The sequence below is a fragment of the Mastigoproctus giganteus genome, chromosome 13 (assembly GCF_048544385.1).
Source record: "Mastigoproctus giganteus isolate SK-2022 chromosome 13, ASM4854438v1, whole genome shotgun sequence".
NCBI classification, from domain to species: Eukaryota; Metazoa; Arthropoda; class Arachnida; order Uropygi; family Thelyphonidae; genus Mastigoproctus; species Mastigoproctus giganteus.
In genome coordinates this window covers 156,297,258-156,585,615 of record NC_143587.1, presented here as the reverse complement: position 1 = coordinate 156,585,615, position 288,358 = coordinate 156,297,258, and the positions used below count along the sequence as shown (strand labels likewise).

The 288,358-nt window shown below is 38.0% G+C and overlaps 1 protein-coding gene across 1 annotated transcript; it reads left to right on the top strand.

Moving 5' to 3' along the window:
- The first annotated feature begins 50,787 nt into the window (after window positions 1-50,787).
- Window positions 50,788-171,507, top strand: LOC150076545 (uncharacterized). Its single transcript, XM_090387199.1, has 6 exons — window positions 50,788-50,955; window positions 74,965-75,159; window positions 96,695-96,842; window positions 148,322-148,467; window positions 162,941-163,120; window positions 171,253-171,507. Coding segments are annotated over exons 1-6 (852 nt in total). The 5' UTR covers window positions 50,788-50,954; the 3' UTR covers window positions 171,435-171,507.
- Window positions 171,508-288,358: the final 116,851 nt, after the last annotated feature.

Sequence of the window (288,358 nt, the reverse complement as noted above, 5' to 3'; positions counted from 1 at the left end):
TTACAGAATAAGTTCCTACCCATGGAGCAAATATAGGTACAAGTTTTTAATGCGAGTAAGCTATATGTAGCTTACCATGGGCAGTGCCTACTATTTACATAATTACATATCCAACGAAATTTATCTAAGCCAAAGAAACACCTACAAAAAATTTTACAAAGGCTATGTTATATTAGTGCCTGTTTAGGACTTTATCTATAATACTCTGTGCGTTAAGGTTATAATTCCCCTTGTTGTTTGCTATCAATATAGCTTTATACAGATATCTTGTAATTATGTGGTGTGGGAAGTGATTTTTTAAAAGCTTGGATCTGAATTCAATGAGTGTATCTATAATATAATCAGTCTGGTTACATATGTGTATTCTTCTGATGCTTTGTGCGATTAGGGTATTGCGATGTATCCTTTTTGAGATATTCGAGTTCCAGTTAGTGAGGTCAATAGTATTAAAATGAAAATTTTTGCTTTTATCGTACAGTATGGTGTGTACGGTATTGTTATCTATCCTTATATCCAAGTCATTTGCCACCAAGAGGTGGCAAATGAAGTTTAACATTGACAAATGTAAAGTACTACACATGGGAAACAGCAACCCCAGAGCAACGTATCAACTCTGTGGTACTACACTGACAGTGGTAGAGAATGAAAGGGACTTGGGGGTGGTTGTGCAGGCAGATATGAAGTTCTCTGAGCAGTGCAGACGGGCTGCAAGAGTAGCTCATGGAGTATTGTCAATGATATACAGGAATTTTTCCAGCAGGGATAAGGAGGTGATTATTCCATTGTATAAGGCAATGGTCAGGCCACACCTAGAATACTGTATACAGGTCTGGAGGCATCATTTCAAGAAGGATGTAGAGCTGCTGGAACGAGTACAGAGAAGGGCAACAAGATTAGTGAATGGAACAAAGGGGTGCTCTTACGAAGAAAGGCTTAAGTTTTGCAAATTACAGTGTCTGGAAACTAGGCACCAGCGAGGTGATCTGATAGAGGTGTATAAAGCCTTGAATGGTTTAAGCATGCTCAATGCTGATGGGATTCTTCCTCTAGCTCAGAAAAATCACCTGAGAGGGCATAAATTCAAATTGAAGAAAGACAGATGTAGGATAGACGTGAAGAAATTTGCCTTTAGCCAGCGGGTGGTTGGTTGGTGGAACAGACTTCCATCCCTTGTGGTGGAGGTTGATAGCCTAAATAAGTTTAAGGCTCAGCTGGACAGGTATTTGGAACGAACAGAGGGGTGAAGTGGAAGTGGGTTTTTTTTTTTTTGGCTGATGCTGCATAAGCTTGCTTTCTTGCATCAAATGCCTCTACTAATGCTAATGCTAAGTCCAGGAAGTTAGCAGATTTGGAATTATTAGTGTTGGTGCGTTCTAATGTTAATTCAGGCAGATAATATTTGATTGCTTCTGTCAGGAAGTCAGGCATATTAAAAACTATCAAATCGTCAATATATTTTTTAGAACCATATTGTGTTTAAAATTATATTCAAAGTGGTGTAGGTATAAATTTGCTACTATACAAGAGCTACATGCACCCATCGGTATACCAATATGTTGCCTATAAAGATTACTGCCATTAAATATGTAGTTATTGAAGATGCAAAGGTTAAAAAGGTCATCCCAGTAGTGTTTCTCACAGGGTAAGATATTTTTGTATTTATCATAATAATCGCTGAACACAGTTTTTAGGCTGTTATGCGGGATACTAGTAAACAAGTTATTAAAGTCGAATGTATTGATATGTTCTATCGTATTGATGCCAGTGTTGCTATTGATGTAATTTAATACCGGTCTATTATTAAGAATAATATTTGAATGACCTATGCTATCAAAAATAATTTGAAGTAAATTAACGAGTTTGCGATGCGGAATCTTAGCGTAGCTATCCTTACACAAAGTTATAAATCTAAAACCAGTCGGATTTTTATGAAACTTAGGTATACAGTGTATATATATATATATATATATTGTTGTTATTTGGTTTTTAGGAGCATTAGCAACTAAGGCCATATTTCTCCAGGATATGCTGTGGTCATTCCCTGACCTTTCCGTATTTGGTGGTCACGGGCTCGAACCCCGGTCTAATCAAGAAGCGTGTGCTATGCACTGCTGCTCCTGGCTATGGAGGTGCCATATATATATATATATATATATAGAGAGAGAGAGAGAGAGAGAGTGTGAAAAGTGAAAACTTAGTTCAGTTAAGAAAAGTTAAGTAACAACATGATGTTTTGTAAAACTTCAGTGAGTTCATCAAGTAGCGAAAAATAAATTGAAAAATCATACATAGAGATAATCAGGAGTTTACTTATTTTAACAGTGCTTAAAGATGGCACCATTCTAGAAACTAATGTTATTCTCGCCTTTTAAAGTTTGAATTTAATTTTTTAACAATGAAAATTAAATAATATAGCTTCACTCTTAATAATGATACACTAGTTTTTTTTTTTTTTTTTTTGGTTTTTTTTCAAATTAGCATATTTTTTAAATGGTTACTCAGCCAGTATTTTCAAAAAATCTTGTTTTTCTTTATTTTTTTCTTTTTTTTTTTTTCTTTTGGATATTGACTATTATAGTGATGTTGTCATTTGTAGACATTGAACTGCAGATGGATTGGAATTGTCACTGTGTGCATTATTTTATATATGAATAAAGGTTTCATTTTTCTTAGTCATCAAAAAGTGGATGGAGCTGGTGAAACAATGAGCACTACAACCTGCATGGTGTGTAATCTGCCTTTAATTTCTTAAAGAATTACGAATTATTCTCAGACATATCATTATGCCTGCTGTGCCACTTCACTGACTGTAGACAACATAACTGGTAAATCATGATGACTTCATTTACATAAAGTTGAATTTGGTTTCAAATTTCTTACTTGTTAATATATACCCTTTAATAATAGATCCTGAATTATTCAACAGATAGCCATTAGTATAATCAGGTAAAGATTGATTTTAGCAGTTTAAATCATTTTTAAATCAGTTAATAATTTAGTTAGTAAGATTAAATTTAATAAAATTAAACTTAAGTAACCAGATGGCCATGAACTGATATTGTCTATGGCCATAGACCTCATCAGCCTCACATACCAAGACAGTGGGGGTGCCTCCATAGCCAGGTGGGAAGGAGCAGCAGTGTGTAGCACACACTTCTTGATTAGACCGGGGTTCGAGCCCGTCACCACCAAATACTGAAGATGCGGAAAGGTCAGGGAATGACCACCGCATATTCCAGAGCAATATGGCCTTAGTTGCTAATGCTCTTAAAAAAAAAAAAAAACCAAAAACCAACCAACCAAGACAGTGGTTTACAATTAATTTATTTATAAGTTCTATACTGCACTGCATTCTCAGAATAAGAATTTTTTGAATCAAAACTTGGGTTAAGGTCTCCTGGGAGTCAATCATAGAGAGAGAGAGAGAATAGGGGTTTGGGTGTTATAGAATTATACATCTGTTTGGCAGCTAATCTTTGTGAGCATCTTAATTGTGTGGGTGTGTTCAAGATTATGTTAGGAAGGGAGGAGATGGTGGATTATTTTTTCAAGGTATAATTGTTACGTTTCTAGTTTTGTTTTTTGCATGTTTTAATACTATACTCTTGAAAACATGCATATGGTTAATGTCTATCTGCACGCTGTTTTGTCAGTTAATATTGTTGGTTATGATAATAATGGAAAATTCTTTGTGCAGTCTGCATTTTCTGTACCTCTCAGTGGTATGACAGGTGTTGTGGGAACTGGGGTTTGTTTGTATTTATTTATATAACTATATATTTCTGTACCGTTGTACTTTGGAACCCAAATTGGTAGTAGTTATATTTCGAAGGAGAACAACTGGTACGGTATCTCACTCCTCCAAAGCCCACAAACTGACTGCTCTAAATTTTAAAACCCTCTCTTTTTCTTGTCTCAGAAGATACTAGATTATGAGATTTTCTTTTATTTCCCGAATCAGGATGATTCTCAAAACTTTTTTGAGGGCTGTGTGAACTTCTCTTGATTCAGCATTCAGCATTCTAAGAAAATTATAGAGATATATATATATATATATATATATATATATATATTTATTTATCACTTTCCTTAACAAAGAAACGTGAATACACATTCTCTTACTTCAAGTTAAAGGGTTAACTTCAGTACTAAAAACATCGCTTCAGTTCCTTCATACACACACACACACACATATAAGTAAGTTAGTATACACAAACTTTATCCCTTCTCTGATTGTCTCAGGCTATACAACCAACATCAATTCTGTCATCTCATTGACTACTATTTCCCTAGCCTACAAACCAATTACCCTTCTTATGCACAGCTATACATAATTAAATGACCACTTATATATTTACACCCAGGGGGCTCACATCTGGTGAGTATGGGCTCGGCACACCCAGGGTCCTGAGCTGGATATCATCATTCTTCTCTTCCTTGGCGATTTCCTTTTATTTCTCTCTCTCTCTCTCTCTCTCTCTCTCTCTCTCTCTCTCTGGGTAGTTCAGAAATGTTTTTTGGCTGGTGCAGCATAAGGCTTCCTTGCACCATGTGGCTAATAATAATAATAATAATATATTCTCTTTATATATTCTTATTGACCTGAGCATACAATCTTCCCATACACAAGGTCTCTCTACAATTAGCTTCGTAATTCAATTATTCTTTATTATTAGATATATATATATATGTATGTATACACACACACACACAGTGGATTCCGGTTATTGGGGCAGCCATTTATTTGGGACAAATCTTAAAGAACAGAACCCAATTGAGAAAATAGCCAGGGTTTACTTTGCTTAATTGGGGCAGGAGACCGCCTCGTAAACCAGTAAACTCGATCTTATTGAATTTGCGATAATACCGACAGCTGGAATTCTATGGGTTATTATGGTGAAATGTGTTTACACTTCCATGAAATCTTCACTCATACAAAAAAATTAATTTTCAGAATCTTCTCTTCATTCCTGTTTTTAAAGCTTCGTAACTTGTTACTCCATTCTCACTTGCATGTATCGTATGTTACTTGCAATTTGTGTGTGCTGTGTGTCCTTTTGTTATTGATTGCTTATCTTTTTACTGTTTTAAATTTTAACCCCACCCACAAATGTCAGTGAACAGAAATGTTAACATACCACCACTTTGCTTATTGGAGGCTTGAAGTGGTGAAATCCATGTTTAGTCTCTAGAGCAAAGTTTCCAGCATCCCCCTCCCCCCCATACTTCTCCTTCAACCCATGCATGGTACTAAGTACTATAGGTTTTGATACCTTTCGTGTTTGGGGTTTTCATTAAAAAAAAAAAATGTATATGTTACAGTACATATTAATTATTCCAATTATCACGTATATTCTTCTGATTTTCACTTATCATTTAATTTTTTAATTGGTAAGGTAATAAAGGGTAAATTTGTGCTTAATATATCTGTACTTTTATAGCCTGTGGATAATATTCCTCCTATTTTTGCTAATTAGAATCGCTGTGTAATAGAATTAAAATTCAATTCACAAACATGATCACAATGACTGGCGCTTACTACACATCGTATAGTGAACGGTACTTTACTATGGTGAGTCCATCGTAATGGGATTTTTTGGTACAGTGAATCAATTGTAATGTGGGGGTCCACTGTATTTTTAACTATTTGCGTGAAACTTTGCATAATTGGGGCAGCCATTTAATCGAGCCAAATTGCACTAGTCCCGATGTGTCCCAGATAACCGGAAAAATTGATTTAAATTTATGCTATTTAAAAATTTAATATTTAAATAGGCTATCCTACCAGGGCTAGATTTATATATAACTAGCAGGTTGGTTGGGGTCACTACTAACCTGATGCTACCAAAATTAATTATAAAAAATAATAATATATAAATTAAGCACACACACACACACACACACACACACACACACACACACACACACACACACACACACACACACACACATATATATATATTACAGAATAATTGTATTAAGAAGCTAATTAATCATGGGGGTGGAATGTGACTGTACGAAAAGGAAGATAACATTGCTTATGGATCAGGGACACTGCATTAGCAAAACGTACCCTACAGCCATAATGTGTGTATATATATATAAAGTATGTTGTATGTAGAAAGTGTGAAGAAGATTTTGATTTAAACCTATTGAATATACGGGATATATTCAATAGGTTTAAATCAAACTCGACTAAATGGATAAGGAATGTAGCGATATATGGTATGAAAAAGAAGAAAAATAGACAGGAAATTAAAAATAAAGATAAGAAATGAAAAGGCGACCAAAATTAAGATAACATTGTGGTGTCTTTCACAATCTCAGTGTCATCGTGTTGAGAACTAAATATTAAAATTTTTTTAAAATTTTAAAAATTTAAATTTTTTTGTTCTCAACACGTGGCAACAGCACACGTGCACCATAGCATACAGAACATGTCGGAAACATAAGCAAGAACATTGCTGTCTTTTTCATAATTTCGGTGGATGACCTCTGATGATGACACTGAGATTATGAAAGACGCCGCAATATTATCTTATTTTGGTCGCCTTTTTACTTCTTATCTTTATTTTTAATTTCCTGTCTATTTCTTCTTCATTTTCATACCATGTATCGCTACATTCCTTATCCATTTAGTTGAGCTCACAGTGTATACTGTATTCAATAGGTTTAAATCAAAATCTTCTTCACACTTTCTACATACAATATACTTTATATATATATCCTCCTTTAGTCACATAAATGTTAAAATCTGAACATATATCCTACATCTTACTTAGATTCCCTTCTGTAACCTCAGAATTTCCAAACCTTAATTCTTACCATGCCTTTGAGTCATGGAAAGTTAACACAGTTTCTCCACTTTATTTTTCTATTTTAATTAGTTATTTTACAACACTACATAACTAACTGATATCTCTAGATGAGGTTAATTTCACCAGTCCTATTTGTACTTTAGTTTCTAAACAGAATCAATGCTTGGGGACTTACTTTTTTCTTGCCTTTTTCTTTCTTCTGCCTGCCGTTGGTGATCCTCTGCTGCTGGTGTTTTTTACACATCTTCCTTCCTTCCTTCCTTCCTTCCTTCCTTGGTCCTGGCTTACTGAACCGCCTAGCATTCATCTCTGAAGATGCTCTTGGATTCTTCATTTAGGGAAGCCAGGTAAATTATTTTCAGCATCCTTCCATTGGTTCTCACATTCGGCCTAGGCTCTTGCTTCCAAAACATTCCTCTGGCCCTCCATTCAGACTGTCTTTTCTCCTTCCTGCAACTATCTTCACTTCTCCACACTTTCACCTTAAAACACCAGCACTCCTACATAACCTGTTTTACTAAACCCTTTCCCCCACCTTTCTCCGTCAACCCCACCAAACTGCTCTGTAACCCTTCCTTTTTCCCCTTCATTTTGTGTGTAAACCCTATATACTTCTCTTTAATTTACATGTGCCTGCCTACCTAATTTATACAGGCCCAATCACTACACAGTTTCTTAATTTATATTTTTTATACCTTGTTTACCTGAAATTTGTCACCTTGCTCTGCTAATTGTTTCGTTCACCTACAGTCTCTAACGGAACTATTTCTGGATAGATTTCTTAATTTGTAAACTTACTTTCTTTCTGCCTGCTATTCTACACTTAAAACTAAGTATTTGTAAGACTTTGTGTCTTACAGTGGTCTTTAAATCCCATTGGTGATCCTTGCACTAGTTGTGTAATGCAGGATCCAATTTTGTTATTAAGCCTTGGGCTGTGTTCAACATATTCAAGAACCTACTTCCAGATAACCCAGAGCAGACACTGATGCCATTATAAAGTTTAACTCCAATCACCCCCACGAACCCACTCTGGATACAACATAGCACAGTGGCTGCTAAGTATCATGACCCACCTGTATAACTCAAGATCCATAAAAAAATACATCACCTATGTGAAAAACTTCAGCTACAACTCAGTAACACCGATTTGTTAATTTCATTTGATGAAGAGAATGTTTACTAATATCCCTTTTGATGAAACAACCTACAATACAACAACAAATCAGCCAAGTTATTAACACAACTTCATTAACACCCCCCCCACACACACACACACATAGATGCAAAAGAAATTCTTGCTTAATTGATCTTTCAGTTGGGAAAGGCTACTTCAAATTTTCCAACACCCTATATAAACAAAAAAGACAAAGAATGGCAGTCTTTCTCTCCCCTCCCTCCACATGGATTAGAAGAATTAAACAACTTTTGCCCTTATCTAATATCTCACATCCATATATAAAATAGAAATAGAGAAAGATGATTGTATACCATTCCTGGATCTCTTGTTAAAGAAATATAATAACTCTCTCCTAATAGAAATATATAGGAAACCAACAGACACTGATGCCATTATAAAGTTTAACCCCAATCATCCCATGGATGCCAACAAAAGAGACATATTTCAACACACTCATCTGATAAAGAACCAGTAAAAGAAAGAGGATGCATTACCATCCCTTTGTCCCTAAAATTAGAAAGTGATCAAAAACATAGCAAAAAAATATGTAAAATTCCTTTCCCCTGCTTCATTCCTGACAAAGACTCTTTCCACTAAACACCCAGTGTATAATCTGTAGTGCAAATATTGCCAAAAATCATATATTGAGCAAACTGGCAAAAGATTATTCAAAAGAATTAAAGAACATAAATAAAACTTAGTCCATGGCCTAATAACAAAATCAGTTCCTGCACACCTGGTGCGAGGATCACTAGTAATCTAACCAGTGTGATTTCGAACACCTCTGTTATAACCACTTACAGGTACAGGAAATGGAGACTGCACAAACAATCCTCCATTATCACCATAACCTATATAATATTGGTGTAAATACACCATAGAAAACTCTTAAACGAAAAAACTACATTTGTAGTGTGAAAGGGCATCATTTTATCTGCATCTCATATTGTGCTCATCCTTCACAAAGGGTTGCCATGTATTGCACTACCTCGAATAAGTAATGCTTCACTAAAGGAGAAGACTATTGTTACTTATTCTCAGTGGGCACCACCACCCAGACCGGCACCGTTTCAAGGCTTATTGGCCCTTCACCGGTAGGTAGGCAGGTACCCTGGTATTGCTAAACAAGTCTTCTCTTTTAGTGAAGCATTACTTATTTGAGGTAGTGCAGTACATGGCAACTCGTTGTGAAGGATGAGCACAATATGAGATGCAGATAATATGATGCCTTGTTGCATTGACTTTCACTTAAAAATTATCATCATAACCAACAGTATTAACTGACAGAAAAGTGTGCAGATAGACCATAACAATTATACCTTGAAAAAAGAATCCTCCATCCTAGCATAATCTTGAGCCTATCCACACAGTTAAGATGCTCACAAAGATTAGCTGCCAAACAGATGTCTATCCAAACCCCTATTCTCTATATGATTGGCCCCCAGGAGACCTCAACCTGAGTTTTGATTGAAAAAAATTCTTATTCTGGGAGTGCAGTATAGAACGCATAAATAAAATTAATTGTAAATTACTATCTTGGTATGTGAGGCTGATGGTATCATAAGGACAGCAATAAAGGAATGTAGTATTGGCTATCTATATACTTAAGTTTAATTTTATTAAATTTAAACTAATAACTAAATTATTAGTTGATTTGAAAATTATTTAAACTGCTAAAATTAATCTCTATCTGATGTGTAGTTTCTTACTTGTATTAACAAGTAAGAAATTTGTAATTAAATTAACAACTGTGTAAATGAAATTACCATAATTTACCAGTTATGCTGTCTTTACAATCACTGAAGAAGTGGTACTTGCATACTATGTATTGAAAGAAGCACAACAAAACATCTGAGAATAATATGCAATTTGTTAAGAAATTAAAGGCAGATTACACTTCAAACAGGTTTAAAGTGCTTGTTATTTCACTAATTTCCATTTCTTGATATACCAGCCCACCATGCTACTAAAAGAATACTTAAAAGTAGATGGCGGCGATATCTCTGAAAGCCTTTTAAAATCCAAAGTTTTGAAAATGTGTTTTTTTTTTGTTTTTTTTTTTAACAGTTTTGTGTAGTTTTTCTTTTTAGACATTATAATCTTTATAGTTAGAAGGTCCATTTTATAATTGAAATGATAATGTGTAATCATTGAACTAATACAGCCCACTTTTCTAGGTCAATATGTATGCAGTTTATAGCAGATGCATACATGCATTTGAAATCGCAATTTATGTATTGAGTAAAATACATATAAAAGTGAATGGAACAAATATCTCTGAAATCCAAAATTTGAAAACTTTTCTTTTTACTAATTTTGTGTAATTTATTCTTCCTTTTATCTGTTATAATCTTTATGGCTAGAAGGTCCATCATTGAATAGGTCGTACCTATTTTTTCCAGTTTATTTTTAATAATTTTGGTAGCTTATTCTTCCTTCTTTTATCTACTATAATCTGTATGGCTAGATCCATTGTTTAATCATTGAATAGTTTATTCCCATTTTTTTTCCAGTTCTGATGTCCACATTCTCAGTGCATAAATATATTTAATTATACAGTAAACCCCCGCTATTCGCAGTATCTGTATTCGCAATCGCTGATTTAATATAAAATGAAACCTAAAAAAAATGGGAATTTTAAAGCGCCGTGAATATTATCCGCCATAAAAAAACATGGGCATGGCTAAAATTATCTTTCCCGGTCAAAACAGCGCTCAGTGGGTGGGGGGAAAGGGGTGACAAAATCGCGAGCGTGGATGTTTTTCGCTAATCCTTGTTCAGTATGTGTTATGCGCTTGTAGTGGAAGTTTTCGTCGTTTGCTTTTAATTTATATGCTTATAAATTGAATAAATTTATCAATTTATAAATTGATATGCTTACAAAAGTGATAAATCTACCGTTTTGCAGTGTAAAACAGACTTTTTCGAGAATGTTAATGGACGAAAGTGACTTTATTGTGGACAAGTTCTTTCTAACCCGTACAAAAATATGGCTACGAATGACAAGAGAAATGTGAAAATATCAAAGAAGGTGATGACATTAGCGAATAAAATTGAGTTATTAGACAAAATTTCTAATGGTGAAAGTGTCTGCTCAGTGGCAAAACATAAAATCAATGAGTCAACGGTACGATCAATCAAAAAATCGGAAGAAAAAATCTGCCGTAGTGTCCGTGAAAACGCACTAATTGCTTCAAAAATTTGCTCTAACTCATGATGTTAAATTAGAAAAAATGGAAAACGTTTTAAATCTGTGGATAGAAGACTGAACTCAAAATAAAATTCCGTTGAGTTCACTCATCATTCGCGAAAAGACAAAACTCCTTTATCAACACTTTAGTGAAATTGGTGATAGCACTGGCAGGATAAGTTTTTTTTGCTAGCAAAGGCGCTGGTTTGAAAGATTTGTTTGAAATTTCTAATAAATATTACAATTAATATTAAATTGTTTCTTATTTTCATTTCGATGCCATATACTTGTATTTCACTATGGTACTGTCTATGTACATAGTCATATTATGAAAGTACATATAATACATACATAGACAAAATTTTTGACTCGTTTTTCTTATATATTTCATACTTTGTAACGGAACTCCTTTTTTACTATGGGAGCCATAACTCAGTATTTGCGTTTTCAGTATTCGCGACATTTCTCAGGAACGTAATCCCCGCGAATAGCGGGGGTTTACTGTATATTATATATAATTATATATATATATATATAATTTATAGAGAATGCATGTATGCATTTGAAACATTGACAGTTTGCATATTAAGTAAGACACACACTGTATAGAGATGTGAGGAATATTTCATAGTTATTAATTGCTCATGATACTGTCCAATGAAAATTAGTAAGTTCAATTATCCCTTGGCCGAAGTACAGGTGTGAGTGATTGACCTGGCTTTGTGTGTGTGGGGGGGAGATTGGAAACACAACAGCTTGTCATTTCCACTGGTTGAGTACCTTTATTGCTTCAAGTTGTGATGTGTAACAAGTTGTAGTTTATTCTTATCATGTTTATTTAATATTGTAAAAAATAAAAATGGTTTCATTCTCTGTAAATTAAATTACAGCTTGTATGTATAAATTTTGCCTTTTCATTTATTAAGGCATCTGTATAGAGTGTTTTTATTTTTTTGTGATATATATTCATATTAAAATATCGACAAATTTCAAAGAATAGTTTTAATATATTTTTGTTTATACACTATAATGGTTATTTTCATTGGATCATTATTTTTTACCATTCTTTTTAAACCATGGTATGCATACAAATGCTCATGGATGTGTGGGGTCATTGTCACCCGGTTCAATAGATGGATGTCTTGAATTTTTGATAGAAAATCCAGGAAAAAGTTTTTCTTCAAAAGAAGAGATTTCATTTTGACCCTAATCATTTTTTTTTTTTTTTTTTTTTAAATTCTTCTTACAAAATTTTGAAAACTGCAACTATTTACGCCACTCCCCCAACATTACTAGCAATGAGCTTGGAACCCTTAATGGATATTCTTCATATTCGATGTTTTGCTTATTTGATTTTTTTTTTTTTTTTTGTAATTTGTTCTTTTACTGATGTTTTGAAATTCACTTATGGACATACCTCCATTCTTTCCTATATACAAATACATACAAAAATTTTTCTGTATATATTTGTAATTTGTATATTATTGTATACTGTGGAGTTCTTAAATAAAACAAATTTATTTGGGTAAATTCCCTATATACTTATGTTCGTAAATAATAAGGCAATTATTTTTTTTAAGCACTCAATTAGAATAACAAAACAAAAGTATATCACTAATTCTCTGTGTATAGCAAGTAAAATTGCATACTATGTATTGAAAAAGAAAGCAAATTGATAAAAAGAATGATTATGCATTGTCATTTCAAATGCAAGAAAGCAAGTTTATAAAGCAAAAAAAAGTTGTTTAAAAGAAGCCTTACTTGTATTTATCATGTTATTTATATAGATTTGTATGCTCTTCTTCCATATTAGGCTGAGTGGTCCCTTTCCTACTGCAGATTACAGTTTTATGAAGTTTTATATTTGTATACCAAAATTTAAAATACATGCTTTTCTTATGTATACACAGTTCAGCCTAGTCTCCATAAGCAAAAGAACACAACAATTATTATCACGAAAGGGCCTTGTGTACTGGGGGTCCATAGTTAAGAAAAATACAGTATAATACAATGATCGTATTTAATAACACAATAAATACACAGTAGAAGCTTTCGAGGCTGACGAGCCTCTTTATCAACTAATAGATTGAAATTTGAATATAACTGATATATAGTTATTCGTGCAGTGAGCTGAGAGTGAAGTCACATTATTCAAGCTGGTTTCCTATTGTTGTCGCACGGACATGCACTGTTTGTCAAGGTGTAGAATGGTTGTCTCCAGGATGGGGTGAATTCTCATGCCTTTGCAGCAGTTTATAGCCTTCGAATTGTTCAATATATTAAGTGACTCTAGCCACGCGCAGTGGTGAAAGTATCACGAGCGGTCCACTATTTCAGTGACATTTGGGATCGAGATCCTGGTTGGTGGCCCAAAAATTGCCAATCCATAGAATTGCGTCAATTCTATGGATTGCCAAAGATCCACAAACCGGGTATTCCCCTCAGACCTATAGTATCATGCTGCAATGCCCCAACGTATGAACTATCCAACATATTGCACGCCTCCTCTCACCTCTTGTAGGAAATACCACACGCACCGTCAAAAATAGCGGCAAATTCATCCACCTCATTAAAGACCTTTCGATTCCTGACAGCTCCATCATGGCATCATTTGATGTGGTCTCATTATTCACTTCAATTCCCGTCCAACAGGCCATACTCTGCGCCAGGAGGCTCCTCTAGAACGACTTAAGCCTTCCAACCAGAACATCACTATCCACTGATGACATCTGCACCGCCCTCAGCCTATGCTTATCAAGCAGCATCTTCACCTTTGACGATTCAGTCTACCAACAAGTGCATGGCACTGCCATGGGTGCCCCTGTCAGCTCTGTAGTAGCCAACATCGCCATGGAAGATTTAGAGGAGCAGATGAACCCACCTGTACCTATTACAACATGGTGCAGATAACGTTTACGATATTTTCACTGTAATACCACGTGGCTCTGAAACAGCATTACTAGAATACCTTAATTTCCTGTCTAATTTCATACAGTTTACTCTAGAGTTGGAAATCGATGAGGCGCTCCCGTTCCTGGATGTCTTAGTGCAACGCTAGGCCCACGTCTAGAGACTTCGGTATACCGTAAACCTATATAAACCGGATACAAAGACTAATAGTTTAACAGTAACCGCAGGCAGAGGTGAAGATGATTCTTGCACATCTTCTATTAGAATAAGAAGCAACCTGGAGCGAGGGGTGTTGGGGGTTTCAGGGACGGATGGCAGTCATCATGGAATAGTTGGGTATATGGGATGTGTTAGGGTAACAAGGAATAGGCATAGGAGCATGTATGCTTGCATGTATACCAATGCTAGAAGTATAGTAAATAAATTTGATGAATTTGAAGTGTTGGTCAAGACATCAAAGGCAGATATTGTTGGGATAGCAGAGACGTGGTGTCACAAAGATATAAGGAATGCAGAACTGGAATTTGGGAAGTACAATGTGTACAGAAAGGATAGACAGGACAGAAAGGGAGGGGGTGTTATGCTGTTAATTAAGAAAAACATAAAATCAAAGGAAGTGCACCCAGTTAATATAGATGAACAGTGCTCTGTTGAGTCAGTTTAGTGTGAGATAAGCACTGCGAAAGGAAAAATAAGAGTAGGAGTGTGTTATAGGCCTAATGACTTGAATGAGTACAATGAACAATTGTACAGAGAAATAGAGTGGGCCAGTAAATCAGAATGTCTTATAATGGGGGATTTTAACTTCCCAGATATTGACTGGAACTTGTGGGTTGGGCACTCACACACTAGTCAGACTTTTGTGGATTTATTGGAAGATTGTTTTCTGCAGCAGCATGTTCGAGAGGCAACCAGAGAAAGTAACACTCTTGATCTGGTTATCAGCAGTGATCATTCGTGTATTAAGAATTTGCAGATAAAGGAACCACTAGGTGGCAGTGATCACAGTGTGCTGAAGTGGGATTTACTCAAAGAGGTAACTACCATCAGGGGTAAAGGAAAGGGTTTTTGCTTCCGTAAAGGGCTGTACAGTGGGATCAACTGACGATGTTACAAACAGTAAATTCTAAGTGGGAAGCATTCAAAGAATTAATCGTGGAAGCTACTAGACTTTATATACCGATTAAGAAATATCGTTCAAGGTTTAGGCCTAAATGGTTATCAAATGAACTAATGTGACTCGTGACAGAGAAGAAAAATGCATGGGATGCATATAAATTATCAGGTGACGCAGAAGCCTGTGGCAGATATAAGCTAGTCTGTAATCAGGTCACAAAGGAGGTTCGGCAGGCGAAGGCGGATTACGAGAAATCTTTGGCAAAAGATGCTAAGAAAAACAGCAAGGATTTCTTTACTTATATAAACTCTAAAAGGAAGGAGATGAATATGATTGGTCCACTTGACATCGATGGTTCGACTGTTGATGATCCTGCTCAGATAGCAAACAAACTGAATGAGTATTTTGCATCTACATTCACACATGAGGAATTATTACAATTTGAAAATGGAAGAAGATTTTGTGAATTAAGAATTAATGATTTTGTAATAACTGAGAGCAAAGTGGAGGAGAAATTGTTGAAGTTAAACATAAGAAAGGCACCTGGGGTGGATGGGATCTATCCAGTTATTTTAAAGGAGGCGGCAAAGCAACTAAGCAAACCCTTAGCCATAATTATGAGAACATCCTTGGACTCAGAGGAGGTTCCCACGGACTGGAGATGTGCAAATGTGTCCCCAATTCACAAAGGTGGATCGAAGGGTGACACGAGTAATTACAGACCAGTTAGTTTAACTTCTGTTCCGGGTAAAATAATGGAGTCGCTGGTTAAAGATGCATTGCAGGATCATCTAGACAAGACTGCAGCAATAATTCAAACACAGCATGGGTTTGTTAAGGGAAAGTCTTGTCTGACAAATCTGATTGGTTATTATGATGTGGTCACAAAGGAACTGGATGCAAAAAATAATTTTGATATCATATACTTGGATTTCAGGAAAGCTTTTGACACTGTTGCGCATGGAAGACTACTGTACAAATTGGAGCAGAATGGTATTAAGGGTAAGTTGCTACAATGGATAAAAGGATGGTTAAGTGGGAGAAAACAGAGGGTGGTAATCAATGGGTGCTGCTCTTCGTGGACTAATGTTATTAGTGGAGTCCCACAGGGTTCGGTGTTGGGTCCACTGTTGTTTTGTGTATTTATCAATGATATTGATGAAGGTATATCAGGCTTAATGTCGAAGTTTGCAGATGACACAAAGGTTGGCAGGGTTGTTAATGACAGTAATGGCAGTGTGCTACTGCAACAGGATCTAGATAATTTGGGCAGATGGGCTAAGAAGTGGCAACTGAAGTTTAACCTTGACAAATGCAAAGTACTGCATATGGGTAGAAGTAACCCCAGAGAAACGTACCAACTGTGTGGTACTGAGTAGTAGTGGCACATGATGCAAGAAAGCAAGTGTAGGAGCTTATGCAACATCAGCCAAAAAAAAAAAAAAAATCACACCATTCCCTCCAAATGCCTGTCCAGTTCCTCCTTAAATTTATTTAACCTATCAACTTCCACAACGACAGATGGAAGTTTGTTCCAGCAATTAACCACCCGCTGGCTAAAGGCAAATTTCCGCAAATCTATTCTACATCTGTAGAAAATGAAAAAGACCTGGGAGTAATTGTGCAGTCAGATATGAAGTTTTCTGAGCAGTGCAGACAGACTGCTAGGGCGGGTCATGGCGTTTTGTCAATGATATATAGGAATTTTGCTAGCAGGGAAAAGGAGGTGATTGTCCCTCTGTATAAGGCAATGGTCAGGCCACGCCTTGAGTACTGCGTACAGGTCTGGAGTCCTCATTTTAGGAAGGATGTAGATTTGCTTGGGCGTGTACAGAGAAGAGCAACACGATTGGTGAGGGGAATGAAGGGATTCTCTTACCAAGAGAGGCTTAAGTTCTGCAAATTGCAGTGGCTGGAGACTAGGCACCTGCGCGGTGATCTGATTGAGGTCTATAAGGCCTTGAATGGGTTGAGCACGCTGAATTCTGATGGGATCCTTCCACTTGTTCAGATTACCAACCTACGGGGACATAAGTTCAAATTAAGAAAGGACAGATGTAGAATAGATGTGCGGAAATTTGCCTTTAGCCAGCGGGTGGTTAATTGCTGGAACAAACTTCCATCTGTCGTTGTGGAAGTTGATAGGTTAAATAAATTTAAGGAGGAACTGGACAGGCATTTGGAGGGAATGGTGTGATTTTTTTTTTTTTTTTGGCTGATGTTGCATAAGCTCCTACACTTGCTTTCTTGCATCATGTGCCACTACTACTACTACTATGTGGTGCGGACAATTTACAAACTACAGATCCGGCCATGCACCCAGTTATCTCAACAGCACTGCCCGCATCCTATTCTCCAGGGCTTGGAGCCATTCCAGCACTGATGCAATCAGGCGCAACGAGATTTCCCTTGTGAGGACAGGCCTGACCAAATGTGGATATCCATCCCATGTGCTAGACAGATGCCTATTACAAGCACAAGAACTCGCATCCCACCCAAGACCCCCGAACCAAGACAGTATACAATCCGCCTACATTCCCTACTATCTAGGCGTGTCAGGTCAGATCTCAAAAATCCTCAGAAATTACAACATCAAATGCATACAGTTACCCTGCAGAAACCTACATTCGCTTGTCTCCAATGTGAAGACCCCTGTCACGCCTCTCTTACGCAGCAATGTAATATACCGCATCATCTGCAGAAACTGTGACAGCTGCTACATAGGTGAGACATCGAGACGTCTTCAAGATCGCCTTACGGAGCATGACAGAGCAATCCGGCTTGCCGAAACTGACCAGTCCGCAGTCGCGGAACATTTTTTGGCCACCAACCACAATCTCGATCCCAAACCTGACTTCGAAATAGTGGACCACTCGCGACACTGTTGCCACCGCTCATGGCTAGAATCACTTAATATATTGAACAATCCAAGGTGTAGACAGGTGTGTCGAGGTGTAGACAACCATTCTACACCTCGACAAACGCTGGAGTAAAACAGCGCATGTCCATGCGACAACAATAGGAAACCAGCTTGAATAATGTGACTTCACTCTCAGCTCACTGCACGCATAACTATATCAGTTGTATTCAAATTTCAATCTATTAATTGATAAAGAGGCTCATCAGCCTCGAAAGCTTCTACTGTGTATTTATTGTGTTATTAAATACGTTCACTGGATTATACTGTATTTTTCTTAACAACAATTATTACTTCCATCTCCTGTTGATCATGGATTGAGGGGGTAGTGTAGTGGGATGTAAATGGAGGGAATTTGTTTGTGCTTTATCCCAATAGTTCCCAAACTTTTGTCACTCCTAAAGAGCGACTTAAAGAGCCATTTCCATTGACCTCCAAGATTTTTCTAATCTTGGGACACACAGAGTTTGGTTTTTGTGGTTTTCACTAACATTCACATTTTTTCTTGATATATATGGACTTGCTTTCACAGTGCTTTGAAATTACTGTTTGTCATATCAAATTAAGATGTGACCTGAGGGATAGTTAACATTTTGTGTATGTGCATATCTTGTATCATCAACTTTATTGTTTTTAGGTTGTATAAATTGGAAAATTAAGTTTACTGCATTTTTTGCATATTTTAATGGCATATTTATTGCTTTTCTCATAACCCATTATTTTCTTTGGGAGCTTAGTCTTGCTTACCATGGTTTTTCCAAATGTGCTACTTGTCAGGAATATATCCTTTGCATTTGATGAGGGATTTCTATATGACAAATAAAACCTGTACACATTTCATTAGAACAGAAGGAAATTATTTGAAAATTGAAAAATATGGTTATTTTCAGTTGTAATCAGTTTCAATTCATTATTTAGATATTTGTCTGTAGTTAGGAAATATATATTTCCTGATTTCCAATCATAATCATTCTGTTCTTTCTTTCTATGCTAAATTTGTATTATGAGTTTAATATTTTCTACTTTGGCTATATTATTATGCATGATTGATCATTCATATAATTGTGTCATATGTTCAAGATTAAACCTTCGTGGTAGTTATCATTTAATATGCTTTTGTCGGGCAGATTTTTTAGATTTCTTCCTGTGATCTATAGAAGAGAAAATTATGTAACTGTCAGTTGTGAAAAAATAATTCCTAACTGTTTAGTGAAGATGCCAAAAACTATAATGACAGTAGGCATGTGGTCCTTTACTTCACTCATCAGTGTTTTGGGAGGAAAAAGGCAGGAAATAGTACAAAATGTGAAATTTTTAAATTTTTTTCTAAATTCTGGCATTATATCATATAATAAGATCAAAAAAATATCATTAGAAATAACAATCCTGTTTAAAAAATAACTAATCTTGGGGCCATGAGCAGCTGAAAAAAAAGAATGAAACCATAACATGGGAAGTTACCATAGCAACAGGTGTTTTTTTTTTTTTATGTACATGATGCTGTAAAGAATTTTTTTTCAGACTTGAATGCTAATATTTTCAGTGGTGTAATTCTAAAAAGATATTTTTAAGGTCATAAATTTTACTGTTTTGTTGTTTTCTTGGTGTATAAAATAGAATTTTATGCACTAAGAAAAGAAAAGAACAAACAGTAAAATTTGATTTATAACATTCTATTTTATACACCAAAAATAGTATAAATTTTGGTCTGGAAAGAGAATTAATATTATTTTTCAAATTAATATTTTAAAAAATGTTAACATTTTTATATATGATTGACTGTATACGTGTATTAAATATAAATATTTATACTCTGTAAAATTTAGTGCAGTGATATTTTCTTGCAGATTAACAACAATATTATATCCAGGGAATTTTGTGAATTGGAAAGAACTTGAACAGCCATTTTATATATTATACTGCCTTGTATTTTAATTTGTAAATACTACACACACACACACACACACACACACACAAAATAAGCTACACATATCTAAAAGACCTTTAGCTAATATTTATGCCTAAAAGCAATGATATAAGCTTTAAAGATGTGAACTTATTTCTAAAGAAGAAGGATATGCACTGTACATTATTTTGCCACTTATAGCTTTTGTACTTGCACTTAAAGGCAGTTTCATGCTATTAAATTTTAAAAAATGAGGACCAACTTTTAAAGCACTTTGCAGGTTTTTACGTTAAAATACTAAATACATGATCAAATGTACATTGTTAATGTCTTGCTACTATCTGTAGTAGAATAAACTGTCCTGTGGTGTATGTTGGTATTTGATATACTGGTTATAACTGAGTGAAGAAATACATCATGCTCTAAAAATGTATTCCTTAAGTTAAAAATTTTTCTGATATTAAAACCTTGGGTACTCTGTGAGATATGGATTGATTTTTTTTTTTTTTTTTTATACATTTATGTAAAAAAAAAAAATTCATGATATTCATGATGTAGATATAATATTTAAGATGTATATATATATATATATATATAATGCAAAAATGTTATGCTGACTTTTGCAGGTAAAATTTTTATGATACGTTTAGGAACATAGTTATGCTCTGACAAAAATATGTTTACAACTTTTAATATTCAGAACTGTGCATTTTATGATTTTTTTTAAAGCTGGATGCAATTTCTACCATTAATTACAATCAAATTATGATAACTGCTTGGTGTATGTGCATGTGTACTTAGAATTATTTTGACTTTGTGCAGCAACTGATTTGATAATTATATAATTTATATAATGTAGCAAATAAAAATTCAGTTGTATACAGATATTCAGCATGAATAATGAAAACAGCAGTACCACTAATAACAGTGCATTAAAATAAACAACCTTTAAAGATATTTTTAAATATTAAATATTTTTTGGGGGCACTTGTGTTTTGTATCATAGGAATTCACATTTCAATCCATAGTGTTAAGCAGTGAAATTATGTGGATTACTTCTAACAATGCTTATAAAATATCTCTGTGAACATTTGATTTTAGCACCTAACTGTTGGTTTTTAATTGGTCTACATGCAATGGTAATTTTTAATAAGCCACATTATACAAATTCTGTATATTTATAGTTGACATTTAAGATATTAATAGGATATTTTTTATGTTGTGTGCTTTTGTTACAACTGAGCAATAAAATTGTTTTTTTTTTTTTTTTCTAATAATGAGCAACTGATATTAAAATGTTAACAGATGATAATTATATTTTCTTTATATATAAGTTGTAAATTATTTAAATATCAGTATGTAATGCATTCTTAGAGATTTAGCCTGAAATTAGATATATAGCTTTATAAGCTGAAATTCTGTAGTTTGTTGCTATTAGCTCAAAAGTAGTATCAGAAATTGTAATATTATTGTGTGGAAATTGCATGTTTTTAGATGTTGCCTTCTCTCATCAAAGTATATGTATCATTTGCTGTTTAAAGAATTGGTGATTTTATATTTCCTAGAGGGAAAGGGGGGGGATGACAGTGCATACTTAATTTCATTTAATATAATTTCCTGTTTGAATTGCATTACCTTACAATAGAGTTTGGATGTTAGTGACAACTAAACCTACTAGACAAGCAGCTGCATCATTAGGGGAAACTGTATATTGTGTGGTCTAACGCCAAAGACTATGATTTTATTAATTATTCTTTGTATAGGTGAGTGAATGAATTATTTATACTGTTTGAGAGAAAATGGCCTGACTGCTATCTGTATATCCTATTACAGCTATTTTATTACAATGGAGTTGTGTGAGAGTCACAAAACTTCTGTATTTAATCTGTACATAGTGCACTCTGTGTATTACATTTGGACTATAAAATGGGTGAGTGCAAATTTAAGCTGTACATTTCTTGTGATGTATGTCAATTTGTAATAAACAATTGTGAAGTTTCCATATATAGAATTTTTATCGTGTATGAAAAATTCTGAGTAACTTGAGTCAAGACTTGGCGAACAGGGCAGAAAAATAGTCACAACTGCCACAGTGGAAAAGGTACCTCAAACCAAGCAGTATTATAAACAAATTAATCATCTTGCAAATTGCATTCTACCACAACAAAGCTCTTTAGAATTTATACCCAGTTCTTGTATATATATATATCTGTACTTCCTATATATGGGGTGTTTCAAAATTATATATACACACATTAAAAGTAAAAATGTATATTTAATAAACAATATGCACCAATTTAATTTTTGTTTTATTTTATAGATACCTTAAAACGATGGATAGTACCCAATTAAGTTTTGAAGAAAGAAAAAATTATAAAATGGTATTGGAAATATGAAAATGTCAGTGAATTTCAGCGTGCTTGGAAATCATGATATGGAACAAAAGCACCCACACATTTAACAATTACTCGTTTGCAGGATAAATGATTGGACAATTGGTCCTTGAGGTTGTCACAGACATTCTCTCAGATATGCCAGTCAAGCTGTACTTGCTACTGGGAGTCTAAAACGCTGATGGAACTGATATTCGGGTGACACTCAAGTCAAGTAAACCCAATTTCGGCGAAGTCCAGACCGTCTGTGACAGCCAAATCCTCTGCTTGCACCTTCACGATGGTGGGACTGTTAGTAATCCTGGGTATAACCTCCATGTACAAGTACATGGTGGGTGACCACCCAGGTGTTAACCAAGGTAAGCAGGGGTCGAGGCGTGGCGCCCACACCACATGGAGGAATGCCGCCCCTCTATGTTACCAGGCAGTACTAGGTGGTAGATGACTCTCATCAACCGGTGAAATACCACCACTTTGTTTATTGGAAGCTTGAAGTGGTGGAACCCATGTTTAGTCTCTAGAGCTAAGTTCTGGTCAACCCTTCCCTATCTCTTCCATCATGCAGTATGATTGATGACTTTTGAGGTTATGATGAACGTCGTGGCGAGATCCAATATTCCTTACATTCTGGAACAACCTTCCTTCATACGGATTTCCTGAAAATTACAATCTACAGAAGTTCAAGTCCAATGTCAACAAATACCTTCTTTCATCTTCTCAACCTCCAATCCAAGCATGGTACTAAGTACTATAGGTTCTAATACCTCTCGTGTTTGGGGTTCACATTAAAAAAAAAAAAAAAAAAAAATTGAAGAGCACGGAACCATTCAGAATATCAATAACTTAGCATGTGGCAGGAAGAGGACATCAAGAAGTAACGAAAACGTTGAAGCTGTAAGAAGTGCAATCTTGTGCATCCCAAGAAAATCAGTGAGACGGTGTTCACAACAGCTAGGTTTAAACCATACAAGTGTTTTTAGAATGGTGAAGGAATTAAAAAATTAAACAAGAAGCAGAAAACATTTCACCTGATTTGTGCATATCAGTATGTAGATCTGTTGAAGATAGATGCTGCTCATGCATTAATGCTGATGAAGGACATTTTGAACAATTAGAGTAAAGTTTTATTGTTGTAAAAAAAATTAGTTTTTTGTCTTCAAAGTTTCAAAAATATTTACATTTGTATATATTGCTCATTAAATATAAATTTTTAAAGTGTGTATACATAATTTTGGAAACACCCTGTATACTTATAATCTTAGGTGGTAGATGACTTTCATCAACTGGTGAAATACCACCACTTTGCTTATTGGAGGCTTGAAGTGGTGAAACCCATGTTTAGTCTCTAAAGCAAAGTTTCCGGAATCCCCCCCCCCCTCCCATACTTCTCCTTCAACCCATGCACTGTAGTACTAAGTACTATAGGTTTTGATACCTTTTGTGTTTGGGGTTTTCATAAAAAAAAAATATATATATGTATATATATGTATAAACCAGAGGCTTCCTGGATTTTGGCACCTTAGCAAGAGAAAATAAGAACACACATAAAATAAATAATTAAAATCTTATATTAAAATTTCCTTTATCTAAAAAGTGTTAGTAAATTTAAATTTTAATACCCACTGTAATTAAATCTTGTCTTAACCAACTAAACTGCAGAATATAAAAATTAAAGTATTGTAGTTTATTAAAATAAAAATAAATATATGTGCTAAAAGTTTTAAGAATAGGGTATAAAAGGCAGGTACAAAATTCTGTATTTTTTTTTATATGTATTCATTCCCCAAAAGTTCAATACATGCGTTATATTTAAACTTCAAAGAGTTTAATCTTTTTGGGGGGGAGCTTCTACATCTGCTTCCACTTTAAAGTGTGTTCCACAAAGAAGTAGACTTGAAGTTTGAGAACAAATGATAGTCACTTTGAAGACTGTATGTATGGGTGGGGGGGCAATTTCATTGTTCAAATTTACATTTATGAATTTTAGCCTGAGCAACCAAGCTTTGTACATGGGTGCGCTGTTACGCAAAATTCAATGACTGAACCTTCTTAGCCTTTTTATCCCGTTGACATAAAGCTGGCATAATATTCTCTTGTTACTGTGAAAGGTAATCAATTAACAATCCTCACACTTTTCCAGAAGTGGTTGGAGATTCAGAATTTTTTGGGGTTGGAGGTCCCTTATGCTTTCACTACATGCTTTCTAATTTGGATTCAAGGTCATAAAAATGTTGCCATTTTTATGACCTTGACTTTTTACTAATAGTAATAGTAGTGGCAAATGATACAAAAGAAAGCAAGCTTATAAAGCATCAGCCAAAAAAAAAAAAAATCCTCGCATCACTTGTCCATCCCTCCTGTAATTTGTCTCATTCTTCCTTGAATTTATTCAAACCAACCACCAACAATAGATGGAACTGTATTCCAACCATCCACCTGGCTGAAGGCAAATTTCCATACATCTATCCTGCAAACATCCTTCCCGAAATTGAATTTATGCCCCCCCCCCACATGTATAATCTGAGTAAGAAGAAGAATGCCATCAGCATTGAGCTTACCTGATCCATTTAAGTCCTTAAATGCCTCAATCAGATTACCTTGTAAGTGCCTAGTCTCAGAACTGAAGCATTTCTGTCTGATTTTAATTAAATTTGGGATGATTTGACAGATATTTCTAAAAGAATTAAATATAAAATTCATGAAAATACATCCACTAGGAGTCAAGTTGTTGCATGCCGATAAAGACAACAGGTACTTACACACATAAATATGTATAAGTGCCAATTATGCCTAAAAATGATAGGTAGTTCTCTGTTCCTATAATCGGTATACAACATAGCAATACCAAAAATTAATTAATCAAGCCTTAAAGGTTATGTATAATTGTAATGTTCTAATTTTATATATTTTATTCATGATACATATTAATTATCATGGAGCCTACAGTCAACAAACAGTACACAATATGAATACAATTTCTTGTATAGTTTTCTTATATTTCAATGATCTAACAAGAATTTATCAGTGTGAAATCCATAGATTTAACTAGGTACAGTAGACTCGAAATACAATAGAATGTTTGTTATCCGGAATAATTTGAAAGACTGATAATTTGTCTTTTTTTTTTATTAGCGGTATTATAGTAAGCGCTGGTTATAGTGGTCACGTTTGTAAATTGAATTTTGATTCTAATAAGCGAAAGATCACATTTACTACCCATTTATAACAGATTGTACAAACACAAAGCCAATTAAAAGGAAAACTGCAAATTTTTTTTATTGTTTTATGGTTGTGACCTTCAGAAATTGCTGTAGAAAAATATCACAGAGAATCCTGGGTTTTCTTGGAAACAGTGAATTTCAGATTAGTTTAGCTCCAGATTCTGTAAGAATAATATCAGCCCGAAACTGTGATTTATTATTTTTCTCAATTTTTTTAAAGTAAAATGTGAACGAAAAGAAAACGCATAGTTTTAATATTGCACCAAAAAACGGAAATTATTAATAGAATTAGAAAAGACTTAGGAAATCTCCAAAGAGTTTAATGTGGAGACGTCAACAATTTACAACATCAAGGAAAATTCCACTGCTATAAACAGAATTTGTGTTGATTATCGATAGTGAAGGAGGATCTCGCAGGAAAAAGACTATGTCAAAACCTGAAAATGCCGCTTTAGAAAGCACTTTATTTGTGGTTTCATCAGAAACGAAGTTTAGGTGAACTGGCCCAAAGTCGTATGAAAAAGCATTGGAATTTTAATTGAAAATTATTAAGAGGTAGTGAAGATTTTAAGGCAAGCACAGGTTGGTGAAAAACTTTAAATTGAGAAATGGTGTACATGAACTAGGTATTCAAGGAAAGAAACTTTGCAGACAAATCAGCAGCAGTGTCCTTTAAAAGTAAGTATGCTTCAGTTATAGCAAATTAAGAGAAAAACATGTATAATGTTTGGTGGGAGAGTGTCTGTCTTAGAATCGCTCGTTGTTCTCTTCCTTCTGTTCAAAAGTTACTTTGCTTAATGTACTGTCTACATCCAAACAAAACAGTTGGCATCTAAAGCTGTTTCACGATGGTGTCCCCAGGTTTCCATTCTTGCCACCCCCTCCCCTTTGTGGAACCTCGTCTTTGGTAATTGGCTGTCTTCTCCCTCCGACACGGCCAATGTACAAATGATTGCCTTTGTCGACAATCTCTCCATCTTAGTACATGGTAACTGCAATCCCAATTGTTGAAATACCACCACTTTGCTTATTGGAGGCTTGAAGTTGTGAAACCCATGTTTAGTCTCTAGAGCAAAGATTCCGGTATCTCCCTCCCCCCATACTTCTCCTTCAACCCATGCACGGTACTAAGTATTATAGGTTTTGATACCTTTCGTGTTGGGGTTTTCATAAAAAAAAAATTGGAACGAGCTAACTCTGTACTAGTAAACTTTCTAGATTGGACTGAAAATTAAGAGTGTCACAATCCAAAACCAAGATGATATTTCATGGAAAACTAAAACATGATAGACCTGTTAAGTTTAATGGAGTATCTCTACCAATTGTTAACACTCGTAAGCATCTTGGTATCATTTTTGATCAAAAATTTTCATTCCTACCACATATCCAGAATCTTTCCAAAAAAAAGTGAAAACTTTTATGGCCACGTTATTCAAAATCTCTTGGCAGGATGGGTTTAAAAAAGGGAACCCTCAGAATTCTATACTACACAGTGATTATTCCAATCATTACATATGCAGCCAGCATAAAGTTTCACAGAACATTACAGTTCAAAACAAACTAGACAGTGTCCAACAGACCTTTTTGCTAGCTTTCCTGAGAACTTGTAGAACAGTTTCAACTGCATCTTTGTAAGCTACTGCAGGCTTATTACCTCTGGATCTGTATCTCATACAAAGGCTTTGCTTACTATATTTGTAAAGTGTATCCTCTAACTTTTTCCAAGTTGATTTATGATCCAACTCCCAATCCAAAGAATGAAAAATCAAAATGTTGGACTGGGCTTCATAAAAGATGGCAAGTGAGATTGAATTCCTGGACCAAAGGAGCAGTGACCAGATGTTTTATACCTGAAATTAAATTCACTTCTAAAAAAAGGAATCAGCTTTGGTTCTACCCAAGCCTTCTTAAATCATACGTTCTAACTGGTCATGGCTCTTTGAATGCTCATCTTCGTCAATTCGATATAGCTACATCAGATATCTGTTTCTGCAGCTCCTCTGAATAAGTCGTGTCTTATTCTTTTGCCCAGTTTACCAAGATTTAAGGCAAACATAGAGCAGTACATAATTTCTCTCCTGGAAATGAAAGAAATCTTATTGCAAATCAAAATGCCTTCTCAGCTCTACAGGAATTTGCTACACACGTTTTTGACAGAGACCTGGATTACTGAGCCGATTTCTGTACTCAAAACTATTATGAGCTTCCTGTGTTAAATTTCAACATTATTATTTCCCTAAGATAGTGCTAACTTTTATTACTCTTTCTGTCTCTTTTTTTTTTTCTTTCCTTAATTATTTTATTTATTTATTTTTAATAATTATTTTTTTAATATTTTATCTAATTAAATTTATTTATTTTTTTAAACGTAATATACTGTCCATTATTTATTTTTTTTTTCTAAAATTGTTAATATGCTAGTTCCTTTGGGATCAGTTTTTTTTTTTTTTTTTTTTAATGCTAGACCCTTTGGGGCAGGATTCGCTAGTCTCCAGTTTATTAGAGACAGGATTTCCACTTGCTTGTACCCAGAATTGTGCTTCCTGGGTATGGGAACTGCTGGCATCCACTGCTGTTGCACTTTTTCCAGTGGATGCAGGATTCTTTGTGGTATTTACCACCGTATGTGATTATGAGACTGCTGCATCTATAGGATTTGCGCTTCTTCCTATGGTGCTCGAAATATTACATTTAGTTTAGTACATGCATAGTTGGACTTGCCTCCTCGCGGCGTGGACGGGTACCAGGAAGCAGCATTCCTGGTGATTGCCGCTTCCTGGTAGCAAAGCGGCTAGAAACAACTAAACAACACACATAGTACTATGCTCATTTCTGGCCATTGTATGTACAAGAGTTCTGTATATATATAAATTTAATTTAATGATAGGTAAAATGTAGGGTAAGATTAAATAAATTTAATCTTACCCTACATTTTACCCCCCAAATGTAAGGTAAGATTAAATAAATTTAATCTTACCCTACATTTTACCCCCCAAATGTAAGGTAAGATTAAATAAATTTAATCTTACCTTACATTTGGCTATCCGGGAGAGGTGTGACATCAATCATTCCAGGTAACTGACGCTCTACTGTAACGGCACGTTAAAATTGAATGTATACGTACAGGGCAGATGTCTTGCAGTGGCGAAGAAAAAAAAGAAAGAAAGAAAACGGCATTTGTTTACGTTTCCTATTTTCAAAGTGATTCTGTACTGATATCACGGATTATACAGCTGTTTTACATTTATTTTAAATTAAAAACCCATCACTATGGCTCCTAAAGTTAATAAACCTCATACAGAAGAAAAGGAGAACAACATTAAAGCATAGTGACAAACTTGATATAATCCAAACTATTACATTAGGGTCAACGGGAAAGTTATTTCATCTACCCATGTGTATTGTGTCGGTAAATTGCGTGTTCTCTGCTCGATTTGCCTGTTTTGCTTAACGAAAAACCTGGGATAAAAAAACCTTGATATCTACGCCCACTGTGCAGTTAATAAAATTGCATTCTTAATCTCTATATTTCTTATTTGTCCTCATTATTTCTTCATTAAATGCATATATTAAAAATAAAACTTTCTAGATAACGAAAAAATCGAAATAACGGCACCTTGAATCCCCGAAAGTGCCTTCAGCAATGCCATTATATACCCTACTGGGAACCCACCTTGCAGAAAACATTTTATACTGCATATATAGTGAAATGTTTCTATGACGAATTTGTGAGGGAAAAGAAAATACAGTCAAACTTCGATTAACACGACAATTTATTAACCGCACTAAATTGGGGATGGCACTAAATAGAGGCACTTCAAACAATAAGAACGACACTAATTATTTTAGCAGTAAGATCTATACAGATGGATCAAAAACTGAGACCCAAGTAGGCGCTGCGGCAATCTTCCCGTCATTCACCACTTCTGTCTCATTACCTTTAGAATGCAGTATCTTCACCGCTGAGCTTTATGCTATAAACTTGGCTCTAGATCACATTACTCAACTTCTAATTTCGTCTGCCTTAATATACACTGACTCGCTCAGTGCTGTCTCTGCCATAAATAGTAATACCACCTCCTCTCACCCTGTTATCAAACAAATCCATTCTAAATTACTTTAGAATGTGTAATGAGTCAAACCAAACTGTGATATTCTGCTGGCTACTAGGGCATTCTGATATAGCAGGAAATGAAAGCGCAAATCTTGCAGCCAAACAACCAGATACCTCTATTTTACAGAATTGTCAAGATCCGTATTCCGATTTCAAACATATCATCCGTAAAGCATGTTGCAATAGCTGGTTACTAATCTGGAGAGGTTATCCAGGAAGCAAACTGTACTAAATAAAACCAGAACCAAAGCTGTGGCTTTCCAGTTTCCGGAAAAATAGACGAGAAGAAACAATCTTAGGAAGGCTTAGGATTGGGCATACTCACCTCACTCACCTGTATCTATTAACTAATGATAGCGCTTCCCAATGTACATCATGCAAAGTTCAACTGAGCATTTGCCAGTGGACTGTCCCCACTTTCAAACCATCTGCTTAGACGCCTTTAAGTCAATTGCTAATACGCAGTCATCAATAAATTTAATGCAGATTCTGGAAAATGTTCCTAATAAAAAGGAACTACTTATTTTCCTAAATCGGATAGATTCCTATCTATCATAAAATATAGTTATTGTTTCATATTCACCATTAGAAAGACACCACAATAAGGCCCCAGCAGCCTATGTGTCGTTAAATTCAACAACAATAGTAGTAAGAAACTGCACGTGACATTTTCTCTAGAGGAAATATGGAATATCGAAATATATTTGTGCATATGAACAATATAAAGAAATATAATGCAGACAGAAGAATATTTTTGAATTATCTGGATACACAAAGTAAAGGTTAATAATTACGAGAAATAAAATTTTCTTCATTTACAGTAATTATCTAGCATTTTGAAAAAAAAAAAAAAAAAACATGAGATGCATTGGAATATTTTACAAAACTTGCGTTTTGACAAAGTACTTACCCAGTTTTGTTCTAAATTTTCTTTTTCATGATTTAATTTTAAATCCCCTTTTTCTGTTTCCAGCCTCATGTTTGTCATGAATGGAAAGATTTCTGGGAATCCATCTTGCAGAAACCATGGACATTCCCAAATTTCAATAGAGCATGCTCTTTTTAATATGCTTCCACGGGAAGTACAATCAGTATTATAAGTTTTTTTTTTTTTCAAATTCAGACATTTTAATTCTGTTTTCTAATTTTTTTTTCTTTAATGATGCCATTTGTTTCAGAATTGACTTCCTCAGATAGCCAACCAGACCTTGGATCATCCCCAATTAATTTCCGTCCTCTTTTGAACTCTGCCAACCATCTTGAAACACTACCATAACTGGGTGATACATTCCCAAACGCTCATTCTTACATGGATTTCTTTATCATTTTTGTCCTTGCTGGTCAAAAATTTTGTCACTAAACGATACTCAACTTACTGATGCAGATGATAAAAAGGTTGGCAGGTTTGTTAATGATAGTAATGGCAGTGTGCTACTGCAACAGGATATAGATAATTTGGGCAGATGGGCTAAGAAGTGGCAACTGAAGTTTAACCTTGACAAATGCAAAGTACCGCATATGGCTAGAAGTAACCCCAGAGAAACGTACCAACCGTGTGGTACTACACTTAAGGTGGTAGAAAATGAAAAAGACCTGGGAGTAATTGTGCAGTCAGATATGAAGTTTTCTGAGCAATGCAGACAGGCTGCCAGGGCAGGTCATGGGGTTTTGTCAATGATATACAGGAATTTTGCTAGCAGGGAGAAGGTGGTGATTGTCCCTCTGTATAAGGCAATGGTCAGGCCACGCCTTTAGTACTGCGTACAGGTCTGGGGTCTCATTTTAGGAAGGATGTAGATATACTTGAGCGTGTACAGAGAAGGGCAACAAGATTGGTGAGGGGAATGAGGGGATCCTCTTACCAAGAGGGGCTTAAGTTCTGCAAATTGCAGTGGCTGGAGACTAGGCACCTGCGCGGTGATCTGATTGAGGTCTATAAGCCCTTGAATGGGTTGAGCACGCTGAATTCTGATGGGATCCTTCCACTTGTTCAGATTACGAACCTAAGGGGGCATAAATTCAAATTAAGAAAAGACAGATGTACAATAGGTGTGCGGAAATTTGCCTTTAGCCAGCGGGTGGTTAATTGCCGGAACAAACTTCCATCTGTCGTTGTGGAAGTTGACAGGTTAAATAAATATAAGGAGAAACTGGACAGGCATTTGGAGGGAATGGTGTGATTTTTTTTTTTTTTTTGGCTGATGCTGCATAAGCTCATAAACTTGCTTTCTTGCATCACGTGCCACTACTACTACTGAATATTCATTCTTCCACCTACAACATAAGTTTCATAACACATGGTGCAATTACATTATTGGAACATTTGAATTTTTTTCTTTGTAATCCTTCTGTTATTTTTCTATTAGAAGTGAAAAATAGTTTTATCAATTACTTAATTTTTTTTTTTTTTTTTTTTTTTTTGATTTGGTAGTTGTTGGCGCATCGGCTTCTGTGGCCATATTGCACCTCCCAAGGTTTTTGCAGTACTTTGATCCAAGCCCGAGGCGGGAATCGAACCCGCGACCTTTGGGTTGCCGGGTAGGTACTTTACCCACTCGGCTAGCCCGGTCGGCTCAATTACTTAATGCAGGGGAGGGTAATCTTTATAAATTGCGCGGCCCAAATAAAATGTCTGAGGTAAAGACGGCCAAATATTTTTAGCTTTCCAGGATTTTTATAATTATTAAAATGTATAATGAAAAAATTTTCATAAACAGTTTTGTTATTTATTGTAATATTTACGTACATATAATTAATTTTATTTATGAGAAAAAGAAAATACAAACGAAATAACAAAAATTACAGTATTTTAGTTTTATAATTAATGAGGGATTTGATACTCTTTAGTGTGATCGATATTTGTCGCACAGAGTATTTTATAAATTTACTTCAGAAATTCCATTTTTTTTAATGAAACCCCCCCAGACACGAGAGGTATTAGAATCTATAGTACTTAGTACAGTGTATGGGTTGAAAGTTCAGAAGAGGAAAGAAGCTATTTGTTGACATTAGACTTGCACTTCTGACTGTAATTTTCCGGAAACACGTACGAAGGAATGTTGTTCCAGAAAACTGCCGTTGAATGAATAAAAGAGGAAGATGAAAAGTTGGTTCTGTGAGTTTGAAGTTGGGACAGTAAATGGATGTTGGCTGATGGCGGCACGTGTTCGGACTGTTTTGAAAGAGAGTGGGAATTACAGAGGCCAATTCAGAAGAACAGTGCCCATGGAAGTATCTGTAGAAAAGGCAGGCAGCAGAAACAGTACGTATATGAGACAGCGGGTGGAGAGACTCTGTTAGAGAGGAGTCATTAATGAACCTAACTCCCCCTCCTCTGAATGGAATCTAGAAGCCTGAGAGAGGTTTCGGAGGCACCGCCCCAGATGTGGGAACAATGTTCCATGTTTGGCCGGATTTGCGATTTGTACAGAGTGAGCAGCTGTTTGGAAGAAAAGTAACACCGAGAGCGAAAGAGAAAACCAAGTTTTTTAGACGCAGAGGAAGCAATATTTGTAATGTGCTTGTGCCAAGAGAGATTAGAAGTCAGGGTAATCCCCAAAAGAGATATATCATCTTACCTAGAAATCGGAGTGTCAACAAACGCATAGGAGCAGAAGAATCCTTTTTGCGAGATCAAAGACAAGACTGAGTTTTAGAAGGATTGAAATCAATAAAGTTGTCTTTGCCCAAATGGAGAATTACCTGGAGATCGGCATTTAAGGAATTCGTAGCGAATATTCCAGAAGTTGAAGCTGATTGAGTAGGTCAAAGTTTCTCAAAATGGAAAGTAGAATGCAATGTGCTATCATCGGCAAGACAATGGATAGGATTTCTAGTCAATGGAAAATGTCATTAACATACAAGAGGAAAAGAACTGAACTTTGGGGGACACCAGCATTAGTGGAAAAGTTAGAAGACAGAGAGCCATCACCCTCAGTGAGCGATCAGAGAGAAAACTGGATAACTAAAAAACAGTTGGCAAACCATAAGATGGAAGCTTGGTTAGAAGACGTTAATGCCAAACACCCTCGAAAGCCTTTGAGATGTCGAGAGCAACTTCTTGTGCTTCACCAAACTTTTCCATTGAATTTGTTCATAAATGGGTAACATAGTCCATAAATGGGTAACATATCACCTGTGGATCGAAACTGACGGAATCCATACTGGCGATGGTTGATTAAATGTAAGGTTTCTAGGTAGTTTAAGAGTTGGTGGTTAATTGATTTCTCCATTACTTTAGAAAGAGTGGAAGTAATTGCAATGGGTCGATAATTGGACAGGAGGGACTTTTCACCCTTTTTAGGAACTGGCTGGATATGAGCAAATTTCCAAGCAGAAGGAAAAATATCTTTGAAATAAGAAAGTGAAAAAAAGGCGGCAAAGAACAGGCGTAAGCTCAGGAACAGGTTTGAGAACAAGTGGAGAAATACCATCTGGACCTGGAGCTTTCTGAACATCAAGTTTCGTCAAAATCCTTTTGACAGAAGACCACAGGAGGAATTAAATGGATCCTGTTGGGAACGGTGGGAGGTGTTTTACCAAGATTATTAATACATGAGTTGGAAGAAAAATGGATAGCAGTCAGTTTTATCCTTGGCTGAAGTGACAACAGAACCCTCTGGTTTTGACAGAGGTGGGAGCAGAGATGGGCAAAAGTTGCAGCTAATAGACGAGAATTCTCAGCTACCATTAGGCCAAGAAGCAAGTTTTATACTCTTAGCCTGTTCAAAATCTAGGTTGGACTGATTAATAACTGCTTTTGAACAGGCTAAGCGTAGAAAGGATAAGATTTTAAAGTGGAGTGTGGAATAAAAGATTCCATTCCTATAGAATAATTTCACCGACACGATCTGAGCAAACGTTGACATCAGAAGTTTTGAAACAGTAATCCGACAACGAAAAAGAAGAAAAGAAATCTCGCAGGTCATCTCATTTTGCATTGTTTAATGCCAAACAACACGAAGTTTGGGACAGCCATGAGATAAAGGCTCCATTGGAGAAGAGACAATCACCAAGTTGTGATCTGAGGTGCTTAATAATCTTCGACCGTGTACTTAGAATTGTTATTTGTGAGAAAAAGATCAAGTGTGTTGGCTGTATATTTTGCTACAAAGGATTGCTCGGTTTTTCTGGTAAGTAAATGAACAATCTGTACGAGGTCATTAGTAATTGCAAAAGCCTCAGAATCTCGACCGATTGGTCGGTGTGACTTGAAAACGTAAGCCAGCTGGAGTTGTGAACATTAAAATCATCAAGGAAAATTACCTCACTGTTAGGAAAGTTGTATTGGAGAAAGTCAAGTTGCAAAGAGAGGAAGTCAAAGAGCTCCAAGTGATTAGTGGATTTGGGAGAACGGCTGAGACAACAGTTGAATTTGACACAATGGGGTAGAGAGATTTTAAGCCAGAGAAGATCGAAAATAGGAGATTCCAAATTACCAAGTTTCTGACAGGGACTATCGGAATGGAAATATGCACAAGTACCGCCTTTGAGGCGAAAGGAATCATACAGCAAATAGTTTGGGCAACTGAGATGAGCAGTAGTTGAATCAACCGATAACTGAGATTCTGCCAGAAAAAATACATAGGATTTGGCAGACTGCAAGTGAAAATGGACATCGTTGAGATTAGAATCAAGACCACGTATATTTGTGAAATGAACTAGGAAGTGTTTGGGAGGTTATGATCTTTTCGCAGATAAGCTTACTCTATTAGTTTGAAAATTCATGGTATATTCAATAGTTAGAAAAAGTGAGTGGGACATGCTGTATGAAGTAAAGAAATTTTTGGATATGGCATACACGTGGTAAGAATATACCTAGATCCTTGACATAACGTGGCCTCGACAATTCTCCCTGCATACACTCTACTTAGACTCCCTCCAGTCACTGTCTGGCAGAGTAGAGGTAGCAAGATTATACACTAGCTGATCCGAAAGACTCCTAGAGAGTTACCAGTAGGTTCGGTCCGGTGTACTAACTAGCGGCCGGCCTGAGAACACCATTTCACCCATCCATTCTCTCCAAACGTTTGTCCAGTTCTTCCTTGAATTTATTTAAGCTATCAACTTCCACAACAACAGATGAAAGTTTGTTCCAGCAATCAACTATATGCTGGTTTAAGGCAAATTTCTGCACATCTACAACTGTGTTTCCTCAATTTGAGTTTATGCCCTCCTCAGATAACTAATCAGAGAAAGAGGAAGAATCCTATCAGCATTGAGCCTGCTTAAACCATTCAAGGCATTATACACCTCGATCAGATCACCTCGCAAGTACCTAGTCCCCAGATGATGCAATTTGCAGAACTTAGCCTTTCTTCGTAAGGTAAAAAAAAATTTGCAGATCTTAAGTCTTTCTTCGTAAGAGGACCACTTTATTCCCATCACCAATCTTGTTGGTTTTCTCTGTACTCGTTCTAGCAACCCTACATCTTAAAATAAGGCCTCTTGACCTGTACGCATTATTCAAGATGTGGCCCGACCATTGCCTTATACAAAAGAGTAATCACCTCGTGTCCCTGCTAGCACAGTTGGGAAAGGTTCTAGGAAATTGTGGGAAGAGATCGCCATTTCAGCCTCAGAATGATAACTGATGATTTGATTATGAAGAAGGACACAATTTGTCAAATTCTGCATGGATATTTAGGGTAAAAGGTAGGTCTGTAAAATTTCTGCTGCACAGTCTCACAGATTAGCAGAAACAATAGTGTAATCATGTGAAGACTTCATCCAGAGTTAGTTCTTATTGCACAACAATGCCCCCATCCATAGTGAATTTGTCATGAAGACAATTATAATTTCATTAACTGTATTATCACTGGAGATGTTGGGTTTTTCAGTATGCCACAAAGACGAAGCATTACAGCGTTCAGTTGACTTAAACCATCACCAAGGCCAACAGTTTTTTCTTTTTTTTACAGAAGTCCAGGATTGAGACAACGATGATCATGTTTTTTGACAAATATGCAAGGAATTTGTACTTGAAAGGGCAAGGAGAGTGAGTGTCAATGCTGATTTCTATGTACAGGTGCTTCAAAAACTATTGAACCACATTTCCCAGGTGAGCACCGACAGATTCAAGAGAAAAGCAGCTGGTTCTTATTGCACAACAATGCCCTCACCCATACTGAATTTGTCATGAAGACATTTCTGAAAAACCATGGCATTGGAGAAATCAACCATCCATCCTACTCTCCAGATCTAGCAACAGCTGGCTTCTTCCTCTTTCCCATGGTGAAAATTGTCCTCAAAGGAAGCAGATTTCAAGAGATTGAAGACATATAGAAAAACAACCACCGAACTACATATCATTTCTTTGGACTCCTTCACTGACTCTTCAGAAACTTTTAGAATGGTTTGATAAATGCATTCACTCAATTATTTGAATAAGGTGGAAATTATTTGAATAAGAATAAAACCATTTTTGAGTTCCTTCACCTTCTGTTCTTTTTATTACACCAGTTCTAGAACTTTATTACCACACCTCCTATTGTACGTATATATATAAGGTGCAAGCCAAAAGTTTCCAGACTGGCCATGCGGGGCAGTAACCACACGTATTGCAGTTTGCTCCACCGTTAAATACTGCTGGACTAATTCATTCTGAGTTTTATGCCAATAGGATGTGATTTTGTGAAATTAGCGTCAAGTGTTTTTCTATTGGGTTTGTCTTGCAATTTTATTAACAAGTAAGAGGCACACTCTACGGAAATGATTTTACATAAATTTTGTCATAAACCTGAGAAAACAGCTGCAAAATAGGAAATGCTTAAACAAGCATTCGGTCACGATGCAATGGGTAGAACATAACCTTTTCAACGACATTCGCGTTTCCGAGGTGACAAAACTCAGGTTGAAGATTTTGAGCTCTCCCCTTGTTCATCGTCAAGTCTGACCGATAAATCGTCAAAAAATAGTGCGTCAAGTTAACCATGAGGACACATGCCATACAAATTATATTTGTGACATTCTAGATGTATGGTAAATCTAACACATTTTAACTGAATATTTAAACATGGAAGCAGATTTGCTGCAAAATTTTGGCCTTGTTTGCTGAGTGACGAACAGAAACAACCAGCTTTCTGTGTTCAGGAAGCTGACCCCCACAGACAAGGTAGGTCAGATTAAACATCAAGAGCATGCTGATTGTTTACTTTGACAATAAAGGGGTTGCTAATCATTTCATTCCAGACGGCTAAACTGTAAATCAGTTCTACATCAGTGTCCAAAGGCTTTCAGGGAGTATGACAGAAGAAAATGACCGAATGGCACATTCAGCATTGGCTTCTGTATCACAATGTGTAAGTCAACATAGTTGTTTTCAGCAGTTTTTAGCCAAGCACGAAATGGTGATGTTCCCACACCCTCATCTCCCAACCTTGTGGTTTCTTACTGTTTCCCAACTGAAAAACCAGTTAAAAGAGCGAAGACGGCAGAAATTGAAGCTGAATTGCAGAGAGTGTTGGACAACGCTATGAAATAATTTCAGAAATAATACAAACAGTGGGAGAAGTGCTAGGATCGACCTATAAAGTCTGGAGGAGACTGCTTTGAGGGAGATATTGCCAACATATAACTAACTTGAGCCGATATTCAATATATTGCTCCAGTCGGAAACTTGACTCGCACCTCGTATAACCCACGAGTACAAATAATAACACGTCTATGTTTAGCATTGATAGTGGCAAAAGATGAAAACGACACCTCCCATTTCACCTATTTATACCCTCCAATAGTTTGTCTAGTTTTCCTATGTATTTATTTACACTTTCAACTTCCACAACAATCGACGGAACTTTTTCCTAATATCAACCACCCGCTGGCTAAACGCAAATTTCCGCCCAACTCTTCTGCAACCGTCCTTCCCCAAATTTAATTTGTGTCCCCTCGTGCGTGTGGACAGAGAAAGAGAAAGAATCCCATAAGCATTAAGTTTACTCAATCCATTCAAAGCCTTAAACACCTCAATCAGATCACCTTGCAGGTGATCTGATTGAGGTGTGTCTCCAGATGCTGCAATTTGCAGATTGAAGCCTTTCTTGGTAAGAGCAGTTCTATATCCTAAACTGAGACCTCCATACCTGTACGTAGTGCTAAAGATGTTGCCTAACCATTGCCTTATACAATGGGATAATCACTTATACCTGCTAGCAAAATTCTTGTATGTCATTGCCATATCTCTCCCTATCTGCCTAAAACAACTTTTATTTTTAGGACACCCGAATAATTAAAGTCATCTGTCGTGCATTGTGTGTTATGTCCGTAAATTGCATGTGTTCTATGGTCGATTTTCCTGTTTTGATGGACAAAAAACCCGAGTTCCGGGGGAAAATCCTTGCTATCTACGCCTGAGACAGACTAACTCAGCCACGGAGTGAAAAAAGCCCATTAAAGTTCCTCGCGTCATGGATGGGATTCGAATCCGGGGCTTTTCGATACCTCTATGCTACCCGCGCAGACAATTCATAGAGGTTGACGATACCTCTATGCTACCCGCACAGACAATTCATCTGCCTAACTTTTCTAGATCCTGTTGCAGTAGCATACTTCCGAAAACTCGGATTTTGTGTCCACAAAACGGAAAATCGGCCACAAAACGCACTGCATTTACAGACAGTATATACAGAGCAATATGATCTTGGTCACCGATGCTCCTAAAACCGTATTACAACAACAACAAGTAGCATAATGTCATTAACCTCCCTGCCAATGATTGTATCATCTGTAAAAAATGGATATTATGTCGGATATGCCTTCAACAATATCATTGATAAATATAGAAAACAAAAATGGGCCCCACACTGAACAACCCTGCAGGACCCTACTAATAACATTAGTCAGCTAAGAGCAATGTCGATTGATTATCACTCTGTCGTCTCCAGCAGGTAGGGGTTCTGGAACTTTGGACCGATTTTACCATAGGGGCAGTCTACATCCCCCCCAGTGCGCCGGTAGAGGGCGTAGCCGTCGAAGCACTTTGACCCGATTTTAATTGGTACAGTCGCCGTTACGCGGCGCCACCGTCGCACATAGGTCTGTAAAGTGTGAACCGAAGATGATGATATCATCAATCATGTAACTCTCTCGGACTCCTTCCCATGATGCTTTGCACTGGCTGAACTCTGTTATTTATTATTATTTTTTTAAATTTTACTGCTGGATGGCGCCACTTAATTATTTTTTAATCAACAAATTATTCAGTGTTATTTTGAATACAACATGCAGTATTTGAACACAATATTTTAAATTAGAAGTATTATTTGAACTTTTAATTAATGTGTTATTTTGAAATTAATATGTAGTTTTATTCAAAATAACACTAAATAATTTGTTGATTAAAAAAAAATGGTGCCATCTTTTTAAAATCAAAGGTGGTGGTGGTTTAGTGGTTTTTATTTTTAAAGTATTCATGAAACAAACACCTGTGACAGGTTTGTCAGATCGGCAATTTAGTTTATTTCCTTTAATAGAAAAAGTAGCCTCAAAGCTAATTAGCCCGGACGTGGTGGTATCTGCAACCAACAAGATCAACTGATGACGACATATATTAAACTAGCCACACTCAATATTATGACATTGTCAAGAAAAATTGAGGAGTGTGTGGACATCTTAAAAGACAGAAAAATACACCTACTTAGATTGAGTGTGTCAAAATGGAAAGGAAATAGGTGGAGAGAGTTACAAGGAGGCTATTTGATGAATTTGAAGTGTTGGTCAAGACATCAAAGGCGGATATTGTTGGGATATCAGAGACGTGGTGTCACCCAGGTATAAGGAATGCCGAACTGGAATTTGGGGAGTACAATGTGTACAGAAAGGATAGATAGGATAGGAAGGGAGGAGGTGTTATGCTGTTAATAAAGAAAAATATAAAATCAAAAGAAGTGCATCCAGTTGATATAGATGAACAGTGCACTGTTGAGTCAGTTTGGTGTGACATAAGCACTGCGAAAGCAAAAATTAGAGTAGGAGTGTGTTATAGGCCTAATGACTTGAATGAGTACAATGAACAATTGTACAGAGAAATAAAGTGGGCTAGTAAATCGGAATGTCTTATAATGGGGGATTTTAACTTCCCAGATATTGACTGGAACTTGTGGGTTGGGCACTCACACACTAGTCAGACTTTTGTGGATTTATTGGCTGATTGTTTTCTGCAGCAGCATATTCGAGAGGCAACCAGAGAAAGTAATACTCTTGATCTAGTTATCAGCAGTGATCATTCATGTATTAGGAATTTGCAGATAAAAGAACCACTAGGTGGCAGTGATCACAGTGTACTGACGTGGGATTTACTTAAAGATTTAATTACCATCAGGGGTAAAGGAAAGGGTTTTTGCTTCCGTAAAGGCGAGTACAGTGGTCTCCCACAGTTTTTAAATTCTGTACAGTGGGATCAACTGACGATGTTACCAACAGTAAATTCTAAGTGGGAAGCATTCAAGGAATTAATCGTGGAAGCTACTAAAAGTTTCATACCTATTAAGAAATATTGTTCAAGGTTTAGGCCTAAATGGTTGTCAAATGAACTAATAAGACTCGTAACAGAGAAGAAAAATGCATGGGATGCATATAAATTATCAAGCGACTCAGAAGCCTATGGCAGATATAAGTTAATCTGTAATCAGGTCACAAAGGAGGTTCGGCAGGCGAAGGCAGATTACGAGAAATCCTTGGCAAAAGATGCCAAGAAAAACAGCAAGGATTTCTTTACTTATATAAACTCTAAAAGGAAGTTGGATGAATTTGATTGGTCCACTTGACATCGATGGTTCGACTGTTGATGATCCTGCTCAGATAGCAAACAAACTGAATGAGTATTTTGCATTTACATTCACACGTGAGGAATTATTAAGGTTTGAAAATGGCAGAAGGTTATCAAATTGTAGCAGGGTGCTTAATGATTTTGTAATAACTGAGAGAAAAGTGGAAGAGAAATTGTTGAAGTTAAACGTAAGAAAAGCACCTGGGGTGGATGGGATCTATCCAGTTATATTAAAGGAGGCGGCAAGGCAACTAAGCAAATCCTTAGCCATAATTATGAGAGCATCCTTGGACTCAGGGGAGGTTCCCACGGACTGGAGATGTGCAAATGTATCCCCAATTCACAAAGGGGGATCGAAGGGTGACACGAGTAATTACAGACCAGTTAGTTTAACTTCTGTTCCGGGTAAAATAATGGAGTCGCTGGTTAAAGATGCATTGCAGGATCATCTAGACAAGACTGCAGCAATAATTCAGACACAGCATGGGTTTGTTAAGGGAAAGTCTTGTCTGACAAATTTGATAGGATATTATGATGTGGTTACAAAGGAACTGGATGCAAAAAACAATTTTGATATCATATATTTGGATTTCAGGAAAGCTTTTGACACTGTTGCGCATGGAAGACTATTGTACAAATTGGAACAGAATGGTATTAAGGGTAAGTTGCTACAATGGATAAAAGGATGGTTAAGTGCGAGAAGAGGTGGTAATCAATGGGTGCTGCTCTTCTTGGACTAATGTTATTAGTGGAGTCCCACAGGGTTCGGTGTTAGGTCCACTGTTGTTTTGTATATTTATCAATGATATTGATGAAGGTATATCAGGCTTAATGTCGAAGTTTGCAGATGATACAAAGGTTGGCAGGGTTGTTAAGGACAGTAATGGCAGTATGCTACTGCAACAGGATCTAGATAATTTGGGCAGATGGGCTAAGAAGTGGCAACTGAAGTTTGACCTTGACAAATGCAAAGTACTGCATATGGGTAGAAATAACCCCAGAGAAACGTACCAATTGTGTGGTACTACACTTAAGGTGGTAGAAAATGAAATTGTAGAAAAAGTAATTGTGCAGTCAGATATGAAGTTCTCTGAGCAATGCAGACAGGCTGCCAGGGCAGGTCATGGGGTTTTGTCAATGATATATAGGAATTTTGCTAGCAGGGAAAAGGAGGTGATTATCCCTGTGATTATCCCCCCATTGCCTTATACAGGCAATGGCCTGACCATTGCCTGTATAAGGCAATGGTCAGGCCACGCCTTGAGTACTGCGTACAGGTCTGGAGACCCCATTTTAGGAAGGATGTAGATTTACTTGAGCGGGTACAGAGAAGGGCAACAAGATTGGTGAGGGGAATGAAGGGATCCTCTTACCAAGAGAGGCTTAAGTTCTGCAAATTGCAGTGGCTGGAGACTAGGCACCTGCGCAGTGAGCTGATTGAGGTATATAAGGCCTTGAATGGATTGAGCACGCTGAATTCTGATGGGATCCTTCCACTTGTTCAGATTACGAACCTAAGGGGGCATAAATTCAAATTAAGAAAAGACAGATGTAGAATAGATGTGCGGAAATTTGCCTTTAGCCAGCGGGTGGTTAATTGCTGGAACAAACTTCCACCTGTCGTTGTGGAAGTTGATAGCTTGAATAAATTTAAGGAGGAACTGGACAGGCATTTGGATGGAATGGTGTGATTTTTTTTTTTTTTTTTTTTTGGCTGATGCTGCATAAGCTCATACATTTGCTTTCTTGCATCACATGCCACTACTACTACTACTACTACTACTACTACTATTACCTATATTGATCTGAAGGTGATTTAGCGAGGAAGAGTGTAGCCATCATTATAGATCACAGGATTAAGGAAAGGATAATGTGTGAACATGTGTTGTGCTTTACGCAAGGCATCCCCTAAAGGTTAGTTTATCTCCGCCATGGTTCTCTGTGATGATATAAGACTCTATACAATGGCCAGAAATGAGTGTAGTGTTTTGCAAAGTGTGTGTGTGTGTTGTTTAGCTGTTTCTGGCCGCTTTGCTACCTGGAAGGCTGCTTCCCAGTACCCGTCCATGCCACGAGGAGGAGGCCCAACTATATACCTACTAAACTAAATGTAATATTTCAAGCACCCATAGGAATAAGCACAAGTCATTTGGGTGCAGAAGTCTCCTATAATCACGTACCGTGGTGAATACAGCAAAGAATCCTGCATCCACTGCAGAAAGTGTAATAGCAATGGATGCCAGCAGTTTCGGTACCCAGGAAGCCCAAATCTGGGTACATGCAGTTTAAAATCCCATCTGTAAAAACTTGGAGACCAACGAATCCTACCCCCCCCCAAGAGGCTATCAAAAAAAAAAAAAAAATTAATGGTCAAAATATTATTACATTTCAAAAAATAAAAATAAAAAAAGAAAATATAAATAAAGAAAAAATGATAATAAATAAATAAATAATAATAATAAGAAGAAATTAATTAGATAAAATGTTAAAATAATAATTATTATTTAAAAAAAAATAGCTTTGTTGAGTACAGAAGTCAGCTCAGCAATCCACGTCGTCTGTTGAAAACCTGTGTGGCAAATTCTTGTAGAGATGAGAAGCATTTTGGTTTTCAATAAGATATCTTTCCTTTCCAGGAGAAAAATTATGCACTGCACTAGATGTTTGTCTTAAATCTTGGTAAAGTGGGCAGAGGAGACATGACTCTAGTCTTCAGAGGCGCCGCCGAAACAGGTATCTGTCGTGGATAGATTGAATTGAAGAAGACGAGCGTTCAAAGAACCGTGACCAGTTAGAATGTATGATGTAAGAAGGCTTGGGTAGAACCAAAACTGTTTACTTTTTGAGGTAGTGAATTTAATATCACGTATAAAACATCTGGTCACTGCGCCTTTGGTTGAGGAATTCAATCTCACTTGCTATCTTTTATGAAGCCCATTCCAACATTTCGCTTTTTCATTCTTTGGATCGGCAGTGGGATCATAGGTCAAATCGGAAAAAGTAAGAGGATATCCTTTACGAATATAGTAAACAAAGCCTTTGTACGTAAGATACAGATCCAGAGGTAACAAGCCTGCGATGGCATGCAAAAATGCAGTTGAAACTGTTTTACAAGTTCTCAGAAGAGCTAACAAAAAGGTCCATTGGACACTGTCTAGTTTGTTTTGAACTGTAATAAGTTTGGTTCTGTGAAACCATATGCTGGCTGCATATGTAACATTTGGAATAAACACTATGTAGTATAGAATTCTGAGGGTTCCCTTTTTTAAACACCACTCGTGCCAACAGATTTTGAATAATCATAAAAGTTTTCACTTTTTTTTGGAAAGATTCTGGATGTGTGGTAAGAATGACAATTTTTAATTAAAAATAATACCAAGATGCTTATGAGTGGTATTAAGTGCAGAGATACTCCATTAAACTTGACAACCAGATGTCTATTATAGTCTAGTTTTCCGTGAAATATCATCATCTTGGTTTTATATGGTGACACTCTTAACTTATTTTTCAGAGTCCAATATAGCAAGTTATCGAGTACAGAGTTAGCCCGTTGTTCTAATTGGGACCTGAAGTTACCATGTACTAAGATGGAGAGATCGTCGGCAAAGGGCAATCGTTTGCACATTGCATTGGCCGTGTTGGAGGGAGAAGACAGCCAATCATCAAGGATGAGGTTCCACAAAAGAGGACCAAGAATGAAACCCTGAGGACACACTCAAGAAACAGCTTTGGATAGGGACTGATGTTTGGTTTGGATGTATACACTATGTTCAGCCTAGTAACTTTTGAACAAAAGATGTCTAGAACAACGGACGAACGATTCGAAGGCGCCATAAGACACTCTCCCACCAAACATTGTCGAAGGAACCTTCAAAATCAATAAAAACTGCCAGTTCATATTTGTAAGTACAGCTATGATATTTGTAAGAAAAGGCTAATGGAGGTGAATAATATCATAATATATATCAGCATATATATCAGAATATATATTCTGATAGAATATATATCAGAATAATAATATCAGCGACAGCCTCATGTTAATTAAACTACAAAGAATGACAGCAAAACATTGAAGATAGAATGTTACGCACCGCAAACTGGTTGCGAAGAAATGGAGAAGCTGGAGTTTGAGGACAAGCTCGAATCACAGGTGGAGATGTAGTTATCATGGGTGACCTGAACGCAAAAGTCGGAGTGGAGAGAGAGACAAGGACTAGAATCCTTTATGGGTCCTCATGGCTGGGGACCTAGGAATGATGATGGTGACAGGCTATTGGATTTCTGTTTACGGAACAGCTTGGTCCTAGGTTCAAGAAGAGAAAGAGTCACAAAGTGACAGGATACGGTTGGGTCGGTCAACAGAAATTCCTCTTTGACTGTATAGTCCTGGATAAAGAGCAGAAGACTAATGGACGCTAAGGTCATTCCTATTGTCTCCTTGAGTAGTGATCACAGGTTAGTTGTTGGAGTTTTAAGATTCCCTAAATTGAAGAGGATCAAAATAACAAGAGAGAGAGAAAACTACGGGTGTGGAAGTTGAAAGAAGAGAAAAAAGTGGCTCAGAGAAGAGTTCAGGAAGGTTGTACCTAAGTCAGTGATGAACAGCGTGGAATCAGAATGGAAAGCATTCAAAGACTGTATATTAGGACTGACAGAGCAGGTTTTTGGAAGGACAAGCATTAGAAGGATATGGAAAGAAACCTCATGGGGGAACGATACGACGAAAGAGACTGTGAAGATCAAGAATAATGCATTCAGGACCTACTTTCAGAGCAGAAATGATGAGAAGAAAGAAAGAGATATGAAACCGTGAAGAGAGATGCCAAGAAGATAGCTGACGGGGAAAGAAGACTGTGGTTGGAAGAATGGGGTGAAACTCTACGACAAGATATCGACAGTAATAAAAAGAAGTTGAATGGTGTGGTGAGGAAAAGGAGAAGAGATGGTAAACAGAGAAAATACTTGATGGATGAGAATGAGAACCTAATAACCAAGGACGAAAAGATTAGAGGAACATGGAAGAAGTATTTTGAAAATCTGTTGTCTTGATGTATTTCATGGAAATACATCAAGACAAGTAAGTCTGCTGGTATGGATGAGAAAAATGGAGAAATGCTGAAGGCTACAGGCGAGGCAGGGATAGCGTGGACATGCAGACTGTTCCGTAAGATCTGACAGGTAAGAGACAGGTGTGGCAGGACTGGAAAGAGGATTTGTTCATCCCGTTGTTCAAGAAGGGGAACCAGAAAAAGTGTTCCAATTATAGAGGCATCACATGTGAGTAAGCTGTATGAGAGAGTGTTGGAGCAGAAGATAAGAGGAACGATTGAAAATAGGATGGCCGAGGAACTGTACGGCTGTAGGCCTGGCAGATCGTCGGTGGATCTAATTTTCTGCATCAGGCAGCTGATGGAAAAGTGTTAAGAACACAATAAAGAATTATAGATGGCATTTTTGGATATAAAGAAAGCGTTTGATGCCGTAAGGAGAGAGAAAGTGTTGGAGCTTTTGAGAAACTTGGGGATAGAGGAAGATCTTCTGGCGAGAAATGAGAATATGTGCACCAATACAGTGAGCAAAGTAAGAACAGTGGTGGGTTTGACGGAGAGCTTCAAAATAACATAAGGTTTGAGGTAAGGAGGCATCCTGTCACCACTACTGTTCATAGCTCTCATGAATGATGTGCAATGTAGAGTGTAATGATGCTGTCATGAATGATGTGCAATGTAAAAAAAAAACTTATGCTGATACTTGATTACGCTCTTAGACTCTATTGAAACAAATACTTAGTATTCTATATTATAAAATGGATCTACTTACCTGACAGAACGTACCTAAGATACTTGCTGTGATATTTTACTTTTCCCAGAAGAACTAATTTCAAACGAGAATGACTTTTCGATAGGACTCATCCGACTGGACTTTACTGGCTGCACTTACCTGACAATACGAACTTGCCTTCTCCTTCCATGGATTGAAGTTTTTAGAATGACTTTTCGATAGGACTCATCCGACTGGACTTTACTGGCTGCACTTACCTGACAATACGAACTTGCCTTCTCCTTCCATGGATTGAAGTTTTTAGAATGACTTTTCGATAGGACTCATCCGACTGGACTTTACTGGCTGCACTTACCTGACAATACGAACTTGCCTTCTCCTTCCATGGATTGAAGTTTTTATTTTCTGTTTCTCCACAGCTCCTAAAGGGGCAGAAATTGTGGCCTCACGAGACGAACTCTTTTGCAGGTACTCAGGATTTGAGTCTCCTATGGTACGGGATTGCTGGCACTCACTGCTTTCTCCATATGGATGCGAGATTAATTTTTTTTTTTTTTTTTGCTGGCACCCAAGGACTTTCATTACTGTCTATGGGTGTGGGACTTCTTTTTTATGACCTCCTGCTCTTCTCTAGAGGCGGGAATTTGCTGGTGCCTGGGTTTGGGTTTCCTAGGTACGGGATCGAATCGTCCACTAGTCTTGCACTTAAGCAGTGGACTTTGGATGGTTTTTTTTTTTTTTTTTTTTACTTATTATTATTTATTTTATTACATTTCTTTTTTCTCTTTGAATGATCCCAAACTCGTTTTGGGCATTCAGTACGAGCTACTCGAGGTCCGCCACATTACATGCATAGTTGTGGCCTGAGGCGGATTTAACGGCGGACGCACGCCGTTAAATTAGTTGAACTAATATGTTCCACTATTAGTTCAAACTTTGTGATTAATATTATGCTATTATTAATTATATTTGGATATAAATATTTAATATTATATTTAAATTTTATTGGAAATAAAACATTAATAGTACATAATATTTTTTATTTATTTAAAAAAATGGTTAACATGTATTTTTATTTTCCCTGTCTCTCTCTCTCTCTCTCTCTCTTTTAAGGGGCCCAATATTTTCTTCTGCGCCCAGGGCCTCAACCGATCTTAATCCGCTACTGGTTGTGGCCCACCTCTCGGTGGTGTAGGTGGACATTGGGCAGGCTTTCCAGATGATCGCCTGCCTAGTGACAAAGAGGCCAGAAACAACTAAACAACACACACAAACACTGCACAAACAGAACATTACACACATTCCTGGTCTGTTACAATGATCTGTAACCATCACAGTGTACAAAGGCGGAGTTGAACTCACGTTCAGGTGCCGTCGCAGACATGTATAGTGCGATACTATACATTTCTACTGAACTAAATATAATCTTTTATTGAACTTACCAATGGATTGGCGTATGCGTTTGGTTACTTAAATAAATTTAAGGCTGAGCTAGACAGGCATTTGAAGTGAATGGATGGGTAAAATGGGACTTTTTTTTTTTTTTGGACTGATGCTGCATCGTATTCCTCAAGCTAATGCTAATATGTTTCCCCTTCACTGAAATCTTCTATCATATGAGAAACATAATTAAATTTTTGGAATCTTCTCTTCATTGCTATTTAATTATTACAATGATGGAGTGAAAGCGACTAAAGGAAAGTGATGGCAGTGCTAGGAAATGAAACAAAATTTATTTAGAAATGAAGGTGAAAAGGATTAAGAAGTACGAAGAAGAGTAAAGTTTGTTATCTATTGCACGCAAATCAGGTCTCTCTATGCTTCAACAGTGAATACTATTTTAAAGGACAGTGAGCGTATAAAAGAATATGTTAAAGGATCACCAGTGATCACAAAACAGCGTTCAGGTGCTATATCGGAGTTGGAAAGCTATTAATAATAAGGATGGAAAAGTAGGATTCAGAAGCAAGCGACCCTGAGGTGTTTATACTGGCACTTGTTTTAATATTTTTATTGTAAATTTCGAAGCACACTTTTGTAATTTTTCCTGCGCGTGAAATCAAACAGTTGAATAAAGAATTTACACGTTCGTCGAACATTTCTTTTTTGCTTCAATCAGATTCAGCTCGCATAGTTCAATCAAATTCAACGTGCGAGTGCTGTATAAGCATTTAGGAAAATTCCGACTTCTTAAAATTCGACTTAGAGTTCCGCGGAGCGCAACCTTTAACTTGATTCACGTAAGTCGGGGAGTGGCTGTACTCAATAATAATGACCCCAATAAATGGGCTTCTATTTGACTTTGGCCCCCGCAGTCATAAATCCTTAAAAATTGCTATTGTATGCCCAGCTATGCTAATACCATTTCACCACAATTCACTGTAGTTTTGCTTGTGCTGTTAGCTAACTAACAATAAACATGCTTCGTGTGTGAAAAAAAAAAAAAACTGTTCGTAGACATAGTAAATTTTATCATAAACATAACTAAAAAACCTTACATTTTTATTGAATTAATGTTTTTTCTGTTTCGGGTAGGAGAACAGTAGTCCCCCTTTCGGTGGTGGGCCCCAATGCACCGCATTGACATAGTTACACCACTGGCGCTAGTATTATTATGGTGCATTTGAATGTATTTCGGTTTTTTTTTTTTTTTTTTTTTTTTCTTCGTTCCTAAGTTAAGGTTTTCTTATATAAATTATGACAATGCTGCCTAGATTAGGATTTTTTTAACCACCACTGAGAAAAACAGATGAGTTGGGTAACTTGGGTTCAAACTTAATTGAAGGATAATTTTACTTGTTACAAACATTACAGGTAACAATGCGTTGTTTTACGAAACAATATTAGGGCGTCCTAGAAAAGAAAGCCAGGACAATAAAAATTATAGCCACCTCTTTTTCATAGGTGTGTCGCGAAAACATAGGCGTGCAAATGGGGAGTGCATTTGATGCGCGCACCAGGGTCCCTAATTTAGGGAGGCATCAGTGTCTCAGCATAAATAAATGAAGCCCCTTAACCCCTTTTGCATGTGACCCCCAAGTTCCTTTGCACGGCCCTGCCCGGAAATGTCCCGATTTTTCTTTTTCAGTGTACAGTTTGTCTCGATTTTTTCATATTCAAAATTTGTTTTGTCCCGATTTTCATTCCTGAAACCCATAATCTACTATAGGTTTAAATTATTTAAAATTTCCTTGAAATTTCAGTGTCTTTACCCACTAATGAAAAGGTCTACGGTACTATTCTGTGACATGAGTTTTAATAAAATTAAGTAAAGATCTGCTTTTATTTTATTTATTTTACACCGAACTCCACACATGTTTTTGGTTTACCAATCTGTTTTTGTGATATTTAAATTTCTAAATCTTTTAATTGTTATTGCACTGTAATTAATTTCGAGCCGTAGTTAGGAAGAAAAATATTTTGTAATTTAATTATTCCGTCATGAAATTACCGGAAATCTCGTGAAATCACGAAATTAACGAAGAGCATCAATCATGTACAGTGTATTGGCAGGCGTGTAAATCAGCTGATAACATGCGCTGCTTGTCATCACGTGATTATCATGTAGTGCTTAGATTTGAATGATGGTGAAGAGAAGTCTCACTCATTAAAGCTACAAGTTGGACTTTAACTCCCTGCAACAAGTAAGATTACGTTTTATTTTTTTTTAATATATGTTATTAATTAAATATAGCGATCGTCATAACATTGTTTTGTGGTTTTCTTACTGTGTATTTCATAAAGATCAATTTGATCAATAGAAATGTAATCTTTGACATTGATTTTAGTGCAATGAATAAAGTGAAATTACATTTTATTAAAATTATAAAATATAATTTATTAAATTATGTATGATGAACAAGTAGCAATAATTACATACTGCTTGAAAATTCCATCTTAAATGTTAACTTTTCTTATCCTTAACAGCTGCAAATATTTGGATTATTTCATCCGTTGTATGAAACCTTGGCTGTGGCATGTTTCAGTTGATAAAGTTGCCAGTTTATCCAACTGATCTTGGGTCATCATGTAATGGATATTAGTTGTGATTAACTTTATGTTTGAAAAGCTCTGTTCGGCGATGGACACTGATACGGACAATGTTACAAGAATTCTTAGTGCCATGAAAAGACTTGCCCAGAGGCGAACGAGGATCTTGCCTCAGGAAAGCTGAAATAAATCTTATATATTTATAAGAAATACTGCTTGTGAGAATAAAAATCACTTTAAACAGTTTTTATTTTTTGTCATCCTTTTATTTTTATTAAAACGTGTACCAGAATGTGTATTAAATAAGTCCATATTTTTTAAAATTAATTTTTTTTTTTTAAGTACTTTAGTGGAGGGCGCAATTTTTCATTCTTGCCTCAGGTACTAAAATGGCTCAGCACGGTCCAGGATTTGTCAGTGATGCTTTAAATTGTTTTTGCATGTGAATTACAAGATGTTTAGAGGAGAATAACTGTCTTTTGAAATGTTTTCACAAGATTTCTGTGAATAATTCAAACTGCATATAAAGCTGGAATTATTATTATTAGCCATATGGTGCAAGGAAGCCTGAGGCTTATGTTGCACCAGCCAAAACAAAAAAAATTTAAAAAATTCCAGTTACCCTGAGAGAGAGAGAGAGAGAGAGAGAGAGTCAGAAGTAGAAAGGAATCACTAAGAAAGAGAAGAATGATGATATCCAGCTCAGGACTCTGGGTGTGCCAAGCCCATACCACCAGATCTGAGCCCCTGGGATTAATGATTATACTTTACAGTCAACTCAGTCATGTCTTTCACTGATAGGATTACATTGTTTAAAATGCTAAAAAAAAAAAAAGAGAGAGATCCTAAAACTTTCTAATCCATAATTTCGTTTTCATGTTTATTATCAAACATTCTTCTTTATGGCCAATTCTTGTTGATGAAATTCAGGTTTGATTCAGTTGCCAACTTTTTTGCATCATCTGATTGGCCTTTAAATTTATCAGCTGTATTACGGTTTTTGAAAGCAGGGGAACAGCTTGTAGATATATTGAAATTTGACCTTTTAGAGGACTTTGCTTGTAATGTTTATTGGCTTAGAATATCATACACCAATTAGTTTATTTGGTTCAAAATATTGTACCAATCAGGTAACAGATAAAGTTGTTTTAATAGTTTTTATCACTGGTCAAAAATTCACAGCCCAGTTTTCTCTAAAGAATTATTTTTTTTTAATTGTTCACTTTATTGATTTTTTTTTTCCCCCCCTCCTGTTCCTATTGATTTTTGGTGCACCTATAAACTTTGTTACTCTGAGCCAATGCTATGTTAGCTTGCCCCCTAAGCTCGCTGTAAAATTTTAATGAAACTGAATTTGATAACAAAAAATTTATTCTCCAAAATTTTCCTAGTAATTATCAATATAATATGGCAGCCCTTTTCTTACATGAGTTTTAGACACCTTGAAAGTAGTTATATTTTTAAGTAGATCCCACATCAATATATTATGATGACTGCTACCTGGTGGGTCCTTTATTTAGTTCTTAATAAATGAAGAGTCATTGCCGATAATCAGATCAAGATTATTGCTTTCTCTTGTTGCTTCTCTAACTTATTATTATTCACTTTATTGAATATGCTTCACCCCTGACAGCTAGCAGGGTGCCTATATAAATTTGTACATTATAACTTAGACAGCAAACAGAAGTCGTACATAAATTATGCATACATAAACATTTAGTTTCTATAATATAATGCAACAAATAACATCTAATGCCAAATATTACACATATACAGTGACACGAGCAAAAGGTAGAGACATATAAATACATACGTATCGTAATATATACAACTAACACATATACATAAACAAATTAATTCTTCTCTGTAGAGGAGCAAAGTAGGATTAAACAGAGATTCTATCCTGAAGGAGATAATTAGGAAACTCTTACAGTTGTATATGGTACATCTCATGTATCTTCTGAGAGCTGTACTCATTCTCATTACAGAACTTGTGGGGATGAATCTTCAGTGTTGTATGTTTGGAGGATATTAGACGGAAAAAATCTTCTAAGCATTGTTAAATTCTATAATAAGCTGCTGTAATTTGCTGCAGTAGAAGACAGCCATCCAATAAATCCAGAAAATTTCTGCTACTGTGTGAGTGATTAACTCTCAAGGTCTAGTTAATATCTGGAAAGTTAAATTCCTATTTCAACCAGTCCACTCTACTTATCTGGTTCACTTGTAATTGTCATAGTCGTTTGTTCTATAGCAGACTTCTAATCTTATTTTAGTTTTGCCAATGATTATGTCACACCTGACTGACTCAACATTCACCTTTCCATCCACATCATCTGTGGGCACTGCTTAGATTCTACATGCTTCCTTACTTCTCCAGCATTACTCCTCTTTCCCCCCCCACCCTTGTGGCCTTCTCATACACTTTGTATTCGTATAACACATTACATATGCCTGAGTGGCACCATGTTTTCTACATCCCTACTAGTTCTCCATTTGTTAACCATTACTTCAAATTCAACAAATTTGTTTACAATGCTCCTATCATTAGTGTACAAGCAAATATACATGCACCTACTTTTGCTTTTAGGAACTGTAACACAGCCAGTGTGTTTACTTGTTCCATGTAGATCCCCGACAAGCATAGTAATCTCTGACATCTCACTTTTGAGGTTGTTGTATGCCCCAACAGAAGCAGTGCAAGGATTGCTTTCACTTCTGCTTGCAGCTGCTGTTAATCTATTAGTTTGTGTATATTTCTTTCACCTCCAAGTAAGTAGGCTTCTGACCCATCTAACACTGCCTCACTTGTATCAGCAAATATTCACCTTCTATTTAAGAGTACCCCATCACTATTAAAACATTTTCTCCTCTTAAACAGCATAGACCATGCTGGGAAAAACTGCTATAATCAGTCTCTCAAGGCCAAGTTGATTAACAAGGTTCTGTTCATATACTTGCTTCTATTGTGTCTGGACAGAATTTCAGGCACTTCAAATTTAATCCTAACTTGTGATTTTTTTTTTCTCAATATTTCCCTGTACATCCTTGTGCATGGGGTGTGGGAAAGTTTTAGACAACCCAGCTGATGTTGCAGATGAATTAAACAGGTACTTTGCATCTATCTTTACTGAAGAAAGACCTTTCATGTGGAGAAGAGGCTGTCCAAGAAAGGCTCAGCTATATGAAATTAGTGATGTTATAATTAGATGATTGTTTATTAAAAGAACAGTGAAGTTGGTAACTACAGACTAGTTAGTCTAGCTTTAGTGGTAGGAAAAATCTTAGAGTGCAATCCAGGGACATTTAGATAGATATGGCATTCTGAAGAACATACAATATGGCTTTTTTAAGGGTAAATCGTGCTTGACCAATTCAGTGGGCTATTTTGGCACAGTTACTCATGAGCTGGATTTAGGGAATAATTTCGACATAGTTTATTTGGATTTTAGCAAAGCATTTGATTCGGTCCCTCATAAGAGGTTACTGTATAAGCTTGAACAGGATGGGATTACCGGTAAGATTCTAAGATGAATTGCTGTATGGTTGCAGGGGAGAAAGCAAAGGGTTGTGATTAATAGATATTCTTCAGATTGGTGTAACGTCAGGAGTGGGGGTCCCTCAAGGATCGGTTCTTGGACCAATGTTGTTTCTCATTTTCATACATGACATCGATAAAGGGATAGAAGACGTGGTGTCAAAATTTGCAGATGATGTAAAGATTGGCAGAGTCATTAATGATCTGTACCAAGTGGCACCCCTTCAGGGTGACATGAACAGACTTCAAAGATGGTCAGAGAAGTGGCAGCTATGTTTTAAGGCTGCTAAATGTAATGTCTTGCACTTCAGGAATAACAAACCACAAATAAATTATACACTTGGTGGAATGCTTGAATTAAAAACAGTAGAGGATGAAAGGGATATCGGAGTTATGATATAGTAGTAGTAGTAGTGGCACTTGATGCAAGAAAGCAAGTGTAGGAGCTTATGCAGCATCAGCCAAAAAAAAAAAAAAAAAAAATCACACCATACCCTCCAAATGCCTGTCCAGTTCCTCCTTAAATTTATTTAACCTATCAACTTCCACAACGACAGATGGAAGTTTGTTCCAGCAATTAACCACCCGCTGGCTAAAGGCAAATTTCCGCACATCTATTCTACATCTATCCTTTCTTAATTTGAACTTATGTCCCCGTAGGTTCGTATTCTGAACAAGTGGGAGGATCCCATCAGAATTCAGCGTGCTCAACCCATTCAAGGCCTTATAGACCTCAATCAGATCACCGCGCAGGTGCCTAGTCTCCAGCCACTGCAATTTGCAGAACTTAAGCCTCTCTTGGTAAGAGGATCCCTTCATTCCCCTCACCAATCGTGTTGCTCTTCTCTGTACACACTCAAGCAAATCTACATCCTTCCTAAAATGAGGCCTCCAGACCTGTACGCAGTACTCAAGGCGTGGCCTGACCATTGCCTTATACAGAGGGACAATCACCTCCTTTTCCCTGCTAGCAAAATTCCTATATATCATTGACAAAACCCCGTGACCTGCCCTAGCAGCCTGTCTGCATTGCTCAGAAAACTTCATATCTGACTGCACAATTATTCCCAGGTCTTTTTCATTTTCTACCACCTTAAGTGTAGTACCACACAGTTGGTACGTTTCTCTGGGGTTACTTCTACCCATATGCAGTACTTTGCATTTGTCAAGGTTAAACTTCAGTTGCCACTTCTTAGCCCATCTGCCCAAATTATCTAGATCCTGTTGCAGTAGCACACTGCCATGACTGTCATTAACAACCCTGCCAACCTTTGTGTCATCTGCAAACTTCGACATTAAGCTTGATATACCTTCATCAATATCATTGATAAATATACAAAACAACAGTGGACCCAACACCGAACCCTGTGGGACTCCACTAATAACATTAGTCCACGAAGAGCAGCACCCATTGATTACCACCCTCTGTCTTCTCCCACTTAACCATCCTTTTATCCATTGTAGCAACTTACCCTTAATACCATTCTGCTCCAATTTGTACAGTAGTCTTCCATGCGCAACAGTGTCAAAAGCTTTCCTGAAATCCAAATATATGATATCAAAATTGTTTTTTGCATCCAGTTCCTTTGTAACCACATCATAATATCCTATCAAATTTGTCAGACAAGACTTTCCCTTAACAAACCCATGCTGTGTCTGAATTATTGCTGCAGTCTTGTCTAGATGATCCTGCAATGCATCTTTAACCAGTGACTCCATTATTTTACCCGGAACAGAAGTTAAACTAACTGGTCTGTAATTACTCGTGTCACCCTTCGAACCTCCTTTGTGAATTGGGGATACATTTGCACATCTCCAGTCCGTGGGAACCTCCCCTGAATCCAAGGATGCTCTCATAATTATGGCTAAGGGTTTGCTTAGTTGGTTTGCCGCCTCCTTTAATATAACTGGATAGATCCCATCCACCCCAGGTGCCTTTCTTATGTTTAACTTCAACAATTTCTCCTCCAATTTGCTCTCAGTTATTACAAAATCATTAAGCACACTGCTACAATTTGATAACCTTCTTCCATTTTCAAACTGTAATAATTCCTCACGTGTGAATGTAGATGCAAAATACTCATTCAGTTTGTTTGCTATCTGAGCAGGATCATCAACAGTCAAACCATCGATGTCAAGTGGACCAATCATATTCATTCCCTTCCTTTTAGAGTTTATATAAGTAAAGAAATCCTTGCCGTTTTTCTTAGCATCTTTTGCCAAAGATTTCTCGTAATCCGCCTTTGCCTGCCGAACCTCCTTTGTGACCTGATTACAGACTAGCTTATATCTGCTACAGGCTTCTGCGTCGCCTGATAATTTATATGCATCCCATGCATTTTTCTTCTCTGTCACGAGTCTCATTAGTTCATTTGATAACCATTTAGGCCTAAACCTTGAACAATATTTCTTCATCGGTATGAAAAGTCTAGTAGCTTCCACGATTAATTCCTTGAATGCTTCCCACTTAGAATTTACTGTTTGTAACATCGTCAGTTGATCCCACTGTACAGAATTTAAAAACTGTCTGAGACCAGTGTACTCCCCTTTACGGAAGCAAAAACCCTTTCCTTTACCCCTGACGGTAGTTACCTCTTTGAGTAAATCCCACTTCAGCACACTGTGATCACTGCCACCTAGTGGTTCCTTTATCTGCAAATTCTTAATACACAAATGATCACTGCTGATAACCAGATCAAGAGTATTACTTTCTCTGGTTGCCTCTCGAACATGCTGCTGCAGAAAACAATCATCGAATAAATCCACAAAAGTCTGACTAGCGTGTGAGTGACCAACCCACAAGTTCCAGTCAATATCTGGGAAGTTAAAATCCCCCATTATAAGACATTCTGATTTACTGGCCCACTCTATTTCTCTGTACAATTGTTCATTGTACTCATTCGAGTCATTAGGCCTGTAACACACTCCTACTCTTATTTTTGCTTTTGCAGTGCTTATGTCACACCAAACTGACTCAACAGTGCACTGTCCATCTCTATCAACTGGATGCACTTCTTTTGATTTTATGTTTTTCTTAATTAACAGCATAACACCTCCTCCCTTTCTGTCCTGTCTATCCTTTCTGTACACATTGTACTCCCCAAATTCCAGTTCTGCATTCCTTATATCTTTGTGACACCACGTCTCTGCTATCCCAACAATATCCGCCTTTGATGTCTTGACCAACACTTCAAATTCATCAAATTTATTTACTATACTTCTAGCATTGGTATGCATACATGCTCCTATGCCTATTCCTTGTTACCCTAACACATCCCATATACCCAACTATTCCAGGATGACTGCCATCCGTCCCTGAAACCCCCAACACCCCTCGCTCCAGGTCGCTTCTTATTCTAATAGAAGTTGTGCAAGAATCACCTTCACCTCTGCCCGCGGTTACTGTTAAACTATTAGTCTTTGTATCCCCCCAAGCTAGCAGTTTTCCGACCCACCTAACACTGCCTCGATAGCATCAGCAAATATTCTTGCACCCTTTCTATTTAAGTGTATCCCATCCCTGTAGAAGCAATCTCTCCTGTTAACAAGTACAGTCCAGGCTGAAAAAAATTCTACCCCTTGAGCCTTGCACAATCTTTCCAGGGCCGAATTGATCGACAATGCTCTCATCATATACTCCCTCCTATCATGTCTGGGCAGAATTGCAGACACTTTCAAATTCAACCCTAATTCTCGGCTTTTTTTCAACAGTGACCTGTACTTGTTGAGTAATTCTGCCGGTCTCCTACTCTTAATATCATTAGTGCCAACGTGTGCAACTATATCACCTTTTGTGCCCTTGAAAGATGATATCCGCTCTACAACGTCATCAACCTGGGCAGATATCAAGTTTTCCAAACAGTGTAAACAGGTAGCCAGAAAAGCCTATGGTGTCCTGTAGATGGTTTATCGAAAGTTATCCTGTAGAGATAAAAAGGTCATAATCCCACTGTATAAAGCAATCATAAGACCACATTTGGAATTGTTCAAGTATGGAGGCCTCATCTGAAAAAAAGACATTGAGCTTCTTGAAAGGGTTCAACGACAGGCAACTCAAATGGCAAGATCAGCAGAAGGACAACCATATGAGGAAAAGCTCCAATTATGTGAGCTCGGATCTTGGTAACAGCACCTCGGAGATGACCTGATTGAGGTTTATAAGACTCTAAGAGGGATTAGTAAAATGAATGAAAGTGGAATTTTCACTATTCTAAAGAATTCTTCGAGAGTTAACATGCCCTGTGAATAAAGGCTGCCCACAGGGTTCATTCCTTGGCCCTTTTTTTCTGTAACATTGTTCTGGATGAATTTCTGGCCTTGGATCTAGGCATGGTGGAAATGCTAGCTTACGCGGATGACTTGATTATCCTTGTAAAAGGTAACACATGAGTGGTTGTAACAGCAAAGATCAAATTCTGCCCTCGTGCAACTGCAGGAGTTGGCACAAATGCACGTGCTCAGGATATCACCTGAAAAAACTAAATCTATCCTTTTGAAAGGAAATCTAAGGAGACACCCCTCAAATTAAAATTAATGAAAAAACCGTAAAAATGGTAACAGAACTAAAATACTTAGGGATTATTTTTGACTCAAAATTAACTTTTTATCCCCATTTGGTGTACTTAGCAAAAAAAGTGAGAAACTACGCAGGCATGATTGCCAGGATCAGTTGAACTGACTAGGGGCTCAAAAGAAGGACCCTGGCAATCATATACCTAGCAGTGTTCTTGCCTGTCATCGCCTATGGAGCCAGTGCATGGTTCACCTGCAAAGAAACAAGAATAAATTAGAATCAATAGAGAGGAATATACTTCTCACTATTACCAGAGCATGCTGTTCTGTAAGCACACCTGCACTGCAGGTGCTGGCTGGCTGGCACACTTCCACTTTACTTGGAAGTAGCCAAAAAAGCTTATATTACAAAATAAAAAAGGGCATACCCACAGAATTCCTGGGAATAGCCCTTGATACAGCCAGCACCATCAAGGCTGAAAGAAAAAGAATAGTCACAAAGCTCAATGAGCTATGGCAAACAAATTGGGAGCAGGAAACCATAGGTCTGATTACCAAAAGGTTCCTGCCTCAAGTGGCAATGATCAACCCAAAGCCACCTAAGTGGTACGCCCCTGGACTTTTCACAAATTTATATTGACAGGTCATGAATCCCTAAAGGCAAAACTAACTTCTTTAGGGCTGACTGATGACCCAAACTGCACCTGTTCAGAGTGCAAAGGCTGCACGCACATTAGCATTAGTGAGGCATATGATGCAAGTTTATTTGTAAACGAATAAGAGAAGTTTACCTCAATATGATACATAGAACACTTCCTTATGATACTCTACAGAAATTAAAACGAAAACAATTAAAAAATCAAATCTTACATTACAGTAAGAAATAATTAAAAATAAATCGTTAGGATGCATATAATTTTTTTTAATTTGTCGCAAAGTTTTCTAACATGGGAAAGGTATTTTTGTTTATTAGAATACCAAGATCTTAAGGCAAGCTTAACTATATTACACGATGTGGCAGTGCTAGTTGCTTAACGCCCGAAATCTTATGATTTAAATTGACCCTGGCAAACTTCGGAATGATGTTGTTTTGAAGGCAATACCTTAGAAAAGAAATATGGTAACTCTGGGCTTGAGTATCTTAGTGTTAATCTAATGTAATTTTGTACTAAGGTATTCAAAAAATCCCCCATAATTTGTGTGTATCAATAGTTTATACCTGGAGGGAAAGGAAGTGAATGAAATAGCCAATAAGAGATTAAAAATGAATTTGTCCCCCACAACAGTCTACTGCAGAATAGACCACACATGTATATGTGGTCTATTGGGCCAATTGTCTTTTCAATATCTTTTAATAATACTGATTAAAGCATATATCAGGCTTAATGTCTGAGTTTGAAGATGATGGCTAGGTAGTTAATGACAGTAATCAGGGTATACTACTGCAACAACATCTGGATAAATTGGGTAGAAGTAATTAGATATGTTCAGTGTGAAGTAATGAGATATGTTCATATTGTAGTTGACAAGGCTGAAGTGAAGCAGTCATTTTTAGGCTTATTCCCCATTGTTGGAAAGACCACTGCTGCACTCACAAAAGAAATTTTGAATAATTTAGAGAAGTGGCAATCGAAGTTTAATATTGACAAATGCAAGGTACTGGGTATGGGTAGCAGTAATAACATCCCAGAATATAATACAATTGTGTGGTAACATGCTGAAGGTATTAGGTTTAAAAAAAAAAAAAAAAAAAAAAACATGAATAATTGTTCAGTCAGACATGAAGTTCACTGAGCAATGCAGATGGTGGCTAGGACAAATCTTATGTTTTTTTTCAAGGATATATTATACAGTGGCGGGGCAGTTTGCCCCAGTGCCAGCTAGAAAGGAGTGCCAGACTTGAAAATACAAGAAGGAAAGTATATTCACTTTTAACAAAATAACTTAAACTTTTTTTTTTTTTTTTTTTTAAATTATCTTTTTCCACTTAAATTTACAGTTGTTAGTTGAAATTTCTATTTGACACAATTTAATTAACAACAAGATACTTTGATTTTTATATTAACCAGTTCTGACTGTAATACTTCTGTTTAAATTTTTGGTATGTTATTAAGACACAAAGCTGGGGATCAAAACAATATTCAGCCTTTACAAACGTGTTTAGTTTAACCACTTTTTTTTTTTTTTTTTTTTTTTACCAAGTTCGTCTTACAAGTCATTAAGTTAGCATCACATTTTTGGTGAGCAAATTTATACAAAGTATACAGGCAAGCCATTGTATTTCCTGAAAACATTTTTGATAAAAATTTTGATTTCTACTTATTTTTCACTTTATAGATATTTTCCATTTTTTAATGAACTTCTTTATATCAGTCCCTACAATAATACAAAATGAAGAGAAATTGGCCCAGCGGATTTCAACAGAGGAAAGCAAGAGAAGTTATTCAAGCAATGTCTGGATTATTTTGAAGTATGTTGCACCTTCAACATCCAGTGCAATAGATATTCAGCATGATAAATTAGAAGAGAAAGTACAAGAGATCCTCTTTTTAAGAGGCTCTAACAGAGAAAGTTATTCATCCAGTAGCGGAGAAGAATCTAGTGAAAATACATGAGCAGAGAGAAGATTCTGAAAAGGAAGAGGAAATAAACATATATTTTTAAAGTATTCCAACGTCGCTTTTTGGCCTATTCCAGTAATAACTTGAGAATTTATTTTATTAAGAAAGGCAGTGAATATTTTCAAAATAAGGATGGACCTTTTGACACTTGAAAGAGCAGTAGAAAAAATTAAAGGGAAATGTTTTATAAGACAATGTCAAACAGAAAAATTTTAGAACATGGATGGTTTATTTATCATCATCCTTATTTTGTTTTTGCTGAAAACTATTTTCATTAGAGAATAAAGAAATGAAAACATCCAAATTTATCGCGGGATTTAAAACTTGGTGGAAACTAAACCCAAAGGTTTCTGTGCATGAAAATTGTGAACAGCATCTCTCATGCTTGGAGAAGTGGAAAACCTTAAGTGCAGGGTTGAAGTTTCAACAAACTGTTGACCACATTCATCAGACTGGATACAGAAAGAAAGGGAAAAAAAAAAATGGAGAGATGTTTTTCATCTGCTTTAGATGTAATCTTATTTCTGGCTCATTGGAATCTTCCTTTCAAATTTTGACCCCATTTTGAAAGAACATATTTTAAGAATTGAAAGTTCATCTGATGGGAAAGAACTTTCATATTTATTGCCAGAGATTCAAAATGAATTTTTATTAACATTTTTAGGAAAAATATAGTAGCCGATAATATAAAACAAGATAAATATTTTATCTATTTGACAGTACACCAAATGTGTGAAGTAATTAGATATATTAATTAATATTGTAGGTGACAAGGTTGAAGTGAAGGAGTCATTTTTAGGCATATTCCCCATTGTTGGAAAGACCACTGCCGAACTCGCAAAAGAAATTTTGAATAATTTAGAAAAGGATGGACTTGATATAAATGTTCTGTGGTCAAGCTATGACAATGTGACAACCATGGCTGGAATTCATGGTTGGGGTCCAATCTAAAATCAAGGGAACTAATCCTAAACCATTGTTTATGCCCTGAGAATTTATTTTAAATTTATGCAGGGTGTATTCATTTGCAAGTGTTCCGTCATGCGTAACCTTCTTTGGAAAACCTTTATTCTTTCTTTTCAGTCTCTCCACACTGTTAGGAAATAATGAAAAAACATACAGGAATGACAGTCAAAAGACTTGCCTAGACAGGGTGGAGTGCACATTATGAATCTGTAAATATGGTCACAATGAATTTTGAAAAAATAACTTTCACTCTACAAACATTGTGCGAACCTTAAGAGAATATAGATACCAGAGGGACCACTGAAATTTTATCATCCAATATTTCTTTTCTAAGTTATTTCTTTCTGGCACAAAATTCTACAAAATACCTCACAACTTTTTTTACAAGAAGTTGGAATAAGCCTGGAAACATGTTTTGTAAAGTTACAGATTTAAACTTTTTTTTTATTAATGAAGAAAGAAATAAAATTGTAGAAAGGACTCTTCAATTTGCAAATACAACTTTTGAGAAAATGGGAATTTCAATAGGAAGAATAAGGGTAAAAAAACAAATGTCAGAAGAAATGACGAAGGATGCTGGATCACTCCAAAAAGAATTTTAAAAAGAGTGATGTATGAATGGCTGGATAGGTTTCGTCAAGAATTGGAGGTTTGTTCGAAAGCAGTGGATGGAATTCTTTTAATGTTTGCCATTATTCAGCCGTATAATTTGGTTGTCGCAAAGAATATGAAATGCATATTTCAAAGCCGACCAAAATTTTAGATTAATTTTGCCATGAAGAAATTGTATTAGAAATTTGCCGACTAAGACGTCAGCTGCAAAAGCAACTGTTGAGAAAGCTAAATGGTGGACAGTTTTGCGATTTGTAGATTTTATTATAAAGTGGGATTTTTCGGAATCTCGACCAAATTTATTATTACATTTAAGGTTCTTTTTAATAGTATGTGTATCTATAGCTTCTTGCGAAAGAAGCTTTTCCATATTAAAAATTATTTCTGCTCATCAATGGGTCAGGCTAGATTATCAAATCTAGCTCTATTATATATTGAAAATGAATATGCCAGTAAAATTAATTTCGATAAAGTTATTGATAAATTTTTTTCCGAAATGAAGACATGAACACGGAAACAATAAAAATCTTTTATTGATTTTTCACATTTTGTATCCCTTTTTTCTTTTTGTTATTATATTAAATACTATGTAAATACACTATACTTTACTCACTGAATTTTTAACGTTCCTTAGTTTTCTGTGATTTCTTAAAATCAATTAAGTTTTAAGTAAACTTAACTTAATTGATTTTAAGTTGATAACATTATTTAGGTGGCAGAGTCCAGAGGGATCTGCCTCTGGTGCAAAAGTCAGTAGCTACACCACTGTGTGTGTGTGTGTGTGTGTGTGTAAGTTGTATTAAAATTATTATTAAAAATAATTTTGTTATATTAAAAATTGTATTAAGATTATTATTATTTTGATGTACTACTTTTCCTTTACAGTTCCCCACTTTATATTGGCTTGGTAATTCAGCCCATAATTTTTCTTAATTTATCATAACCTCAGGGATTTAACCAGAGATGTATTGCTAAAAAAAATAGTACCGGAATGCTCGTCCGATTAACTGCAAATAGTTACCTTTTTGCTTTTTTCATTTGCAAAAATAAATAAGTCAAAGATTAGAATATTTGTTCAGTATTTATTTATAACTATTAGATAAAAATTTCAAAAGTAAAAAACAAAGAAAAAAATTAAAATCAGAAAAGAAAAAAACAAACTCCAAAATAATAAAAAAAATTCTGTTCAGAAGAATCATAGAAATTCCCATACAGGACTGATTTACGTATTCTTGTGCGACTGCCCTTTTTGTTTTGTTGGTCAACAGCAGAATGATGAGACCGCAAAAAGTTCGGACATAAAATATGGATTCCATAATTCTAATGGTGGACCATGTAGTTTAATAAACAATAAACTTGCCACATGTTTAGGTTACTATTAATATATATTTTTAGTAGCAATGGATAAAATAGATATTATTTCTCCCTCCCTTTTGAAATAATGCCTGTTTCATAATATTAGGTGTATAAATTTAATGATTTTCTATTATGACATTTAGAAAAAAAGTACCAGAACGTCGTTCCAGTGTGTTCCGGCCCACTGGATTTAACATTCTTTCATAAATCTACTACACTTCTTTTTCTACTTTCCTCACTCTGCTAGTTGCTGACACTTTTTGTATAACTATTGCATCCATTTATGCATATTTAATACTTTTTAATACAACTTATATTTATTCGTGCATCCTTTAATGCTGCTTTGCACTTTTAGGTGCATCTGTCGTACCTATTTATTAATTTTGCATTCACTGAACCATTTCATCAACTGTATACCTTTTTTTTCTTATGTAACTCTTTAAACAATTCCTTTTATAGAGTTACATTGAATACCCATTTATATATCTATTTTGAAGTCATCTAGATTGTGGGTAGACAACAATAAGTTATGTATATATTTTAATTTTTTTGTATATATATTTATATATACAAACCTTTATTACTTTATCCCTTGCATTTCTTTAAATCCATCTTGGTATTGTCTTCAATATTATACAACGTATTTTATACACATTATGGTCGTAATGCATAATTGCTGTAACAAGTGCGTTGGCCCATAAGTATTAGTTATTTGTTACAATTTACTAACTTTCTTTCTTTCTATATTACTATATAAGAAGGTTGAAGCGTACATTGTCAGTAAGGTCATGATGGCATCTTTAACCTTGAATGAGTATCTGCAGACAGTTTCAAACATTAATATCTTCTCCAAATATAGTGCTTTTTTTTTTTTTAAATTATATAATTTTTTAAAATAATCATAAATAATTTTTCTTCCTTATGAAACTTTTCACTGATAGCAATATTTCCTTCCCAATTGCTTGGAGCCATTGTGCCAATTCATTTTCTAGTCATTTGCAAATTTTAAATATCCTTTGTTATCCTTTTGATTAACTTTTTCCCTCCCTACTTACTGTGGTGTTGGAGGTTTAAAATTAATTAAACAAATACTGTTTGCATACTTTCTCTTTTCTTGGCGTTTCATTTATGCCTCAACAAATATTGAATGTAAATAAGGGCAGAATACTCTACTTTTTCATTTTAATTTACTTTTTTTTTTTTTGGCCCCGGGTGCCAAACGTATTTCGAGGCCAAGCGATATTCTTGTGATATATATAGAGAGCTCTTGTAAAGTGATTGAAGTTATTTCCTTTTAAGTTCCTACATTTCTATCACCAGTTTTTCTTTAAAACTAGTTCTATACTTGAAAACCACTAGTTAGAACACAGAAAGGAAACACACCTTTCTTTTTCCTGTATTTCTTGTTCTATTAATCAACTAACACTTCAACCGCTTGGCCTCCGAGCGGCACTGCTCCTGCCTCCCCGTGGCGGGGCCGGTAATCTGGGGGAAAAGTTATCCCCCAGGGCTAAAAGGAGCAACGGTGGATAAAAATGAATATCCACCTCTAGAGCCTTCAAACTCAAGGCTAGATAAACCAAACGATGAAGACCTGAACCAACCAAAAAGGCTCCGAAGAGAAGTGCAATGAAATGCCAAACTTTCTGGTGATACACTCTCTCTCCAACCAACCTGTCGGAAAATTATCACCATTCATCATCCAAAGATTTCTGGAATCGATTGCTGGAACACCAAAAATGGTTAAACGACTGCAATCTGGAGACCTATTAATTGAAACAGCCAACTCCAAACATTCCGAGTGGCTGCTCAAAACAACGACATTCGGTGGCTTGCCAGTATCTGTTACTCCACACAACACCTTAAATTCCTCGAAAGGCATTATAACCGAATGGGACCTACTTACAATATCAGAAGAGGAATTAGTTCAAAAACTGAGTAATCAAAAAGTAACCAACGCCAAACGCATAATGATTAAAAAAGATGGAAATCTTGTCCCAACTAGGTCAATCATTTTAACCTTCAGTACCCCAGATTTGCCATCCTCAGTAAAAGCTGGCTATTTAAACTGCCGAATTCGGCCTTATATTCCTAATCCCATTCGTTGTTTTAAATGTCAAAAATATGGACATTCCCAACAAGCATGCAGAGGAGAAGCTATTTGTCCTATTTGTGGTTCCAAGGAACATGCACAAGCAGACTGTTCAGCATCAAGTCCCATTTGCCCCAACTGCAAAGAAAGTCACTCAGCATTTTCAAAATCCTGTGAAATGTGGAAAACAGGGAAAAAAATTCAAAAATATAAAATTGAACACAAAGTCACATACCCTGAGGCACGCAGACAGGTTATGTTGACCATGCCCGGTCGTTCATATGCATCTCACACTCGAAGCTTTATTTCAACAGCAGTACAAACAGATGTATCAATACCCCCCAGCACATCTATGGCTAATTGGGTTAAAAATACATTATCTAATTCAGGAAAAGACACACATCAAACTAAAACCAGTGAATCAACCAACACTCCAATCAGCATCCCAACTGATACTCGGACACTCTTGCATGATAAAAAAAAATTAAAAACTACCAAAGACAACAAGAAACCTGAATCATCCACCAATAGTATGGAAGTAGACGTACACTCAGATCTTGAAGAACCCATACTAGAACTTCATGCAAATGACACTATGGATACTGGGCGCCCCAGCTTCCCAAAAAAAAGACCGGAAAAAGTGCTCAAACAAAAAAAACAGTCTGAATCATCCCCAACTAAACCTAAATGAACCACAGTATCTTACAATGGAATTGCAGAGGTTTTCGTTGTAACACTGACGATATTAAATACCTAATTAACTGATTTTCTCCAGCTGCCTTCTGTCTACAGGAAACTTACCTGACCTCACAAATTTCTCCTTCGATAAAGAACTATTGCCTTTATCGAAGAGATCGAAATACCACTAATGCTGCCCATGGTGGTGTAGCAATCCTAGTAAACTCGACGATCCCAACTAGGCATATCACACTCCAAACTGAAATTGAAGCTGTTGCTGTTCGCATAACTCTCCATAATGCAATAACACTTGTCTCAATCTACCTACCACCAAATTGTACTTACTCTTTAAAAGATCTTGAAGACCTCTTTATACAGATACCTCCACCTCTCTGTATATTAGGGGACTTTAACGGGCACCACCCATTATGGGGCTCTCCTAAATTGGATAGACGGGGCCGATTAATTAAAAGCTTTTTAGAGGCACTAAATTTCAGTATATTCAATACTGGTGCATCAACACATGTACAGCTCCCAGCAGGACACACTTCAGCAATAGATCTCTCTATTTGTTCACCAGTACTAGTCCCAACCATAGAGTGGTATGTAATAAATGATCCCATGGGCAGTGACCACTTCCCAATAGTATGCAACTTTCTGAAAGCAAAGACTCCTTCAATTCAACCCTGCAGAAAGTGGAAATTTGTCCGAGCAGACTGGGCAAAATTTCAATCATCAATCGACCTTGATGAGGAAAAAATCCGCCTCCAACATATTGATGATGTGACAGATTACATCACGTCGCATCTTCTAAATGTGGCTAAAAACACAATACCACTATCAAATCCCCTGGGCCGAAAGCATCATAATTACTGGTGGAATGATAAATGCACCACAGCAAAGAGAGCAAAAAATAAAGCCTGGAATTTGTTTCGGCAATGTCCGAGCACAGTTAATCTCATTAATTACAAGAAATTAAGGGCAAAAGCACGCTTTATACAAAAGCAAGCAAAGAAAGAATCCTGGATCCGTTTTGCCTCCAGTTTTCACAGAAATACTGATTCCAAAATAATATGGAAAAAAATTAGACAGCTGTCTGGTAAGTTTCCTACCATACCTTCTCCAATCCTCTCTTGGAATGGGAAAGATCTCTCTCTAATCCAGTAGATATAGCTAATGCTTTGGGCAATACTTTTGCCGAAATCTCAGCAGCAACAGCCTATCCTACCTCATTCCAAAGAATTAAAAACACTGAAGAAAAACATGCTATTCATTTTAAAACTGCCCGTCTTCTCCCATATAACAAACCTCTGCAATATTCTGAACTTTCACATGTCATTCAAACCGCCTGCAATGGTGCTGCCGGGCCAGATGGGATTTATTATGTCATGCTACAACATCTTGATGACAAAGCTTTGCGCTGCCTCCTGGTCTTTTACAATCGCATATTTTTAGAAAATGTTTTTCCAGCTACTTGGCATCACTCTACAGTTTTGGCTTTCCTGAAAACTGGAAAAGATCCATCCAACCCCAATAGCTATAGACCCATATCTCTCTCAAGCTGTCTCAGCAAAATTCTTGAGAAAATTGTCCACAGAAGACTCGTCTGGATTATTGAGTCGGAACAGCTGATGAGCCATAATCAATATGGCTTTCGTCAAAACAGGTCATGCTTAGATCTTATGGTCAAGGCTGAATTTGCCATCCGTAATGCTTTTGTCAAATATGAACATCTAGTAATGGTTTCAATAGACATAGAGAAGGCTTTTGATACCACCTGGCGGTATGGTATGGTATGGTATACTTAGTGACTTTACCTTCTCGGACTACGAGGCAACCTTCCTATATTTGTTCAGAACTTCTTGCATACTAGATCACTTCAAGTTCGATACCAACATGCCCTTTCCACAACTTTCATACAGGAAGAAGGTGTTCCACAGGGATCAGTACTGAGTGCCACTCTTTTTGCTCTGAGAATAGATTCTATCACTAAGCAGCTTCCAAATACAGTTGAGACTTACCTTTATGCAGATGACCTTTCGATCTCCTGTCATTCTCAAAACATGAGGTCTATTGAAAGACAGCTTCAGATATCACTTAATAAAATTCAACAATGGGTGAGCCTCAATGGCTATCAGCTCTCGCAGCAGAAAGCAGTTGCCATCCACTTCTGTAGACAACGCAAACTTCATCCAGATCCTGAACTTCAAATTTCTAACATCTTTGTCCCAGTCACCAGCAACATCAGATTTCTTGGATTAATCCTTGACAACAAGTTAAATTTCCTAGATCATATTAAAAATGTACGGACCTCATGTCTAAAAAAGTTTAAACATACTCAAAGCTTTATCTGCCCAAACGTGGGGTGCAGATCGTACCTCGCTTCTTCGTTTATACAGGGCATTAATCAGATCCCATCTCGATTATGGTGCTCCAATCTATGATTCTGCCAGAAAGAGCGCATTATGCTGGCTTGATCCAATTCAGCACAGTGCTCTGAGAATTGTAATTGGTGCATTCAGAACTTCGCCAGCACAGTCTCTACATTGATGCTCACGAGCCCCCACTAACTTTACGCAGAAAAACACTATTACTCAAATATGCTGTCAAGATACAAAGTTGTGCCTCTCATCCCGTTCAGTCATACCTTTTCAACCCACCGTTAGAAATCCTATACAGAAACAAACCTAGTATAGTAAATAAAGCCAGCTGGTCTTCGCCTTCTTGAATTGGTGCAAGTTTGGAATATTTCCATCCATTCCGTAAAGCAGGTGGCAACTTATACTCAGCCACCACGGGCTCCTCCTCCTCTTCCAACCTGTGACACATCTCTGTCAATGGAGAAAGAATACTTTGCAAGCATCAAATGTCAAACAAATTTATGCAGTTCACACTCAAAGATATACTGATTTCTCCCCAATTTATACAGATGGCTCTAAATCTAATTAAGATGTTGGAGCAGCTGCAGTGTTTCCGAATACAACTGTATCAGTTTCCCTTCCATCAGAATTTAGTATATTTTCTGCTGAATTATATGCAATTAAACTAGCTTTAGAAAATCTCTATTCTGACAGTTCCTTAAAATCAGTTATTTACACTGATTCCCTCAGCTCAATCATGTCGTTATGTAATTCCTCAGATAAAGTTCACCCTATTCTTGCTGAAATCAGAAGCTTATTACTGCAGATTAAAGAACGCAACCAACTGGTCACTTTTTTGCTGGATTCCAGCCCATTCCGGTATTTTAGGCAATGAACTGGCCGATAAAGCTGCAAAAAAATCCAACTACTTTTTATTTAATCAATATCCCTGTTCCAGCATCAGATTATGCACTAACCGTTCATGCTGCTTGCCTATCACAATGGACAGCACTCTGGCACTCTCAGACTAATAATAAACTCTTTCAGTTTAAACGTGATCCGAAAATTTGGCGCTCCAGTATCCGTACATCGAGACAAGAAGAAGTAGTCCTTTCAAGGGCAAGAATAGGACATACCCATCTGACCCACCTTCATTTACTCACAGGAGATGATCTACCACAATGTACACATTGTTCTAATAATTTGACTATAAAACATATTCTTATTACCTGCCCCTATTATAAACAAGCCAGAACTTCATCCTTGATCTCACTGGTTAATCTTCATAAACCAATAACCCTTGAAAATCTCATTGGTGAAAAGGCAAATATTTCTGAATTTTTTGACTTTCTGAGGCAAACTGGGCTTTTCAATTATTTCTGATTTCAGATTTTCTTTTGATTTAGGGAAAACTCATGTTTTAATATAATAAGTGAATAGGCACATTATAGCCTTAGCAGCTTATGTGCCATTAAGCCTCCAGAACAACAACTATTTTTTTTTTTTATTTTGGTATGATAAAAGCAATTTAAAATAGTGAAAGAATTAAATGAAAATAAAAAATGGAGACTAAGGAGGCTCCAAGGAAATGTGCATATCTTTGGAAACTGAAACTGTTTGGTAAAATAGCAAATGTCATTAAGGGTTTTCAATGTTTATACAAAAAAAAAAAAAAAAAAAAATTGCATTATTATTTTATATATATAGATATAATAATCAAGTTTTCTGATGCATCATTCTTTAATGTGTCTGACAAAACACGGAAACTTGTAAACTGCTGTTAGATAAGAAGCATAAGTAATTGCTTTTTTTTTTTCTGAAATAATGTACTTAAAATATGGATAAATATTTAAATAGAGGTACACTAAATTCATTAAGGAAAATAATGCATTACTTACATGGTACTTTGTCTGATAACATAAAAGAATGCCTAAATGTAGGAAAACCCTAAATTGGGGTTCCACTGTTGTAAATTAGTAATTTTTTTTTTTTATGAAAACCCCAAATACAAAAACTATTAGAAACTATAGTACTTACCACCATGTGGGTTGAAGGTTGAGAACACAGAAGATATTTGTTGACAACAGACTTGAATTTCTGTAGATTTTTTCACAAAGTACATGTGAAGGAAGGTTGTTCTAGAAAACTGAAGTTGAACAGTAAATGGATGCTGACTGGTTGCAGCACATGTTTGAACTGGTTTGAGAGAGAGAGTTATAGATGCCAACTCAGAGGAACAGCATCCATGGAATTATTTATAGAAAAGACATGCAGCAGAAATAGAACATTTATGAGACTACCATCTTTTAGAGGCAACACATGAATTAGAATGGAGTGGAGAGATTTTAATTCAGACAGAATCAAAAAGAGGAAATGCAGAGGAGGGGCGCCTCCGTAGCCAGGTGGGAAGGAGCAGCAGTGCGTAGCACACGCTTCTTGATTAGACCGGGGTTCGAGCCCGTCACCACCAAATACGGAGGATGCGGAAAGGTTAAGGAATGACCGCCGCATATCCTGGAGCAATATGGCCTTAGTTGCTAATGCTCCTAAAAACCAAACAACAACAGCAGAGGAGGCAATATTTATGATCTGTTTATGCCAAGAGAGAGATTTAGAAGTCAGTGTAATCCCTAATAGAAATATGCAACCTTTTCAGTAAATCTGAGTGCCATCAAAGATAAGCATAGGAGCAGAAGAAGCCTTTTTGTAAGCTTTAAGACAGGACTGAGTTTTAAAAGGATTGAAATTATCTAAGTTATCTATGTCTCATTGGAGGACTACCTGACATTAGAATTGGTAGTGGGTATTTGAGAAGTTAAAGCTGTTTGTGCTGGGCAAGGTTTCTCAAACTAGAAGGTGGAATGCAATGTACAATAGGATTTCCAGTCAGTGGAAGAGGGTAATAATATACAAGAGAAGAGTGAGAGAAAGAACTAAACCTTGGGGAAAACTAGATTTAGTGGAGAAGTTAGAGACAGGGAGCCATCTACATAGTTTAGGAGTTGGTGGTTAATGGATTTCTCCATTACTTTGAAAAGTATAGAAGTAAGTGTAATGGGACAATAATTGGATAGGAGGGATTTGTCACCCTTTTTTTTTTTTAGGCACATCCGTAGCCAGGTGGGTAGGTGCAGCAGTGCGTAGCACACGCTTGTTGATTAGACCGGGGTTCGAGCCCGCCCGTGACTACCAAATACAGAGGATGCGGGAAGGTCAGGGAATGACCACTGTATATCCCCGGAGCAATATGGCCTTAGTTGCTAATGCTAAAAAAAAAAAAAAAAAAAAATTTCCCTTTTTAGGAAATAGCTGGATATGAGCAAATTTCCAAGCAGAAAGAAAAACACTAGCAGAATAAGAAAGTGTAAAAAATTGACACAGAACAGGAGCTCAGGTTTTGAGAAAAACAAATAGAGAATGCCATCAAGACATGGACTTTTCTTGGCATCAGGATTGTTCAAAATTCTTCTGACAGGAGACTGAGAATGTACTAGGAACAATAAGTAGTAGTTTACCCTGGTCAACTACCATTTGGACAAAAAGAAAGCTTTCCACTCTGTTTAAAATCTAGTTTGCATTGATTAATAACTGCTTTGCAATTGTGGCAGTCTTTAGTGTTGGCAGAAAATGAACCTGGAGATTTGAATACCAACCAGTTGCAAAGAAATTTAATATGCATCATTCTTAACTTGAATAGCCCTGTTACATTTATTGGAAAACCAAAGTTTAGATAAAGGACAAGGTTTCAAAGTGAAATGTAGAATAAAGGAATAAATAATTTTGCCGATGTGATCTATCAAACATTGACATCAGAAAATTTAAAACAATAATCCACTCAAGGAAAATTAGAATAGAAATCTCGCAGATCATCCCATTTTGTATTCTTGTAGTGCCAGAATGGCTAAGAATAGCTACAGGAGAAAGGCTCCATTGGAGAAAACTATCACCAAATTGTGATCTGGTGTTTCTAGAGGACCACCGATGTTTTTCTGTGCACTTTGAAGGGTTATTTGTGAGAAAAAGAACAAGAACGTCTGTTATTCTGATAGGTAAATGAACAAACTGTGCAAGATCATTAGTAATTGCAAAAGCCACAATCTCTCAAATAGCTGGGTCTATGTGATTATAAGATTGAAGCCAGCTTGATTTGGGAACATAAATTTACCAAGGAAAATTACCTCATTGTTAAAAGTTTTACTGAAAAAAGTACAGTTTCAGAGAAAGGAAGTCAAAGTTCCAAGTGATTAGTGGAGTTGAGAGATTGATAGAGGCAACAGATGAATGGGGTGGGGAGATTTTAAGCCAGACAAAATCAAAAAGAGGAGATTTCAAATTACTGGGTCTTTCACAAGGAATATATCAGAGGAGACATATGAGCAAGTACTATCTTTGAAGTAAAAGCACTTGTACGGTGAATAGTTAAGATAAGCAGTGGTTGAGGAAACTGATAATTGGAATTTTCTCAGAATAAGTAAGTGAGCTTGGCAAACTGTAAGTGGGAATAGACGTAATTAAGATTGGAATCAAGATCACTGTTTGTGAAATGAATTTGATGTACAGTACCAGTTGAAGTGGCTATAGTTATATTTATTTTTATTTATATACTTATGTAATTACTTATTTTAATTTATTTATTTTTTACTACTTAGATCTATTTTAAATTATATTTATGAACAAATGCATATTTTATATACCCATATGTAATGTTAATCAACAGTGTGTTTATTTAGAATATGTAAAGTAATAGCAGTAATTATTATTTTTTGATCCCTAAACAGTCAAATGAGAATAATTGGCATATTTTAGTTTGCCCACTTTTGCAAGGGGAAAATTTTCTGTACATTCCATGTATGTATGTGTGCAACAGGAAGATTTTTTAAATTAATTTTTTTTTTTAAAGAGTTCTATTTGTTTCTTTTTTTTTTCAGTGGCATTTCATCAAATTCCAAGGCTCCGTGCTGCTACTTATCTGTCGCCAAGTATTCCTGTGGAATATTTTGAGTCAATACTTCAGTACCTGGAAGTAAAACTTGGCATTCATACTACACTGCTGTATGAATCTAGGTGGGAAGGACCTCCTGTAGATAGATTAGATCCCTTTGTCAGCAATGAAGTAGACCTTGGTAAAATATAAATTTATTTTTTTTCACAGAAATTCACTGACATATTTTTTCTGTAATATGAACTGTAATTTAAGGTCTACTTAGAGGGTTCTGCAGGATTGGCATTCAGACAGGTATGTCTCAAAGAATTAGGGGGGGAAAGAAAAAGAGCATGCAAAACTGATTTTGAAGTCACTGGACATGGCTTAGTTCCTCTTTTTTTTCTCTCAGATTCAGCATGTCCTAAATGTACTACTAACTGCAGATGCTGTAGCTTTGTGGGTTCAAAATTATAATTTCCCACATATTATGAATTAGTATTCTACCTCTCCCCAAATCTTAGTTAACATTTCAGAATGCTTTAATTAACTAAGACTGTAGTTTTAGAGGGTTGCAATTACAGTCTTCCCAAATTTTGACCAACTTTATTGGGATGAATTAGTATTCTTCCCCTGCTTCATTAGTTAAAATTTCAGAAAGCTGTGATTAATGGAGATTTTAGTAATGCTGACACAGTGATACCACAATCAGAAGACGAGAAGTGTATCACAGATAATGCAGTGATATCTAATTTTTGATGAGGGTGATTTGGAAAAGGCAAGAAAAAGTATCTCTCCTATATCTCAATCTCATTGGTTAAAATTCAGAAAGCTCTGATTAGTTTAATACTGATTTAAGAGTTTAAATAGTCCTATAAATCTGTTATGCCTTTACAGCAACAGAATTTCCCTTTACTTATTTTTATTTATTATTTTTTTTACTATTTAGAACTATTTTAAATTATATTTATGAACAAATAGATATGCCGACCGGGCTAGCCAGGTTTTGGTAAAGTGCCTGCCTGGCAACCCAAAGGTTGCGGGTTCAAATCCCACCTCGGGCTTGGATCAAAGTACTGCAAAAACCTTGGGAGGTGCACTATGGTCACAGAAGCCGATGCGCCAACGACTACAAAAAAAAAAAATATTTTATATACCTACATGTAACGTTAATCAGCAGTGTTTCTTTAGAATATGTAAAGTAAGAGCAGTAATTATTATTTTTTGATCCCTAAACAGTTAAATGAGAATAATTGGCATATATTTTAGTTTGCCCACTTTTGCAAGGGGAACACACTTTAAGGTATAACAGATAAATCACAGGTAAATTACCCTCTTGCTGAATATATAACACTGTGGTAAAAACTCATTGTTCTCTTTCTTTGTTGCTATATAATTGTGAGTGAGGTTTTTTTTTTTTTTTATGTAAACTCCAAACACGAGAGGTATTAGAACCTATAATACTTAGTACCGTGCTTGGGTTGGAGGTTAAGAAGACGAAAGAAGATATTTGTTGACATTGGACTTGAACTTCTGTAGACTGTAATTTTCAGGAAATACGTATGAAGGAAGGTTGTTCCAGAAAACGGCAGTTGAATGAATAAACAAGGAAGATGAAAAGTTGGTTCTGTGAGTTTGAAGTTGGACAGTAAATGGATGTTGGCTGGTGGCGGTACTTGTTTGGACTGTTTTGAAAGAGAGAGAGCGGGAATTATAGAAGCCACTTCAGAAGAACAGTGCCCATGGAAGTATTGGTAGAAGAGGCATGCAGCAGAAACAGTACGTCTATGAGAGAGCGAGTGGAGAGACTTTTTAAAGATGAATCATTAATTAACCTAACTGCCCTCTTCTGAATGGAATCAAGAAGCCTGAGACAGGTTTTGGAGGCACCACCCCAGATGTGGAAACAATATTCCATGGCAGGGCGGATTTGCGATTTATACAGAGTGAGCAGCTGTTTCGAAGAAAAGTAACGCCGAGAGCGAAAGAGAAAACCCAAAAGAAATATCATTTTGCCTAGAAATCGGAGTGTCCCTAAAGATAAGCATAGGAGCAGAAGAATCCTTTATGCGAGATATAAGACAAGACTGAGTTTTAGAAGAGTTGACATCAACAAAGTTGTCTTTGCCCCACTGGAGAATTACCTGAAGATTGGCATTTAAGGAATTGGTAGCAGATTTTCGGGAAGTTGAAGCTGATTGAGCAGGACAAGGTTTCTCAAAATGGAAAGTGGAATGCAATGTGCTATCATCGGCAAAAGTATTGATAGGATTTCCAGTCAATGGAAGAAGGTCATTAATATACGTGAGAAAAAGAGTGTGGAGAAAAGAACTGAACCTTGGGGGACACCGGGATTAGCGTAGAAGTTAGAAGACAGAGCCATCACCCTCAGTGAGCGATCAGAGAGAAAACTGGATAACCAATTACTAAAAACAGTTGGCAAACCATAAGATGGAAGCTTGTTTAGAAGACCTTTATGCCAAACATGATTGAAAGCCTTTGAGATGTCAAGAGCAACTACTTGTGTTTCACCGAACCTTTCCATTGAATTAACCCTGGGGGCTCACATCTGGTGAGTATGGGCTTGGCAAACCCAGGGTCCTGAGCTGGATATCATCATTCTTCTCTTTCTTGGTGATTCCTTTATACTTCTCTCTCTCTCTCACAGGGGGTAACTTGGAATTTTTTATTTTTTTTGGCTTGCAGCATATGCCTCAGGCTTCCTTGTACCATATGGCTAATAATAATTAGTCCATAAATGGTTAACATAAGCCAAAATACCACCAGTGGATCGACACTGATGGAATCCATACTGGTGTTCGTTGATCAGACGGAAGGTTTCTAGGTAGTTTAAGAGTTGGCAGTTAGGCGCTTCCGTAGCCAGGTGGGAAGGAGCAGCAATGTGTAGCACACGCTTCTTGATTAGACCGGTGTTCGAGCCCGTCACCCCCAAATACGGAGGATGCGGAAAGGTCAGGGAATGACCACTGCATATTCACGGAGCAATATGGCCTTAGTTGCTAATGCTCCTAAAAACCAAATAACAAACAACAACAAACAGTTGGCGGTTAATTGATTTCTCCATTACTTTAGAAAGAGTAGAAGTAATTGCAATAATTGGATGGGAGGGATTTTTCACCCTTTTTAGGAACTGGCTGGATAGGAGCAAATTTCCAAGCAGAAGGAAAAACACCTTTTGGAATAAGAAAGTGAAAAAACGTGGCAACGAATAGGAGTAAGTTCAGGAGCACAGGTTTTGAGAACAAGTGGAGAAATACCATCGGGACCTGGAGCTTTCTTAGCATCAAGATTCCTTTTGACGGAAGACCACAGGAGACATTGAATGGAGCATGTTGGGAATGGTGGGAGGTGTTTTACCAAGATCATTAATACATGAGTTGGAAGAAAAATGGGATGCTAGCAGGTCAGCTTTATCCTTGGCTGAAGTGACAACAGAAACATCTGGTTTGGACAGAGGAGGGCAAAGGTTGCGGCCAATAGCTTTGGGAAGAGACCAGAATGCTCGGCTATCATTAGGGAAAGAAGCAAGTTTTCTACTCTTAGCCTGTTCAAACTCTAGTTTGGACTGATTAATAACTGCTTTACAATTGTTGCGAGCTTTGGTGTAAGCAGAAAATGAAACTGAAGAATTAGAAACAAGCCAATTACGATATGCAACATTCTTCTCCTGAACAGCCTTCGCATATTTATTGGAAAACCAAGGTTTAGATAAAGGACGAGATTTTAAAGTGGAGTGTGGTATAAAGGATTCCATTCCTGCAAGAATAATTTCACTGACACGATTTGAGCAAACGTTGACAACAGAAGTTTTGAAACAGTAATCCAGCCAAGGAAAAGAAGAAAAGAAGTGTTGCAGGTCATCCCATTTTGCATTCTTGTAATGCCAAACAACACAAGGTTGGGAATAGCCGTGAGATAAAGGTTCCATTGGAGAAGAGACAATCACCAAGTTGTGATCTGAAGTGCCTAAAGGACCACTCACTTCAACTGTGTTCTTGGAAGGGTTGTTTGTGAGAAAAAGATCAAGCGTATGGGCTGTATGATTAGGATTGTCCGGTATTCTTGTAGGTAAATGAACAATCTGTGCAAGGTCATTAATTGCAAAAGCCTCAGAATCTCGACCAGCTGGGTGGGTATGACTAGAAAACAGAAGCCAGCTGGAGTTGTGAACATTAAATTCACCAAGGAAAATTACCTCACTGTTAGGGAGAGAGAGAGAGAGAGAGAGAGGGAGAGAGAGAGAATATCAGAATGCACAAGTACCACCTTTGAGGCGAAAGGAATCGTACAGCGAATAGTTTGGGCAACTGAGATGAGCAGTAGTTGAATCAACCGATTAACTGAGATTCTGCCAGAAAAAAGATTAGAATTGAGACCACGTATATTTCTGAAATGAATTAGGAAGTGCTTGGGAGGTTTAGATCTTTTTGCAGATAAGCTTGCTCTATTAGCTTGACAATTCATGGTGTATTCAATAGTAAGAAAAAAATGGGTGGGACATGCTGTATGAAGTAATGAAATTTTTGGATATGGCGTACGCACAGGGTAAGAATATACCCAGATCCTTAACATAATGTGGCCTCGACAATGCTCCCCCCATACACATCACTTGGACTCCTTCCAATCACTATCTGGCAGAGTAGAGGTAGCAAGGTTATACACTAGTTGATCTGGAAGCCTCCTAGAGAGTTACCAATAGGTTCGGTCTGGTGTACTAACTAGTGGCCGGCCTGTGAACACCGTTTTAGAGCTGTACCCTCAAAATGTAAGGAATATTGGATCTCGTCATCATAATAAGAGTGAGTGAGAAAAAAAAATTCTATGGCAACAAAAGAAAAATTTGAATTTTTGTGTGGTTGATTGGCATAGCTCTCTATACCACACACACACACACTTAATGAGCAATTTTATAAAACACAACTTGGCAGGACTGTGTGTGCATATCAGCATGTAGGTTGAACCCCCCCATCTGCATAACCAGAGTAGATGTTTCTTGTTTTCAGTGCGTGTCGTCATGAATGAAGTAACCACATGTTTGTTGACTGCATCTTGAAAAATTAAAGAATATTGAACAATGTTATGCCCATCAAATTCAATGAAAGTGTGACAGAAATGTATAAAAAGTGCTTATGGAGATGGTTTTATCATAAGCCCAAGTTTTTTGATGGCACAAGACCTTTTTGGAAGGATATAAAGCTGTTGAAGATGAACCACGTGCAGGGAGACCTGTCTCCGCAACAACAGAAGATAAGGGTTTGATTGCGTCTGACCAGTTGTTGGCTGTGACACTGATGGCATGTGAGCTGAACATGCATCACCGAACCAACTGTCCATAACATTTTTTAAGAGCACTTGGGCATGTGCAAAAACAGTGTCAAAAAATTTCACTAAAGAACAAAAACAAAATTGAAACAACCTCTTCCTCAACTTTCTTGAACATGTTGAAACTGAGCTAGAGTTCCTTCAGTGAATGATAACATGTGATGAAACATGGATTATTGAGTACAATCCAGAAACAAAAATACAATACAGAGTGAAGAGTGGCACACTATAATTTGTTATGCCTGAAGAAAACACAAACGAGCAAATTTAGATGTGTTTTTTTTTTTTTTTCAAAGAGTTCATGCTTTAAGGTAAGACTATCAGCCAATGTTTCTACTGAGAAGTCCTTGAATATCAATGGAAAAGGGTTCTGTGCATCCAACTTGAAAAGGCCAAAAACTAGATTTTGCATCACGATGCACCCTCCACTGTGTAATGTCTGTTATGGAGTTTTTGCCCTCCAAAAACATTCCAGTGCTGCTGGATTCGCCACATTCTGCAGATCTGTTGACATGCAATTTTTTTTTTTTTTCTTTTTCCAAAGATCAAGAATTGCATTTACATTGTTTTGAGATAATCAGCAACATCCACAGTGCTGTAACCAATGCATAAAGGACCTCATAGAAGAAGAAAGCTTCCAGCAGTGCTTCAAAGGATGAAAGGAGCACTATATATTATGTGTAGCTTCCAAAGCTACTTTGAATTAGAGACCTTCAGTTACAGAAAGTTTTTTATACAAATCAGTCTCATTATTGTGTATGTGTAAAAAGAAAAAATTGGCTAATTTAAACAAAGCATATTGTTATATACTGCCCAATTTCAGTAACTATTTCAAGGGTCAACTACGGCAATTGAGAAAAGCCATCAATATGCAAGCTCTTTTCGGTAACAAACCATATTCAAGCAGCAATAATAAGGGAACGATATAGACTGATGTTGAATTTTGGTTATAAAGCTTAGGCCAATATATGCCAAATAAGTTTATCATCATTGCAAGCATATGACTTACTGTTGAGTTGGAAAACTAGATTTAAAAAAAAAAACTTTTTGTTCATGTAGTCTTTCGACATTCTGGGTGTATATTTTTTACACAATTTTTTTTTTTTTTTTTTGTTTTAAGTTAGTATTTGCATTAGTTGAGGCATATGATGGAAGAAAGCAAGTTTTTATACAGCATCAGCCAAAAAAAAAAAAAAACCTGTCCCTAAAAGTTCTTCCTGATAATATGTAATCTGACTACATATTACATTTATAATTTAGTATAGTTGAACTTTTTTCAGGAAAAAATTCAATTAAAATAAATTCATTTATTTAATTACAATTTTTCATTGAATAATGAAAAATTTTTATAATTCTCCATTCTCTAATTTAAATTAGTTCACTTTTTTTCTTTTTTACTTTGTACAGTTTACACACACACACACACACACACACACACACGGTCTGGCACAAAAATGAGACTGATTTGTATAAAAAATTATTGTAAAAACTTTCCGCAACTGAAGGTCTCTAATTCAAAGTAGCTTTGGAAGCTACACATAATATATAATTAAATTATGCATAGATACAGCAGACAAAAAATTAGTCACCTGTGTAATTTTTCAGTGACATGTAATTCCACCTATGGCTGAATCACTTGAATTTTCATTGGTATTTATTCACCTGAACACCTTAAATAGTTTGTATCAGTATTAGACTATTCTGAGAACAGTTGATTCATTTAGGGTTCATGGATACTGTTGTTTCTCACTTTCCATTCAAGATGATCCCATACATTCTCTATAGGATTTAAATTTGGTTACTTGGCTGGCCGATTTAAATGCGCTACCATTCCCTCATGTTGCTTATGCCAGTTTAAAACAGTAGAGCTGCTGTGATCCAGTTGTCCTCGAATATTTCCTGGATGTCTATTGAAATCATTCCTTCATAATTATCGAAAATGTGAGGGAATGAGAAGTATGGATGGATCATGAGAACCCCTCAGATGTTCAGTTAAAGGCATAACCTGATCAATCAGAATATTTCTATAGCCAGCATGATTCATTCTGAATAGTATTTCAACTTGAATGTCATTTATGTCATCTGGTCACATTTGGCTGACATCTCATAGATTCCATGTTGGAATGGGATTTTTCTGGAAGAAAGATGCTTTTTTTGTGGTATCTATTAAATGCCAAACAAAAAAATTCTCACAATTCATAGTATATCCACTTGAGATCGATGGGTCAACTGTTGATGACCCTGCTCGGGTAGCTAACAAACTAAATGAATATTTTGCATCGACATTCACACATGAGGAGTTATTCAGCGAGGGGAATGCCAGAGGTGTATTCAACTCTAGCAGTAAGCTAGAGAATCTTGTAATAACTGAGAGCAAAGTGGAGGAGAAATTGTTGAAGATAAACACAAGAAAGGCACCTGGGGTGGATGGGATCTATCCAGTTATATTAAAGGAGGCAGCAAAGGAGGTAAGCAAACCCTTAGCCATAATTATGAGAGCTTCCTTGGACTCAGGGGAGGTACCCATTGACTGGAGATGTGCAAATGTGACCCCAATTCACAAAGGGGGATCAAAGGCTGACACAAGTAATTATAGACCTGTGAGTTTAACTTCTGTTCCCGGAAAATTAATGGAGGCACTGGTGAAAGAAGCACTGCAGGATCATCTAGACAAGACTTCAGTTATAGCTAGGACACAGCATGGTTTTGTTAAGGGGAAGTCTTGCCTGACCAATTTGATTGGATACTATGATGCAGTCACAAAAGAACTGGATGCAGGGAATAACTTTGATATTATATACTTGGATCTTAGAAAGGCTTTTGATACTGTTGCACATGGAAGACTGCTGCACAAATTGGAGCAGTGTGGCATTGGAGGCAAGTTGCTGCTATGGATAAAGGGGTGGTTGAGGGGGAGAAGACAGAGAGTGGTAATCAATGGACACTGCTCATCGTGGACTAATGTTATTAGTGGAGTCCCTCAGGGTTCAGTATTGGGGCCTTTATTGTTTTCTGTATTTATAAATGATATTGATGATGGTATATCAGGCTTAATGTCCAAGTTTGCAGACGATACGAAGGTTGGCAGGGTTGTCAAGGACACTACTGACACTATGCTGCTGCAACAGGATTTGGAAAGGTTGAGCAGATGGGCTTCGAGGTGGCAAATGCAGTTTAACATTGACAAATGTAAAGTACTACATATGGGAAACAGCAACCCCAGAGCAACGTATCAACTCTGTGGTACTACACTGACAGTGGTAGAGAATGAAAGGGACCTGGGGGTGGTGGTGCAGGCAGATATGAAGTTCTCTGAGCAGTGCAGACGAGCTGCAAGAGTAGCTCATGGTGTATTGTCAATGATATATAGGAATTTTTCTAGCAGGGATAAGGAGGTGATTATTCCCTTGTATAAGGCAATGGTCAGGCCACACCTAGAGTACTGTATACAGGCCTGGAGGCCTCATTTCAGGAAGGATGTAGAGCTGCTGGAACGAGTACAGAGAAGGGCAACTAGATTGGTGAATGGGACAAAGGGGTTCTCTTACGAAGAAAGGCTTAAGTTTTGCAAATTACAGTGTCTGGAAACTAGGCACCAGCGGGGTGATCTGATAGAGGTGTACAAAGCCTTGAATGGTTTGAGCATGCTCAATGCTGATGGGATTCTTCCTCTAGCTCAGAAAAATCACCTGAGAGGGCATAAATTCAAATTGAGGAAAGACAGATGTAGGATAGATGTGCGGAAATTTGCCTTTAGCCAGCGGGTGGTTGGTGGGTGGAACAGACTTCCATCCCTTGTCGTGGAAGTTGATAGCCTAAATAAGTTTAAGGCTCAGCTGGACAGGTATTTCGAACGAACAGAGGGGTGAAGTGGAAGTGGTTATTTTTATTTATTTATGTTACTTTTTTTTTTTTTTTTTTGGCTGATGCTGCATAAGCTTGCTTTCTTGCATCAAATGCCTCTACTAATGCTAATGCTAATGCTAATGCTAATATTATAATGAAAATAAAAAAAAAAATTAGCATTAGTTGAGACATACGATGCAAGAAAGCAAGCTCATGCAGCATCAGCAAAAAAAAAAAAAAAACTCCCATTTCACCCATGCATTCACTCCAAATGCCCGTCTAGCTCAGCCTTAAATTTATTGAAGCTATCAACTTCCACAACAACAGATGGAAATCTGTTCCTACAATCAACTACCTGCTGGCTAAAGGCAAACTTCTGCACATCTATTCTACAATTGTCTTTCCTTACTTTAAATCTATGTCCCCTCAGGTTCTTAATCTGAGCAAGCGGTAGTATTCCATCAGCATTGAGCCTGCTCAAACTATTCAAGTCCTTATCCACCTCAATCAGATCACCTCGCAGGTGCCTAGTCTCCAGATGCTGCAACTTGCAGAACTTAAGCCTCTCTTGGTAAGAGTACCCCTGTGTTCCTCTCACCAATTTTGTTGCCCTTCTCTGTACTCGTTCTAGCAACTCTACATCCTTCCTGAAATGAGGACTCCAGACCTGTATGCAGTACTCAAGGTGTGGCCTGACCATTGCCTTATACAAGGGGATAATCACCTCCTTGTTTCTGCTAGCAAAATTCCTATATATCATTGACAAGAGACCAGGAGCTATTCTTTCTGCCTGTCTGCACTGCTTAGAAAGCTTCATATCTGATTGCACAATTATCCCCCAGGTCCTTTTTCATTCTCCACTACCCCGAGTATAGTAACACACAGTTGGTACATTATTCTGCTACCCATATTCAGTTACTTTACATTTGTCAAAATTAAACTTCAGTTGCTACCTCTCATGCCATCTGCTCAACTTTTCTAGATCCTGTTGCAGTAGTTTACTGTCATTAACAACCCTGCCAACCTTCGTATCGTCTGCAAACTTGGACATTAAGCCTGATATACCTTCATCAATATCATTGATAAATAGAGAAAACAACAAGGGACCGAACACTGGGAGACTCCACTAATAACATTAGTCTATGAAGAGCAGTGTCCACTGATTACCACTCTGTCTTCTCCAACTAAACCATCTCTTTATCTATAGCAACAATTTTGCCTTAATGTCATACTGCTCCAATTTGTACAGCAGGCTTCTAGAAGCAACAGTATCAAAAACTTTCGTAAAATCCAAGTTTATGATATCAAAATAATTTTTTTGCATCTAGTTCCTTTGTGACCACATCATAGTATCCAATGAAATTTGTCAGCCAAGTCTTCCCCTTAACAAACCCATGCTGTGTCTTAACTATAACTGAAGTCTTGTCCAAATGAACCTGCAGTGCTTTTAACCAATGACTCCATTATTTTCCCTGTAAGAGAAGTTAAACTAACAGGTTTGTAATTACTCATGTCACCCTTTTGACCCCCTTTGTGAATTGGGGACCTACCCTGAGTCCAAGAAAAACTTTGGTAATTATGGTTAAGGGTTTGATTACTTCATTTGTTGCCTCCTTTTATATAACTGGATAGATTCCATCCCAGGTGCCTATGTTCAACTTCAACAATTTCTCCTCCACTTAGTTATTAAAAAATTGTTTAGCTCCCTGCTAGAGTTTGATAAGCTTCTGGCCTCCGCTTCCCTACAGATCTTCCGCATGTGTGAATGTAGATGCAAAATATTCATTCAGTTTGTCGGCTACCTCAGCAGGAGCTGACCGGGCTAGCCGAGTGGGTAAAGTACCTGCCCGGCAACCCAAAGGTCGCGGGTTCGATTCTTGCCTCGGGCTTGGATCAAAGTACTGCAAAAACCTTGGGAGGTGCAATATGGCCACTGAAGCCGATGCGCCAACAACTACCAAATCAAAAAAAAAAAAAAAAAAAACACCTCAGCAGGATCATCAACAATCGAACCATCGCTATCAGGTGGACCAATGTTTATATACATGAAAGTTTATATACATGAAAAAATCTTTGGTGTTTTTCTTTGCATCCTTTGCCAAAGATTTCTCATAATCTGCCTTTGCTTTCCTAATCTCTTTTGTGACTTGATTACAAACTAGCTTGGCTAAGGTAAAAAAAGCCAACACGAGAACGGTGAGAAGCGTCTGATAACTTACGTGGAAAATTAGTTTCCTGACACCGGACTCTAGTGCTGCTCGCTCGGTAAAGAGACGGTAGGTGTTATCGGTCTCGAGCTGAAATCAAGAAGGATATATTGTTTGAAAGGTAGGCATGGCAAACGATGAAATGGATGGTGGTGGGCACAACAGACTGTGTAATCATTGATTGGCATTATAATATGCATTTATGAATAAAGAACGGTGTATAATAGTTATGATTCACTGTTTTTTTTCTCATTATTAAAAGCAGATTTTTGGAGTTTGTGAATGTTTTTACTATATTGTTGATTTTAGGCTTGGTTACGAAAAAAGGAAAAGGTTTCTTTATTTTTTTGTTATATTTCGTAACCTGACCTTAAAAATAATATCTTAAACTGTTGCTTCCTTTAAAACACACACACACACATGTATATAGTAAATCACTATTGAGGTTTTAATTGATGTTATGATACGTGTGTATCTGCACAAGTGTCTTTAAAAGTACAGTAATAAAAAATTAATATTTTGTTAATAAAAAGTTTATGCGCTAGTCCACCTGTGATTCTAAAGAAAAAAAGGTTAAGTTACCTCCTCCACTTTGGGAGGGGTTCAAGCTCCCATGGGATTCAAGTGGAGGTAACCTGACCTTTTTTCACCATTTTGGAAAGTGTTCATTAGGTCATATGCAATTGGGGCAAGTTATCATTAGTGCTACTAAAGTGATACTAAACTGATGTTATTATCTGTTGTGTTCGCATGCCAATCAGCACATTGTTTGCCACGCCCTACCTGTCAATCAATATATCATTCTTGACTTTGCTCCAGACTGATAACACCTACTGTCTGCTTACCGAGCGAGCAGCGCTAGAGTGCCGCATTGGGAAACTAATTTTTTGCGTAAGTTATCCAACGTTTCTCGTGTTGGCTTTCTTTACCTTCGCCACTAGCTTATATCTACCATAGTTTTCTGTCATTTGATAATTTATATGTACCCTTTGCATTTTTATTCTGTGAAACGAGTCTTATTAATTCATCTGTCATCCAGTTAGGCCTAAACCTTGAACAGTACTTAGTTGGGAAAAAAAAATCTAGTAGCTTCCAAGATTACTTCCCATATAGAATTTTCTGTTGGTAACATCATCATTTGGTTTCATTGTATAGAATTTAAAAACTGTCTAAGACCACTGTAGTCATGGTCACCGTTATGAAAGCAAAAACCCTTCTTTTTGCCTCTGATGGTAGTTACATCTTTAACTAAATCCCACATTGTGATTACTGGCACCTAATGGTTCCTTTATCTGCATATTCTTTATGCACGAATAATCAGATCAAGAGTATTACTGCCTCCCGAACATGCTGCTGCTGTAGAAAACAATTATCCAATAAATCAAGTGGACCAATCTGATTCATCCCCTTACTTCTAGAGTTTATATACCTTGCTAATGTGCGAGTGACCAACCCACCAGTTTCAGTCAATATCTAGGAAGTTAAAATACCCCATTATAAGACAATCTGATTTACTGCCCAACTATTTCTCTCTACAATTGTTCATTGTACTCATTAGGCCTATAGCATGATAAGAAATAGCATAGTGTGTGTGTATATATATCAGTCCGAGGTGCATTATAATATTATCAAGTAATCAAAAACATTAATTTTATTATTTTATTGTTAATTAAATTGTATTTAAATGGAAATCATTGAATGGAACCCAGACTAGAGCTGAGAAGCAAAGATCTCAGACTAGCGAGAGTGCTGTGACTTGGGGGAGAAACAAAGGGGGCGATTCTCCAACGCATCAGTCTGAAAAAATGTGAGGTTTGCCGACCTTTCTAAAACAGGTCTCTATAAGCCAGGAAGGATGTCTTTGTGTGTGCTAGATGTCTAGTGTGTAAAGAAATTGGGAGCCAACTCGGCGTTCTGATGGGCATTTATGAGAGCTTGAAGTGTTGGGTAAATGCCCTCTAAGAAATTAATGAGGGGTCCATCAATCTCTCAATGGCAGAGTTCACTCCTGTGCATCAGGCAACACAGAGGCAATCTCCAAGGCAGAATGCGCTGGTCCCAAGGGAACTAGTTATTGTTGGTGACTCTATTGTCAGGGAGATGAGGAATATACTATGCAAGAAGAATAGGTGGAACAGGACCAGAGTATACCTGCCAGAGGCAAAAGTTGATGAATTTGTAGAGCAGATATCATCTTTTAAGGGCACAAAAGGTGATTTTGTTGTAGACGTTGGAACCAATGACATTAAGAGTACGAGATCTGCAGATTTACTCAACAAGTACAGGTCAATGTTGAAAAAAGTTGTGGGTTAGGGTTGAATGTGGAAGTGTCTGCAGTTCTGCCCAGACAAGATAGGAGGGAGTATATGATGAGAGCCTTGTTGATCAACTCGGCCCTGGAGAAATTGTGCAAGGCTCAAGATGTAGAATTTTTTTCAGCCTGGTCTTGTTGACAGGAGAAACTGCTTCTAAAGGGATGGGGTACACTTAAATAGAAAGGGTGCAAGAATATTTGCTGATGCTATCAAGGCAGTGTTAGGTAGGTTGGAAAATTGCTAGTTTGGGGGTATACACTGACTAAAAGGTTAACAGTGGCCACAGGCAGAAGTGATTTTTGCACTGCTTCTATTAGAATTTGCAGCAGCCTGGAAAGCAAGGCAATGGAGATTTCGAGGACTGCTGGGAGTCATAGTGGAACAAATAAATACATCGGCTGTATTAGGGTAACTAAGAGTAGCAACAGGTGCATGTATACTTGCATGTACACCAATGCTAGGAGTATAGTTAACAAATTCGATGAGCTTGAAGTGCTAGTCAAGACATCAAAAGCAGATATTGTTGGGATATCAGACCCGTGGTGTCACACAGACATAAGCAGTGCAGAATTGGAATTTGGGGAGTACAATGTGTACAGAAAGGATAGACAAGACAGGAAAGGAGGAGGGGTTATGCTGTTAGTTAAGAAACACATAAAATCTAAGGAAGTGCATCCAGTTGATGTTTGTGAACAATGCAATGCTGAGTCTGTTTGGTGTAACAAGCACTGGGAAAGGAAAAATGACAGTAGGTGTGTGTGTTATAGGCCTAATGAATCTGATGAGTATAATGAGCAATTTTGCAGAGAAAAAGAGTGGGCCAGTAAATCAGAATGTGTTATAATGTAAGATTTTAACCTTCCAGATATTGACTGGAAATTGTGGATTGGTCACTCGCACACCATCAAGACTTTTATGGATTTATGGAATGACATGTTTTCTACAGCAACATGTTTGAGAGGCATCCAGAGGGAGTAATACTCTTGATAAAGTAACCACTGGGTGACAGTGATCACAATGTACTAATGTGGGAATTACTTAAAGATGTAACTACTGTCAAGGATAAAGGGAAGGGCTTTTGCTTTTGTAAAGGTTATTACAGGGGTCTCAGACAAGTTTTAAATTCTGTACAGTTGGATCAACTGATGATGTTACTAATGTTAAATTCTAAATGGGAAGCCTTCCGGGAGTTAATTTTGGAGGCTACTATACTTTTCATTCCAACTAAGAAATACTGTTCTAGGTTTAGGCCTAAATGAATGTCAGATTAACTAATGAGGTTCTTGCAGAGAAGAAAAAATGTATCGGATGTATGTAAAGTATCAGGTGATACAGAAGCCTATGGCAGATATAAACTAGTCTGTAATCAAGTCAAAGGAGGTTAGGCAGGCTGATTATGAGAAATCCTTGGCAAAGGATCCAAAGAAAACAGCAAGGAGTTCTTTACTTATGTAAACTCTAGAAGGAAAGGGATGAATCAGATTGGACCACTTAACATAGATGGGTTGACTATTGATGATCATGCTAATATAGCTGATAAATCGAATGAGTATTTTGCATCTACATTCACACATGAGGAGTTATTCAATGAGGGGAGTGCTAGAAGTTTATCAAGCTCTAACAGGGAGCTAAGTGATTTTGTAATAACTGAGAGCAATGTGGAGGAGAAATTGTTGAAGTTGAACATGAAAAAGGCACCTGGGATGGATGGGATCTATCCAGTTATATTAAAGGAGGCAGCAAAGAAGTAAGCAAATGCTTAGCCATAATTATGAGAGCTTCCTTGGACTCAGTGGAGGTACCCATGGACAGGAAGTGTGCAAATGTATCACCAATTCACAAAGGGGGTTCAAAAGGTGACCCAAATAACTATAGACCTGTTAGTTTAACTTTTGTTTCAGGAAAATTGGAATTGCTGGTTAAAGAAGCATTGCAGGATCATCTAGACAAGACTGCAGTAATAGTTAAGACACAGCATGGTTTTGTTAAAGGGAGGTCTTGTCTGACAAATTTGATTGGATACTATGATGTGGTCACAAAGGAAATGGATGCAGGGAATAACTTTGATATCATATACTTGGATTGTAGGAAAGCTTTTGATACTATTGTACATGGAAGACTGCTGTACAAATTGGAGAGGTATGGCATTAAGGGTAAGTTGCTACAATGGATAAAGGGATGGTTGAGTAGGAGACAGAAAAGTGGTAAACAATGGACACTGCTCTTTGGACAAATGTTATTAGTGTAGTTCCCCAGTGTTCAGTGCTGGGCTCATTATTATTTTGTTTATTAATCTATGATATTGATGAAGGTATATCAGGATTAATGTCCATGTCTGCAGATGGTGCAAAGGTTGGCAGGGTTGAAAACAACAGTATGCTACACCAACTGGATCTAGATAAGTTGGGCAAATGGGCTGAAAAGCGGCAACTGAAGTTTAACATTGCATATGGGTAGCAATAACCAAAGAGAAACGTACCAACTGTGTGGTACTACACTCGGGGAAGTGGAAAGTGAAAAAGACCTGGGAGTAATTGTGCAGTCAAATATGAAGTTCTCTGAGCAGTGCAGACATGCGGCGAGGGCAGGTCATGGAGTCTTGTCATTGATATATAGGAATTTTTCTAGCAGGGATGGGGAGGTGATTATCCCATTATATATAAGGCATTGGTCAGGCAACAAGATTTGTGAGGAGAACAAAAGGGTGCTCTTACCAAGAAAGGTTTAAATTCTGCAAATTGCAGCACCTGGAGAGTAGGCACCTGCAAGGTGATCTGATTGAGGTGTATAAGGCCTTGAATGGGTTGAGCAAGCTGAATGTTGATGGGATTCTTCCTATTGCTCAGATTAAGAGCCTGAGGGGGCACAGATTCAAATTGAGGAAGGACAGTTGTAGAATAGATGTTCAGAAATTTTCCTTTAGCGGGTAGTTGATTGATGGAACAGACTTCCATATTTTGTTGTGGAAGTTGATAGCCTAAATAAATTTAAGTCTGAGCTGGACAGGCATTTGGAACAAATGGAGGGGTGAAATGGGAAGGGGGTTTTTTTTTTTTTTTTTTTTTGGATGATGCTGCATAAGCCTGTTTTCTCATCATATGCCTCTACTAATGCAAACACACTCACATAAAATACACTCTCAATTTGGTTTTCCCAGTGCTTAAAGGTAAGCTGCAGCCATTATCAACCCACTGCAGGATGGAAGCCTCTACAATTTATGTTGAAGAAAATGGACCAAAATCTAGTATGGGTTGGCAGATTGACCGTATTTAGTAGTCAGGGGCTTGAATCCTGGTCTACTCTAAGAGTGTGTGCTATTGCACTCCCACTCCTGACCACTCAGCTACAAAGCCCAATTCCTACTGCTTATGTCACACCATACTGACTCAACATTGCACTGTCCACTAATGTCAACTGGACGCACTTCCTTAGATTTTGTTTGTTAACTAACAACATAACCCTTCTTATCCTTTCTGTACACATTGTACTTCCCAAATTCCAATTCTGCATTCCTTATATCTGTGTGAAACCACATCCCTGATATTCCAACAATACCTGCCTTTGGGTCTTGACCAGTACCTCAAATTCACCAAATTTATTTACTATACTCCTAGCATTAGTGTACAAGCAAGTATATATGCCCCTGTTCTTACTCTTTATTTACTTGTTCCTTGATGACTCCCAGCAGTCTTTGAAATCCCCGGCATCTTGCTTTCCAGGCTGCTTTTCATTCCAATAGAAGCAGTGCAAGGATCACTTTCATCTCTGCCCGTGGCCACTGTTAATCTATTGATCTGTGAACCCCCCCCCCAAGCTAGCAGTTTTCTGACCCACCTAACACCTCCTCGATAGCATCGGAAATCTTCTTGCACCCTTTCTATTTAAGTGTATCCCATCCCTGTAGAAGCAGTCTCCTGTTAGAATGTGCCACAAGAGTAGAGTTCCACTGTTGATAAAGGAGGTGGTTGCCATTAAAAGCCATAGTGTTGTTTTATCACTTTCAGTTTTGTAATATTTTGTGTATATTTTAATTTTATCTATATTTTTATTGCTTTTAACTCTGCCATTATGAGTTTTTTTATTTTTACATCAAAATTTTAACCTGTTTGATTATTTTAATTTTAATAAAGTTTTGGTCATATATGGTTGGTGTATTCATTTGCAGTTACCAACCTCTGAAGCCTATTTAAAGAACCATCATTATTATCCTATATATAACAAACTTTTCTTTCCAAAGAAGAAAGGTCCATACTCTTTGTGAAACTTCATCATCCAAAAGGCAAAATTCCACCACGTTTACAATTTTGTGAGTATGCTGCCATCTACTGCAGCATATATATATTTTCATGTTGGCGATTAAGAATTCGAAGGTTTCTTCGATTACATGGAAGTAGTTTCAGCTTTGTATCATGTATCCTATTCACACAATGTTTTAGTTTTGCAAAGGAAGTTTGTGTAGACCATGTATTTTGACCTGTTTCATATATTTTACTCTATCACATGATATTAAGCTCAGTTTCTTGATGTTATGTGTCTTTAGTATCAGCAGCCTTATAATCATAATATATACAAGAGTCCCCACCATTGGTCTGACTTGAAGGGAAAAGTGTGTGTGTGTGTGTGTATGGACAGAGTGGCTCAAAATAAGCTGAACAGTTTGTTTTCTCTGTAACTTTACAACAAAATGTAATAAATGAACTATCTAAACGGTGAAGAAAGCTTTATTCTTAGAATTTTTTTACACCATATGTGAAAAATAATATCGGCCAAATGACCGCCTCCTTTCCTGCTCGCAAACATGTGCGCTTCTCACAGTGTTTGCTATGGCATTTCTCAGAGTTTCAGGAGATATTGCGGCTATCTTATCCTGGATGTTCTCTTTTAGGGCCTCTATGGTTTGAGGGTTATTAGCATACACTTCATCCTTCAGATAGCCCCAAAGGAAAAAAAAAGTCTGGGCCAGCCAAATCCAGTGAGCGCAGTGGCCACACATCACCATTTATTGAAATAGTGGGAAAATGCTTCTTTAGGAGGTCCATTGTGGCTTGAGCGGTGTTAGCTGTGGTGCCATCTTGTTGGAACCACATTGTGGTCTTCTGGTAGCTGTGGCATCAACAAATTTTCAACCATTGTCCTATAGTGCTCTCCATTGACTGTCTAAACAACATCATCATTCTTGAAGAAATAAGGTCCAATGATGTGTTCAGCTGTTACGGCACACCAAACCGTTACCTTAGCTAGATGCAGTGGGCTCTGGTGAGTTATTCTTGGGTTCACACTGCCCCAAAATTGACAGTTTTGTTTATCAACAAAGCCACTTAACTGAAAATGTGCTTCGTTGCTCATCATCAAATTTGAAATAATTCTCATTTTTTGTGAGGTTTATGAAGGCACGGGTGTATTCCAGACACTTGCTTGTCTTCGGGATGAAGGGCTTGGACTAATTGAATCATGTACGAAAAGTGATTCAAGTGCTTAAGCAGAATTCACTGCAGCGACAAGAGATCGTCAATTGAGCAGAGCGTCTTCTGGTCAATGTTTGGGGTTGATCTGGAACATTCTCCCATACACATGCAATGTTTTCCATTGATCAGCCACTACAAGGTTTTCCAGTGTGTCTGGCATCAGCAACAGTTCTCCTTTCTTCAAAATTTCAAACCGCAGTGTAAATTGTGTTCCTACTAGGTGCCTCGTGAGCGTTATAAAATTGTCTATATGCTTGTTGTGTTAGAATAACTGACTGATTTGTTTTCCAAAAACATTGACTGTTTTGGTGCACTGAGCAATTGTGTATCTCTCCATAATTAAATTCTCCAATGGTTATCTGTAAGATAAACACAAAAAATTACAAACCTAAAAAGAACTAAAAAAAATTGTCATATATTTTTTTTAAATGGTCAGCTTTGTGTGTGTGTGTCTGTAAAATAGCATAGCATAGCCTCATTCTGTGTCAGTAGCAATGAACAAGAGTTTGCTATTTTAGTGCACCACCACCCTGTATCTCATTTGAAATGATTTGTATATTGTCATCTGTGTTCGGGTTTCATTAACAACACAGGTAACAATACCTACTTAATGACCAATATTATCCCAAAAAAAAGGTCAAAATTCTTATGGATAATATTGGTAATGACATATACTTTAATTAGCCAGGAGTTGGCTTTGCACTAGCAATGCAAAGCCAACTCAGTTTGCTTTGCATTGCTCAATATTTACAGTATATGCCATTTTTGTGGGGACCATCTTTTGCCTGTAATGCAGCCCACACAGGGGCTCTCATCTGGTGAGTATGGGCTTGGCACACCGAGGGGCTCACATCTGGTGAGTATGGGCTTGGCACACCCAGGGTCCTGAGCTGGATATCATCATTCTTCTCTTTCTTGGTGATTTCCTTCTACTTTTCTCTTTTTCTAAGGGTGAGTTGGGAATTTTTTTTTTTTTTTGGCTGGTGCAGCATAAACCTCAAGCTTTCTTGCACCATATAGCTAATAATAATAATTTCTTGATAAAAGTACCATTATCAGCTGAATGGTTGGTTGTAGCTTCGAATATCCTTTTCCAGTAGGACCCAAACATACTCAGTTGGTTTGAGATTGGATGGAAGGAGAATTCAGTAGTCACCTGCCAGGTGTTTTGGCATGATACATTGTCTTGTTGATCTCGGAGTTGTTTGGATAAGGTACTTCCGTAGCCAGGTGGGAAGGAGCAGCAGTGCTTAGCACACGCTTCTTGATTAGACCGGGGTTTGAGCCCGTCACCACCAAATACTGAGGATACGGAAAGGTCAGCGAATGACCACTGCATATCCCGGAGCAATATGGCCTTAGTTGCTAATGCTCCTAAAAACCAAATAACAAACAAACAATAAAAGTTGTCTGGATACATTGTCATTGTGAAGGAGCATACATGGTTATCAATGATAGAAAAGTAGGTGTTCCCACTGAGCTATTGATTAATGGTGATTGGAAGACCCAGGGAATGCCACGAAAATAGTCCTCAAACCATAACACCACTGCATCCAGTGCTGTGGCCTTCTATTGCTTCCTCCAAATGTTGATATGGCAATCAGCATGATAAAGTTGGAAATGAGATTCTTCAGACCAGGCAACAGATTTCCACATATTGACGGTACAGTGTTGGTGCTGACATGTCCATGTAATAGCAGTTTTTGTCTTGTACTGAGCATGAGCACCCATGATGGCCATCAACTGCCATAGCCTATACAAGATAATGTCCAATGTATAGTCTGTGTGGGTGGATATTAGGCTTGCTATTCCTGTTCTACCGTATGGTTTGCTGGACCACTTTGCTGCACTGCTGCTGCTGCTGCTGTGTTATGAGATGAGACACAGCCATCATTGTGGTAGTCAACTTACAAGGCTGTTCCACATATGACCTTTGGCTGGTTGTTTGATGGCTGTTGAGCCAGTCACAGTAGACTTGTGACACCACAAAATGTGACAACTTATTTTTGGATGTTGTTGGGATATATACTGGTACCTGCATGCCTTGCCTCCACAATTATTCCACATTCGAAGTCAGAAAGATCTCAACACATGACTCATTCTTCCACTCATACACTTAAAAATTGATCACAGTGTGTGTGTGTGTGTGTGTGTGGAAATGGCTTATATTAGCCATTCCTGATTTTGAGCGTTCACTGGTACCATAGGTCAGTCCATTCCTACATGAGTAATGCAGTACTGAGGCAACTTTTGGCAAAGCACATCCACAGTACATTAAGTAGTTAACCTAGTTTGACAATGCTATGGACAAAATGAGGCTATTTCCTATTTTTACAACAATGTTCATAATTAATCAGTCATTTGCAGTTTGAACTTTGGAAATTGTTTTCAGTTTAGGAATTAAAATTACAATCTTTATTTTTGCCATTTTTTTTTTATCACAAGAAATGTGTTTTTTTTTTTTTTTTTTTTTTGTAATATTTAGGACCTACTGAACTATCTAGATAAATTTTTAATTTTGCTTTCTTTTGCATAATTAATAATAATGTACTTTCTTGTAGCATGGATGAGTAGCACAGTTTTTCTCAGAGTGTTTGATTCTAAAAAAAGTACCATAGAACTTCTTCCAGTATCTTCTGTTCATGAGCATCCAAAAGGAAATGATTACCCTGGTTATTTTGCTGATGTAATAATCAATAAGGACCTGAGGTATTTTATGTCTAAGTTGACAATTTTGAATTATGAAGTACTGGGAATGGAATAGCTTAGCTTCAATATTGTTTACTATTCTGCCCTTCATTCTTCTAACTATGCACATATTGCAGCCACTGCTCACCACATTTATTCTATAAGTATTAAATGTTTGCTAATATATATTCTGTTCAAAGATTCATTCACTGATTCATTATTAGCTTTTCATATATCCAGTATTTACATAATGCAGGAAACTATGATTCAGATTAGCCTTCCCTCAGCCAATGTTGAATTCATTATAATGTGGTTCATATTTCAAGTAATTAAAAAAAAATTTTTTTTTTTTTTTTTTTTTTACAGAAATATTTGGCTCAGATCCATAGATAAGTAGTACCAGACAAGCACAATTCCCCCCCCCCCAAGATAATTGCATATACTTGTTATGCATAGATTAATCATGCTGCCTTGTGGTTGCTGTCAAGTTGCATATTCAGAAGTTCTCTCACCCTATCTCAAAATTATTATATGTGCATAGCTTCATCATCACAGTATTACTGATGCCCATGATAAGACAAAACGTCTGGAACTGATGGAAAAAATTACATGTAACGAAGGCAATCGATAACATCAGTGAGTCTTGGAATTTGCTATGACTTCGTACAAGATAGGGAAACTAAATTCCAAGTCTCACTGATGTTATCGATTGCCTTCATTACATGGCACAAGATTCTCTGGTTTTTATCTGTCCAATGCAAGCAGACACCAGCCACATGGCAACCATAGCCAGGATCAGTGTGGGTGATATAGATGAGTTTCTACCCTTTACCAATGATGAACTGCAGGAGTAAGATCTCTGTGTTGCTTTGGAAAAATGAAAGAATCTGATCCCACTGCAGTGTTCTCCCCAGAAAATTTTGCCAGCCAGCCAGGTGGCATCATGAAGTAGCCTGGTGAGGAAGTGTAATACTTTGCAATATTATGAAATTTTCTGTTATTTATAAATGTGACTTAAGCAATCCAGAGCAAAACTTAATTGCATAATTTAACATTATATGCTCCTGTTGCATTGACCTCGATTGCATAGTACATTCAAATTAACATCGAGATTAGTAAGCAGTACTATACGGTTCTGCGAGAATCAATTAAATTCACCAGGCGGTGAACCCATTCGATAGGTCCTGGGGAGACCTAATCTCCCAACAAATTCATGCACTGATTGTGTAGTGAAAGTTCTCACATCGAGATCGGTGTGCAGTATGATACTGCACACTGATCTCTATCAATATTAATTCGAATGTACTACGCAATTGAGGTTGTAAAGAAAAATTTTGCGTAATAAGTGGGGGGGAAAGCCTAGTGTTGTCCATTCTGAATTCACTTTTAAATACAGGCAGCCCGTGGAACCTTATAAGTGTCATATATTTCTAAAGCTGTGTTTACAACTGGATACACATATCCAAATTTGTATGTGATATGTGCCTAATGTGATAAGCTGCAATACATCAGCTCATACAAATTATTATGACATTGTTTCTGCATTAACGTTTCTAGATACATTTTGTATATAGTTAGTTATTTTACCTTATACATGAAAGGCCACAAAACTGGTGCACGTATACAGTTTCTTTGCAAATAATACAGGACATTTTAATCATTTTTCCAGAACAGAATGGCTTTTGCTCATGTTCATTTTTGCTTTGTGTTTTTTTTTTTTTTTTTTACTTTTGTACCATAATTTACAATTGTGATCCAAAAGTAAAATCTTGCTAATTTGGACTTCATTTCTATAATTCAAACCTGGCTTTTTTTTTTTTTTTTTTTTTTTTTATATACGAATGTTATTATGCAGAATGGCAATCTTCTTCAAATGAGAATTTATTATCACTTTGTAAAAGAATTTTTCAAAAGGAAAAATTAAATGCAATGATACGTGCCATGAACTAAAACTTTAAAATATTTATATATAATAATAATCTATATGTAATTAAATTCTACACTTTATTTTATGTGATTTCAACAAAAGTAATATACATTCCTGAATAACTCCTCATGTGTGAAGGTGGTAGATGTCTTTCATCAACCGGTGAAATACCACCACTTTGCTTATTGGGGGCTTGAAGTGGTGAAACCCATGTTTAGTCTCTAGAGCAAAGTTTCCGGCATCCCCCTCCCCCCATACTTCTCATTCAACCCATGCACGGTACTAAGTACTATAGGTTTTGGTACCTTTCGTGTTTGGGGTTTTCATTAAAAAAAAATAATAATAAAAATACACAGCAAATTTTTCCTCATCTGATAGCATTTGTCAGCTTAATTCTTAATTTTTTTTTTTTTAATGAGATTATTATTTTAAAATGTAATCTCATATTTATATATATTAATTAGTACAAGTACTGTTACACGTATCCAGATAAGTAAACATATACATTCTTCTCTTTCTTGGTGATTCTCTCTCTCACTCAGAGTAACTCAGAAATTTTTTTTTTGGCTGGTACAGCTTAAGCCTCAGGCTTCCTTGCACCATATGGCTAATAATAAAAATAATATCTACATAATTTAACAAAAAATTTTTTACTTTAAATTTCACACAAAAATAGTATCTCCATTAGGGAGTTGCCAGAAATGCATCCTACACATCGGGTAGGGGTTATCTTATTCGTATTATTTCTAAATATTAGCATTAGAAGAGACATATTATGCAACAAAGCAAGCTTATATAGCATCATCCAAAAAAAATCCTTGCCGTTTCACCCATCCATTCACTCCAAACGTTTGTTTAGTTCAGCCTTGAATTTATTTAAGCTGTCAACTTCCACAGACAGATGAAAGTTTGTTCCAGAAATCAACCACCCAGTGGCTAAAGACAAATTTCCACACATCTATTCTACAACTGTCTTTCTCAATTTGAATTTATGCCCCCTCAGGTGCGGACCCTGAGCAGGAGCATTGAGCTTGCTCAAACCATTCAAGGCCTTATACACCTCAATTAGATCACCTTGCAGGTGCCTAGTCTCCACACAGCACCTATCTTGGTAACAGCAACCCTTTTTTCCACTAACTAATCTTGTTGCCCTTCTCCATACTCGTTCTAGTAGCTCAACATCTTTCCTAAAATGAGGCTTCCAGTACTGTATCCAGTGCTCAAGGTGTGGCCTGACCATTGTCTTATACAAGGGGATAATTATCTCCTTATCCTTGCTAGAAAAATTCCTATATATTATTGACAAGATCCCATGAGCTACTCTTGCAGCCTGTCTGCACTGCTCAGAAAACTTCATATCTGACTGAACAATTACCCCCAGGTCTTTTTCATTTTCTGTTACCCTGAGTGTAGTACTGCACAGTTGGTATGTTACTCTGGAGTTACTGCAGTACTTTGCATTTGTCAATGTTAAACTTCATTTGCCACCTCTCAGCCATCTACTCAACTTTTCTAGATCCTGTTCTAGATCCCTACCAACCTTCATATCATCTGCAAACTTGGACATTAAGCCTGATATACCTTCATCAATATCATTGATAAATACAGAAACAACAATAGGCCCAACATGGACCCCTGGGGAATTTCACTAATAACATTTGACCTTTTCCCCTGATGGTAGTTGCATCTTTTGAGTAAATCTCACATCAGTGCACTGTGATCACTGCCACCTAGTGGTTCCTTTATCTGCAGATTCCTAATGCATGAATAATCACTGTTTATAATCAGGTCAAGAGTATTACTTCCTCTGGTTGCCTCTTTGACATGCTGCTGTAGAAAACAGTCATCCAATAAATCCACAAAAGTCTTTCTATTGTGTGAGTTACGAACACACAACTTCCAGTCTATATCTGGGAAGCTAAAATTAGCATCAGCACTTTCAAGCTTAATGGATGACGATACATAGCCAGAAACTCTGAGTGAAGTGGCAAGAGATTAGCATTAGTAGAGGCATGTGATGCAAGAAAGCAAGCTTAGCATCAGCCAAAAAAAAAAAAAAAACTTCCACTTCATCCCTCCGTTCATTCGAAATACTTATCCAGCTGAGCCTTAAATTTATTTAGGCTCTCAACTTCCACAACAAGGGATGGAAGTCTGTTCCACCAACCAACTACCCGCTGGCTAAAGGCAAATTTTTGCACATCTATCCTACATCTGTCTTTCCTCAATTTGAATTTATGCCCTCTCAGGTGATTATTCTGAGCAAGAGGCAGAATCCCATCAGCATTGAGCATGCTCAAACCATTCAAGGCTTTATACACCTCTATCAGATCACCTCGCTGGTGCCTAGTCTCCAGACACTGTAATTTGCAAATTTTAAGCTGTTTCTTCATAAGAGCAACACTTTGTTCCCTTCACTAATCTTGTTGCCCTTCTCTGTACTAGTTCCAGCAGCTCTATATCCGTCTTGAAATGAGGCCTCCAGACCTGTATATACAGTACTCAAGGTGTGGTCGGACCATTGCCTTATACAAGGGAATAATCAATTCCTTATCCCTGCTAGAAAAATTCCTGTATATCATTGATAAGACACCATGAGCTACACTTGCAGCCGGTCTGCACTGCTCAGAGAACTTCATATCTGCCTGCACAATTACCCCCAGGTCCTTTTCTTTCTCTACCACTGTCAGTGTAGTACCACAGAGTTGGTATGCTGCTCTGGGGTTGCTGTTTCCCATATGTAGTACTTTACATTTGTCAATGCTAAACTTCATTTGCCACCTCTCAGCCCATCCGCTCAACCTTTCAAGATCCTGTTGCAGCAGCGTAGTGTCCTTAACAACCCTGCCAACCTTTGTATCGTCTGCAGACTTGGACATTAAGCTTGATATACCATCATCAATATTATTTATAAATACAGAAAAAAATAATGGACCCAACACTGAACCCTGAGGGACTCCACTAATAACATTAGTCCACAATGAGCAGTGTCCATTGATTACCACTCTCTGCCTTCTCCCCCTCAACCACCCCTTTATCCATAGCAGCAATTTGCCTCCATTGCCACACTGCTCCAATTTGTGCAACAGTATGAAAAGCCTTTCTAAGATCCAAGAATATAATATCAAAGTTATTCCCTGCATCCAGTTCTTTTGTGATTGCATCATAGTATCCAATCAAATTGGTCAGACAAGACTTCCCCTTAACAAAACCATACTGTGTCCAAGCTATAAATGAAGTCCTGTCTAGATGATCCTGCAGTGCTTCTTTAACCAGTGCCTCCATTAATTTTCAGGCGCCTCCGTAGCCAGGTGGGAAGGAGCAGCAGTGCGTAGCACACGCTTCTTGATTAGACCAGGGTTCGAGCCCGTCACCACCAAATATGGAGGATGCGGAAAGGTCAGGGAATGACCACCGCATATCCCGGAGAAATATGGCCTTAGTTGCTAATGCTCCTAAAAACCAAATAAACAAACAAACCATTAATTTTCCTGGAACAGAAGTTAAACTCACAGGTCTATAATTACTTGTGTCAGCCTTTGATCCTCCTTTGTGAATTGGGGTCACATTTGCACATCTCCAGTCAATGGGTACCTCCCCTGAGTCCAAGGAAGCTCTCATAATTATGGCTAAGGGCTTGCTTACTTCCTTTGCTGCCTGCTTTAATATAACTGGATAGATCCCATCCACCCCAGGTGCCTTTCTTGTGTTTATCTTGAACAATTTCTCCTCCACGTTACTCTCAGTTATTTCAAGTAAGTTAGATAGCGTACTGCCAGAGTTGAATACACCTCTGGCATTCCCCTTGCTGAATAACTCCTCATGTGTGAATGTCGATGCAACATATTCATTTAGTTTGTTAGCTACCTGAGCAGGATCATCAACAGTTGAACCGTCGATATGAAGTGAACCAATCTGATTCATCCCCTTCCTTCTAGAGTTTACATAAGTAAAGAACTCTTTGCATCCTTTGCCAAAGATTTTTCGTAATCTGCCTCGCCTGCCTAATCTCCTTTGCAACTCTGTTAGAGATCAACTTATATCTATCATAGGCTTCTGTGTGCTGTGTTAATTTTTATGTATCCCATGCATTTTTCTTCTCTGCCATATGTCTCATTAGTTCATCTGACATCCATTTAGGCCTAAACCTTGAACAATATTTCTTAGTTGGTATGTAAAGCTTAGTAGCTTCCAACATAAGTTCTTTGAATGCGTCCCATTTTGAATTTGATGTTGGTAACATCATCAGTTGGTCCCACTGTATAGAATTTAAATACTGTCTTAGACCATTGTAGTCGCCTTTACGAAAGCAATAATCCTTTCCTTTACCCCTGATGGTGGTTACCTCTTTGAGTAAATCCCACTTCAGCACACTGTGATCACTGCCACCTAGTGATTCCTCTATCTGCAGATTCTTAATGCATGAAGAATCACTACTGATAATCAAATCAAGAGTATTACTCCCTCTAGTTGCCTCCCAATCATGCTGATGTAGAAAACAATCATCCAATAAATCCACAAAAGCCTTGCTAGTGTGTGAGTGACCAACACACAAATTCCAGTCAGTATCTGGGAAATTAATATCCCCCATTATAAGACTCTCTAATTTACTGGCCCACTCTATTTCCCTGTACAGTTTCTAATTATACTCATCAGAGTCATTAGGCTTATATAGCACAATCCTACTCTCAATTTTGATCTCCCAATGCTTATGTCACACCAAACTGACTCGACACTGCACTGTCCTGCGATGTCGACTGGCTTCACTTCCTTGGATTTTGTGTTTCTTAACTAATAGCATAACCCCTCACCCTTTCCTATCCTGTCTGTCCTTTCTGTGGACGTTGTACTCCCCAAATTGCATTCCTTATATCTGTGTGACACCACGTGTCTGATGTCCGAACAATATCTGCCTTTAATGCTTTGAGCAATACCTCAAATTTATTTACCAAACTCGTAGCATTGGTGTACATGCAAGTATACATGCACCTGTTCTTTTTCTTAGCTACCCTAACACAACCCATGTGTTTACTTCTACCGCAATGACTCCCAGCAGTCTCTGAAATATCCTGCAGCTTGTTTTCCAGGCTTCTGCTCATTCCAATAGAAGCAGTGCAAGAATCACTTTCACCTCTGCCAGTGGCTACTGTTAATCTATTAGTCCTTGTATCCCCCCCCAAGCTAGCAGTTTTCCGACCCACCTAACACTGCCTCGATAGCATCAGCAAATATTCTTGCACCCTTTCGATTTAAGTGTATCCCATCCCTGTAGAAGCAGTCCCTTCTGTTAACAAGTACAGACCAGACTGAAAAAAATTCTACCCCTTGAGCCTTTCACAAATCTTTCCAGGGCCGAATTGATCAACAAGGCTCTTATCATATACAGTCTGTCCTCGTATAGCACAATAGTTGCGTTCCTAGAAACCCTCGTGCAATGCAAAATCGTGCAATATAAACGACAGGCCCTATGGGAAAAGTGGGGTTAGGTGCCGACCACCCAAGATTGAACACACATTTGGAACCAAAACATTACCAAACACAATAAATAATCGGGTAATTTTAATCGTTATAAAATACTTACGTATTGTATAACAATGGTCCTTTAGGTTGTCATAGACATTCTCTCAGATATGCCAGACAAGCTGTTCTTGCTACCTGGGAGTCTAAAACGCTGACGGAACTGATATTCGGGTGACACTCAAGTCAAAGTGGACCCAATTTCGGCGAAGTCCGGACGGTCTATGACAGCCAAATCTTCTGCTTGCACCTTCACGATGGTAGGACTGTTAGTAATCCTGGGTATAACCTTCATGCACAAGTACATGGTGGGTGACCACCCAGGTGTGAACCAACGTAAGCAGGGGTCGAGGTGTGGTGCCCACACCACATGGAGGAACGTCGCCCCTCTATGTTACCAGGCAGTACTAGGTGGTAGATGACTCTCATCAACCGGTGAAATACCACCACTTTGCTTATTGGAGGCTTGAAGTGGTGGAACCCATATTTAGTCTCTAGAGCTAAGTTCCGGCCAACCCTTCCCTATCTCTTCCATCATGCAGTATGACTGATTTTTGAGGTTATGATGAATGTCGTGGCGAGATACAATATTCCCTACATTTCGAGGGTACAGCTCTAAAACGGTGTTCGCAGACCGGCCGCTAGTTAGTACACCGGACTGAACCTATTGGTAACTCTCTAGGAAGCTTCCGGATCAGCTAGTGTATAATCTTGCTACCTCTACTCTGCCAGATAGTGACTGGAGGGAGTCCGAGTAGTGTGTATGCGGGGAGCATTGTCGAGGCCACGTTATGTCAAGGATCTGGGTATATTCTTACCACATGTACGCCCTATCCAAAAATTTCATTACTTCATACAGCATGTCCCACCCACTTTTTCTTACTATTGAAAATACACCATGAATTGTCAAAATAATAGAGCAAGCTTATCTGCGAAAAGATCTAAACCTCCCAAGGACTTCCTAATTCATTTCACAAATATACGTGGTCTCAATTCTAATCTCAACGATGTCCATTTCCACTTGCAGTCTTCCAAACCCCATGTACTTTTTCTGACTGAATCTCAGTTATCAGTTGATTCAACTACTGCTCATCTCAGATGTCCAAATTATTTGCTGTATGATTCCTTTCGCCTCAAAGGTGGTACTTGTGCATATGTCCGTTCTGATATTCCCTGTCAGAGACTTGGCAATTTGGAATCTCCTCTCTTTGATCTTCTCTGGCTTAAAATCTCTCTACCTCATTGTGTCAAATTCATCTGTTGTCTCTACCATTCTCCCAACTCCACTAATCACTTGGAGCTCTTTGACTTCCTCTTGTTGCAGCTTGACTTTCTCCAGTCCAACTTTCCTAACAGTGAGGTAATTTTCCTTGGTGATTTTAACGTTCACAACTCCAGCTGGCTTCCGTTTTCTAGTCACACCGACCCAGCAGGTCGGGATGCTGAGGCTTTTGCAATTACTAATGACCTAGCACAGATTGTTCATTTACCTACAAGAATACCGGACAATCCTAATCATACAGCCAATACGCTTGATCTTTTTCTCACAAACAACCCTTCTAAGTACAAGGTTGAAGTGAGAGGTCCTTTAGGCACTTCAGATCACAACTTGGTGATTGTCTCTTCTCCAATGGAACCTTTATCTCATGGCTATTCCCAACCTCGTATTGTTTGGCATTACAAGAATGCAAAATGGGATGACCTGCGAGACTTCTTTTCTTCTTTTCCTTGGTCTGATTACTGTTTCAAAACTTCTGATGTCAACGTTTGCTCAGATTGTGTCAGTGAAATTATTCTTGCAGGAATCCTTTATCCCACACTCCACTTTAAAATCTTGTCCTTTATCTAAACCTTGGTTTTCCAATAAATGTGCTAAGGCTGTCCAAGAGAAGAACGTTGCATATCGTAATTGGCTTGTTTCTAATTCTTCAGTTTCATTTTCTGCTTACACCAAAGCTCACAACAATTGTAAAGCAGTTATTAATCAGTCCAAACTAGAGTTTGAACAGGCTAAGAGTAGAAAACTTGCTTCTTGCCCTAATGGTAGCTGAGCATTCTGGTCTCTTCCCAAAGCTATTGGCCGCAACTTTTGCCCATCTCTGCTCTCACCTCTGTCCAAACCAGATGGTTCTGTTGTCACTTCAGCCAAGGATAAAGCTGACCTGCTAGCATCCCATTTTTCTTCGAGCTCATGTATTAATGATCTTGGTAAAACACCTCCCACCATTCCTAACACGCTCCATTCAATGCCTCCTGTGGTCTTCCGTCAAAAGGATATCAGAAGGATTTTGATGAATCTTGATGCTAAGAAAGCTCCAGGTCCTGATGGTATTTCTCCACTTGTTCTCAAAACCTGTGCTCCTGAACTTACACCTATTCTTTGCCGCCTTTTTTCACTTTCTTATTCCAAAGGAGTTTTTCCTTCTGCTTGGAAATTTGCTCCTATCCAGCCAGTTCCTAAAAAGGGTGACAAATCCCTCCCATCCAATTATCGTCCCATTGCAATTACTTCTACTCTTTCGAAAGTGATGGAGAAATCAATTAACCGCCAACTCTTAAACTACCTAGAAACCTTCCGTCTGATCAACGATCGCCAGTATGGATTCCGTCAGTGTCGATCCACTGGTGATATTCTGGCTTATGTTACCCATTTATGGACTAATTCAATGGAAAGGTTCGGTGAAACACAAGTAGTTGCTCTTGACATCTCAAAGGCTTTTGATCGTGTTTGGCATAAAGGTCTTCTAAACAAGCTTCCATCTTATGGTTTGCCAACTGTTTTTAGTAATTGGTTATCCAGTTTTCTCTCTGATCGCTCACTGAGGGTTATGGTAGATGGCTCTCTGTCTTCTAACTTCTCCACTAATGCCGGTGTCCCCCAAGGTTCAGTTCTTTCCCCCACTCTTTTCCTCTTGTATATCAATGACCTTCTTCCATTGACTGGAAATCCTCTCCATAGTTTTGCCGATGATAGCACATTGCATTCAACTTTCCATTTTGAGAAACCTCGTCCAGCTCAATCAGCTTCAAGTTCTCGAAAATCTGCTGCCAATTCCTTAAATGCCGATCTTCAGGTAATTCTCCAGTGGGGCAAAGACAACTTAGTTGATTTCAACCCTTCTAAAACTCAATCTTGTCTTATATCTTGCAAAAAGGATTCTTCTGCTCCTATGCTTATCTTTAGTGACACTCCGATTTCTAGGCAAAATGATATATCTCTTTTGGGGATTACCCTGACTTCTAATCTCTCTTGGCACAAGCACATTACAAATATTGCTTCCTCTACATCTAAAAAAATTTGGTTTTCTCTTTCGTTCTCGGCGTTACTTTTCTCCCAAACTGCTGCTCACTCTGTATAAATCGCAAATCCGCCCTGCCATGGAATATTGTTCCCACATCTGGGGTGGTGCCCCCAAAACCTCTCTCAGGCTTCTTGATTCCATTCAGAAGAGGGCAGTTAGGTTAATTAATGATTCATCTTTAAAAAGTCTCTCCACTCGCTTTCTCATAGACGCACTGTTTCTGCTGCATGCCTCTTCTACAGATACTTCCATGGGCACTGTTCTTCTGAATTGGCTTCTATAATTCCCGCTCTCTCTTTCAAAACAGTCCGAACACGTGCCGCCAACATCCATTTACTGTCCAACTTTTCATCTTCCTCATTTATTCATTCAACTGCCGTTTTCTGGAACAACCTTCCTTCATACGTATTTCCTGAAAATTACAATCTACAGAAGTTCAAGTCCAGTATCAACAAATATCTTCTTTCGTCTTCTCAACCTCCAACCCAAGCACGGTACTAAGTACTATAGGTTATAATACCTCTAGTGTTTGGGGTTCTCATAAAAAAAAAAAAAAAAAAAAAAACGATTTAAAATACGTAATAAAAATAATATTATATTATAATAAAGTATTTTTTAATACTAAAAAAGTATTTTTTACAGATAAAATACGTATTTTATTCGTAAAAAATTTATTATATTAAATAAAATAGTCATAATAAAATACTTACGTATTTTATAATACGTAAGTATAAATTATAATACGTAAGTCGTAATAAAATATTGCTAATGCTTTTGCTTCTATCGTAAGCAAACTTGCTTTTTGTTTGATTTTCTATCCAAAGAGATGACAGCCGTTCCATCTCTTCCAATTCTTTGTGTCTTAATCTAATGGATTTTAATTACACTTTGAGTTGTTCCCGCTATGAAAGTTGTTTTTATTTTCTCTTCATTCTTTGTAATTCTCAGCGTTGCCTCATTTAGATCTGTAGCACGTGCAATATCACATGGTCTTTCATTTCGCTCAAAGCGTTTCACAATTTCATATTTTTTCTCTATCGACAGAGGCGGACTGGCCATAAGCCTTACGAGGGAAACCACGGTGGACCGGAGGCCGGTGTGATTTTGGCCATAAACCGTAGTATGAGGCCACTACAAATTTTCCCGGGTAAGAATTTTTGACCCAGTCCACCTCTGTTTATCGATATTGCTTCTTTTTTTTTTCTCTCTGAATCTGCAGTGTCTTAGCCAGGATGCTTCCTTTTCACACCTTTTAAGTATTTTACTAATTTTTAGGGAATAAAGCGCAATTACAAAACGAGGAGGCATGCTTAAACATAAACGAAGCTGCGGGCGTATAGCAACTGAATAAACAACACCGTAAAGGCCGAGATACACTATTAACACCTCACATTTTACTAAAGCACATTTCTGGGGGTTACTACCATAAAACAATAAAAACAATTTCCAGTTGCGTTTCTGCTAGTGGAATCTGTTATAAACTGGTAGTAAACTCCATCTAATTGCATTTGCGATTATATCGATAGCTGGAATTGTGTTGGTTTTTACGTTATTATGGTGAAATGTGTTTCCCCTTCACTGATATAAAACACATAAATACATTTTCAGAATCTTCTTCGTTCCTATCGTGTTGCTTTCAGTTGGGGTGATTCCGCATTTGACTGCCATTTCTTGTAAACACAAAGGCGAATCGTGTATAAGCGAATTCGGTTCGTGTTATATAAGATAACGTTCCCCTATTTATAAATCGTGTATGATCGAATTTGTGTAATGCAAACACGTGTTATATGAGGACCGACTGTACTCCCTCCTATCGTGTCTGGGCAGAATTGCAGACACTTTCAAATTCAACCCTAATTCACGGCTTTTTTTTCAACAGTGACCTGTTCTTGTTAAATAATTCTGCCGGTCTCCTACTCTTAATATCATTAGTGCCAACATGTACAATTATATCACCTTTTGTGCCCTTAAGAGATGGCACTGAATCATTAAAATTGATGAGAGTATCATTCTTATCAAGTTTAATTGGACTGGGGGGGGGAGGTGGATTAAATCCCTTTAGTTTGGAGAAGTGCCAACATACCACCAATCCACTGGTATGAGGGAATCCTCAGGAACTATGCATTAGCATTAGTAGAGGCATATGATACAAGAAAGCAAGCTTATGCAGCATCAGCCCAAAATAAAAAATAAAAAATGCTCCCATTTCACCCTCTGTTCTTTCCAAATACCTGTCCCAGCCTTAAATTTATTTAGGCTATCAACTTCCACAACAAAGGATAGTCTGTTCCACTAACCAACTACCCGCTGGCTAAAGGCAAACTTTCGCACATCTATCCTACATCTGTCTTTCTCAATTTGAATTTATGCCCTCTCACATGATTATTCTGAGCAAGAGGAAGAATCCCATCAGCATTCAACATTCTCAAGGCTTTATACACCTCAATCAGATCACCTCGCAGGTGCCTACTCTCCCCCCCCAAGGCACTGTAATTTGCAAAACATAAGCCTTTCTTTGTAAGAGCAGCCCTTTCCATTCACTAATCTTATACTAATATAGTACTCAAGGTGTGGCCTGACCATTGCCTTATACAAGAGAATAATAACCTCCTTATCCCTGCTAGAAAAATTCCTGTATATCATTGACAAGCCAGCATGAGCTACTCTTGCAGACTCTCTGCACTGCTCAGAAAACTTCATATCTGCCTGTACAATTACCCCCTGGTCCTTTTCGTTCTCTACCACTGTCAGTGTAGTACCACAGAGTTGATACGTTACTCTGGGGTTACTACTTCCCTTATGTAGCACCTACACTTGTCAATGTTAAACTACATTTGCCACCTCTCAACCCATCTGCTCAACTTTTCCAGATCCTGTTGCAGCAGCGTAGTATGAGTAGTGTCCTTGACAACCCTGCCAACCTTCGTATCATCTGCAAACTTGGACAATAAGCTTGATATACAGTCATCAATATAATTTATAAATACCGAAAACAACAATGGACCCAACACTGAACCCTGAGGGACTCCACTAATAACATTAGTCCACGATGAGCAATGTCCATTGATTACCACTCTCTGTCTTCTCCCACTCAACCATCCCTTTATCCATAGCAGCAGTTTGCCTCCAATGTGACACTGCTCCAATTTGTTCAGCAGTCTTCCATGGGCAACAGTATCAAAAGCCTTTCTAAGATCCAAGTATGATATCAAAGTTATTCCCTGCATCCAGTTCCTTTGTGATCACATCATAGTATCCAATCAGATTGGTCAGGCAAGACTTTCCATTAGCAAAATCATGCTGTGTTCGAGCTAAAACTGAAGTCTTGTCTAGATGATCCAGCAGGTCTTCTTTAACTAGTGCTTCCATTAATTTTCCTGGAACAGAATTTAAGCTAACAGGTCTATAGTTACTTGTGTCGTCCTTTGATCCTCCTTTGTGAATTGGGGTCACATTTGCACATCTCCAGTCCATTGGTACCTCCCGTGAGTCAAAAGAAGCTCTCATAATTATGGCTAAGGATTTGCTTACTTCCTTTGCTGCCTCCTTTAATATAACTGGATAGATCCATCCACCCTAGGTGCCTTTTTTTGTGTTTATCTTCAACAATTTCTCCTCCACTTTCCTCTCAGTTATTATAAAATCATCTATCTCACTGCCAGAGTTTAATTCACCCCTGGCATTCCCCTCCCTGAATAACTCCTCATGTGTGAATGTATATGCAAAATACTCATTTAGTTTGTTAGACACTGAGCAGGATCATCAACAGTTGAACCATCGATGTGAAGTGGACCAATCTGATTCATCCCCTTCCTTCTAGAGTTTACATAAGTAAAGAACTCTTTGCTGTTTTTCTTTGCATCCTTTGCGAACGATTTCGCATAATCTGCCTTTGCCTGCCTAATCTCCTTTGTGACTTGGTTACAGACCAGCTTATATCTATCATAGGCTTTCATGTCACTCATTAATTTATATGTATCCCATGCATTTTTCTTCTCTGCCATATGTCTCATTAGTTCATCTGACATCCATTTAGGCCTAAAGCTTGAACAATATTTCTTAGTTGGTATGTAAAGCCAGTAGTTTTCAAGATAAATTCTTTGAATGCTTCCCATTTTGATTTTGCTGTTGATAACATCATCAGTTGGTCCCACCATATAGAACTTAAATACTGTCTCAGATCATCGTAGTCGCCTTTACAAAAGCAAAAACTCTTCCCTTTACCCCTGATGGTAGTTACGTTTTTGAGTAAATCCCACTTCAGCACACTGTGATCACTACCACCTAATGGTTCCTTTATCTGCAGATGCTTAAAGCATGAAGAATCACTTCTGATAATCAGATCAAGATCATTACTCCCTCTAGTTGCCTCCTGAACATGCTGATATAGAAAACAATCATCCAATAAATCCACAAAAGCCTTGCTTGTGTGCGATTGACCAACCCAATTCACAAAGGGGGATCGAAGGGTGACACGAGTAATTAGAGACCAGTTAGTTTAACTTCTGTTCCGGGTAAAATAATGGACTCGCTGGTTAAAGATGCATTGCAGGATTATCTAGACAAGACTGCAGCAATAATTCAGACACAGCATGGGTTTCTTAAGGGAAAGCCTCGTTTGACAAATTTGATAGGACATTGCGATGTTGTTACATAGGAACTGGATGCAAAAAATAATTTTGATATCATATATTTGTATTTCAGGAAAGGTTTTGACACTGTTGCGCATGAAAGACTATTGTACAAATTGGAGCAGAATGGTATTAAGGGTAAGTTGCTACAATGGATAAAAGGATGGTTAAGTGGGAGAAGACAGAGCAGCACCCATTAATCAATGGGTGCTGCTCTTCTTGGACTAAAGTTATTAGTGGAGTCCCACAGGGTTTGGTGTTAGGTCCACTGTTGTTTTGTATATTTATCAATGATATTGATGAAGGCATATCAGGCTTAATGTCGAAGTTTGCAGATGATACAAAGGTTGGCAGGGTTGTTAATGACAGTAATGGCAGTGTGCTACTGCAACAGGATCTAGATAATTTGGGCAGATGGGCTAAGAAGTGGCAACTGAAGTTTAACCTTGACAAATGCAAAGTACTGCATATGTGTAGAAGTAACCCTAGAGAAACGTACCAACTGTGTGGTACTACACTTAAGGTTGTAGAAAATGAAAAAGACTTGGGAGTAATTGTGCAGTCAGATATGAAGTTTTCTGAGCAATACAGACAGGCTGCCAGGGCAGGTCATGGGGTTTTGTCAATGATATATAGGAATTTTGCTAGCAGGAAAAAGGAGGTGATTATCCCTATGTATAAGGCAATGGTCAGGCCACGCCTTGAGTACTGCATACAGGTCTGGAGGCCTCATTTTGGGAAGGATGTAGATTTACTTGAGCATGTACAGAGAAGGGCAACAAGATTGGTGAGGGGAATTCTCTTACCAAGAGAGGCTTAAGTTCTGCAAATTGCAGTGGCTGGAGACTAGGCACCTGTGCTGTGATCTGATTGAGGTGTATAAGGCCTTGAATGGGTTGAGCACGCTGAATTCTGATGGGATCCTTCCACTTGTTCAGATTACAAACCTAAGGGGGCATAAATTCAAATTAAGAAAAGACAGATGTAGTTAGATGTGCGGAAATTTGCCTTTAGCCAGCGGGTGGTTAATTGCTGGAACAAACTTCCATCTGTCGTTGTGGAAGTTGATAGGTTGAATAAATTTAAGGAGGAACTGGACAGGCATTTGGAGGGAATGGTGTTTAATTTTTTTTTTTTTTTGGCTAATGCTGCATAAGCTCATACACTTGTTTTCTTGCATCAAATGCCACTGCTGCTACTACTACTACTACTACTACTATAAGTTTTGAATGGCTTGAGCAAGCTCAATGCGGATGGGACACTTCCAGTGGCGTAGCTACCGTGTAGGCAGGCAAGGCAATTGCCTCCATTCCCGAGCCCTTTAGGGGCGCGGCGTCTTTGCCTATCTCCTCGTTTTGCAATTTTCATTAGTTAAGTAGGGGCCCCGAACATGTTTTTTGCCTCCTGGCCCGAAGAAGGATAGCTACGCTACTGGATACTTCCTCTTGTTCAGATGTCGCACTGAGACGGCATAAATTCAAATTGAGAAAGACAGTTGCAGAATAGATGTACGAACCCACAAATTCCAGTCAATATCTGGGAAATTAAAATCCCCCATTATAAGACTCTCTGATTTACTGACCTACTCTTTCTCTGTACAGTTTCTTATTATACTTATTAGGCCTGTAACAAACTCCTACTCTCACTTTTGATCTCTCAGTGCCTATGTAACACCAAACTGACTCGACATTGCACTGTCCAGAGATGTCGACTGCCTTCACTTCCTTGGATTTTGTGTTTCGTAACTAATAGCATAACTCCTCCTCCCTTCCTATCCTGTCTATCCTTCCTGTACACATTGTACTCCCCAAATTCCAGTTCTGCATTTCTTATATCTGTGTAACATCAAATCTCTGATATCCCAACAATATTTGCCTTTTTATGTTTTGAGCAATACCTCAAATTCATGAAATTTATTTACCCAACTGCTAGCATTGGTATATACGCAAGTATACTTTCATGTGTTCCTGTTCTTAGCTACCCTAACACAGCCCATATGTTTACTTGTACCGCAACAACTCCCAGCAGTCTCCGAAATACCCTGCATCTTGTTTTCCATGCTGTTGCTCATTCCAAAATCCCCCATTATAAGACAATCTGATTTACTGACCCACTCTATTTCTTTGTATAGTTGTTTGTTATACTCATCAGAGTCATTAGGCCCATAACACACTCCTACCATCAACTTTGCTTTCCCAGTGCTTATGTCACACCAAACTGACTCAGCACTGCACTGTACACCCATGTCAACTGAATGGAATGCACTTCGTTAGATTTTGTTTCTTAACTAACAGCATCATCCCTTCTCCCTTTCTCTACATATTGTAATTCCTAAATTCCAATTCTGCATTTTCCTTATCTCTGTGTGACACCAAGTCTCTGATACCCGAACAATATCCACCTTTGATGTCTTCACCAGCACCTCAAATTCATCAAATGTATTTACTATACTCCTAGCATTGGTATATATGCAAGTATACATGCACCTGTTCTTAATCTTAGCTACCCTAACACAACCCATGTATTTACTTGTTCCGTGATGACTCCCAACAGTCCTTGAAATCCCCTGCATCTTGCTTTCCAGGCTGCTGCTCATTCCAATAGGAGCAGTTCTAGCAGTTTTCCGACCCACCTAACACTGCCTCGATACTTCAGTAAATATTCTTGCACCCTTTCTTATTTAAGTGTATCCCATCCCTGTAGAAACACTCTCCTGTTAACAAGCACATAATAATAATAGTTAATAATATTAATAAAATTAATTAATATTAACTTGGAGGCTTTGCCCCCTGCTTGCTGTGCTTGCTTCTTTTGATAAAATAAAATACTCACAGAAGCTTTCAACTGTGTGCGTGCGTTCCTGGGCTATGAATGCATAAATATATTACATATGGAAACAAGAATGGTACTGCATGGTCATGCTAGATAAATAAAGTGTGTGCACGAGGCGTATCTAGCTCGACCACGCTGAAACAGAAGCTTGTTTTACCACAGTAAAACAAACTTTTGTTATTTTAGTATTTGTTACATATTACCACGTAACCCACATCCCTCTTCTCCCATTGGTTGAATAAATATCACTAGGAGGAAAATTATTTTAATGGATAGAAAGATATTAATAAATGTTAATAAAATGTGTTTAGGCAAACTTAAAATACATTCCTTTGAATATATCAAATGGAATTGGAATACAGTCCACAAACATCTAGTTGGTGTTGTGCAGGGGCATGCATTAGGTGATATTATTAACTAACAAATGAAGTCTAAACAATGCTGGTTGCAGTAGCAAAAGTAATGTTCTGGCTTCAAAGCATAAATTTGGGAGGCTGTTATGTCACTAAAAATATTAAAGATATGGTATGCTCAGTACTTTATAATTCACAACTGCCTGTAAATTTGCATTGCTTGATAAGTATACTAAATGTAAATCGTAAAGTTATATTAAATTCAAACCATGAACAATTGCTATTTTTCTGTTATTGCCATATTGATTATTCTCAGTATTCATAGTTATGAATTAAAAGGCTAGAATTAAATATAAATGTGTTTTATAAAAAAAATATTTATATTTAAATAATTTTTATTTTCAAATACAATTTAAATTGCAGAAGTTTGGCATGTAACATAAATTATATGACCTTAAAGAATCAAAATTTGTTCTGCTGTTTGATAAAGATATACTAAAGCAGTATTCTATAATAAGAACAAGTTAGGTAATTTATGCATTGCATTATGTTCAATCCAATAACACAACTTATTGCTTAAAATCTATACAGTACTCAAGAAAAGGTTTACCAAAATTTTATGTGATGGGTAGTGTGAGTAATTTGAGTGTAATTTGTGCATAAGTACTTGTTAAGTGGAGGTAGATGCACAGGGGAAATGAGTTAACTTATGAAAATGAAATTTGTTAGAAAGGTCCTTTAGAATATTCTAAATACCTGTAGGTCCTGAAATTTTGAAAGGCATTGGAACTGCTGTTTCAAAATTTATAGCAATGTTTCTGCAGGGAGGACTTAGGAAACTGTAGAATAAAAAATTAGGCCTATTCGTAAAACCTTGCTGGAGGCTAACAAATGCTTGCTGAAAAATTTGTGTTGAACGTTTTTTCATTCCTCAAGAAAATGCTTGAACATTGAAAATGCACTTTAATGTATATTTATAATTTTTTTGTAAGAATTGCTGGTGGGTGGTGTGATGAAGGCAATGGAATCGAAATCAGATTGAAGCCTTTTAAGGGATTAACAAAGCACATGCTGAAAATTTAGTGTTCAATCCTATTTTTTCTTTATTGAGTAATGCCTAAACATCTGAAACATGCTTTCATTTTTATATATGCTTTTGATCAATGTCTGATCATACACCTTTAGCTCATTCATTTACATTGATAGTGGAAGTAAGCAGCAGCTCAGTTCAGCAGTGTACAGAAGAATAATTGGAAAACACACTCATAAATGCAAATCTCAGATGACTTGAAAATGCTGTTTACACTGAACCTACTCCATTTCTGAAGTAAGAGAAAACCAGTGCTTCATCAAAGGAATGATGTGAGTGAGGATGTGATTTAGAGAGGAGGACCAAATGATTATGATCATCAAGCATAGGGTAAATAGTTGAATATTTTGTTTGATAGCATGTACTAAACTGATAGCAGTCTTTTGACATTTAACAGTGTTCAAATAGCAATTGTTTTAAATTATAAAAATTTTAAAAATACTGATTGGTAAACAGCCTATTATTAAAGTATTTGAAAACTGTGTATGAATAATGGTTTTTGCACATGCATTACAGGGAAATTCAAAAAAAGAATCTTGCACTTTCATATGTTTATTGTGAAGTAACCAGTTGGCCTACAATCATTAGAAAAACTCTCAAATTGATATGAGAAAGTGTTTTGCTAGCAGGGATGACCTTGTTATGAAAATGGCAACTCCACATCAAAAGGCATTCTGCATCCTGCAATTTTTGAAGACAAACAGTGGGTGTAGTGGACCTTTCACACCCATTTTGGAATTAATCAACAAACTAAGAGCAATATTTCTTGTTGATATAAGCAGTTTGAAGAGACAGATGTATCTGCAAAAAAAAAAAGTACTGGCCTTCCTCGCGTACTTGAAGAAAATATGGACCAAATTCGATAAGCCTTCCAGTGAAGTTCATAGAAATCAGTGTACCAAAGCAGTTGTGAGTTACAGTTATCTCAGCAATCATATGGAATGTTCGATGCAAAACTTTATGCATGAAGGGTTATTTGCTGTAATTCGTACTATCTCTAAAACCCAATAATAAATTAAATGATAATTTCTCCAAAGAGCTGCAAACTGACATGGAAGATAACAAATTTGCAATTCGCCTGAGCTTCAGTCATGAAGCAACATATTACTTAAGGGGTAATGTGAATCACCGTAATTTGAGCATTTGAGATACTGAAGATCTCATATTATAGAGCATGAACGGCATTTGCTAAAAGTTATTCTTTTGTGCCATTTCACAATGGAGGATCTCTGGCTCATTTTATTTCATGGAAAACACTATCACTGGGATTATCCATCAGGACATGTTGATGTTATAGCGTTAATTTTGCCCCCCCCCCCTTAATTACTGTTAAGTAATGACTGAAATTACCATATCCTTGCCACACTGGATATCTTTCAATTTCAGTTTATTAATAACATAGTTTCATCTAAGAAGTAAAAACTGATTAAATGTCATTAAGTAAAGGGTGGGTGTTTCATAAAAAAAAAAAATGGCAAAATTGTTCGCTATAACTGTGCAATACACATGTTGTAAAAGCCCACAGTTGTTAGCCAACAGCAGCTATTTCGGTTCGGCACTTACGTGTTCAGAGGAGTAGATTTTATAAACACCAGAAGATTCCACTCAGGTCGGAATGAATGATTCTCACGTGTATAGATATCTGAAATACCTCTCAACCTATGTAAGCTCTGCACAGATGTATGCTATAGCTTTACATTTGCCTAAAAAGGAGATATGAAAGAGTGGGTACATGCGTTTCAAGGATATTTGATATATGGCATGATGAGGGGATAACTAGTTACCCCTTTGACTAAGATTCCGTCACGTGCCGACGGAGTGTCTTAAGATTTGGATCTCCCCAATGAGAGTGAAGTGTTGAATAAACAGTTTGGGAGAACTTGTGACATAAAAACAGATCCTCAAGAGTCAGAAAAAAAAGGTTAAGAGTGAGAAAAGGTGTGGTAAAGACTATAAGATCTGACAAGGAGATCCAGTGAGCCCCACCTGAGGAAGAAGTCAGCTCCCGATGAGACAACGCCCAGAGTCATCCAAATTGACTGAGGAATCAGGAATCGCTTGCAGTTTGGGCCAATTTGACTTACCATCTTAAGCTGGTAAGTCAAAATTATGCAAGTATGAAAGCGTCTGTAAGCATGGGCGCCTCCGGCCAGGTGGGCAGGAGCAGCAGTGCATAGCACACGCTTCTTGATTAGACCGGGGTTCGAGCCCGTGACCACCAAATAAGGAGGATGCGGAAAGGTCAGGGAATGACCACCGCATATCCCCGGAGCAATATGGCCTTAGTTGCTAATGCTCCTAAAAACCAAATAACAACTGTAAGCATGATGATAAAATGGTTTCTTTCTAGTTCATAGAATTTGTATTTTAAATGAAAAACACGTGGATTTGTTTATAGATTACTTGAATATTTTGGCAAGCACAAAGTGTCATTATGCCTATATTAATGGAAAGAGTGAAGTGTGTATGTTCTTTCTTGTAATAAATCATGTTATGTTTTGTGTTATAAATGTTTCTCTTTTCTCAGCCAAAACCTCTCATTCAACCAGAAAGCAAGAGAGTTAGTGTTAAAGTATGATTAAAAGTTTATTGCGGCATCAAGTAAATTATTTGCATAATTGCTTGATGTTAATCACAACACTAAAATCCAAACTGTGGGATGGAGAGGGGAAATGAACTTCTCTATTCTGAGGGTATACGAGATTTTGTCCTATAATACCACTAGACGAAAACAAGAGTGAAAATTGACACCAGACAATACCATTAGGTGAACATGTTAAGTTATAATAAGGTAGCCAAAAACATCTTAACTACGCTAAGAAGAAAAAGTATTAGTTACGCCTAGTAGTCTGGCTATAGCTTTACAGCCATGCCCTAGAGCACCACGAATGTAGTAGAGGAGTTCGTGGCTGACATTGATGAACTGGATTTTCCCTCAGTTAGAGAAGATTTGGATGTCTACATTTTTCTGGCAGAATGGCACACCACCTCATTTTCATTGCAAAGTCTGTTGTTACCTCATTGAAACTCTTCTGAACTGCTGAATTGGATGTGCTATCACCACTGCGATAGCATGTCCAATTTACTTACCAGGTCTCCAGATTTTGCCCCATGTGACTTCTTTCTCTAAGAGTATATGAAGGATACAGCCTGTAGACCACCCCTACCACATGATCTTCAACAATTAAGAAGACGGATCATCATAGCAGTAATAGCCATAAATAGGGACTTGCTAGAGAAATTACGGCATAAATTTAATTATTGACATGATGTGTGGCATGGGATGTCCACATTGAAAACATAATTTTATGGTATGAAACTGAGTTTTTCTAACAGTTGGTTCATATCACATGATTTTAGTGTCAGAGAATTTTAGGAAGATGGGATTATAATGTGAATTGTTACTATTAATGCTTGAAATGCCCATTTGCCATAAAACTGCATGTATATTGGATTCACTTATAGATTACACAGTAGATACATTATCGTTGTCTTAATATAAGGGATTAGCATAGTAGTATTACACAGAAAAATGGAGTTGTCAGAATTTGGAAATATCTGAACCATTATTTTCCACCCAGCCGGAGGCAACACCTGCAAGGGTGTATCTACCTCAAATCGCCGGTTTTCTTAATCTGGTTCCAGTGTACCTTGGGAAAGACAACGAAGGCCCAACAGCCTCTCTCTCTTTTTCGAATCGCTGGAAGAGACTACAAGCATTGCAAATTGGTCAGACAGGGGAAAGATTGCAGTTGCTAAGAGCCAACTCAGAGGTTTGGCTGCTGAATTTTTATCTCATTTGATTGAGTTAAGGTCAGAAAGGGATTATGGGAAGTTTAAAGAAGCGTTCATCAGAGGTTTTGAATGTTCACAAACCTCTCATATCACAATTACAACAATTTAGCACTTCTAGACAAGTTTCAGGAGAGATGGCTATTCAGTTTGGTACTCGCCTAAAGAATTTGTGTAGGGTAGCTTTTAAGACAGAGTGAAACGCCAGAAATACTGACACTAAGAGATCAGACACTCTTAGCTTAGTTTTTGAGCGGATTAAACCCAAGATTGAAACATTGGAGATTGGTTCTGAGCCAAAATCCAGCCACATATCAGTAGGCCTTAGAAATCACAATTCAGGAGAAACAGAACGAAAAATTAAACCAAACTAAACAACACGTTACTATAAACCTGGCAAAACTGCTGACAACCAGTTTTTAAACAAGTGTTAATTCCAGTCTAAGAACAAATTCATTCGTTACAACATTCACTAGAAAAATTATCAACAAATAATATATATACTCCCTCAATATATATTATGATGTAATATATATACATCATATACTCCCTCCTATCGTGTCTGGGCAATTCTGCCCAGACACGATAGGAGGGAGTATATGATGAGAGCCCTGTCAATCAATTCGGCCCTGGAAAGATTGTGCAGGGCTCAAGGGGTAGAATTTTTTTCAGCCTGGTCTGTACTTGTTAACAGGAGAGACTGCTTCTACAGGGATGGGATACACTTAAATAGAAAGGGTGCAAGAATGTTTGCTGATGCTATCGAGGCAATGTTAGGTGGGTCGGAAAACTGCTAGATTGGGGGGATACAAGGACTAATAGATTAACAGTAGCCACTGGCAGAGGTGAAAGTGATTCTTGCACTGCTTCTATTGGAATGAGCCGCAGCCTGGAAAATAAGATGCAGGATATTTCAGAGACTGCTGGGAATCATTGGGGTACAAGTAAACACATGGGTTGTGTTAGGGTAGCTAAGAAAAAGAACAGGTGCATGTATACTTGTGTGTACACCAATGCTAGGAGTTTAGTAAATAAATTTGATGAATTTGAGGTATTGCTCAAAACATCAAAGGCAGATATTGTGGGGATTTCAGAGACGTGGTGTCACACAGATATAAGAAATGCAGAACTGGAATTTGGGGAGTACAATGTGTACAGAAAGGATAGACAGGATAGGAAGGGAGGAGGGGTTATGCTATTAATTAAGAAACACATAAAATCCAAGGAAGTGAAGCCAGTCGACATCGCTGGACAGTGCAGTGTCGAGTCAGTTTGGTGTGACATAAGCATTGGGAGATCAAAATTGAGAGTAGGAGTGTGCTATAGGCCTAATGACTCTGATGAGTATAATAAGAAACTGTTCGGAGAAATAGAGTGGGCCAGTAAATCAGAGAGTCTTATAATGGGGGATTTTAATTTCCCAGATATTGACTGGAATTTGGGGGCTGGTCACTCACACAGTAGCAAGGCTTTTGTGGATTTATTGGATGATTGTTTTCTACATCAGCATGTTCGGGAGGCAACTAGAGGGAGTAATACTCTTGATTTGATTATCAGTAGTGATTCTTCATGCATTCAGAATCTGCAGATAAATGAACCACTTGGTGGCAGTGATCACAGTGTGCTGAAGTGGGAGTTACTCAAAGAGGTAACTACCATTAGGGGTAAAGGGAAGGGGTATTGCTTTCGTAAAGGCGACTACAATGGACTGAGACAGTATTTAAATTCTATACAGTGGGATCAACTGATGATATTGCCAACAGCAAATTCAAAATGGGAAGCATTCAAAGAACTTATCGTGGAAGCTACTAGGCTTTACATACCAACTAAGAAATATTGTTCAAGGTTTAGGCCTAAATGGTTGTCAGATGAACTAATGAGGCATATGGCAGAGAAGAAAAATGCATGGGATACATACAAATTAACACGTGACACGGATGCCTATGATAGATACAAGTTGATCTGTAACCAAGTTACAAAGGAGGTTAGGCAGGCGAAGGCAGATTACGAGAGATCCTTGGCAAGGGATGCGAAGAAAAACAGCAAAGAGTTCTTTACTTATGTAAACTCTAGAAGGAAGGGGATGAATCAGATTGGTCCACTTGAGATCGATGGGTCAACTGTTGATGACCCTGCTCGGGTAGCTAACAAACTAAATGAATATTTTGCATCGACATTCACACATGAGGAGTTATTCAGCGAGGGGAATGCCAGAGGTGTATTCAACTCTAGCAGTAAGCTAGAGAATCTTGTAATAACTGAGAGCAAAGTGGAGGAGAAATTGTTGAAGATAAACACAAGAAAGGCACCTGGGGTGGATGGGATCTATCCAGTTATATTAAAGGAGGCAGCAAAGGAGGTAAGCAAACCCTTAGCCATAATTATGAGAGCTTCCTTGGACTCAGGGGAGGTACCCATTGACTGGAGATGTGCAAATGTGACCCCAATTCACAAAGGGGGATCAAAGGCTGACACAAGTAATTATAGACCTGTGAGTTTAACTTCTGTTCCCGGAAAATTAATGGAGGCACTGGTGAAAGAAGCACTGCAGGATCATCTAGACAAGACTTCAGTTATAGCTAGGACACAGCATGGTTTTGTTAAGGGGAAGTCTTGCCTGACCAATTTGATTGGATACTATGATGCAGTCACAAAAGAACTGGATGCAGGGAATAACTTTGATATTATATACTTGGATCTTAGAAAGGCTTTTGATACTGTTGCACATGGAAGACTGCTGCACAAATTGGAGCAGTGTGGCATTGGAGGCAAGTTGCTGCTATGGATAAAGGGGTGGTTGAGGGGGAGAAGACAGAGAGTGGTAATCAATGGACACTGCTCATCGTGGACTAATGTTATTAGTGGAGTCCCTCAGGGTTCAGTATTGGGGCCTTTATTGTTTTCTGTATTTATAAATGATATTGATGATGGTATATCAGGCTTAATGTCCAAGTTTGCAGACGATACAAAGGTTGGCAGGGTTGTCAAGGACACTACTGACACTATGCTGCTGCAACAGGATTTGGAAAGGTTGAGCAGATGGGCTTCGAGGTGGCAAATGAAGTTTAACATTGACAAATGTAAAGTACTACATATGGGAAACAGCAACCCCAGAGCAACGTATCAACTCTGTGGTACTACACTGACAGTGGTAGAGAATGAAAGGGACCTGGGGGTGGTGGTGCAGGCAGATATGAAGTTCTCTGAGCAGTGCAGACGAGCTGCAAGAGTAGCTCATGGTGTATTGTCAATGATATATAGAAATTTTTCTAGCAGGGATAAGGAGGTGATTATTCCCTTGTATAAGGCAATGGTCAGGCCACACCTAGAGTACTGTATACAGGCCTGGAGGCCTCATTTCAGGAAGGATGTAGAGCTGCTGGAACGAGTACAGAGAAGGGCAACTAGATTGGTGAATGGGACAAAGGGGTTCTCTTACGAAGAAAGGCTTAAGTTTTGCAAATTACAGTGTCTGGAAACTAGGCACCAGCGGGGTGATCTGATAGAGGTGTACAAAGCCTTGAATGGTTTGAGCATGCTCAATGCTGATGGGATTCTTCCTCTAGCTCAGAAAAATCACCTGAGAGGGCATAAATTCAAATTGAGGAAAGACAGATGTAGGATAGATGTGCGGAAATTTGCCTTTAGCCAGCGGGTGGTTGGTGGGTGGAACAGACTTCCATCCCTTGTCGTGGAAGTTGATAGCCTAAATAAGTTTAAGGCTCAGCTGGACAGGTATTTCGAACGAACAGAGGGGTGAAGTGGAAGTGGTTATTTTTATTTATTTATGTTACTTTTTTTTTTTTTTTTTTTTTTTTTTTGGCTGATGCTGCATAAGCTTGCTTTCTTGCATCAAATGCCTCTACTAATGCTAATGCTAATGCTAATAACACAAATCTACATAGTTTAGAAAGAAATTTGTCTTCCCTTAGCAATAAATTTCAGAATTACGCAATGGGAATTGACCAACAGTTACAAGAAATTAGACAAAATCAGTATAAGCCGTGTTATCTACCTAGTGTACAAGACACAGCTGTTAGGCCAACTCTGGAGAGTGCTCCACACAGTGTATTGTTTACAAACAGAGGAGCCACACTCGACCAGGGGAGATTAAAATTACGGCAGACACAGTGGGGAAATCAGGGCTACTTCAAAGAAATATAAACAGAGAGAGGAGCGAAAATATTGCTGGGAAATCACGAATTTTCACCCAGAGTCAAAAAGAGTCTATTTATCAGTAGGTTTATCAGAGACAAACAGTAGCTAGAAATAATTACATTAGTGCTCTACAAGTTAGGGCATTCTTTGATAACAGAGTAAGAAATTGCTTTCAAAATAATGCAAATTCAAATACTTTTTATGCAAGACCTAGAGGAGAGTTATATGGAGATAATACAGAATGCAGACAACCTAGGGCAATAAATCGTAGGCAGATCAGTCATATGGGGATCACTTCAGACAGACAATTCAATCGTAGATTGGGCTGACAACCAAAATCTTTTGAGCAGATTGCAAAATATAGTAGAGCAGAACATGGCATTTTTACAGCTGAAAATGACAAACACTGAGTTACCCCTAGTGGCTGGTTTTATCCAAGGTGTCCCAACAATATTTTTAATTGACAGTGATGCATCAGTAACTTTAATTAGTGCAGAAATTTTCAACATGACAGGTATTTGAAACAAAGACTGCCCAACATTGCTGTTTGTGGGGTTGGGTGAAATATTGTACCCTTATGCATGAAAATTACAGTAAATTTAACATTAGATGGAAAGATATTTACAGAACATGGCCTCAGATGCCTTAAGCCCTAGATGCAAAATAGTTCTGGGTTTGGACATTTTACAGCGACGTTCTTTTGTTATAGATTCAGGGAGAAGAATTTTAAAATCTTTGTTATAGATTCAGGGAGAAGAATTTTAAAATCTTTGGCATTTGCATGAGAGAAATGGGGGTTAGAGAGAAAATTTTAGGCAACACAAAACCCACTATAGGGAAACTAATATTTAAACACATTATAGAGCCTAACAAGAATCTAGGTAATAATAACTTGGCCATTAGGCATTCATTAGACAAGGTTTCTCAGGACAGAAGGGTGAAAGTTGTAGTTACAAATGTTTCTGCTGAACCATTGCATCTGCCAAAATGCATGGGAATTACCAACATAGAATGTATTAAAATGAGTGAGATTAATTTTGCAGGTGGACAAGTTAATGGCAAAAGATCACCTCCAGTGACAATTAAAGACTTCAAACTCTAAATCATTTAACTGGTTTTCAATGACAGGAACTAATTCAATTGCTACATAAGTATTGGAATGTTTTTGCCACATCTGTCTCAATTAGGCCATTCCACAGTTCTACAACATAAGATAAAGCTTACAGACGAGATTTCAGTAGCGCAGCATGCATATCATACGCCTACTTCTTTAAAAAATGAAGTAGAAAGACAAGTTGATGAGTTGTTGGACACTCATCCCAGATTAACTCGCTAGAATTTAATGGTACAGGATTATAATTTTGAAGTTATATACTGACGGTAAAATGCATTCAAATGCAGACTTTCTATCTAGACCAGTGTTAGAAGAGGAAGCTAAGCCTAAGAGGCAAAAAAAACCTGGCATTGAACAAGTTGTGACGATGTTGACCGGAATTACGCTGGAAGCGTTAGTAATGTCAAAGGAATCCGCTGAAGAGTTGATGAGGATGTTTCAGAGGGAAGACAACAGTCTGAATTCTGTAATCACTCAATCAGAGGGAAATGTCTGAGCTTTAGCTAAGATCCCAGATTCCTACTATTTAAATGGAGTACTATACCATTACACCTTAGCTGATTCAAAATCAGCTAGAGGACAGCCATTTGAATAAATCGTGGTTCTATGTGCATTAAAATGTCAGATTTTGGATGCTTGCCACCGTAGTACTTCCAGCTGTCATTCAGCATTTGACACAAAACACTATAGAAAATTAGAAAAGACTTCTTTTGGGTAAATACGTATAGTAAAGTCAAAAATTACGCGAACACTTGCCCTTCGTGTTTGGAAAGACGAGGATATAATCCAAAGGTGAAAGCAAACTTGATGTGAGTTCCGACTGAGTCAACACCATGGTATAGAGTTAGTATGGATATCCTCGGACCACTGCCCACCAGTTTAAATAGGGATAAGTATCTATTAATGGTGGCGGACTGTTTTACGCGATATATAGAAGCACTACCATTGAAGACACAAAAAGCAGAAGAAGTGGCAGCCGCTTTTGTAAATTGTGTTGTTGCCAGACATGGAATTCCACAGATCTTGTTGACTGACAGAGGAAGTAACTTTTTATCAAGTCTCCTCAGAGAAGTGTACGAAAAACTTATTATTATTTTTTATTATTATTATTAGCCATATTGTGCAAGGAAGCCAGAGGCTTATGCTGCACCAGGCAAAAAAAAAAAAAAAAAATTCTGAGAGAGAGAGAGAGAGAGAGAGAGAGAGAGAGAGAGAGAGAGAGAGAGAGAGAGAGAAGAATTATATATCCAGCTCAGGACCCTGGGTGTGCCAAGCCCATACTCACCAGATGTGAGCCCCTGGGGAGTAAAAAGCTTCAAACAACTGCATTCCATCCTCAATGTAATGCTAAAGTGGAGCAGTTGAATAAAACTCTTGTATTGATTTTATCACATTGTGAATAATGCTCAGTCAGATTGGCATATTTGTGTACCCCTGGCAGTAGCCGCATACCATTTGGCTGTACATTTACTATACATGAAACACCGAATTATTTGTTATACAGTAGGGACATTATGCTACCTCAGCACATCTGGGTTTCTGAAACTCGCCCTATGTATGCATCATTAGAGCATTATTCAGAACAGATGGTAGTGATGATGCCTCAAACTTATGAGATAGTTCAGCAGCATCTGGAAAAAGCTGCACAAACACAAGAACAATATCGATCTACCAAGACCATAGATAAGCAGATTAGGATTGGAAGTATAGTATATCTTTATACTCCAAGAGTTAAACCAAGTCGAACACGCAAGTTGTCAAGTCAAAGTAGGACCTTATCAAGTGATAGCCCTTATCATTACATCCCCTAAACAAACTTTGGAACACACTAAACCAAAAGTGGTTGATGAAGAATCGGGAGAAGAGGAGGATGAATTGGTCGAACCCGTAGACGTTATTAGGGTGTCTAGCATTCCTATTTCAATCCCATTAGCCTATTTACCAAATAGGGGCCAAAAACAACAATCAGTAGTTAAGCAAGATCAACAGACAGTTCCACAGAATGGAAGGCAAGAGGATCATGTCGCCAGTCAAAAAGCAGCAAGTACGTTCCCAGCTGACACACTAAGACAACCTACATAGCAGAAGCCATGAGCCTCATTCTATATCAATATCTGAAAATAAAGAAGTGAAAATACTTCCCCAGTCACCAAATGAGATAACTGCTCCTGAGATAGGTCAGATGGAGATATAGAACATAGCGCTCATACTGGCCATACTCACTAGTATGAGGCCACTACAAATTTTACCCGGTAAGAATTTTTGATCCACTCCGTCTCTGTTTATCGATATTGCTTTTCTTTTTCTCTCTGAATCTGTAGTGCCTTCACCAGAACGCTTCCTGTTTAAGAATTTTACTCATTTTTAGGGAATAAAGCACAATTACAAAATGAAGAGGCAAGCTTGATACACATAAATAAAGCTGTGCGCATGTATCAACTGAATAAACAACACCATAAAGGCAGAGATACACTATTAACACCTCACATTTTACTAAAGCACATTTCTAGGGGTTACTACCATAAAACAATAAAAACAATTTCCAGTTGTGTTTCTGCCAGTGGAATCTGTTATAAACTGGTAGTAAACTCTATCTAATTGCATTTGCGATTATACCAATAGCTGGAATTGTTTTGGTTATTATGGTGAAATGTGTTTCCCCTTCACTGATATAAAAAACATAAATACATTTTCAGAATCTTCTCTTCATTCCTATTGTGTTGCATTCGGTTGGGGTGATTCTGCGTTAGACTGCCATTTTTCTTGTAAACACAAAGGCAAATCGTGCATAAGGAATTCGGTTCGTGTTATATAAGATATCGTTCTCCTATTTATAAATCGTGTATGATCGAATTCATGCAGTGTAAACACGTATTATACAAGGACTGACTGTACATTGAAAAGAGCATATATTAATACTTTGGTTTTTTTTATTACATGAATAATGAATCGTGCTTTGGGGGAGGAAAAATCTTAGGACATCATGTTTGTGCCAAACGAGGAAGTGGATTGTGAATCCAAATGATTTGAAAGAGAACAGAGAAAGATACTACGAACAGCTCAGCTAAGTGGACCAACAAAGCTGTGTTAATGTTTTGGCTTGGAACAAACTATGTAGTGTGTGTAATATGGACACATGGAAGGACATAGTGAAGAGAAATGAAATATTATTGGCTTTATATCTTGTTTATTGTTTGCTTGATAATGTGTGAAGATTCTGAACTGATAATACCCAGCAGAATGATGAATGTTACCATTTTTGGTTATGTCATATGTAATGCATATTAAGTTGTGTTATTATTTTGTATTCATATATTAAGTTGTGTTATAATATAGTATTCACATATTAAGTTGTGTTACAATTTAGTATTCATAGCCAAATACCAGTATTGTTTAATGCTATATTGATGTCAATAGTAGTATGATTCAGTTGTAAAGAAGGAAACCGTTTTTTTTAAAAAAAAAAGGAAAAATTTTTGTTCGTGGTCCATATCCAGAATTGAGAAGCTGGATTTTTTAAAAATCTCGAGATCACAATTCTGAAGGGAAGCAGGTTATAGCATTAATGTTATAACTATTATCATTAATGTTAATAATGGTATAGCATTAATTTTGCCCCCCCCCCTTTTTTATTAATTACTGTTAAGTAATGACTGAAATTACCATATCCTTGCCTCCCTGGATATCTTTCAAAATTTCATTTTATTATTAATAACAGTTTCATCTAAGGAGTGAAAATGGATTAAATGTCATTAACAAAAGGGTGGGTTTTTTATAAAAAAAAAAAAAATGGCGAAATTGTTCACTATAACTGTGTGCAATACAGATGTGTTATAAAAGCCCACAGTTTTATCCAGCAACAGCTATTTCGGTTCGCCACTTACGGGTTCAAAGGGGGTAGATTTTATAAACACCAGAAGATTCCACTTGGTCGGAATGTAAATTTAGAGCTTAGAGGGAATAAGAAACAGTGATTCTCATGTGAATAGATATCTGGAATACCTCTCAACCTATGTAAGGTTTGCACAGATGTATGCTATAGCTTTACATTCTCCTAAAAAGGAGATATTGAACAGTGGGTACATGTGTTTCAAGGATATTCGAAACATGGTGTGGTGAGGGGATAACTAGTTACCCCTTTGACTAAGATTCCGTCACGTGCCGACAGAGTGTCTTAAGATTTGGATCTCCTCAATGACAGTGAAATGTTAAATAGACAGTTCGGGAGAACTTGGGACATAAAAATCGATCCTCGAGAGTCAGAAAAAAAGGTTGAGTGAGAAAAGGTGTGGTAAAGACTAAGAGATCCAACAAGGAGATCCAGTGAGTCCCACCCGAGGAAGAAGTTGACTTCTGATTAGACAACAACTAGAGTCGTCCAAATTGACTGAGGAATCAGGAATTGCTTGCAGATTGGACCAGTTTAACTAAATGAGTTACCATCTTAAGCTGATAAGTCCAAGTTATACAAGTATGAAAGCGTCTGTAAGCATGATGATAAAATGGTTTCTTTTTACACGTATAAGGTAGCCTTTTTGTCTACATATAAGAAGTATTAGTTATGCCTAGTCTTGGCTATAGCTTTACGGCCACGTCCTAAAGCACCACGAACATAGTAGAGGAGTTTGTGGCTGACATTGATGAACTGGATTTGCCCCTCAGTTGACGCCTCCGTGGGCAGGAGCAGCAGTGCGTAGCACATGCTTTGTGATTAGACTGGGGTTCGAGCCCGTGCCCACCAAATACAGAGGATGTGGAAAGGTCAGGGAATGACCACCGCATATCCCCAGAGCAATATGGCCTTAGTTGCTAATGCTCCTAAAAACCAAAATAACAATAACAACAACAATTCCCTCAGTTAGAGAAGATTTGGATGTCTACATTTTTCTGGCAGAATGGCACACCACTTCATTTTCATTGCAAAGTCTGTTGTTACCTCATTGAAACTCTTCTGAACTGCTGGATTCTAAATTGGATGTGCTATCACCACTGACCTGTCCTTCCTCAATTTATTTACCAGGTCTCCAGATTTTGCCCCATGTGACTTCTTTCTCTAAGGGTATGTGAAGGATACAGCCTGTAGATCACCTCTACCACACGATCTTCAAGAATTAAGAAGATGGATCATCATAGCAGTAATAGCCATAAATAGGGACTTGCTGGAGAAAGTACGGCATAAATTTGATTATTGACTCCATGTATGGCATGGGATGTCCACATTGAAAACTTATAATTTTATGGTATGAAACTGGGTTTTTTTAACAGTTGGCTCATATCACATGATTTTAGTGTCAATGATAATTTCACAATATGAATGAAGTGTATCATGAATTGCTCTGTATTTAGTTCAGATAGACTTATTCTTTTAGTAGATATAGATGATTTGTGTTATTACAACAAATATCTGAGAAGACTTTTTATGCAACCTAAATAAATAAATAAATGAATTAATTACTACTGGAGAGCATAAGATAGCATCTAAAAATTTTTTTTTTTTTTAAGTACACTTTAACATGTATCAAAACAGTAAATGAAAAACATCTGGTCAGAAAAAGAAATTTTTCATATCAATTATCACCCTTGCAGGCTTTAATGATATCGGTACACATTTTATTTATTTTTGAAGACTAAATGCGCAAGGCATATGTTATGGGTTGAAATTAACTATATAATATTGGCATAAATACACCATAGTTTACCCATAAGTTTAACTACATAAGTAGTTTAAAGGCATGATTTGATTTTATCTCATATTGTGGCTACTTTCACAACGAGATACCAGATGTTTCACTACTTGGAATAAACAATACTTCTCTAATAGAGGAGTGTACTGTTATTTATTCTCAGTGGGCACGACCACCCAGACAGTACTGTTTTTGAGCTTGTTGGCTCACTCATCGGTGGGCAGGCAGGTAATGCGAACATGCCATCACGGTTGCAGAGTTATATAGTTAATTTCGACCCATAACATACCCATAAATACTTGTGTATTTAGTCTTCAAAATATTATTACCTACACCATTTGGCATCTCTCATATTGTGGAATTAACTTTGCAACCGTGATTGCATGTTTGCATTACCAGGGATGAGTGGTCCAACAAGCTCCGAAATGGTGCCGTCTGGGTGGTGGTGGTGGTGCCCACTGAGAATAAATAACAGTAGTCTCCTCTATTAGAGAAGCGTTGTTTATTCCAAGTAGTGCAATACCTGGTATCTCATTGTGAAGGTAGCCACAATATGAGATAAAATCAAACGATGCCATTACACTACTTATGTAGTTAAACTTATGAGTAAACTAATGGTGTATTTACACCAATATTATTATTCATTTTCTTTATGTACTATACACATTTTTTGGCATGTAGAGACTCCAATTTAGTCTTAACATACTCATACAGTTGGTTGTCTTCTTGAACTAAGACATCATGGCTTTCAGTTCTTCAAATCATCATAAAGATGTTCATTTGGATTCAAATTTGGACACTGGACTTAAAATGGCCTGTTAATTACATTATTCTCTTTAAACCACTGTTGCACTGATCATGCTTTGTGACACAGTGTTGCTCCTAAAACAGGTGATGATAGTGCATTGACAGAATTGAACTGAAAGACCTAAATTTATATTTTTACATTAGGTTTTATGAAAATGTGTTATTTTATTTGTTTATGGCAAACTGCTTGTTTAGAAAAAACAATGATGCAGATCAAAGAAGGAATGCAGTAATTGAGGAACACTAAAATTGTAATTTTTATTACTCTTAAGATATTATTAACTTAATTTCACAGTCGTTACACCTCTGTTTTTACTATAATGTTTACAGTTTTTGTTTCTTCAATACTATATACAGTGAAACTTCCCTTTAACGGACAGTCATGGGGAACGAAAATGTGTCCGTTACAGAGAAGTGTCCACTAACAAGAAGTCTGAGGGAGAAAAAAAAAAAGAAAGAAAGAATAAACGTTTAATGTAAAATTAAATTAAAATATATACAGATTTTGAACAATATTTTTGTAAATAATATACAATTACATACACAAGAGATAAAGAAAAATCGTTAAACGTTTAATGTAAAATTAAATTATATACAGATTTTGCACAATATTTTTGTAAATAATATACATACAATTGTGCTATGCATATTATGACTTTATCTTAAGAAAAATACATACAGTAATCACTTATTTTCTTCTGCACCGTCTTCCGGCCGATAATTTTGTTTTCAACATTTGTTTGGAGTGAAGAAACCATCGAAAGTCCTTCAGTATCTTCTTCAGCGGCGAAAAACATTTTTAAACGATTGATTTGTATGAGCGCTTCTATTTTCATCGGTGGTTCGTCGTTAATATGTTCTTCGACAGAATGACCTCCTTCCATTTCTTCATGCTCATGAGGAACTTCTTGAAAAATATCGATGATAATGTCGTTGATATCTAGAGCACCATCTTCTGTAGTGAGGTTAGAGTCTATATCTTTGTAGCCAGGGTCACTTGTAGCTGAAGTATCGTACATTATCAATAGATGTTGAAGTTCTTGTTCTTCTTGGTGCTCCACATTGCTGTTCACAACTTCAATTTTTGTGTTTGAGAAGCCAGACAGTTCACAACAGTTTGTTTTCTAATTGCGTTTACTGAAGAGGAAATCCACTGAATCACATCTAGGATGCTGATTTTCTTTGCAAGGTCATTCGCACATGTTACATCATTCATGTTTGCAATGAGATGTATTAAAACACGTTTTCTGTAGTGAAGTTTAAAATTTTTTATTATCCCTTGATCCAAGGGCTGACACTCTGCAGATGTGTTTGGTGGAAGAAAAACGATTTGAATGTTGGACAATTCAATGTGCGGGTGAGATGCAGCATTATCCATGAAAAGAATAATTTTTTTGTTTTGACGAATCATGTTTTGGTTAAAGTGACTTATCCATTTGCTCATGATATCTCGTGTCATCCACGCTTTTTTTATTAGACTTCCAGTCAACATTCAAAGGATTCAACTTTATGTCCTTGAAACAACAAGGATTTTGTGGTTTTCCTATAACAAGAGGTTGTTCAAAGTCTCCCAGCATATTTGTACACAATAGTACAGTCAAGCATTCCTTAGAAATTTTTCCGCCCTGGCACTTTTCGTTTTTTAGATTCATTGTTTTTTCAGGAAGAGCTTTAAAAAACAACCCTGTTTCGTCACAGTTGTAAATATCCTTAGCTTCAAAATCACGACATAACTCTTCCAATTTGACGGTCCACTCTGTTACAACCCCAGTATCAACAGATCCACCTTCACCACTTACGGTTTTCCAAGAAATTTTATTCTGAGTTTTGAACTTGTCTAGCCATCCCACAGAAGCTTTGAACTCATTTACTCCCATAGATTTTGCAACCTCCAAAGCCTTTTCCCTAATAATAGGCCCATTAATGGGAATTTTTTTAGCATGTGCGCGACAAAACCACTCATACGTAACATTGTCAATTTGAAGTCCAACAGTTTTCGGGAATGATTTTTGAACGTGATCATTTCCGTGTTGCCAAAATTGTTTGAGCAGTTCATTTTTTTTTCTTTAGGATGTCGCTTACCTGCGTCTTCCCGATTTTGAATTTTGCAGCGAGATTGCGAACACTATTTTTTCACGTGCCTTAAAAATTCTTGAAAAAGGGTTTACAACCGCGACGTAAACCTTGATAAAATTCAGAGAATCGGAAATAGATTGAGGCAATATGTGGAAGAAACGTCCCTAGAAAAAGGGGCCGTGAGCTCTCCTGCAGTCCGTTATGGGGAGATCAAATTAAGTGCTAATCTAAACGAAACAGTGCAGATTGCCTGTCCGCGTCCGTTACAGAGAATGTCCGCTAGACAGAAGCTGCAAACACATTAAAACCAATGGAGGTGAGTTGGGGAATTTGAAAATGTCCGTTGTAGAGAGATGTCCGTTAACGAGAGGTGTCCGTTAGAAGTTTCACTGTATTTTTTAAATATATATTTCGGTGAAATTAGTGTCTACAAGCTTAATACTTGCTAAGCTGCAGTTGGTTACTATTTATTTTTTCACTCAATCCTCATACATCATGTACTTCTGATCTTTGTGGGGGGAATCTAATAATAATGTCCTTTGGTAAGGTTCCAAAGAAATATGAAATTAAAGAAGACACAAATGTAAGATTTTCTATGCATTATAAATTCTGGAAAAGGTAATGGACAAGTGGCAGGACACGAAGTGGTGAAACCCATGTTTAGTCTCTAGAGCAAAGTTTCCGGCATCCCCCCCTCCCCCCATACTTCTCCTTCAACCCATGCACGGTACTAAGTACTATAGGTTTTGATACCTTTCGTGTTTGGGGTTTTCATTAAAAAAAAAACGACATCAAAATGCAAATTAGTATATGAATGCACACTTTTATATACACAATACAGTGCAGTCCCTAACCTGTTTGTTTGCCATGGGTATTTATGATTGGTACTCCCCTCCCTTCCCATTCATTTATAAATTCTTAGTTATTGAAAAGAAACTTATGCAGTTTAACAGATATTTATTTAAAGTATACCCAGTAAAATAAAATAAAATAAAATATTTCCAGAAGCTTTCGGAACTCGTGTCCCTTTCTCAACTGAGAAAGGTAATGGACAAGTGGCAGGACACGAAGTGGTGAAACCCATGTTTAGCCCCTGTCAGTTCCGTAGTAGCTAACATCGCCATGGAAGATCTGGAGAAGCAGATACACCAGAACCCACCTACACCTATTACAACGTGGTGTAGATATGTCGACGATATTTTTACCATAATACCACGTGGTTCTGAAACGGTACTACTAGAATACCTCAACTCTCTATCCAATTTCATCAAGTTTACCGTAGAATCAGAGGTGGACGGTTCGCTCCCGTTTCTGGACGTGCTAGTGCATCGCGTAGGCCCACATCTAGAGACCTCAGTATACCGCAAACCCATGTGGTGCGGTCAATTCACCAACTACGGGTCCGGCCACGCTCCAAGCCATCTCAATAGCACTGCCCGCACCCTGTTCTCCAGGGCCTGGAGCCATTCCAGCACCGACACAATTAGACGTAACGAGATCTCCCGTGTGAAGGCGGACTTAACCAGATGCGGTTATCCATCCCATGTACTAAACAGATGCTTGTTACAGGCACAAGAGCTTACTTCCAACCCAAGACCTCCGAAGCAAGTCGGCATATCATCCGCCTACATTCCGTACTATCCAGGAGTGTCAGGACGTATCTCGAAGATCCTGAGAAGTTACAACATAAAATGTGTACAATTACCAGGTAGGAACCTACGTTCACTTGTCTCCAGTGTGAAGACCCCTGTCACACCTGTCTTACGCAGCAATGTAGTGTACCGTATCACCTGTAGGGCCTGTAACAGTTGCTACGTAGGTGAGACATCGAGACGTCTCCAGGATCGCCTCACGGAACACGACAGAGCAATCCGGCTTGCCGAAACTGACCAGTCCGCGCTTGCAGAACATTTTTGGGCTACCAACCACGATCTTGACCCCAAGCGCGACTTTGAGATAGTGGACCACGCGCGACACTTTCGCCACCGCCTATGGCTAGAGTCACTAAACATAATGAACAACCCTAAGGCATTAAATCGCCAGAAAGGCATGCGTATACATCCAATCCTGGAGACAACCGTTTTATTGATGGATGATCACTGGCGCAAGGCAGCACACGTCCGTGCTACAACAATGACGAATGAGTAACGTGCCACAGTTTGCTTGTAATGTATTTAAAAATTCTGTCAGTTGAGAAAGGGACACGAGTTCCGAAAGCTTCTGGAAATATTTTATTTTATTTTATTTTACTGGGTATACTTTAAATAAATATCTGTTAAACTATGGACCCCAGTACTCCAGGCCCATTTGTCACTATTCGATCACTTTATGGCCATAATACCTACAACGATTGTGCACAGTTGCAAAAATGCTTCCTCTCAATAGCTCGCTACAGGCAACATTTACGCTTCGCCCACAGATGCAAAAGCAATCGAATTATACCTAAAGGGTTCCGATACAAAGCCCCGTTCCACAACTCTCATATGGATCGTGCCTGCTTTAACTTCAGCCTGCGCACGTTAAATTTATGGATATCCCATCTCCACCATGAAATCAGGAACGCTGACTACAACAAGTCCAGACTGTTACAACATATACAAGGTAAGGTCTCGCCTATTGTATTTACAAACCTTATACATACCATCTGCCATCGGGCTAGTCAGACCTCGGATACCTACCGTTTACGCCAACAGCGCAAGTTCATAAACTTGAGCATAGAAACTAACTCCTTAAAGACGAACACTCGTTCAGACGACACGACTTCTTTCGTCTTGAATCTAAGTAACAAACAACTGTCCAACGAGCAGCTGAGTGTTTTATCAAACGGTATGAAATTCGCCGTTATACCATCGAAACCTCCCATCACACAGCTCGCTATGGGCATAGAAGCCAGTATTACCAACCTTCCCGAAGAAACTGCCAACGAGATCCGATTCAAGACTGCCGCAGTCCTCCGCAACACTCGAAAAACGTGCTCAAACCTCAACCACCGCCAACGTGCCGCCCTGTCATCTATAAGAAAAGACAACTCCATCGTTGTACTTCCTGCGGATAAAGGGCGCCGGACTGTTGTGCTGGACCGATCAGCCTACCGAGAGAAAGCCTTGGCCCTATTACTCGATCCTAACGTATATGAACCTCTACCTGATCCTCCCGTTAAAGTCTTGAAACGTCTGGAAGCAAATGTTAATAAACTTGTCCACGCATGGCTTAAAGATAAGAAGATCCCGACCGCGACTCACCATCTTCTGCGTGGTACTGGCTGTCAACTACCACAATTCTACGGATTACCAAAGATCCATAAACCGGGTATTCCTCTCAGACCTATAGTGTCTTGCTGCAGTGCCCCAACGTATGAACTGTCCAAACACATCGCGAGCCTCCTCTCGCCTCTTATAGGTAATACATCTCACACCGTTAAAAACAGCAGTGAATTCATTAACACCATTAAGGACATTTCAATCCCTGATAACTCTGTCATGGCATCATTTGACGTGGTTTCTTTATTCACCTCGATTCCCGTCCAACAGGCCGTGCACTGCGCCAGAAGGCTCCTTGAGAGCGACTTAAGCCTCCAATCCAGGACGTCACTATCCACTGATGACATCTGTACCGCCCTCAACCTATGCCTCTCTAGCAGCATCTTCACCTTTGAAGACTCACTCTACAAACAAGTACATGGCACTGCTATGGGTGCCCCTGTCAGTTCCGTAGTAGCTAACATCGCCATGGAAGATCTGGAGAAGCAGATACACCAGAACCCACCTACACCTATTACAACGTGGTGTAGATATGTCGACGATATTTTTACCATAATACCACGTGGTTCTGAAACGGTACTACTAGAATACCTCAACTCTCTATCCAATTTCATCAAGTTTACCGTAGAATCAGAGGTGGACGGTTCGCTCCCGTTTCTGGACGTGCTAGTGCATCGCGTAGGCCCACATCTAGAGACCTCAGTATACCGCAAACCCATGTGGTGCGGTCAATTCACCAACTACGGGTCCGGCCACGCTCCAAGCCATCTCAATAGCACTGCCCGCACCCTGTTCTCCAGGGCCTGGAGCCATTCCAGCACCGACACAATTAGACGTAACGAGATCTCCCGTGTGAAGGCGGACTTAACCAGATGCGGTTATCCATCCCATGTACTAAACAGATGCTTGTTACAGGCACAAGAGCTTACTTCCAACCCAAGACCTCCGAAGCAAGTCGGCATATCATCCGCCTACATTCCGTACTATCCAGGAGTGTCAGGACGTATCTCGAAGATCCTGAGAAGTTACAACATAAAATGTGTACAATTACCAGGTAGGAACCTACGTTCACTTGTCTCCAGTGTGAAGACCCCTGTCACACCTGTCTTACGCAGCAATGTAGTGTACCGTATCACCTGTAGGGCCTGTAACAGTTGCTACGTAGGTGAGACATCGAGACGTCTCCAGGATCGCCTCACGGAACACGACAGAGCAATCCGGCTTGCCGAAACTGACCAGTCCGCGCTTGCAGAACATTTTTGGGCTACCAACCACGATCTTGACCCCAAGCGCGACTTTGAGATAGTGGACCACGCGCGACACTTTCGCCACCGCCTATGGCTAGAGTCACTAAACATAATGAACAACCCTAAGGCATTAAATCGCCAGAAAGGCATGCGTATACATCCAATCCTGGAGACAACCGTTTTATTGATGGATGATCACTGGCGCAAGGCAGCACACGTCCGTGCTACAACAATGACGAATGAGTAACGTGCCACAGTTTGCTTGTAATGTATTTAAAAATTCTGTCAGTTGAGAAAGGGACACGAGTTCCGAAAGCTTCTGGAAATATTTTATTTTATTTTATTTTACTGGGTATACTTTAAATAAATATCTGTTAAACTATGGACCCCAGTACTCCAGGCCCATTTGTCACTATTCGATCACTTTATGGCCATAATACCTACAACGATTGTGCACAGTTGCAAAAATGCTTCCTCTCAATAGCTCGCTACAGGCAACATTTACGCTTCGCCCACAGATGCAAAAGCAATCGAATTATACCTAAAGGGTTCCGATACAAAGCCCCGTTCCACAACTCTCATATGGATCGTGCCTGCTTTAACTTCAGCCTGCGCACGTTAAATTTATGGATATCCCATCTCCACCATGAAATCAGGAACGCTGACTACAACAAGTCCAGACTGTTACAACATATACAAGGTAAGGTCTCGCCTATTGTATTTACAAACCTTATACATACCATCTGCCATCGGGCTAGTCAGACCTCGGATACCTACCGTTTACGCCAACAGCGCAAGTTCATAAACTTGAGCATAGAAACTAACTCCTTAAAGACGAACACTCGTTCAGACGACACGACTTCTTTCGTCTTGAATCTAAGTAACAAACAACTGTCCAACGAGCAGCTGAGTGTTTTATCAAACGGTATGAAATTCGCCGTTATACCATCGAAACCTCCCATCACACAGCTCGCTATGGGCATAGAAGCCAGTATTACCAACCTTCCCGAAGAAACTGCCAACGAGATCCGATTCAAGACTGCCGCAGTCCTCCGCAACACTCGAAAAACGTGCTCAAACCTCAACCACCGCCAACGTGCCGCCCTGTCATCTATAAGAAAAGACAACTCCATCGTTGTACTTCCTGCGGATAAAGGGCGCCGGACTGTTGTGCTGGACCGATCAGCCTACCGAGAGAAAGCCTTGGCCCTATTACTCGATCCTAACGTATATGAACCTCTACCTGATCCTCCCGTTAAAGTCTTGAAACGTCTGGAAGCAAATGTTAATAAACTTGTCCACGCATGGCTTAAAGATAAGAAGATCCCGACCGCGACTCACCATCTTCTGCGTGGTACTGGCTGTCAACTACCACAATTCTACGGATTACCAAAGATCCATAAACCGGGTATTCCTCTCAGACCTATAGTGTCTTGCTGCAGTGCCCCAACGTATGAACTGTCCAAACACATCGCGAGCCTCCTCTCGCCTCTTATAGGTAATACATCTCACACCGTTAAAAACAGCAGTGAATTCATTAACACCATTAAGGACATTTCAATCCCTGATAACTCTGTCATGGCATCATTTGACGTGGTTTCTTTATTCACCTCGATTCCCGTCCAACAGGCCGTGCACTGCGCCAGAAGGCTCCTTGAGAGCGACTTAAGCCTCCAATCCAGGACGTCACTATCCACTGATGACATCTGTACCGCCCTCAACCTATGCCTCTCTAGCAGCATCTTCACCTTTGAAGACTCACTCTACAAACAAGTACATGGCACTGCTATGGGTGCCCCTGTCAGTTCCGTAGTAGCTAACATCGCCATGGAAGATCTGGAGAAGCAGATACACCAGAACCCACCTACACCTATTACAACGTGGTGTAGATATGTCGACGATATTTTTACCATAATACCACGTGGTTCTGAAACGGTACTACTAGAATACCTCAACTCTCTATCCAATTTCATCAAGTTTACCGTAGAATCAGAGGTGGACGGTTCGCTCCCGTTTCTGGACGTGCTAGTGCATCGCGTAGGCCCACATCTAGAGACCTCAGTATACCGCAAACCCATGTGGTGCGGTCAATTCACCAACTACGGGTCCGGCCACGCTCCAAGCCATCTCAATAGCACTGCCCGCACCCTGTTCTCCAGGGCCTGGAGCCATTCCAGCACCGACACAATTAGACGTAACGAGATCTCCCGTGTGAAGGCGGACTTAACCAGATGCGGTTATCCATCCCATGTACTAAACAGATGCTTGTTACAGGCACAAGAGCTTACTTCCAACCCAAGACCTCCGAAGCAAGTCGGCATATCATCCGCCTACATTCCGTACTATCCAGGAGTGTCAGGACGTATCTCGAAGATCCTGAGAAGTTACAACATAAAATGTGTACAATTACCAGGTAGGAACCTACGTTCACTTGTCTCCAGTGTGAAGACCCCTGTCACACCTGTCTTACGCAGCAATGTAGTGTACCGTATCACCTGTAGGGCCTGTAACAGTTGCTACGTAGGTGAGACATCGAGACGTCTCCAGGATCGCCTCACGGAACACGACAGAGCAATCCGGCTTGCCGAAACTGACCAGTCCGCGCTTGCAGAACATTTTTGGGCTACCAACCACGATCTTGACCCCAAGCGCGACTTTGAGATAGTGGACCACGCGCGACACTTTCGCCACCGCCTATGGCTAGAGTCACTAAACATAATGAACAACCCTAAGGCATTAAATCGCCAGAAAGGCATGCGTATACATCCAATCCTGGAGACAACCGTTTTATTGATGGATGATCACTGGCGCAAGGCAGCACACGTCCGTGCTACAACAATGACGAATGAGTAACGTGCCACAGTTTGCTTGTAATGTATTTAAAAATTCTGACAGTTGAGAAAGGGACACGAGTTCCGAAAGCTTCTGGAAATATTTTATTTTATTTTATTTTACTGGGTATACTTTAAATAAATATCTGTTAAACTATGGACCCCAGTACTCCAGGCCCATTTGTCACTAAACTTATGCAGTGTTTAAGAATGCCATAAAGACTTGGAAATGTATTTTCTGTGTAAAAATGCATTTCCAAAAGCTGATACTGTAGGCAAAAATGTAAATACTAAATACACTGGTGTTCAAAGAAAGTGCATCACCTGGGAATTTCACATTTCTAACCCTTTTTTGCAATGGTATGTTACATTAATGACTAGCATCACAAATAGAAATATAAATAAAAGATATTTATTAATAGTTAAGGCAAAGCTAAATAATATTTGACAGGTGCTCTCAAACTATTCCAAAATGGGCATTTGCAACCTCTATACAACAGTTTTGTTAATCACGACAATTATGGCTGCAATGTTATCAGGTCTCAATTTGCTTCAGTTTATCATTTTAAATGGGAAAAAAAAAAAAAAAAAAAATGAACAGTTCATCAGGTGCAAACTAATATTTAGTTGAACTGCCTCTGACCTTGATGGTAGCACAATGATGGTATCAAGGCATTGACAAGATTAATTTCTGAAGATAATCAACTGATAATGCATGGTTCCAAACACAAATTATGGCTTCCTGAAGTTCACGAAGGGTCTTTGGTTTCTTGGTGCCACTACTACTACTACTTTCTGGCAACTGCAGATTCCACACGACGCCAACAGTTCTCTATAGGATTCAGGTCCATCTGGGCTGTTTCCTGGCCAGCTAAGAGTTGTAATGGACCTTTCTTCCAACCATTTTTTTCACCTGTAACAAATGTAAACAGATTACTGTCAAACCTCTAATGCAGAAATGAAGCTAAAGTAACTACAGAAGTGCCTACTTACACTTTTTGCCCAATGACAAGGAGCAGAGTCATCCTGAAAGATGCAGTTACTTGGCAGGTTCACATGGTCTCTAATGGTTGGCAGCAATTTGCCTTCCAATATAGCCAGGTATCCATTGGCATATACGGAACCTTTTATAAACTGCAGGTGTATACTCCGCGATATGAAATGCACCCCCATATCATTTGGCTGGTAGGGAATTTCACTATGGATACCATACAGTCTGGATGGTATTCTTCACCACACCTATGGAGAATCATTTGTCTCCCATCAGAGCCATGCAGGTTGAATTTCTTCTCATCTGAGAAAATAACTGACTTCCACTGTTCGGGGGTCCATTTGACATGCTCCTTACACCCAATTAATCGGGCCTTTTTCATGTTTTGTGTGAGGAGGGACTTCTTAGGACAACTGGCTAAAAGTCCATTTTTGAAGAAGCATCTTCTGACTGTTACTGCACTTGCTACCATTCCTGTATGCTCTTCCCATTCTCTTTTCAACTCGGACGAAAAAGCTTTATGGTCTTTAAGGCATAAGCACTTCAAAGTGTGGTCCTGTTTTGGTGTAGAGACTCGTTTGCATCCAGTTCATTTTTTCCTTTCAATAGAACCAGTATTCTTGAATTACAAGCCACTCTATAAGCAATATGACAGGAAGAACATCCTTCCTCACATAAAGCAACAATTGCACTCTTTATTCGTGGCGTCAACTGCACATAACTCTCCGTCCTGACACAGTCAAGGAATGACTGCAACTCTTGCAGAGCATGCTTATACAATATAGCTGAAAGTAATAGCTGATGCAATATTACTTCACCTGTGCATGTCAGTCTTATCTGTAAAAAATATTGCTATATACTTACGTTATTCAGACGACAGTTACAATTTTAAGGGGTGATGCACTTTCTTTGAACCAATCTATAGTATTCACTTTAAAACTTTTCAAATGCAATCTAGTACTACTGACAAAAGTTGTTTATCATTCAGATAATTTTTGTGAAATATAAAAATCATCTATAAGAAGGTGGGAAGGAGCAGCAGTGCGTAGCACACGCTTTCTTGATTACACCGGGGTTTGAGCCAGTCACCACCAAATACGGAGGATGTGGAAAGGTCAGGGAATGACCACCGCATATTCCCCGAGCAATATGGCCTTAGTTGCTAATGCTCCTAAAAACCAAACAACAATCTATAAGAAAAAAAAAAAATCTCGTGTGGAGAATTTGCAATTCTCACATTTTTCAAAACTTATATGAAGTTCTCGTTTATCATAAGCCATCACTTGATGCTAATTACTGATGCCATGTTATTGTATATTAGATATGTTATTGTATATTAATTTAAAAATGGAACTGAAATACAGTAGACTCTATTTTCCGGGATAGATGGTAAAAAAATATTCCCGGGAAATCGATTATACAAAAATACAGCAATAATTAATCCACAATACAGCAAGTCGCCAACGTACATAAGAGATACATTCCAGGACTTCTTGAGTAAGTCGAATGACTAAGAAAATAGTGCTACTATATCCCTCATGTGCCAAAATTACAAAAACCACATAATATCCTCAGAAGAATAAAGAAAAGTAGTTATATATTTTTAAATTAATTAGTTATATATTTTTCTATATATTAATTGCAAATATATAAAAATAGTTATATATTTTGAATTAGTTCAATTAAAAACTTTATCTGGGGATAGCAGTGAAGTGGCCGGAATGGCACGTAAGAAAAAAAAAGCATGTTATTAATCGCATGACACTCAAGTGTAATGCAGTTACACATTTAGAAGGAAAAAAGGCAGCTGTTATTAAAAGCTGGTTAGCAAGAAGCTGTGATGATTGAAGTACTTTAAGTTGATGTGTCAGTGTGTGCATATCATAAACTTTGTTTCTAGAGGTAATCTTATGCAATTTGAAAAATAAATTTTATTTTAATAAGGAAGATAAGTGCTTCCCTTTTGCATTGACGGTACTTCATTATTATATTGATAAAATCATGATGATACACAGCATATACATAATTTGTCAAGTAGAGTTCATTCAGAATAGTCAATGTGTGCAGAGGAGTAAAGGTTTCAATTACCCTCATTATTTATTGCATGTAAGGCATATCCATCAATGAAATGGAGTGTTTTACCCTCTTCAAATATTCTATTAATTTTAAATTGAAGTGCCTAATGAATTTGTTTATAAGCTACCAAAAAAGAGAATTTTATCGAAGGTTTCTGTTCTTATTGATTCAAATGGAAAGCCAGTTAATTTGATGGTGTTTTAAAGAAGTTAATACAAGTTTATAAATGATAAATCAGTGCATTTTAATCAAGGAAAAAGTGTAAGTTATGTGAATTTTTGGGATAATACAAGGGCTGTTCGATTTAAAAAAAAAAAAAAAAAAAAAATTTTTTTTTCACAACATACCTTTATTAATTATCCATATTTTGATGGTCCTTTTCAAAGTAGACTCCATTTGATGAATTGCACTTACTCCAATGTTTCTGCCATTCTTCAAAAACATGGTGGAAGCCATTTTTTGGCATGCATTTAAGAATCGCGTTCGATATGTTTACAACTTTTTCTGACAACTGGAAACGTTTTACTTGCAGCTTCTTCTATAACTTTGGAAATAAAAAAATATTGCAGAGTGCAAGGTCAGGGCTATAGGGCAGATGAGGAACACATTTGACATTAATGCTGGCTAAATACTCAATGACAGTAAGAGCAGTGTGAGGTCTCACATTGTTGTGATGCAGCATTCATCCACCTGCATGCAATTTGTAGTTGTCAGGATTACCCCCCCTGGTGACCATTTCAGGGCTATTTGGCACGTTTCAGTGGTTAGTGAAGCTAGTTGGCTTCATCATTGGTGGGTGGGCAGGTATCCTGTTACAATAGTGACAACCCAGTTGCGAAGTATGACTCCACAATGTGAGAGATGCTTGATGGTGTGCATGGTTTAATCAAAAAATATTTCTTGACTGAATGTTTAAGAGTATGAAAGAGGTGGTTTATGCATGGGTATGGCACTTCCATCATTTCCGCTACCCAGGTAGTATGAATGTCTTGCTTATTCATATCTCATATCGTGAACACCTTCACAACGAGTTCCCTAGGTATTGCACTACTTTAAATAAGCAACACTTCTCTGGTAGAGAAGACTACTGTTACTTATTCTCAGATGGGCACCACCACCCAGGCGGCACAGTTTGAAATATGGTATGGGATAAAGATCTGTGTTATCCTCATACTATCCCTATTAGACTTAGGAAAGCAAAAAAGATGTAGGAAGGTGATAGTAGGAGAGGAAGAAATGTGCCATCGAAGGAAGAAAGGGACAGTTACTCTTTCAACTCACACCACTCAAAAACTCATAAATTCCTCGAATAGGCAACACTTCCCCAGTAGAGAAGATTGTTGTTACCTATTCTCAGAAACTCTGTTGCCATCAGGCCCCCCCCCCCCCCAAGACGGCATGATGGTGTGCATGGTTTAATTTAAAAATATTTCTTGACTGAATGTCTAGGAGTATGAAAAAGGTGGTTTATGCATTTCTATTGCAATACCTAGGCAACTCATGAAGGTGTTTGCAATATGAGATATGAATAAACAATGCATTCATACTACCTGGGTAGTAGAAATGATGGAAGTGCCGTATCCATGCATAAACCACTCTTTCATGTCTATTTGTCAGTTTCCGATATATATTAAATTGGATACTGTTTAAGAAATTTAATGATTCAGAGTTCTCCATTTCAAGTGTGAAACTCAGTCTCAGGTGGATGTTATTGAATGAATATAAGATATCCTGAATGGCATTAGTGATGCATCGAACATCGTCCATGTATCTCTCATAATATCTAACTTCGGGTAAAAAAGTTTCAAATATACATTTTCAATCATGGAAAGGTAAATTTCTGGTAAGTTTCAAGCCTATTGGTAACCTGAAGATTTGTTTCACCTTATTGTGAAACATAATAAAATTAGGAATTTAATCGAATTAAACGCCTAATAAAATTTCTTTAATGGGAATTTTGGTGTGATTGATAGGTATAGTAAGTAACACTTCTAAAGTACCGGGTGGTTATAAAATAAGTTTCCCTATTCAGGAGGCCCTAGTGTCAAAACGGTTAGAGATAGCACTGTGAAAATCGGTGGGTGTGTCATTTAGGATATGGAGAAGCGATTTTTAGAAGGAAAAAAAAATTAGTTAATTTCCACCACTAGGGGAGAAATTGGCACTGTAAACATGAGATGGAATACTTAACTTAGGATTAGATTTTAATATCAGAACTTAGGAATGTACAGATATTGTTCTATGTGCTTTCCTTCACTTCAGATTACATTCTGAAAACAGAGGACTGCGTGCGACACGGTTTCGCATAGCCTCTCATTGGGGATGTTGGCTACATGCTGTTTAATGCTTGCTTTCAAATCAACAAGTGTCTGTATGCTGCCATTGTAAACTCTTCTTTCAGTTATCCCTGTAGCCAGAAATCACAGGGATTGAAATTTGGTGATTCATGTAGTGCTGCATTAGCATTACTATTATTCTGGTAGAACAGTTTTACTAAAAGAGCATGTTCTCTTTTTTTTGTAAGAGCCATAATGGTTATTGACGGTGGCTTTGGCCTTTTTGCTTTTATCTAACAGAATGTCATTTGTGTAAGCAGCGTGTTTTGAAGTGAATGACAACTTTTACATATGTGCGAATGCAGAATTTCTGTAAGAGACAATCGGGCAAATGGGAAATCTCATTTTGTGAAGTCTTACTCGACCGAAAAGAGTGGGAATGTTAATAGAAATTCTGGCTTTCAGTTCTTTTAATTGGGCCATAGTAATTAAATCATTTCTTTGATATGTAGTTAAAGCATTGTTGTATTGATTGACTAGATTGGTAAATTCCACTAATACTGTAGTAATACTTAATAAATTAGATTATATTAGCAAACTAAATTCGATCATATCAGTTCCACTTATCAGGAGGTTAACCCTACTTTGTTTACCAAACTAGACATTCAATACAACAATGCTTTAACTGCTAGGGCAGGTGCATCAGAATTAGCTTTCCATGCCGTCAATGAGAACACACCTTTTTATTTGACGAGTCCAAAATAGTTAGCATACAGAGGAACTACACTAAATTATTAATCGCAGAAAACTCTGGAAATCGAATTACACAAAAATTCCATTAATGTACATCGCCCATTTCTCATATCGGATTCATGGTCATTTGTGCACATGCACCAAGGTATTAAATAATCTTGAATGTTTTAGAAATTCCCTCTAACTTACTTCATGTTACTTCTATGCCAAAGATTTCTTATAACCTTATCCTTTGTCAAAGATTTCTTATAACCTTATGTGGGACTGAGTCAGGTGCTTTGCCTAAATCTAAGTAAACAATGTCAAAATTATTTCATGCATTCAGTTCGTGAGCTGATCTGATTAGTTAAACATGATTTTTTCTTTAGAAAACCATGCTGTTTCATTCAGAATTCTATTTCTATCTAAATAATCCTATATTTCATTCAATAATTGCATCCATGATTTTTTCAACCACTGAAATCTGACTGGCTGGTTGGTGGTTATTCACTGTTATGTATTGGCAATACATTTGCACTTCTCCAACTTAAGGAAATCTCTCCTGAGTCCAGTGGTGCCATTGTAAATAACTTTAATGGTTCAATGCACTCTCTTGTTGTCACCCTCTGAATTACTGGGTATGTGCCATCAACTCCAGGTGCCTTAACTTGTCTTTAGGCCTGAAAGTTTTTCTAATATATTTAAATCCATGAAACTGAAGATTTTTTTTTCTAAGAAAAAAAAATATTTTTTTTTACTGTTTGTATAGAGTTAGAAATTTAATTCATCTTTGTTAATTTTCAGTGGAGAGGTGAAGGAATTCTTTGACCTACGAGGCTGCAGCTGGGCTTATAATTGTGCTGAATCTCTTAGTGGTCATGTCATTACATTGGATACTTTAAAGGGAATAGGAGAAAATGCTACTTTCTTTGGAAATATACTGTATTCAGGTAGGTTAGTTCAGATAATGACAAAATGATGCTCAATTTCTTTACACTTTGCTCATTTAAATGTTGTCAGTAGATTGTTTTTTACCTCCAATTTCATATAATTATTTACATATAATATTAATATGATCATAATAATCAACAAAAGAGTAAGGGTACCATCATGTTTATATGGATGTTACACACACTCAAGAAAAATGAATTTAAATTTAAAAAGGATATTTGGAGGATAGATTTGGAAAATTTGCTTTCACCTGAGAATAATTGTTCATTTTAATGAACTTCATCTGGAGTTGTGGAAGTAGGTGGTGTGAATAAATTTAAAGGATTGAGATAATGCATGTAACCAATGGATGAGACCCTTACAGGGCAAAAACAGTCGGAGCCTGATTTTGTTGCAGCTAAACGTCAAAAGACTGACCTAACCAAAATCAGAACTCCAACCTTTCTTATCATTCACAAAACTAAAGAACAACCTATTGGCAAACTATCACCATTTCTAGTGCAAAAATGCCTAGAAAGCATAATAGGTACCCCCAAGGCAGTTCGTCACTTAAGATCGGGAGACGTACTGGTTGAAGTTGCCACTGCTCGACAGTCTGAGCAACTACTAAAACTAAAAACTTTTGGTGGAACTTCCATTACCGTTTCACCACACGTTTCCCTGGACAGAACTGTCCAATGGAACCTTTCCAAAGTGAAATGGAATATATACAAACTAGCAATACTGGAAGAAATACAGGTCCAGCAAGCATCCATAAACTTAGCCACAGAATATATATCTAACCAAATACTACAGGCAGCAGACCAAGCGATTCCAAAGCAATCCAACAAAATATCAGCACGCCCAAAATTTTGGTTGAATGATGAATGTAGCATGGCTAAAAAAAGAAAAGAACAAAGCATGGAACATCTTCAGGAAGTTTCCAACAACTGCAAATCTCATCCACTTTAAACAGGCTAGGGAAAAAGCAAAACGTATTAGACAGACTAGCAAAGGGGAAGCATGGAGACGTTTCGCCTCCACAATTACAAGAACTACAAAAACGCAAACGATATGGACCAAAATATGATGCATGTACTCTAAACATCCTTCCTTCAACCTTCCCATACTAACTGTAAATGGTTGTGATGTTACAACACCGGTGGAGATTGCAAATGCATTGGGCGAATCATTCATGAAAATCTCAGCCACGACATCATACACACCTGATTTTCAGGTACGCAAGGCACAGGCTGAGAAATATTTCATCAACTTCGAATCAGCATCTAGTGCCGCATGCAATCTCCCCTTCACAATGACAGAATTGCACCATGCTTTAGCCACCACCAAACTCAGTGCAGCAGGACCAGATGGAATACATTACATCATGATAGCACAACTTACTGAACCAGCCCTTAAGACATTGTTACCTTTTTATAACAATTTTAAAACAGAATATCTTCCCGGACAAATGGTATCACACTTAGGTTTTGGCATTTCCAAAACCAGGAAAAGATCCTACAAATCCACAACATTACCGACCCATTGCACTCACCAGCTGTATGAGCAAGGTCCTGGAAAAAATGATCAATGCCTGCCTAACCTTGTTTCTAGTCCAAAACAAGCTTCTTAACCCGGTACAATGCGGTTTCCATCAAGGCAAATCCACTCTTGATTTACTGATCAGGGCAGAAATAAACATTCGTGATGCTTTTGTACGAAAAGAAAACCATGTTATGGTTCTTTTTGACATAGAAAAAGCGTTCGACACAGCTTGGAGGTATGGCATAATGCGAAACCAATACGATCTAGGACTACATGGACATCTGCCAGAATTTATCAGAAACTTCCTACACCATCACTCAGTTCAAGTTAGAGTCAACAACCAGTCATCTTTAAATTTTATTTAGGAAGGAGTTCCACAAGGTTCCATACTGAGTGCCACCCTATTTAACATAATAATGAACTCCATAACACAGGGTCTACCACAATGTCCACTACCCTGTATGCCGATGACTTCAGTGTCTCCTTCCATTTGCCTAATATGCGAATGGTAGAAAGGCAGCTGCAAGGTGCCATCAACAAATTGTAAAATGGTGTAAAATGGTAAAGAGGTGAAAGCCAAAACAATGGCTTTCACCTCTCACCCCAAAAGACTGTTGGGATACACTTCTGTAGGAAGCATAACCTACATCCAGAACTTCACCTAGAAAATCAAATGATCCCAGTGGTTCACAATGTCGGCTTTCTTGGTGTGGTTCTAGACCAAAAACTTACCTTCCTCGAACATATAAAACAGCTCTGGTTTACTTGTCTTAAGAAGCTAAACATCTTAAGAGTACTATCTGGCACAACATGGGGAGCCGACCGTTACATGCTACTGCATTTGTATCATGCATTAATACAGTCACGTCTAGACAATGGCTCTGTGGTCTACAGCTCTGCTAGACCAAGTGCCTTACATTGGCTTGATCCTGTACACCACAGTTCTCTTCATCTTGCACTAGGGGCATTCCGTACATCACCAGTTCAGAGCTTAAATGCTGAAGCAACTGAAACATTACATCTACACAGACAAATGCTTCTGTTAAACTACGCAGCAAAAGTCAAAGGGCAACTGGACAACCCTACTCGGAATGGACTTTTCTCGCCCAAATGGGAAAATCTTTACAGAGCCTACCCATCAACAGGGATACGCCTGTGTTCCCTGCTCAGTGATTGGCAAATTGACCTTAGCATGAAACAACCGGCCACTTCGCGTACAGTTTCACCTTGGATGTATCACATACTGCTGTGTGATCTTTCACTCACCTCATTGGGGGTAACATACCTTATCCCAGCAGAACATACTGCAAATTCATTCTGCATTGAGAATCCAGCACGCAGAGTACATACCAATCTACATGGACGGATCTAAAACTGACACCCATGTTGGTGCAGCAGCAGTATTTCCCAACCTTACTATAGTCGAGAAACTCCCCATTGAATGCAGTAACTACACTGCAGAACTCTATGCTATCTACATCAAGCATTAAATTTCACCTTCTCAGCAAATTTTTGCTGAGAAGGTGAATAAAAATCATCATAACCCCTTACTCATATGCATTTGGAACACCATGACCAAGTTAAATAAGAACAAACAACAAATTCTCTTTTGTTGGATCCCTGGTCACGTTGGAAATGAACGTGCTGCTGACCTAGCTGCCAAAACTGCTACAGATCCTGTAGATCAACCAATTTGATTTCAAATTAATTATAAAGAAGCAAAGTGTTGAGTAATGGCAGTGTATCTGGCAAAATCAAGTTGGTAACAAGCTGCTCCGTAGAAAGAAAGATCTCAAACCTTGGAAGTCGAGTATACAGGTGGTAGATGACTTTCATCAACCGGTGAAATACCACCACTTTGCTTATTGGAGGCTTGAAGTGTTTAGTTTAGTCCCATGTTTAGTCTCTAGAGCAAAGTTTCCGGCATCCCCCTCCCCCCATACTTCTCCTTCAACCTATGCATGGGTCTAAGTACTATAGGTTTTGATACCTTTCGTGTTTGGGGTTTTCATAAAAAAAAAAAAAAAAAACGTGAGAATTAAGAAGTAGTATTAGCTTGATTATGAATAGGTCATGCACCCGACTCATCTCTTATCTTCTTGCAGGCACTGATCCACCACTGTGCACAGGGTGCAACACTCAGCTCACTGTCGAGCATGTACTTATTGATTGTCCCAAACACAATACTGATCGACAAGCTATTTTACCTCATTTTCCATGACAAACACCTCTTTCAGAATTTCTAACCTCCTAGAAGACACGCCACACGTAACCGAAATTTTTGGTTTCCTCAAACAGATAAAATTGTACAATGCAGTATAAATTTGAATGTTTATGCAGATATAACTATGCATTTAACATCACCATAGTTAGGTGCATTATGGCCTCTGCTACCCTTGTGCCGTAAAGCCTACAAACAACAACTGAGTGAAAGGAAGCAGAGAATGGTAATTAATGAGCATTCTTCAGAGCAGGCTAATGTATCAAGTCAGCATAAAGCTCAGCATATATATTTGGCTTGGTGCATTATAGCCTTAGATGCTAATGCACCATAAAATCCTAAAACAAAAAAGCTCAGCATATAGTGTTGGGAACTCTTGTTACTATTAGAAATTCTTACTTATGATTTTCCTCATGATATTGATAAAGTTATACAGAGAAAGCTCTCAAAGTTTGTCAATGATTTAAAAGTAGGATAGGATGGTGAATAATCAGAACCAGGTTATATGCGTGAGAGTGACATATTTCAGACCATATTGCATTTATGGTCTGAAAGATGGCAACTGAAGTTTAATTCTGCTAAATGTAAAATGTATTTCAACATGTTCACTTCTGAAAAGGTTAATATTGTAAAGAAAATGTGTTCAATAATTTTCTTTTTCCATGCTGGTATCACATTTCTACCAAAAAACATTGGCTAAGGTAAAGAAAGCCCACATGAGAAGCATGCAAAAAAAGTTTGATGAAATTTACCAGTAAAAGTACTTTGCCGTAACGGCATTCATATTGTTGCTCGCTCAGTAAACAGGCACCTCCGTAGCCATGTGGCCAGGAGCAGCAGTGCATAGCACACACTTCTTGATTAGACCGGGGTTCGAGCCCGTGACCACCAAATACGGAGATGTGGAAAGGTCAGGGATGACCACCGCATATTATCCCCGGAGCAATATGGTCTTAGTTGCTAATGCTCCTAAAAACCAAATAACAACAGCTCAGTAAACAGACGGTAGGTGTTATCGGTCTGTAGTAGAAGTTGAATCCCATGGAAGCTTGAAACCCTCTTAAAGTGGAGGGGATAACCTGACCTTTTTTTCTTTAGAATCACTAATTGAATTAACGTTAATTGAATCACGGACAGAGTCATATTGGAAGTTCTGGCGCCGTAAAAAATTTTCGTAACGTAGTTTCACTGGTAAACTTTTTCAAAGTTTGCCGTGCTTCTCGTGTGGGCATCCTTTACCTTTGCCTTTTTTTTTTTCTTAATAAACAATTTATCCACTAGTCCACCAGTGATTCTAAAGAAAACAGGTCAGGTCAGGTTACCCCCTCCACTTCAGGAGGATTGCAATCTCCCATGGGATTCAATTTCTACTCCTGACCGATAACACCCACTGTATGTTTACTGAGTGAGCAACAATACAAATGCTGTTATGGCAAAGTACTTTTACTGGCGAATTTATCGAAGTTTTGCGTGCTTCTCGTGTGGGCTTTCTTTACCTTTGCCAAAACGTTTTTTGCAACTTTTTTTCTGTGTATATAAATATGTGTTATTCAACTGATTTATATTTGTAAAAGAATTAAAGTAATAGTACTGTGTTAGGTGCTGTAATTTTTGGCAAGCATTTCAAATGCCATTGCCACTACAGATGCAATCATTACATCAGGTGAGCCTCTGGGGGGGATGAAATAAGTTGTTTATACTTCAAGACATCTAGCTATAAACTTTCAAAAGAGTAAAAGTTCAAACTGCTTAAACGAATGTGTGCATCTTATTATTAGCACGTATTAATATATCACCCATCAATTAGGTGAAATGAAAATGTGCATAAAGATATGTTCAATAAATTTCATGTTCTGTATTGTTAGCATGACTGCATAGAATATGCAATAACAACACTAAAAAATAAGTTTCTTGTAAATCTACATGAAGTAGACAATACACCTAATTTTCCATAAACAACAAACAAAAAATTCTCATCTCACATATGCTGACAGTAGTGGATTTATTGGAATAGTTACATAATTTTATTTATTTTTTAATAATTATTTGCCCCAATTAGCTACTTTATTTATTACTACGTACAAATTTTCCAGAAAAGTCAGCATTAAAAAAAAATTATTTTAATCGAGTCACGAATTGGGGGGGCTAGTATTTTTAGGACTTAAAAAGTATTGTTTTTTTAAATATAAAGTAACCCATTCATTTGATAACACTCTCCTGAATATGACCAACTATCCCCTTCCTCCCATCTAATCCTTTATATGCTGACCTGATAGTGGAAAGTAAAATGAAAGAACCTGTTATCATGACTTGAAATTCTGTTGTCAAAAAATTTATTGTTTAAAATCCTACTGGATTTACAATTAACTCAAACTTCATTAGATTTTGTTTTGATGTCTTTGACTGAACAGAATATACCATATTCTGTTCAGTCAGAATATACCATATACTATATTATATTATAATGTGGCTATCTATAGCTGAGATTTTCCCATTCTCTACCTGAAATTCTTAATTACCTCCAGTTTTATTAGTTGTTTTTCCCATTTTCTTAGTTGTATTTATATTCTGCTCGTTCTTCTAAGTTTAATCCTGATAAACAAATATTTTATAAAGTTGGTTAGTTACTAAACAGTACAGTGGTACTATGGCAGCTGACCAACAAGAGCTTCACTCAAAGACATATTTCTTTGTCAGGATTAAAGTTAGTGAAGTCAGAGAGATTAGTTTCCTTAAGTGTGAAATATAATAAAAACTGTATTTGTGGCAGTTTATTACAGTAAAAATTCTGCTAATATAGAATGCACTTCCTTATGGAGGAAAAAAAAAAAAAAATATATATATATATATATATATATATATATATATATATATATATTTTTTTTTTTTTTTTTTTTTTTTACATATTCTTATATCTACAATCTACGTATATAAGAATATGTAGATTGCATTCCTCCCTTCCCCCAAATCCACCCTGGATTATAGCATTATCTGTAATCAGTGATTTTAAAATGCTAAAAAGAATTTTTTTTCAAAATGTAATAGGTCTTTCATTTTTAATTTGTTTTAAAATTAGCTTGCATTACCACTAATTAAACAGTAAATAACAGAACTGGCAGACTAATTTGACATCATGTTTTGAGATGTGTGCTTGGGTTTTTTTTTTTTTTTTTTTTTTTTTGCTGTCTGTACAGCTTATGAAAATGCCTAAGCTGTGTAGACAGCTTGCTCCAATTCGTAACATTATACTTCGTGGTATTAAATTGTCTTGCGGCTGCACAATTGTTTAACTTTTCTGCATACTAAATCACTTTAAGCTTGAACTTAGCAGTATATTTGTTCCTTCTTGAATCCATTGTGATAGAAAATAGAATAAAGAAATGCAGATGAAGAATATAAAAAAACAAAATACGTTGGAAAAGCAACACCTGAACTATGCAAGCACTAAAAACAGTACTAATGGATCAGAAGTTGGAACTGATAATTTTCATTTGTATTAAGTATATGCAAATTTAAAGCAGTATATACAGTAAACCCTCGCTATTCGCAGGGGTTACATTTCTGAGAAATGCCGCGAATACTGAGTTATGGCTCCCATAGTAATAAAGGGGTTCCATTCCAAAGTATGAAATATATAAGAAAAACTTGTCTAAATTTTGTCTATATAGTGAAATGCAAGCATATGGCATCGAAACGAAAATAAGAAACAACTTAATATTAAATGTAATATTTATTAGAAAATTTCAAACAAATCTTTCAAACCAGCGTCTTTGCTAGCTAAAAAACTTATCCCGCCAGTGCTATCACCAGTTTCGCTAAAGTGTTGATAAAGGAGTTTTGCCTTTTCACGAATGACGAGTGAACTTAATGGAATTTTATTTTGAGTTCGGTCTTCTATCCACAGATTTAAAGCCTTTTCCATTTTTTCTAATTTAACATCACTAGTTACAGAGCAAATTTTTGAAGCAATTAGCGCGTTTTCACGGACACTACGGCGGATTTTTTCTTCAGATTCTTTGATTGATCATACCATTGACTCATTGATTTTATAATGTTTTGCCACTGAGGAGACACTTTCACCATTAGAAATTTTGTCTAATAACTCAGTTTTATTCGCTAATGTTATCACCTTTGATCTTTTCACATTTCCCATGTTATTCGTAGCCATATTTTTGTATGAGTTAGAAAGAACTTGTCCACAATAAGTCACTTTCTTCCGTTAACACACTCGAAAAAGTCCGTTTTACACTGCAAAACGGTAGATTTATAACTTTTGTAAGCATATCAATTTATAAATTGATAAATTTATTCAATTTATAAGCATATAAATTAAAAGCAAACGACGAAACCTTCCATGACAAGTGCATAACACATACTGAACAAGGATTAGCGAGAAACATCCACGCTCGCGATTTTGTCACCCCTCACCCCTCATCCTCCACCTACTGAGGGCTGTTTTGACCGGGAAAGATAATTTTAGCCACGCCCACGTTTTTTTATGGTGGAAAATGTTCAAGGCATTTTAAAATTCACATTTTTTTAGGTTTCATTTTATATTAAATCAGCGACTGCGAATACAGATACTGCGAATAGCAGGGGTTTACTGTGTGTGTGTATATATATATATATATATATATATATATATATATGAAAAAGGTTCTACTCTTCATGATGTAGCAACATAAACAAAGATAAAGGCCCTTACTGTTAAGGTTAGCCTACCATGAACATGTGTGCACATGGTATAGTCTACATTCACCGAAAATGTCCCATGAAAATGCATGAATTTTAAACTCTCAAAAATATTTGGCATGTTTAGTGTGACCTACTGTAGCAGAGTGGTCAGGAGCGGGAGAGCAGTAACACACGCTCCTTGAGTAGACCGGGGTTCAAGCCCCTGACTGCTGAATACGGTCGACCTGCCAACCCGCACTGGACCAGTGTGGCAGATTATGGTCCATTTCCCTCAGCATGAATTGTTGAGGAGGCTTCCATCCTGCAATGGGTTGATAATGGCTGCACTTTACCTTACTACTTTTTGCATAAAAATTTGGTCATAAAAACTAGCACTGTACATAAGTATATATAGAGTAGTATCAATTTTTATTGTTATATGCTAATCGGTTTTAAGACCGATTAGCGTCTACGTGTGACTGGGTCCAGCAGCATTGCATCCCCTCATGCACAACCCTGGTCCCAAATAGTGTTGCCATCTCTTCAGAATCTCTGAGCTGGAGATGATTTGGGGGAGAGGGAGAAGTAGTTGAAGGTAATCCTCATGTAAAATGAAAATTTATAGATTTGGAAGCAAAAAAAAAAAAAAAAAAAAAAAAAAGCAGCAATTTTTTTTTTTTTTTTTTTTTTATTAATAAAAAATATTATTACAAGGACTGAGATTTATTATTTGCTTGTAACAATTTAGGATTTTATCAATGCAATAGTTTAAAACATTGAGTTAAAATAGAATATAAATTTTATTTTTTTTCTATCATTTTATGACCCTATGAAATGACAATAAAACCCAGAGAGTTGGCAGGGAGGACAGATTAAGGATGAAAAAGGCCCCCAGCCATATTTAAATTTGAGGCCCCTTTAATATATATATATATATATTGCACATGTACACTTGTGTTCAAAGAAAGTGCATCACCCCTTAAAAATTGTTAAGCATTAGCATTAGTAGAGGCATATGATGCAAGAAAGCAAGCTTATGCAGCATCAGCCAAAAAAAAAAAAACACTCTCCCATTTCACCCCTCTGTTCGTTCCAAGTACCTGTCCAGCTCAGCCTTAAATTTATTTAGGCTATCAACTTCCACACCAAAGGATGGAAGTCTGTTCCACCAACCAACTACCCACTGGCTAAAGACAAACTTCCGCACATCTATCCTACATATGTCTTTCCTCAATTTGAATTTATGCCCTCTCAAATGATTATTCTGAACAAGAGGAAGAATTCCATCAGCATTGAGCATGCTCAAACCATTCAAGGCTTTATACACCTCAATCAGATCATTTCGCTGGTGCCTAGTCTCAAGACACTGTAATTTGCAAAATTTAAGCCTTTCTTCGTAAGAGCAACCCTTTGTTCCATTCACTAATCTTGTTGCTCTTCTCTGTACTTGTTCCAACAGCTCTACATCCTTCTTGAAATGAGGCCTCCGGACCTTATATAAAGCAATGGTCAGGCCAAAGTGTGGCCTGATCATTGCCTTATATAAGGGGATAATCACCTCGTTATCCTTGCTAGAAAAATTCCTGTATATCATTGACAAGACACTGTGAGCTACTCTTGCAGACCATGTGCACTGTTCAGAAAACTTCATATCTGCCTGCACATTTACCCCCAGGTCCTTTTCGTTCTCTACCACTGTCTGTGTAGCCGACCGGGCTAGCCAGGTGGGTAAAATGCCTGCCTGGCAACCCAAAGGTCGCGGGTTCGAATCCCACCTCGGGCTTGGATCAAAGTACTGCAAAAACCTTGGGAAGTGCATTATGGCCACAGCATTATGGCCACAGATTTTTTTGGTAGTTGTTGGTGCTCTGTTGTACTACACTGCCAGTGTAGTACAACAGAGTTGATATGTCACTCTGGGGTTGCTGCTTCCCGTATGTAGTACTTTACATTTGTCAATGTTAAACTTCATTTGCCACCTCTCAGCCCATCTGCTCAACTTTTCTAGATCCTATTGCAGCAGCGTACTGTCATTAGTGTCCTTAACAACCCTGCAAACTTGGACATTAAGCTTGATATACCATCATCAATATCACTTATAAATACAGAAAACAACAATGGCTCCAATACCGAACCCCACCCCCCGAAGGACTCCACTAATAACATTAATCCACGATGAGTAGTATCCAACTCAACCATCCCTTTATCCATAGCAGCAATTTGCCTCCAATGCCACACTACTCCAATTTGTGCAGCAGTCTTCCATGTGCAACAGTATCAAAAGCCTTTCTAAGATCCAAATATATGATATCAAAGTTATTCCATGCATCCAGTTCTTTTGTGACCACATCATGGTATTCAATCAAATTGGTGAGGCAAGACTTTCCCTTAACAAAACCACGTTGTGTCCAAGCTATAACTGAAGTCTTGTCTAGATGATCCTGTAGTGCTTCTTTAACCAGTGCCTCCATTAATTTTCCTGGAACAGAAGGTAAACTAACACAGGTCTATAATTACTTACTTGTATTGCCCTTTGATCCTCCTTTGTGAATTGGAGTCGCATCTGCACATCTCCAGTACATGGGTACCTCTCCTGAGTTCAAAGAAGCTCTCATAATTATGGCTAAGGGTTTGCTTACTTCCTTTAATATAACTGGATAGATCCCATCCACCCCGGGTGCCTTTTTTATTTTATCTTCAACAATTTCTCCTCCACTTTCCTCTCAGTTATTACAAAATCATCCAGCTCACTGCCAGAGTTTAACTCGCCTCTGGCATTCCCCTCCATAAATAACTCCTCATGGGTGAATGTGGATGAAAAATACTCATTTAGTTTGTTAGCCACCTGAGCAGGATCATCAACAGTTGAACCATCAATATCCAGTGGACCAATCTGTAAATAATAATAGGTAAAGAACTCTTTGTTGTTTTTCTTTGCATCCTTTGCCAAGGATTTCTCATAATCTGCCTTTGCCTGCCTAATCTCCTTTGTGACTTGGTTACAGACCAGCTTATATCTATCATAGGCTTCCATGTCACCCATTAATTTATATGTATCCCATGCATTTTTCTTCTCTGCCATATGTCTCATTAGTTCATCTGACATCCATTTAGGCCTAAACCTTGAACAATATTTCTTAGTTGGTATGTAAAGCCTTGTAGCTTCCAAGATAATTTCTTCGAATGCTTCCCATTTTGAATTTGCTGTTTGTAACATCATCAGTTGGTCCCACCATATAGAATTTAAATACTCTCTCAGACCACTGTTGTCACCTTTACGAAAGCAAAAACCCTTCCCTTTACTCCTGATGGTAGTTATCTTTGAGTAAAACCCACTTCAGCACACTGTGATCACTGCCACCTAGTGGTTCCTTTATCTGCAGATTCTTAATGCATGAAGAATCACTACTGATAATCAGATCAAGAGTATTACTCCCTCTAATTGCCTCCCGAACATGCTGATGTAGAAAACAATCATCCAATAAATCCACAAAAGCCTTGTTAGTGTGTGAGTGACCAACCTACAAATTCCAGTCAATATCTGTGAAATTAAAATCCCCCATTATAAGACTCTCTGATTTACTGGCCCACTCTATTTCCCTGTACAGTTCCTTATTCTCGTCATACTCATCAGAGTCATTAGGCCTATAACACACTCCTCTCAATTTTGATCTCCCAATACTTATGTCACACCAAACTGACTCGACACTGCACTGTACAGTGATGTCGACTGGCTTCACTTCCTTGGATTTTGTGTTTCTTAACTAATAGCATAATCCCTTCTTTCCTTCCTATCCTGTCTGTACACATTGTACTCCCCAAATTCCAGTTCTGCATTCCTTATATCTGTGTGACACCACGTGTCTGATATCCAAACAATATCTGCCTTTGATGTTTTAAGCAGTACCTCCAATTCATCAAATTTATTTACAAAACTCCTAGCAATGGTGTACATGCAAGTATACATGCACCTGTTCCTATTCTTAGCTACCCTAAGAGGTGATAAATATTTCTTATGGGTTGCATCAGATAAGATTGACAACCATAGGCGATGATGTGATATTGCATCAGCTATATAAGCATGCTCTGCAAGAATTGCAGTCATTCCTTGCTTGTGTCAGGATGGAGAGTTACGTGCAGTGATGTCACAAATAAAGAGTGCTATTGTTGCTTTATGTGAGGAAGGATGTTCTTCCTGTCATATTGCTTATAGTGTCTTGTAATCAGTCGACAGTGAATAGATTTCTTTCCAAACTCAAGAATATTGGTTATGCTGATAGCAAAAAAGGAACTGGATGCAAACGAGTCTCTATGCCAAAACAGGACCGCGTTTGAAGCGCTTATGCCTTAAAAACCGTAAAGCTTCTTTGTCTGAGCTGAAAAGAGAATGGGAAGAGCATACAGGAATGGTATCAAGTGCAGTAACAGTCAGAAGATGCCTCTTCAAAAATTGACTTGTATCCCGTCGTCCTAAGAAAGGAGCCCCTCCTCACACAAAAAATGAAAAGGGCCCGATTAATTTTTTGTAAGGAACATGTCAAATGGACCCCCCGAGCAGTGGAAGTCCAGTTATTTTCTTGGATGAGAAGAATTTCAACATGCATGGCTCTGATGGGAGATAAACGATTCTCTGTAGACATGGTAAAGAATACCATCCAGACTGTATGGTGTCTACAGCAAAATTTCCTACCAGCCAAATGATATAGGGGTGCATTTCATATCACGGAATAGGTCACCCGCAGTTTATAAAAGGTTCCGTAAATGCCAGTGGATACCTATCTATATTGGAAGGCGAATTGCTGCCAACCATTAGAGACCGTTTGAACCTGCCAAGTAACTGCATCTTTCAGGACGACTCCGCTCCTTGTCATCAGGCGAATAAAGTGTAAGTAGGCACTTCTGTAGTTACTTTAGCTTCATTTCTACATTAGAGGTTCAACAGTAATCTGTTTACATTTGTTATACAGGTGAAAAAAATGGTTGGAAGAATGGTCTGTTACAATTCTGAGCTGGCCAGGAAACAGCTGGATCTGAATCCTATAGAGAACTGTTGGCATTGTGTGGAATCTGCAGTTGCCAGAAAGAAACCAAAGAACCTTCGTGAACTTCAGGAAGCCATAATTCGTGCTTGGAACCATGAGCTCTCAGTTGATTATCTTCAGAAATTGATCTTTTCAATGCCTCAACAGTGTGCTGCTATCATCATCCAGAGGCAGTTCAACTAAATATTAATATGCACCTGGTGAACTTTTCATTTTGTTTTCCATTTAAAATGATAAACTGAAGCAAATTGAGGCTTCTGATAACATTTCAGCCATAATTTTTATTGTCGTGTTTATGAAAACTGTTGTATAAAGGTTGGAAATGCCCATTTTGGAATATTTTGAGAGCACCTGTCAAATATTACTTAGCTTTACTTTAACTATTAATAAATATTTTTTGTTTATATTTCTATTCATGATGCTCGTCATTAATGTAACATACCATTGCGAAAAAGGGTTTGAAATGTAAAATTCCTAGGTGATGCACTTCCTTTGAACAACAGTACGTATAAATACAAATACTACATAGGTTTTTAAAAAACTTGTTTGTAGAGAATTTTATTCGTTCATACATTGATACATATTTTTCCATCATCTGTCAAAACTTATTTTTATCCGAAATTTTTATCACTACTTTAGAAAATATTTACTGAAAATGAGGCCCCTCTTCGGGTGATGTCCCCGACCATGGCTGATTTGGCCATAGTTTTAACGTGGCCCTGGGTGGCAGTCCTGATCCCAAGATACAGGTTTCATTTGTAATATTAACTCAGTAAAAACTGCAGTGTACACCCTGACAAGTTCCTAACTAATTACTGCACTAACCTTTTTAAAAATATTCTCCAAAGTAGCTGGGTATAGCCTGTATAATTTCTTCTGGAGCAGAATACTTTACTGAACTATATTTTTAATTTAACACCGAATAATTATTTTTTTAATTACAATCTTTGAAATTGTAAAAAAAGTGTTTCAAGGATTATTAATATTGTAATGTAAACTATATTTAAATAGGATCCCATTTAGAAACTATTCGAATGGTTATAGCTAAGAAGGCAGATGCAGCAGCTGTGGATGCAAATTGTTTGGCTCTTTACTTAGACAGAAATCCTTGTGTGAAAGATGAAATTGCTGTATTTACATCATGGGGAGTGCTACCTCCTTATCCTCTTGTGGTGAATTCTAAGTTTCCAAGTAAGATTTTTAATTATTATTTATTTTATTTATTTATTTTTTTATATTCAAATCGTGCAGTCTACAGCGTTATCCAAAACTCTGAGGTTTTAAACGTTATATCTTTTCAAATAGAATATAGTGTATATGATGATAGTGCCCGTTTTAAAACATATCATTCAATGATAAAACAACAACAAAATGCTAATGCTATTTTATAATATGATCACTAGTGTGTTGTGAGGCTGCTTACTATCTGATGAGGGATAAATCAGTCACAGAATGCTGTCATAGCCATGTTCTGTGACTTTATCTCATTCTCAAATAAAAAGCAGATACACTGGTCAACAAAATAACTTTTTTTTTTTTTTTTTTTTTTTCTTTTCATCAAAGATGTAAAAACTTTCTAAGCAAGTTTTGCATACTGATTTCAAAGCTGTTCTCTGTTAGGTTTCATAATATGACTGCTGATACAAGTTAACTAAGACAGTTTCATTATAAAACCCACAAGACTGGTTACAATTACATTTATTTCACTTTTATAGTTTTAACTCAATACACTTTATACACAGTTAAAATAATACAGCACCATTGTAAAAAAAAAATATATATATATATATATAGAATATCATTAGAAAAAGTAAATTAATCCAATAATAAGAATACCATCAAGGACTTAAGAAAACGCCAAAAAAAAAAAAAAAAAAAATTATTATCGCTTTTTACCGACAATCTAGATGACTTCAACTGGGGCCAACCACCCAGAATGAAGGCAAAAAACGACAAGAAGTTCTCTGTTTCTGTGATGATCAATATATGCTAAGTAATTTAAATCTAAACCAAATATAAACCAGTATAGGCCGAATATAAATAAATAAATCGAATGAAGATAATTAATTAATATAACTATTAATATTACTAATATAACTATTAATATTACTAATATAACTATTAATATATATATATATATATAATTTAAAAATATTACACAATTGATTTCCTTTTGGTACACTTTGTATGGAACATCCAGCAGTAAAAGGTGAAAAGGGTAAACTGCAGCCATTATCAACCCACCGCAGGATGGAAGCCTCAACAATTCATGTTGAAGGAAATGGACCATAATCTGCCACGCTGGTCCAGTGTGGGTTGGCAGATCAAAGTTGGCACGCTCAAAGAGCGTGTGCTACTGCACTTCCGCTACTGACCACTTGGCTACAGAGGCCAGCAGTAGTAGTCTTCAAATATAAATTTGTTCTGCAAACCTTGGCAGCAATTTTCCATTGCCTTAATGTCTTCGTGGAATTGCCCCTCCCCCACTCGCCACTCACCATGCCAAGGTTTTCAGAAATGAAGTCTAAATGACAGTGCAAGAAATTAAGTTTCAGTACAACATCCTATTTCTTTATATGCAATATCAGTTTATGAACTCCATCTTTGTATGCGGGAGACCTGTGGTTAACTGAAAAGTTTCCATAAACCCATTTGAAAGCCTACTTGAAAGCCTTTTAGTTCTAAACACTGAAGCATTATTCAAAGCATTCATCCTGCATTGTATCTGAGGCCACACAAAGATTTCCTCCTTCACTTTGAAAAGAGGAAATCTTTGTATGGGAAATCTTGCCCATTGCTTTCACAAAACTCTTCATTTGGCCAAGTTTAATGTAGAGAGGTGGAATGAAAATCTTCACCAGGTCCACTAGTAGTATATACAACACAGGTACTCATTATACAGGTTGACTGAATAGGTATATGAGTGTATAATCAACCTCATTACAAAAACTAGACTAGAGAGAAAAACTGATTTAGAATCAGTTCTACTATGTACATTAAAATCATTGTAATTACCAATAATTTACACAAGAGAAGGCAAAAATGTCCTCTTGGTTACATTTTTTTTTTTTTTTTTTTTTTTTATCATTTTACAGCAAGTCTCATTACTGTGTGTTTACCATTTCACATAATTTTAAAAATAGAGTTCTCTTGATAATTCCAACTTTTGTGGCCAACAATACACTGCATTGAAGATGTTTCAATGCATAAATAGAAATATTTGTTCTTAATGTGGTTTGTTGGAGCATGTGCCTGGTCTGCAATGTCCTCATAATCAGTACTTTGGATCAGGGTTAGTGTGTTGATTGCTATTAATTCCAGGGTCATAACCATAGTGTTATATCGATTGTTATAGTTATGGTTATAACCCTAGTGTTATAACCAATAAAGTGTTATATTTTTAAAGAACTTTTCATCAGTGTCTTCATATTCAGGACTTGATTAGAACTTGATGTGGTACACCTTATCCTGAAACATATCAATTAAAATGCGCTAACATGCCACAAAAAATGCCTTAGCTCTAGCCATTTCACAAATAGTCATTTTGCACTAATCACAGAAGAATGATACATCATATATATTGACTAAAATACTCACTGCTTTTAGCAGACACTTACATAATCACTGAAATAATTTTTAAAAGAAAAAAATGGTTATGAAAAAATTTCAGAACTGCTCTTGGACATAGTTAAATGTGACACAAAATACAGATATGAAACACTGAAGCATTTGAATAGGCTGTAAAATAGTCTGTTTATTAGTAACACAAGAGGTGACATCACTGAAGCATTGCTCCCACATGGTGCATTCATCCTTGATGCTTTCTGAAGTTGGTAATATAGTCACTAGACACAAACTCTATCCAAAAGCGAGCAATTAAGTTAATTATTTTCTAAAGGTAATTTTATGGGCACTTTTCTTGAGAATTATCATTTATAATTCTTTCTTCCAAACATGTAAATCAGCTAGTTAACATGCTTAACTCTAAATGCATCAAAGCATCTTTTCTTCTGTTTTTGTTTTATAGAAGAAACTTTCTTCCTCATGTATTTCCTGAAAAGCACAATCTGCAGAAATTTAGTATTTAATCCAACAAATATCTTTTGTTTTTAATGGTAATGGCTATAGGCTAAATAAATTTTGTTTCGGTTTGCTATAAAAACTAAAAAAAACTTGCAAACATAAAGCTTTTATAAGCTTATTTGAATCACTGAAATGGTTTGCTATAAAAAAAAAAAAAAAAAATCTTGCAAACATAAAGCTTTTATAAACTGACAGTTATATAATTTTGCATCTGTTGCTTGGAGTACTGTTTGTTTATTCATCAAATCTTCCAGCAAAAGTTTATTTCAGTACTTAACTCTAAGGTCTATGTTTAGGGTTTAAAATTCATAAAAAGCAAAAGGGAGGTAACAGATTAACTACATTAAATTAAATTAGAACACGCCCTGAGAAAGAAGTGCACTGCTTTTCCCCCCTGGTTGTCGTCTATAAAATAAACTGCATAAAAATTACTAGGACAGAGTGCCTAAACATAAGACTTTTGATGTTATCATCGTCAGTTGGTTATGTGATACGAGCAGAAGGTAGTCATTTATTTATAGTAACTTTTCCGAGGATGCATCATGTTAAACACATGGAAATTTGAGATGTGTCAGGTGAAAGGTTTGCCAGTAAATTTAGGGTTTAGGATTTCATGTTACATATTCTGTCAGAACCATTCTATAGCAAGGGCTTCATACTGGAGTATTTTGTAATTAGAATTTAACTTGACTAAGGTTATTTCGGCCATTTCGGTTGCAATTACTGCATTATTGATGGCAGGCACACTTCAATCCTTTACTTAAATACAGTGACAAGTGACAAAATGAAAGATAGAAATCTAACTTAATAAAATGAGCTTATAAAAGCGTTATTACATAAGCATTAAATTAAAATGAATAGTTCATCACTATTCATTTTCACTATTCAATGAGTCTATTAATGGATTGTGATTAAAAGATTGTGCCTGTTGACTGAGTTAAGTACCAGACTGGTTAGATTTTAAACTATTATAATGATAATATGTTCTTGTGTTCACTGTTCTGGATGATCCAGGACATTTCAGTGATTAAAATAAGCTTTTATAAGCTTATTTTAATCACTGAAATTACTCTCATGCCATTTCGGTTGCAATTACTACATTATTGATGGTAGGCACACTTCAGTCCTTCACTTAAATACAGTGACAAGTGACCAAATGAAAGATAGAAATCTAATGTAATAAAATGAGCTTATAAAAGCGTTATTCTTACATAAGCGTTAAATTAAAATGAATAGCTCATTTTCACAAAATAAGAGATCAATGCCATTATGAAAAGACTATACTATTCTGCATTTTGAAAAAAATTTACTCAGGTTTTCTCAGAAAAGAGTGTTTCTGAATCATTTTCTATGTCGATCTCAAAAATGACTTCTGGTTGTTTCCATCTGAAGGTTTCTTAAATCACAAAAGAAAAATTTTATTTTCACAAATTTTTATTAATTTTGGCAGAATTTGTGCACAGAAATTATAACAAAATGCTACTTTCACCAGCCTTTTCTATTTAAATACATGTTGAAAACATTCTTAAAAAGTGCAATGTGGTAAAGCCCACTAAACACTTAACTCTAATTTTAAAAGCCGATCTACAATAGGTCAAATTTTTGTTTCAGATCATTAGAAATAATCTGCCATAAATTATTAATAACGATGATCAGTTAGAGGTGCAGACATATCTCAGCATGTCTACCTGTCAGTCACAAAAGAACTAATATGTATACTGTGGCTGACAGGTACAGACATACTCAGATGTATTCATACCTATCAGTCACAATATGTGTATTACTTCCTTTATGACTAACAAGTACAAACACATCTGGGCATGTCTGTATCTGTCAGCCACAAAGAAAGTAATATGCATATCATGTATACATGGAATGTGTATATAAGAAAACAATTCTTGCTATTTGTAAAAATGCTGTTTGTGATAGATAAAACAGTTTGAATTTTTAGAAGTAGCACTAAAAGTACACCCATAAGTACCAAGAATTCTGGAAGCACAGTATCTGTGCAGACCAATAATTCATTACTGATCATTACAAATAATTTTTTATAATTGGTGCAAAAATTTCAGGTTCTTTTATTGTATGCTTTCAGCAAATACAGCACCTACCATTGCTAGGTTTTATTTATTTAGTGTTTTTTTCTCTTTGTTATCATTCTTTATTTATTGAACTCTTAGATTTAATTTTTTTTTTTAATTTCTTCTAATCATGGATCATAAGCATTTATAACCACTGTATTATAAATATAGTAATCTTAGAATATAGCTGTGATTGAACTGGAATAAAACTAATTTTTTAAATCATTTAATTCTTTCAAACTAAATTCCTGTAGGAAACATTTTTGTACCTTTTGAAAGTAACCTGTTGTGCCCCCCCCATGACGATTATAAGGTTATAACCTTTTCGCCAAAACATTAATTTCAACTAAACTTTGATATACATATATTCACTTTGTTTTTGGTTTTACTTTCTTTACAAAACATGTCAGAATATTGACTAAACCATGTTATGTCATTTTGATTATATGGAATTATCCTGATTAATTAATTAGCAATGGGCTTTTATTTTTCTTGCTCTTGGATTCCTCATTACACTAGGGCAGTGGTTCTCAACCTTTTTATGCTTCATGTACCTCCTGAAAATGTGTATGTAACTGGTGTATCCCTTGTATAGATAGATATAGTTAGATATACTATAGTTATAGTATAACAATGGGAATAAAATAAAACACACACATATATATACACACATTAAATTTTGTATTCATAAATTACATATATCGATAAACACAAAGAATGATATAAACAATTTAACAAATCTTATAAAATTATAAGATTTGTCACTTATAATCAGTGGGTAATCAGTGAGATGGTTGCACTTATTTTACACTTGCACAGGTCATCAATGGTTGGGGTTATCTTGCTAAGATAGAGTCGCAAGTCATCTTCAACATCCAGCCTGTTCCTGTATTTATTTTTTAAAGCAGTTAAAGATGAAAACCCAGTTTCACATAAATAAGTTGTTGTGAAAGGTAACAAATATTTGACTGCAATCTTGACAAAGTCGGATATTCCTTCTCCACTCCAATCCAAAAACTAATCAATGGCTTTTTGGAATGAATGCTTTTTAAACTGTTGTCACAAGGTATCTCAATTAACTCTTCTTTATTGGACAATGGAAGCTTACATTTTTCCAAATCAAATGTGAAGGGTCTCGAATCCAGTTTTTGCGTTTCATCATGGGGGTGGAAAATACTGCCTTATAAGAGTTTTAAGAGTGCTTAAGTGAATGATTATGTTGTCTGATGACTTCAAAGTCTGCAATCGTTTCTTCATTTTCTTTAAGAAATGAATCTAGTCGCTGAAATTGGTCACAGCTGTTCTTTTTAATTCCATTTTTCCAGAGATTTTTTTTACCGTAGCCTCTGTTTTCTTCTCAACGTAGAACACATCAACATTGTCGCCAATGATAAGTTCCAAATATTCACTTTTTCAAAAATATCAGCTAAATATGCTAACCGTAGAAGCCATTCTAAGTCTTGTAGGCTCAAAGAAAGTCGAAACTCTTGGTCCATGAAAAAGGTGTACTTCGTTGTGGAGTTCAAATAAATGGCAAAGAACATTTCTTTGTGACAACCAACGTACTTCTGTGTGAAGTAGCAATATTTTATGCAGGCTACCCATCATTTCTTCACACATAATTGAAAAAAGTCGAGACTTCAATGGTCGGATTTTGATGAAATTAATTATTTGTACGCTTCCATCCAGAACTCTTCAAATCATCAGGGAGAAATTTAGCTATCAGTGCTTCACGGTGAAGACAACAATGAGTGAACTTACATTCTGGTGCAACTTGTTTTATATGACCTGCTAGTCCTGTGATATAACCACTCATTGCTTTTGCTCCATCAGTACATACAGAAATACAATTTTCCATTCAAGGTTGTTTTCGGCAAAAAATGAATCAATCATATTAAAAATATCCTCACCTGTAGTAGAAGTTTTGAGAGGCTTACAAAATAAAATATCTTCAAATATTCTATCCTGGAATTTTCCACGCACAAAAACAAGAAAGTGAGCTAGCCCAGCTACATCTGTCGACTCATCCACTTGTATGGCAAACCACAGGCCACATTGAATAGCTTGAGTGAGTTGGTCCTTAATATTACAGGCCATATCTTTAATTCTCCTGGAAACTGTGTCGTTTGACAAAGGAATGGTTCTGACAAGGTTTGCCTCTTTTTGACCAAATATACAAGAAACTTTCTTCCGCTGCTGGAGTGACTCGCCTATTGTGTGATCCTTTCCGGCTTTGGCAATTTGAAGGTTTACTTTGTAAGATGCTTTAAGTGCACTTTAATTTTCTTCTACACCAGAAAAATGCTTAATTACAGTTTTTTTACTACTCAAGTCTTCCAAAAGATGTTCAAAATAGCTTAAGGGCATTATTTTTTAAATGCTCATGTTTTCTTTCAAAATGTCGCTGTAAAAGAGACAGTTTCATAGACCTTTGTGACAAGACTTCAGAGCAAACAACGCACTGTGGATTTGGTTCTACTAAATTTCCTGTCCATATAAAGCCAAATCGTAAATATGATTCATGATATTTACGTTTTTTTAATTTTTTATCACTTGATTGTTTAACTTTTAACGTTCTTTTAGTTACTGCTGAATCCACCTCTTTACACACATGGGATGATGACGTCGTAGATGTAGAAGCAGTCTGCTCCACGTTACTTTTCTTCTTAATTATCCATGTTTTGGGGCACTTTAGAAACATGTTCATTTAACTTCACAGTAAACCGAAGACTAAAAATAACTTTAAGCACAGCAAGTGAAATAAATCACAACAAATACATAGAGCGGTAAGAAGGCACATTCACTCACTTAGAATGGATGTTTTGACTGGGAGATCAGGTTCGGGTAGGTTCGGCTCTCAGGTAGGGAAGGGGAAGGAGGATTAACAAACATGAACTACAGCGCCGCACTTCGTCACTCAGTTCTCAGAAATTAATCAGTAGCAGCGTTGCCAACTTAGCAACTTTTGTTACTAGATCTAGCGACTTTTGAACTCTCGCGGCATACCCCACATTGAGAACCACTGCACTAAGGTATTCATTTCTACTAGTTAACTTTATAGGTGTGTGTGTGTGTGTGTGTGTGTGTGTGTGTGTGTGTGTGTGTGTGTGTGTGTGTGTGTGTGTGTGTGTGTGTGTTAATAGAGATTTCTTTTTTCAGCTGACCTTAAATCAAGGATAACAAAAGAACTGTTACAAATGCATACTGACAAGGAAGGTGCCAAGAAGCTCTCAGAATTTCATGTTAGAAGATTTGCTCCTATAAGTATGAATGATTTTAATTTGGAAAGAGAAATGATTGCAAATACAAAGAATTTAAGTTTTGATGCAATATACTATTAGCCAGAAGACAAACAAGTAGTTCAAAAGTGATATCTAGCTGCAAAATATGCCAATAAACATCAGAACAAAAGTATCCTCATTATATTCCTTTTAGTATTACATTTAATTTTTTTATTAAACAGGAATTTTACATATTAAAAGGGAAAAAAAAAAAAAAAAAAAAAGACAGTGACTAAAAGAAATTACTGAAAAATATAGCAGTATTTTTAAATGAAAGTGAGCAATATATTTTCAATACTATATTTGCAATGCTTTCAGATGCTTTAAAGTTATCTCATGTAAAATTCTTAGTATATTTTGGAGTAATATTTTAGCTTTTTTTATATGATCTCTTACTCCTTGTCAAAAATCATGGTGAGATATATAAATTATGTGTGTGCATGCATAATTTAAAAGCATTTTAAATTTTCACAGCTTATTGTACTATAATAAAATTAAGAATAATATAAATTAATTTGTTCACTGAATAATTGGTTAGAAGACCATAATACATTTTATATAAAGCTTGATTAAAGTATCATTTAAATATGATACTTTATAATTATTTTATTATTTTAGACTCATAAAATAGGAAAAAAGTTGCACTATTTCAGAACAAATTTTTAAAACAGTACTGCCACTAAAATCCAAATGGTTTGATAAACTTGAAGTGTTATGACAAAACAAAAAGTGTTATAAGAAAAATGCATCTCATTATGCATCAATATGTCAATGTTGGAGTTAAAAATTAAAGTAGTTAAGAACAAAGATGCTTCATGTGTGCCTTTCATGAATTGTCCTCAGTTAGTCTTTTAAAGTCTACATGAAAAGTAGGTAAACATTTAAAGGAGAAGAATTTCGGAGCCAATGATACATTGTTCTTTAATTCAAACATGGTTTTTGAAAAAAAAAAAAAAAAAAAATTGTTTTATCATCCAAACTTGTAAAAAAAAAAAAAAAAAAAAAATTTAACTGGTAGATGAACGTTGAATGGTGGGTACCAGAAACATTTGATGGCCAAAATTTATCATAACTACTTTGTTTATATGCAACAAGTAATATTCTGAAAATTTGCCTTGGCTTTACATTAATTTTACATATTACAGATTAGAGAGTAAGGGATTTACATTAATTTCACATATTACAGAGATACAGATTAGAGAGTAAGGGATAATTTTACATTAGAGCTGCTGGAGTTAGTACAGAGAAGGGTAACAAGATTAGTGAATGGAACAAAGGGTTGCTCTTGCAAAGAAAGGCTTAAGTTTTGCAAATTACAGTGTTTGGAGAACTGTGAGGTGATCTCATTGAGGTGTGTAAAGCCTTGATTGGTTTGAGCATGCTCAATGCTGATGGAATTCTTCCTATTGCTCAGAATAATCGCCTGAGAGGGCATAAATTCAAATTGAGGAAAGACAGTTGTAGGATAGATGTGTGGAAGTTTGCCTTTAACCAGCGGGTGGTTGATTGCTGGAACAACTTGCATTTGTCATTGTAGAATTTGATAGCTTAAATAGATCAAGGCAGAACTAGACAAACATTTGGAGCGAGTGGATGGATGAAATGAGAAGAGGGTTTTTTTTTTTTGGCTGATGCTATATAAGCTTGCTTTCTTGCATCATGTGCCTTTGCTAATGCCTAATTAACATTCAAATATACAAAACTACCTCCTAATTGGTATTTTACATTTATATTTCCTTTCTCACTCAAGGTTCCAAAAACTTTCATTACACAGTATCTATACTTTTCTAATGAGCACATTTATTGTTCAGTTATTTGCTTTGTTTTTATTGTTCAGTTATCACTTTCAAGCCTGAGAAACCTACATGTAAAAAAAAAAAAGCCAAAGAAGAAAAAATTAGTCAAGAAACACTGGTCATGATGAACCGAGGATGACAAATTAAGATCAAGAAATATAACACTTACAAGGACAAAATTGAGTATACTGAGTTATGCAAAGCCATTAGAAAGAGACTCAGAGAGGACATAATATTTAACACAAATGTTGAGTAAGCAGTAAGGGAAAACAAAGGACTTAAATCAGCAGTAATACAGAAAGAAAAATTATACTAACTCTGAAGAATAGTGATGGTGTACTTATAAATAGCAGAACAAGCTAATTCAAATAGCAGAAGACTACTATAAAGTATTATATAAGGAGCAAGGGAATGATGCCGGCAGTGGGGAAGATGGATCACAAATTTGCAACACGTGACATACCCGATACCCTTCCTGATGAGATAGAACATGCATTGAAGAAAATGAAGAATCAAAAAGCCCCGGATGAAGTTACTGTAGAGTTGTTAAAATTGGGAGGAAGATGCATGACGCAGAAACTAGTAAGACTCTTCACAAAATACATTAGAAAATGTGTGATCCCCTAAGGAGTCGAATAATGCAATCATAATTTTGCTGCCTAAGAAAGGAGACAAATCAGAAATTGAAAATTATAGACCAATTAGCTTGTTGTCCCACATCTCCAAGTTGTTCACAAGGGGTCATCACTAACAGATTAGAAAGAGTGCTTTCTAATCTGTTAGTGAGAAAGAGTGATGAGGATCAATTGAAAGAGCAAGCTCTAGCTTTAAGACAGGATTCTCAACTATGGATCACCTTCACGTAATATCACAGCTAATGGAGAAAAGAAATTAATATAAAACACACCATTATTCCTGCCAATTGTGGATTATGAAAAGGCATTTGACTCCATACAGCATAAGGCAATGTTTCGGGCACTGGAAAGACAAGGCATAGATACCCCCATACATTATGATTTTGAAGAAAATATGTGAAAATGCTACCTCCTTTATTAGACTAGACAAAGACAGTAGCAAATTTAAAATTGAGAAAGGAGTTAGACTAGGAGACAATATATGTCTGAAGTTGTTTACTGCTGCCCTAGAGAAAAGCTTTCAGAAGATTGGACTGGTCAAAGAAAGGAGTCAATGTGAATGGAGAGTATCTAAACCATTTATGATTTGCAGATGATGTGATCATAAGCCACCAACCTGAAGAATTAGAGGAAGCCTTGGGATTAAGTAGAGCTAGAAAAGATTTCAGACTAAAGATGAATATGGCTAAAAAGCAATATCCCAATTTGTCTGAAACAAAATAATGCACCAGTGTAATACTCCCTACCATGACTTATGGAAGTGAAACTTGGGCAATCGCCAAAAGAATAGAAAGAAGCTGAAAACTACACAGTGAAGAATGGAACAAATTATATTAGGAATCGGACTGTTGGATAAGAAGAGAAACCACACAAGTAAAGACATTCTTATCAAAACTAAAGAACTAAAATGGTCTTGGGCAGGACACATAGCTCAAAGACATGATGACAGATGGACTAAGAAAATAACAGAACGGTACCCAAGAGGAGCTAAAAGAAAACCTAGAAGACAACGGAGATGGACAAATGAAATTTAAGAGTTGGTGGGCAGTAAATTTATGGCCATTGCACAAAACAGAAAAAGCTGGAAAGTTGCTGGAGAGGCTTTCATCCTGCAGTGGAATGAAAATGGCTGATGATATTTCCTTTCTCTAATTATATCATTATTATACTTTGCCTTCCATATTCATTTTCAGTTTATTCTTTAAAACCAATCCTTATAACATCCATCAAAATTTACCAGTATAGAATTCTCTCTAATGCATTCTTATTACTAAGATGGATTTTAAGCAACAAGAGTGCCACCTAAATAAACTGGCTCAATTCATTGTTAAACTTGTACATTGAAATTCTCCTTTTCTTTTTTTAACTTATGATGACCTATGTTATCAAATGAAAATATGATGGTACAATAGCTGTGAAATGTTTGAGTATACTGCAAAAAGAGACTGAAGGGCTCTCAGAAGAGTGGTATGTATATTCTGTCAGTCATTAAGTACTGCTCAATCAAGAGTTTAGGGAGTTCACGAGAAATTACATTAGTACAATGAGGATACATTGAGAGCTTCAGCAGACAATGCACAGAATCAAGCTTTGCATACAGGAATAGATAGCTAGTATGAACCAGAGCTGTAATGTTCAATACGTTCTACGTTGATATGAATATTTGTAAAATAATAATCTCATATAGTACGTAGAACACTTCCATATAATACTCTCCAGAAATTAAAATGAAAAAATCGAAAATCTTACATTAGAGTAACAAATAATTAAAAATCAATTTAACTCAATTAAAAATAAGAATAATGAAAAAATTGCAAGACCTTGTGCCCTTGCAGCGATTCATGGTTCTTGAATTGCATGATACGTTGAGCGACTCTAGCTAGAGGCAGTGGCAGAAGTGCTGGGATTGGTCGATCACTTCATAATCACGTTTAGGGTTAAGGTCATGGTGGGTTGACCTTAGTTGTATGCATTTTATGTGATATTCCCATATGATTTTCCAAATTGATAGGGTTTTATCGTCCCATATTTCCCATTTACCAGTGAAAAAGAAAAGGCTTATGCTGAATTAAGGAGAAAAGGGAGTAAGAATAGAAATAGCACTTCGATTTCCCTCAAATTGTTGTAATAGATTTAGAGGTATAAAATTTAGAGTTAGCAAACAGAAAGCAAAAAAAAAAAATTGCATGTAATAAAGGTACATTGGATATAACTGGGAGCATAACTGCCCATCCCTTTAGTAGGGATCCTGGTATTTCAGTAGGTAGTTAAGATGCGAATAAAAGTTCTAATATGGTGTGAAAGGATTCCAAATTAAAATAAGGTATAAAAATAAGAAGTTGGAGTAAAAACGATTTTTTTTTTTTAAATTTGTTATTAAAATTAGTTATTTCTTTAACTTTTTAAATTTTCTTCCCAAAATTATTTTGAAATTCTTTAAATTAAAAGTTTGGGAGCACATATTAGGAAATCGGAGACTTCTGAACAGTCTGTTCAGAAATCTCTGATTTCCTGGTTTTTTTTTTTTTTTTTTTTTTTAATATATACAATGCTTGACAAATCTAGCATTGTATATAATCTTCACCTCGCCAACACACTTTCCGCATGTCGTACATCATGCGCTTTCTGCTACTTGAGAGAGTAAATTATTGTCCATTTGGTTTATTGGTGTAAATACCACAAGTAGAGAAATATGTTACTACTTTTATCAAGTCTTTACTTATTATGAAAGGTTGAGGCTGTGGCTGCTGAATATCTGTACTCCTGGAAACAGCTGAGTTTTTTTTTTTTTTTTATTAATTACCATATTAAATTGTGTTTAATAAATGGAGTTTTAATTGTCCTAATTAACAGTCTGCACGGGTAGCATAGCGGTATCGTCACCATCCTCCCCACACCAGGTGGAAAAGGCCTGGGTTCGAATCTCGTCGATGATATGAGGAACTTTAATGGGCTTTTTTCACTCTGTGGCTGAGTTAGTCGGTCTCAGGCGTAGATAGCAAGGTTCCCCCCCCCCCAAGAAACTGGGATTTTTTTCATACGGCAAAACAGGCAGAGAACATACGCAATTTACAGACAAAATACATATGAGTATATATTAGAAATAATGGGCTGCCCTAATATAATAATTTGATTTGATTTATCCTAATTAATACTGTTTAGTAACCACACTGAACCACTTTCTGCACACCACAAACTATCTGCCCTCCCCCACTCAGCATATATACTTGTTTGCTTAGCTTATTTTTGATTTTAACTAAGATTTCTTGTTTCAACTTTATGTAGACTACTATCAGCAATTTTGGTGCAAAATCCAAAATAGAAAATTTTGTGAAATGTATCGTAGTGTTTTAAATATTCAGCAAGTGAGTTCAAAGGCCCAAATCATGTAGAGTAGCACTATTTTTGTATTTATTTAAGCATTTAGAAACTATGCACAACTTAAGAATAGTGTAGCATTATTATACTCTTATAAGGAGATTAATGATACTGTATATATCCAGTAATAAATATAATGACAAATGACAAGAATGTGGCTTTCAGGGTAAAATGGAACCCTTCATCAGCAATATACAAATTCTAATGGAATAATGATGTCGTTAGAGACAAAAATAGTGTAAATATTTTTTCACTGATAAATAGCTCAAATACTTCTCATCCCACATGTAATTTATTGTTGGCTCTCACTTTCTGTATTTGCTTCACTGCTTTCTTTCTTTTTTGTATGATGTGAGCAATACATGAAGGAACCAGTTTTTCCCTGCTTCCTTTGTGTATCGTGGCCGTGAGATCCAACTGGATAGTGCGGCACCATCGTGATATCCAAGCCAGAGGCAGGAATAGAACCCGCGACCTTTTTGGGTTGCCAGGCAGGCACTTAACCCACCCAGCTAGCCCGATCGGCGCTTCACCACTGTCAGGCTATTATTCTGCCAGTATACTGCTAAATTTGATTAGTTTGCTGGTAATTTTAATATAATTTGATTATTTGTACCTAGCTAGTGGATAACAAACAGAAACAGATAGATAGCTTTTGCTAATTATCAGTTGGATGTATTGAATGGTGCTAGCCTTGGTCAGTATACCATTCAGTGTCTGCTATTATCAATAATTTGTCTCATCATTATTTTACTTTTATTTTATTATTAATTATTTGTTTATTTATGGGGACTTCTGAATGCATAATCAACTGAGGCTGTCCTAGCCCTTATCAGTTCTTTTGGTCTCGTGGCCCACAGGGAATTCATTTATTCTAAATCCTTATGCTAAATTCTCATCTTACATCTGCTCTATAGGCCTAAAGGCTCATTTTGAATGCTTTTATTGTACTTAATAAATTATTATTCAATTCTTTTGACCTTGGGGATCTCTTGGAATGCTTTTATTGTACTTTATCAACTCTTATTCAATATCCTTATCTTACATACTATTGTAATTATATACAGAGGCAGACTGGATCAAAAATTCTTACCGGGGGAAACTTGCAGCCTCATACTAGTGTTAATGGCCAAAACCACATTGGCTTCCCGGTCCATCAGGGTGTCCCTGGTAAGTCTTATGGCCAGTCAGCCTTTGATATATATTACTCGCCACAGTCAAAACCATCAATTTTTCATCGGCATGATACGGCACAAATTCTTGAATTTCCTAAAGGTCTGTGTGCGAGATCAGTTTTTGCAACTAGCACAGTTTTCGTAGCAGTCATGTTTCTGTAATATTTTTGATATGGGTGGTAATAAAAAGCGTGCACTGCTCAGTGTAGAGTCTTACATTATTATTAAACATAAAAGGTTAAAACATAAACATAAAACTTGGAACGCCCCTGGGTTTAAGGGTTAAGCTTTCAGCCAGTGAATCGTTGATAGTTGGAACAAGTTGCCCTCGCAGGTAGTTGAGCCTAGCAGTTTGAACAAATTCAAGGGTCAACTGGATACTTACCAAGACTTCCTTGCACTATATGGCGAATACTATTGCTAGATCGTGGTTGGGTAGCAAATATAACCACATAGCACTTTTAAGAGTTGAAAGCATGAAACAACTTCAAGAACTATTTAAGAATAGACAAGAGGTTATTTTTTCGAATTAGTGATAGTGTGAAATTAATAACCACTAAGATTTTTATCAAGTGAACAATCTTATGATTTAAAATTCACGGTAGGAGTTGCTAAGCTGCATGGGCAAGGAAGCGTCAGGCTTATGCTGCACTAGCCAAAAAATTAATTTCTGAATTCTCATGAGAGAGAGAGAAAACGAGTCAGAAGTAGAAGGAATCATCAAGAAAGAAAAGAATGATGATGGCTAGGATATCATCATTCTCTTTCTTGATGATTAGGTTACCTAATTCTTGAAACAATTTTCTGTGAAGAATTAAAAGATTTCATGACGGGAAGATATTATTTAGGAGTTGAACAATTAAAAAATGCCATTTAAGAATTGTTTTTTTATCTGTTTATTTGCTACTAATTTTATATTTCCTAACAAAACTTTGTAAAATATTTTAGTGAGCATTTCGGCTCACTCGAAGAAATGTACACATTTAACAGTAAGTAATAACTTGATTCCTTTAATTTTTTCGATTTTCCTACAAAAGCTTATCACATTTGACAAGTTAATAAGCACTATAGGCTGAAATCCATTTTAAGGGGGCCCTTGTCATCGCATGGCGGCAGCGCCACCTTGTTGCGGTTGTGTTGAGTTCTGTGATTGGCTGATTACTGTGAATGCGTAATTTGCCTTTCCGATTGTTTGATATGATGCAAATTGACTTCTGATTGTAGTTGTAAATTTGAAATTATCATTTGCCTTGTTTTGTGCTTGGTTATTTTTTAGTCTTCGGCATCATGCTGCTATTGGATATTTTTGTCTGCTGCTGTCACTTCTTTTCCTTTTTTTATTTTATTTGTTATTAGTCTTTTTTTTTTTTTATGGCTTTCGGAGTTTGCAAAATATACCAGCCGGCATGCCCAAGACTGATGAGGTGAGTTTTCTTTGTATTCAAGTAGTTTTTTTACCATGTGATTGTGTTTTGCAGTTATTGTATTAGGTTAATGCAAGATTCTTTTGCCGAAGCGGGGGTCTGGAGGCAGCAGCCACAAAAAAATAAAGCATTTTTTTAATGTGCGTGAGCAATTCGCATCGTTAATGCACGTGGAATTGTCTAGTAAAAGAGCAGTTTCATTCTAAATGCATGTGGAATCATCTAATGTACGGGCAAAACGTGGGGGTTTGTGGGAGCAATTCCCCCTCCCCAATTTTAAAAAATAAGCATTTTTGTAGGCATTCATTTTAGTTTTGCCTCTCAGAGTCTTAAACAGTCGCGTCTCCAAGGTGCCTAGTTTCCAAGATGTGCAACCCACACATTTGAAGTCTTTCCTCATATGAACGCCCTTTTGTCGATCTCACCAGGTGAGTTATCCGTCTCTGGACCCTTTAAAGAAGCTCGATGTCTTATTTTAGGTGCGAACTTCACACTTGCACAGTTTTCCAAGTGTGATCTAACAATAGCCCTATACATGGTGTTTCAAAAGTGATGGTCAATAATTTAAAGGTGAACTGTACAGACTACAATGTGCAAAAAAAAAAAAAAAAAGTCTAGTAAACATGGGTCCTTAAGTGAATCGTTTTCGAGATATTGCACATTTCTAGTTGGGATCCACCACTGACTTGTTTGTTTAGGTTAGGTTATGCTCATTCTCTCCCTTTCCCCCTCTCTCAATGCTCCGAGACCTAGCAGGCATACTAGTACTTGTCAAAGGATAGTCAACATGGAAAGAGGTTACAGCAACGAAGAGCATCCGGACCACTTCAAGTATGGTAAAGGCAACGGCAGTGCACTCGAGGCTGCAAGTTTTGTACTAAGAAACATTTCACCACCAAAGTCAGGCCAACAAGTGCACATTCATCAGGATACATCAACGTCTTAGAGAACATGGGTGCTTCGCACATGAGTATGAGCAGGTAGGCCCAGAAGCATAACACCTGATGTTCTGGAAAGGGTGTTAGAAAGAACATCCTGTAACATGCAACACCTGTCAAATCCTGTTGTGTTGAAACCAAAAATTAAAAATGTGTTATCGTATGTTTAATAAAACCACTCTTAGCAAAGGATTCACAGCGTTTTGCTAAACTAGTACTCCCATAGTGGTGGATCTTAACAGAAAATGTTACTATCTTGAAAACAGTTCATTTGCGGCCTGATGTTCACTGGGACTTTACTGCTTATTTTAGTTTGCACTTTTCACCTTTAAATTATTGACCATCATTTTTTAAACACCCTGTGTAATAGGATTATGATGTCCTTGTCTCTACTTGCAAATGTTCGACAAATCATCGATGGGAAATCATGGGCCTTCCTAGCAACCTGTCTACGACTTTAAGCAGTCCAGTCTATAATTGTTCCTCTTGGTTTGAATCTATACCCCTGGTTCTTTTTAAGTGGCCCTTGCTGTGACATTGCTGGGTCGAAAAGGCCAGAATTCAAATCCCATCTATGACTCCAGGAATTTTTATGCGCATTTTTTTTTTTCTCACAAATTTGTTGAGTTTTCTGGTATCAGACGAGGACTGAATGGGGTTTCGCCTGGTAACTCCTGTTTTTCTTCCAGCAAACTGACTGAAAAAATATATGTAGTTCAGACACAATACCTCGTAGAAGCCCTCGTGGGTAGCTCAGTTGATGTAAACGCCGTCCTCATACCGGCTGGAAAAGACTTTCGAATCCTGTCAATGTCAGTGGCTGAGTTAGTCTCTCCCTGAAACTCGAGTTTTTCGTCGCAAACAGCAAATCGACTACAGAGTACAAATTACAGACATACAGGGTGTCTCAAAAATATTGGTACAAACGTTTAGGGGAGGTAGGTAACAACTAAAGGAATGAATCGCATAGGAACCCATAACCGGAAATGTTACGGGAAAGTAGTAGCAGAGGCACAAGAAGCAGAAATGATACAAGACAGTAATTAGTGGCAAACATTTATTTGATATAATATTAACAATGGAGTAACACCATAGATGGATGCATTTCATGATGTTACAACAGACGCCGAAGGTTCCACCATGAGATGCGATGCATGTGTGACACTGACACAGCATGGATTGGCGGACACGGTCAAACACCTGGAGTTTCTTTGACAGTAGCAGCAGCAGCGCAGACGAGTCTTGCCGGGAGATCCATTTCAGTCTCCACAGGCGATTCATACACGATAAATTTGAGGGCTCCCCACAGAAAGAAATCAAGGCTCGATAAATCAGGTGAGCTTGGGGGCCAGGTAACGTGTCCACCACGGCCAATCCATCGAACCCCAAAACGCCTGTTCAAATGGTCACAAACACCTTCCATAATGGGCAGGTGCCCCGTCATTTTGAAACCAAATGTTGCGTCTCACATTTGCTGGAACATCAAGTAACCCTGGTATAACTTGTTCAAGAAAGATCCGATATTTAGTGGAGTTCATGCGGGATGGTAACAGGTATGGGCCAACTAAACAGTCACCGACCATACCTGCCCACACATTTATTGCAAAGCGATGTGCCGCATGGGGGTGCTCACATCAGCATTGTGCTGATTGAATAAGCCTTCTCGAGTGAAATAAGCCTCATCCGTGAACAAAACATAGGCTGGAAAATTCAAGTCTTGAACACTTTCTTGGAGAAACCACTGTGCAAAAGCCACACGTGCAGGATGATCTTGGGGGGGAGCAGTAACTGAACCCTTGGGAGATGAAAGGAATTGTCGTGCCAGACATGCTGCACAACGAGACACTCCTGAGGCAAAGGCACGTGTGCTGGTGGTAGGATTATTCTGGACGGCATTCAACACACTTTCTTCCATGGTGGGAGTTCGTGTCGTACGTAGTCTGCCCACACTACTCCTGTTACCTCTAAATGACCCATAATCACACAAATTTTGATGCACACGTGCAAACAAACAGTGGTCCGGTACATGTCTGTCTGGAAAGCATTCTCCATAAATTCGTTGAGCGGTTCGTCCATTGCCCTCTGCTAATCCATATGCTAGGTACATGTCTGCCAGCTTACAGTTTGTATATCGATGCATGCTGTTTGTGCGGAGACTACTGCTTGAATTAGTAAACCAGAAATTTTTCCTCTCGCAAACTGATGAACAGCGCAGTCTACCGACTTATGGTGACCTTTCCGGCTATGGGTTCCTATGCGATTATCTTACCTCCCCTAAACGTTTGTACCAATATTTTTGAGACACCCTGTATACGGCACAAATATGGCCCAAGTTGCTTATGCGCCTAAACCCTACAACAAACAACCTCATAGACAGTTACTTTGGCCTTTCACAATCATTTAAATGATTTAAGCGTATAAATTTCAGTATCGTTCACTACATTACTGTTCCACTCTGAGCCTTATAAGCCGCGATCAAATTTTTATTAACACTTCTAGTTACCAATTTCTATTACCCATATATTCAAAGTCCTAAAACCAGTATCACCAGACTGCCTATGCGGTAGCACTGATATCGGCACTGTCCTCCCCACTCCAGGTGGAAAAGGCTTGTTTTCGAATTCCGTCGATGTGAGGAACTTTTATGGGGGTTTTTCACTCTGGCTGAGTTAGTTGGACTTGCATAGATAGCAAGGTTTGCCTGCGGAAAAACGAGTTTTTCGTCCAGCAAAGCAGGCAAATCGACCGGAGAATACCTGCAATTTACAAACAATACATGGGTAGTTGAAAGTAACTTTTCAGGTTACCCTAACATTAATAATCTGGAGTCACTAGGCCACTCCGTGGCTGAGTTAGTCGGCCTCAGGTGCGAATAGTAAGGTTTCCCTCCCCCAACCCGGAAAATTGAGTTTTTCCTCCTACAAACAAGAAAAGTGACCGGAGAACAGACTCATTTCATCACTTAGACGAATGAATCTTCCTGGTGATACAGAATAACCCGTGCCCACCAAATACGGAGGATGCAGAAAGGTCAGGGAATGACCACTGCATATCCCAATATGGCCTTAGTTGCTAATGCTCCTAAAAGCCAAATAACTAACAAACGATCTGGAATAAACAAGAATGTGACATTTAGTGTCACCAGGCTATTTTTCATCCTTGGACCCTTATGGAGGAGCTCTTTCCTTTTTTGGCATAACTACAACCTGGAGATAGTATTGGTAGTTTTACAATTTACTTATATGTTGGAATTATAATCCATCTGTCTCTACCAACAATCGAAATAGATCAACAGGACCTCATAGCACCTCTTTAACGCCCCTGTGTACTAGCACTAAAATTCCTTTCTTCCCTTACCATTCATATTTCACTTCTAGAATGCAAGTTATTTTTTGGGTTAATTTTCGAGTACAAAACTTTGTTTGTGGCAGATAGCAAGTAAGTGATACTCCAGAAGAGCTGTATAAAATTCAGCACATATAGGCCTGACCACAGTATAGGTAGTAACCAAACGCCTAACATGAATTGATTGCGGAGGGACTCTCCTGCAATATCCCCTCCCCTGGATTGACACACCTGCGTTTTATAAAATGTGATGCGTACTGCATAAATATGTCATATTTCTAAAATATGACATGGACCTAATGAGGGCTTGGACTAGACAATCGCACTTGTCCCAGAAACTGCATTAAACGTAGCGATCGCCTAACATGGCATGGATTGTAGAGGCGCTCTCTCTTTCTCTTGCAATACAGTCCTTGCTGAGGAACCTGCTGACATCATGTTTTAAAAATATGATGTGGGGTCACTGGCTGGAACTTGTCCTGTGATCAGTAAGGCATAACTGCTGCCGTCATAACGTATACATGATGTGGTATCACTCGCTGATAACTACAACTTTTTAAAAAAATTTCCATATTAAGGTCACCCTAGAACTATCTCATCTGTCCATGTGTATTATTATGTCCATACATTGTATGTGTGTTCTTTAGTCAATTTTCCTATTTTGCTGGGCAAAAAAGCCGAGTAGCTGTGGTGGGGAATCTTACTACTCACTCTGAGACCGACTAGCTTAGCGTGGGGAAAAAAAAAAAAAAAAAAAATATTAGCCCATAAAAGTATCTCGCATCATTGACGGGATTCAACCCCAGATTTTTGACCTTTCCGACCCGATGTGGGGAGGACGGCGAATCTATCAACTGTGCTACCCACGCGGGCTTATAACCACTGTTACTACTCACGTAGATACTAAGCCACCTATTGTGAGATACTTGCAGACCTCGTTAACCTTATAAAATGTGGGATCACCTGCTAGCACAGGCCATTCTGACGAATGCGGTGGTTTGCTTGACGAGTGTAAGATGACTTCTTACGATGCTCAACAATGGAACGGGACCTTGCTGACTAATCACTATTACTGTCGGATAACTGTCATTCTCGGTTACTGCCCGAGCAGAATATGGCCAAAGCAGCGACCATACAGGGAATACTGGTCCTGTGACCTTTAACTATTTTTCCTTCACTCCTTGTGGGAGGAAACCCTGTCCCCCATTCCTACTTGCCTGGTGGATGCCTAATTCTTGCATCCACGTCTCTATTTTTCCCCTTGTCCATTGAACTCTTAATCTTTAACCCCTGCTCTCGTCTCAAACAAAAATACACATACAGCACCCTGTCCCTTCCTACTCTCAATCTAATGAATCATCTCCAACAGTTCATTATTTTTTTTTTTTTTGGGCGACAGTTTTCCCCAGAAAATTCTGGCGACTTTGTGGTTAGTCTTGCCAGAATGCCGCTCGTCGGTAACCTCGTTTCCCCCCCCCATACTGATGGACGGTAACGAGGAGTATGTGTTATTCCATCAGGCCCCTAAGGTAATTAACCAGATTAACAACGTGATCCTACACTGACTTGCCAACACTGGCCTTTACTGTACAGAGAAATACGGGAAATCTCCGGGGCCGCTGGACAATATAGACTGTGTTCGCAGTTCTACCCCTCTTGATGCTTTAAACTCCTGTTTGATATTTTGCAGGGATGTAGACATGTATAATATCTTCTGTACAGCAGGTCCAGGAACATAAGTTCATCTCCGCCGTGTTAATTGTGAAGATATAAAACTCTGTAGAAGGGCCAGAAACGTGTAGTTGTTATGTTTGCGTATATTGTGTTGTGTTGTTTAGTTGTTTCTGGCCTCTTTGCCACCGGGCAGGCGATCTCCTGGAAAGCAGCACAGTGCCCGTTTACAGCACGAGGAGGTTGGCCACAACTAGATATGTCCTTAGCCAAGTGGAGATAGACCATTACAATTCTTGTCTGCCCTGAAGTGGGCGAAGTCCTGCACCCTCCCGAAGATTGCGTTCTACCAGTGGGTGCCAGTAAATCCCGTACCCAAACTTAGAGTACCAGCATAGAGAAAAAATAAATAAATAAAATCATAATTTTAAAAAAATAAAATAAATAAGTTAAAAAAAAAGAAATAAAATTAAAATAAACTGATAAAATTTTATAGATAACAGAAAAAAAATAAATAAAACAGTATTAAAAGAAAAGTAAAATAAAAAAAGAAAAAAATATATACACAGTGTCTCAAAAAGATTGGTACAAACGTTTAGGGGAGGTAGGTAACATCTAAAGGAATGTGAATCGCATAGGAACCCATAACCGGCAACGTCATGGGAAAGTAGTAGCAGAGGCACAAGAAGCAGAAATGATACAAGACAGTAATTAGTGGCAAACATTTATTTGACATTATATTAACAATGGAGTACGAGATGGATGCATTTCATGATGTTACAACAGATGCTTGAAGGTTCCACCATGAGATGCCATGCATGCGTGACACCGACACAGCATGGTTTGGCGGACACGGTCGAACACACCTGGAGTTCCTTTGACAGTAGCAGCAGCGCAGACGAGTCTCGCCATGAGATCCATTTCCGTCTCCACAGGCGATTCATACACGATAGATTTGAGGCCCCCCCCACAGAAATAAATCAAGGCTCGATAAATCAGGTGAGCATGGGGGGCCAGGCAACAGGTCCATCGACGCCCAGAACGCCTGTTCAAATGGTCACGAACACCTGTAATGGACAGGTGCCCCATCATGTTGAAACCAAATGTTGCATCTCATATTTGCTGGAACATCGTCAAGTAACCCTGGTAGAACTTGTTCAAGAAAGATCCAATATTTAGCGGAGTTCATGTGAGATGGTAACAGGTATGGGCAGACTAACGCAGTCACTGACCATACCTGCCACACATTTATTGCGAAGCGATATTGTGCCGCCTGGGGCACACACTGTGTGGACCCTCTGCTAATCCATACACCAGGTGCATATCTGCCAGCTCACAGTTCGTATATCGATGCATGCTCTTCGTGCGGCGACTACTGCTTGAATGAGTGAACCAGAAATTTTCCCTCGCGAACTGATGAACAGCGCCGTGTACCGACTTACGGTGACATTTCCAGTTATGGGTTCCTATGCGATTCACATTCCTTTAGATGTTACCTACCTCCCCTAAACGTTTGTACCAATATTTTTGAGACACCCTGTATATAGATACAAAGTAAAAAAAAAAAATAGTAATAAAATGAAGGTGAAGTAAAATGAAATAAAAAAAAAAACCACTTGCCCAGATTTTCTTCTATTTTCTTTAACCCTATGGCTAAAGAAAATAGAAGGAAAAAATTTCAAAAATAAATAAAATATAATTAAAAAATTTATAAAAAAATATATAAATAAATTTAAAAAAATAATAAATAAATAAAAGTGAATTTTCTAAGATTGGACAAATCCTGCACCCACTGGAGACAGTGCAATACCAGTGAGTGCCAGCAATCCTTGGGTTGCTCAGGCCTGAGGGACAAAAAAAAAAACTGGATCAATGGGATCTTCTAAGAGCTATTCAAGGTGACAATATTTTATCTTTGCAAGACACCACTCACAGTTGAGGCTGATGACATTGTTGAAGGTGGTGGAGGCACTGTAGGAGGAGGTGAAGCTGAAGCAGGATTGGCCAACAAGTTTTCTTCTAGCAAATAAATCAGAAGTAAATTGTAAGATTCCAAGGTGTGAGGCATATTCTACTAGATGTTTTCGTTGCCAGGTGAGAAGGTGTTTTACGGTCTTGTAGGGATTTTCGTAGGTCAGCATAAAGAGGGCAGTGATAGAGCAGTTGGAGACAAAGGCAAGAATCTGTATTGCTCGTTCTGAACTGAAAGAGTTTGGAGTTAAGAGCCATGGCCGGTTATGATAAATGATGTGTAGAGGTTTGGAGAAAACCTCTGGCAACAAGAAATTCCATAGGGATTTTTTCTTGTTGGCAGAAAGGAGACATCTGTTATAAATTTATATGTAGTTTTAGCTTTAGGGATTGGTTCCCAACGATCTTGCCAAATTTTTATTAAAGCAGACCAAATCCAGAGTTTTTCAGCTTTGGTGTCTGCAAGGACATCGTTCTGTATTCCAGAGAATTCCATGGAAGTCTGATGTTTTTGAAAGTAGCAGAAGGTGCGATGTAAAATGTGCAAGTCCAGAGGTAATACTGGACCTACAGAGGTAATACTGGTAATACTAGCTATGACCTGCAGGGCATCGGTTGAGACAGTCCTGCAGGCATGGAGCATTGTAAGAATCACGGATCTTTGCAAGGAAGCTTTGATTTCAGTTTGACGTTCTTAATTCTGTCATACCAAACCGGAGCAGCACAAGGCGGTATTCATATATTACAAGGCAGTGTTCATACCTAGGTTGCAATAGGTATGAATACCGCCTTGTAATATAAGAACTCTGCCTCCAAGCCCCCAGTCAGTTCTTGTACTCCGAACAATAGCCATAGTAAATTTCTTGATTTTATCTATTAGGTGGTTTACGTGGAGAGTCTATCATCAATGATCACACCAAGATGTATTAAGTGCTTGACATGTGTGCTTGTTAGCTATTTTCAAGTTAAGAGGACGATGGATATTGTTGACATTTAAAGATCATGCGTTGGGTTTTTGATGGAGATGTTTTAAGTTTGTTGGCAGTTGCCCATTTAATGAGATCCTTTAAGACCGGAGAAGCTATTTCTTGAATTTGCTGCCTGGAGTTGCCTGAGAAGAAAAAGACAAGGTCATCGGCATATGCGAATGGAGTAGCAAAATGAAAATGTCTGGTCATGTATTTAGTGTAATGTTCCAGAAGAGCGGCCCTAGAACAGAGCCCTGAGGATATCTTCTATTGATAAATCGTGTTATGCTTCAGGTTTTTGAAGTAACCTGCATAGATCTGCGATCAAAGTAGGCTCGGATAGCTTGGTACAACTGAGAGGAGCATGAGATGTTCCGAAGACTTGCGAGGGCACCCTCCCACCAGAGGGAGTCAAAAGCCCTTTCGAAGTCTATGAAGATGGCCATTTCATATTTTAATGTGGAATTCTGTACGTAATTTATTAACGCAAGAAGTGCATCTTCACAGGACTTGTCCTTAACGAATCCATTCTGGTGAGGTAAAAGATGTCTTGAGCTTGGAAAAGATCATAGATTCTTGGGGCGAGTAGTCGTTCATAGAGTTTTCCCAAATTCGGTAGGGGAAAAATGAGGCGGAAGGCTCTGGGGTCTGATGGGGGGCTTTTTGGATTTCCTTAGTAGTTTGACTAGTGCATTCTTCCAGAGATGGGGAATAGTACCACAGAGAAGACAGAGTTGAAGAGATTTAACAGAATGTTAGGATAAGTTTCTCCGAACTTCTTAATGACAGTATTCTCCAGCTAGTCAGGCCCAGGACATTTTTGGACATTGATTTTATTTAAAGCTGTTGGAAGGTCTTGTTGAATAAACAGGTCAGTATCCACAGTGGAGGAGTATTGAACATTGAGGGTTCTTGTTATGGATTGAGTGAGACAGTCTGTTGGCTGATCATCCTGAGGGAAAAGTTTATCCAGAATCCTTGTGACAGTATTATGCCAGGTTGTAGTTTCAAAGTCATTAGTCAGTATGGAGTTGTGAATATCATTTGGTTGGCACTTTATCTCTGCTAAGTTTATAGAGTAGTCCCCACGGGTTCGAGTTGTACATAGTGGAGATGAAAGACTGCCAGGTAGCGATTTTTTGCTTTGAGATTTCGTGATTATACTGATGTTTTATGGTTCTGTATTCATTTCTGAGTCTTTGTACTTCATTGGGAGACCAAGAGCGTCGTCTTTGATACAGTTTCCTTGCCCTGTGAACATGTCTTCTTAAAATCGTTAGCGGGGATTCCACCAGGGCACAGATGATTTCTTTGGAGCTATTCTCTTAGTCGAGCATTCAGTGATATGTAAATTGCATGTGTTGTGTGGTGGATTTTCTGTTTGCTGGACCTTTTTCAGGTCTCAGCCAGAATTTTGCCATTAGATGCACATCCAATATTCAAAAGCTTATATTAGCGAATTGAGCATGAAATTCTTGGGAATACTTGCAACTTAGAATCTGAAATCACACAAAACAAATTTCTAGAAAATAGCTTTTTAACATGTAACAGACCAGTTAAGACACCAGCCCAACAGCATCCACTACACGACTCTTCATTCTGCAGGATATTTTTGCCACTACCAAGTCTATACGATGTTGGTCTATACCACGGTCCCTTTAACTAAAAGCTCTTCAATTTGGGGCGCCTCCGTAGCCAGGTGGACAGGAGCAGCAATGCGTAGCACACGCTTCTTGATTAGATCGGAGTTCGAGCCGGTGACCACCATATACGGAGGATGCGGAAAGGTCAGGGAATGACCACCGCATATCCCCAGAGCAATATGGCCTTAGTTGCTAATGCTCCTAAAAACCAAATAACAACTGTTTCCCCTCTAGTATCGTTTTTTTTTTTTTTTTTTGTTGCCAGCCCGTTGAGGGGAAAGATTATTATTGCTGGTTTACTTGTCTGAAAACGGATTTCATTTATTTATTTATTTATATTGTTGTTATTAGGTTGGGCCACAATGACACTGTAGAAATTTGCCAGCACCCACCAGTATAATATTGCTGATGTATTCTTGTATAACAATACCTCATGCCCTTGTGGGCAGTTGGTACAGTCATCGTCTTCCCCCACACCGGGTGGAAAAGACGTAAGTTTTTTTATTCCGTCAATGGCTTCAGGAATTTTTATGGGTCTTTTTTTTCACAACGTTGAGTTACCTTCCGTCTGATCAACGATCGCCAGTATGGATTCCGTCAGTGTCGATCCACTGGTGATATCCTGGCTTATGTTACCCATTTATGGACTAATTCAATGGAAAGGTTCGGTGAAACACTAGTTGCTCTTGATATCCTAAAGGCTTTTGATCGTGTTTGGCATAAAGGTCTTCTAAACAAGCTTCCATCTTATGGTTTGCCAACTGTTTTTAGTAATTGGTTATCCAGTTTTCTCTCTGATCGCTCACTGAGGGTGATGGTAGATGGCTCTCTGTCTTCTAACTTCTCCACTAACGCTGGTGTCCCCCAAGGTTCAGTTCTTTCCCCCACTCTTTTCCTCTTGTTAATTAATGACCTTCTTCCATTATTAAGGTTTGAAAATGGCAGAAGGTTATCAAATTGTAGCGTGGTGCTTAATGATCTTGTAATAACTGAGAGCAAAGTGGAAGAGAAATTGTTGGAGTTAAACGTAAGAAAAGCACCTGGGGTGGATGGGATCTATCCAGTTATATTAAAGGAGGCGGCAAGGCAACTAAGCAAACCCTTAGCCATAATTATGAGAGCATCCTTGGATTCAGGGGAGGTTCCCACGGACTGGAGATGTGCAAATATATCCCCAATTCACAAAGGGGGATCGAAGGGTGACACGAGTAATTACAGACCAGTTAGTTTAACTTCTGTTCCGGGTAAAATAATGGAGTCTCTGGTTAAAGATGCATTCCAGGATCATCTAGACAAGACTGCAGCAATAATTCAGACACAGCATGGGTTTGTTAAGGGAAAGTCTTGTCTGACAAATTTGATAGGATATTATGATGTGGTTACAAAGGAACTGGATGCAAAAAAACAATTTTGATATCATATATTTGGATTTCAGGAAAGCTTTTGACACTGTTGCGCATGGAAGACTATTGTACAAATTGGAGCAGAATGGTATTAAGGGTAAGTTGCTACAATGGATAAAAGGATGGTTAAGTGCGAGAAGACAGAGGGTGGTAATCAATGGGTGCTGCTCTTCTTGGACTAATGTTATTAGTGGAGTCCCACAGGGTTCGGTGTTAGGTCCACTGTTGTTTTGTATATTTATCAATGATATTGATGAAGGTATATCAGGCTTAATGTCGAAGTTTGCAGATGATACAAAGGTTGGCAGGGTTGTTAGTGACAGTAATGGCAGTCTGCTACTGAACAGGATCTAGATAATTTGGGCAGATGGGCTAAAAAGTGGCAGCTGAAGTTTAACCTTGACAAATGCAAAGTACTGCATATGGGTAGAAATAACCCCAGAGAAACGTACCAACTGTGTAGTACTACACTTAAGGTGGTAGAAAATGAAAAAGACCTGGGAGTAATTGTGCAGTCAGACATGAAGTTCTCTGAGCAATGCAGACAGGCTGCCAGGGCAGGTCATGGGGTTTTGTCAATGATATATAGGAATTTTGCTAGCAGGGAAAAGGAGGTGATTATCCCTCTGTATAAGGCAATGGTCAGGCCACGCCTTGAGTACTGCGTACAGGTCTGGAGACCTCATTTTAGGAAGGATGTAGATTTACTTGAGCGGGTACAGAGAAGGGCAACAAGATTGGTGAGGGGGAATGAAGGGAGCCTCTTACCAAGAGAGGCTAAGTTCTGCAAATTGCAGTGGCTGGAGACTAGGCACCTGCGCGGTGATCTGATTGAGGTATATAAGGCCTTGAATGGATTGAGCACGCTGAATTCTGATGGGATCCTTCCACTTGTTCAGATTACGAACCTGAGGGGGCATAAATTCAAATTAAGAAAAGACAGATGTAGAATAGACGTGCGGAAATTTGCCTTTAGCCAGCGGGTGGTTAATTGCTGGAACATTCCGTCTGTCGTTGTGGAAGTTGATAGCTTGAATAAATTTAAGGAGGAACTGGATAGGCATTTGGAGGGAATGGTGTGTTTTTTTTTTTTTTTTGGCTGATGCTGCATAAGCTCATACATTTGCTTTCTTGCATCACATGCCACTACTACTGTTTCTGCTGCATGCCTCTTCTACAGATACTTCCATGGGCACTGTCTTAATTGGCTTCTATAATTCCTGCTCTCTCTTTCAAAACAGTCCGAACTCGTGCCGCCACCAGTCAACATCCATATACTGTCCAACTTCTAACCCACAGAACCAACTTTTCATCTTCCTCGTTTATTCATTCAACTGCCGTTTTTTGGAACAACCTTCCTTCATCCGTATTTCCTGAAAATTACAGTCTACAGAAGTTCAAGTCCAATGTCAACAAATATCTTCTTTCGTCTTCTCAACCTCCAACCCAAGCACGGTACTAAGTACTATAGGTGCTAATACCTCTCGTGTTTTGGGGTTCACATAAAAAAAAAAAAAAAAAGGCGGTCTCTAGCGAGGGTAGCATGGTTTTTTTCTCTTTTTTTGTCCTCCCGGAAACTAGAGTTTTTCGTCCAACAAACAGCAAATCGACCAAAGAACATGTGTATGTGTAAAGGACGACACTTAGGACGTCTGTTCAACTCCGTCTTCTGTCGCTGTGAAGAACAGAATCAGCTGTAAAAGGGATCAGACCAAAGAACATGCCCAATTTACAGACATTACATACGGCGCAATATGGCCAGACCAGAGTTGGCCATATTGCACCCAGTGGCGAATTACCCATTAAGGCAATGAGGCACGTGCCTAGAGGCCCCAGGCTTTGGGGGGGGCCCAAGCCAAGACATTTTTCTATAGTGTTCTAAAATAGATTAATGTTTTCAGTAAACATCATAAAAATCTTGATTAATTTAAGTGAAAATCTTGATTAATTTAAGCAAAAAATTCAAAAGTACAAAATTTCATTTATTTGCCACCTAACTTTTATTTATTATTTATTCTTTTTTTTTTTATATTATTATTTTTTGGGGGCCCCAAATATAATTTGCCTAGGGGCTCCAACTATCCTTAATCCGCCACTGATTGCACCGTATGTAATGACTAAAAAGGTAAAGTGCAGCCATTATCAAGCCACTGCAGGATGGAAGCCTCCTCAACAATTCATGCTGAGAGAAATGGACAATAATCTGCCACGCTGGTCCAGTGCGGGTTGGCAGATCGACCGTATTCAGCAGTCAGGAGCTTGATCCCCAATCTACTCAAAGAGCTTGTGCTACTGTACTCCCGCTCCTGACCACTCGGCTACGGAGGCCTATTACACTTCAACTACTTTCTCTTACAAACACAATCCTATACTCATTTCTGTCCATTTTTACAAAGCTATGTATCATCACAGAGAACCACAGCAAAGTTTAACTAACATTTCGAATCTTCTCTGCATAAGAAACATGTCCATATTCCCTACTGTGAAATTTAACAGAGGTGCTGGCACCCTCTAGATTGTGTTTCGTATTTTGGAATTGGTTTTTTTTTTTTTCTTGTTTCTTGTAGAATTTTAGGCGCGTCAGCAACTTAGGCCATATTGCGCCTATATGTCTACAAATTGCATGTGTTGTGCGGTTGATTTTCTGGACAAAAAAACCCGAGTTTCCATGAGTAAAAACGATGCTACTCGCCTGGGACCAACGAACTCGGTAACTTTGTAAAAAAGGTCCATAAAAATTCCTCTCATCATTGAGGGATTCGAACTCGGCGATTCTATCAAATGTGCTACTGTAAGGGCTGTAAACTTGTACCACTTGTGGCAATTTCTGGAACATTGGATTTTATCAATGCACTGCATGGTACTAATTCACCGGCCAGTGGTACCGTTATGATATTCACTCACCGGCCAAAACGATTAGAAACCTTTTGCACTTGGTGCCAATATTTAATTAAACGTACAAAATGCAAATGTTAGTTGTCACAGGGTAAGATCACAAGTTCCTTGGTATCATATAGCTTTTTTGATTATTCTTAGTCGATCCGGTCATGGAGAAGACAGCTGATCAATGTACAACAAATAACTGAAAAATACAGTTTAGACAATTAAAGACGCTTTTCAAACCAAACTACAAAGGGTGATCATTTAATTTTACCCCAGGGGCTCACATCTGGTAAGTATGGGCTTGGCAAACCCAGAGTCCTAAGCTGCATCTCTCTTTCTCTCACTCAGGGTAACGCGGAATTTTGGCTGGTGCAGCATAACTGCAAAGAGACTTCCTTGCACCTTATGGCTAATTCACGGACTGGTGCAAGATTTTGTTTACCGCGCAAACTTTCCATAACTACCGCTAGAGGCGCTCTCCTGATCGCTATTGAGCAGACTGTGTGCGCAAGCCGTCGAGCTAGTGTTGCGTGAAGAGTTTTTTTTTTTTAGCCGCGTGCCAACGAGAATCATTTGGAAGGAAGTATCATTTTGGATATACAAATTGAAAAGCGATGTGATTCGTTATCGGAAACAGTTAAAGGAATGAATGCATGTGTTGTGCGGTTGATTTTCTGGACGAAAAGCGTATAGTAATGAGTGTCTTAATAGAACGGCGAAGTAGTTGTGCCATCTATGCAGGGCCCATACGACTAATATTGTGCAGGCAGTGATCACTGCCATAGGTGCCGAGGTTCTCTCACATCCCACACCTTATCCACTGGACTTAGCCCTGTGTGATTTCTTCCTGTTTCCATGTCTGAAGAAAGCGCTGAAAGGCAAGCGTTTCGCGTCCGACCCAACAATGCTCGCATAGCTACAACGGAAGCACTTCGCAGTCTTTCGAAAAATGGCTTGCAAGAAGAAGAAGCAGCATTTAATGCGTGGGTACGATGGTGGCAAAAGTGTAGAAACTTGAAGGGAGAGTATTTCGAGAAGGAGAAATTCACAGAAGATTCAGATGATGACAATTAAGATCAGATCTTGCACCAGTCCACGAATTAAATTATCATATTTCGTATGTTGCGGAACTTGAGGCATCTGGGATTTGGTAGTTGTGCCACACGAAAAACCATTTCTGTAAAATATTGATTCGACTGGAGTCGTATCTTCCATCAAAGTCAAGGCTGGTGGAACGGTAAAAAAAGATCATTGTAGTCTGACAAGTCTCGATTTACTTTTTTGCGCCAATAATAGAACTTTTTATTTTTATCGTATGATGTGAGCAATACACGAAGGAACCAGTTTTTTCCTGCTTCCTTCGTGTATCGTGGCCGTGAAGTCCAACCAGAGAGTACGGCACCATCGTAATATCCAAGCCCGAGGCAGGATTCGAACCCGCCACCTTTGGGTTGCCAGGCAGGCACTTTACCCACCCGGCAAGTACAAACCTCATCATAGTATGGGGCGTGTTCTGTTGGTGCAGACTTCGTCCACCCATACCGTTAGGTCGTCCTACCTCTAGTGAATACTGTTTTGTCGTATCGGATAAATTTCACCCTTGAAGTACCTAATTTTAACTCTGATTGGATGAATTATTTCTACCTAATAAGGCAACTATTCACCGTGAAAAATATTGTCTCTTAATAGGTCTAGGAACATTCTCAAAAACATTCTTGTACAAAAGGTGGTGCTCTACTATACATTGAGTAAAGGGTTGTAATTTTTTTGGTAAATGAGTGTATGTATGTACGGAGTTGTTAAAATTAAAGTATCCTATGTTAGAGGGCTCTGGAGTGAGTTCTAAGGCTTGTATTGAAGATAAATTTGGACAACAGGTACAATAAAGAATGCGCTCGCCATTTATTTGAAAAAAAAATAGTTACATAATTTGTCACTATATGGCGCTGTGGCAATACAAATCACTTGAACAGCGCTACAATTGTTCAATGTGTTCTCCATTTTGGTCAACAACAGTTTCCATTCGAAGAACAGCATTTTCTACAGCAAAACGCAACATGTCAATTGGAATAAACAGCACATGACGTCTAATGCTGTCCTTCAGATCTGCCAGAGTTTGACATCCTTCCCGACACACCTGATTCTTTAAAAAACCCCACAACCAGAAGTCACATTGGGTGAGGTCTAGTGAACGGGGTGGCCAAAATGTCTGGAAACTTCGGCTGATGACTCCTTCGTCTGTAAAGTGTTGCCTTAGCAATCTTTGGACACAACAGTGGATGTGGAGTGGCGCACCATCTTGCATGAATATGGTATCCTGAAGGCACCCACGTTGTTGCAGCTCTGTTATTGCGAAATTTGCCAACACTTCATAATATCGCTGTCCAGTGACGGAACATGTGCGGGGTCCAGTCGGCGTTACCTGTTCAAAAAAATATAGGCCAATCATGTGGCCGTAAATCCACACCACACTGTCACTTCTGGAGAATGCAACGGGGCCTCTTAGATAACTCGAGGGTTTTCTGTTGCCCAAATGTGACAGTTGTGCGTATTCACTTGTCCATTTAAGCAGAAATGGTCTTCATCACTCCAAAGGATGTTCCAGGGCCAAGTGATATCCACTGTTATTCGCGCCAGAAACGGAAGTGCGTATGTGAAACGAATATCTGCATCACCATGCTTTAGCATATGCATCTTGTAAGGACAGTACCGCAACATCTGACGCATTACTAGCCTTACAGTGGAATGCCGCATGTCCACTTCACGAGAAACAGCTGGCACACTTGCGCTACCACATGGAGATTGACTTGATAAATCCACGACAGCCATAGCCACATCGTCAACACGAGACGAGTCCACTCGTTTTCGAACTCTACGTGGTTGAACACCAAGATGTCCTGTCGCTTCAAATTTCGCAAACATTTTGCGGCCAGCACAAACAGTCATAGGTCCATATGATGCCATCTATATACCTAATCTTCTACGTCTCTTAGAAAACTACTTCAATTTTCACGGCGATGTTCTCTGGTTCCTAGAATCTCTCCTATCGAAGAGGACCCTTGTTCTAAAGATCGGAACAAAGACCTTCACGCGCCACATAACTGCCGGTGTACCTCAAGGGGGGTCCTGTCTGGCATTCTCTTCTCAGCAATCATGGTGCCATTTGTGATCAATAAGTGCAATTGGATCACGTATGCTGACGATGTCAAGCTCCTTACTAAAATATCGCCATCCAACTCGGCAGCCGAAATCACTCAGCAAATCACTAGCAAACTGCAGGACATGGCTGACTACCTCAATACCTTCAACCTCCAAATCAACCCCCTAAAATCAGCACAAATAACTTACTCTCTAAAGGGCAGCCCAACAACGTTGGAGCCTGTGCTTAACGGCTCCTCAGTTCCAAGTGTTCAAACACACAAAGATCTGGGGGTCGTCTTCGACTCCAAACTAACTTTCAACGATCACATAAACCTCATACAGTCGAGGCTGAACTCACTACGCTGGGTCGCCAAACAACAGCTGCTCCACACCACCGACCCACAACTGGTAAAAAGATACATCGTATCAATCCTTTACCCGACAATACTGTATGCTTCAGAGATATGGGCCTCGGCCGCCGAATCCAACATCAAAAGAATATTCTCTGCCGAATTCTGGCTTCTAAAATGGGCCAACAGCAAACTCCACCTTCCCCCAGCTCTCAGATCAACGCAGTTAGCAGAAGCTCTTCAACTACGCAGGCTCCGGTCCTACATCGCAGAAAGAAGGCTGCTGTTCACCATCAAGATGGCCACCGGTAAAATTACAGAGCCGAACTTCTGGGATCACTGCTCTTGGCGCATTCCTCCCCCTTATCTCCGGTCTTCAGCACAGCTGCTAGCAAACCGTAACCGGCTAGTACTAACCGACAGATTCCTGCCAAAGCAAATGCTGCCCTCACTGCAAGCCATCGACGGGGACCTCCAAGAAGTGGTCAATAATAAAAAATACAGGAAGGGTATCCTCGTCGAACTAAAAATGTAAAACTGTGCCTTGTTAATAATCTGATTTATCTTTTTTTCTCATGTGTATCTCTTTTGTAAATATGTTTTGTTAACCCCTGGCACCACCATGCCGTGACGGGACTAATTGTATGTCTATCATTGCTGCAATTAAAGATTCTATTCTATTCTATTCATATGGGCCTTGTACGCTTCTCACGCCGGAATTCTGTGATAGCCACAGCTGCATTGTTGCTGTTCTGATAGTACAGCTTCACTAATAGCACCTTTTCCTGAACGTTGGCATTGCTGCTGTAGTGCAGGCAAACATCTACTGTATGATTTTGAAGAGACTGCTGTTTTTATACAGTACAGTAAAGTGTGTGTTTAGTGTCAAACGGCACCAGGGGTTTCCCCCATCTCCGTGCTATACATTCTGGGTGTGAAACAGAACACTGTCAATGCCAGAGGTTTAAAGTGTATGGATTTTGTATATGTGTAGTGTTGTGTAGTTGTCCATCTGGTCATTTAGCCACTGGGCCCCTAATGGGACCCAATTCCCCCACTTCGCCGGGTGGAGACAGTACAGTAGAGCTGAGTAGTGGCGCTTTGACAATAACTTACAATTATGCAAATGACGTAAGTTATTTGCATAATCGTAACTAAGATAGTTACGCGCCATACAATGACAAATTTTTTAACTATTTTTTTTTTTTCCAATAAATAGGGCATTCTTTATTGTAACATCTGTTGTCTAATTTTTCTTCAGTACGAGCCTTAGAACTCGCTCCAGAGCCCTCTACATAAGGATACTTTAATTTTAACAACCCTGTATTCACTGACTAGAATGAAGATGTACGAATAATGAATCATAAAGGACAGCTCGAAAACGGGATCATTTTTTTAATACAGGTGCTATCTTCGATTAATGAATGGATCGAATTGCCACAGGGGAATGCCATTTATACGAAACAGTTGGGACGGAAGGATATTTCAGATAGTAGATTTTTTCGGATGATCTATTTTAAATACTCTTACAATGATTTATGATTCACACATTATGTACTGCTTATACAGTTTACCAATGTCTTTCAGCTCTAAAGGTAAATTTTCTTTCGCTGCAAGAGTGTATTTTCTTCAAAGTAATTTGGTTTTCATTCACCTCTTATTCGGCCCATCTAGTAGCGATCAGAAGGGCGTTAACACTTCTCTTGCTGTTGTTTCCGTGCTCTACATTCATCATAATGGCCCTCTTAATTTTCAGTTTGTGTCATTCGAATTAGTATAATTAATTGTGAAACTATTTCCACATTTGAAAAATGGTAAACTGGATCCAACATAACGCGCATTTCGTGCTTATCTAGTTTACTGCATTGCTGTTAAAATGCCCAAAGAATTCATCATAGAGTTTATCAAACTTCACAGAGAAAGCTGCTGTTTATGTAAATTTAAAGCGTAGGACCGTACAAATAAAAATTTAAAGAAGGCACATAAAAGTACGAAATTTGTATCTGTGAAAAAAAAAAGAAGTTAAGCAGCCTGGGTAGATTATCCATGCTGCTTCTGTATAATACCAACCACACTTATGTGATGAATAAAAATTCTGTTAAAAAAAATGTATACAGATTGACAATTACGTAATTTTTTTTATTTGCGGTGATGTATCTAATGGTGACATTATAGCTTTTTAACAGTGACGTTTTTATGTATCATCATCATCATCAGTGTGGCTGGTGTACAGAAGTGTTCCATTGCTCCTCTTTGCTCCATTCATAATGCTCTATATAAGTGAAAGCATGATGTTTTGTGATTTCTTATAGTAAAATATTAACTGTGCCAATTTCTTTCAGTGAAATGAGTGGTAGACATAAAAGCAAAAAAATTCGGATAATTAAAATTGGATAACTGGAATTCTATTGCAATTCAATTCTTTATAAGACATACAACTGTCATTTTCTTTAAGTGTAGGATCAACACCTGGCAGATGTAAGCCATTGTTGTTGTAGTAGGATTTTTAGGAGCATCAACGACTAGGGCCATATTGCTCAGTGTATATTGCCTGTAAATTGCTTGTGTTAGAGATCGATTTTCTGTTTGCTAGACGAAAAACCCGAGTTTCCACAGAAGAAAAACCATGCTACCCTCGTCCGAAACCGACTAACTCAGCCATGTTGTGAAAAAGGCCCACAAAAATTCCTCCCGTCATCGACAGGACTCGAACTCAGGTCTTTTCCACACGTTATGGGGAAGACGGAGATCCTACCAACTGTGACCCACGAGGGATGGAAACCATTAGTGAAACGGAATTATTCAGGAAAATTACAGTAACTGTTGTGCATTTAAATTTTTTATATTTATTCCTTTAAAAGCCATTTTAATTATATTATTAATAACGATTTAAATGAACACTTTTCCACTGCTGCAGTTGCTTTAATTTTTAACTTTGCTCGTTTCTGTACAACAGGAGGGAGATCGTTTTCAGAGTTAAAGCCTTGTTTTCACCTTGTGCAGGCAAAGTTTTTACTGCTCCTGGAATAGAGAAGTTATTTCTGTTTTATTAGCTTAAATTGGCATATTAACTTATTTTCTAGAGTAGCTTTATATTCCTAGTTACGATACTTAGTTTAAAGTTTAACTTAGATAAAGATTTTGTAGGTTATTACTTAGTATCGGTAAGGGTATCCAATCCACGTGTTACAAGTTGCAGCTCCGCTGAACGAGAAGTTTTTTAGCCATATTTAACCGCTTTATTGACCAATTGTTATATTAAATTATTTTCTATTAGTAGCTTATAGATCTAATCTTGATCCTTAGTTTATTCTGAATTGAGACAGCGAGATTTGAAAGTTAATTAACACTTAACTGTCCGCAGATTTACGGTTCCGAACTTGCCGCCATTGTTATACGATACAACGTTATATCCCGAACTAGATTGCGTTGGCTTAGTATAGTACAGTATAATATTGTCAATCAATCAGTAAAATCTATTAATCTTGTTAAACTTCATTGTCAATTAAATTGTACTTTTTAACTAAATACATATAACGACTTAGATTTTACAAACGTAACATAATTAATTAACACATAACTTGATATAGAAGTTATATAAACGGAACTCGTAGATAATACTCGATACTGAAAAATATATATAGCGTTACAACAATATATATAGTGTTGGAATACAAGTTGAGGGTTATAATTTTGTACTGAAATTGAAATTATATCGAAATTAAATCGAAATAATGACTCAGACCAGAGCAGCAAAGCAAAAGGCTCAAGCTAATGGGAGTGCTGTGGCTCAGGGGAGAACTGAGGAAGGCAGTTGCCCTCTGAATCACAGCCTTTTAAAATGCACTGCTTGCTTCATTTTTGTGGACAATCGGGTACGGGACATGATATTGCCATGGGGAATGTCTTTGTGTGTGCGCGATGTAAGGGGTGTAAGGAAATCAGGCGACAACTTAGCGTTGTTATGGGCCTATATGAGAGCTTGAAGGACAGGGTGGATGCCCCTCAGTTTAGAAGGATCTAAACTGAGGGGCTCATCAAGCTCTCAGCTGCCCAGATCAACGCCAGAGCTTGCACACAACACAGCGGCAACCCCCAAGGCAGAATGCGCTGGTCCCACGGGAACTAGTAGTTGTTGGTGCCTCCATTGTCAGGGAAACGAGGATCATGGTATGTAAAAAGGATAGGTGGAACAGGACCAGGGGCAAAGGTTGATGACGTTGTAGAGCGGATATCAACTTTTAAGGGCACAAAAGGTGATATAATTGTACACGTTGGCACTAATGATATTAAGAGTAGGAGACCGGCGGAATTACTTAAAAGTACAGGTCACTGTTGAAAAAAAGCCGTGAATTAGGGTTGAATTTCAAAGTGTCTGCAATTCTGCCCAGACACGATAGGAGGGAGTATATGATGAGAGCCTTGTCGATCAATTCGGCACTGGAAAGATTGTGCAAGGCTCAAGGGGTATAATTTTTTTCAGCCTGGTCTGTACTTGTTAACAGGAGAGACTGCTTCTACAGGGGTGGGATACACTTATATAGAAACGGTGCAAGAATATTTGCTGATGCTATCGAGGCAGTGTAAGGTGGGTCGGAAAACTGCTAGCTTGGGGGGATACAAGGACCAATAGATTAACAGTAGCTACTGGCAGAGGTGAAAGTGATTCTTGCACTGCTTCTATTCGAATGAGCAGCAGCCTGGAAAACAAGATGCAGGATATTTCAGAGACTGCTGGCAGTCATTGCGGTACAAGTAAACACATGGGTTGTATTAGGGTATCTAAGAATAGGAACAGGTGCATGTACACTTGCGTGTACACCAATGCTAGGAGTTTGATAAATAAATTTGATGAATTTGAGGTATTGCTCAAAACATCAAAGGCAGATATTGTGGGGATTTCAGAGCGGTAGTGTCACACAGATATAAGGAATGCAGAACTGGAATTTGGGGAGAACAATGTCTACAGAAAGGATAGACAGGGTAGGAAGGGAGGACGGGTTATGCTATTAGTTAAGAAATACATAAAATCCAAGGAAGTGAAGCCAGTCGAAATTGCTGGACAGTGCAGTGTCGAGTCAGTTTGGTGTGACATAAGCATTGGGAGATCAAAATTGAGAGTAGGAGTGTGCTATAGGCCTAATGACTCTGATGAGTGAGTATAATAAGAAACTGTACGGGGAAATAGAGTGGGCCAGTAAATCAGTGAGTCTTATAATGGGGGATTTTAATTTCCCAGATATTGACTGGAATTTGGGGGCTGGTCACTCACACACTAGCAAGGCTTTTGTGAATTTATTGGATGATTGTTTTCTACCTCAGTATGTTCGGGAGAAAACTATTATAATACTCTTGATCTGATTATCAGTAGTGATTCTTCATGCATTAAGAATCTGCAGATAAAGGAACCACTAGGTGGCAGTGATCACAGTGTGCTGAAGTGGAATTTTCTCAAAGAGGTAACTACCATCAGGGGTATTGGGAAGGGTTCTTGCTTTCGTAAAAGGAATACGATGGTCTGAGACAGTATTTAAATTCTATACAGTGTGACCAACTGATGATGTTACCAAGAGAAAATTCAAAATGGAAAGCATTCAAAGAACTTATCTTGAAAGCTACTAGGCCTTACATGCCAACTAAGAAATATTGTTCAAGGTTTAGGCCTAAATGGATGTCAGATGAACTAATGAGACATATGGCAGAGAAGAAAAATGCATGAGATACATATAAATTAATGGGTGACACAGAAGCCTATGATAGATATAAGCTGGTCTGTAACCAAGTCACAAAGGAGATTATGCAGACAAAGGCAGATTATGAGAAATCCTTGGCAAAGGATGCAAAGAAAAACAGAAAGAGTTTTTTACCTATGTAAACTCTAGAAGGAAAGGAATGAATCAGATTGGTCCACTGGATATTCATGGTTCAACATTTGAGGATCCTGCTCAGGTGGTTAACAAGCTAAACGAGTATTTTCCATCTACATTCACACATGAGGAGTTATTCAGGAAGGGGAATGCCAGGGGTGAATTAAACTCTGGCAGTGAGCTAGATGATTTTGTAATAACTGAGAGCAAAGTGGAGGAGAAATTCTTGAGGATAAACATAAAAAAAGGCACCCGGGGTAAATGGGATCTATCCAGTTATGTTAAAGGAGGCAGAAAAGGAAGTAAGCAAATCCTTAGCCATAATTATGAGAGCTTCTTTGGACTCAGGGGAAGTACCCATAGACTGGAGATGTGCAAATGTGACCACAATTCACAAAGGAGGATCAAAGGCTGACACAAGTAATTATAGACCTGTGAGTTTAATTTCTGTTCCAGGAAAATTAATGTAGGCACTGGTTAAAGAAGCACTGCAGGATCATATAGACAAGACTTCAGTTATAGCTCGGACACAGCATGGTTTTGCTAAGGGAAAGTCTTGCCTGACCAATTTGATTGGATACTATGATGCAGTCACAAGAGAACTGGATGCAGGGAATAACTTTGATATTATATATTTGGATCTTAGAAAGGCTTTTGATATTGTTGCACACGGAAGACTGCTGCACAAATTGGTGCAGTGTGGCATTGGAGGCAAATTGCTGCTATGGATAAAGGGATGGTTGAGGGGGAGAAGACAGAGAGTGGTAATCAATGGACTCTGCTCATCGTGGAATAATGTTATTTGTGGAGTCCCTCAGGGCTCAGTGTTGGGTTCATTGTTGTTTTCTCTATTTATAAATGATATTGATGATGGTATATCAAGCTTAATGTTCAAGTTTGCAGATGATACAAAGGTTGGCAGGGTTGTTAAGGACACTATTGACGCTATGCTGTTGCAACAGGATCTGGAAAGGTTGAGCAGATGGGCTGAGAGGTAGCAAATGAAGTTTAACATTGAGAAATGTAAAATACTACATATGGGAAACAGTAACCCCAGAGCAACGTATCAACTCTGTGGTACTACACTGATAGTGGAAGAGAATGAAAGGGACCTGAGGGTGGTTGTGCATGCAGATATGAAGTTCTCTGAACAGTGCAGAAGGGCTGCAAGAGTAGCTCATGATGTTTTGTCAATGATATACAGGAAGTTTTCTAGCACAGGTAAGAAGGTGATTATTCCCTTATATAAGGCATTGGTCAGGCCACGCCTTGAGTACTGTATACAGGTCTGGAGGCCTCATTTCAAGAAGGATGTAGAGCTGTTGGAATGAGTACCGAGAAGGGTAACAAGATTACTGAATGGAACAAAGGGTTGCTCTTACGAAGAAAGCCTTAAGTTTTGCAATTTACAGTGTCTGGAGACTAGGCACCGGCGAGGTGATCTGATAGAGGTGAATAAAGCCTTGAATGGTTTGAGCATGCTCAATGCAGATGGGATTCTTCCTCTTGCTCAGAATAACCACCTGAGAGGGCATAAATTCAAATTGAGCAAAGACAGATGTAGGATAGATGTGCGGAAATTTGCCTTTAACCAGGGGATAGTTGGTTGGTGGAACAGACTTTCATCCCTTATTGTGGAAGTTGATAGGCTAAATAAATTTAAGGCTCAGCTGGACAGGTATTTCAAACGAACGGAGGGGTGAAATGGGAGTGTTTTTTTTTTTTTTTTTTTTTTTGGCTGATGCTGCATGAGCTTGCTTTCTTGCATCATATGCCTCTACTAATGCTAATATTACTTAGGACATCAGAGTCACAAGGATGACTATATCGATAGAGAACCAAATAACTAGTGATACGAGATTTTGTATCTTTAAATTCAACAAGAATAATTTTCAAATTATAATTATTTCTATTTGTAATTTTTAAATAAAAATTCCCCTGTAAAATTATAATATTGAAACTACTTTCTCATGAGCACATTGAAGCCTAGTGAATAAAGTTGCTCTCCCTAGACGGGCTGCGGAAATCAGTTTTCCCATATGATGGAGGAAAATGCTTTAGACAAAAGGTTTAAAGTATTTCCCTCCACCGTTTGTTCTGGGCGGATCCGAAATTTGGAAATCTATTTTCACGCCACTATTCAAAAGTCCACTCTTTTCACTTACGGTATTTCGAGCTATCAAAAAACTACGCTTTCCTCCGGAAAATATGCTCACTGAAATGGTTCGCAAACTTAGGCATCATCAAACGCCTCCTGGATTAGTTAAATTAGATAATTCTCTTTACATTCAAGATGGAGGCAGGGTCAATCTCAGAATCGAATCTATGGGAGTTATCATCCTCGTGGCTAAGATTCTTACTAACACTGAACGCAAAATTCAACGAAGAAGTCTTATTATAACAGGTGAACTCTGAAAGGACAGAATTCATGGAGTTCCTGGTTCACTGTTCCTGGGCAACGCAACGCTCTAACTCCTCTCACTAGTTGACGAATCCACCGCTCGTGAGTTAACTATCAACGTGAGTTGACGAATCCAACACCGTGAGTTAACTGACTTTGCAAGATGTATGGTAGTGGGTGTCTGACGTATGGGTCACTCTATCGCGGAGGTGGTACAAAATTACACTATCACCTTTTGACAATATCAAGAGTGTATTGGGAATACGCCATTTCCGCAATAACATCTAATCGTGGGCAGAGAAAGGTGGTGGATGAACGTGGCCGTCGACGTCTGTCTCGCATTGTTTCGGCCAACCGCGACGGTGGCACAAATCAACGCCGACTTATGTACATTGTACTAGAAACGTATCCGTCAAGACCATCAGGCGATCATTATCGGCATTGGACCTTGGATGATTGGAGACGGGTCTCCTGGTCCGATGAGTCCTGTTTCCAGTTATTTCGAGCGGATGGGAGGGTGCGTATCTGGCTTGCAGATCATCTGTATTCCTTCATGGTCATCGGTGCACCCACAGGGCAATAGACTCTTCCAGCATACACCTCCCCACTGAGCTGTGGTGACTAGAACATGGTTCGAAGAGCATTCCGCAGATTTTACTACCATGGAATGGCTTCCCTGTTCACCGGACATGAACCCTGTGGATCATCTTTGGGATACTGTTTGGAAAGGCCCGTTCGAGCTTTGAATCCTCCACCGAGGAATGCGACGGAATTATGGACAGCAGTGCAGCAAGCATGGGTGTAAATACTTGTGAAACGCTTTCGTGAACTAGTGGCTCAGTGCCTCGCCGTGTGACTGCCCTTATCCGGGCGAAAGGTGGAACTACCCGTTACTAGGTTGGTATCCTATGATTTCTGTCCACTCAGTGTAAGCAGTTTGCACAAATAGTTCTTTCGGACTTCCTGAACCCTTATGTTCTGGAACGTCTCAATCACAGATTATTGCCTTCCTTCCTACAATATTGTCCATGCAATTACTGGAATTCCTTCCAGTGTTGCCTTTCCTCTAATCTCCTCACATGCGTTATATTGCGAGTGTGTTACGACACATTACTGAATTCCACTTTCATTCATGATGACTGATTCTCTCTTTCGATCTGATTCACACTGAACTTAAATTGATCTACTCCTCTGCCATCAAGATCAATGTTTGCCAGAATTTGTGGTTTAACTGCTTTTAATTTAAATGCTGTTAATTACTTCAAATTATTTAATCTTTTTAATCCTAAATAAATTCTGTTAACATTTCCATCTTGAATGATAAACCCCTGACTCTTTCGCCGTGAAAAGTGTTGTGTACATTTTTATCTATACTACAGTAAAGATTGTTTATTTTATTTATTTTTAAAAGTTGTGCTATTTAAGGCTTCAATATCGCCAAGATTTATTTTCCGTGTAAAAAGCGAAGAGATTTATCACTACTCTGATTCATATTAAAAAATCTAACTGATCAAATTTATCTCAGTGCCTTTCTGTGGATACATTATCGGAGGATCGTTTGAAAAGTAAGGTTGTAGATGCGTTTGGGGCAAAACTATGCATTCCAGTAATGGAATGTCAAGTGAATAAATGTAAATATATTCCTCTACACCTATGTTGACGTTAGATGACTAAGTCAGAATGGTTGCCCTACTTGAAATGTGAAAACAAATGAAGTGCGTGCAGTTATCTGTTTTCTGCATGTTCAAGAAATAAGTCTGTTTTTGGTACAATCCAGAGGTTTCCAAACTTTTATACCTTGAGCTCCCTTAAAATTGCACCCCCCCCCCAAGTTCCAGAACAAGTCCAAATAAACAGATTTGGTCTAAAATTTAGCTATGAATATACCTATTTTAGAAATTAATATACATTTCAATACATTTAATCTCAAAGAAATAAAATACGAATAATCACTGCTCGACAAAATTAACAGAACAAAAAGTTTTTCATGAATATGTTATTGTGAACAGTGTCGCTGAAGATGAATATTTGATATAATAGGCATCCTGGCATTCAAATTATGGGTATCCAATAGAAATTGATCTACCACCTTACAGATCGACAGATTATGCAAATTATTCATGCCGATAAAAACACGGGTGGCGATCACATCCCTTCATTGCAGGTTTTTTTTTTTTTTTTTTTTTTGGCCTGCTCAGTTGGACAGCTACATCTCCAATACCCAGGATGGCGTCATCGTTGTTTAGATGATTTTTTTAAAAAATTGCGGCAGTTGAAGGCGGACAGTCGCAGGAAAAGGTGGCACGTTGGCTTAATGTGTTATGCAATGTCTCGGTACTGTAGAAGAAATTTCAGGAGACGGGAACCATTACAAGAAGAGCTGGCCAAGGTCGCCCGACGGCTACTACCTGGCTGTAACAGCATGATGGAACCCTACGATGTCCTCTCATCAACTCTCTTGAGGTTGCTACAGCCACAAGTGAAAACAATTCTAATCGGACTGAGTTAAGAAGGCTCAATTCAGGTGGACTCTACGCAAGGAAGCCAGTGGTTTGTATCCCATTAACCCCAAACCACCGCAGAGCTCGTCGAAACTGATGCCATGAACATGTGACTTGGAGCCCTGATAAATGGGATACAGTTCTGTTCTCGAATGAGTCCCGTTTTAGCTAACTACACAGATTTTAGTGGTTATTTCATCTGGAGACAACGTATCGTCCCTCCAACATCAGAGAAAGGGACAATTTCTCTGATGGCGGTGGAGGCGGTGTTCTCGTGTGGACTGATAAGGGCAGGGCCGGATTTAAACTTGTTGCCGCCCTAAGCTGTAACATGTATGAGGCCCTTCTCTCTTACTATTTACTTGAGACAATATTAAAAAAGGATTTTTAAGATGGAGCGAGGCCCCTTATAATGTGAGGGCCTAAACTGTAGCTTGGTTGACTTAAATGTAAATCCGGCCCTGGAAGGGTACCGTAACTATGCAGAGGTACCGAGAACAGATTCGAACCATATGTGCGACTTTTTAGGAGTGGTTGGCCCATATTTTCTTTTCATGGATAACAACGCTACTGCACATACAGCCCAAGTGGTAGCGGTGAGGATATCCAACGACTGCCGCTGCCCACACGATCACAAGAATAAAAGCCGTTCGAACATGTATGGGGCGCCCTTGGGCGTCGCACTGCACATCGACAGTAACCCCTCAGTCACTTAGTGAGCTAAGTTCTGCGCTGGTGGAAAAATGGGGTTTGTTGGCCCAGAATCATATAGGCATAGGTACCTTTATATCGAGCATGGTTCACTGCTGTCAAGCTTGTTTAGTCGTTGAAGGGATATTTTCTAGCAGTTTCTATCGACTTCTGTAATGTCACTTTTTTTTGGCAATTCTTATATGTGCGACATTCATAAGGGACATTCCCTATGAATGTCTCTTATGGTACACCGCCATATAAAAATTTGTCCCGCTTCATCGCAAGCTGCACGAGTTACACCATGTTTTCTATGTGTTCTTTTAATTTTGTCGAGCAGTGCAGAAATAAATAGCACGCATTTTGTACCTGGATTAGGGATGGTTTGTCCATATTTCGTTAAAAAGTGCTTCTTGAAAACAAGTGCCCCTCCCCAAAAAAAAACCAAGTGTGCCCCTGAGGGGTCCCACACTTTGAGGACCTGTGGTATAATCAGTTTAAACAAGATCTAACGTACTGCACTTGATAGCGGTTACAGCATTATGGATGGTTGTTATTGGATTTTAGGAGCATGGGCGACTAATACAGATGACAGATGCTAGCCTGTTCACTAAAAAGAGTCCCACTTTGATTTTCATTTTTGTTGCCACTGAATGGAGCATCTGGCATGGAGCTAATTCAGCAGTGAAGATTAAGTTAAACGGTGTGCGTTGAAACCTGGTTGAATGGAACCTCCCTTTCTCTCTCTCTCACTGAATAAGGTGTGACTTCACACTAGTGGGACAAGTTTCATAAAGTGCCTACATTTTATGCGTTTTTCCAATGTTCTGCAATTAATTTTTTTTCAGAAAAACAATCTCGGTTACATTTCTTTTCAAGCAGCCTTCATAGTTTACGAACAGATTTTTTTTTTTTTTTCGAAGGGCAGCTGTTGTTTTCCTTTTGCGGAAGGCCGCTAAATTTTATATCGTTCTATCATTAGGAAGAAAAACAAATCCCCAAACTCCACCATCGTAGCTTAAAAACAGTTCGATACTCAAACAGAGAAAAGGACTGAAACGTAAATAAACAAATACAGTAAATTATGACAAACACATCCAAGTGAAACTCTTACTACTTTAATGAAACGTTAAGATTTAGCAGTCCTCCAATAACACAATACATGCAGCATAATAATTTAACATTTGTCAAGAGACGTCTTATTTTTACGTCGAGATTTTAACATGGAATTTACCAAACGAAAAACCTTCAGCAGGCGATATTTCTGCGCAATTTCCTCTCTTTCTTCCCACCGTATTTCTTCTCTTTCCGACTTGGCTATTAGTTGCTGGACTCTTCTCATGGTGTCTTTCGCTAAGTGGCATAGCATAAAATTAGCCTTTCCAACTGTGTAGCATATGTCCAGGATTGCATATACTGTATACGCATCGATTTCCAGTCGTGTGCTTTCATAATACTGCTCATCTCCAAAAATATTTCTTTCTTCCTTACTGTTGCAATGGGAGCTGTTTTGAAAGTTGCTGTGCGGGTTACGCTGCTGCAATACCTTTTTAATGCAAACAGGAGGCTGCTCTCCGTAAAAATCGGAAAAAATTGATTCCGCAGAACTTATTGTTTTCTCTATTTCTTTGACAGGAATGTGGGCATTTGACACCGAACCCTTCATATTTAATTCCAGATCGCGAATCATCCTCAGAAAACCCGACCCATAGAAGCTGTTACGATTTTCATCAGAAACGAAGGGCGAAGGTAGTGGAATGCAGCAGCTACTTTCTCTGGAAACATCTCTGTTAAAGGAAGAATAAATATACATATTTGAAATGGCCCGAGTGGAACGATCCAATGTGTTTGTATTATTTGCGCAGGGATGCTTACAATAAACACGTTCATAACGAGGTACGATTATGTATCTTGTGTCACGCACAGAAGATAATTTATCCACTTCCTTTGATGACATTTCTTCTCTGTAAGAATACTGTTTGGGAACATTCAAAACATTTGTTTTTTCTTGTTTTGATGGGAACACCAGGAATTCAATTGGATTTACATAACGAGGATTGTACACGTAAGGTTTTGGCCGACTAGGTGATAAAGTGCTGGACTGTCCATTTTCTCCACGGCGCTCTGAAAACGTGCAAGTTTTTTCATTACGAAGAATCCTATAATACGACTGGCAAGATGATCTATGGGCATTACTTTTGTATGCATGAGTTTTATACTCATTAGTTTGGATTTTATTTATGTCCATTAAAGGTCGTTGGTGTTGCTGAAAGCATTCCTTTATTTCAAACTCATTCAATTTGGCTTGGTCAGAATGTGAAACAGATTTATTTAATTTGGATGATCTCGGTGGACACGCTGCTGACGATGCTGGTTGATATTCTCTTGTGCAGATGTAGTTGCTCGCTACGGTCTTTTCGTTCGAATGATTTCTATTGCCATTTTCATCATAAATGGTCGGTGAATTAACTTTAGCAATTAATTTTTTGCATGGCGTGTTTACATTGATCTGGGAGTTCCAACGTGTTTTCCAACGTTTTTTTATGGGTTTTTTACTTGGTGATATACTCAGAACTGAAGTGTTCCCATCGGAAAAGATATCCAAGGTGGTGGATTTATCATTTTCCTTTCCTGTATTATTCTCATATACGACTTTACGTTTCTCCATTACTGACTCAGACGTAGCAGTTTTGGGTAAGATAACTAACGGTGGCTCACCTTGTTTTTGTCCATTTGATAATTTTCTGTTGTTTGCATTCTGCTGAAAGTTTTCTTTGTTGATATTTTCATTTTCAAATAGAATTTTCGAATTTTCTTCCGAATTACCATTTGTCCTATTACGTAATGATTTTGCTTCGATGTTTACAGACAATTCTTTATTATTTATACAAGATGAAACAAGAGAATCCTTTTCAAAAGATTCTTTACAATCTTCTGATTGCAGCCTTGTACCTTCTTTCTGATATGAGCTGCCCTTTGCAGAACAACCCTCTGATGAATCTTCCGAGTCGTACCAAACAAGAGAATCCACAAATTTTTGAATGTCATTATTTTTATTTTCAGCTCCTGCATTCAAATCATGGAGAGTGAAATTGTCATCTGTTTCTTCTCTGTAAAATTCTTCCTCTTTCTGAACGGCCTTACTCTTCTCTGACGATAACTTATACTGGTCCTTGTCTTTGGTGCCACACAAATTGCTTTCGTTGCATTCTTCAAGTGCATGTCTGTCCTTTGTATTGGTAATGGGATCATCAGTGCGAGTTTTCCCAGTTTTCATTGAATTTTTCTGCTTTTTACGCGAACCACTCGTAATATTTTGTAGATTATCTGTGAGTGCACGACGAAGAGAATGTCTGTATAAATACCTCGTGTAATTTCTACGTTTCCATTTCTTCTGCATTAGCAGTATGGATTTATTTAATGCCATGCGTGACGCCACCTTCAGCATTTTGTTGTCATTCTTCATTTGAGTTTCTTGAAATATTTTACATTTATTACTGTTATACTCTAGTTTATATCCTGCATTTTTAGAATAATTCTGGGGCTGAAGTACTTCATGCTTCCGTTTTCGTGCATTCCTTATTTGAGCATCCATCATATTAATATTTTTAGCAAATCAATATGTAGACTTTAATATTTTGTTCCCCTACAAAAAGAAACTTAGTAAATTAAAAGTTTCAGCATCATGTGAAAATTAATAATTTATTTTTAAACAAATGGTGTTAATATAAAAACACGGTGGGCAATCTGTTCACATGAATAAAGCACTTTTAACAAAAAACAACTGTCGTGCAGCATAGGATTATTGCTGCCATTCATTTGCGGCAAATTAAAATCTAACCTGGAATCGGTTATGAACTAATAACGAAAGTAATGAAATTTTTAAGACCAAATTGCGCAATATATGCATTATATCTGTAAGTCGAGTTTGAAGAATAACACCCTGATTGGGTCAGGTTTAAATTAGATAGCAAGAGGTAAATAAAGCTTGGTGGGCACCGCATCGAACAACACCTTTCAAAAAAACACAAAATCTGCATAAGAGATGGAAAAAGACAGGCGCTGTATAAGATCGGATTGCTTTCTCCAAAGCCCCACCCGGCAGTGTTCAACCGCCAGAAATCATCTGCAATTAAAAAAAAAAAAACATTTAAAGGCAACCTACGAAAAGGCAAATCGTTTTATGACTTTCAGCGCACAGGAATTTCTAAACCACTGGACCTTGAACTGTGAATGAACCACAATGCAAGTTCTCAAACACTGTGGCCCCGACGTATCCAGGAAACTTATCCGTCAACAACGTTCCAACTGATATACTCGCCACCGTTCGCATCACCAGGAAGCAGCTTATAACTGCTATAAATGGACTGCCACCCACCGCAACAGCAGGCCCCGCCCTTGTGCCGTAATTCATGATCAAATTCCTCAGCACGTTTATCATCGATTCTGCTACTATCAATTTTTAACGGTGTCTCCAGAGAGGCGGACAGGACAGTAGAACAGCACTACTTTCCCCCCCTCTATGGAACAGATATGCTATGAGGCCACATCCTAAATGCCAATCTGCGATTCTCATTAAACAGTTCAGACCAACCTCTCACTCTTCCAGCCTCTTGAAACTCGTGGATAAGACATTACCTTTCAACCATCGCCGATCACATCATGCCTCACAAACCCCCCACAGATTCACTATGCCATTCCTGGAAGATCCGGTCACCAATTTAACATCCATAACCAGCACCATTCTCACAGCACTAGAAGCTAAAGCAGAGCTTTCCGTCATGTACGTCGAGCGGGAAGCTGCGTTCGACTCAATCAGCATCCCCTCGCTTGTTCACCTAGAAAATTACTTCTACATAAAAGGTGACAAGTTGTGGTTAATCACAGCCCTGCTTTCTTACAGAACCATTCTTCTCGCAGCGGATTAAGACAATCTCGAGAAAGATCACTGCAGGAGTTCCCCAAGGTGGCGGCCTCTTCGGAGCATTATTTACTGCAGTCATTATTCCATTTGTGCAACAGAGAGAAGACATAATTTGCTATGCTGATGACATTAAGCTATATTCTCAGATTAACCGCGGCGAACATATATCAAACGTCAATAAAAAGATCAACGAAAAGTTACACGACTTAGGATCCTATCTATATAAATTTGGACTACTGATTAACCCTGCCAAATCAGCCCAAATTGTCTTTTCTCTCAAGCACCAACCTAATGCTTCTCTAGACAGTATTCCCTTTCCAGTAGTTAATATGGACTTGGAACTTGTCTTCGATTATAAACTGGGCTTCTTCACTGAAAAGCTCATAACAAATTCTGCCAAATGCGGTGGACTACGAAACAACAACTGCTCCACGTTAGGGATCTGGATGTGACTCGTCGGTACGTATACACTTCTCTATACTTCGTCGTGTTATATTAGCATTAGCATTTTAGCATTAGCATTAGTAGAGGCATTTGATGCAAGAAAGCAAGCTTATGCAGCATCAGACAAAACAAAAAAAAAAAAACCACTTCCACTTCACCCCTCTGTTCGTTCAAAATATCTGTCCAGCTGAGCCTTAAACTTATTTAGGCTATCAACTTCCACGACAAGGGATGGAAGTCTGTTCCACCAACCAACCACCCGTTGGCTAAAGGCAAATTTCCGCACGTCTATCCTACATCTGTCTTTCCTCAATTTGAATTTATGCCCTCTCAGGTGATTATTCTGAGCGAGAGGAAGAATCCCATCAGCATTGAGCATGCTCAAACCATTCAAGGCTTTATACACCTCTATCAGATCACCTCGCTGGTGCCTAGTCTCCAGACACTGTAATTTCAAAACTTAAGCCTTTCTTCATAAGAGCACCCCCTTTGTTCCATTCACTAATCTTGTTGCCCTTCTCTGTACTCGTTCCAGCAGCTCTACATCCTTCTTGAAATGAGGCCTCCAGACCTGTATACAGTACTCTAGGTGTGGCCTGACTATTGCCTTATACAAGGGAATAATCACCACCTTATCCCTGCTAGAAAAATTCCTATATATCATTGACAATACACCATGAGCTACTCTTGCAGCCCGTCTGCACTGTTCAGAGAACTTCATATTTGCCTGCACAACCACCCCCAGGTCCCTTTCATTCTCTACCACTGTCAATGTAGTATCACAGAGTTGATACGTTGCTCTGGGTTGCTGTTTCCCATGTGTAGTACTTTACATTTGTCAATGTTCAACTTCATTTGCCACCTCTCAGCCCATCTGCTCAACCTTTCCAGATCCTGTTGCAGCAGCATAGTGTCAGTAGTGTCCTTGACAACCCTGCCTACCTTTGTATCGTCTGCACACTTAGACATTAAGCTTGATATACCCTCATCAATATTATTTATGAATACAGAAAACAATAATGGACCCAACACTGAGCCCTGAGGGACTCCACTAATAACATTAGTCCACGACGAGCAGTGTCCATTGATTACCACTCTCTGTCTTCTCCCCCTCAGCCACCCCTTTATCCACAGCAGCAATTTGCCTCCAATGCCACACTGCTCCAATTTGTGCAGCAGTCTTCCATGTGCAACAGTATCAAAAGCCTTTCTAAGATCCAAGTATATAATATCAAAGTTATTCCCTGCATCCAGTTCCTTTGTGACTGCATCATAGTATCCAATCAAATTGGTCAGGCAAGACTTCCCCTTAACAAAACCATGCTGTGTCCGAGCTATAGCTGAAGTCTTGTCTAAATGATCCTGCAGTGCTTCTTTAACTAGTGCCTCCATTAATTTTCCTGGAACAGAAGTTAAACTCACAGGTCTATAATTACTTGTGTCAGCCTTTGATCCTCCTTTGTGAATTGGGGTCACATTTGCACATCTCCAGTCCATTGGTACCTCCCCTGAGTCCAAGGAAGCGCTCATAATTATGGCTAAGGGTTTGCTTACCTCCTTTGCTGCCTCCTTTAATATAACTGGATAGATCCCATCCACCCCGGGTGCCTTTCTTGTGTTTATCTTCAACAATTTCTTCTCCACTTTACTCTCAGTTATTACAAGATTCTCTAGCTTACTGCTAGAGTTGAATACACCTCTGGCTTTCCCCTCGCTAAATAACTCCTCATGTGTGAATGTCGATGCAAAATATTCATTTAGTTTGTTAGCTACTTGAGCAGGATCATCAACAGTTGACCCATCGATATCAAGTGGACCAATCTGATTCATCCCCTTCCTTCTAGAGTTTACATAAGTAAAGAACTCTTTGCTGTTTTTCTTTGCGTCCCTTGGCAAAGATTTCTCGTAATCTGCCTTCGCCTGCCTAACCTCCTTTGTAACTTGGTTATAGATCAACTTGTATCTATCATAGGCTTCTGTGTCATGTGTTAATTTTTATGTATGCCATGCATGTTTCTTCTCTACCATATGCCTCATCAGTTCATCTGACATCCATTTAGGCCTAAACCTTGAACAATATTTCTTAGTTGGTATGTATAGCCTAGTAGCTTCCAAGATAAGTTCTTTGAATGCTTCCCATTTTGCATTTGCTGTTGGTAACATCATCAGTTGGTCCCACTGTATAGAATTTAAATACTGTCTCAGTCCATCGTAGTCGCTTATATGCTTCAGAAATTTGGGCGTATGCAGCCTCCACCAACATCAAGCGCCTGTACTCCGCCAAATACTGGCTCCTAAGTTGGATTACGCATAAACACCATTACCCACCAAAGTAAAGAACAGCTGCAATAGCAACCTCACTAAACTTTGCCTGACTGCAAAATCTTGTAACGGAAAGATGCCACGTCCTAACTGCCAAAATGACTACTGGTATAATCTTGGAACTGTGCTGCTGGAGAATCCCTCAACCCGGACTGAGATCAGCTCCCATACTTATAGCTCACCCTAACAGACTAGCCATTAGTGATCATTTTTCCCCAGGCAGATGCTCACCACAGTCCAAGCAACTTACGGCGACCTCTACAAATTTGCGAAGATCGAATTTACGGAGACAGATCCTTGATGGCCTAACCTCAACCAGGAAAATTGCACATTAATATGGGCAGTATATGTTAAGAGTATAATGTCTGTACGAATATATTGTAAATAATTTCTGAAACTTATTCTGTAGTTGACTCTGGGGAAAGAACCCGAATTCTCGATGTAGGCTCCCTTCCCCAAAGCCTTTGTCCACCAGCCTGTAAAGGGTAGGTTGTATATATATCACTTTTGTATACGATAAATATTATATATATATAAATGCGAAGAAAATAAATAAGGTGTTTCCACCAAAAGAGGGGGTTAGTGGTTACTCTTGTATTTGCGGGTTCAGTTCGGGGTTCGGTTGTGGGAAAGTCCCACTATGTAGCATAGAGTTCCGCAGTGGGGGAGGAGAGAGAGAGAAAATAATGAAAAGAGTAAAGTAAAAGTAATCTGTCTTGTCCGGTTACTCCTTAAGTAGTAACGTTATTGGGGAGAGTTTATTTGTCGTCAGGCACGTTTCTGTGCTAGACGTTAATCCGCAAACTGAGTAGCAAGCCAGCCAAACAGTGCCCCTCTGGCTTCTACTACTGCCCCTGGCTTCTACTACTGCTGTGGTAATTTCCTTCAGTATTAACAGAGAACTGTTCCCGAAATAAGACAGTACTGGAAGAGCTATAGTGGCAGAGTTAAACCAAGAAGAGAGACTTCACCGCACTCCGTGGAAGGAATCCACACAAAGAAACCCCACCGCGAAAGAGAAGGAACGTAGTTAAGTTAGCTTATGGATTGTTGTGAAGAGCATTGATATTGCTGATTAAGAGAAATACAAGGAAGTGATTAAGATTGAATCAGTTTAGTATTTGTAACTGTACAGAGAGTTGATATTGTTAATTGAGAGCAATTTTATGAAAATTATAGCATGTATTAACAGATTAAATATAAATGAATACCAGTTATGTATATACTTGTAAGTAGTTTTGCATAATAAATGAATTGGTTTTATAATACAGTATATGTCACTGTTCATGAGAAACTGACCTCTCACATATATATTATATGGGAAAATCCCTCAGCCCCTGGAAATTCTGATATTTTCCTTCATACTTTCAACCATCGCCGATCAAATCATGCCTCACAAACCCCTCACAGATTCATTAACACAGTCAGGTGCTTGAGGGGAGCTGTTGTAAGAAAATAATAACTGCCACTGATGAAAATACTAAAGAACAGGAGAAATAAATAAGTAAAAAGATAGAACCCCCCCCCCACACACACACAGCCCAATGCCCATGAATCCATGGTGTTTCTAGAATACCGTATAATCCGTTGCATAAGTCGATCTTTGAAGGGCAAAAAATCATTGAAAATTTTGAGATCAACTTCCACACAGAGTATAAAATCCTCGAATTAAATTGAATTACAGTAAATCAACAATTAATACTAATATATTTAGAATTTATTACAGATATTTTTACAAATATACGTTGTTCAGTTTTGTTGGTCGCCTTTAAAATTCAAGAATTTATTCATCTTCTTCATCAGAAGAAAATTAGTTCATTGAACTCGTCAAGAATTAAATTTTCGGGTTTACTTTGCCAGTTGCGTAATAAAAATTCTTCTTCTTCTTAGTTCTAGAAAAGTGAACTTGCCAGATTGTCAATTTATAATAGCAAACGCACTTCCATATTGAGGCGCTGTTCACAGAGAAAGTGATGTAAGTACAGTAATAAATAGTGGTTATATGAATTTACGTACTAAAAACAACAACAACAACAAAAAAAAAAATGTTCGGTTACATAATTGGAGCCTCTCATGCACACAAATAGCATCAATAAGAGCGATGTTATGCTGTCACGTATAATGTAAGTTTGATTTCTACATCAGAGACAGGGAGTACTGTACATTCTAACACCGTGTAATAAAATGTCACAATGTAAATTTTTATAAGAATGAACAGAAATAATGGAATTAAAAGAAGAGTACAGAATGGAGAACAAATTGATACACAAATATACGATTAAGCACGAATTCGACTTGTATGCTGAAAGAATATATGATATCTACAAAGTGTGAATGGTAGTGCTAGTCATCAGAGATAGAATTGATGCTGAATGAACAAAGGTGTTGATGGTACCAGTTCAGCTAAGAATATGGAGCAGACAAATCAAAAATAGTTACTGTAGTATTCGATCGCAAAAGTAGTTTCTATCAACAGGTTGAAAGACGTTTATTCCATGCTGCCAGCTTCAAATGGACTGCGAAGCAAGAAGTACACTATATAAATGCCCCAGCAACAATAAAATGGGTGACAGCATATCCACCACTTTAGAGATATGTGCATCGGTAGCCCCTGCGCACAGATTCCGGTTCCTAAAATAGGAGAGCTGGAAATCATTGTTACCATAACGATATAAGATCACAGACCTGGCCACGGATCCCTCAGCGCATAAAATCCCAATGACTCCTTATTACAGTGAAGTTACTAATCAGACAAATCGCATTGCTCTCAATATAGAACATTTACTATTACTGGCGAATCCCATTTGCTGTATCCCTCCACCCCCCCATACCATTAAGAACAATGGCTGGCATAAATCTCACACATTGATTCATACCATATCAGACGCTGCATCCTATTCCGCAGTCACCGTCCATCTCCACAGCAGGTGAAAAAGGCCCGCGTTCGAATCCCCTCAATGTACAAACTGAGTGGGACCACATTAGCAACATCCCCCCCCCTCTCTCAAGATCTGATTTAGAACTCTATGCCAATAAAGTACCCTTCGAACTATCGTCTTGGGCCTCTAAGAACAAATTGAAATTATTTCCAACCAAATCGAAGATCATGATTTTTAAACACAAATTAGACTATGGCAAACCACCAGTTGTAAAACTTGACAAGAAATCATTTCCACTTGTCCGAAGCACCAAATTTTTAGGAGTCATCATCGACGACCGCTTTTCCTTTACTGCACATATTCAACACTGTCCGTCAAAGTTGAGTTTTACCGCAATGCTGCTCCATATTACCAGACAAGACTGGGGATTAAACACCAAAACCCTACGTCTATTTTATAATGCTGCCTTAATCCCAATTACAACCTATGCTGCCAGCCTTTGCTTTAGACGTACTGCACTTGAAACTGTACAAACTTAGTTATCCACTATTCAACGTTGTTTTCTCCTTAGCCTACTTCACGTTTGCCGAACAGTATCAACTCCAGCTTTACAGACTCTTGCAGGCACGATACCACTTGACCTGCATGTTGTGTTTAGAGGGCTTTGCTTTTACGTCTGCAAAGGCATTTCTACGGAATTTCAGGGAATCATTGTTAACCCTCAGGCTGATCCCAAAAGTGAGCGAACCAGATGCTGGAATTTGTTAGTGAACACCTGGCAGAATAGATGAAATTCTACCTAAAAATGAGCTATTACCAAAAATTTCGTTCCCGACGTAACTATTTTACTTTCATCATCCACCAGAAAATGGTTTTCACCCTTACTGTTTACTGGACATGGTTCGCTTAACGGAAAACTCTACCAATTCAGACTTTCCAATACAGTCTCCTGTCGATGTGGGCTACCGGAAGACTCTCCTCATGTACTTTTTGAATGCTCCATTTACGAGGACCTAAGATTGGCTCTTAAGGCAACAGTACCAAACTTTTGTCTCGGAGGTGAGAAGATATTCATTTCTGTCAACAATTTCCAGGTCCTTCAAACCTTCTGTAATGCTGCTTTTAATCGCAGGAAGGCTTTCAACCTCAATGTTAATTCAAGAAATCAAACGGAAAACATGATAAATCATAATACAACTATGTGTTGCCTCGTCTGTCGTCCTGATGACGTCATATACAAAATTTTTGTGGTTTTCAAAAACACGCAAAGGTTTTAACAGATGCTGCGCTTTTCTGACTCATCCTTTATCAAGACTTTCTGCAACTAAATCCTTCCTCTGCTAAGTGATACCGTCATCGACCAGAGACTTCGGACACCACTCCAGATTAACAGAATTCAGAATTATATCTAGAACTTGTTCCTGCTGATTATGTGTGAATGACATTACTACTTCTGTTTCACAATACACCTTTTCTCTTCTTGGACTATTTTGCGCAGACTGCATAAACACATGGGCAAAGACATGGATAAAGATTTTATTTATTTTTATTTTTATTTTATTTTTCTTTTGTTTTATTTTATTTGTTTTATTTTATTTTATTTTTATTTATTTATTTTTATTATATTTTTTATTTTTTATTTATTTTTTTATTTTTATTTATTATTATTATTTTTTTATTTTTATTTATTATTATTATTATTTATTTATTTATTATTTTTTTTTCTATTCTCTTCCTTATTTATTTTTATTATATTTTTTTATTTTTTATTTATTTTTTTATTTTTTATTTATTTTTTTATTTTTATTTATTATTATTTATTTTTTTTTTTATTATTATTTTTTTTTTGCTATTCTCTTCCTAATTTCTTGGTCTTCTACTGTCCTGTCCCCTGGGAATGACTGTGTGTGTGCGCGCGCGCTGTTGCCGGCTTGCTGGCACGGGGTTCTTTTGAATGGCTCCAAACTATCTTTGGACATTCAATGCGTGACTGTTGAGGTTGGCCCTGGTTCATGCGTAGTTGTGGCCTACCTCCCCGTGGTGTAGACGGACACTGGGCAAGCTTTCCAGGTGATCGCCTGCCCGGTGACAAAACCGCCAGAAACAACTAAACAACAAAACAATACACACACACTGCACGAACATAACGTTACACACATTTCTGGCCTGTTACAGTGCTCTGTAACCATCACAGTGTACAAAGAGGGAGTAGAACTTTCGTTCAGGTGCCCTCCTACATAAGATACTATACATGTCTACATATCCCCCCCCCCCCCTTGTGCAGGAATGGACTGGTCTGCGATTGTAGTTCATACATGCGGCGATCAGTTTTTGCGTGTGTGTGCCAGGAAGAATGGGTCGGCATCAACATCTGTGGCGACAAGCCTACCGCGACTCGTGGTTGTTCGCCGATGTTCCGATCAAACAACCCGCTGATCACATGATGTGGTCGAAGCCCATCATGTGTCTCGTCTCTTGACGCAGCAGAGTGGCCCAGTTAATTACCCAGTAAATTTAGGAACAGCAAGACTAATGCCCACATGGACGATGTGCCGGGCATTAGCTTATAGATGTTATTGTAGTCGACAACCGTAACGGGTACTACGCTCACTGCGAGGCGCAAGAAACTGTGCCCTTCATGGTACGTCAGCACCAACATCGGACCACCGTCAAATGAAAACCTGGCGCCTGGTCTGATATCAGTGTCCCGTTTCCAACTCTATCATGCTGATGGACGTATCCACATTTGGAGAAAGCAACATGAGGCACCTAGATGAGTGCATTGTTGGTGTTCGGCAATTCTGCAATTTGCTTCAGTATCAGCAACGACAATGAATTCATGAACAAATTCAACATTCTTAAATCCATTCATTCCCAGACATGCTCAACCCTAAACATCTCAACCCAACTGAGCATGTTTAGGCCCTATTTATGCATGGTTCTAACCAGGACATTGCTTCCATCAGCTCATGGCTGGACCCATGGACGCGGAGTTAGCTTCCTCTTGTTTCTAATTCTCTCACGCTGACCGCTCTTTTTCTATTTAATGGCTGGCTGTTCTATTCTCACTCTGTGCATATTTTTAGAGCCATTGCTTTGAGACAAGCTAAGTTGTTGTTTTGCAGAAAACGGGTAAACATCCCTCGCTAACGGGGATGTGTACAAATTGGATTTGGTACAAGTTATACACAGGAGTACCATCTGAGTATAGTAAGTATGATATAGCAAGCAAGCAAATATTCATCCTTTCGCACCGGGCCACTGACTCCTGGATACTTTACTGACTGCACATGTCAGCACACAGTGAAGATTTACAGTGGTTCAGCTTGTTTTTTTATTTATTATTGTTTTTTTCTGATACATTTGAACACACCATGTGCTGCGTTTAAAAGGCACTGGAGTCTGTCTCACTCATTTTTAAGTTTAAACGATTTGTCGTGCAAACCATTTTTTAGTCATATCTGGACCGAAATTTTTGACATTAAAGTTGGACTTGATATTATCATTTAGATTTCCGATTTCTAAATTAAAATTCTCACTTAATTAATAATCTGCTTTTTAATAATAAATATTAATATATTTTTAATAATTAATAATACTAATAAACTGCTTTTTTCAACGACTTCGGTTTGATCTAAAAACAGCGCTACACTGCTCGAAAAAATTAACAGCATACGTAGAAAAGGTGGTGTAGCTTGTGCAACTTGCAATGAAGAGAGACAAAATTTTGGTATGGTAGTGTACCATAGAATCACGATGAAATGAGGAGATAGTGAGAAACTCTAAACAGGTATAAAGGGACATTTATAGGGGTTGTATAAGAATTACCAAAAAAGTCACATACAACGTGCTAGAAAATATGGACAGTTGTATATGTACCCCTCCAACGGCTAAACAGGTCTGGCAACCATGTACCATGCTCGATGTAAGGGTGTCTATAAGATTCTGTGGCAACAAATCCCATTCTTCCACCAGCACAGACCTTAGCTCACCAAGTGACCAATGAGTTGGATGTCAGCGTGCAATACGACGCCAAGGACGTCACACACATGTTCGATCGGATTTAAGTCTGTGATCGTGCTGGCCACGGCAGTCGTTGGATATCTTCAGTTTTAAGATATTCCTCCACCACTTGAGGTCTATGTGCAGTGGTGTTGTTGTGCATGAAAAGAAGATCTGGGCCAACCGCATCCCTAAAATGTCTCACATTGAGTTCAATGATCTGTTATTGGTACCTCTACACAGTTACCGTACCCCTATCAAAAACTTGGAGGGGTGCGGCCGTTGATCATTATTCCGCCCACACGAGAACACCGCCTCCACCTTAAGTGTCTCTTTCTCTGATGTTGGCGGAATGAAACTGTATGTCAGGGCTCCAAGTCACATGTTCATGGCACCAGTTTCGACGATCTCTGCGGTGGTTTTAGGTTAATGGGATACAAACCACTGGCTTCCTTGCATAGAGATTTTGCTTTCTAAACACAGTCCAGTTGGAAACGTTTTCACCTCTGGCTGCAGTAATCTCAAGAGACAGTTGATGACAAGACACTAGTGTTCCATCTCGCTGTTAGAGGCAGATAGCGGTCTATTCTGGTTTACGGAGCTCTCGGTAGACCTTGGACAGCTCTTGTGATGGTTCCTGTTTCCCGAAACTGCTTTCATAATGCCTAGACGACACTATGTGACACAATACGCCTGCGACTGTCTGACTTCAAATCGTCTAACGGCCTGCCATTCGAAGAATCATTTAAAAGACGATGGCTTGCCATCCTGAGTACTGGAGATGTGGCTGACCCAGTGAGCAAGCAAGCAAAAAAAAAAAGAAAAAAAAAGGGGAATGTTTTTTGTGAAAAAAAAGAAAATCGCAACCAGTGTCTTTATACGCATGAATAATTTTCATAGTCTGCGGCTCTGTAAGGTGGTAGATCGATTTCTATTGGATACTCGGAATTTGCCAGGATGCCAAATATATCAAAATATTTTATTCTGTTAATTCAGAACAAAACTTGGAAGAATTTCGTACTTCCAAGACGAACGTAAATCGATTTTAATTGAAAAAAAATAATAATAAAAATAAATAAATAACTAAAATAACAATAAAATCCAACGGTTGTAGGCGACGTTCATTCTTCAATACCCGCGTTTAATTGTGTAAGGTAAGCATCTCCATCAATATATTAAAGAAGGATAATTTTTTAAACGATAAAAAAGCAGTTGATGATGCAAAATTTTAATTTAGAAATCGTAAAATGTAAACAGTAATAAATTGGCTAATATAATGCTGAATTCAAAAAATTTCAGCCCAAATATTACAAAAAAAAGCCCAGACTTCAAACAGCTTAGGCCTCAAAGTAAGCAAAGACCCCGGTGCCTTTTAATTGAAATGTCCTGTATACCATTTTGGAGAAAGTTCGTTTGTAAAGCAATCGGAGTTGTCAACCGCTGTTTAATTTATGGACAACACAAAAAATATCGAAATTTAGGTCCGCGAAAGCCTAAAAAATATTAGGAAGTTCTCAAAAGGTTTAAAGGCTGTTTACGCAGTGTATATCAATCTTATATAATTGCATACTAAGTTTAACTGATTTTTGAAGGCTATTCCGGTCTTCAAAAACTGCATTTCAATGTATACAATTAAAAAAAAAAAAAAATGAAAATGCTCTGCAAGAACTACAAACAAAATCGTATACAATTGAATACGCTGGACTGCGCATGACTCAACCCTTCCCTCTACTATTTTTATTTCTTTTACTAAACTTCCTAGAGCAGCGTCCAGAACACTGCTGTTTCATGTGGTGTGTATCCTTCCAGTCGTTCGTGAGCTTAAATGTCATTTTATATCACTTTTAAAATTTTCATTCAATATTTTTTGCAATTAAATTCAGTGGATTCGTGTCTGGTATGGCAATATTAAATAAAAAGGTTAGGTTGTCCGTAATTTTATTCCATACTACCCGTAAGATTGTCAACCCTGCTAGTCACCGGGGGTGTATGGAAAACAGGCATCCAGCTCTTTCAAGCCTAGTATTGTAAACCCTGTATCAAAGAACTCAGTAATGGTTTATTGTTTCTGAACCTGTTTATCATTCTTTGTGGGGTGTAGGAAGAGCTTTGTCGCCAGTAACAGATCGGACGAAGGTAAGTTATTAATCGTACATTAATTAAACTATCATCTGACCTCCAGCTTGCGAAATAAGCTTACGTTAAATGATACTTTGTAATCGCTACTATTCTGAATACGATACATTTTTTTTTTTTTTTGTATAGTGTAAGCTTGCATTTTGGTAGTTCTGCTTTATTTTATATTTACTATATTATTCTTATATGAATTAATGATTAATTTTTGTAAAGATTTCTTTACATGCACAATCCATCAATTTACGATTAGCTCTGGAAATTTAAGGAATACGCCACGAAGGAAATGTTCTTGAGAATTTACCCTCAATTAAAGCAGAGCGTATTCATGAAGATATCACTCACGAGACATTTGATATCCCAGTTGCTATAATTTGAGTTGTTTGTTCGCATCTGGTAATGCAGAAGTTTGATTTTAGTTCGAATAGTCCAATTTTGTGGATGACTAGCTGATGATTCCCATTGTGTGTGCAATCTCTTTGACTCAACAGAAGGTTGGAATCTGACATCTGCAAATAATACCTGCCTGAATTACTGACGCAAGTTTATTTTCAGTCACTAAATACCAGTGAATTAAATGAAAATTGCAAACTATGTGGAATTTTTAATGAATGTATTAACCAGCTTAATGACGTCGAATTTTGGCAGTAGGACCCTGCGAAGCAACGAAATTCACTTCGATTTTGAATCGTAAAGGATTTAGTTTTGTTTCTAGAAGAAGTGGTTTATTTCTTGTTCAGGGGCTCTTCATCTCTGAGGGTGATATGGCCAGATAGTACTGGTCGTATCCCCCGGAAGTGTCCCGGTACCACTTTCCCTCAACTTTTTTCTACGCAAGATATCGTGGTAAAATCTTTTCAGTGTTCATGCTGGCTTCACTGAAATTCAAGCGGGAGGTGAAATTTAAGATGCGAATGTAGAAAATTAACTGTTCTACATTCCAACGTGTATTACTGCACAGTATTTTAGAACTAGTCCGTGAAGAAAAGAGCATAGAAATTTCATTATTGGATCTTTAAATTCATCCAAGTTTATTAGGTGTGGGCAAAGGAGGAACTTCAAAAGGGGAGAAGTTACCTACTCCCCCCCCCCATAAAAAACCGTACTAGCTTAACACACTACACAAAATAATAATAATAAAAAAAAAATTATGAAACATTCAACGAATGTTTATCTGTACGTTCACTTATTAAAAAAAAATGGTCGAAACTGAAAGAAAGTATACAAGGGTCTCATAAAAACGGTTCTAAGAGTTAAGTTTCCAAAAAAAAAAATTAAAAATAATAGGATAGGTACAACTTTTTTTTTTTTTTTTTTTTTTTACAACGTTTTATAAGCATTTCCCTTCAAAGTTGTATCATTCCCCCCCCCCCACACACACACTAATGCACAACTGTCCCCAAAGCGCTGCTTCTGGAAGCATCCCTTGAAGTCATCAACCCCGACCCAGTTAGGGTCCTCCGTTGTATTCTATTGGATGCTAGGACGTCATGAAATCTTCGACTCTTTATCAGCTTTATTTCGAGTTCATAGAATAAAATAAAAATCATGGAGAAAAGACAGGTGAATATGGAAGATGGAGGTGCGACAGTAAAGCTACACCTCCCTTTCCATCTGGGCCTTCAGGCCGTCGCAGACATTCTCTCAGGAATGCCATGCTGGGCTTGCTATCCGGGAGTCTAAAACGCTGAGAGAACTGATTATTCGGGTGATACTCAAGTCAAATGAACCTAATTTCGGCCAAGTCCGGTCAGACTGTGACAGCCAAATCCTCTGCTTGCACCGTCACAATGGTGGGACTGTTGGTAACCCTGTGTATATTTCATGTTCAAATCTTGAAACACGGCACCTAGCATATTAGAGGTGACCACCCAGGTGAGAAACAACGTGAGTAGGGATCAAAGTGTGGCGCCCACACCACACGGAAGAGCGCCGCCTCTGTGTCACCAGGCAATAGTAGATGACTCATCACCTGGTGCAATACCACCACTTTGCTTAGTGGAGGCTTGAAGTGGTAGAACTGATGTTTAGCCTCCATAGCAGAGCTCTGGCAACTCCCCCCCCCCACCATCTCTTCATCATGCAGTACGATTGATGTCTTTTGAGGTTATGATGGATTTCGTAGCAAGTTCCAGTCATCCATACATTTCAAGGGTACAGCCCTAAAACCGCGTTAGCAGGCCAACCGCTAGATAGTCCACCGGACCGAACCTGTTTAACTCTCTAGGCGGCTTTTGGATCAGCTAGTTTATAATGTCGCTGTCTGTACTCTGCCATATAGTGACTGGAGGGAGTCCGAGCAGTGTGTATGTGGGAGACATTGTCAAGGCGACGTTAGGTCTGGAGCTGCGTATATTCTCGTCATGCGCATGCCATATCCAAAAATTTCATTACTTCATAAAGCATGTCGTCGCCACCTTTTCTTACTACTGAATACATCATGAATTGTCAAACTAATAGAACAAACTTATCTGCGAAAAGATATAGACCTTCCAAACAATACCGCGTTCATTTAACAAATATACATGGTTTAAGTTCTAATTGAGATTAATTAATCATTGAGATTACTCAATGATGTCCATTTCCACTTAGTTGCCAAACACTTTTATGTAGTTAAATCAGTGGTTGAATCAACCGACAATCCCAATTATCGGTTGATTCAACCACTGCTCCTCGCCATTTTCTGAATTATTCACTTTATCATTTCTTTCGCTTCAAACATTGTACTTGTGCATACTTAGTAATTTGGAATCTCATGTTTTCGATCTTCTCTAGCTTAAAATCTCTGCCACATTTCTGTTAAATTAATCTGTCATTTTCCCAACTCCACTAATCACTTAGAACTCCATGACTTATTCTAGTCCAACTTTCCTAACAGTGAGGTAATTTTCTTTTGTGATTTTAATGTTCACAATTTCAGCTGGCTTCCGTTTTCTAATCACAGGGAATCACAGCTGGTCGAAATGCTGAGGCATTTGCGATTACTAATGACCTCGTGCAGATTGTTCATTTATCTACTAGAATACCAGACAGTTCTAAGCATGCAGCCAACACGCTTGATCTTTTTCTCACAAACAACCCTTCTAAGCACACGGTCGAGGTGAGTCACCTCACATCAAAACTTGGTGATGGTTTCTTCTTCAATGGAGCCTTTCTCTCGTGGCCATTCTCAACCTCATGTTGTTTGGCTTTACAAGGATGCAAAATGTGATGATGTGCGAGATTTCTTTTCTTTTCCTTGGTCGAATTACCATTTCAAATCTTCTGATGTCAATGTTTCCTCAGATTGTCAGTGAAATTATTCTTGTGGGGATGAAATCCTTTATTCCCCACTCCACCTTGAAATCTCCTCCTTTATCTAAACTTTGGTTTTCCAATAAATGTGCTAAGGCTGTTCAAGATAAGAATGTTGCATGTCACAATTGGCTTGTATCAATCTTCAGGTTCATTTTCTGCCTACACTAAAGCTCAACAATTACGAAGCAGTTATTAACCAGTGCAAATTAGATTTCGACAAGCTAAGAGTAGAAAACTTGCTTCTTGTCCAAATGGTAGTCAAGCATTCTGGTCTCTTGCCAAAGCTATTGGCCGCAACTTTTTCCCATCGATATCCCACCTCTGTCAAGACCAGATGGTTCTATTGCCATTTCAGCCAAAGATAAAGCTGACCAGCTAGCATCCTACTTTTCTTCCAATTCGTGTATTGATACCTTGTTAAATCACCACCTACCATTCCCAGTACACTCCATTCAATGCCTCTTGTGGCCTTCCTTCAAAAGGATGTCAGAAGAATTTTGAAGAATCTTGATGCTACAGGTAATAATGGTATTTCTCTGTTTGTTCTCAAAACCTGTGCTCCTGTTCTGTGTCGCCTTTTTTCAAATTCGTATTACAGTGTTTTCCCTTCTGCTTTAAAATTTGCCCATATTCAGTCAGTGCCTAAAAAATGGTGACAAATCGCTCCCATCCAACTATCGTCCTATTGCACTTACTTCTACTCCTTCTAAAGTAATGAAGAAATCAATTAAAGGTCAACTCTTAACTTATCTAGAAAAATCCCATCTGATCAACGATCGCCAAAATGGCTTCCGTCAGCGTCGATCCACTGGTGATATTGTGGCTTATGTTACCCATCAATGGAGAAGTTTAATGAAACTCAAGCAGTTGCCCTTGACATTTCAAAGGCACAAAGTTTAGTATAAAGATCTTCTAAATAAGCTTATGGCTTCTAAATAAATCTTATGGTTTGCCTACTGTTTTTTATAACTGGGTATCCAGTTTTATCTTTGACCCCTCACTGCAGGTGACATAGTAACAGTATTCCCCAGGTAGTGAAAGGAAGCCATGGGCTTTTGCGGCACTGGTAAAAATGAGAAATTGTTCCAACAACCGATCCTTGAGCGACCCAACTCCGTTACACCAATCTGAAGAGTATTCATTAACAACCCTGTCCTTCTGCTCTGCAGTAATCCATCTTAGAATCTTACAGTAATCTCAACTTGTTCAAGCTTATACAGCTACCTCTGCTGAGGGAACGAATCAGATGGTTTGCTAAAATCCAAATAAAATGTGTCAAAATTATTCCCCAAATCCAGCTCATGAGTAACTGCCTACTAATTCAAAATAGCCTACTAAGTTAGTTAAGCATGACTGATACACAACGTGAATCCTTCAGAATATCATATCTATCTAAATGTCCCTGAATTGCACTCTTAATCACTGCCTCTAAGATTTTTCATACTACTGAAGTCAGACCAAACAGTCTGTAGTTACCAACTTCGCTCTTAGAACCACATTTATGTTTTGGCGATACATTGGCACTTCTTCAATCCAAAGGAATCTCCCACGAGTCCCAAAATGCCCTCATAATTAACATCGCTGGTTCAATACACTCCCTCGCGCTATCTCAATTTAGCTGCTGCAAGAATGAAAAACAGGAAAACCCCTGGAGAAGACTACACTGAACCTGAAATAGCCAAGAAAACAGTGGAATACATATAATACTGGACCTGTATAATCACTGCCTCTCTGAGGGTGTCTTCCCCGATGCTTGGAAGTCTGCCAGGGTTCGGCTCGTTCTTAAGAGTCCTACCAAACCACAAGACCAACCCGGCTCATATAGGCCTATTGCCCTGCTGTCAGTGCTAAGCAAGCTCTTCGAAAGATTACTACACGACAGGATAAAAGCACATTACCAGCAAGCAGGACTCCTGTCACAGAACCAATTCGGGTTCAGAAAAGACCGATCCACCGTAGACGCACTAGAAAGAATTGCGGAGGCCGCCAAACACTGTAATAGAAAATACTTTCTCCTTATCTCAGTGGATTTTGCTGGTGCCTTCGATTCTTTATGGTGGCCCAGCGTGCTGGAAAGACTCCGACAGGCAAAAATCCCGAACAACCTGTATCGATGCTTACAACCTTACCTATAAAATAGAAGAGTATCCATTACCACTCCCTACTGCCATGTTACCATACCGGTTCACAGGGGATGCCGCCAGGGTTCTGTCCTGGGGCCGCTCCTGTGGAACATGGTTCTGGATGGTTTCCTCAATCTGGATCTTCCCCTTGTTGCCTCTCAGGCTTACGCCGATGATTTGGTGCTGCTGATTGAGGCTGACAGCAGGGCGCAGTTGGAACTAAATGCAAATCGCACAATTAATGTACTCCAGGAATGGACCAAACTACACCATCTAACTATCTTGCCGAGACAAGTTCAATCCTACTGATACTCGACGACCTCCTCAAATCAAAGTAGGCGCCTCCGTAGCCAGGTGGGAAGGAGCAGCAGTGCGTAGCACACGCTTCTTGATTAGACCGGCGTTCGAGCCCGTCACCACCAAATACGGAGGATGCGGAAAGGTCAGGGAATGACTACCGCAAAAAACGGAGCAATATGGCCTTAGTTGCTAATGCTCCTAAAAACCAAATAACACAAACATCAAATCAAAGTCAATGGAATGACTATCAAATTGCAGACAATTGAAGTACTTGGGGATTGTACTAGATAAAAACCTATGCTACACCCCACACCTGGAGCACCTTAGAACAAAAATTAGAAAATTATCAGCACTTATAGCCAGAATAACCCGCAGAGACTGGGGCCTAAAAAAGAGGTCCTTCACCCTCTTCTGTAAGTCAGTCTTCATCCCAGCCGTGACATATGTTGCGGGGGTGTGGTACACCAAGGCAAATACGGCAGTGAACAAAAGAAAGCTTGAATCCATTCAACGCTCCATATTACTTGCAACTACCAGAGCTTGCTGCACTGTCAGCACCGATGTGCTCCATGTCCTGGCTGGATCCCTGGACCTGGAGGTTTTGCGCTGTGGGCTGCTGTACCAACACTCTAAAGGAAAAGCGGTAACCGACATGGATTTCACTGTTGATTCAGCAATCAGCAAAACCTTACAACACAAAAGGCTTACGGAACACCTAAAAGACACCTGGCAAAACCGATGGAATTTATCTACCAAAGGAACCATTATCAAGAAGTTCTTCCCGGATATCAGCAGGGTGTATCCACTCTCCCCAGCATGGCTATCTCCCGGACTATACACCACATTTTTCTGACTGGGCACGGCTCCTTTAGAAGAAAGCTACACGAATTTGGTCTCACATACACCCCATTTTAGTGCCTGTGGACAAGAAGAATCCTGGGAGCACCTCCTTCACGAGTGCGACCTCTTCGAGGACCTGCGTGGACAGCTATACACGACTATCCATTCAATACTCAGGAATGAAGAGTACGTCATTTTACAGGAGCAGGACAACTACAGGGCCTTCACCCACTTTGCCCAGCTGCTGTTTACAAGACGAAGAACCCTTTTACCTCCCTAAAGAAAATGACACAACATAATAGGAGCAGGACCCAAATGCTGGACATGACACTATCAAGCTAACAACATCTTGCAACGTATAGAAGGCCATTTGGCGTTCTCTACCCCGCACTAGCGATGAATCTTTTAACCTCTTCCCCCGTTGGGGGGAGAGGAACTTGTTCCCCATCCCCCTGCCTCTCCCATTTTCCTTCTGGTGGGGGCACAGGCATGCTCCACTGCAAGCAGGGACCATCTACTCTATCGGCTCCTTACTTCTTTCCCCCAGCCTTGTCTCCCTACCCTTCTTTCACTTCACACTGCGTCTGCCCCACACTTCCAAATTTAATTAACACAAAAATTCTTGCCCGACCTATTAGGCCTCAAATCTTGATATTTCTAGCGCATAACCCCATCTAGAGAAATTTCTAAAGTTATCGGCAAAATAGACCGCGTTCATCTTTTACTTCTTAGGTCCTAGCCACTTAAATCTCAGGAAAGTAGGTGGCAGGACCTGCCAGAGTAGATTTCTGCTAATGGTACACCCGGTCGGCCTCCCCGTTGCTGGGTATTGTAACGTCGGGTTCCACCAGGGGCCCGGCGGCTAACAGACCAGATGAACAATGGGCAGAACACACTACATATCACATGATCCATACACTTTTAAAATCTCTGGACTTGACAGGGTACTGTCACTCGATACATAGAACATACGCGGAGATGGGAGATGTCCCAGGAGCCGTTAGATCCTCAACATACCTATACGCTCGCGCTCTCCCTCAAAACTATGGGATATGTGCCATAAACTTCAGGAGCCTTCCTTACCTTTATGCTCAAAAGTTTTTCTAATAAAAAGTCGTCTGTAATTACAACGTCTCTAATTTCATGTGGCTCAGCCTCACTTTCCCAGCGTTTTCTCAGCACAAAAGGTATTTTGTCATTAAAGACAGATGCAAAGTACCTGTTCAATTAATCCGTAACATCAGCTGGGTTGTCTAAGACTTTCCCACACCCAGTACCCAAGGGTCCAGTCTGATTCGCTTTTTTCTTCCTTGTATTCACATAAATGAAAAATTCTTTGTCCTCATTCTTTTCTCTTTTTGCCAGTGCTTTCTTCCCTGACCTTTATTTGTGGTACTATTACAGATCTATTTGTACCTGTTAGGCTTCAGTACTTTTAATCCTGTAAATGTCACATTCTATCTCTATCTGCTCTATTTGACCAGTAGGCTCCGCAGTGATCCATTTCGGCATCCTCTTCCTGCAATAAAATGAGGTCTGGAGGCCTCATTTTAGGAAGGATGTAGATTTGCTTGAGCGTGTACAGAGAAGGGCAACAAGATTGGTGAGGGGAATGAAGGGATCCTCTTACCAAGAGAGGCTTAAGTTCTGCAAATTGCAGTGGCTGGAGACTAGGCCCCTGCGCGGTGATCTGATTGAGATGTATAAGGCCTTGAATGGGTCGAGCACGGTGAATTCTGATGGGATCCTTCCACTTGTTCAGATTACGAACCTAAGGGGGCATAAATTCAAATTAAGAAAGGACAGATGTAGAATAGATGTGCAGAAATTTGCCTTTAGCCGGCGGATGGTTAATTGCTGGAACAAACTTCCATCTGTCGTTGTGGAAGTTGATAGGTTGAATAAATTTAAGGAGGAACTGGACAGGCTGAACTGATGCTGCAATAAGCTCATACACTTGCTTTCTTGCATCACATGGCACTACTACTACTATTTTCTTAAAGGTATTTGTGTATTCATGGCTTCTGTGATTTTTTTTTTTTTTTTTTTTTGCTTTAAAATTATTCCATAATTCAAATGTATTCGCCATCCCTCGGCAATACGCCCAGTTCACAGTTGCCATATAGCGCCTTAAACTGTCAAGGTCCCCTCTTCTGAAGTTAAAACCCATGTGCCTTTACCTTTAACTGTTGCAACATCTTTCTTCATCTTCCAGCTGAAGCTCCCACGATCACTTCCTGACAATGATTCCTGTACTTTAAGCCATGTGATGTTATCTGAACCATTAGTAACGATGAGGTGAAGAATAGTCTCACCCCTAGTACTCTTTCTAAGTTGCTGATGAAATAATCTAGTTTTATTTAGAAAAAAATTTCCCCAAGGTGAGTTTCCCTCCCACTTATTCCAATAAATCTGGAGCAGATAGAAGTTACTCATAAGACATTCACGCGTGCTTGTCCATTCCATCTGCATGTAAAGACTCTAGTCATATTCTTCACAATTACCTGATCTGTAGATTTCTCGCCCTATCATCGTTCCTTTGCTTCCGACTAACTCACACCACACAGATTCTATGCTGGCAGACAACTTTAGACTCAGCAAAAGCTCTTTTCGCGCACAGGCTGCTTTTGATCAAAAGAATGACCCCTCCAATCCTATCTTTTCTAAATACATTATACATACCGTAGTGGCGCTCGTCATCACTAATTTCCGGTGGCACCACGTTTCTGTGAACCCTATTATATTAGCATTAGTTGTCCTAACGAGGATTTTGAATTCAGCCATTTTATTGACAACAATCCTGACATTACTGTACACACAGTTGAGACTACGTAATCTTCTATAGTTTACTACCCTGACACACCACTTGAAGTTATTTAGGTTTGTATCCCAAGCTATATCTTCCCTCTCATTTGAAACACTGCTACCCTCAGAATTTCCAATCAACGTCGTCTGTTGTGGAAACAAACAAGAATTCATGAGGTGAATGCAAGCATTATTTTGACTCATATCATCAGATAAAAGCGGATCTAAATTATCCTTCTCCATCCTAACTAGCAGTTTCCCTGAACCCTCGATACTGGCAAAAATCCTTGTGCCACCCTTGTACAAATGAATACCATCTCTACAAAACATATTCCTACTACGTACAAATTCCCACCCTGGAGCCTTACAGATACCCCCAACTCGAGTTAATCCACAATAGGAAGGACACGATAGTCCCCCTCCTATCATGTCTGGTCAGAATTGAGACACACTTATTAGTAGCAACAGTGGCATGTGATGCAAGAAAGCAAGTGTATGAGCTTATGCAGCATCACCCAAAAAAAAAAAAAAAATTAAAAAACAATCCCCTCTAAATATTTGTCCAGTTCCTCCTTAAATTTATTTAACCTATCAACTTCCACAACGACAGACTGTTGTTTGTTCCAGCAATTAACCACCCGCTGGCTAAAGGCAAATTTCCGCAGATCTATTCTACATCTGTCCTTTTTCAATTTATGCCCCTATGTTCGTAATCTGAACAAGTGGAAGAATCCCATCAGAATTCAGCGTGCTCAACCCATTCAAGGCCTTATACACCTCAATTTGCAGAACTTAAGCCTCTTATGGTAAGAGGATCCCTTCATTCCTCTCACCAATCTTGTTGCCTTCTCTGTACTCGCTCAATCAAATTTACATCCTTTCTAAAATGAGGCCTCCAGTCCTGCACGCAGTACTCAAGGCGTGGCCTGACCATTGCCTTATACAGAGGGACAATCACCTCCTTTTTCCTGCTAGCAAAATTCCTGTATATCATTGACAACACCCCATGACCTGTCCGGGCAGCCTGTCTGCATTTTTCAGAAAACTTCATATCTGACTGCACAATTACTCCCAGGTCTTTTTCATTTTCTACCACCTTAAGTGTAGTACCACAGAGTTAGTACGTTTCTCTGGGGTTACTTCTACCCACATGCAGTACTTTGCATTTTTCAATGTTAAACTTCAGTTGCTACTTCTCAGCACATCTGTTCAAATTTTCTAGATCCAGTTGCAGTAACACACTGCCATTACTGTCATTAACAACCCTGCCAACTTTGTATCATCTGCAAACTTCGATACTTAGCCTGATATACCTTCATCAATATCATTGACAAATATACAAAACAACAGTGGACACAACACCGAACCCTGTGGGACTCCATAATAACATTAGTCCACGAAGAGCAGCACCCATTGATTCCCACCCTCTGTCTTCTCCCACTCAACCATCCTTTTATCCATTGTAGCAACTTGCCCTTAATACCATTCTGCTCCAATTTGTACAGTTAGTCTTCCATGCGCTACAGTGTCAAAAGCTTTCCTCAAATCAAAGTATATGATATCAAAATTATTTTTTGCATCCAGTTCCTTTGTGAATTTGTCAGACAAGACTTTCCCTTAACAAACCCATGCTGTGTGTCTGAATTATTGCTGCAGTCTTGTCTAGATGATCCTGCAATGCATCTTTAACCAGTGACTGCATTATTTTACCCGAAACAGAAGTTAAACTAACTGGTCTGTAATTACTCGTGTCACTCTTCGATCCCCCTTTGTGAATTGGGGACACATTTGCACATCTCCAGTCCGTGGGGACCACCTCTGAATCCAAGGATGCTCTCATAATTATGGCTAAGGGTTTGCTCACTTCCATTGCCGCCTCCTTTAATATAACTGGATAGATTCCATTCACCCCAGGTGCCTTTCTTATGTTTAACTTCAACAATTTCTCCTCCACTTTGTTCTCAGTTATTACAAAATCATTAAGCACCCTGCTACAATTTGATAATCTTGTGGCATTTTCAAACCTTAATAACTCATGTGTGAATGTAGATGCAAAATACTCATTCGGCTTGTTTGCTATCTGAGCAGGATCATCAACAGTCGAACCATCGATATCAAGTGGACCAATCAGATTCATCCCCTTCCTTTTGGAGTTTATACAAGTAAAGAAAATCCTTGCTGTTTTTCTTAGCATCCTTTGCCAAAGATCTCTCGTAATCTGTCTTCGCCTGCCTAACCTCCTTTGTGACTTGATTACAGACTAACTTATATATATCATAGGTTTCTGTGTCGCCTGATAATTTATATGCATCCCATGCATTTTTCTTCTCTGCCACGAGTCTCATTAGTTCATTTGACAACCATTTAGGCCTAAACCTCGAACAATATTTCTTGATATGTATGAAATATTTAGTAGCTTCCACTATTAATTCCTTGAATGCTTCCCACTTAGAATTTGTTGTTGGTAACATCATCAGTTGGTCCCACTGTACAGATTTAAAAACTGTCTGAGACCCAACTGGCGTCATTTTCTCAGTTTAGTCCTATGTTTCTGCAATAGATGGTCAGGTCGCGTACGATATATATCGTTAGTGCCCACATGAATTACCTCCCTTAAAATTTGGGCCCCGGATGCCAAGCGTTTCCGTGGCTAAGCGATTTATGTGCGTTTACAGAGCGTTTTCTCTCCACAGCGACTGAGTTTTCCCTTGTTTTATCTCGCATTCATTAAAAATTTCTGTTAAGTAGCTCTAATTTCTTAAAAGGAATAAGAAGAGAGCCCAGAAAAAGGAAAGCACCGTTTTCTTTAATTTAGATACTTTACTAATTGTACTAACCTCAACGCTTGGCCACAAAGCGGCACTGCTCCTGCCTCCCCGTGGCGGGGCCGGTAACCTGGGTGGTAAAGAGAAACCCCCAGGGCCAAAAGGAGCCATCATGGATAAATATAATTATCCACCCTTAGAGCCTTCGAGTACAAGAACGGAAAACATACCTTGACCATCATTCCAGTTACGACTTAGGAAATGATCCAAAGAGGCAGAAGACTACTCAGATGGAGCAACCCTGCCCATCATTTCTAATTATCCACTCCCTGACAAGTCAACCTATGAGTAAACTCTCTCCATTCGTAATTCAAAAATATCTGGAAGCTATTGCAGGATCTCCCAAAAATGTTAAGAAACTGCAATCTGGAGACCTATTAGTGGACACTACGAATCAAAGACATTCGGAGAAACTTTTACAGATCACAAACTTTGCTGGCATTGCAGTAAAAATATCTCCCCACGCAACCCTAAATTCATCCAAGGATGTGATATCCAGTTGGGACCTTCTAAATGTCACAGAGGAAGAAATTACCCAAGAGCTGCAGGGACAAAATGTAATTCAAGCAAAACGTATAATGACTAAAAAAGATAATGAACTTATACCAACCAGAAATATTATTCTCACGTTCAATACACCCAACTTACCCGCCTCTGTAAAAGCAGGCTATTTACTTTGCCGCATCCGCCCGTACATTCCTAATCCTTTAAGATGCTATAAATGCCAAAAGTATGGCCACTCTCAAACAGTATGCAGAGGAGTTCCTGTCTGCCCCAATTGTGGGTCTCCAGATCACAATCAGAGCGATTGTTCGGCTACAAAAATGATGTGCCTGAACTGCAAAGGTGACCACCCTGCATATTCCAAAACTTGTGAAAAATGGAAATCTGAGAAAAAAATTGTAAAATACAAGGTGGAGAATAAAGTCAGCTACCAAGAAGCAAGAAAACTAGTTGCACCTGCTGTAAATAAAAATATTACCTATGCTAATGTAGTAAAAAAATACCAAACAGTCTCCACTCAAACAGATGTCACAGTTCACACTAACAAATCAATTTCTGACTGGGCTAGAACTGTCCTTTCTGAGCAACAACCAAGTATGCGACAACAACCCAAACTCTCAGACCAGGCAAATAATACACCTCTGACAATACCAGCGGTAACTCCTCCATCAGTTGTTGTTGTTGTTTTTGGTTTTTAGGAGCATTAGCAACTAAGGCCATATTGCTCCAGGATATGCGGCGGTCCTCCATCAGTGATTGCTACCACATCTTGTATTACAAACACAAATACTGTGAAAAATATTCAGGGCACAACCATGGATACAGATGGCACATCCATACAAGAAGATCCTATTTTAGAAATCCATGCTGAAGAAGAAGAAATGGACACTGGTCGGCCAGTCTTCCAAAAAAAAAAGACAAACAGAAATTGGAACGCCATAAACCAGTCACTTTCAAAAAGCAGTCAGAATCAGCTCAATCAACTAAACACAAATAATGCCTTGTTTTTTACAATGGAACTGTAGAGGATTTCGTTGCAATACAGTCGATATCCAAGATCTAATAAATCGGATTTCTCCAGTTGCCCTTTGCCTTCAGGAAACTTACTTAACTTTGCAAATTTCTCCTTCGATAAAGAACTATTGCCTTTACCGAAGGGATCGTAATACAACAAATGCAGCCCATGGTGGTGTAGCAATCCTAATAAATTCAAAGATCCCAACTAAACATATTCCACTTCAAACTAACATAGAAGCTGTTGCTGTGCGTATAACGCTCCATATTGAAATAACATTAGTATCAATCTACTTACAGCCAAACCGCACCTACTGTTTAAAAGATCTTGAAGATCTCCTTATACAGATACCTCCACCTCTCTGTATTTTAGGGGACTTCAACGGGCACCACCCCTTATGGGGCGATCCTAAATTAGATAGACGAGGTCGACTCATTGAGAGCCTAATAGAGGCAGTAAACCTCACTATACTCAATACTGGCACACACACTCACGTTCAGCTCCCAAATGGACATACCTCAGCCATAGATCTCTCCATTTGTTCTCCATTACTGGTCACGACCATTGAGTGGTATGTCTTAAATGATCCAATGGGTAGTGATCACTTCCCAATCGTATGCAACCTGTTAATAGCACAGCCTCCTCCAGCTGAAGCCTGCAGAAAATGGAAATTTGCCCGAGCAAACTGGGCAAAATTCCGGTCATCAATATCTTTTGATGAGGAAAAAATCCGTCTCCAACCTATCGATAATGTGACAGAATACATCACGTCACATCTCCTAAATGTGGCTAAAGACACAATACCACTATCAAATCCCTCGGTTCGTAAACATCATAATTATTGGTGGAATGAGCAATGCACAAAAGCCAAAAAAGCAAAAAATAAAGCCTGGAATTTGTTTCGGCAATATCCAACAACACCCAATCTAATAAATTATAAGATGTCAAAGGCAAAAGCACGTTTCATACAAAGGAAAGCCAAGAAAGAATCCTGGATCCGTTTTGCATCAAGCATTAACAAAAACACTGACACCAAAATAATATGGAAAAAAATTAGACAGCTTTCTGGTAAGTTTCCTACCGTACCTTCACCAATATTGTCCTGTAATGGGCAAGATCTAGCTAGTCCTTTAGATATCGCAAATGCTTTCGGCAACACATTTGCTGAAATCTCAGCGGCAGCAGCTTATACTCCACCTTTCCAGAGAATTAAAAACACTGCGGAACAGCACTCTATTAATTTCCAAACTGCCCTCCTTCTGCCGTATAACAAACCCCTACAATATTCCGAACTCTTGCATGCGATCGGAACAGCCCACAATGGTGCTGCCGGACCAGATGGAATCTATTACGTCATGCTACAACATCTTGATGACAAAGCTTTGCATCTCCTTCTCCTCTTTTACAATCGTATTTTTCTAGAAAACGTCTATCCAACTTCTTGGCATCATTCTACTGTTTTGGCATTCCTAAAACCTGGAAAAGATCCAACCAATCCCCATAGCTATAGACCAATATCCCTCTCAAGCTGCCTCAGCAAAATTCTAGAAAAAATTGTTCACTGTCGACTCGTCTGGATCATTGAGTCTGAACAGTTAATGAGCAATAGTCAGTATGACTTTCGTCAAAACAGGTCATGCTTGGACCTTATGGTGAAGGCTGAATTTGCCATTCGTAATGCCTTTATTAAGCATGAACATCTAGTAATGGTTTCCATAGATATAGAGAAGGCTTTTGATACCACCTGGCGGCATGGCATACCAAGAGATCTTTACTCTCTTGGTCTGCGGGGCAACCTTCCTATATTTATAAAGCATTTTCTACACACTAGATCGTTTCAAGTACGATACCAACATGCCCTCTCTGCAACTTTCATTCAGGAAGAAGGTGTTCCACAGGGATCAGTACTGAGTGCCACTCTTTTTGCTCTAAGAATAGATTCTATCACTAAACAACTTCCAAATACTGTAGAAACTTACCTTTCCATCTCCTGTCATTCCCAAAATATGAGATCTATTGAACGACAGCTTCAGATATCATTAAATAAAATACAGCAATGGGCCAGTCTTAACGGCTATAGGCTTTCGCAGCAGAAAACAGTTGCTATCCATTTTTGTAGACAACGCAAATTTCATCTGGATCCTGAACTTCACATCTCTAATATTTCCATCCCAGTCACTAGTAACATTAGATTTCTAGGTTTAATCATGGACAACAAGCTAAATTTCTTAGAGCACATTAAAAAAGTACGTACTGCCTGCTTAAAAAAGATAAACATACTCAGAGCCTTATCTGCACAAACGTGGGATGCAGATCGTACCTCCCTTCTTCGATTATACAGGGCATTAATCAGATCTCGTCTTGATTATGGAGCTCCCATTTATGACTCTGCCAGAAAGAGCGCATTACGCTGGCTTGATCCAGTACAACACAGTGCACTGAGGATTGCACTTGGCGCATTCAGAACATCGCCAGCACATAGCCTTTACATTGATGCTCACGAGCCGCCACTATCTTTACGTAGGAAATTGCTTTTGCTGAAGTATTCTGTCAAGATACAAAGTTGTGCCTCAAATCCCATTCAGCCATATCTTTTCAATCCGCCATTTGAAAATCTGTACAGAAATAAACCTAGCATAGTAAAACCAGCTGGTCATCGCCTTCTTGAACTACTGCAGGTATGGAATATATCCATCCATTCCGTACAACAAGTCGCAACTTGTACACAACCACCATGGGTTCCACCTCCTATACCGACCTGTGACACTTACCTCTGTCAGTGGGGAAAGAATATCTTGCAATCATCAAATATCAGACAAGTTCATGCTGTTCACACTCAAAAATATATTGATTTTTTACCAATATACACAGATGGCTCTAAATCCAATTCAAAAGTTGGAGCAGCTGCAGTGTTTCCGAATACAATTGTATCAGCAGCCCTTCCTCCTGAATTCAGTATCTTTTCAGCTGAATTATTCGCAATTAAACTAGCTTTAAAAAATCTCTCTCCTGACTGCTTTTTAAAATCAGTAATTTACACTGATTCCCTCAGCTCAATCAAGGCTTTGTGTAATTCCTCAGATAAGTTTCACCCTGTTATAAATGAAATTAGAAAATTATTACTAAAGATTATAGAACGCCACCAACTGGTCACCTTCTGCTGGATACCAGCACATTCTGATATTTTAGGCAATGAACTGGCTGATAAAGCTACAAAAAACCCAACCAGCTTAGATTTAACCAATATCCCTGTTCCAGCCTCAGACTATGCACTAATGATTCATGCTGCATGCCTATCAGAATGGACAGCGCTATGGCATTCCCAAACGAATAATAAACTCTTACAGATTAAACAAGTTCCGAAAATCTGGCTCTCCAGTGTCCGGACATCAAGGCGGGAAGAAGTAATTCTTTCAAGAGCAAGAATAGGACATACTTACCTGACCCATCTTCATTTACTCACAGGAGATGATCCACCACAGTGTCCACATTGTTCTCTAAATTTGACAGTGAAACACATTCTCATTGAATGTCCATACTATAAACAAAACAGAAATACCACCCTGCTATCTTTGGTTAACCCTCGAAAACCAATAACTCTAGAGAATATCATTGGTGACAATGCAAATATTCCGGAATTTTTTAACTTTCTGAAACAATTTGGAGTTTTTAGTCATTTCTGATTTCTGCCTTTTCTGATGTGATAAGAATTTCTCATATATTATTACAATAAAGGAATAGGCGCATTATAGCCAAAGCAGCTTATGCGCCATAAAACCCCCACAACAACAACAACAACCTTAAACTTTGACAATCTGTTGGTAACATCATCAATTGTAGCTCCTAGAAAACACTAGTTCAGGACCACCTATTTTTATTACAAAAATATGTTACCAATTTCCTGACAATTAAGTCCCCTAGTAAAACTATATCACATTCGACCACAGCAGTCTGAGCTTGACTATTCTTTTCTGGGTCCCGAATCGGGGGTGAATCGCATGGCAGGTCAGGAGATACTTCAGTCCCTGACGAGCCCCCAGTGATGGTAGATGGCTCTTTTTTTCTAACTTTTCCGCTAATGTTGGTGTTCCTCAAAGTTCAGTTCTTTCTCCACTCTTTTCATACTGTACATTAATGACCTTCTCCCATCGATCTAAAAGGCGCCTCCATAGCCAGGTGGGAAGGAGCAGCAGTGCGTAGCACACGCTTCTTGATTAGACCGGGGTTTCGAGCCCGTCACAACCAAATACGGAGGATGCAGAAAGGTCAGGGAATGACCACCGTATATCCCGGAACAATATGGCCTTAGTTGCTAATGCTCCTAAAAACCAAATAACAACAACAAGAACCCATCGATCTAAAACCCTGTTTTGTGCTGATGATAGTACATTGCATTCCATCTTGCAGTTTGAGAAAGCTTACCTTATACAAACGGCTTCAACTTCTCGAATATCCGTTACCAATTCCTTAAATGTTGATAAACGATCTCCGGGTAATTCCCCAGTGGGAAAAAATTGCTTAGTTGATTCCAATCCTTCTAAAACTGAGTCCTGTTTTTTATTTTGCAAAAAAGATTCTTCTGCTCGTATGCTTATCTTCGATGACACTGATTTCTAGGCACCCTGCCTTCTATTCTCTCTTGGCATAAGCAAGTTACAAATATTGCTTCTTCTACATTTAAAAAATAGGGTTTTCTCTTTTGCTTTCGCTGTTACTTTTCTTCCAAACAGCTATTCAATTACAAGAAGCAAATTCGCCCTACCATGGAACAATGTTCCCACATTTGGGGCACCCCAAAGCTTTTCTCATGTTTCTAGATTCCACTGAAAAAGAGGGCAGTTGTGTTAATTAATGACTCATCTCTAAAACATTCTCTCTCTACTCGCTATCTAATAGACATTGTTTCTGCTGCATGCCTCTTCTGTTTCCATGGGTACTGTTCTTCTGAATAGTGTCCATGGAAGTAGAAGAGGTATGAGCACTGTTCTTCTGAATTGGCTTCTATAATTCCCCGCCCTCTTTTTCAAAGCAGTCCCAACACATGCCGCAACCAGTCAACATCCTTTTACTGTCCAACTAAACTCACAGAACAACTTTTCTTCCTCATTTATTCCATTCACTTCCGTTATCAGGGAAAAACCTCCCTTCATACGTGTTTCCTGCAAATTACAATCTATAGAAATTCAAGTCTAATATAAAGTATCATCTTTCATCTTCTCATTCTTCAGGCCCTGCACAGTACCAAGTACTTCAGGTTCTAATACCTCTCGTGTTTGGGGTTGTCATTTAAAAAAATCAGTTTTTTTCTACCCTTTAAATTTTTGAATGTAGAGTGCGGTGTGTGCAAGATGTCATGGTGGAAAACCAACCATTTTCGAAAAGCTGGTGATGTCTTCATCCAACTTTTTCCTCCTTAATCGAATCATGGGTCTTCTGATCATTCAGAACAAATTCATAATGAATGCTACCGTGAATATCCGGGGAGGGGAAAGAAAAAGCAAACTATTTTCACATTTAGTATCAGTATTAACCATATAACGCAAGGAAACCACTGGGTTTTGAAGAAGTAGCAAAAAAATATAATACATCATTGATAAATATACTACATAAAAAAATATAAGAAGAAAGAAAAAAAAAAAAAATATATATATATATATATATATAAAATGAAAAATATAACTTATTTTTCTCTTCACGTAAGTACTATTCAGCTGTCATTTAAATTTGCCCAAGCCAGCATCCTCAACTGCCTACAGAGAATATTATTAATAGCAGTGGAAAATGATGCAAAAAAGCAAGCTTATGCAGCATCAGCAAAAAAAAAAAAAAAACTCACTTCACCTGTACAGCCCGTTTATCTAGTTATTCCTTAAATTTATTCAAACTATCCACCTCACAATACTAAATGGGAGTTTGTTCCAATAATCAAGCACTCTCTGGCTGAAGGCCAACTTCCGTACATCCGATTTGCAACCATCCTTCCTCAATTTGAACGTATGCCCCCCCTCATGTGTGCAGTCTAAGCAAGAGTAAGGATTCCATCAGCATTGAGCTTACTCTATCTATTCAAGGGCGTAAACACCTGAATCAAGATTTCCCGTTAAGTGTCTAGTCTTCAGCCGCTGCAATTTGCAAAACTGAAGAGAACGTTCCTACTAAGAGCACCCTTCTGCTCTCCTCATCAATCTCGTTGCTATTCTCTAAACCCTGAGATAACTTATTCTAGTAATTAACAATTGGTTAGCTAAACGAAAACTTCTACAATTCGGTCTAAATCTTTTTTCTGCATTATGAATTTGTGGCCCCTAGTTCTGGAATCATAACAGTGAAAATCTTTTTTTCATCCACTTCATTGTCCCCGCTCAGAGCCTTATAGACTTCAAACAGGCGCCTTGTTGCCAAGCTCCGTAGCTTGGCAACAAGGCGCCAAGTTGAAGTCTTTCTTCATACCGTAAGTGTGCCCACTTTTCAGATCTCAAAAAGTGGGCTGCTCGTCTGGACAGTATGCCAAATGCTGGCTTATAAATGCCTTATAGTGATTTTGACCCTCGAACAAGTAAATGATCGGTATGACATCACAGGCCTTCCATTCCGCCTGTTGCAAGGTCTCTAAGCGGTAGAGAACTCACAAATCGCTTTTTTCCTCTTAATTTGTAATTCAATCCTACCAAGGTATAACCTATATTGGAGTTGCTATTTCTCAAAATGTATGACCTTTCATTTTTCTGCATTAAAATATATGCCATTTTCTGATCATCCGTGAAACCTATCCAAGTCATCCTTAATGAGCTGCTAATCGTTAACCATCCTCCTAATCTTCACATCATTAACTTCTGCATTCATTAAGTTAAAGATTCACATAATTAAGTTCTTCAAGTTACAGTATCTGGAGGCTAGGTAAATACGAAGTGATCTGATGGAGGTGTATAAGGCCTTGAATAGTTTGAGCAAGCTCAATACTGGTGGGATTTTTCCTCTAGCCCAGCTTGATCGCTGAGGGAACGTTAATTCAAATTGAGGAAAGACAGTTGTAGAATAAATGGCGGAAATTTGCCTTTAGTCAGCGGGTGGTTGATTGCTGGAACAAACTTCCATCTGTTGTTGTAGAAGTTGACAGCTTAAATAAATTCAAGGCAGAACTAGACAAGCATTTGGAGCGAATGGATGGGTAAAATGGGAAGGTATTTTTTTTCCCCGCCTGATGCTGTATAAGCTTGCTTTTTTGCATCATATGCCTCTACTAATGCTAATCGTATGCAAAGTTTTATTCTCTCTCTCTCTCTCTCTCTCTCTCAGACAAGACTTACCCTTAACATATCTATGCTGTGCGGGGCTGAAGAAACGTGGGATCACGTAATGTATGATTACCATGAATATGACGAGTTCCGGCGAAGGTTTACCACTAAAATCCAAGAAAATCCCCGGCATTGTGAGCACCTGATTATAATGGACGAGCAGCGCTACGCCGAGTTTGCGCAGTCTGTCTTCACTGCTAGACGGGTTAGGCACCCAAACACCACCCATTGAAGATCAAAGTAAAAAACTTCCTGGATATGACAGTCCTCTCAAGAGAAAAAAAAAACCCTCCTTCGTCCCAGGAGTGACAGAACCCACCAGTACAGCTCAGCTGCTGCCATTAGGCCTCCCTAGCCACGCTCCCTTGAGTGGTCCTTTGCCTCCACTCCCCGGCGGGAGGGGGAGTTTATCCCTAGTGTCCTACCCCACCCCTCTTTTTCACTCTGGTGGGGCATGGGCCTGCTCCTCTGACTTGGGGTCATCTTCTCTATGGACCCCGTATCTCTATCTTTTTCCCCCAGTCTTCAGTCTCCCTCCCCTTCTCCAACTTACAACTAGCGTCCGAATCAACTCCAAACTGCTTGAGCCCTACACCCAAAAACTTAACACCAAATCGCTTCTTTTTTTTTTTATAGGTCCTAGTCACTGAAATCTCAGGAAATTAGGTGGCAAGACCTGCCAGAGTAAATAACTATAATAGTGGTGTACCTGGTCTGCCTCTACCGGGCGGAGTGGGGCAACGTTGGGTCCCATTAGGGGCCCAGCGGCTAAATGACCAGATGAACAACGGTACACGACACTACACAAATACAAAATCCATATACTTTTAAACCTCTGGCATTGACAGTGTTCTGTTTCACACCCACAATGTATAGCACGCGGAGATGGGGGGAACCCCTGGTGCCGTTTGACACTAAACACACACACACACTCTCTCTCTCTCTCTCTCTCTCTCTCTCTCTCTCTCTCTCTCTCTCTCTCTCTCTCTCTCACACACACACAGGGTAACTCGGGAATTTTTTTTTTTTTTTTTTTGGCTGGTGCAGCATAAACCTCAGGTTTCCTTGCACCATATAGCTAATAATAATAATAGTACATGTTCCCATCAAAATGTCTGAAAGCACACAAATATAATTTTCTCTTTATACTCCGAAACGACCGCGTAATGTCGGAGTTCACAAGATAAAGAGAGAATACAATAATATATATATTTAGTAGTCATTGCGAGTTTGAACTACCCATGTGTATAACTCCTCAAAAAAAAGAAAAAAAACTCTAGGGGAATTTCATGCGATTAACCACAATATAGCAAGATAGCAGTCCATTTTCAGGAAACAACGCTCACAAAATTTATATATAATTTTGTCCTTTTTAAAATTTATTCTTAAAATGTATTGCTTCCTGTCTTAAAGAATTCGGTGCTCTAAAGAGTTCTAACTATTCTTGCCGAAAAACCTTTTTTGGCATGATCAGTTATTACTGTATTTAATATATATAATACAATATCTACATAACATACTTTAAGTATTAAATACAGTACAGTAAATGATTTTATACGCAATTATAACTTTTAATACAAGAAACTTATAAAACAATATGGACAAGTCTACCAATGGAGGGAGGGAGTTGGATAGTCCGACCCGGGATCCAACCCAGCTTTATTATACAGTATTATTTTCTATGGAACAATAATTTGCGAGATAGCTGTTTTCGTGCAGTTCCGCATAACTCCAGCTATACGTGTACTTATATCCTGATATGCAACCTTAAAAAGGAGCGATATTTATTTAGTTATTATTGTAGAACACTTAACCTTCTTTTCTTCAATTATTAACCACATTTCCAAGGAATATCTTAGCGTACCCTACGCAACACTGATAGGAAGCCATATTTTAACCCTATTTTCCTCAGTCGCCTTTATATGAAAGCTTATTAAAAAAACGTCAAAAAAAGTGGTCTGTATTTTCGATCCTACAAATTCGGGATTAATTTGATACCTAAAATAAACGCAATGCCTATGCTTTGTAGCTTAAAATATAGTTTTTATATAGTTTTACTTACCACGAACTGGAGCAAGCTATTGACGCAATTTCGTCCTAAGCAATGAATTAAATAATAAGTACATGTAGCTCTTAAACGATTTGATATGTCTCCGAAGATGTGATTAATCATTTCTATCGTTCAGAAAAACTAGAAACAAATGCAAATCAAAACTCTAATTTCATCAGATTATCATTTGAAAAAAACAATTAGAAATGAAAATATATTGTTATGAAATTCGAAAGTATCACGATACCATTACTTGGAGCCATATCTCTGATCATAACTAATGCTAATATAACGAAGTAATCCAAATTCACATTATACTCTATATTAAATGATATAATACAATTCGTCGGCGTAATTGAAATAAATACCTTATCTCATCACTCAGGCCCGATTACACTTTCATACGCTTCTCTTTTTCACTACAATAACGTTTGGAATCCTCGAGATGTCCACTTCTCGCGTTTGGAACGTAACTTTGTATTCCTCCTGTGCGCATGTCCAAAAAATAACACCGAGCACGACATTCCAGAATTCAGCGATAAATTATAAAAAGTTTTAGGTCCATTTTAAAAAAAAATGAGCTTCTGTTCTAAGTAAATACCGCGTGGGAACTAAACGTCATCCTCGAAATGCATTACTTTTCTCAGTTGTCATGGAGACGTGAAATTGACCACTTTTACAAGGTGATTAATTTCGCGCGGAAATAAAAAAAAAATAAATAAATAAAAAAAAATAATAAAAATTAGATAAGACAGTTCTTCGCTAAAGGGATTTATTATCATCGTCATTAGCCATATGGTGCAAAGAAGCCCGAGGCCTTTGCTGCACCAGTCAAAAAAAAAAAAAAAAAAAATCAGAGAGAGACAGTCAGAAGTAGAAGGGAATCACCAAGAAAGAAGAATGATGAACCCCAGGGGCTCACATCTGGTGAGCCCCCTGGGGTTCATCATATGGGCTTGGCACACCCAGGGTCATGAGCTAGGTATCACCATTCTTCTCTTTCTTGGTGATTCTCTTCTACTTTTAACACTCTCTCTCTCTCTCTCTCACAGGGTAACTCGGGAATTTTTTTTTTTTTTTGGCCGGTGCAGCATAAGCTTCGACTTCCTTGCATTATGTAGCTAATAATAATATCCAGCTCAGGATGTGTGGGTGTGCCAATCCCATACTCACCAGATCTTAGCCCATGGGGTATTATATCATTTATTATCTTAAATTTAACCCCAGGGGCTCGTATCCGGTGAGTATGGGATTGACACACCAAGGGTATCAAAGATATCATCATTCTTCTCTCTCTCTCTCTCTCTCTCTCTGTTAACTCGGAAATGTTTTTGACTGCATATGCAGTCAAAATGGAATGTCTTTTTCAAAATCTCTGACCCCTCGGTGATTCTGAGACAAGGAAGAACAGTAATGAACACAAAAAATATAAACTAATTTAATAAATATTAAAAGATTATAACAATTTTAAAATACACATTATCAAAATTAATAATAAAATAAATTCAGTAAATTAATTTTTAAGATAATAAATTATAATTTGAAAATTTGAAGTGCACACTTGAAAAATTACTTTCCAACTAAAAAATTTTTCTTTAAACGTTTTTCATTAGGGAAGAAATACTAGGTTTTTTGTGAAAATTATTTACTTGTACCGATTTCGAATTTCCTGATTGGGACCTTATTCAACGCCGTAATTTAAAAATATATAATTTGGTGGAAAATATTAATGGCAAATTTTTCATTAATTATTTGCTCCATTTAGATTTTAAATTTATTTAAAATTTTCATTTACTATTATTATTATTAGCCATATGGTGCAAGGAAGCCTGACGCTTATGCTGCACCAGCCAAAAAAAAAAAAAAAAAAAATTCTGAATTATCCTGAGAGAGAGAGAGAGAGAGAGAGAGAGTCAGAAGTGAAAGGGAATCGCCAAGAAAGAGAAGAATTGTGATATCCATCTCAGGACCCTGGGTGTGCCAAGCCTATTGAACGCAATATGTAATTTTATAATATAAGATCGATACCATACAATAAGAAATTAAAGTAATTCTACAACTAGAGTATCTAATTTAAAATAGAGATACACTTTATAACAAAAAAAAAAAAAAAAAAGTGATAGGTCAATCTCGTGACGTTTATTTTTTAAAGTAGATCGTCTACTGTCGGCCCCTAGTTTAAAACATTAAGATGACATAGTGCCATTCAATTCCAAAAAAAAAAAAAAATTAAATAATAATAATAAATAAAATCGAACAGAAATTTGATTTATTTTTCTCTGCAATTCTACGACTTTGCTGCCTTGCATAACAAACCATCAGAAACAAATGTACTCCATTTGTTTCTGATGCAGTATACATTTTTCAAATGTGAATACTCAAACATACTGTATTCAGAAAAAAAGTTATCTTCAATAATTATCCATGATTACTTCACTCGCAGTGTTTAAAGTGACTTGAATTTATGCCCCCTAGTTCTAGAAGTGTTTTAAGTGACTGTCTTCACCGAGTCCATCGCATGTAACAATAATTCTATTATTAGTGGATGGATTTTCATGAAAATTATATTTAGTTCTTTCAGAAAAATTTATCAACCTATCAATATCATTAAAATAGCGCAAATAAAAATCTGTTAATTTATTTAATTTTATTTTTCATGAATGCTTCGAGTTATCTATAATTATAAGAAAAATGACACACTCAATATCGGGGGGGGGGGAAGTATGAGTTCTTTAACTATGTACATTCATGGTAGCATGGGAATGGTAGATTTTATTGAAAAACTATTAGTATTAGCAATGGCCACATGGTGCAAGGAAGCCTGCAGTTTATGCTGCACCACCCGGAAAAAAAAAATAATAAATAAATAAAAAATAATAAAATAATAATAAGAAGAAAATTTTAAAAAATAAATAATTAATAAAATAAAAGAAAATGGACAACCTATGCGTTTCCCTACTCCCGTAGGTGACCTTTGAATTTTCCCAAACTGTCAGCCTCTACCACCCATTTAGGTAACTTATCCCAGTAATTTATAATTTAAATATTCCCCCCCCCGTAACTTGAATTTATGCCCCCCCCCCCTAGTTCTAGAATCATTTATAACCGTGAAAATTTTGTCCTCATTCAAGGACGAAATCCTTGGAAATTCAAAAATTTCGTATTCAATCAAGTCTTCTAAGGGTCTAGTTCCAAGCTCTGACCTCACATATTTGAAGTCTTTCCTCATATGGACGCCCTTTTGCCGATCTCACCATGCGAGTGAGATCGGTAAAAGGGCTTCAGACTTCCTTGCATCATGTAGCTAATAATAATATCAGCTCAGGATGTGTGGGTGTGCCCGTCTTTGAACCCTTTCAAGAAGAACAATTTCTTTTTTGAAGTGCGGGCTCCATACTTGAACACAGTATTCCAGTGTGGTCTAACAATAGCCTTATATAATGGAATTATGACGTCCTTATCTCTGCTAGCAATTGTTTGATAAATCATCGATAGGACACCATAGGCCTTCCTTGCAACCAGTCTACAAGACGCTGAGAACTTCGTGTCTGACCGTATCGTAACACCCAAGTCCCTTTCTTCCACTACTGGCTTTAGTTCAACTCCACCAAGTGTATAAGTTATTTTGAGGTTACTGTTCTTAAGGTGTAATACCATACACTTTGCTGGATTAAATGGCATAGCTGCCATTTTTCTGATCATCCTTGAAGTCTATCTAGTTTATTCTGAAGAAGCTTGGCGGTGATCATTAACTACTCTGCCGATCTTTACATAATCTGCAAATGTAGATCTATCTATCCCTTCATTGATGTCATTTAAGAAAATCAAAACCAACAGTGGTTCCAATACTGATTCCCAGGGGAACACCACTTCGTACATTGACCCAATATGAGGAACAACCATTTATCACAACACTCTGCCTCCTGCCCTGAAGCCATCCAGCTATCCATCTAAGGATTTTCTCTGTGATTCCAACCTGTTCCAGCTTATAAAGGCTTTGCTAAAATCCAAATAAACAACGTCGAAATTATTCCCTAAATCCATCTCTTGAGTGACCCTGTTAAAATAGCTAACCAGATTAGTTAAAGAAGTATACTCAGAAATGGAATTCTGAGTATCCTTCAGAATTCCATTTCTATTTAAATTATCCTGAATTCCACCTTTTATCATTGCCTCCATGATTTTCCTATGGACATCTTAGTGCGAGAGATGGTCTATGGACTTTTTGGCCATCTCTCCCCACGTTATTAGAACCAATGCTCTCGGGTAAAGTGCCCCATTCACGTATTACAAATTACCAAGTAAACCATAAAATAATAACAGGTAATTTCTGTTCTATTCGATCTTTCCAAAAAATAAACAAAATAAGAAATATCAGAAATTTTCGTTTCACAAATATCTCACTTTTCTGGCATCTATTTTTTCCCCACTTCAGTTACTGAAGCTAATGAGCTTTTCTTTAGTAATCCAAAGGCTCAATACAACCATCACTGATTTTTTTTTTTTTTTTTCTCTCTCTCTCTCTTTTGCTCATCTCTCCTTAAAGATCATAAACGCTCGATATTCGTAATTTTGATTATTCACGTGTTATTTCTTTGTGTGTATACCTAATTAACACGAGCTTTTTTGATTACAACATGTACATACCCTTATCTCTATGTAGTTATTCAGTATAGGAGTAGCTGAGAGTGTGACAAAGATTTGGTAATTGTTTATTTACTCACAATAGTGCTGAGTTCAGTTTCTAGGAGGATATTTTATGCATTCTCTTTAACTAATGTGCTCACTGTGATAAATGACGAATTAATTAATCCAAGTTCAACCACAAATTCGGAAATAAAGTATTAAAAAATGCCAATTCAGCATATTTTTAAAAACAAATATTTATTTGCAAAACTTGAAATAACAATCTAACATTTAGCAGCATGCCAAGTAAATAATCAACGGCATTAACTAATCATTATAAAGTACTTTTGATCAACCATAATGTTCGAACTGCATTCCTTTATGTTGGATGCACTTTTGATAAAATCTGCTACTGACATTTCGAAGGGTCTTTTTATATACATGTATTTCGATATCAAAGTAGCAAGCTGGTCCCTGACGATGTCTTTCAATTCTTGTGGTGTTCTGTGTTCCGGGCAGTGCATTGAATGTTTAAACATCTCCCCCCCCCCCCCTGCACACAATTTAGATGGCTATTGGGTCTGTCTATTTTCGAGATGGTTGTCGAGACACTCACTAATGTACCTAACGTAAATATCATACTAAATAAGACCATAGATTTAGCTAAATATGTTTTACAACGTGAAAACCATCCTGTTGACATATGAAAGTATGTTTGAGGTGTCCGGCCATTACTCAATGAGCAATGTCCAGTTCACATCAAATTTTAGGTGTCGTTTCTGGAAAGTGTGGGCATCTGTGCTTAAAACCTCAGATGTCCACACTTTCCAGAAATGATTGTTTTGCCACAGCAGCATGCTAGAGGTAACAAGAGAAAGCAGTGGGATGCATATAAATTATCAGGTGATACAGAAGCCTATGGCAGATATAAACAGTCTGCAATCACGTCATAAAGGAGATTAGACATGCAAAGGCAGATTACCGGAAGTCTCATGCAAAGAAAAGCAATAAAGACATTAACAGTATAAGGAAAGGGTTGAATCTGATTCTCTTCAGATTGCTGACAAACTAAATAAGTATTTAACATCTACCTTCAATAAAGGAATTCTTCAAGGAAGTGAATGCCAGAAGTTTATCGAACTCTAACAAGGAGCTGAATGATTTTATGACAACTGAAAGGAAAAGGGAATGGAAATTTTTGAAGCTAAACATAAAAAAGCATCTTGGGGGATGGGATCTATCCAATTTTATTAAGGCAAGAATTAATTAATAGCCTTAATTATATTAAGGCAGACGCTTAGCCATAATTGTAGAAGCATCTTTGAATTCAAGAGTGGTTCCTGTGGACTGGAGGGGTTCAAATGTAACCTCAATTGACAAAGGAGATCAAACGGAGATATGAGCAATTAGAGACTTAAGTTTCCCTTTTTTCCTAGGGAAAATAAGGGAGTCAATAGTTAAAATCATAATACAGGAATGCAATTATACTGCATTCAGAACATGAATATATTAAAGAGCGATCTCGTTTGCCCAGTCTTATTGGAATACTATTACACAGTAACAAAGGAGCTGGATGCAAAACATAATTTTGACATTATACTTAGATTTCAGAAAAGCATTTGATACTGCACATAAAAGACTGCTGTACAAATTGGAGCAATGTGGCATTCATACTGCTATAGATAAAGGAACGGTTCAGAGAGAGAGAGAGAGAGAGAGAGAGAGAGAGAGAGAGAGAGAGAGAGATTTAGTAATCGATACCGCTGGCAGAAGTATTTTGCAGTAAACAGAATAAATTCTCAAATGTAGAAAATGAATTGTAATTCATATTCTCCATACGCATAGAGAAATTGAAGTAATAACATCGTTATGGTTTGTTTACTATTTGTATTTTTTTATCATTTTAATTGTAATTTCGTTTTTAATTAGAATTAGGCACAGTTGTTTCCTTCCAGCGTAAATTTTTATTTGCACGCTTAAGAAGGAACTTCGTAGGAGTTTAAAAGCGGATTAGCTGACAGGATACATTAGGGAATCGCACCACTGCTATCACAGAAAAGGGAAATTGGAGAGGAAGGGTGGGTCCAGTGAGATCTTTTGTTTGTGCTCCATTTTTGTTCTTATCATTCGTGTGTGTGTGTGTATAAGGGTAGATACGTCGCCAAAATAATTTGTTTGAAGATATTCTCTTCGCGACTGTGCTGGGCATCGACGTGTCAGGGCATATTTAAATACAACCTGACTTAGAAATATTAAATTTAATACTGTTTTATAATTTGCGTGTTCAATTGCTTAACATCTAAAAATTTATTTACTTTCTGTGTAAACTACCTCTGATTTCGTGTTTTCTTTTACATATTAAAAAATCCAATCCTAAGTGGGGGCAAGATGATTGTGCACAATCATCTTGCCCCCACTTAGGATTGGACTCGTGTTCATAAAAGTCCAGAAATATAATTTAGACTTTTTAAAATTAAACCAAAATCATACGTGAGAGAGTATTGTCATTAAGTATTTTCTTGTTGGTTGCAGTTTCTTGAATTATGCATGTTCCTCTTGTACCAGAAGAATATTTTATTTTTTTAAAATGTAATGTTTAAGGTTACAATTGTACTTTATAATTTTAATTGTTTCTGTAATGATACCAAATATTCTATTTTTATATATTTATTTTTCTATATAAACGCAAAATGAACCTGTACGTCATAGAATTTTTGTCAAGTGCTACGTACTTAAACACCTTGATGAATTAAAGCTTCTAAATTTTGCCAGCCTATCAATACCGCAGCGTCAACCGAAATCTCTCTGCTCAATTCAGCTCATGAGAACACTCTTTACTAAAAAAGCATTAGCTGTACATCCTAAACAGTTTTCGCATTTTCATGTTTACAAACAACAACACCGATATAGCAATTTTCAGTGATTTGCAAGGTTTTTTTTACAAGATGTGAACAGCAAATGTACCAGCGCGATGGAGCACATTCACATTATGGAAAGATTCAAAAGGCTTGTCTAAATAAAAATTTAGGAATAAATATATTGCTGCCGATAAATTTCTGAGTTTATTAGTGGTTGATCTTCAGGAACAGCCAACCACTAATGAATTCAGTGGTTGGTGGCGAAGAACTAGCTGCTAGATCTCCCTGTTCTCCGACTTAAATAGTAGTAGTGGCATGTGACGCAAGAAAGCAGTGTATGAGCTTATGCAGCATCAGCCTAAAAAAAAAAAAAAAATCACAACCATCCCCCTAAATGTTTGTCCAGTTCCTCCTTAAATTTATTTAACCTATCAACTTCCACAACGACAGATGGAAGTTTGTTCCAGCAATTAACCACCCGCTGGCTAAAGGCAAATTTTCGCACATCTATTCTAAATTATATTTTTACTTAGGAGGACTCCTGAAAGAACTCGGGTATCTTGGGACAATTACATAGCTCCACATTCGATTCAGGATGAGTTACTTCAGTATACTCAACGTGCCAGCTTCTGCGTTATGTATGTTACCATGGAAACTGTTCATATTACATGATCTTTAACATAAACACAGAATACTGAACTTAGAAATTTACAGTTTGTTGATGTGAGACAAGCATCCGGGCCGAATGCCAATGTTTTGATCATTTTTGTACCTTTTTTCTTTTGTAAAGGAAAAAAAAAAAAAATCAATAAACAAAATTTCATAAATCAGAACGACGGATTAGCACAGCGCTATTTTGATCCAAAATTTCAACGAGCTTTATATGAGCTAAGAAGGCCTTTTCGAACATTTCGAAGACTTTTTCTGATTCTCAATTCACTCATGAAGTTTGAGTTTACGAATCACGTTGCACGTATATAACTTTTAACGCAAGTGTTTTTACCAATTTTTTTTTTTTTTTTTTGATTCCTTAAAAAAAAGGGGGGGGGGTGATGGTTTCGGAGGCCTCTAAACTTCGGTACTGCTGTGTTTAAGTTGATGTAGTCGGTGTATGAATCCTCCACCAAAGATGTGGAATACCTAGGTGGGGTATTCCGCCTCTTTGGTGTATTCAATTATTGCAACAAGGTTTTATAACAGAATCAAAAATAAATTTGATTAAACTGATTAAGACAAAATTATCAAAAAATTTAACTATTTTTCCATGTCACATTGTTAAAGTAATCAATCAGTTGATCAATTTATAAATTATTTATTGTTACTTAAGAGAACAAGAAAATAATGTCGCTTTAACTGAGTTGTAGCATAAATGAAGTCAGTGTGCATGCCATAAAAGAAAGAATTATCTCTACTCTACTCTGCATTATTATAGAATATTATGAGTCGTATGTGCCAGATTATCATATCTATTTCAATGTTACACCTAATTAATTAATAGGATGTACTTGGTTGTTTACATTTTATCGCCGAGGAAACTAAAGTCATGAGGCGCGAATGTTTCCTTCCAATGAATCGTGTGTATTTTTTGGGAAGGAAAATACCATGCGGCCATCTCATGAGACTAATAAGATCAGGACTCAACGTAAGTTAATGTCGCTGCAGCGATCAATGATGCTGACCTATTTGAATGCGCCAAGGACTGTGTCTACGGCTGCGCTACAAGTGATAGCTGGCTTGTTACCTCTGGATTTATACGTGGTATACCGAGGAATGATGTACGCGATGAGGAAGGGTATCCCTGCCCAATATCTAGGGTTGTCTTTAAATCTGACGGCTACAGTTAAGGAGGAGAAACTTCGTATTTGGACTGGTTTGGTTGGAATATGGAGAGCCAGATGGGGTTCTTCCGAGGTGGGAGCGATAACTAGAAAGATTATCCCAGTGGCAGATTTTGCTATCTCTAAGCAAGTGTCGTCATGGTTTTGCCCCACTATGTATACCAGTTTTCTGCTGACAGGACACGGTTCGATCCGGGATAAATTGCACTCTAGAGGATTGTAGCCAGATCCATGGTGTTCTTGTGGAGCGGTAGAGACTTGGCAACACATACTATTTTCTTGTCCTTACTATAAAGTAGAAAGGCATATTTTGAAAGAACAAATATCTAATTTTGATGAAGATAATGTGCATACATTGGTGCAAGGAGTTGACAACTTTCAGGCCTTACAGGTGTTCGCAAATACTGTGTTTTCCAGAAGATGTATAATAAGAAACTTTTCAGACATTGAACTGGCCGTATACAACCAGAATCTTCAATGATTGCATCTGGGCTTGGGAACTTCAGACCTGGAAGCCTTTGGTCAGGTCTGGGGTTCCTCGGCATGTACCACTCTAGTGGTTTTTTTTTTTTTTTTTTTTTTTGTTCAGTTCTTGGGTTTGGGCGGCCCAAGTCTGGACAGCTGGCACTCAACAGCATTGCACTTTCTCTGTTGAGTGTTGAATTGCGCTTTGGCGCTCCAGCTTTTAATATAGTAGCAGGTCCGGCTCCTCGTGCCGGGGACGGGCATCAGATTGCAGTTGAAAAGTCCAGCTGCTTTCTGATGGCAAAGTGACCTGACATAAACAACATACTACACTCACAAACATATCTCTCGTATATATACTTTCATTCTTTCCTATACGAAAATCTATTTATTATGCACTAGATTTAGTATATGAACTTAATGTAATTTTCTCCCTCCCTTTTCTTTTCAAAATTAGGTTTTACTTTCTTATTTCTTAGCTATCTTTTTATTTTTCAGGTCCAATTTACAGATTTTCTGTTGTAAAACTATTTAGGTGGAGATGGGCTTTTGCCTGGGAACCACCCTGACACAGTATACACACACACACACACACACACACACACACGTGTCTCCAAAAGAGAAATATTTATGGACTTCAGCCAGCGAGGGGAATCTAACCAGCCCTTTCACACATGACGCTATCCACTTACTGTGTTTGGATAACATCTAAAACTAATGAAAGAAACTTTCTGGGTGTTTTTCCATATGTGCATTGCGCTGTGTGTTTTAAGTGGCACGTTTAGTACAGTTAAAACTGTGCATTCGTCATCAATCTCTGCGCCCAAACAAACTTTTTTCTTTTTTTTTTTTTTTCCATTCTCCATTTTGAGTACACACACACACGTCCATGAAGCCCTACAATTCACTGAAGAATTACAATGAAGAAAACCAACAATCTTGTTTTCTTGATGTGATTATTGAATGTACTTTCTGTAGATTTTCCTGAATGTCCACTGGTTGGGCTTTTATTTGACCATTGATGAAGATCACATATACTTGAAATTCAAGGCAACCCATCTTTATAAGTGCCCCCCCCCCTCTTTGGTAACCCCTGTTGGGGCAGGATTTGTTGGCTTCTAGTTTTTACTAGAGGCTAGATTTCTTATTTTACCCATGATTGGGCTCACTGTGGTATTATATTTTCAGTGAATACGGGAATTGGTCGATTTTTAAACGACTGTGCGAGGCATATGACCTGCTTCCTCATGGCTTGAAAGGGTATTGGGAAGCAGTCTTTCTAGTAATCGCTGCTTTCTGGTAGCAGAGTGGCTAAAAATAACAACACACACGCATGCACCGCAAAAAGAAATCGCCACATTCCTTTATGGCCTTTTTATAAAGTTGTACGTTAACATTGAGTACCATGGTGGAGTTGAACTGATATTTGGGAGCTGTCCCACATAAGTAACGCATGTTCATACATAAAATTACGAAATCTGTAATTATAAAAAAGAACATTCAACTGTTTATCGTTTCTTAGTCATTCCTTCAAATTCCATTCCTGGTTTCAACCATGAGCACCCAGTAATGAAAAGTACACTGTTTTGTGATTGTAACTGATTTATGGACTGAGATTTGTTAACAGTTCATGAAACATGCAATATCTTCAACTCTGATAATTAGTGATAGGCAACTCAAGTTTCCAACCCACAGTTTATGTCAGCTTAATGCATTAAGCTGACATAATGCATTCATTAGAAATTTTAAACCAAGATGTCGTTCGTTTTTGATAATAATATCGACACAGCAACTTTCATCCATATTTTTTATAAGTGAAAGGGAGTTAGAAACGATTTTTATTCACTCAGAAGTAGTGTAATAGAAAGGGTTTTTTTTTTTTTTTTTTTTTGATACCTTCATCTCTATAGAAATTATACCAATTTTGGTTTCGATTTGGCAATTCATTTTTTTTTCTTTTTTACAGCACTGAATGAAGTGAAGTGTCACAATGGATAAAGTGGAATACAGATCAGTGAATCGGTTAGGTTATTCTTTCTGCAAGGGGAAAAACCCAAAACGATCTGCGAAGAAATGGTCGCTGTTTAAGACTGCCCAGGTCGCAATGTTGTTGCACATTGGTATAAACAATTCAAATGTGGAAGAACTTCAGTGCATGGTGAAGAACTTCCAGGGCTCCCAGCAACTGCTGTAACAGAAGAGAGTGATGTTGAAATTGAGATATTAATCCTGGAAGATCACCATATTAAAGTCAAAGAACTAGCTACAAAGCTCCATATTAGTGTAGGGTCTGTGGAGAACATCCATCAGCAGTTGCATATGCTACGATAAATAAACAGTGAAGTATTATTTATTTTTAGCTAATTGTTTCGCACAGGTTGATTTGAAAACGATTCGTTGTGATGAATTTTTCGTTGAAACTGTTTAAAGGAGACCTAAATGATTTGATTTTGGTTTTTACAATTTGTAAAACAAGCAGAGGTCGTATCCGTCAAAAGGTAGATGGCCGATTTATTTGTTCGAGTAATCATTGTGAGTTACATGACTTTTTCTTCATTAATTTTCGAAACAAAGTTTATATTTGTAGCATTTACTTCTGTAAATTACGGTAATGCATGCATGTATGGGAATATCTGTTTCCAATTGGGAAAAGAACTTGTAAGTTAGGACTTCATTTATCGCTTCATTTCCAATATTTAATAACGTTTCACAATATTTAATAACGTACTTTAAGCATTTCGCTATTTTTATATCAGTTGTATTTAAATCAGTTGAAAAAGACTCGTTAGTCTTGAAAGCTACTGCTACTTATTATATATTTTATTATATTGTATTAAACTGGGTTATCATTGTATGTATATTTTTTCTTAACCATGGACCCCAGTACACCAGGCCCATTCGTTATAATGCAAGATCGTGTTGAGATTTAAGTGTAAGCGAAAAAACGAGAAAATGCCGCCGCCTAATTCCAGAAAAGGCCTTTTGATATTTTGTTTTGTTATATAAATTGTATTATTTAAATTTTTTATTAATGCAAAACATAGATCGTTGCAATAGTAATTTTCATAAATTCATAAAGATTGACTACCTACATATAATGGGGGGCGTACTCTTGCCCAGATTCCGCACTTTAAGGGGCATAAATTCAAATCGAGGAAAGACGGTTGTAGAATAGATGTGCGGAAATTTCTCTTTAGCCAGTGAATGGTTGATTGCTGGAACAAGCTTCCATCTGTCGTTGTAGAAGTCCACAGCTTAAATAAAATTCAAGACTGAAACATCCACTTTTGGAGTGAATGGATGGGTGAAACTGGAAGGTTTTTTTTTGACTGATGCTATATAAGCTGATGCTATATAAACTGATGCTATATCAGTCTGAAGTCGAGGATTTCCTGTGCGGACGTGCCTTTCTGCCGCTCTTGGAATAGAGAAGTTTTTTCTGATTTATTTTCTGCTTTATTAGTTTAAATTGACATATTAACTTATTTCTAGAGTAGCTTTATATTCCTATTTACGGTACTTAAAGTTAAAATAACTTAGATAGAGATTTTGTAGGTATTACTTAGTATCGGAAAGGGTATCAAATCCACGTGTTTACCGTTCATAAACGGCCGCCATTGCTACGTGAAAATTAATCAGTAAAATCTATTAATCTTGTCGAACTTCATTGGCAATTAAATTGTAATTTTAACTATACATATAACCACTTAGGTTACGGAACATAAATAATTAGTAAAAATAAATAATTAATACATAACTTGATACAGAAGTTATATAAAGGGATTTCGTAGATAACACTCGTTACTGAAGCGCGATACAGCATATCCGGAATTCGATAGCATTAGCTTTGTATAGTATAGTGCATAATATAATATTGTCAATTAATCAGTACATCTATTAATCTTGTTAAACTTCATTGTCAATTAAATTGTACTTTTAACTATATATATATAACGACTTAGAGTACAAACGTAGCAAATAATTAATACATACTTGATACGGAAGTTATATAAAGGGAACTCGTAGATAACACTCGATACCGAAAAATAAATATAGCGTTATAACTGTGTTAAGATACAAGTTTAAGGTTTTAATTTTGTTCTGAAATTGTAATTTTATTGACATTTAAATCGAAATCATGACTCTGACCAGAGCAGCAAAGCAAAAGGCTCAAGCTAATGGGAGTGCTGTGACTCAGGGGAGAACTGAGGGGGGCGGTTGCCCCCTGAATCACGGCCTTTTAAGATGCACTGTTTGCTTGATGTTTGCGGAGCAATCGGGTATGGGACATGATACTGCCATGGGGGATGTCTTTGTGTGTGCACGATGCAAGGAGTGCAAGGAAATTAGGCGACAACTCGGCGTTGTTATGGGCCTATATGAGACCTTGAAGGACAGGGTGGATGCCCTCGAAGGAAATAAATTGAGGGGCCCATCAAGCTCTCAGCTGCCCACATCAACACCAGAGCTTGGACTTGGTCATCTTGCAACACAGAGGCAGCCCCCAAGGCAGAATGCGAATGTTGGTGACTCAATTGTCAGGGAAACGGGGAACATGCTTTGTAAAAAGGATAGGTGGAACAGGACCAGGGTATGTCTGCCAGGGGCAAAGGTTGATGACGTTGTAGAGCAGATATCATCTTTTAAGGGCACAAAAGGTGATATAGTTGTACACGTTGGCACTATTGATATTAAGAGTAGGAGACCAGCGGAATTACTTAACAATTACAGGTCACTGTTGAAAAAAAGCCGTGATGTAGGGTTGAATTTGAAAGTGTCTGCAATTCTGCCCAGACACGATAGGAGGGAGTATATGATGAGAGCCTTGTCGATCAATTCGGCCCTGGAAAGATTGTGCAAGGCTGAAGGGGTAGAATTTTTTTCAGCCTGGACTGTACTTGTTAACAGGAGAGATTGCTTCTACAGGGATGGGATACACTTAAATAGAAAGGGTGCAAGAATATTTGCTGATGCTATCGAGGCAGTGTTAGGTGGGTCGGAAAACTGCTAGCTTGGGGGGAGACAAAGACTAATGGATTAACAGTAGCCACGGGCAGAGGTGAAAGAGATTCTTGCACTGCTTCTATTGGAATGAGCAGAAGCCTGAAAAACAAGATGCAGGATATTTCAGAGACTGCTGGAAGTCATTGCGGTACAAGTAAACACATGGGTTGTGTTAGGGTAGCTAAGAATAGAAACAGGTGCATGTATACTTGCGTGTACACTAATGCTAGGAGTTTAGTAAATAAATTTGATGAATTTGAGGTATTACTCAAAACATCAAAGGCAGATATTGTTGGGATATCAGAGACGTGGTGTCACACAGATATAAGGAATGCAGAACTGGAATTTGGGGAGTACAACGTCTACAGAAAGGATAGACAGGATAGGAAGGGAGGAGGGGTTATGCTATTAGTTAAAAAACACATAAAATCCAAGGAAGTGAAGCCAGTTGACATCGCTGGACAGTGCAGTGTTGAGTCAGTTTGGTGTGACATAAGCATAGGTAAATCAAAATTGAGAGTAGGAGTGTGCTATAAGCCTAATGACTCTGATGAGTATAATAAGATACTGTACAGGGAAATAGAGTGGGCCAGTAAATCAGAGAGTCTTATAATGGGGGATTTTAATTTCCCAGATATTGACTGGAATTTGTGGGTTGGTCACTCACACACTAGCAAGGCTTTTGTGGATTTATTGGATGATTGTTTTCTACACCAGCATGTTCTGGAGGCAACTAGAGGGAGTAATACTCTTGATCTGATTATCAGTAGTGATTCTTCATGCATTAGGAATCTGCAGATAAATGAACCACTGGGTGGCAGTGATCACAGTGTGCTGAAGTGGGATTTACTCAAGGAGGTAACTACCATCAGAGGTAAAGGGAAGGGTTTTTGCTTTCGTAAAGGAGACTATGCTGGTCTGAGACAGTATTTAAATTCTATACAGTGGGACCAACTGATGATGTTACCAACAGCAAATTCAAAATGGGAAGCATTCAAGGAACTAATCTTGGAAGCTACCAGGCTTTACATACCAACCAAGAAATATTGTTCAAGGTTCAGGCCTAAATGGTTGTCAGATGAACTAATGAGACATGTGGCAGAGAAGAAAAATGCATGGGATACATACAAATTAATGGGTGACGTGGAAGCCTATGATAGATATAAGTTGGGCTGTAACCAAGTCACAAAGGAGATTAGGCAGGCAAAGGCAGATTATGAGAAATCCTTGGCAAAGGATGCAAAGAAAAACAGAAAAGAGTTCTTTACCTATTTAAACTCAAGAAGGAAAGGGATGAATCAGATTGGTCCACTGGATGTTGATGGTTCAACAGTTGAGGATCCAGCTCAGGTGGCTAACAATCTAAACGAGTATTTTGCATCTACATTCACACATGAGGAGTTATTCAGGAAGGGGAATGTCGTAGGTGAAGTAAACATTGGCAGTGAGCTAGATGATTTTCTAATAACTGAGAGGAAAGTGCAGGAGAAATTGTTGAGGATAAACATAAAAAAGGCACCCGGGGTGGATGGGATCTATCCAGTTATATTAAAGGAGGCAGCAAAGGAAGTAAGCAAACCCCCTAGCCATAATTATGAGAGCTTCTTTGGACTCAGGGGAGGTACCCATGGACTGGAGATGTGCAAATGTAACCCCAATTCACAAAGGAGGATCAAAAGCTGACACAAGTAATTATAGACCTGTTAGTTTAACTTCGGTTCCAGGAAAATTAATGGAGGCACTGGTTAAAGAAGCACTGCAGGATCATCTGGACAAGAATTCAGTTATAGCTCAGACACAGCATGGGTTTGTTAAGGGCAGGTCTTGTCTGACCAATTTGATTGGATACTATGATGTAGTCACAAAAGAACTGGATGCAGGGAATAACTTTGATATTATATATTTGGATCTTAGAAAGGCTTTTGATACTGTTGCGCATGGAAGACTGCTGCACAAATTGGAGAAGTGTGGCATTCGAGGCAAATTGCTGCTATGGATAAAGGGATGGTTGAGTGGCAGAAGACAGAGAGTGGTAATCAATGGACACTGCTCAACGTGGACTAATGTTATTAGTGGAGTTCCTCAGGGTTCAGTGTTGGGTCCATTGTTGTTTTCTGTATTTATAAATGATATTGATGATGGTGTATCAGGCTTAATGTCCAAGTTTGCAGACGATACAAAGGTTGGCAGGGTTGTTAAGGACACTACTGATACTATGCTGCTGCAACAGGATCTGGAAAGGTTGAGCAGATGGGCTGAGAGGTGGCAAATGAAGTTTAACATTGACAAATGTAAAGTACTACATATGGGAAACAGTAACCCCAGATCAACGTATCAACTCTGTGGTACTACGCTGACAGTGGTAGAGAATGAAAAGGACCTTAGGGTAATTGTGCAGGCAGATATGAAGTTCTCTGAGCAGTGCAGACGAGCTGCAAGAGTAGCTCATGGTGTCTTGTCAATGATATACAGGAATTTTTCTAGCAGGGACAGGGATGTGATTATTCCCTTGTATAAGGCATTGGTCAGGCCACACCTTGAGTACTGTATACAGGTCTGGAGGCCTCATTTCAAGAAGGATGTAGAGCTGCTGGAACGAGTACAAGAAGGGCAACAAGATTAGTGAATGGAACAAAGGGTTGCTCTTACGAAGAAAGGCTTAAGTTTTGCAAATTACAGAGCCTGGAGACTAGGCATCGCCGAGGTGATCTGATAGAGGTGTACAAGGCTTTGAATGGCTTGAGCATGCTCAATGCCGATGGAATTCTTCCTCTTGCTCAGAATAATCACCTGAGAGGGCATAAATTCAAATTGAGGAAGGACGGATGTCGGATAGATGTGCGGAAATTCGCCTTTAGCCAGCGGGCAGTTGGTTTGTGGAATAGACTTCCATCGCTTGTTGTTGAAGTTGATAGCCTAAACAAATTTAAGGCTCAGCTGGACAGGTATTTCGAACGAATTGAGGGGTGAAATGGGAGTAGTGGTTGTTTTTTTTTTTTTTTTTTTCTTTTTTTTTTGGCTGATGCTGAATAAGCTTGCTTTCTTGCATCATATGCCTCTACTAATGCTAAGCTTGCTTTCTTACATCATATGCCTCTACTAATGCTAAGTGAATGAAGTAATTTTAAAAAACTACAAAATGTTACTGAGACGTCTCCCTTCAGACAAATTATTTCAAAATAAATAAAAGAACGGACTGGAAGAGAATTTTCAGAAGTGAGACTCCGGGAAACCCAACGAGACCATGTCTCCTTTACTGGAAAAGAGTTCTCGCAAATTGAAATTAATTAAGAACACAAAGCCAGTTATGCAACGTATATAGAGAAAGCATGACAAAAATACACCTTGGAAAAATTTAAACGGACATGGATCTGCTGGAAAGGAAGAACAAAATCACAACTGATTAATTGTGGCCACTAAAGGATATTATTACCCAGAAAGACTGAAGTTCTCTAAATTATAGTGTGGATAGTGTGAAATGCCGTGGTCTGTTTGCGCCTGCTCAAGCAACATAAATAATGGACGTTCATTGTAAAAGGGACTTTGTGGAATAGACGTGCCCGAAATTTGCCAGTGATTTGTTGGAATAATCTGAATAAATTTAAACGATTGGATAAATTATTAGATGGAATGCACAAAGAAAAAAATGAAATGGGTATTTTTTTTGCTGATGCTGCACATAACCTTGCTTTCAGGCGTTATTTCTTCCAGTGATTAAGAAAGAGATTGAGTTACCCCACCCTCTCAAAGAAATCACATATTTAATGAAATTAGAGATCAGGCTTTACTTTTTTAACATTTACCAATCCAAATCCAAAACATCTAACCCACTTTTTTGAAGTAAATGAGAATTTCAACAAAAAAATTTCACCTCGATTCTCCTTTCTTGATATTTCAAATATAAAAACACTGCTGTATATAATATATCCCTTTGAATAAAGTATACTAGTGGAGTATTTAAAAATATATAGTACAAACTCCCGTAATTGTGAGAATTCGTTAAAAATACTCACATTTTTACAATCATCAAAAACGGAATCCGGAATTTGCATCAGCGATTGCATTTTTCTTTTAAGAATCCGTAAAAACTTGTTTGCAGGATATCTTGTCTGTTTGTGGTCAGCAGGATGTAATTCAGTAGTTTAATTCTCATAACAGAACAAACTTTTCTCTGCAATAAGTTTGTTAAAAAAAAATTTAAACTTCAGACATGACAGCCTGTCATTCTATGACAGCCTGTTTAAATATGAAAGCTCTTCATTACCACGATTAGCTGTAGTTAAGAGCTTTCATCTGGTGTCTGGTCTCCATATGTGCTATCATTGAGTTGGCTTTTGCTTTTTTTTTTTTTCTTTTCTTCAAAAGAAAAAAAAGTTCACGTTCGTTTCAGAATTCAATGATTATTTCAAACCAGTGATGTGTTTAGACATTTGGTTATGCAAAATTTAAATTTATAACTTGTAAAATCTAAATAATAATTAGTCTAATTTTAACATCAAAGAAATTTCAGTCCAAATATGATACCAAAGCTCGCGACGACAAATAGCGAAAACTTACAGACAATCGATAAAATTATATAAACCTTTTAACTGAAGTATCCTCAAATATACAAAGTTAGATTTTCTAAATCTAGATGGCAGCACATGCGTATTAAAAAGGCATAAACGGAAGGCCGTTATTATTTTGCATTGCATATTACTAATTTTCATTCGGAAAATTTCAGAAAAATAAATATATACCATTTTTAATATTTACGAAGATACAATTAAATGATAATAATAAAACAAACAGTAACGGAGAGGTCAAATATGAAAGTGCACGCCTTTCAGTGGACAATATTTCCCATATAACTCTAAAATATGGCTGACGAGTGTATTCATTGTAAATTCCTCTGACCTTTTCTTCCGGAGTACAAATAGGACATTATAATGAAACAAATGAAATTATAGACATAATATTAAATTTTAAAAAAATAAATATTATATATTTATAAAAACTGAACTACCATATTAACCTCCCCCGCCCTCTATCCCCGAGAATAACTCATCTACCCATGGATTGTCTGTAAATTTGGTGTTTTCTCAAATCTGTTTGCTTGTTTTGCTGGGTGACAAACCTGTGTTTCCGGGTGAGGGGGAACCACTGTCCTTTTAAAAACTACTATCCTTGAGTGTCACTGACCAACTGAACTAAAAAAACCAATAAAAGTTCCTCGTGTTATTGATGGGAATCGAAACTAGACCTTTTTGTCGCGGTGGGGTGATTATAACCACTGTGCTTCTTGCGAGAACTTTTATTTTATTTTTTTAAATTTTATATTCGGTCCATGACAAACTATGGTAACTGTGCGGTGTATCATGTACAGATATATGCCAATCAATTTAGTGACATATGGGTAATCGGTCATGTTCGTGTTTCTTATACCAGATGACTGCAATAAGAGCAGTCATCTATGATCATCTTTAGCGCCAGGTCAGCGAGTATACTATATTGGCGTTCACATTATATATTTATAATTAGAAATAATTATTATATTAGATGGATGAAGATTCGAGGGCTGTGCTCGCCTCTTGTGTTTTGTTATGCAGTGGACAGGATTTAAACTAATCAAATGAAAATGTTGCGTTGATGCTCTGATCAGAACAAACTTTGCTTCAATAACAAGTTACTATTGCGTTAGCTTACAAACAAATTACATCTCCAAAAGATAATTCTGGTATTTCTATAAAAGATGAAACAAGCTAAATAGCAGATTAACTGTTTTGTTTATGTACTGACATCGCCCAAAGGCTAATTCGTCAGTTGCACTAGTTTCCTTCAGTAGGGGAGAGCTGAGAACTTTTCTCTATCGGGCTGTGGTACAACCGATCCCATGCATTTGTGGAATTCTCTCGTATGTTCACCTGTAAAGCGGCCAATGTACATTGGTGGACCTTATGGCCAGTCTGTCCATATCCTTCGGAAATTAAGACTATCGCATTAACAAAGCAATCTAAATCCAACACTGACCATAAAGCGAATGTTATCATTTAACATTTGGAGAGGATTGTCATTGAATTATTGTTAAAGTTTTCGCAGTATCATGAGTAGTGTGACCAGGAGTCTCATTTTGGTGTAATGTCTCAGTGTGCCCAAAATTTGTTTTGGGAAAGCCACCTTTTGTGAAAGACTATGAACTAAACATCTTATTAAAATGAATAATATACAGTTTTGTTAATTTAGAATAGCAATTAATATCATCGTAATAAATAGCGACACTCGTACTTTTTACATCTAAGTTTGTTGAAGTGGGAGAAGGTTGTCATGAGACATGAGTCATGCACTACTTATTCACATTATGTTCTTCTGTTTCCATGCTTACAATCAAACAAGCAGAGAAAAAGGTGTTATGATTATTGATAAAATAGAACAACAAATATTTTGTTGTAAAATGCCTATGCTTAAAAGCACTTATATGGAAAATTATTCGAAGTAATAGACGTAGTCGAGTGGTTACTCACGAACAGGGCTGGCGCCTGAAGCAACACTTTGTAAAGGCGCCTAATTCATTTCGTATCTTAACAGGCATGCATATATATATGCTGCTAGATGTGATACTGCATATATATGTGCAGTAGCACATCTAGCAGCACTTATTTTAGGCGGCGCCTGTGGCAAATGTCTTACTAGCGTACCCCTAGCTCTGGCCCTGTGCACTACCCAAAGTAGGTGCATAACACCTGCTTTGAGAGTGACAGAATTTCAGAACGGGCCTGCGTTATATTCTTTAATAACTATACAGTACAAAACAGTCATTGAGTCGTCTAAATTTGGTCATTCCGCGCTGCAAATTGTCCCTGCAAGCAGTGTTGTCAATTCATCGCAATGCCTGCATTCAAACAGCAAATGTGACCTTTCATTACATGAAAGCAGTGAATATTTTAACAATTATTTATTTATTTAATTGGCTCGCAGATTTTCCGACTTTCTACCGAGTAAATTTGATCGGTCACGGAAGTGACGTCATTCGCGGCTTCCCACTATAAATAATATGATTAGAGTGTGTGTGACCGGTATGATATCTTGAATCAAGGGTGGATAGATGGGGATTATTACCCCCTTAACTATACGTATGTGTGTAATGTTCCAAGGTCTATCAAAAAAAAAAAAAAATCTTAAAAACCTGGTCGGCATGCCGTCCCTTACGATGATACCTGAATGCGATAGCGTCTGGAGTTCTAACTTTTTAGAATTTTTGAATAGTATGACGTCACAATCATACTTCCTGAAGTTACTACTGCAGTAAGTATGACTTCGACAATACAAGTGTTTATCATATGACGGCAACAAAACAAATTTGTCAACAATTTCTTTTTTTCGTCTCGCATTTTCGTTACATTCCATTGTTAGGTTTCCCTAACAGCTGCCTATATCGCTTCAACTATGTTTAAAATTTCTTTCAATTTCTCGTCATCAATGGTATCATTATTTTTCTTTATTTAATTTAAAATCACTCTGTTGCATTAATAACTTATCCTTTAATGATAAAACAGTGCATTTAATAACTTGTCACAGGGTAATTTTTTAAATGTGTTCTTACTTTCGATTTTGATTCTTCAAATTCTTTCCACTTCAGCATGCTCTCAATTTTAGCTTCATAATTTCCTTCAGAATTTTTCAAATTAACAATAGCATTGATAGTTCGAATCATTAATTTATCTGCCTTTACCATAGTGAATCTGTAAAGCTTCTGAAAAGGTATGAGCATCCTGCAGGATGTCGATCATTAGCACTAAATGGTTAAGAAATTATAGATTTAAAAGTCGATTTAATAATCCGGAATATTTAACATTCTGATTCTAAATGTTTGCACAAAGTGAGATAATTCCTCCAACCCGCAATTACCCTCCGCAAGCTACAAACTACTCATAGTGGCTCGAACACACCGGTCTTAATAGTTTCCACATCAAGTTCTTTAGAAATAATCCTTAATTCGCTGTGGTTTTTTGGAGATTGGTGATATAATGCATATCTCCGAAACTGTTTACTGCTGCCCTTGAGGAAGCTTTCAGAAGATTATACTGGTCGCAGAAAGGAGTCAATGTGAACGGAGAGTACCTAAACCATTTACGATTTGCAGATGACATTGTGGTCATAAGCCACGAGCCCAAAGAATTAGAGGAAAATCTTAATCAGTTATGCACAGTTAGTAAGGATTTTGGACTAAAGATGAATATGGCTAAAACAAAAGTAATGATGAACAAGTATGTCACGGAAAGGGAAATAATGATTGAAGGAGCAGTAATTGAAAAGGTGGAGTCATATACTTATCTGGGACAAGTTATTAGCTGTAATAATGATAAATGGCTGGAAGTCAAGAGAAGAATAAATTTTGGATGGATGACATTCAGGAAATATAGTCACATACTGAAGAGCAATATCCCAGTTTGTCTGAAACGTAAAATAATGAACCAATGTATACTCCCCACCATGACTTGTGGAAGTGAAACTTGGGCACTCACCAAAAGAATGGAAGAGAAGCTGAGAACTACACAGCGAAGAATGGAACGAATTATATTGGGAATCTCTTCTTATGATTAGGCAGCAAACATAATTAAAATCTCAACACATGGATTAGGCAGCAAACTCAAGTAAAGGACATTCTTATCAAAACTAAAGAACCAAAATGGTCTTGGGCAGGACACATAGCTCGAAGACATGATGACAGATGGACTAAGAAAATAACAGAATGGTACCCAAAAGGAGCTAGAAGAAAACCTGGAAGACAAAGGCGGAGATGGATAGATGGAGTGTGTGGGTAGTAAATGGATGGCCATTACTCAAAACAGATGAAACTGGAAATTTGGAGAGGCCTTCATCCTGCAGTGGATTAAAAATGGCTGATGATGCATACAATTTTTTTTTTTTTAATTATTGCCTGTATTCCATTATATTTTTGTACACAATTGAAAGCCTATCGATGAAATTTCAAAATCTGCCAACATTCCACCTTTGCAAAGTTTATATACAGTATCTTAGTTGTCTGAATCACCCCCCTCCTACCTATGTTGCTGCTGTCACTAGTTCTTTGAATACTTTGTGTGTGCGCGATGTAAGGAAATCAGGCGACAACTCAGCGTTGTTATGGGCTTATATGAGAGTTTGAAGGACAGGGTGGATGCCCTCGAAAGATCTAAATTGAGGGGGCCCATCAGGCTCTCAGCTGCCCACATCAACGCCAGAGCTTTCACTTGGTCATCACGCAACACAGCGGTAACCCCCAAGGCAGAATGCGCTGGTCCCACAGGAACTAGTAGTTGTTGGTGACTCTATTGTCAGGGAGACGGGAAATATATTGTGTAAAAAGGATAGGTGGAACAGGACCAGGTATGTCTGCCAGGGGCAAAGGTTGATGACGTTGTAGAGCAGATATCATCTTTTAGGGGCACAAAAGGTGATATAGTTGTACACGTTGGCACTAATGATATTAAGAGTAGGAGACCGGCAGAATTACTTAACAAGTACAGGTCACTGATGAAAAAAAAGCCGTGAATTAGGGTTGAATTTGAAAGTATCTGCAATTCTGCCCAGACACGATAGGAGGGAGTATATGATGAGAGCCTTGTCGATCAATTCGGCCCTGGAAAGATTGTGCAAGGCTCAAGGGATAGAATTTTTTTCAGCCTGGACTGTACTTGTTAACAGGAGAGACTGCTTCTACTGTGCAAAATGTCGGAATCGCACGGATTCAGCTACTGTGACCATGTAAACATGGGAAGGGGAAATTTACTGGAAGGTGTGGATCACTCACTTCACCGAAAAAAATATGCCCGTTCGTCCGAGTAGGGGAACCACAACACAGGTTGACCAGATGCTATTAACCATGTCGGGAATCTTCTTAATTCTCTGATTGGCTAAGGAAAGCATATTGACTAGCTCGACTTCTCTGTATGTGACTGCATAGGTTTTAGGGACACCACTAACATTGTGAAACAGTAATCCGTTTACACCCTTAATTCGCGTTTTCTGATTACCCAAAGGCCAGAGGTAAGTACAATGCATATACAAAGTTGTCTCTCGTAATCCATCGTTATACGGAAACTACAGTCGGACTTCTATATAACGAAATCGATCGTCCCTTGAAAAAATTCGTTAAAAAGAACTTGACCATTTCAACAATGAAAAATGTTGTAAATTCAGAAATATAGTAAAAGGTGGGAACGAATAAATTTTAAAACAATTTATTAATACAGTATATATATATATATTAAGAAATGGCTACTTACATGATGCTCACAATTTATTAGTACTTTTTTAAGAATTATGTTGTAAAATATTTGGGTGTTTTTTTTTTTGTAGTACACTGGGTTCTACTGTACACCGTAAATAAAAAAAAATTTCGCATTTGTTTAAGCACTCAGATATATTTTATTTTCTGTTACATTTTCTTCCCACTGAAGGCCTCCATACAAAGTTTAAAATACTGCCAACATTTGTTTGGAAGGATTAATATCATTATTCTTCTCTTTCGTGGTGATTCCTTTCTACTTCTCTCTCTCTCTCTGAGGGTAGCTGGGAAATTTTTTTTGGCTGGTGCAGCATAAGCCTCATGCTTCCTTGTGCAGTATGGCTAATAATAATAATATTGCCCTAATTTTCATCCAACTCATTGTCGATATTGTCACTAGCTCTTTAAATACGCTCCAAATGTTGAAGTCACTCGGATATTCAGCTGCTATGACGACATTATCAACTCCTAAAAATTCGTCAAGAACAATTTCTCCACTGATCAAACCTCGCTTGAAACTCTTCCGGAGATTGCTCACTGTCCTCTAGTAGTTCATCCCGCTCATCTCTGTTAATTTTAGCAAAAACTGTTTTTGCGAAACAATTCTGATATCCGCCAACTCTGATATGCACATCCACAACTGTATAACAGAATCTATAGGTTGGTCGGTTTCTATTCTCAGTATAATTTTTTTTTCAGTATGTGCCTTCAGTAGTGCATTTTCAAAATCTTGGCTGCAGTTAAGACGAATTATTCAGAAAGAAGAAAACAAGCTTCACAATTGCAAGTTTCGAAATGACCGAGTGAAGGTGGGCAGGGCAGTTGCCGACAATGAACGTGATTTTTCTGTTTTCTTTCATCATCTTTCTATCGAAATTTAAAATCCATTTGTTAAATTTCGCTTGTCATTCAAGGTTTTTTGTTGTAGCTGTATTCCAACTCCAACGACTTTATTCCTTTGAAACATCGGGGTTATTTACTTTTGCCTAATACTAAAAGCTTCAGTGTTTCATTACCAGCCATATTTGTACCAACCAAGAGTAATTCTGTTTACTATTTTTACCACCTAAACATTTTAAAAAGAGACGTGTTTCATCAACGTTGAATATGTCTTTGGACTCGAAATCTTCCATAATTTTTTCAAAACTGTTTCTTTCCAATGGGTATAGTTTTCTTCGACTGCAACCCCACTTTCAACAGAAATAACTCTTTCGAGCAAGCCATAACGCTCTTCAAATTTGTCCAACCAACCAGAACTGGCTTGGAATGTTTTGTGCCCCAGAGAAGATGCGATGCGTACTCCATAGCCTTTTCTTTTATTAATATAGCCCTGATATCGCCATGTTTTGGTCTCGAATCAACTTCACCCACTTAAAAATCTACTTCATCTACCTCTTCTTTTCGTACGCTTCCTCAAACAGTTTGAAAATCGAAAGAGTTTTTCAGAATGGTTGGGACATTCTGAATTTTAAACTGGCAGGGACATCAAATTTTAAAGTGATTTCTTTCTTTTTTTAACGCTGCGATCTACATTAATAAGCATTTCACACTACACTCAAGGATTTCCTCTTAGACACTGTAAGGTTACTTGCACAGCAGTTAAAACAAAGCTGAAATTAGGGACCACTTGTAGTTAAAAAGAAGTTACTATGTAAACAGAGACAAGTGAAAGTGTGAATGATTTATTTCTTCGAAACAGAATGGTTGAATGAATCAGATGAATTTACGAGATAAAGGAAAATCACTTGCTGACAAAGGATTCTCCCAAAGTTTTCCATATTTTTCTATCCCGCGCTGTGGTTGGCCAGTTTCCTCCTGCAGGTTTTTACAGGCATCATTAAATTGTAAAATGTTTTAGCTCTTAATCCTTGGAATTAAAGCCTTTAGCTATTAAAAACTAAGGGATTAATGTTAATCCTTTAAGCTCTTAATTCGTGCTTTCTACAGAATCAGCTTTATTGCATAAAGGCCAGAGGTGCGAACTATGCCTACCCGGGGCTCCGGAAATCAGTTCTTTATATGGAAATTTTCTTCGTTACACAGAAACTATTTTCAATGTAATGATCAAGGGGAAATCAGAAAAGTTCGCTATATGGAAGTCTGTTAAAGGGAGCACCGACTGTATTTTAAATGTAATTACCAAGGGAAATTAAAAACAAAAATCGCTATAAAGAAGTTGATTAATAACCTTTCATGCAGTGGTGAGGTATAGTGGGCTCTCACGAGCCCACTATAGCTCACCACTGCATGAAAGGACACAGTAAAACTACTATTTTACTGCTTCTTAGGGCTGATGCTTGGACATGTCAAGAATTTCCGAATAAAGGTTCTTCAAAACGAATTGATTATTTTTTAAACCGAACATTATTCTAATGAAGAGTTAAAATACAGCACCAGATCGTTTCTTGCAAATTTTCTTAGGGTTGCTGAGGAGAAGAAGAATGAGTGCTATTATTTAAAAACAATGTTATTAAAAAATGTGACCCAACCGTTCGAAATGCTGAGGCGTTTGCAATGACTAATGAACTCGCACAGATTATTCATTTACTTTCCAGACAATTCTGACCGCACGCTTGATCTTTTTCTGACAAACAACCCTTCCAAGTACACGGTCGTGGTGAGTTATCCTCTAGGCACCTCAGTTCACAACTTGGTGATGGTCTCTTTCTATTGGAGCCTTCGCTTTTTGCCCTTCTCAACCTCGTGTTGTGTGGTATTAAAAGAATGCAAACTGATCTACGAGATTTCTTATTTTCCTTTGTTGGATTGCTGTTTTAATTTTTCTAATGTCAACATTACCCCGGGGGCTCACATCTTGTGAGTATGGGCTTGGCAAACCCAGGGTCCTGAGCTGGATATCATCATTCTTCTCTTTCTTGGTGATGCCTTTCTACTTCTCTCTCTCTCTCTCTCTCTCTCTCTCTCTCTCTCTCTCTCTCTCTCTCTCACACACAGGGGCTAACTCGGAATTTTATTTTTTTTTTTGGCTGGTGCAGCATAAGCCTCAGGCTTCCTTGTACCATGTGGCTAATAATAATAATAATTTGCTCAGATCGTGTCAGTGAAATTATCCTTGTAGATATGAAATCCTTTATTCCACAATCAACCTTGAAATCTGCTCTTTTAACTAAATCTTGGATTTCCAATAAATGTGCTAAGGCTGTTCAAGATAATATTGCATATCGCGTTTGGCTTGTATCAATCTCCAGGTTCATTTTTTGCCTAAGCCGAAGCTTGCAACAATTGTAAGGCAGTTATTAAGAGTGCTACTTATCCAAATGGTAGTTGAGCATTTTGGTCTCTTGGCCGCAACTTTTGCGCATCTCTAACGCCACCTCTGTCAAAACCAGAGTTCCATTGCTACCTCATCTAAAGATAAAGTTGACCTGCTTGCATCCCACTTTTCTTTCAATCCGTATATTGATTATCTTGATAAACCACCTTATACTATTCCCAGTGCAGTCGTCAGTGCCGCCTGTGGTTTTCTGTCAGAAGAATGTCGAATAATTTGAACAGCCTTAATGCCAAGAAAGCATGTCCTGATGGTATTTCTCTACTTGTTCTCAAAACGTGTGCTCCTGATCTGTGTCGCCTTTTTATGCTTTCTTATTCCATCACTGTTTTGCCTTCTGCTGGGAAATTTGCTCATATCAAGCCAGTTCCTAAAAGGGTTGCCCTTCTATTCTTTTCAAAGTAATGGAGAAATCCACCAATTATCTTAAACCTTTCATTGATCAATGATCGCCAGTATGGACTCCGTCAGTCTCGATCAACTGGTGACACTGGCTAATTACTTATCTATGGACAAGTTTGTAAAAATCAAGCAGTTACTCTTGACACTTCAAAGGCTTTTAATGGTGTTTGCCCTAAAGTTCTTCTAAATAAACTTAAATCTAATGGTTTGCTAACTGGTTTTTTTTTTTTTTTAATTGGGTATTCAGTTTTCTCTCTGACCGCTCACTGCAGGTGATGGTAGATGGCTCTCTGTCTTTTAACTAATGCTGGTGTTGCCCAAGGTTGAGTTTTCTCTCCCACTCCTTTCCTCTTGTATAGTAATGACCTTCTTCCAGCGATGGGAAATCCTATTCATAGTTTTGGTGATGATAACATATTATTGCATTTCACCTTTCAGTTTGAGAAACCTAGACATGCACAAACAGCTTCAACTTTTTGAATGTTCACTGCCATTTCTCTAAATGCTACTCTCCTAGTAATTCTCCAATGGCCAAAAATAACGTTTCGTTTTATATCTCACAAAGTATTCTTCTGCTGTTTGCTTATGTATGCTTAGTAGGGATTACTTTGTCTTCTAATGTCTCTTGGCATAAGCACATCAAAAATATTGCTTCCTCTGCATTTAAAAATCCATCTAATCTAAATCCACCGGTTTATCGAGCCTGTAATATTGAAATAGGGGCATTATGACTTACACCAATAAATCAAACAAACAACATCTAAAAAATTGGAACTTATTTTTTGCTCTCATCCTGACTTTTCTTTCAAGCACTACTTGAGTATTTGTATACCGGTATGAACGGCCTCCGTAGCCGAGTGGTCAGGAGCGGGAGTGAAGTAGCACACGCTCTTTGGGTAGACCGGGGTTCAAGCCCCTGACTACTGAATATGGTCGATCTGCCAACCTGCACTGGACCAGCGTGGCAGATTATGGTCCATTTCCCTCAGCATGAATTGTTGAGGAGGCTTCCATCCTACAGTGGTTTGATAATGGCTGTACTTTTATGGAAACATCACTTTAGGAAGAATGTAGAACTGCTGGAATGGGTGCAGAGAAGAGCAACTAGATTGGTGAAGGGAAGAAAAGGTTCTTATCAAGAAAGAGTTCAGTTCTGGAAATTGCAGCATCTGAAGATTAGGTACTTGTGACGAGATTTGATTGACGTGTGTAATACCTTGAATGGATTTAGTTAACTAAATGTTATGGCATTCTTCCTCTTGCTGAAAGTATACTGAAATATGAGGGGACATAAATTTCAAGGAAGGATGGTGGTAGGATAGTGTGGAAATTTTGTTTTCAGCCAGCGGGTAGTTGGAACCTACTTTTATCTGTTGTTCTGGAAGGGGATAGCCTGAATAAATTCAAGGAACTAAACAAATACTTGGAAGGTTTGGATGGGTGAAGTGTATAGTTTGTTTTTTTCCCCCTGGCTGATGCTTTATAAGCTTTCTTCTTGTATTATTTCACATCACTAATACTACTGTTTGTTATTAGTATTAATATCAACTAACGCCACTAATACTACTGGTTGGTATTAATATCAACTAACGCAGCTAGTGAGAGAATAAAAACCCCTTCTTTTGAGGTATTGCTCAAAACATCAAAGGCAGATATTGTGGGGATTTCAGAGACGTGGTGTCACACAGATATAAGAAATGCAGAACTGGAATTTGGGGAGTACAATGTCTACAGAAAGGATAGACAGAATAGGAAGGGAGGAGGGGTTATGCTATTAGTTAAAAAACACATAAAATCCAAGGAAGTGAAGCCAGTCGACATCGCTGGACAGTGCAGTGTCGAGTCAGTTTGGTGTGACATAAGCATTGGGAGATCAAAATTGAGAGTAGGAGTGTGCTATAGGCCTAATGACTCTGATGAGTATAATAAGAAACTGTTCGGAGAAATAGAGTGGGCCAGTAAATCGGAGAGTCTTATAATGGGGGATTTTAATTTCCCAGATATTGACTGGAATTTGGGGGCTGGTCACTCACACAGTAGCAAGGCTTTTGTGGATTTATTGGATGATTGTTTTCTACATCAGCATGTTCGGGAGGCAACTAGAGGGAGTAATACTCTTGATTTGATTATCAGTAGTGATTCTTCATGCATTAAGAATCTGCAGATAAATGAACCACTTGGTGGCAGTGATCACAGTGTGCTGAAGTGGGAGTTACTCAAAGAGGTTACTACCATTAGGGGTAAAGGGAAGGGGTATTGCTTTCGTAAAGGCGACTACAATGGACTGAGACAGTATTTAAATTCTATACAGTGGGATCAACTGATGATATTGCCAACAGCAAATTCAAAATGGGAAGCATTCAAAGAACTTATCGTGGAAGCTACTAGGCTTTACATACCAACTAAGAAATATTGTTCAAGGTTTAGGCCTAAATGGTTGTCAGATGAACTAATGAGGCATATGGCAGAGAAGAAAAATGCATGGGATACATACAAATTAACACGTGACACGGACGCCTATGATAGATACAAGTTGATCTGTAACCAAGTTACAAAGGAGGTTAGGCAGGCGAAGGCAGATTACGAGAGATCCTTGGCAAGGGATGCGAAGAAAAACAGCAAAGAGTTCTTTACTTATGTAAACTCTAGAAGGAAGGGGATGAATCAGATTGGTCCACTTGAGATCGATGGGTCAACTGTTGATGACCCTGCTCGGGTAGCTAACAAACTAAATGAATATTTTGCATCGACATTCACACATGAGGAGTTATTCAGCGAGGGGAATGCCAGAGGTGTATTCAACTCTAGCAGTAAGCTAGAGAATCTTGTAATAACTGAGAGCAAAGTGGAGGAGAAATTGTTGAAGATAAACACAAGAAAGGCACCTGGGGTGGATGGGATCTATCCAGTTATATTAAAGGAGGCAGCAAAGGAGGTAAGCAAACCCTTAGCCATAATTATGAGAGCTTCCTTGGACTCAGGGGAGGTACCCATTGACTGGAGATGTGCAAATGTGACCGCAATTCACAAAGGGGGATCAAAGGCTGACACAAGTATTTATAGACCTGTGAGTTTAACTTCTGTTCCCGGAAAATTAATGGAGGCACTGGTGAAAGAAGCACTGCAGGATCATCTAGACAAGACTTCAGTTATAGCTAGGACACAGCATGGTTTTGTTAAGGGGAAGTCTTGCCTGACCAATTTGATTGGATACTATGATGCAGTCACAAAAGAACTGGATGCAGGGAATAACTTTGATATTATATACTTGGATCTTAGAAAGGCTTTTGATACTGTTGCACATGGAAGACTGCTGCACAAATTGGAGCAGTGTGGCATTGGAGGCAAGTTGCTGCTATGGATAAAGGGGTGGTTGAGGGGGAGAAGACAGAGTGGTAATCAATGGACACTGCTCATCGTGGACTAATGTTATTAGTGGAGTCCCTCAGGGTTCAGTATTGGGGCCTTTATTGTTTTCTGTATTTATAAATGATATTGATGATGGTATATCAGGCTTAATGTCCAAGTTTGCAGACGATACGAAGGTTGGCAGGGTTGTCAAGGACACTACTGACACTATGCTGCTGCAACAGGATTTGGAAAGGTTGAGCAGATGGGCTTCGAGGTGGCAAATGAAGTTTAACATTGACAAATGTAAAGTACTACATATGGGAAACAGCAACCCCAGAGCAACGTATCAACTCTGTGGTACTACACTGACAGTGGTAGAGAATGAAAGGGACCTGGGGGTGGTGGTGCAGGCAGATATGAAGTTCTCTGAGCAGTGCAGACGAGCTGCAAGAGTAGCTCATGGTGTATTGTCAATGATATATAGGAATATTTCTAGCAGGGATAAGGAGGTGATTATTCCCTTGTATAAGGCAATGGTCAGGCCACACCTAGAGTACTGTATACAGGCCTGGAGGCCTCATTTCAGGAAGGATGTAGAGCTGCTGGAACGAGTACAGAGAAGGGCAACTAGATTGGTGAATGGGACAAAGGGGTTCTCTTACGAAGAAAGGCTTAAGTTTTGCAAATTACAGTGTCTGGAAACTAGGCACCAGCGGGGTGATCTGATAGAGGTGTACAAAGCCTTGAATGGTTTGAGCATGCTCAATGCTGATGGGATTCTTCCTCTAGCTCAGAAAAATCACCTGAGAGGGCATAAATTCAAATTGAGGAAAGACAGATGTAGGATAGATGTGCGGAAATTTGCCTTTAGCCAGCGGGTGGTTGGTGGGTGGAACAGACTTCCATCCCTTGTCGTGGAAGTTGATAGCCTAAATAAGTTTAAGGCTCAGCTGGACAGGTATTTCGAACGAACAGAGGGGTGAAGTGGAAGTGGTTCTTTTTATTTATTTATGTTACTTTTTTTTTTTTTTTTTTTTTTTTTTTTGGCTGATGCTGCATAAGCTTACTTTCTTGCATCAAATGCCTCTACTAATGCTAATGCTATCGAAACTTAATTCGAACTCAGGCGTTTTCCGTAGTCAAAGACTAGAAGCTATGTCAATTTTTTTTTTTTTTTCTTAACATCGTGCTAATACAAAAATAATAAGGCAACACAGAGACAATTCCAAGGCAGAATGCACTGGTTCTACAGGAACTAGTTATTGTTGGTGACTCTATTGTCAGGGAGACGGAGAATATAAAATGCAAGAAGGATAGGTGGAACAGGACCAGGATATGTCTACCAGGGGCAAAGGTTGGTGACGTTGTAGAGTAGTTATCATTTTTTAAGGGCAGAAAAGATTATTTTGTTGTACACGTTGAAACTAATGACATTAAGAGTAAGAGATCTGCAGATGTACTCAACAAGTACAGGTCAATGTTGAAAAAAAAATTGCGAGTTACGGTTGAAAAGTGTCTGCAGTTCTGCCCAGACAAGATAGGAGGGAGTATATGAGAGCCTTGATGATCAACTCGGCACTGGAGAGATTGTGCAGGGCTCAAGGGATAGAATTTTTTTCGGCGTTGTTTGTGCTTGTTGACAGGAGAGGCTGCTTCTACAGGGATGGGATACACTTAAATAGAAAGGATGCAAGAATATTTGCTGATGCTATCGAGACGATGTTAAGGTGGGTCGGAAAACTGCTGGCTTGGGGGAATACACAAACTAAAAGGTTCAGTGGCCGCAGGCAGAGACAAAAGTGATTCTTGCACTGCTTCTATTAGAATGAGCCGCAGTATGGTAAGCAAGGCAATAGAGATTTCCAGGAGAGTTGGAAGTCATAATGAAACAAATAAATACACGGGCTGTGTTAGGGTAACTAAGAGTAGAAACAGGCGCATGTATACTTGCATGTACACCAATGCTACGAGTATAGTTAATAAATTTAATGAGTTTGAAATGCTAGTCAAGACATCAAAGGCAGATATTGTTGGGATATCAGAGACGCTGTGTCACACAGACATAAGCAGTGCAGAATTGGAATTTGGGGAGTACAATGCGTACAGAAAATATAGACAAGACACAAAGGGAGGAGAGGTTAGTTAAGAAACATGAAATCTAAGGAAATGCATCCAATTGATGTTGGTGGACAATACAGTGTTTAGTTGGTTTGGTGTGACATAAGCACTAGGAAAGGAAAAGTGAGAGTAGGTGTGTTTTATAAGCCTAATGAATCTGATGAGTATAATGAAGTGCAGAGAAATAATGAGCCAGTAAATCAGAATGTCTTATAATGGGGGATTTTAACTTTCCAGATATTGACCGGAACTTGTGGGTTGGTCACTCGCAAACTAGTAAGACTTTTGTAGATTTATTGGATGACATGTTTTCTACACCAACATGTTCGAGAGGCAACAATAGGGAGTAATAATCTTGATCTGAGATTATCAGCAGTGATTATTCATGCATTAAGAATTTGCAGAAAAGGAACCACTGGGTGACAGTGATCACAATGTACTGATATGAAAATTACTTAAATAAGTAACTACCATCAAGGCTAAAAGGAGGGGCTTTTACTTTCTTAAAGGGGTCTCGGACAATTTTTAAATTCTGTACATCAACTTATGATGTTACCAACATTGAATTCTAAATGGGAAGCCTTCAGGAACTTAATCTTGGAGGCTACTAGGCTTTTCATTCCAACTAAGAAATATTGTTCAAGGTCCAGGCCTAAATGGATGTTAGATGAATTAATGAGGCTCTTAGCAGAGAAGAAAATGCATGGGATGCATATAAATTATCAGGTGACACAGAAGCTTATGGCAGATATAACCATATCTGTAATCAAGTCACAAAGGAGGTTAGGCAGGCGAAGGCAGATTACGAGAAATCTTTGGCGGAGGCTGGAAAGAAAAACAGCAAAGAGTTCTTTACTTATGTAAATTCTAGAAGGAGAGGGATGAATCAGTTTGGATCACTTAAGATAGCTGGGTTGACTTTTGATGATTATGCTCAGGTAGCTGATAAACTGAATGAGTATTTTGCATCTACATTCACGCACGAGGAGTTATTCAATGAAGGGAATGCCAGAAGGTGATCAAACTCTAACAGTGAGTTAAATGATTTTGTAATAACAGAGCAAAGTGGAAGAGGAATTGTTGAAGTTAAACATAAGGAAGGCACCTGGGATGGACGGGATTTATCCAGTTATATTAAAGGAAGTAAGCAAACCGTTAGCCATAATTAGTAGAGCTTCCTTGGACTCCAGAGAGGTACCCATGGACTGGAGGCGCGCAAATATATCACCAATTCCCAAAGGGGGTTCAAAAGGTCACACAAGTAACTATAGACCTGTCAGTTTAACTTTTTTTCTGGGTAATATAATGGAGTCGCTGGTTAAAAAAGCATTGTAGGATCATCTAGAGAAGTCTGCAATAACAGTTAACACACAGCATGGGTTTGTTAAAGATCTTGTCTATACCAATGCTAATATGTGGAAGGTATATGATCATGCAGACATCTAAACTGTAAAGTAAGGGTGAAAGGAGAGGAAAAATATACCATTGTGGTTATTTTTAGTTCGGTTGAGATTCTGGGATAAACTCCATTAAATCCCCTTCTCTCGATACACCGCTACTCCCCATATTGGGTGGAAAAGACCATAGTTCAAATCCCGTCGATTAGATGAGGAATTGTATGGCCTTTCTCACAACGTTTGAGTTAGTCGGTCTCAGGCCAGGGTAACGCTGCTTTTTCTCCCGGAACTCGATTTTTCATCCATTTTCAAACAGAATCTACCTTAGAACACACCTAATTTACAGACATTATATACGTACCAATACGGCCTTATGCTCTTAAAAACCTACTACAGTAAACAACAATAACTGCACCGGTATTAGAGAATGCTTTGGCCAGCACACTAGCCCTCTTTTGTAGTACAGTTTATAGGATCGCCGTAGTCCCCCACATCTGGTTACAAACGGAATTCGAAATCAGAAAGATCTGATGACGAGAGGAATTTTTATGGATATTTTTGAGAATGAGTTAGTCGGTCTCAGAAGAAGGTAGCATGATTTTTGTTCCGGAAACTCGAGTTTTCCGTCCAGCAAACAAAGTCGACCACAGAACACATGCAGTTTACAGATAATATACACAGAGCAATATGGCCTTAGTCGCTGATGCTCCTAAAACCCTAATACAACAACAGCCAAAATACTTTTTCTATACAAATTCATGCACAGTAAAGAGCACGGTTTTCCATTTTATTTGTCGTCATTGTGAGTTATTTCCATTCAAAATTTTTATGATCTTATAGGTCCGTATAGCCACATAGATGTAAGAAAAATGAAATTAAGTGTTTTCAGAATTTTTAGACGAATGCATTTTTTAGAAAATCGAAAAATACTGTAAAGTACTTTTAGATTTTCTCCATGGAATAAATCAAAGGAACATGCATTTCGGAATTGCATGAATATACAATAAAACGAATTTACACTATTTGGTTTTTGGGAATGGGTAATGTTGCCAAACAAAACAATAATTGCCCAATCCAACTCCTTAAGATAGTAATCACGAAAAGTTCTCGTTTTTTGGCAAATAATTTAATCTCTTTCGATTCGGTTCAGCAAATCCTCTTGATCGAGAATTTTATGGTGACGCTGTTGCAACGTTTTCCTGTAGTCCTGGCACTGTGCCATGAAACTATCCGCCCACTTTTGCTCAGCGAACCAATGAGATGGTCAATTATGTGGTCCTAGCCAATGACGAAACTGACAGGATTTTCCTGTTATCATTAGGTCTGTCACTATGGTCATCACAAATAAGGTCAAAGTCTAGACAGTCCTTATCGGTTAGTTTCTCCTGGTACTATATATAAAGGGAAACATTAGTTTGCGCGTGCCGAAGAAGAGTGGAACTTCATTTGGCATGTTGTAATGGTTGTGCACAATGTTGAATTTGAATAGAAGAAAGTGTGTATTTTAATGCGGAAACCTACCAAATTATGTTATGGAAAGTTGTGTCGTTCAAAACACTTGATAAATTCTAAATTCCTTTGCAATGTGCAAATTATAAATACTTTTTCTTTGTTTGAGTGCGTGTGTATGTGATGTGGACCAGTCTCATTTCAAGCGAAAGGGGCAGCAATTTATGAAGAAGGTGATTATTATTCTTTTCCCCACCATTTTTAAATATATAATGGCATTTGCTTCTCGGTAATTGGATTAGATAAAAGAGATTACGACATTCACGCATGACAGTCAAATATAAAAGGTAAGTGCGCTATTTATTTCGAAAGACAAGTGGCAAAGTTAAGATGTGCGTGGTCAGATATCTAATGATGACAGAAGAATAAATGAAACGGCATGAAGTTGGCATCATGAAACGATTGTAAAGAGGAGAAACAGGTGTGATTCTACTGCAGCAGTTTCACTAAAATTGTGAAATTTGTCAAGTAGTAGCCGAATGGATTATTTCATTTTGAATTTATAAATATCTTATTTTGAGAGCAAATTCTGTTTTCCATTAGGAATTCATTTCTCAGTTATAAGTAAATGAATGAACAACTTCTTTATAATCCAATAATTGTTTGATCCTTCAATTTTTGTGGAATATAATTCTTTTTTAGGTGACAGCTCATTTAGCATAACTCTCGTTATAATACGCCTGTGAAGTGTAAATGAAGGCACGCGGTGTATGTGGAATTTAGATCCATTGCTTGGAAAAGTTTCATGAGTTCGTAAAGTTTGCCGAAAGTTTTATTGATGTCTTTAATAGCAGTTGGCAGTAATCGGATTTCTTCATTTGTATTATTATATATTTTGTGTGCAGTTTAAAATCGAGGGAACTGAATTTTTACTTTGTACCATTTAAAACTTTACATATTACAGCACCTCAGGACCGGATTTACATATAAGCTAAACAAGCTACAGCTTAGGGCCTCGCTCCATCTTAAAAAAAATATATTTTTTAATATTGTCACAGGTGATCTGTAAGAGAGAAGGGCCTCATACATGTTATAGCCTAGAATCGCAGCATGTTTAAATCTGGCACTGAACATATTAAAATTTATATAGAACGTGCGTTTTTGTAAAGGCAACGGATTAATTTTGCATCTTGGTGTACATTGACTTCGTGAATATTCAATAATTGGCAGTTCGTTTTTGACGTCACATTTTAAGAAATCATTTCTGAATTATATTAACTTAATACGGTTAAGAACATAGTGTGGGCATTGTGGAAGAACAGGCTTTGGAACATTATACGATTACAGTTTGCGATTTCTTGCAATTGTCTCTCTAACCATTCACCCTTCCTTGAATACAAGGAAGAGTGAATGGTTAAGTTTTATCTTTTAAATTTGAAAGTTATTACATAATGGGTTTGTTGTATTTAACAGATAATTATATTTAATAATAAAGTTGAAACAGGGTCGGTCCATAAGTAACATCTCTTTGGCCACAAAAGAATGAAGGCAATAGATACAAACTTGAAATTTATATCATTAAACAAACATTGAGAAGCATGTATACATTATTCTAAGTATTTACATTTTTTCCATTATTCTTTCCAACTTACGCATGCACTTTAGTAAAAGATGAACTGTGACATTGAAGTCAACCTGCCACACCACTTCTTCATTACTCAAAGTCTTTTCTACAAATATCTCTATGTAACAAAAAAAGGGGGAATATGAGATGGAGCCAAGTCTGGACTAATTGCAGGATGAGGAGAAAATGTTCACTCTAAGTTCTGCAGTTTTCATCAGTCATATGGGCAGTGTGGTTTGCCATTATCATGATGTCCTGTTAGAGCCTTGCCTTCCTTTGTAGTTTTCTAGCCCTGTTAAGCTTATCAAGCGTTTGGTATCTTTCCTTTTTAGTCTAACCTTTCTAAAACAAATCA

What these genes read in the sequence shown, in the direction of transcription:
- LOC150076545 (XM_090387199.1), top strand. An exon ending in ATAATCAATAAGGACCTGAG is followed by an intron (nt 96,843 to 148,321) that starts GTATTTTATGTC and finishes GTTAATTTTCAG; the next exon opens with TGGAGAGGTGAAGGAATTCT. An exon ending in TGGAAATATACTGTATTCAG is followed by an intron (nt 148,468 to 162,940) that starts GTAGGTTAGTTC and finishes ATATTTAAATAG; the next exon opens with GATCCCATTTAGAAACTATT.